This window comes from Plasmodium coatneyi, chromosome 8 (assembly GCF_001680005.1).
Source record: "Plasmodium coatneyi strain Hackeri chromosome 8, complete sequence".
NCBI classification, from domain to species: Eukaryota; Apicomplexa; class Aconoidasida; order Haemosporida; family Plasmodiidae; genus Plasmodium; species Plasmodium coatneyi.
In genome coordinates this window covers 684,093-963,685 of record NC_033563.1, presented here as the reverse complement: position 1 = coordinate 963,685, position 279,593 = coordinate 684,093, and the positions used below count along the sequence as shown (strand labels likewise).

Sequence of the window (279,593 nt, the reverse complement as noted above, 5' to 3'; positions counted from 1 at the left end):
AGGGAGTCCTGCACAATTCCCATAACAGGTTTGTTGCCCTGCGGGGAGACGATCTGCTTCTGCACAATCATGAGGTGCTTAATTTCGGACCTGGTCTCATGCGACTGCGCAAGGTGCAAATTCATTTCGTCCCCATCGAAATCGGCATTATACGGAGAAGTAACAGCTAAGTTTAGCCTGAAGGTAGAGTACGGCAATATTTTCGCCTTATGTCCCATAATACTCATTTTGTGAAGAGAAGGTTGTCGATTGAAGAGGATATAATCTTCGTCTGTCATGTGTCGTTCTACTTTGTACCCATATTCTAATTCCCTCTCTGAATTTTTTCTTACATGTCTGAGGTCATACTTGGTACCATTGTCCCTGATGATATATTTCGCTCCTGGCCATTCGTATGGACCTCTTTCCACCAACTTCTTCATGTCATCGTAATTGAGTGGAGTCACCGTTTCGCAGAATGTTAATGTCATGGCGACGGATTTTGGCACTCCTATGTAGTCAATATTTAAATTGGGATCTCCTGTAATTACTGTTCTGGCTGAGAAGTCGACACGTTTTCCCATTAAATTTCCTCTGAGCCTTCCTTCTTTCCCCTTCAGCCTAGTCCGTATGGCTTTAATTGGCTTCTTCGAACGTGTAGTAGCTATAGGCATCCCTGGGATGTCATTATCGAACAAGGTGGTAATGTGGAACTGTAGTAGGGCACACAAATCCTGCAGCACGTGGGATTTGGCCCCCCTATCCGTTTGCCTCTTCAGCTGTATGTTCGTTTTTACAATATCTAGCAGTTTCAATGTCAGGTCATCTTCACTCCTCTGGTTACCATACTGTACGTATGGCCTGGCACAAGGAGGAGGGATGGGAATACATGTCAAAATTAATGACGCGGGGATGCATCTATCTGAATTGAATCCAAGAATGGGCATTTCTTCTTTCCTGATTTTCTTCAAAATTTCTAAGGCTTCTTCTGCACTTAACTTTCTCTTACTCTCATCTATGTCCTCCTCACTGGAGTGTATGAACTGAATGAACATGTTTGGTCCTTCCCTTGTGTACTTGGGCTGCACACAACCACAGTCCACGTCTTCTTTATTCACCATTTCGAAAATGTTACTGTAGCTGTTAGGGTTTAAAAGCATTTGTTGGTTTACATTTAAGTTACTCAAATTGTTATTGTAAAAGTTATCCACTGCGTTGTCATTGAGATGTAGAGTATCTTCTTCGTGTGGAGATGAGTGGTCGCATACCTTTATTCCTTGGCACACCTCCGATAATCTCTTCAGTCTCAAACTATTCACCTTGATTTTCTCGATGTACTTCACCTTGGAGCTGCTCGTATTACACAATAACCTGCCACAGTGGTAGCACACGCACCTTAATACATTCAACACGACATTCATAAAACCGTAGTGGTACATCGGTTTGGCTAGTTCGATGTAGCCAAAGTGGCCGGGGCAATATTTCACGTTCATGTTACACGTCCCACATAAGGTTTTGTAGTCTATGGTTCCCATGCGAATGTCGTTTAGACCTCCTTCCCTTGGCAGGCCATCTTTGTACAGGTCTACATTTACAATTTCGCATACGCCTATTTTTTTTATAATTTCTGGGTCCAGCACGCCCAACTCGAGGCGTTTTACCCTCTTCAGCTCGCAGGCCGAGTAGGGCACGTTCAAGTCGACCGTCATTTTGGGGAGCGCGCTAGAGTGCGACCAGGGTTCAACTCAGGTCCCACTTTTTATTGCCTTCATAAAGAGAATAAAAAAAAAAAAAAATGGCCGCTGTTCCCCCTTGGCGAAGGAACAAACGTTGCCGCAAACGCGTGAGGGAAGTTTGACCAGGGTGTGGCATCTCCACCAAATGGCATACTCTACCAATGTCACGCGCACTTCACTCGGCTTTGTCAAGGCCAAATCAATCACGCAGGGAATTCGCACTTTTTACTAATTATTCATACATGCGATCTGCTGCAGGAAGATACGCATTGCGGTGGGGGGATGATAACGAGATGAATACACGCGGCGGAATTCTTCCATTCATGGAAACTGCCCCGCATAACTAGGTGTTTTCCCAACGCGTGGAAACAAAGTGGTATGTTAAAATGGGGGCACAAAAATAAACGTCACTGGGTGGGCACAGCTCCTACGCCTTTTCTGCGTTAATTGTTCTGTTTATTCAGCTACGAACGGCGTTTTTTTTTTGTGCTGTTCATAGTTGGCTTATGCCTCGGAGGCTTCCTCCTCGGTGAATGTCGCTCGATTGAGGTAGGTTCACGTGGGAATGTACAAACGCCTGGGAACACGAATGCGAGGATGCACAAAATTACAAACGTGAGCATTCACGCCCCGCGCAACGACTACCGCAGCGTGTTTCAAAGCAGTTTCACCTTCCTCGGCGTGGGGACATAAGCCTCACATGCGTACATACGTACATTCATATAAAACATACATATACGCAATACACTAAATATGTCACAAAAAAAAAAAATAATAAAATAAAAAAAAAAAAAAAAAGCCCAACGCGAAAGCGAAAGGACTATGCGCATACTAAGCAAAGAGTGAAAGTACGCATTTAAAGCTGACGAGAATTGAAAGAATGAAAAAAAGAACCCGCAGCTGTTCGCACCTTTTTTTTTAAGTGGGTAACGAACGTTCTCCGTGGGAATAAATTAACACGTAATTACATAAATGCAATGCGTACATACGCACAGCTCGCACGGAAGCTCGAATACGTAAATGCGACGGATTTAACTGAAGCCACAGCACATTGTTACTCGTACACTCTTGCGCAGGTATTATTTTGCCTATCCTGTTTGGCAGCTGCCAATTCGGATCCTACACTAACTTGGTGCTACAACTGGGTGCTACTTACTATCCTTCGTACTGTTCATGGTAACCCTCGCTGGGGACTTCCCTCCCCGTGGGACGTTACTTTTAAATGTTAAAAGAACGGGCGGGGGCATACGCGGGAACGCAGTTATATTGGGGCATACCAAAATAACACCAACCATTTGGCTTCCCAGGGTTGATGTATTTTAACTGTATTACGCACGTTGTTTACGCGTGGGACACACCGGAAATGTTAACAAAAAAGTGGCCATGAAAAAAAAGAAGGGTCCAGAAAACACGACGAAAAGGGGATGCACGCTGGAACCAAGGAGCGGCCTTCAACATTTGGATAGCGCCTACATATACTTGCATACCTCTAAGGGGGGAACGCGAGTACGCATATGTAGAATAATATGCACGTACAACTCGTTCAAGTGGATGGCACCCGTTATCAGGCTTATGGCCCGTGGGGCGTGAAAAGAAAAAAAATTTTAAGCCAATAAGTGGCGAGTTGCCTAAGGGGGCGATGCCTTTGTCGGGGTAAGCGTCGCCCACGCGGACGAGAAAAAAAAAATTCCATCACACGTCACGATGACATGTTACGATAACATTGCGCATTGTATACACCTGGCGTGCTCGCGGCATACGGAAAAAAAGAAGAAAAAAAAATAAGAAAGTACTGATCTTTTCGAAAACATATTTGTGTATTTAAAAATGGTGAAAAGAAAAATTTATGAACGTAAAAAACTATAACAAAAAAAAAATTTAACATATTGGATCTTCAATAAAAAAATTTTTAATGAACATATATTTTGGATCTTAAGTAAGGAAGTTGCAAACAAGTCAAAATGAAGTGAAAAAATTTTTTGGCCCACAGTAATTACACAAAAACATGAGCACTATAGTACAATACTAAAAACAAAAAAAATAGGAAAAGGAAAAAAATAGCAAATAGTACAAATGTTGTAACAAATTGTGTGTGTCTTCTTTTAGGGGAGAGTGAAATAGTATTCCCATATGTGACTTCTATTTCTATGCCCTCATAACGATTATGTCAATTTTGTACCAAATGATTTAAATATACAATTTCCTTTATCAAAAACACACACATGTTTTCTCCTCCATTTTGCACATATTCCTCAAACACATACCAATGCCAAAGATTAGCACCAACAAACTTCTTACTTTTCAAACATATTTTAATAAATGATCTAAATACAACTCCTTTCATGAACACTTTCTCTTCCCCTTTCACACATTCCTCAAACAACAATAATGCCAAGGGGTTAGCATCCACAATTTGTCTACAAATTGTTTCTTCCTAAGAAAGTGTTCTTAAGGAAGATCCTCCTTAGGAACAAAGTCTTCCACCCTAAACCCGGGACCTAAACTTGGAAAGTGTTCCATAGGAACTCCTTCCCTAGGAACACAAACCATAGGAACCTGTTCTTTAGAAACATCTTCCTTAGGAACAAACTCTTCCTCCCTAAACCCGGAATCTGAACATTGGAACCTCTTCCATAGGAACACTTTCTCCCTTAGGAAAATCTTCCTTAGGAACAAAGTCTTTCATCACTAAACCCGGAATCTGAACATGGAACCTGTTCCTCAAAAACATCCTCCTTAGAAACACTTTCCTTAGGAACAAAGTCTTTCTTCCCTAAACCCGGAATCTGAACTTTGGACCTGTTCCTTAGGAACATCTTCCTTAGCAACCTTCCCTTGTTCCATAAACACACATCCCATAAATTCTTCCACAAGGATTTTAAGGAAGTCCTCCTTTGTCGAATGCAAATCCTCTTTTTGACATTCGTCTAAGACTTCTAAATGAATATCAATAATGGTACGGTGACACACACGGCCATCAACACCCCGTTTTTTTGGCCTCTTCGTTCTTCCCGTTGGAGCAGATCTTGGTTGTCTGCGTTCCTTTACTAAGGTATATTCATATGGACCATCTGCCTGGTCGTCCACATGAGCAAGGAGTTTTTCTCCTAACGCGGGAGGACCAGGGATTTTATGAGCTCTTTTGTAACGTCTCCTTTTACCAGCCAAGGCAAAATACTGCAAAAAAAAGAGGACAATTTTTTTTAAGAGGTGGGGGTGAGTGTTTTGTTTTAAAGAACAATTAGTACTACTTTTAACCTAGGTGTGAAATCCTACACACACCCTAAATGAGAATCCCCACATTCGTAAATTCGAAATCCCATACCCTCCACACGCTGATTCTTACACATCCTAAAATGCGAAATCCTACACACACTCCAAAGTTCGAAATCCTACACACTCCCCAAAATATGAAATCCTACACCTCTCCCCACTGATTCATTCACCTTAATTTTTTTTTTTTTTTTTCCTTTCTTCTATTTTTTTCCCCCCTTTTTCTTTGTTCTTTGTTCTTTGTTCTTTGTTCTTTGTTCTTTGTTCTTTGTTCTTTGTTCTTTGTTCTTTGTTCTTTGTTCTCTGTTCTTTGTTCTTTGTTCTTTGTTGTTCTTTTTTTTTTTTTTTTCTTACCCTCATACAATTTTATTCATGCTGTAAATTTTTGCGTGCAATTTTTTTTTTTTTTTTTCCTTCTTTTCTTTTTTTTTCTTCTTTTATTTTGTTTTGTCTTTTGTTTTCTTTACCTTCCAAAGGAGATAACTCAGAACAGAAGTACCAATGAGAACAGGAATTGTAGGAAGGTATGGGGTAAGGAGCTCAGAAGGGTTGTCAATCTTATTATGAAGTGGTTGAAGAGGGAGCGGGCTGGGTCCACCACCACCCCTCCCTAGACCACCCGCTTTTACTGTTGAGAGATGCTCCGCAGATGACGATGTTGCTGTTCCATGTGGTGTTTGCGTTGGGCCCTGTGGTTTGCCTGGAGGAGGTGGACCTTGGGGTTTATTACCACCTTGTTGTGGTGGTCCTTGTGGTTTTCCTGGGGGAGGTGGTCCCTGTGGCTTCTTTCCACCTTGTTGTGGTGGTCCCCGTGGTCCTACAGAACCGGCACCAGAAGAACCTGGGTTCCAAGTTCCCTTAGAACCAGTACCGGAAGAACCTGGATTCCAGGTTCCCGTAGAACCGGTACCGGAAGAACCTGGATTCCAGGTTCCTGTGGAACCTGGTCCAGAGGAACCTAATAAAGAAGTAAGAAAAAGGGGTGGTTAAAATTATCCTTCTTCCTTTTTCATTTATTTTTTTATTTTTTTTTCTTTCTTTTTATTCTTTTTTTCCCGCTTTTTTTTACTTTTTACTTTTTTACGTCTTAATTTTTTTACGTCCTAATTCACTTGGGTGAACACTTAGACAGGAAGTGTTCATTCTTTAATTGAACTTACCTCTCTGTTCAGGATCTGTACTTCCATGTGCTGATCCGGAAGGAGTTTGGGTGTCTGTTCCTGTGCTTGGATGAGCGTGGGAATCTGCTACACCACCTTCAGGACCTGAACCTGTAGAGGAAGGATCAGAAGGAAGTTGTGCTCTATCCTGAGTTACACTAACATTACCTATTTCACTTCCAAGGACACCTTTAGGACCACTAATTGCATCGGCCTCGTCAGGATCGGGAGTATAAGTATTAGATACTGGAATATCATTGTTAGAGAAACCTAAGCATGCGTCAGATGCATCCATACCACCACTCACTTCCCCATCTCCGCAGTTTGCACTATTGGACTTACCTGTTCCATGTGTCTGCGTACTTGCAGCATCCAGTGATGATGCTGGTGCTGGTGGAGGGTCCTCTTCCGATCTGCCCGGTTTAGTGGCGGCTGGTTTCGCAGCTTGTGGTCTAGGTGGACATAGATTCTGTAGATTCTGTTTTATTTTGCCTTCCCTATTGAGCATATTCTTTAACCTGTTCTCTATTGGATCTCTGTCTCCTTTTTTTATTTTGCAATCTTTATAGTCCTCCTCCCTTTTGCACAATGGACACAAATCACCTTCACTCACACATGGGGATGTTACCTTTTTAATTTGATCACTCATCTTAAAGGCTTCACTTATGCCCTGTTCTATGCTTTGCTTGTTGGCTGAACACTTTTGCTCCATTTCATCAGCGAATATATTTAATAAGATACAAGAGAAAGTTCGGTGGAATATGAGGTTATCGTCTATCTTCTGTTGTGAACCTTCAGTCCCCTTTGTAATTTCATAAATATGCTTTAAACCCCGAACAATGTAAGTACATGCCTTTTTTTCTTCTTCATTCAGTGTAGTACTTTTTTCATTAGTGTTCTCACACAGGGGATCGGTGGATTCGCCTCCAGCCGCTATTTTTTCAGACAGTTCTTTCAGTCTACTATTGACGTCATTATTCCAAAATTTTTCCTACATACAAGAAAAAAATGGAACATATATATACATACATATACACATATATATATGCTCATATACATATATATACATATACTACTTATATATATGTATATATAGACTTATATATATTCATAACATGTGGTTTTGTACTTCCCCAATATAAGGGCGTATAATATATGCACACTATGAATTGAACTGTTTTGTACTTGGCAACACCACACAATAGTGATTCTTACCCAGTTTTCATACTTTCCGCGGTCTTTTCGGTTTTCACCCCACCTATAGTATATACACTTTACACGATTACATAAGGTATTGTCCTTATTTATAGTGCTTATAGCATTCACAGCTGCCTTTACGGCCTGCTTTACTTTTGAGTCCCTGTTCTTATTTGGGTCGAGCAGTTCTTCCACCTTGTTTTTTACATTTCCTTTGTCAGTGTCGCAACTACTCTTTTTCTCATATAGTTCTTCCTCCACGCTTAGTGTACACGTTGCATAGTCTTTCTCCCTTTCACATTTAACACAATCATTTCCATTCTTGACTTTTTCCACACACCACTTATCAATCTTCTTATTTCCTTTTTCAAACATTTTTCCTATGTCTTCTTCTGTGACGGGGCACGCATGTCCCGCTGTTTTTTCCATAAGCATATCTGCATAAGCGTTTAGGAATAGGCAGTACATGGTTTGCTCTGTTAGTCTATTATTCCTTGCTTCCTTCCTGTTCTCCTTTGTCTTATTTTCCTCCATGCCATAAATGCCCTTTAAACCTGCAGTAATAAACCCACAAGCCTTCTTTTCCGTGTCCGTCGTTATAGTATTCTTTTCATCAGCGCCTTCACACAGGGAACTAATGTCTGCGCCCCCCTGCACCATTTTTTCAGATATTTCCTTCAGTCTATTTCTGGCGTCAGGATCCCAAAAAGTACACTAAGCGAAAGGGAAAAGGAAAGAGGAAGGAGGAAAAACAGAACATACAAAGAATGGGGGAATACACGCATATATACATATATGTATATATATATATAGGTATATACATACGTACACCACTTATAGTTGTCCCTTTCCGTTGTTATACGTATAAGACACACGATTCACTGAAATAAAAAGTTGACCCCAGTGAATAGCTTTGTTCCCTTACCCAGTCCCGTTTTACCTCGGCAGTATTTATTCTGTCCTCGAACCAATTTTCTGCTATGCACTTCAAACGATCGCATAGTTTTTTTTTCTTGCTGCAGTCTCTGCCTATGGAAAGACAAAAAAGGTGGATAGAAAATATGCAGTATGTGGCGCATAATAATAGAATGGTATAGACATAGGTTCGTCAATTATTGTATGTCCGGTCCGGTTCAGTTATTCCTTATTGTCCGGTTTCTCCCCTGTCCGGTTGGACCCCTTGTCCGGTTCTTTCCCCTATGTCCGGTTCCTTCCCCTGTTCACTTCACCCCCTGTTCACTTCACCCCCTGTTCACTTCACCCCCCTTTTCAGTTCACCCCCTTGTCCAGTTCAGTTATTTGTTATTTTGTCCGGTCCGGTTAAGTGATGGTAGGTTCGAGAAAAAAAAAAGGTTTCGCTTACATATGCTCTTCAGAGTTCTTTGTACTTTGCCATCCTTCTCAAGTAATTCTTCCACTTTCGTTTTTACATCATCTTTGTGTTCCATGCAATTTGCACTTCCGTTCTCATCCCACAGTTCTTTCTTTACGTCCAATGTGCAAGTTAGATTTCCTTCCCTTGTGCAAGTAATACAATTACCCTTATCCTTATATACACACCATGTTTCGCGATTCCTTTCCCCAATTTCAAAGGCTTTGTTTATGCCTTGTTCTACATCACAAGAAGTTGGTTTCTGTTGCTTTGCATGCTCCTTCAACTTATTTGCGTAAGAATTCAGTAGAAAGCATGACATAGTTTGACCAAATTGTTGGTTACGTTCCATCTTATTTATTTTGTCAACATCTTCGTCCGTCCAACCCCCACTTGGCCCAATCTTATATATGTATTCTAAACCCTTAACAATATATTCACAAGCTTTTCTGTTTGCTTCTGCATGTGGTGTACCCGCATTCCCAAGGTCTTTGCATATGCCGCCCTCTCCTGTATTTGTATTGGTCATAGCCTTAGACAGATCATTCAGTCTTCCCTGGACGTCATTATCCCAGAATTTGCACTGCACAAATGGAACGAAGGAGGAAGAATGTAACATATATGTACATTCTATGTATATACACACGGTTCCTAGTAGTGTATTCTTCTTTAATTATGTATAAGAAGCACTATTCGTTAAGATGATCTAAACTACAATGAATAATATTGTTCCCTTACCCAGTCTTGCTTCTGTTTCTGTTGACCTATTCTGTCAATAAACCAATTCGTTGTTACACACTTCACGCGATCACATAACTCAGTCCTCTTCGTGCAGTCTTCACCTACAAAGGAAGGAAGCCAGGAAGAAACACAGTGAGTGAAGACATGAGTAGTGGTGAAAGATTTATTCTCCTTCTTTTATCCTTCTCTTCCTTCATATTTTCTTCCTTTTCCATTTTCCATCTCTTTTTTCCTTTCTTTCTTTCTCTTTCTCCTTCTTTCCCCCTTGTCCGGTTTTTCCTTCCCCCTTTTGTCCGGGTTCCTTCCCCCCCTTGTCCCGTTAGTCTGTCTGCGATAAGATTTCCCCTATAAAGGAGCGATCCACGGCCCTCCTCTCATTAATCGGAGGTTGACCGATCTCCGAAGAGTATTTCCCTTACAAAACCTCCTTTCTTCCATTAAACACCAGGCCATATTGTTGGAACCTAAACCCTTAATTCCATTCCTATAATCATACATCCTAAAACCAAACCCCAAATCATATTTCTACACCCAAAAACTTACTCCTAAACCCTGAATCCTAAACCCTAAATCCCGAACTCTAAACACTAAATCCCGAACCCTAAACACTAAACCCTGAACCCTAAGCCCTAAACCCTGAACCCTAAACCCTAAAACCTGAATTTTAAAACCCAGATAACTAAAATTAAAACACTAAAACCCTAAACCCCACTCCTCCCCGGAACCATAAGCCTTGAACCCTAAACCCGAAATCCACATACTCCATACCCTAAAACTCTGAACCCTAAAACCGAAATCCAAATACATATACACTAAACCCTAAAGGTAAACACGAAATCCGAACTCCTATACCTCTAAACCCTGAACCTTAAACCCTACACACTAAACCCCTAAACCCTAAAACTCTGAACGCTAAAACCGAAATCCGAATACTTATACCCTAAACCCTAAAGCTAAACCCGAAATCAGAATTCCTACACCCTTAAACCTTAAACACTAAACCCCTAAACACTAAACCTAAACCCGAAATCTGATTCCTATAACCATACGCCCTTCATTCTTATCACCCCTAACCCTTCATTCTAATAATCCTAAGCCTTCATTCAGCAATCCGTAAGCCTTCATTCTAATACCCTTACAACATCATTCTAATATCCTTACAGCATCATTCTACAACATCTAACAACATCATTCTAACACTCCGAAACCTTCATTCTAATACCTCTAACAACCTTCCTGCTAGCACCCCTAACAACCTTCCTTCCACCCTACCATCTAACAACCCACCTAACAACCCACGTACCACCAACCACTCCTAACAAGCTTCCTTCCACGAACCACCCCTAACAACGTTCATTCTACCGCACCTAAGATCCCTTCCATTTTCCTACTTAGATCACCCTTTCCTTCCTCCTACTTTTTCTTTAAGTGTTTTTTTTTTTTTTTACATTTCTCTCCTCTCACTTTTCTTATATAATGGTTTTAATAATATTAGTCACCTGGGCCAGTTGCTGCTAGTGCCGCCTTCTTCTGCTGGTTGTCCTGAACTTTCTGCTGAACTACCTTCCCTAATTCTGTATCGTCCTTGAACTCATCATCTCCTACTTTCCCTATTAGTTCTTTTGCACCATGTTCTGTTAAAAAGTGTTCTTTCTTAACAATTTCTTCCATTTCTTCAACTTCCTTCTTCTCATACCCTACTAAATCTTTCATTTTACTTTCTCCTCCATCCTCCTTTCTCCCATCTTCTTTCCTAATTCCACTATTACATACTTTACTCTGGTCTCCCATAACAGTGTTGTAACCACTTAATGTATTTTTATTTTTATCTACCCAATCTTTGACTAAAGTACCTAATAATTGTGACCCGATTTTAATGTCCTTAAAATTATGATCACCACACTTCCTATTTTCCCCCGTATGATAGAACCCTTGTAATATTCCATCTACTGCCTGTGCTGCATATTCCAACATCATTTTTAATAAACAATGTTCTCCAAACATGGCCCAAATTACTACATTTCCTGCAATACAACGGAACATAAGCTCCATGTCTTCCCCATGAATAGTATTTTTTCCCATTTCTTGTTTAGTTCCCTTATGATTTCTTCCATTCATCCATAGTAGCAATTTAATCAACATTTTACACAATGTTCTGTCCCACTGATTGTTTTTAAATTCATCCCCCAGAATACCCTCCGCACTTTCGGTACTACATAGTGTCGATATTTGATTCTCCTCAGGCCCCAAATACCCGGGTATGGCTTCTAACATCTTCTTCAAGTTTATCCATAATTGATCCTGCCAAGGAATTAAAGTATGTAAATATCCATTTAGCTACTTCAGCTTACTCTTTTATGCAGTTTATTCCTGCACACATGCACAATATATATTAAGAACCGCACATCCTTTGCTTATTTTGCCCCTACACCAGAGGCCTGTGCTCCATGTGTCTTCATCTGCTTCAACTGGAAATTGAGAAAATCCCTTATACTTGGTGCCATGATGATATGATTATTGTTATAATATAAGCATTAAATACTTTTCCAACTTTCCCCATTACAATTAGACCTATTCATTGGAAGATGAATATTATAATTCACCATATTCGCAACCCTAAAGAAATACTTCTCCATTTACGAATTTATTCTTCTGTCCTTCCATTTCCTTACTATAATCATCCTTTATTCACATTCGTCCTTTTTCCCCTTTTATGGTTTTCTTTATTCCCAGTTTTTCTTCCCCCTTTCTTTCATTGCCTTCCTTACTTTTTCAACTTTTTCCTTAACTAAGGAATTATTCATAAGAATTAATCTAAAAAAGAAACAAGGCTACCTTCCCATTCACTCATATACCTCCCTTTGCAATTTTTTAAAAAGGAGAAAGGAGAAGGAAGGAATTATTCACCTCAACTCTTCCTTCTGTTTTTTTTTTTTTTTCTTTTGTTCTGTTTTTTTTGTTCTTTTTTTTTTTTTACAAGTTTATTCTTTCCTTTTTCCTTCGTAGAAAAAAAAAAAACAAAAACAGAAAAGTTCTGCGCATGCGCCTTTTCCTATCTTCCTCCCTTTTTTTTGCCCTTTAATCCTCCTTTCTTTCACTTTTTTTTTTTTCTTTTTGCGGAAAAGATATTTTCTCCTTTTTTTTTTTTTTTTTTATTTCCTTCATTTTCTTTTTTTAAAGTTTTTCTTTTTTCTTTAAGAAAAGAAAGAAAACAATTTTCCGTTCTCCTTCCTTTATGCATTGCACTTTCCTAAGAAGAAAAGAAAAAGAGAGCGAAAACACAACCATTGCCTCCTTCCTTTTCGTATGCATTCTACCTATGTACTCCCCTTTTTTTTGCATTTTCCTTTATGCACTACATTCTTCCTAAAGAAGAAAGAAAGGAAGAAGGAAAGAAATTACGTTCCTTCATTCTTTTCTTTTCTTTTCTTTTCTTTTCTTTTTTTTCCTTTTTAAACCTTTTTTTCTCTTCTTTTTAGAAAAAAATATATAAACAGAAAAAAAGATGATTAGATAACTTTGTTTTTTTAGGGAATTTTTTCCTTTTAAAACGTAAGAATGGAAAAAAAAGCAAAAAGGAAATGTAAAAAAAGATAGAGAAACATACTGGAATGTACAAAATCATTAACTTTAGGAACCACAAAAAAAAAAATAGGTAAAGGGAAAAAATAGGAAGTAATACAAATGCTGTAGCACAGTATATATATCGTTTCATAATGAAAAAAGCCAAATATTATTGTCGCAATACAGTTCTATTTATATGCCCACATAACAATTATGTCAAAGTGTGTTTTGTAATAAATGATGATCTAAATATATACAATTTCCTTTATCAAACACAAACACACAAGCACATATTTTCTCTTCCATCCTTTCACACACATTCTTTAAACAACAGATCACCACCATTATTTCCAAGGAATTAGCATCCACAATAAGGTGACTACAAATCGTTTCTTCTTATAAGAATATTCATGGAGTTGTTGCTTAGGTGTTGCTTCCACCTTACGTGGATGGAACATTATCAGCAGCATTTTACATTTCCAGCTTATTCTGTTCCTTTTCTCCATTATTTTTTATTCCCTTTCTTTCTTTCTTTTTTTTTAAAAAAAAGAGAAGAACTTATCTAATATATGGAACAGAATATTCGGATGGATCCTCCTCCGCTAAGTCAGATTCTGAATCTATTGTTGTTGAGCCAAATGGAGAAGAATCATCTTCCCCTCTTTCCATATTTACCCTGCGTACTAATGATCTTTTTTTTCTTCTACTTCTATGGTTGCTCCTTCCTCCCCCTCCGCCTCCAAGGAGGGTATTACGCAAGTCAGAAAATAAGGAAGTATACTGAGGGAAGGAAGGAATAGGGAAGAAGGATGTTCAGGTGGAAGGGCGGGTAGACATGTCCATATATATACATATAGAGCCATATATGTACAATGCACAGTCTATTGTCTATATATATATATATATTTATTTTTTAAGTATGAAATAAGAAGGAAATAATAATAATAAACATTATTATTCTTATTATATGCAATTTCACTTTAATTGTAACTTTACCTTATACAATAAGAGGGCAGCCGTTGGTAATCCTATTGCTCCAAATGCGGAAGGGATAATAGTAGTAAGTGGTGGATCCGATGGGTCCCCAGTGACAGGAGCTGCAGGTTCGGATTGTCGTACTGCTGCTGGCTTAGCAGCAGCGGGAGCCGCTGCCGCTGGAGTACCAGCACCAGCAATACCAGCAATACCAGGGACACCAGCACCTCGGGCACCTTGTTCACCTGTTTCACCCTTATCACCCCTTGGACCCTGTGGACCTGCGGGTCCACGTGCACCAACTTGACCTACTGGACCTGCTGAACAAAAACAAGGAGGAGCAATAAATGTGCACAATATAATGAGGAGAATATTCCTAGCGCACGATGGATGTGTCCACACCACCGTGGGTGATGCTACTTCTTTATGCGCCCCCTTCTTCCCTGATCAAGGAATATTGTTCCTTTCCCCTTGTTGTATATGCACTTACCTGCTACTACACCAGTGGTGGCTCCAGAGGTTCCTTCTGCAGGTGGTGTTTCTTGTTGAGGTTGTTCTGCACATAAGAAATGAAATAAAGGGAGGAATGTTTTAGTGTAATGAAGAGTCATTAAAACTAAGAGTGTGGTGGGGTGTACCCTGCGGGGGTGAATCACCCTCTTCTTTTTCTCTTCAACTCAGCCATTTCCCTCCTCGCTCTCCCTAGTAATAATAATACTTCTCGATTTTACATATTTGTTATATGCCCTACCTTCCCTTACTGTATTTGTCTTACCTGATGCAGCTGTAGGGCACTTCAGTTCCTCCGGTTGCTTAAATTCCCCCCTCTCCCCAACCTTCCGAAAGTTCTCTTTAAATATTTTACAATATGGTTCTCCTTCAGTTCCTGGACACTGTTGACTTAAGGTTGTATATTCTCTTTGGGCTCTCCTTAAGGACTGCTCGTATTCTGTACTGGTGCAATATGTAGTAAGTTTCGCACTGTTCTGCATTTTACTATAGTCATAATAATAATCGAACAGTATTTTGGCCTGTGGGAACCTGTCTTTGCTAATATTCTCGTATATATTATTACACGTACAATTGAACATGGAACCTTCGAGTTTAGGGTAAATTTCCTTCATAACCATTGAGATAGAGGCCCCTCCCTTAGGTTTTCCCTTATTTATTTTATCACCCAACCAATAAAAAAAAAATTTATAACGGTCACTACTGGACAAAGTAGCGAACTCTTCCCTCCCTGTCCCCCTACATGCTACACAGTAATTCCTTACGATTCTGTTGGCCAAGTTTCCTTCATCATTAATACTGTACGACCGTAATGATGTTTTCACCGTTTGTTCCAGTTGACTACTATTGTTTCCTTTGCTTCCGTTGAGTTCACAACTTGTTTTCCCTACTCCTTGGTCTAACGCATCGTATATTTTTTGTGAAGGTAATTTATTGGTGTCTGTGACCTATAAAAATATAGAATTGAACAGGAGGAAGTGAAATATATACATAGATGTGAATATATTATCATGTGTACATTTCTTATATTTTTTTATTACATTACGCATAGAGTATTGTATTTATAATATTTATAAAATTTCAAATAAGGGAAGTAACCGACCTGTGCTGGTGCAGCAGGGCAGTCTAATTTTTGGGGTTCGTTATATTCCCCCCTTCCCTCTGCTTTTCTCCTAAATTTGGGACAATATTGATCTCCGTCAGATTGACTGCAAGCTCCCTGTATCTGTGTATATGTTGATAGGGCTGTGTTGTAGGGGCCATTACATTTTTCATTATTATTGCAATAATCATTACACTTTTCCTGTCCTACTAATTTCTTATAGTTATAGTACCAATCGAATAGTATCTTAGCCTTTTTGAAACGATCCTTCAAAATACCTTCGTACAGATTTTTACAATTACATCTGCCCATGGAATCCTGCAGTTTCTCATAAATTGCCTTCATAACCGGTGAAAAATGGGAGTGCTGACGCAATTCCCCTATGACTCTATCGCCTAACCAATAATAAAATAAGGAGAAACGTTCATCATCCCCCAAGGAAGTGAAATCTCCCTCCCCACTCGCCTTACATGCTAAACAGTAGTTCTTTACAATTTTATCGATCCAAGTCCACTTATCCCCACCATACCCTGTCAAGGACAATTTTATTTTTTCTTCCACTGTATTATTGTCCCCTTTTCTTCCCTGGAGTGCACAACCCCTTTTTCCATTTTCGAGTTCAGCATATATTTCCTTTGAGGGTAATGTAACTGTATCTTCCTCTTCCTTCCCCTAAACAAAATATATAGAATTAAAATATGTGTGTATATACATCCATACATATCGACTACATATACACATACATATATACATACATATGCATACATATCCACTACTATTATATGTTATACATGTGGAATATTATATATATGTGTGTACACATATAACTCTATATGCATTTTTATAATAAAGAAATTAATTGTATTATTATTCCTTTTTACCATGGTTTATGAATATCCTCAATATATAAGGGAATTTATGTTATAAAATGTGTTTATGTGCTAATATAGTTTGGAAATCCGTATTCCAGTTCTAATTGATTTATGATGATTATGAAATGAGTAGGTATTGAATTTTTATTCTTCCCTCCCAACAATACACAATGTTTTATTTTTCAAAAAATGATAATCCACAGTACACATTCATTAAAACACAATGCACATAATTAATGTAAAAATGGCAATGAACACACACAGGAGATAACAAAGTAAAAAAAGTAAAGAACGAGCTCTACTCCTTCTCTCCACTACTTTCCTATTTATTATATTAGTGAATTCTGCACGATTCAGTATAAGAATATAATGCAATACACATATTCTCCTCTTGCATTCATGATCATTCAACTATAATGATTTTTCCTCTTCCTTTTATTCCTTTTTCAGATGATTACATTACAAATAACCTATTAAAACATGAGGTGTGTATATCCTATTATCTAAGCTTCCCTTTTCCCTTTTAGTGCACATTCAAGTTCATCTTTTTTCACCTACCTGTGCATTCTTCTTTCCATCCTAATATGCACAACGCGCATATTTTTATTTATATGTGTGACGTGTACATTCCATTATGGAAGCTACTCCATTCCCACTTTCATCTAATGTTGTACTTTTAAGCGTATATGCGGCTCATTCTTTCTTAACCTTACTTCTCTCAATCCATTCATTTCTTTCTTTTCCTTTTCTTTCTTCCTCCTTAGACCTCCTTTCCTTTTATTACTTCTTTCCTTTTCATTCCTTCTTTATTCCTTTTTTCCTTCTTATTCCTTCTTTTCCTTCTTATTCCTTCTTTCCTTCTTATTCCTTCTTTCTTTTCCTTTTTTTCCTTCTTTCCTTCTTTCCCTCTAAGACCCCTTTCTTAGAATCATCCTTTCCTTTCCTTCTTTTTTTTCCTCATATTAGTTTCCTTCCTTTCCTTCCTTCCTTAGACCATCCTTCATTAGATCTTTCCTTCCTTAGACACTCCTTCTCTTCCTCTTACTTAGACCCCTTCCTTCCTTTCTTAGACACTCCTTCTCTTCTTTTTCCTTAGACATTCCTTCCTTTCCTTCCTCCCATTCCTTCCTCCTCCTTACACCCTCCCTTCCTTTCCTTCATCCACCTTAGACCCTCCCTTCCTTCTACCCCTAACAAACTTCTTTCCGCCTACCACCTAACACCCACCTATTACCCACCTAACAACCCACCTACCACCCTACCACCATTAACAACCTTCCTTCCACTCACCTGCCACCCAACCACCTAACAACCTTCCTTCCACCTATCACCACCTAACAACCCACCTACCACGCCTAACACAAACCTTCCTTCCACGAACCACCCCTAACATCACCTTCCTTCCACCTACAACCACTAATAACCTTCCTTCCCTCCTTAAACTCTGCTTACTTTATCCTTCCTCTTCCGTTCCTATGATAATACACACAGAGGGAGGACACAGAAATGGTGCACAGGAAGGAAGGGCGCGAAAAGGGCACACTTCTTTATGTAATGGTCCTAAATGTGCATCTAATTTTCCGTGGTGCACAATATATTTGATACACTGTGAACATGTTCTACAACATGCTAAAAACAATGACACCAACAGCAGTGATAGCAGTAGCAGTCGCACGGGGCTTCGCGAAAAACACAAAACAAAAAGGCGCCGCCGCGTGTACCCGGGAATGAGATAATATACATACAAACTCTTATACATGTAACGCTTTAAAATTAAAAAAAAAAAAAAAAAAAAGTTAGTAGGGAGAAGAATGTTCCAAAAAAGGGGAACGGAAAGGAAGGGAAGGGGAAAGACTGGAGAGACAGGCCGTTCCCTTTATTACGTCATCCCCCCAACTGCGACGGAATCCAAGGCAATGCCTCCACAGATGCTCGCAAGAAGAACGGAGTAATCTGCTCTAACGGGCCTACGTCACTTAAAGTGATATTTTCGCTTATGAGGCAGACTCTGCTGTAACAACCCCCCCTTGTTAGCACACTACAGAGGTGCGTGAATAACAATTAGCTAAAAAAAAGGCAAAGTGGATTGGCCCAGTGGTTTGGCAAAGCAAATTAGAAAAGCGAGTTAGAAAATCAAATTGGAAAAACGAATTGGCGCAATGTCAAATGTGTGGGGGGAAGAGCACAAACATAACCAACCTTAGTGGTTATCACCCGTTGCACACAAATGATGATGCGCTGTGTTCCCTCTCCCGACGGGTCAGTCCATCTCTTCAGAATGCACTAAGTCATCACTGGGGAGGGACTCAATCTGTGGGGGAGAAGCCCCTTTCTTGGCATTTTGTATATTATTATATATAGACAAGGACTGCGAAATTAAGCTACTAATGTTATTCAAGTCGGCTGGAATGATAACAGTGTTGTTGTTTTTGCAAATGTTGGCAAAAACGTCAATATATTGCTCAGCTATGAGAAGAGAAATTGCACTGTTAGAATCTAGCTTTTTTATTTTATTTGAAATAATTTCTATAGCTTCTGCGGTAGCATCTGCTTTTGCTTTGATTGCGAAAGATTGTCCCTCTGCAATAAGAATGGACTTTTTTTTCTTTCCAATGGCAATATTAATTTCGCTCTCTCTTTCTCCCTCACTTTGTAAAATTTCCGCCCTCTTCTTCCGTTCTGCTTCTGCTTGTTTTTCCATGGCATTCTTAATATTGACTGGTAAAATTATATCCCTAATTTCGTAGCGCATACATTTAATACCCCAGTTTCTGGCCGACTCGTTAATAGCTTTAACAATTTTTTCGTTTAGATTATCTCGTTCAAGGAAGGTCGCGTCTAGGGTAAGTTTCCCTAACTCCGACCTCATGGTAACTTGGGCTAACTGCGTCACGGCGAAAACAGCGTCTTCAATGCCGTACGAAGAGTTATACGGATTGTCGCATTTTATGTAGAGCACCCCATCAATATTTAGAGTTACGTTGTCCTTAGTAATAGCTGTTTGGTTAGGTATAGTTATCGTTTCCTCCTTTAGCGAAAACACGTAGGCTATTTTGTCTATAAAGGGGATGATAAAATGGATGCCTGCCAGTAGGGTTTTTTTATACTTCCCCAGACGCTCAATTATGTAGGCTGTTTGTTGTGGTATAATAACAATCCCTAAATTGTTCCAAATAGTTTTGTCGTACTTCTTTCCATCACTGCTGGTGTAGTAGGTGCATCTCTGTTGATTGTGTAGCGCCCTTGCATGTGTGCTTGCGATTGCTCCACTTCGTACGACTTTTCCACTGGTGTGCATGGCAGGGACTATCTGCTGCGTGTAGAAGCTTCTTGCCACACTCAGCTTCCTTTGGTTATCCCTCCCCCACGGGTAGCTTCTCAGGAGGGCCCTTCCCCAACCCCCTCCATTGGGTGCCATCATTCTGTTCGCCAAGTGAGCTCGCCCCAGGATAGCTTACCCGCGGGCATAGATTCACAAAAAAAAAAAAAAAAAAGGTCCTTCCCTGCAACTTCTAAGCTACTAATTTGCGCTCTCTCGCAGTTTACATCCCATCTGTTTGACGTTTCGCATGGCAGAGATCAGCTCGCATATTCGCGTGTTTGTTCGTTCACTAGTTTGATTTTTTTTTTTTTTTTTTTTTTTTCGAGATCGATTGCATCCTAGTGAGAGCGCATGAGAGTAACCTATGTGGTATAGAAAACGGCTTTAAGCTCTTACCGGCGGATGGAGAAGGGTGCCTTCTTCCCAATTGCACGCGTGTAGAAGCGTAAACGGCATGTGGTAAACGGTATGCGGCATACTGCAGGCGAAAAATTGATGCGCATGCGTATGCGCGTGGGCATGCTTATGGTGTATGCATGTGCACATATGCGTGGTGTTGTTCCCCTCACAGTTTAGCAACCCATTTTGCCCGCCAAAGGAGCGACGGCACAAACGATCGTCCCTTTGGGGATGCAACAACGTCGCTTCGGCAGGATCAACCGTGCAGAAGGATGAATCACCCCTGTTTAGTCAGTTTAGCAGAAAAGGTGATTCGCACAGAAGTGCGTAAAACATTGGACCTCGGATCGGATGATGAGCGCTGAACGAAAAACATGGTGAATGCAATATGGGTGAGAATTCTACACAGGGGCGACGTTGCCCATTTAGGCATTCACTTGGACTAGTTCATCTAAGAAGCACAAAAGAGGAAGTATGAAATGGAAGATACTCATCTGGTGTGGGGTGTGGGACGATTCCTAGTTGTTTCACCCTAGCAAAATAAAAATGGGATAGACATAACTCAGCATCCAACGGGGTTGGGGTGGCCGCAAATTCTCTGTTCGAGTAGGGAAACCCTTTATATGCCATCACAAACGAAAATGCATAGGGTGAAGATAAAGGGGCGAATTGGCTTCCCCATCGGGCTCGCTCTCCGAATGATCGTTGCGCATGGGCGTACACAATGCACAGAGGGGTTACCCTCTTTTTACACGCAGGTTATTTAATATATAGCTTCTTGGTATGTTTTCCCTCTGGGAGAAAGTGACAAAAAAAAAAAAAAAAAAAAGTTCGCCATCCACTGCGTGGAATCTTATATAGCATATCACACGGGCGTCATTTGAACAAAAGATAAAAGCAAAAATACAATTCGACCAATCATAGCATGTCGTTTTATATATGTGCGTCCATTTTAGGAGCACCGGTTTTGGTGTGTGTGTTGGTTTGTGCATCCAAAGAGGCGTTCCTTCGATGGCGCGCATTGTGATTTATGTGAGGGGGGCAATCAGAAGTGGGTGCCATGCTGCTCGTACGTATTAACACTGCGATCAAGCAGAAGGGTTGTTCATTCCATCCAGATATCTCCCTTCCTCAAGGTGCGATTTGTCTCAGAGAACCAACTGGAGGAAGTAATCTGGGTCAATGAAAAAGTTTCCCCGATCATTTCTCTCTCTCACCTCTTCTGTATGCTTCGTTACTATAGAAGGAGTTACACTACTGGGATTGGTATCATGCCTTTTTACGCTCTTAAAGTAACGTTCGTCGTTGTTCTGCTCATCTGGGTTGATCCTCTCTCTGCTCAGCATCCTCCATTTGGCAAGCAACATATTAATGTCATGCAGGTTTACTTCCTCCACGGGGATGCTAAGAGCGACGCTTATAATTTCGCGCATATGGTTGTACAGCTGCTCCACAGTGGACTCTTTCTTTTGATAATTTTTTTGAAAATTCTTGAATGCATTCGTTCGAGCAATGAATTTCAATCTGTTTACTTTTTGCACATCCGTGTTGTCCACCATTTTGTTTTTCATTTTGTCTGGCAGGTCGTCGTAGAGGATGGGGTGGTCCTCCCTCTTCAGGGGTACACCGAGCACGTCCTGCATGGTGTAATAGTTATCCTCCTCCTCAGGGTTGGAAGCCCGTTTTAAAAGCGGATGGCTTGTTAATGTCTTTTTTGAGGGGGGGTGGCTGAACATGTGTGCCGTGGTGGATGCCGCCATCCAGAGGCAGGCGAGGAGGCAGACTACCAAGGGGGTCATGTTAAAATGGGAACGCTTGGACACATAAGGGGGAGGGTACAAACGCACTCAGGTGCAACTCCTACGCGCACGAATGGACCTCCTGCTGGGAGCCACCGGGGTGAGTCTACTTCTACACACAATGTCTTTACGGAAAAAATAAGAACAAAATAAAGTGCAACAATTTATAGTAAAATAAAATGACGCTTCAAAAAATGAAAGACATGTGTGAGCACAAATGGGTTAGCGTTAACGCTGGGGGAAAACTGACCAGATAAAACGACAACGCCGGGGATAAGTTAACCAACTGATCTTCGCGCAAAAAAAAAAAAAAAAAAAAAAAAAGGGGAAAACTTGCACACTCGCGGAAAAAAAAGCGGCTCGCCCCACTTCGGTGCGCGAACTTCTCCCATTGGACGACCTACGCGTCAGCCAATGACCTATGCAGGGGATACTCCTGCTCAAATCTCTTGTTGGCAAAACGGATGGTGCCCCTCGTATACCTGTGTGCGCTTTTTTTTTCCTGGCTGGGGACATCCCCCTCCAGTGTTAATTCATCGAAGCCAAAAAAAGGAACGCTGTTGTGATACTTGAACAAGGAAATTTTGTATGTGTCCTTCAATCCAGTTGTGTTTAAAATGGCCTTACAAAATTGGTGGTAGTCGATAATATGGAATAGGTCATGTTGTTTAATTACATTCCTTGCAAGCGCGTTCACAATTTTCTCATCCTCGAAGTTGAATTTGTTCTTGGCATGATTCAGCGCTCTGGCAGCTCTGTTAAAGTCACATGGCTCAAAGTACTTAATATTCCCGTGCATATGTTTGCACATAATTTGAAAAGAATCCTGATCCAGCAATTCATGAAGGGATAAAATTTCCAGGAGCCTTGGAACATCATACATCATTTTGCAGTATTTATTGTCTGCCTTTTTAATAAGGTCGTTTACTCGAAATAGGAACTCCTTTTTGGTTCTGTCGTTCGTCGTCCCTTTTTGTACAAAGGAGGAGAACTTGGTTAACGCATCCATAGTTAGGATAGATGCATTCTGATATATGTGTAGCATCATTTTTTTGTAAATCCGGTTGATTGCTCCGTAGTGTAATGGTAGTATGGAGGAGAAGAGCCACCCAATTGTGCACAAAACTTGGGGGGGATAATCATACGTGTATATGCGTATATGTCTGAGAATGTGCTCAAATAGTATTACGTCGTTTATTTTTAACTTACAAAATGAGGTGGCTATTTTTTCCAGGAGGTAAGGATTCAGGACGTTTTTGTGTGGATCCTTCAGCATGTATATGGTCAATCTACTGACGTAGTCAAAGAAAAGGTAGTTCTGAAATTTCAGGTTTGCAAAGGAGACCGCTATGTCGACTAGGCTCTCCATTTGGGGGTAGTAGCAGAACTGCTCCCGTTTGTGCTGCACGAGGGTGTTATCCATGTCGAGACCGCTCATCATGGGGGCTTCCTCTGTCACAGCAGCAGGAGTCTCTTCTACCCCTAGATTGTACTGACTCAGCCTACCTCCGGTACGCTCGTTGCACAGCTTAACCCTGAGCATAACCTCATCGGCCAGTACACTGAGGAATAAAAAGTCGTGAATCATGCAGGACGCATAGCTCTGTGCGATTACAGACAAGTGTGAGAATGAGAGTGTTCGCACGTGGGGTTTGAGCTGTTCCCTGATTTTGCAGAACAGTTGCTTGTCTTGCAACTCACAAAGGGCAAAACTTCGCAAAATTAATATTAACTGATGAGGAAGATAACAACTTAATCGATGGTTTATCATTTTACTCATCCCTTCTAACTGAGCTGTGGCTTTTAACCTCCCATAGTAGTAGCATATTCTGGGGAGGTTCAAAAAGGTATTTATTTTGTTCTGTACTCTGGAGGTGATTAATTTGAACCTCCAATCGTTGGTGGAGCAGGTCCCCACGTCAACTAACCTTTTTAGAACCTTTAAATAATGATATGATTTTTTTCTCTTGTGTCGGTAGTACACCCACACGTTTAGAACCTCGTCCGATGTTGTGGCTTGCGCGATTTTTTTCGGGAGCAGCCACTGCCAGCTGCAGGACGCTTTCTTCTCTGAATACGTGGGCTCATAGTTGAAAATGAGTCTCTGCGTGTTTTCGATACTCCTTGGGGGTTTGAACCTCTCGACGTACTTGTTCCATGATCCCTTTCCCACTCGCTTGTGGAAGCGGTAGTAGGCGAATCGCTGTAGAGGGGGGGAAACAGGGATGTCATCAGTGGGTGTGTTCCTAACGCCAGGACGTGCGAGACGGGCTGTGTAAAACCACACGCACTACTACACGCGGAGCGTGCACATGTGTTACACACGTTAGTCACTTCCAAGGCTAACCTTCTGGTTGTGGAAAAGGGGCCTCCTCCTGATGCTGCTGATGGAGGGAATGAGATCTCCGAACATTTTACTTCTTAGGGGAGATGACTAGGCTGGGGTGTAGAAGAAACTTTTCGGGGGAGTGTTCCTTAAAAAGCTCCTCTACCAGGCCTTTGAATTACCATTTTGTGCATACTTACGTATGTATGTAATGGGGGCATCTAATATATCTTTACTGTGGTGCCATTGCATGGCCATTTTTTTTTCTCGTTTCTGGTCAGGGTGTATCGGAACGGGTTGACGATTTTCTCCTTTCACGTTTGTTCCTGTTTCTGCTATTTCCACGGGGGGGGGGCTGCACGGATGAATTTTTTTTTTTTTTTCCCATCACATTCGAACCGCTTAAAACAGAGGCATGCACTTTTACGAGTGACTGGTTTAAGGTTTGTGTTTTTTTTTCTCCTTTTCTCCATTGCTCCTCGAGATCCAATTCGCAGCGTAGTTTTGCGAACACGTCTCATTCAGCATCTACCGGCAGCGTCCTATGGTCAGTGCGTCCGTTTGTTGGCTTGCCCGATTGGTGAACGCGTTGCATCCCGTCCCCCCCCTGCAGTGTTACCACATCGTATTCACGTCGTACATTGCAAAATGAACCTGGACGAGTTCAACGAACTGGTGAAGCAGAGAGATGAAATCGAGCGGGAAATCAAGGAGAACGTGGATTTCCTGGAGTCCCCAGAAAACAAAAGCGTGGGCATGAAGGGCAAGCTGGTAGATCAAGAAGGGTTCCCCAGAAACGATATAGACATATATAGCATCCGAGTTGCAAGGAACAAGGTCATCTGCTTAAAAAACGATTACCTAGATATGAATAAAAGGATAGAAGAGTACCTCCACAAGGTTCACACTTCTCATCCTCCCATACGAGTACAAAGGAGTAAGGCGAAGGACGAAGAAGGAAATGACCCAAATGAATCTTCCTCAGAAAGTCACGTAGAAGATTACGATGAATCAGCACCAGGTTATGAACAGCTAATCGAAGAAGCCAAAAGAAGTACCTTTGCCATGATCGATGAGATGGTAGAGAATTCCCCTTCACATAAGGCAGGGCTACGAATCAACGATTATGTATTTCAGTTTGGTGATATACGAAAAAAAAAAAAAAAAAAAAGTGATGAAAGTGAAAAGGATAATGCAGACATTTTCAGCAGAATTGCAACTTACATGAGTAACAATCCCACCAGAATTAAAGTCAAAATATTGAGAGAGGGAAAGGTTTTTTTTTATTCTGTTTTTCCAAATAAGACAGCCAATGGGTTATACATTGGTTGTCACCTGACGCCAACCAGGGGGGTAGTAGTTTAAAGGGATTCCCATCAGGTGAGATGATATACTACAAAGGGGGACCAATAAAATGGAACAGAAGTTACAAGGAAAAGGTGTAGCTTGCCCGTGCTTGCTACGTCATCATGATGGCGACACCAAAATGGAGGAAGGCAAAACATCTTCGAATTGAATCCCCAGTGGGCAAGTAACGTTACGTTGTTCGGGCGTGCCTTGACTGAGTGATGGCCTAATCGTTATATTCTTATTGGTCCTATTCGAATGTACATACTATTTATATGTGCCCTACCGTTGGAAGTGTTCCTGATCGAAAGGCTATGTCCCTTGTTTGGGGGGATGGCGCAAATTCTTCCCTAATAGGAGGATCTCACAAAAGGCCGCACAGATTCTCTATGTCCAGAATAAAGTGTTCGAAGCTCCCGAGCTTGCAATTCAACTTTTTGGCGATCCTGCGATGGGGGGGAGGTGGAGCATAGTGCATGCACTAGGTGATCAGCTTATCATGTTACAGTTCGCATCGACAGCGTTTCGACAGTACCGCTGGAAGGCCCCTCATGTTCGCACTTACCACTTAGCATAGATGTACGTCTTCAGCTGCCGCTCGAAGGGCAGGTAAAAGAACATCTTGAAAAGTTCCCCGTCGACTACACCTTTGCAGTTTTTGGTGGCCAAGCTGACTTTATACTCTCGGTAGGAGCTGTGGCTCAAATTTCCGAGAGAAGAGATGTTGTCGTTTATAGCAATTTCGATGCACAGGGCCCTCTTAAATTGTAGGAAGTTGGAAAATGGAATGAGGGCACTGATCGAGCCTTCGCTGGAGGCGCACAGGATGCTTCGCTCCTTCTGCACAATTTCGTTTCGGCGTTCCTCACTGAAGGGGGGAAGATGGAAAACGATGAAGCGAGGAAAAGGTGCATTATCTTGCGTTACTTTGCGCGAATTAGTGCATTGCGTAGAGTTGTCTTTTCTGTCCATTTCTACTTCTATTTTTTTTTTTCTTTTTTTCTTTTCCCGTTTGGCTATTCGTACTCGTCGACTAGGTTCCTCAACGACGTCGAGAACATTTTGTTGACGACGCTTCCATGGTTGAATTGTGAAACCAACTGCAGTTTGGGGGGGGGTTGGAATGGATGCAAGTAACGTGGGGGCACACGGGGAAACATTGCTATGTGTGCATACGAAAGCACTTGCAGACATGCGCTCGCCTTTTTACCGATAGCTTGAAAGACTCTTCGTCGTTAAACTTAATGTTTGACCTGCGTACAAAACGTTTCGAAGTGGAGTTACGGGTGGATGGATCGTTTGGCTAGGTCTGCCCAAGGTGAGTTTTTGATAAGTGAGCCGCTTTCATCGACCAATTCGACACGCACCGTTTACGCTTGGCTCCCTTTATTATTATTTTTTTTTTTTTTTTTTACTTTTGCAAAACGAGGAAGTTGGACTCCATGTCCGAGACAAGAAAGTGGTTCTCCGACAGGGCACTGACGGATCTGGGGGGATGCGGTTTGGGGAAAGAAGAAAGCGAAATGGTTATTATGGCTGCAGAATGATGGGGGAGACGTGCCAACTTTTGTCTAGCTACTCCACTTACGTGCACCAAATGTTCGCGTAGTCCCTGCAGACTTCGTTGAGAATGGCCTATAAATGGAGGAAACAAAAAAGAAATACATCACATCAGATGTGTAGCTCTGCGTATGATCTTTTTTCGGGGGAGAGGTCCCTGGAAGGGAGAAACTGATCCGCCAGGTTAAGAGTTTTTCTTTTTTACATTTTCGAAATCGTAAGACAGGAGGGTCACTGACGTCATGATGTCCCCGACGACGATGTAGTTTTTTCTGCAGGGGTGGTGGGAGCATTAACAGGGGTTGCCATTATTGGCATGATGGGCAGTACACCATGGAGCTAACCACGGTGTGCATATCACACCCACTGAGTTGCTTACACAACGTCCAGACTCATAATCCAGGAGCTCGGCGTAAAGGAGGCCACCTCCAGGAAGGCATCGTTGCTTTCTACTTTCTGTGCAGAGGGGAGGATGAAAAGGGAAGAAAATGAGGTCAGCACGATGCGATATTTACCTAAGATGGTGCATGCGGACGGGCGTGGGGAGAACCCGAGAGGTGTCCCTTACAATGGCTTTGCTGGCGTTGTAGATGTATGTGCCTAAGTTGGTCAGGAAGTTTCCAATGTCGAGGATGACGACCTGGTGGGGGAGAAAAAAAGAAGGGATAAATAAAGCGGCGCAGAATACGCAGTGATATACCACATGTGTGATAAACCTGCCACGTCTGTATTGTGCTGCGTCCTTACCGTGTTGTTCACCGCCGCAACGATCTTATCGTGGAACTGCTTCAAGTGGGTGATCCCTCCGCAGTTCACGTTGTAGGTGTAAATGTGCTTGATTTCAAACTGGTTGGTTTTCTTCTTGGCGATGAACACGTAGATGTGCCCGGAGGAGGGCTCCGTGATTCGCTCGTTGTTGTTGGCCGTGCCTACGCAGATGAGTGTCTGCACGGGGGGGTTAACAGCTCGGTCTTCCGAATTAGTTTGGTCCATTTCATCAACAGAGTGACCTCCACCCGTGGAAGAGCTGGAAGCCAATTCGTAAATACATATGCTGGAGACGCTAAACTTGGAGGGAATGATATAGGTGTACTTGAATGAGTTTTGGAAGGGATCGAAGAAGCAGACGATTTGCTTCATCATCTGGTTGGTTTTATGTTTCTCCTCCACAGGGCATGCCGTAATCAGCAAACCCGTATCTGCGTGGTATGCAATTTTCTCGACGGTCCTATGGAAGGGAATTCTTTCCATGAAGGTTTTTTTCATCTCGTTTAGGTACGAAATGCACAGTTTATATCCATCGAAAAAAATGAAGTAGGAGTTGTTCTGATTTTTTTTTTTAAACGACAGGAAGTTATGGAAGGGGTTGAGGTAATTGAAGTCGCTAAACATGTCTACCAGGAGTACATTCCTAATGGATAGCTTAGAGGTGGATATTTTTTTCTTCAGGGTCGAGTAAATAATAATAGGGTTGTCACAGCAGACGAAGAGAAAATTGCACCTCTTCGAAAGCTTACTCATGTTAATATCCACTTGATTCTTTTCCGATTGAACTTTTAAAAAAGTTTTAAATCTCACTGGACTTTTTGTACATGTGGAAATTTGTCTCCTCTTGGTTAATAAAATTTTTTCACTTCTCACGACGTATTTTTTTAGATACACCTTTTCATCAAAGAGAATATTGTTAAGATTTTTAAAACGGATAGATGCATCTGATGATATTTCTGCATCTATGTCACTATATTTTCCTGAACCCATTTGTTTTTCCCGAACATAGACATCGTTATACTGTTTCTTTATTTTCCTTTGGAAAATGTCACTGAGAATTTCTTCCTTTTCCTTCATTTGCTTGAGCTCCCTTTCTGTTAAATTAGCTTTGTTTTTTTTCATTTCTTCTAGGAGGTGCTCATTATTTATGTCCTTTTTGCAAGTCGCGTCGCTCGAGCGGGGAGGACAGTCCGATTGGTCAGATTGGTCATCACTAGAACCCCTCTCCTCCTTGCACACATTCCTTCTTCCTATATTTGCATTACTGGGGTTTAGTTTACCCTTTCCCTTTTTTGTTCCCCTTTCTGGGTCACTCTCACCCATGTCGTCCACTGCGCTGGAAATTCTTGGAACCTTCAGCTTCGCCTCCCCGTGGGAGGATCGCCTTCTCCCACCCTGTGTAGCGACGGAGGGATAGTCCTCACTAACCATTTCGTGGTTCAAGTTGATGTCCTTTCTCCCCGTTGAAATAGACACATAACTACCATCTGCGTTAGAACCGGACGACGTGCTTTGGGGAGTGGGAATTTTGGTCAACAGTTTTTGCTCCTCTAGCGGGGTACGTTTCCCTCTGACATGCTTCCGTGCATCCCCGTCATTGCTACGCACATCGTCGCGAAAGATATACTTGCTGCTTTTGCTGCTTTTACCACCGAAGTAACTGCTTCCACAGTTTGGAGTGTCCCTGTGGTTAGCTACCTTCCTCCTCTGCTTCATTTTCGCGTCTAACTTTTCAAAGGTGCGAAAGTTCAAGACGTCTTCCTCGGAAGATTCTTCGGAGGACATACCATAAATTTGAAAAAACTGAAAATAGTATTTGGCCTTCTTCCGGTGGAGACTCATTTCTTTGTGATGGCTTTTACAATTTCGTTTTATCGTGAAGGGTTGGTTGGTTAGCCTGGATGGTACGCCCGAGCATTTAACGTATTGGTTGGATTCGTTCAGTTGGTCCGCGTCGTCAGGAGGGTTGTCCTCATCCTGCAGCGCTATGCCCTCACTGGAATGTATCCCTTTTTTACTGTTCGATTTGTCTGCAGTGGGGTTGCATTCTTCCTCGGTTTGCGCATCGCCCTGTTGGTTGGCGTTTTGAGCCCCCCCCGCGTGGCGCCCTTTTAAAATATCGTCCATGCCGATAAACGTGTCCGATTCAGGGTTCGCATTGTAAAACAAATCATAGTCCAACAGAATTTCATCCTCCTGATCCCTAACACATAAGCTATGTAAGTCGGACAAATTGGTGAAGACATTTTTCTCACTGTTGAAGTATGGAAGTACATTCGCATGCGTTTCAGACATGTACCTGATTAAATCCCTTTTGTATTTTTTCTCCTTTTTCTGCTTCTTCATGGTGTCTGTAATTCTTATTTTGTAACTCTGCGTTGGTTCCCTGTCTTTGTTAATGAGTTCGTCTCGATAAATGCATCGTAAGGTTTCCTCTTTTTTTTTCAAGTAGGATTTGTGCAGCCTGAATAAGTTGTCATTGGTTCGGCGTCTACGTGGTGGTTCCTCCTGTTGGGCAACCTGATTCTTCGATTCGCCTCCCTTTTTTCCTCCCCCTTTGGCGTGATCATCCACTTGAGTTGCGTTCACCCTCCTCCTATCCGCGCAGAGCAGAAAATATTCCACGACCCCGTTGCTGTACCCAACAAAAAGATACACGTTGTCGTTAAGATCTAACACTTGGACGTCTGATATGAAGACGAAGTAGTCCAGCGGGGGGGTGTAGAGGTTCGCCTGGACGAAGATGCCCCTGCCGTTTTCCTTCTCATCGATGTTCATCGGTGCACCGTCCCTTCCAGAATTACGAATCGCACTTCTAATTTGGTCCAGTGCCCCATGGTCTACGTTAAACAGGATCACTTCCCTACTGTTGAACGCACAGGCCATTAAACTTTTGTATACCACGAAGGAGCTAATCGTTTCGCTCACCTCGTGGGTATGCAAAAACTGCAGGTATTTCTGCTCAACGGAGTACACCTCGATACCCCTGTCACAATAAACATAGAGGTAGTCATTGTATAAGCAGAACCTAAAAATGTAGTCCTTCTCTAACTGGTACACCATCTTTAATGATAAGCAGCAAAGCAAATTGATGTGTCTATTGGTCACTTGAACGAGGTAGGGAAAATTCTTTAACACACTAAAGTGTATAGTGTTGCTGGTGAGATCCACGTCTACATCCTTATATTCACAGAGGCAGACTTCGTTGTGGTTGTTTGAGGGTCCCCCCCACAGGCAAAAGGATAATCCTTCGGGAAGTACTCATTTGCATCGTTCGACGATGCATCATCGTCATTTTCATCCTCATCTTCATCGTAGTGATGTTTCCTCTTCTGACCATGTGGATGTTCCGTGAAATTTGAAGTGGCCTCCCTGGACACACTACGTCTGTTCCTGCCTGCCCTCCCACCTGGTGTCTCCCTACACACGCCGATCACCTTCGTTTGATACCCGTAAGACAAGCAAATGATGAAAATGTGGAAGTATATAAAATTGGCATAATTCAAAACGTCAATTTCGTCCTCATTCTGGAAGTAGTACTTATTTAGGAAGCACAAATTGATGTCCTTTATTTCGACGCTTTTTTTTTCATTTAGGTAGGCGAATGCTTGGAAGTGCAGTGGTGGCTTCTTTCGTTTTTCTTCACTACTGTTGTGGAAAACATCGTTTCGTAAGAATTGATTTTCGTTGACATGGTCATGATTATTGAGGGAGGTGTTTTCATCCCTTCGTGACTTTTCCTCCCCGTGGATGTTCCTCTTCTGTGACGGTCCTCCTGAAGGAACATATTCCCCTTTGGCACTCCCCGTGGGGGAACTTTTCCTCAGGTGGATAACATACTTGACGACAAACATGTTAGTGATTTTCCCAAAGTTCAGCTTGGAAATTATATCCACTTTCATCCCATTCCTGATGATCGATATGCATCCAGTTCGTCCGTAACTGTTGCAGGTTATAATCTCCTTCTGGTCATTCTTATTTTTGACGACACAGAAATCTAGAATCGGTCCCATGTTCTGTATGACCGACAAAATTTCTATGAAAAATTTTTTTTTTTTTTTTTTTTTTTTCTTGCATGCAACTTTTGGAGTGTACGAGCAGGCCTCTCTCTTCCTTATTAAGACAGGCGCTCTCCAAGCAGGTTACATTGTCGTATTCGTTGCGGTGATGAAGCTCATTTTCATCGTAGCGGTGACTGAATCGGGGACTTCCGTTGGCACTTTGAGGGAACAGGGTGTGCTCCTCCCCCACATCACCCTTGAGAAGGCCATCCTCCTGCGGTCCACCCGGAAGATGGTAAAATGGGGTGTTCCTCTCATTCGCTTCGTTCGTTGTATCCCCTTTATGGAGCTGCCCCCCAGGGGAACTTCCGTTTTCATCATTAAAATTATGGTCAGCCGTTCCACCTGTGACATGTTTATCGGTTTCCAAACAGTGGAAATCATTGTGACCTGCTAAGGGGGGTGGCTCCACGGGGTTGTAGTCTTCGTACTCACAAACAGGATAATTGTGCATCCGCAACAAGTAGCTGTCACTCACTTGGGAACCCAGAAATATAATGTCCGGGAAGAGGGACACAATGACGTTGGACCTGGAGCAGGTCCCTATGAACTGCAGGGTGATGGAGTTTATGCAGCTGCTCGTGGTGCTGTCAAGGTTGTTCGCGCCCCTGCCGTGGTTGATGCCTTCATAGATTGCCCTCATTTCGCAACCTATGGAGGGGTCCCCCCTAATGGACGCCCCCCTGGGGGAGCTACCCGTATTGCTACAGTCACTTCTTATTCTGAGGGAGGACGGATTGGATTCATATAGACACGTTAAAATGAACAGGTCGCCATAATCGTCTGATAAAATGAATTTATTTCTACTTAACTGTTCAATGCACCTGATGGTTCTTAACTCGGAGCTCAGGAAAAAGTTCCTGTCCTTGTCTGTTTCCAGGTTAACATAGCTAATGAACTGGAAGCCCACCAACATCAATTTATTTCTGGCGAAACAGAGGAGCTTGTTTATGCTCGAGTCTACTACTACGGGTTTGTAGTACATCAGGTGGATACACTTTTCTTCATCCTTGGGTTCCTTTACAAAATTCACTTCACTACTGTGTGGGTAGGATGCACCACTGGTCCTCATATGACCGTGTTCACTGAACCCATTATTTAGGCGTGCATTCGTAGATGTGCTGGTTTCACTTAACCTGCTGGGACGCTGCTCATCATTGGCAGAATATAAACGGATCAGCCTAATGTACCTCTCATAGGTAGTGGATTCCTTTTTCTTGGCGTCATACAGGACACATATCGTGGCGCTTACATTGCTCTTCTGTTTTTTCCTTCCCTTGTGGTGACTCCCATGGAGGTCATTCTTTTTTTTCGATTCGTTATTTCCCCATGGGATGTCATCCGCAAAAAATTTATCCATAAAGGTGTCCACGGGGGGGGGTCCTTCCAGAGTCTGATTCTCACTTTTGCATGTCCATTCGGTCAGCCCTTTTTTCGACCCCACATTTGATGTGCCCTTTTCTTCGCTTCTGGGGAAAGTTCCATTAACGGACGCGTCGTGATCAAGGGACGCTGTCTTATCTGCGTACTGTCTCTTGATTCGTTCTACGGTGGTGTATTGCCCATCGGTATCATTGCTACACTCCTGTTTAATACTTCCCTCCGGGGCATTGTTTCTGCCTTCTGTGTTAACATCATTTCCTGCGTCGGTGGTGAAATGATCACCTCCCTTTTTGGTGCTGCTTCGGTGGGTATCTCCCTTTGCAGTAAGGTTTAGCCCAGTAGCACAGTCGTCACGTGTGTCGATGCTGCGCTTGCTGGTGCTTAGGTAGAAGGCCTTTAGTTGGTCCTTCTCCTCCTCTCGTGCACTGCGTCTGTGTTCACCGCTATACCTCCCCTGTTTGAACTTCAAAAAAATGATGTCTATGACGAGACCCTCATCCAACCTCAACGTGTAGATGTGGCTTAAATTAAAATAATCGTCATAATCTATGTGTATATACTTTAATATACTTTTGTATCCATAAAATAGGAGAGTCCTGTTTCGATCATCCAACAGGAGAGTAATGTCTTCCTCTATATTCATACCATTACTTTCGTGTAAATTGACTTGGGAGATGGTGACAAAATCATTTAGCTTCACATCGAAATGGAGCAGTAACAAGTTATACTTCCTCGTTAGTAAAAAAACGTAGGATTTTATATTTTCCTTTATTCCTGAATCAGCTAGCTTTTCTGGGATGTATTCTCTTAACTCCAGGATCTCCGCAAAGACGGCATGCTTGCTGTAGTCACTTGTGTAGCCATCCTTATCCACCGAACATACGTTAAGGTAGTTACTGCAAGCGTATAGTAAGTACTTCTTTTTGTTTCCTTTTATTTTTGTGTAGATCGCCGTTCTGATGGACTGACTCGGGATGATGTTGTTGTAGAAGTTGTACAGGCCAACGTTTTCCGCCCCCCTTTTCCCCTCCGCCTCACGTGGATGCATTGTCACAAAAAAAGGGGGGAGGTACTTCACTGCGTTTTCGTTTCTTTTCTACGCGCGGAGTTTTTTCCTTCTTTTGGCACCCTACCTTCAAATAGGTACTATTACAACTGGCCCCTCTATGAAGGCACGAGAGTGCAAAAAAAAAAGGCGCGTAGGAAATGAATCGATCGAGCAATGAAATACCCCTCCCAGTGTTGTAATCCCTTGCACCATTAATGCTGCCCTTCTTCATTTACGTCGTGGTTCCGGTGTTTGCTCTTATGGCATATCTCACCGGGGTGACACGGACGTTACTAGGTCTATGCGTCCACATCGATGTTATCCGCTTACGTAGCGTTGAGGAGGCACTCACTGGAAGGGAAAAAAAAAAGTCGCCTAAGCGTCATGAGGGAGGGGACACACGAATGGGTAAAACGAATGGATCGAATTCGTAGAGCGCACACATTGCTAAGGTACATGCAGTGTGTTTGGGGGGGGAAAGGGAACATAAAAAAGGGGGACAAAGTGTCATTAATCCGGTCGACAAGAGACTGATCGGGTCGGCGCGAGACTAATAGGATCGACGAGGCAGTGATCCGTCCACGCAGTATCCCCCGGGGAAAGTTAAAAACGTGTGAAGCGAAAAGGAGGGGTAGTGTGAAATTTCCCTTTGCGCAAAAATAGATTATTACAAATGTGATGACGCTTATTTTATTAATTTATTTTTTTCCCTTGCGGAGGGAGATACACAAGTATGCGTGCTTACATCAAGTTGCTGTTTTTTATGATCAGTGCCAAGAATGCTGGTGCAAAAATGGCGAATTGGTTATCCGTTGGAGTGTAACGTCCCTTCCCCGTTGGTACTGTTCACCGTCACACAAGGGAGAATTGGGAGCTCGATTTGTTGGGCAAGTCCGAGCACTCAAGGAAAAAAAAAATGTCAGAAAAAAAAAAAAAAAAAAAAAAATATCCAACCTGCGGCAACTTCGATGGTCACACATAAGTATTGCCCAACATCACGATTTGCACAAAGGCACATGTGTAGGCTGGAGTATGCTGCTTCCCCCACAGCGTTCCCCCTTTTGCGCGAAGCAAACATATAAAAAAAAAAACCATTACGTGCGGATGTTATCTTTATTTTCCTATAAAATTTGCGCAGTTTAGAGATACACAATTTTGTGAGCGCAAATATGCCCAGCCAGTGGGATGGCGAGGTGCTGTCCCCTTTGGTGAGTTGGAAACTGGGGTATACTTCATCAGAAGAGGAAATCGTTTACGTATATTTTTTTTCGAAATTTTGTACAATTTTTCAGCCTTTTCAAACGGGTTAACTGCCCCCCAGTTTACACCCTTTTGTGCATTTTCAGCAACACAGGACGGGCTATGAAAGGAGGACGTTCCCCTTGAACGGCATACTCCCAAATTGACATAGTGAGGGCCTGTCCCTCTTGTGAGCACGTACGTATAGAATCGTATTTGTGCTCATTGGTACTTATTCATAATTAATTATACTTATATGCTTACTAGCCTTTCAGTTAATTTTTCTTTAAATGTGGAAAAAAAAAAAAAAAAAAAAAAGGGGAAGGAAATCCAGCGCAATCATTTCATAAAACGTTCCACGCCGTGTGCACAGGAAATATAAAATGTGCAATTTTACGCATTCGCACATGTAGGCATAAATTTGTAAGCACTACACTCCGTGTGGTTAAAACAGAACAAATTGTTTTCTGGCACTTCCAAAGATTTGGTGCTTCTCAACATGCAACACGTTGAATCGTACAGTTTTGGACAAGGGTCTGCAAAATGGGTGGAAAAAAAAAAAAAATTAAAACGTGCAAAGTGGAAATATATGTTGTGCTTTGCGCGAGAGTATGTAAAAAAAACCAATTTTACACACAAGTTGCCGCAAAATAAAAAAGGAATGTAAAACTCTCTGTTCTAAATTAAAGCGGCGTTTTGTACATATGTAAACTATTCAGTTCATGGTGCACGCAACGTGCCCGATGCGGAAAAAATTGTGTTACCTGCACTGTCCGACGGTGACGATGTCTCCTTCCTTCACGTCGAAACATGGAGAGCAGTGGCATGGGATGTTCTTATGTCTCTTTTCAAATCGGTTGTACTTTTTCACATAATGTAGGTAATTTCTTCTTATAATAATTGTTCTCTTCATTTTGCTCGAAATTACCATACCCCTGCATTTGTAAAAAAGAACAAATAAAATTAACACTCACATTTCGTAGGCGGCAAACGGGTGGTACAGCGGTATCAACTGACCGTCTCCCTTTCTGCACGCATGCAACGACCACGTAAAGAGACACCGCAGCAGTTCGGTCCATGTTTTTCTTTTTTTCCTTACTTTAATATACGCCCTCTGATGGAAACATTTCCGGTGAAGGGGCACTTCTTATCCACGTACACGCCCTCCTTGGCCTCCTTCGGGGTAGCGAATCCTAAGCCGACCTTTTTCCAATACCTCGTGTAGCTCTTGGAGCCTTTCTTTATTTTCTTGGAGTTGAAAAAACTCGCTCCCTCCTGCTTTTGGTAGGCCCTCTCATGCTAAGCGTAAGTAAAAAAAGGGAAAAAAAAATATATTTTGGCATGGGTGTGGAACATTCTCTTTGCTATTAAATGCGACAAGGTCAAAATTTGTTCATTTTCGCCCGAACAGTTCAGGCAAATATGGGGAATTTTCTTTTTTTTTTTTTTTTCCAAACAGCCAAAAGGTGTTTCCAAATGTAACGTCATAGCAGTATGCCGATCAGGAATTGTAGAGAAATCCCCACATCATTTTATTCTCATTTTGGATTCCCACATAAATCCCTACTCAATGATGCATACATATGCTCTGCTTAATCTCCTCCGATTGTTAACTTACCTGAACATCCAAAGTTGTTGCCATTTTATCTCAGTAGTTGAAACAGTTTCTAGTATGGATGGTTTTGAAGAAGCTTTTTCTCAGTTTGTTTTACAGGTGATGTATGTTTTATGCGTTATGCGTTGCGTGAATTTTGCTTGTTCTTTTTTGCTTCAAGGGGAAAACTGTTTTTTTTCAAAGCTTGCGTTGTTATTATTTGTTTAAGCAAAAAGAAAAAAATCGAATCTTTTTTAAATTTTTGCGATGGGAAAAAAGGCGAAAGAGCGAAAAGCGGAAAAAAGAAAAGAAGGAAAAAACAAACGCGAAGGAGGAATAATTACGGTTATTTATATACGCCGTATGGTATGCATTACATTCGCCTGCGGATTTATCACAATATGGTGCTTCGCGAACAGGGCATTCTCATCCCCGCCGGCGCAACCGATTTAATAATTTAACGCGGTTAGGGACGACTATCCCATGTACCATATGTCACGCGTATCGTGTAATGTCGGGGGCGAGTAATTCACTAGCACCGTAGGGTGAGGGAAAATCCGCATGGGTCCCTTTTTCCCCGGTCACTGCGCAACAAAATGTGGTAGCCCTCGATATATTTTTTTTTTTTTTTAGTCTGCTTAAAAAGAGGAAGAATATGAATCATACTGCTTCGTTCCAAATGAAGAATCATAAAAATGGCTAACTAGTTAACAAGCCAATAAATGTATGCTTTCCTTTTAATGTTAATTTTTTTTTTTTTTCTAATATGTGCCCACATTCTGCTTAACACTCTACTAGGAAAAAAGGCCATAACCCCTTAGTCGCCTCTGACGCGTATGCTGCGTTTGGGTTTTTTTTTCTGGGGGAGCATACTTTGTTGGGATATTCGGAAACCCACCCAGGAGTATATCATACAGTTCGACGAATCGAATGTGTTCCCCGAAAAATTAAAATGATAATCATTTAGTGTGAAGAAGGGTAAAAAGAAGTATATTAGCTTCACAAAACGCAGGGCGAACATGTACATTATACATACATATAGGCAACGCACCGTGCCAATTGCATGCGAAATTGTTGCCCGAAGGTTTTACCGCGTCGCGAATACGAGTAGAATGCTTCTCCTATTTGTTGCTCATTTTTAAGTAGGCTAATACGTGGCAAAATACGGAAAAGAAAGTCGAGTATTGTGAGTTGTTTTTCCCCTCATGATGTCACCTTCGTGGGCTACTTTTACTTATGAGCAAAAATAGGATGAAAAAAAAAAAAAAAAAAAATCAGCCAAAGGAAATTTACCAACTTGCGTGGAAATAACAGACGCGGGGATTTTACAATTCGTCCGCTCAAATTTAAATGGACCTTCCTTCTAGATGTTTTTAATTGAAAAATTTGCATCAGAGCAAACGAGCTAGCATCTATGTAGGACTCGAAATGATGCATCGAATGACCCGCGTGGTGTGTTCATGTGTTAAGCTGCTTTGTTCTTTTCCCTATAACGTGGTCTTTCCGTCGTTTGCTCTTTTAAAAAAGAAGTAGAAAAAAATGGATGTGCTTTCGGTTAGCATTTCCATCAGAGGAAGCTACCAAATGAAATTAGTGAGCACATGTTCCTTTACGTATGCAACACTGGAATGTTTGCTTATGATTGATTAGGGTGTTCCCCCGGTGAACATTGCCCGCTTGTACTTCATCCCCTCCTCCCCCCTCCACAAAGTGGTTTCCGTTTAGCAAGCAGAGCACCTCTATAAATAAATAAAGCTATATTATGTAGCACCACCAGAGAAGGTAAAAAAAGGCATGCAAAAAGGCAAATCAATTCGTCCCTAACAGCGCATAGTGAACGTAAAGATGAGCAGCTCAGCGATCCCCTCCTGGGTGTTATTATTCACCCTCGTTTAAGCTAAGCTTCCTTATGCTGTACGTAACTTGAAAGAGAAATGACAAAAGAGGTGCACAGGAATGAGTACAAAAGGTGTAGGCCCATTTGGTTATAATTCCTCACGCGCGAGAAAAAGGGCGGAACGAAGTGCTGAAAATTCTAAACGTCCACTGGTGCCCCCAGCAAATGTGGGGTTTACGCGCACAAAAAATGTGTCACTACAAGTGCGCCTTATAAAGGCGGTACTTAAAAATAGACAAGCATATCATCCGCAAAAAAAAAAAAAAAAAAAAAAATGCCCATCTGTATATTTCCATACCTGCATGTGTAATGCCGCAGCGCCTTCTTCTCTTGACGCTCAATTTGCCGCCTCATGAATGACGCTTTCACGTGGCACAAATGTTTGATTCCCTCGTTGTGTACCCTTCGTATGGGAGGAAACCTCATCCGCCTCGCTTTTAAAGAACAAAAGTTATTTCCCACTTGTGCTCTCCATTTTTACGGGCCTCTTTCTTTATTTTTTTAGCGCAAGCTGGGTCGTATTGCGCGAACGGGAAATTTACACCACACCTTTGAGCATGGGGGAGGCAGCTAGTTTGTTTTTTCCAACGCATCCGTGTCCGCCGCCATTTTGAATGCTCACAGGTGTAATTTGTGCTTGGGCAGTGACCGATCGGGCGAACTAGCCAAGTGCGCAAATCTAGACATTTTTTTTTTTTTTTTTTCCTTTTTTCCCCTGTGGTTTGTTTTCTCTAGCTACGCCTAAACGTTGCTATGAAGGTTGGGCCATTTCTCTTAAGGCGATGAGATGTATAGTAACTTAGGTCTCCAAAGCGGCATAAGAGAAAATTGGCCGATTCGTTGACCCACTGGTTGGTGCGTTGCCCGTCTTTAGCGCAAATTGGAGGAGAAGTGCACTTGGACGAGAATGTTCCCGAGTTTGCCCCTGAGGCCCATTTGAAAACACCAATTTGTGTTTGCGCTATTTATTTCCTTTTTGGCTCACTCGCTGGGAATATTTTCCGCTTCGCCATTGAGATTTTTTTTTTTTTTTTTTTTTTTTTTTTCGCACCTCAACTATGCGAGTTCATAACACGTGATTGCGCTCCTTTGTGTGAATGCCCCTTCGCGTAATGATGATACGGCGACTGGCTAAAGAGGGTCCTTTTCTCGAAGAAACTTGCGCCACCCGTTGGGGACTACCCAGGGCGCATACACACATTCGCATGCTCACACACCAGTCCCCACCCTCACGCCATCCGCATGGACGGAAGAGCCAAGCAAAGTACAATGCTAAGGAACTCCTACCACAATGACAAGCCAAGCTGTGTTAACATAAAAGTTATTGTTCGCTGTAGACCCCTAAATGAAAAGGAGAAAAATGACGTAAATAACGAGGAGGTGGTCAAAATAAAGGGCAACGAAGTGATCTTAACGCTGAACAGGAATAATGAGATTTATGAGAAGAAGTACAGCTTCGACTATGCCTGCGACAAGGACGTGGATCAGAGAACCTTGTTTAATAATTATGTCTTCCGAATAGTCGACGAGGTAATGCCCCCATGGGGTGTATGTGTGGTGGTGCATGAAACTGCACGTCTGGGGAAAAAACTTCCACTTTCCCCAAAATCGATATGTTTTTCCCTTCTTGGGTGTCTATACCAATTTGTCATAACAGCCTTGAGTTGTTCCTTTCGGAAGGGGAAAGACAGATGTGCATACATGGCGTTTTCCCCCTTAAATGTAATCCCTTTCGCAGGTCCTCGAAGGGTTCAACTGCACGCTGTTCTGCTACGGGCAGACGGGCACGGGCAAAACGTACACCATGGAAGGGAAGATCCTGGAGCATTTGAAGCATAATGAGAGTAAGAAGATCGACCTAAACGACAGCATTAACAGCGACATAAATTACTACTACGAATTGTGTGACAGTGATGACACGGGCATTATTTTCCGCGTCGCAAAGAGGATTTTCGATATTCTAAATCGGAGGAAGGAGTACAAGTCGACGAGGTTAGTAGGGGGGGAAGAACAGGAAGACATTGCGTGGCGCCGCAGTAGTTGCGTCAGTGAGGGGGAGCAAGTCCACACGGGAGTAAGAACCCTAGAGGGGAGTGTTCCCCATGGGGAGATCGACCCGTCCCCACCGAAGGGCATGTCCACACGTGGGTCTGCACAAAAAAGTGATCTGTTCGATCCACAGGAGGAAAAGAAGGAAGGGAGCAACGCAGGGGATATATACAACGTGGAGAAAAGCTCCTACGATTTCGTCATAAAAGTGAGCTACCTAGAGATATACAATGAAGAGTTGTGTGACTTGCTCAGTACGTCTAGCGAATCCAACAAGTTAAAGATCTACGAAGACACAACGAATAAAAACAAAGGGTTAAACGTAGACAAACTGGAGGAAAAGTGCATAAACTCGTTCGAAGAAATTTATTACCTAATCTGTTCAGCTGTTAAGAAAAGAAGAACCGCCGAAACTTCGTACAATAAAAAGTCCAGCAGAAGCCATTCAATTTTTACCATCACCCTGATCATGAAGGACCTAAACAATGACGGAGAGAGCATTACCAAAATAGGGAAGCTCAACTTAGTCGATCTGGCTGGTAGCGAAAACGCATTGAAAAGCTCCTATGGGAATTTAAAAGTCAGACAACAGGAGAGTTGTAATATTAATCAGTCTCTGCTAACTTTGGGTAGAGTTATTAATGCGCTTATAGAGAACTCGTCGTATATTCCATATAGGGATTCTAAGCTGACTAGACTGTTGCAAGACTCCCTAGGAGGGAAGACGAAAACGTTCATCGTGGCCACCATTTCTCCTTCCTCTCTCTGTATTGACGAAACGCTAAGCACACTAGACTATGTCTTCCGAGCGAAAAATATTAAGAACAGACCAGAGATAAATGTGAAGACAACGAAGCAGTTAAAAATAAAAGACCTAAACAACGAAATAGAAAAGTTGAAAAATGCACTAAATTTGAGTAGGGAAAAAAGAGGAGTCTACCTCGATAATGAGGAATACAACAACATACAAAACAGTCTGAAAAAGAACAGAGAAATATTACTACAAAAGGAGAAGATCCTCTTTGAAAAGAGTAAAAAAATTAAAACCCTTTTGAATAAAATGGACTACACGGATGACGTGCAGAATCAGATTGTGCATTTGCTTAAGGACGTCCTATCCAAATGTAGGAACATCCAACTGGTTCACGACATTTTGATAAACAAACTGTCGGAGGAGAAATGCGTCACCAGGTTCCTCCTAGCAGAGTTCCACCACACACAGGGGGAATACCAGCAGCACGTCAATCTGCTCGCCCAGACGCAGAAGAAGATCTCCTCCTTGTTCCGAGAAACCGTCTCCAACTTCAGGAGGAGGAAGAACCAAGATTTCTCCACGCTGAGGGAGGTTTGTAGCGTCATCACGACCGTGCTTGGGAAGGCCAAAGAGGACATGGCTCAGGGGAAGGAGGTCATCATGAAATCACTTGACCACTTGGAACGACTAAACAGGGATACGGTTCTGCGTGAGAACAATCTGCTTAGTTTTCTCCTCGACAAGGTGGACGCAATGCAGAAGCATGACGAGAATTGTTTTGTCCAGTTGGGGGAAATCACGCAAGAGTTCCTATCCTGCAGGGTGGACCTGACGGAGGTAACAAATCAGCGGAATGATTACCCCGAGTGGGAGGATCCATCGGGGGAGACTCCCCAGTCGGACCGCCAAAAAGCAGTGACCATGATGACCACGCTGCGAGATCTAGCACAGTGCGATGAAGCGAGGGAAGTACTGAGCCAAGTCGACAATTATTATTCCACCGAAGGAAGTACAATCAAGCAGACCGTCCAGAACATGCAAAACGTAAGTCACCTACTACACCTATATTTAAAGCATTCATTTGAAGAGTTAAAAAAAGACATGAAAAAAAAAATAGAGACACTAAATGAAGAAAGGGAAAAGCTAGCCAAATTGGTGGAACAGCTACGAAGAGACTATGAATCCTTCGAGGCCAGTTTAAACAAACGGAAGGAAAAAATTGTGGAGACGTATAGAACTAGCATCAGGGAAGATATGGACCTTTTTCAAAGTCGACTAATGGAGGAGGTCAAAACAGTGATCCAAAGGAATATGAACCAAATGGATGAAACAATAAATAGGAAGCTACATTTGTTGTCTAGCCAGCTGCACGAAGAATCGAAAAATAAATTTAAAAAAATCATTACCCAGTCGGTAAGTACTTTGGAGGAGTTTTTTTTAAACCATGAGGAACGATGCGATAGACACCATGAGGGTTACCTCCACGAAGCTGACCTGGTGTGCGAAAAAGTAAACTCCTACTATGAGCATCTGGATGGTGTCTTCACAGAGGTAGGCAACCGATTTACTAATGAGAAAAGAAAAATGGAGAGGAACGTGCAAAACGTTACAGACACGTATAGAAACATTATCCAGGGGAACAACGAAGCTATTGAAAGGATTGCAAACCTGCTTGAGGTCAACACAACGAATAGTAAGAAAGACAAAGAGGTGCTTTACAATGATATGTCGAAAGCAGTTTTACTCGAAAGGGACGAACTGCACGATGGGGAGAAGCAGGCAAATGAATTAACCGTGAGACACATGGAAGAGGTTAACCTGTGTAATAGCAACTATGGGGAACACCTCCATAAATGTAACTCATACGTTGGGGAACTGTTACAACGATTTTGTGAAAATGAAGCAGACCAGGATGATGAATGCGTGGCACTTCCCAGTTTGGATGCCCCCGTCCAGTATGAAGGGAAGGACATTCAAACGGAAATTGAAAGGGTGCGTTCCTACGCTAGTGAGAGTTTCGCCCATTTGGGTGATGCCACATCGGGTGATGCTACATCGAGTGAGGCGAATATGCATGGCGTAGACCCCCCCGGTAATGCCTGCGTGAGGGCGGATTTACCAGATAGTTGTTGCCATCCCTACGCCGACCTTCACTACAACCACGTGAGGGAAGAAGTCCTGAAGGAAATGGAAGATGTCTCCGTCCAAAAAAACATAAACTTTAAATGCCTCTTCGATAAAATTGAGGAAAATTTAAGTCTTATCCTTAGTGAGAACAACTTTGCACGACACGGACGTGGGAGTATGGAGCTCTCCAGGGGGGACACCATCATACCACTTCCTGCCTCTCGTCCTACTGCTTTACCAGTAGTACCACCTCCCATTTCAGTTTCTCCCCCTCATGTGAGTGACGTCCTTCCTACAACCGGCCATGGTAACACCACTCCGTCTGCACCAACTGGAAATGTCTTACGAAAAGGGACAACCCTTGAACTGAGTCAGAAGAAAGCAAGTGATTTATTCCCTACAACTGATGCAGAAGCAGATTTGGACAGTGGAAGCTCGAAGATCCTTTCAGACTGCACCAGGAAGAGGAACAAAAGCATCGAAACTGTAACGGGGCGGAAACTGTGCTTCACGTCCAATGAGCTGAGGAATCCCAGTGCGAAAATAAAGTCGATCGGAAATAGCGGGGGTTCCAGAAAGAATTCCCCGGCCCCGAAGAAACTCAAGGAGGACGCTTACAAAGGCAGGGGCATCAAGTTCCTTCGCAAATCGGAGAATTAGCAGAACTGTCACAGGGGTCTTGCTCATCGTGCGTTCTTACCCACTTGTTTATGTATATATCTACCTTTTTAAAAAAAATTTTTTTTTTTTTTATTTTGCACTCCTTTTTAATGGCTCAGAGGAGGAAGCTTCCATTTGACCGCACGTGGATCTACTTCCTCTTGAACCCTCAAGATGGAAGAGTGCGTGTATCCTGTATTCGTGTGTATAGTTTAACATTTGCATGCCGCCGTTACGCACACCCACCTTTTGCTTGTTAAGCGTGGAGGTGTCCTAGCAGCATACATCCCGCGTCTTCCTTCGGTTCACGTTGTTTTTTGTGTGTTCGTATCCACGTGCATTGCTTACAGTGGTTCTGCCCGCATTTGTTCGAACTGCCCAAAATGTGCTGGCTTGGAGTTTTGGCAAATTGGATGGACAGCCCATTTGGTGCATTCTGCATCATTCCCTTTTTTTTTTTCTTTTTTTTTTTTTAGTTTTTTAAATTTTTTAAACGTAAAACGTTTGGCGTAAATATGACATCACTGTGGCGCTCCTTTGGAGTTATTCCCTACTGTGTTTTTTTTTTTTTTTTTTATTGTGATTTTTTTGGATGACCACATTATCCCCGCGGGGATTCCTCAGCATTCCAGCCAAGATGCATAAGAGGGTTGTGCCACCTAAGGTTGGTGTTATTTTGTGGAGTCCCCCCGCTTCGATCTGCTCTCTCCGCGTTACACACTCTGGTGGGCACTGCTGTCTATATTTTTAAAAGCGCGCTCCCTGTCTGATCAGCGTTTATGAACAGAGGAGTAGGTTCTTCTCCAGAGAAGGAGATCCATCCAGCAGAGGTCTCCACGAAGTGGCAGTGTTGCAGTGTGTAACGTGTACATGGCGCAGAGACAACGTTGTGCAGAAGTGATCTTTTCCATTTGTGGAGGTCACTTTGTGTCCAACCTTCGTCCGTCTCTTGGCGCATCACATGGTAAACAAATTTTCCATCGAACGATTTCTTTCTCACATGTTAGCGGGGGGGGAAAAAAAACAGAACGTGGTGAGAAGCAACGCGGAGGGGCCTCACAAAAGTACACATCGAAAAAAAGAAAACGCAAGGTGGAGAGAGGGTGGAAAATTTTTCAATACTGCTAACACATGGTGGAATTCATTTTTTTTTTTTAATTTATTACAAATAAATTTTTCCGAGAAAAGGAAAATATATGCATACCAAATAGCAGTGATGGAAATACCCCCAAACTGCGCCAAGTGGGAGGAAAAAAAAAAAAAAAAAAAAAAATCGCACACTGCAAAAGTGCTCACTCGGAAAACACGGCGTCGCTTCCCCCCTCCAAGTAGCGTTAGTCGGGTCCCGGGATGAAGGAAAATAACGCAAACTGGCTAGAAAGGTAACCAGTGACACAGAATGGCAAAGCTGCGTAAGAGGAGGCAGCGACTATATAACTTCCCCTGACGCAAGGAAATAACGATTTATGTAACCTTCTTCCGCCCTTGACACGAACGGAAAGTGACGCACTCTGCAAACACGGTGAATGAACCTAGAAAGGAGCAATTCCAGAGGGAGAGAGAAAGGGCTAACCCGCACGCCGTAGCGAAGCGTAAAATCATAAGGCAGAGAGTCACACCCGCACGTATGCCAGAATATATTAAAAACCGTGCACGAACAAACAAATATACGCACGCAAGTACGGACTCGCACACACATGAAAGAACATGCCTGTGCGTAGCGTTCGTACACACACGAATTGACGTGAGGAGTTACCTACACACACACTTATGTGAACGTGCGTGTGGGTTGAAAGGGGAAGCAAACCAGCTGTGACGGTATAACCCTGGCCTAACTAGGAGTCGAAATCGTTTCACCAAAGACCAGCGCAACTGCGGAGAGAAGTTCCTCGGTTCAGTAACCAACGCGTGAAGGGAAAGAAGCAATTAAGGCGAGCCGAACTGGGCAATCTCTAACAGCAACCGAAACAAGCGAAGCCGGTCTGTGCGAACGGGCAGGTCAGGCACGCCAGGCACGCTCACGGGGAGAGCGAACCGAAGAGGGACCACCGCAGCGAAAAAGCTGGACGGGCGGAAAGAGGCCAGGCACGTACGCGCAAGGCACCAGAAGAAGAATGAATGCGAAAACGGCACGGGCGAGGGGCACACCGAGGCGCGCAAAAACAGAAGAAGCAACCTGAGGCGGCGGCTGGGACGCAGCGTCAGGAATGCGAAGAAGGGAGCGCACAGAAGGGAAGAAGCAGACAAGAGAGGACAAGACAGGTGAGTGTTAGACGGGAATCGTAACCAATCCGGGTGGCGTGATCCAGGAACATGCCCTGACACGGAGCAGAACGCCCACCAGAGCAACGCACAAGTGATTGACGCGCCCAGGGAGGGGCGGCACAGGGGGTGGAAAAAAACGCAAAGCAAAAAAAAAAAAAAATTAGTGGTGCAAATTGGGCGAAAAATATATTGGTAACTTTTGGCGAAAATTCGGCCGGCACGAGTATCTCCTGCTTCTTAAGCTTGTTAAAAATGTCAGATGTGTTTTCCATTTTTAAAAAAAAACGAATAAAAAACGCAAAACTGTGCAAAACGTCTGTAAAAAAAAACAAGGGAAAGATTTTCATGAGTGACAAGTCCCGTCGGAAGGCCTACGCCACGAACCAATCGGTGAGCAGCAACCACAGCGGGTTCCTCCACAAGCACAGTAGTGAATATAACAACGCACCAGGGGGGGGAGAAGAAGGAGTAAGAGGCAGCTCCGTACCAAGCAACCACAGTGGAAGCCTGAACGGCGTGGTGAAGGAACCCCCATTCAGCAAACTAGCGGAAATCGAATTATCCAACAGCGAAGCGAACGTTGTTGTGGAAGATTTTCCAAAACTTCCTGTGAAAAACATAGAATCATGTGAAGAGGTCTACAACATCTTCTACCTAAGGGATCAGTATCTCATAGGAAATAAAAATATCCAAATAAATAACGACCACCTGATTCTTCTAGAGACGACATTAGACAAGCTAGACGCAGCGATAACGGATCTAGATACGGAGGAAAGTTACTCCACCAAGAAGGTACTAACCAGTGTGTATGAAAAAGTATCTAATCTGTATAGGAGTTTTAAAAGCATGAAAAGTTTACCCCCCCAATTGTCCAATGCGTATAGTTGCTTCCAGAGCAATATTATTTTTGTGAAGGGGAAGCAATTTAAAAAAAACTACGTGTTCGACAATTTAATTAATATATACACATATCTGCAGAACAGTGAACTCCAACAGGATAACATCGAGACGATAAACCAAGCCATTTACATAAATGAAAAAAATGTATCCTCTCCTTCCTTTATGAACAGAAGTATTCTCACTTCTAATGAACAGGTCCAGGAACATATAGAATTCCTCCCCATGAAATTTAACCCACATTTCGTAGAATTGAACAAAATTTCTATTTACTACCTTTTCGAAGAATCCATTAACCACATCATTTGGCAGAAGGCGCTAGACGAATTAGTCGTTGTTAAAGCGCTGGCAGATATTCCCTACTTGGACCTATCCGAAGTGGAAGGGTTCGACTTTAAGAAGATGAAGTCGGGACAAAGGCAATGGTATCCTGTGTATATTGCCAAAGAATTAAGTGAGGAGGGACTTGCCACAGTCGAGTTTCCCTTCTGGTTTTACATCGATAATTTAAAAAATATTTACAAGAGGGAATTTGAGGATATGAATGAGCTGACCGATTTACCAAGTCCCTTCTTCTTCGAAATATCTTCCATGTTTTTGGAAAACAACGCGTTTAAGAACTCCACGCCGATTGAAACCATAGGCCAGCGCACCCCCTACAAGTACATCCTCAAGGTGGCCGGTAAGTGGAGCGTTAAATCGGCACCGGAATGGCCGTATGACAATACGGCTCATTTGTGAGTGGCTGTTGGGAGGGTCTGTTGAGAGGGACCCTTCCGTAGTATCCTGCCCCCTTTGTCATTCCCCTTGTGTGTGTTTACCCCCCCCTGTGTAGGCCTCATCCAGGACATACGGCAGAAGCGCATTCACAAAATTATGAACCGGTTTAAGAACTGCGATGTCCTGTCCGAAATTATGCTCATAAATAACATCCAGATATACGAAACGTATTGTGTGAATTACTTGGCTTCCGTTTTTTTCCAGAACAAAGGGTCCACTAGTTCCGTGTCCGATTCCTTTGACGTTCGCAACTATCTCTTCGATCCCTTTGTTTTTAGTGCCTGAGGGGGGGCGTGCCAACTGGACGGAATAATTCTCAACTATTGCATGCACGTATAGCAACAGTTTGGAGATGCCGGGGGGAAGGTTATCCCCACGGTAAAGTTAGGGTTATATCCCCCGAGGAGGCACCATCGGTTAGCAGCCCCCACCAGTTAAGTCATTTCTCAGGTTCCTCTGATCCACTCCCTGTTTTAGTGAACGAATACATTCGCCCAACGGGGCACGTAACGCCACACCGGAGGAAACCGGGGTTACAACATCGTCCCGCAGAATCATCTCGCAGAATCATCTCGCAGCATCATCTTGCAATATCATATTGCGAATCCTTCCTATATCCCCTCTCGTCTCACCTCACCTCATCTAACCTATTCTTTTTTTTTTTTTTTTTTTTTTTTTTTTGGTATGCCCCTTGTTTAATGGCACATGTTCAGCACGCACGGATGGTTCTGCTGCGCTCCTCCCGTACCGTGTGCCATTATTTGTTTATATTTCCTTTTTTACAGTATAATTAGTCTTCCTTTTTTTTTTCTTTTTTTTTTTCGCCCCTTTAACTTTGATTAATGTAGCCCAATCCTGCGCTTGTCTGCAGGAGGGAAGATGCATGCGCATGCACATGCACATGTCTGTGCACAATTTTAATGATAACCTTTTTAAGGTTCCCTTTTTAAGGTTCCCTTTTTAAGATCCCCTTTTTTAATTGCTTTAACTTTTTCAGTTAAAATGTGTGGCATTTCTTATTGACCGGGGAGGGGCGCCTCTCTTGCTTTGACACCAACCAGTCGCAAATTGGGTCATAAGGGAGGAACCTCTTCCAACTGGATGCGTCACTAAGCAGTTGGTGATGAGTACTTGGATGGTTTGTCTTGCCTACCAGAGTAGCGTTCACCCATGATGACCTCCATCCAGGGATATACAACCGAACGAATGCACACGGTGAGGGAAACGAAGAATAAGTCATGCAAACCTGTGTCTGGGAAAGTTTAATAATTGCGTGTCCTTCCACCACGGGTGTGATATGCCTATGGTACTTTTCCAGTTGGAAGAAAAGGCCAAATCAGTTGTCCATTTTATTATTTTTTTTATTTATTTTTTCTGTATACTCCCATTTGGGAACTCCTTCCAGCGTTGGGGGATGACAAGCGGGGGGAAGGGGAAAAATAAAAAAGCTGGAAAACGTTGCCCTTCATCCCCTAACTATCCAACCGGAGATATGCACACTGTAGGAAGTCATCCAACAGAACGCGGTGCAAGAACCCCTTAAAGTTTTGCAATGCGCGGGTGAATCGTTCCTCTCTGCCTACTATGTGTTGTTCTTCCATGCTTACTTTCTTTTTTTTTTCCCAACGTAACCACAACGGTGGGGATCCTGCCATAGTTGCGCTTTGCACGCAGCGAAGAAGTGGAAGGTGGGGACAGAATTGACGGGAGACTGAACGAGGAATAAAATGGTAGGCCGAAGTAAAAACTCCTTTACAGCGTTACCTCACTCTCTGCAGGCACATGTGCATACGTAGCCGAACGAGTCTCCACCCACGCGAGCAGAGGCGCCAGGTGGGAAGTCTGCGAAGTTTGCGAAACATGCAAAGCGTGTAGGGAGATCACACCATAGTATACACTCACCCTTTGGGGCATATTTTTTTAGAAAAAGTACGATTCTGCATAAATTGGTGAAGAGGTGAAGGAGCGAAAAACTACCGACGGGGGGGAGGTGCCCCGCGGGATCCTTCAACATTCCCGGCGGGGTTTACCTTTTCCACAGCAAACAAAAATTAAGGAAGAAAAAAAAAAAAAAAGAAAAAAAGAAAAATAAGAAAGATGAAATTTTTGTAGCGAAATGAACGAAGCAAAATTCTCCCCCCTACGACGGACAAAAATAATTTCCTTTCCTCCCCTTTTTGCGCCCCGCCGTTTGTCGAAGCGTGCAAGAAAAAAGAGGCTAAGCAAAAGCTCCGCAAAAAAAAAAAAAAAAAAAAAGAAAGAAAAAGGCAAAAAAAAGGAAAAAAAAATTCTTTTTTGCGTTTTTACTTAACATTATGGGGATAAGTACGAACGCGTAAAAGAACGTGTTCCTTTTTTTTTTCGGGAAAATAAGTTTGTAGTTAGGCACACAAGTGCGACCGTTTCACTACAAAATGTTTTCGTCGTTTAAGTGATTGCGAATCGGTAGCCGCACGTTGAGCGAACCGGTGGCGACGTAGTGACTATCGTGACGGTGGCGATTGTGGCGTCATTGAAACGGTTGACGCCATTGACGTGAGTGGGCTGCTCCCCGAACACCACCTGAATGAAGTAACAGCCGAAGCCCGCAGTGGAGAACTCGGCCGGTAGTTTACCTTCGGGTGGGGCGCCATAGGGAAAAGGCTAGGGGACTGTTTGTGTCGTTTTCCAGTTTGCCTTTTCCAGGTGTGCTTGGCAACATTTTTGCTGTTGCTTTCCCCATTTTCGAGCTTGATCACCGTGCAGGCCATTCCCGTTACTTCTCTCCCCCCCATGGGCGACTAACGAAGACTCCACGATCTGAGGCGGGGCACGCAGGAGCCTAGCTCATCCGTGGATCCTCGATCCGCAGACGGGATAGGGAGAGAATGGATGGCGTGGTGGTTAGAAGACGAGTCCTAATTTGTGAACCCCATTTTGAATTCTTTTTTTTTTTTTTTTTTTTTTGTGTGCAATATTGAATGTTTCCGTTGAAATTTCAGACATTTTTGCGTTTTTCCCGCCGAATTTGTTAAAAGATGTTTTTTAACGTCAAGAAAGGGAAGGAGAAGGCGCACGATGGAGGGGATGGCGGAGGCAGCGATGCGGCTCCCAGCGAGGGAAGCCAGAACGGGATTCTGAACGATCAGGAATATGAGAGTTTGTTCCCGTCGAATGGACCCTACGGTGGGGTTCCAAGTTGCGTCCCCACGCACGGACCGGAATACACACACAGTTACAGTCAGAGTCACACACACAGTCACAGTCATGCAAATATTGTCGAATCCATGTGCTTCAACGAAATAAAAAGCATAGAGGAAGATGAGTTGTTTGACGATTCCAAGCACCAGGATAAGGATGAACTTATAACAAAGCTAAGGAGTAAGCTACAAATAAAAATAAAAGATTACAACTTGGTGATGGATACGCTAATAAGGACGAAGGAAGAGTGTGCACAGAGGAATGAAGAAGTGAAGGAACTACAAAAGAGGAACAGCCAAGTAGAGAAGGAGTGTGCAAATTTGAAAAATGTTATAGAGAGGAAAAACTTAGAAAGTGATATGCACTACGGAGGGAAGGGAATAATTTTAAACACCGCAGATGGAGCAGCAGGAGTAGGCACGTTTGCACGTTACAAGAGTGAATACGAGGAAGTAACGGTTAAATTAGCCAAAGTGGAAGAAAGGTACAAAGAAATGAATCGAAAAAATGAAAAGCTCATAGACGAATGTAACAACATGATGAAGGAGAAACTTAAAATGGAAGCAGAAATGAATAAACAAATGGATGAAATAAAAAGGGAAAATATCCGTCTGAAGGAAAAAAACGAACAATTGAAACTGGAGAGGGAACAACTACTGATCAAGTACCTCCAAAGTGAAAAAAATAACTTCAAAGGGGTTAGGGAGAACAGAGAAAAAGTAGAATCCCTGCGAGAATTATTACGCAAGGAAGAAACGATGAGAAAGAACGCAGTGGAAAGTTTAAATAAAGCAAAGGATATTTTGACCAAATCGCTAGCCACATCGGAGGCTAGCGTTAAAAAGTTATTGGCTGTGGAAAAGGATAGAGATGCATTGAAAGAGCAAAACGATCATCTAAAAAAAAAAGTGCAACAGTATAAAACAAAAGTGGAAAACATGAAAGACGCATTGATACAGTTCGAACGGATGTATAAAAAAATTGTCGAAAAAAATAATCTCCTCTTTTCCTTTACACATGAATTTTTAAATACAAAAAATTGCAACGTCATGATTCTTCGTTCGACGAACGATATTAGACAAGTGTGTGAGAAGAATAAAATTGACTCCACCATGTTTGAGGACGTAAACTGCTTTTCCGCTCTGTACACCTATGAAGTTATTTTTAACACCCCCCTCCCTGATTCGGACGACTCGGCAGACGATCGGGATGGGAAAAAATACGACCATGATAAATATATAAAAATTAAAAAAAAAAAATTCAAAAGTCTGAATTATTTACTGAACGAAGCACAGGTGAAGATCATTGCTCTGTCGAGGTCAAACGAGAAAATGGAAAAGTCAAATTCCAACGTGAGGAATAGCAGGTTCAAGGACGACATGGGTATGAATCGCTTTGTCAGGAAAAATTATCCCCTGGATGCGCTTACCCTTCAGGGTGAGAGAACCCACATGGAAAACCTCCTCCACGAAAAATTGGAATACATCAGAGAGGTAGAAAGCAAACTCAAGGAGAAAGACAGCCTCCTGCAGAAGCTGAAGGATGCAAACTTTAAAGTCAAATTGGAGAAAGAGACGCTGCTAAAGGTTATATCCTCCATTTCGAATCTGTCCTCCTTTGTCCACGTGGATCATAATAACAAGAACTGCTCTATTGAGAGTCTGATCGAGGCTGCCGTTAACGACTGCGTGGGTAGGCACGTTAAGGGTGGGTGTTTGGTGGACGACTTCAGTGGAAAGACTCCCTCCAATGTTAGTAACAATTCGTTGCTACAGGGTGGAGCACCAGCCACAACAGTTAGTAATGCTCTTAGTGGGGCGGTCAGTCTGGCTGGCTTCTGCGCCGATGAGGATTCATGCAAGGCAGACCGCAAGCGTGCCCTGGCTGAAAAGGAAGAGGCCTTCCGTCAGATTTTGGAAAATCTCGAAAAAGCCATTGTCAGCATCGAGAACAAGCAGATGAGTTACTTCCGTCGGAGCGATTTGCTGAGTTACTTCGATGATTACGTAATTACGTTTGAGATTTTTGGTCGCATCGGAGAGTACAATGAGGAGTTCCGTGTGGAGCACCTATTGGAGGATTGTTCAATTGAACACCCCACCCTGGGTGGTCAGGCAGATCCTGTGATGCTCTCCGCGGAGCTGCACAAATGGAAGAAGAAGCACTCAGAAGAGGAATTGCTTCACCATTTGGAAGAAGCCAAACTGATTCAGAAGTATAGGCAGTTCTATCAGCACCACTTTATTCACATTAACACAATTTTCAACACCATCGTGAGTTACAACCTCTTTGACATGGAGGAAAAATACAAAGTTGTATATGAGCGATACTTTAATCTGTTCAACCTAAACTTCAGTAACGTAGAAATATCCTTCGATTTGCTTCTGAACCGGTTTGAAAGGATAATAAGGCTGGCCAGGAAGTACGAAGATGAAGTTATGGAGAGTGACAAAAGGATCAACCAGATGAATATTAATGAAGCGAATCTGTTCGAACGGGGGAAGAAGCTTGAATACGACGTGGAGGTTCTATCCAAGGAGAGGGATAAGCTTCAACGGTTGGTGCATCTAAATGAGGAGGAATTAAAACGAGTGCTTAACAATCAGGTTGTTTTGCAAAACGAGTGCAAGGAACACAAGTGCAAACACGATCATCTACTGGATATGTATGAACAGGTGAAGAAGGAGAAGCTCCTCATAGAGGAGGAGCTCTCCACTAGGCAAATTCGAAACGTTAAACTGAGCGAACAGAACGATGAAATGATCAAATTGTATGAAAAGGAAAAGGCATACCTCCACTCACTCATACAGGAGGAAAAAGAGAACAACCAGTTTTTGAGAGAGAAATTAAACTCCTTCTTCACCCTAAATGAACAGATAAAATGTGACTACGATATTCGGTTAAGCAATTTGAATGGCCTTTGGGTGGAGGAGAAGGAACACAACAGGAAGAACGTCTCCGATATTAGTAGTCTGAAAATGGAAAACATGAACCTACTTCAGAGGATTAAGGATCTGGAGAGTAAAGGCTCTTTGATGAAGAAGGAGCTGAACGAGCGGGTGAAGCAGGTGAATGTGCTCCGGCACTGCATGGCTGTATCCGCAGCGGGGGAAAAAGAAGCAGACCAAGTGGACAACATGGTTGAAGAGGAGGAAGGTAAAAAGCTTGGCGACCCTCCCCAATCGGTGAACGTAACGGTAGGGTCGTTGCATCTTCCTGTAGAGCAACGAGAAAGTGCCTACCACCAATCTATAATAGACGAATTGGAATACAAAGCAGAAAAGGAGGTAAAGATTAGGAAGTTGCAGGAAGGGAAGGCCGATTTGGAAAGAGAAATTATGCAACTGAAGGGGGAGAAGGAAATCCTCATGGGGGTGATTGAAACGTGGAGAAATTTCAGTGCATGCAGTAAGGATGAAATTAGGAGACTAAAAAAGATGTGCAATGATCAGGTCGAAAAACATAAAGAGTTCCTCCTGTTAAGCCAATTGAATGAAGAAAAGTTAAATAAAATAAAGGACCTCCTAGGAGTGGAACAATCCAAGCACGCAAAGGAGTTAGACGAAACGAAGGACAAGCTGAACGAGCAGATCGACCAGCTGCAAAGTGAACTAACGGAGAAGGAACTGGAAGTGAAGAAGCTTAAATGGAATTACGACCAGCTGGAAATGAAAGTCGAAACGTTGGAGAGTGAGAAGAAAAATCATCTGAATATGAAACAGAAGGAGGAAGAATATATTGCGCTGCTGAAAAATGATAAGGCGAATTTGCAAACAGAACTGAATGCACTTGTTGAGAAGTACCAATCCCAAGTGGAGCAGAATAAGAAGCTAATCAACGAAAGGGACATCATAATAAATACACACAAGGAGGAAATAAGTAATTTAAAGGACCTTTTGGAAAATTTAAAAAAAGACAACTCCCATTTGAATGAAATGTTTAGAACACGGGTCAACCTAAACGACAACCAGATTCTTAAGACGAGGTTAGAACAACTAATGGATGTGAATAAAGACCTGCAGGAGGAGCTTCATGAGAATTGTGCCCTACGGGATAAAGTAAACTTTGAGAACAGCGAACTGAAGCAGAAGCTACAAATAGAGAAGGGGAAACTCCTCCAGCAGCAAAAGTACATTTCGGAGTTGCAAACCAACCTAACGGATAAAAATGGGATAGGTCATATGAATAGTGAATTCGTTGTAAGTCTAAAAGCGAATTTACAAAAGAGTAGAATAGAACTGCAGAACTTGGCGAAGGAGATCGAGAAGGTCCAACTGAATGAGGAGAAGTACGTGGTAAAAATAAAATTGTTGCAGAATCAACTGTCCAGGAGGGAAGGAGAGAAAAAAAAGATGGAGGAGCAATTAAACCAGCTGAGCAGCGACCACGCCATCCAGTTTAACAAAATCAAAACCGACTTGGACGTCGTTAGTGAACAAAACAGAGTGCTTCGACTCGCCAAGGAGGAACACGAAAGGAAGATTGAACAGCTGCAGAGGGAGAATGAGTTTTTCCAGGCCACCAAGAATAACGACACGATAATTGTAGAAAAGGAGAAGCTGCAAAGCCAAGTGAGGGAACACCTTGCCATGATTAACGCCAAGGAGAAGCAGATCATTGGGTTGAACTTTCAAATTAGGAAGCTCACCAATGAGAATGCAGAAATGAGGGCGCGTGTGCAAGAGAGGGTGGCCCAAGCAGAGGGGTCACCTTTGGAGGAAGCCAATCCCTCCAACGTGTCGATCGAAATACACAAATATATTAGCGAAAATATAGACCTCACTGCGGAGCTAGAAAACAGAAACGAAGTGATTGAACAGTGCAGGGAAGAAGCAAAGCAGAAGGACAAGGAGATTAAAAAACTACACGAGGAGATCACCACGTTGTCTTCCAATATAGCAAAGATGAAGGAGTCCCTCACCCTTATGGAGCAATACAAGGATAGGATTAATAAGCACATAAGGGAGAAGGACGACATTATCGATGGGTTAAAGAAAAAGTGCAACAAGAAAATGGACGATTCACTCCATGGGTATAGCGGTACGAATGGCTTCTCTGCTTTGGAAAATGCCATGAATGCATCATCGGAGGAGATTCTAAGTAGGTTGAAAAATCTGTCTGGAGGGGAAGTACAAGTTGCAGGACAATGCATGAATGGTATTGACCCCCCCCCTAACGGAAGCGAACACATAGTCGTTATTAAGTGCAACATCCTGAAGCTGTTTAAGTTGGGCTCCTGCTATCTCTACATAATTAACCGTAACTTGAAGGAAATTCAAATTTTAAAAAATCAAGTCAGCTCTCTTAAGCAGAGCATACAGACGCAGAATGAATTTATCCAAAGTTTGAAAACGAAAAATGAAAAGAACGAAGTGATCCAAGTGAACAACCTAGACCAAATCGCGCAACTAAAGGATAACATACAGATGAACGAATGCTCCATGCAAAGTTTAAGGACCAACCTGAAGAACACAGAAGAGGTTAATAAACTCCATGCAGTCAACCTGGGAAAGTACAAAAGCTTCATTGGTCACCTCATCCAACAGAATATAGTTATCTGTAACATTTTTAAAATTGTAAATTCTAGGAAGAGAGTAGAAGCTTCCATACTGAATCAACTGAGGAATTTGAAAAAAGCCTTCCATATGTTCATGTGTGACTCAATCATGGATGAGCTACAGGGAAGTGCAGGTTATGAGGACGCCACGGTGGTGAAGCAACAGGGGAAGTGGACCAACGTGAATTACGAAGTCGTAGAGGAAGTCTTCCAGAATGTTCAGAGATTTGCCAACAATTTTAATTACATGGTGGAAAATGGAAAAGCCGATTTTTTGAGTTTTCAAGGGGAACAAGGTGTTAATAGTAGCAGCGCATCTAATGTTGATGCGAGTGAATCCTTGCAAGGAGATCAACAGTGCGAAGAGCGTGCGTTCCCTTCCACTAGTGATGTAGTCCCAATAATACATTCTGGACGGAGTGAGAACCTTGTGGAGCATCCAAATGGGGAACAAAACCCCAATATGGTAAACCTTAATGATAGAGGGGTTGATGACGACCAAGCAGAGGAAAAAGCAACCGATGGGGAATACCTCTTAAGGAAGGGATCACACGAAAAAGTAGAACCCACCCAGGGGGGTGTAATCATCCCGTCAGATGAACAGGACGCAAGTCAAGCAACGAACAACGAAACGTTGGATCGGTATCAGGAGAACGTTTCGGAAGACGACGACCAATCAGAGAGACAATCGTCATGCACGCCAGAAGACACTAGTGGAAACGTCACTGGCTTCATTCGAGGTATCTTTCGAGGCATCATTCGGGAGAAGGAGGAGGAAAATATTTCTTCCCATGAATCAAGCGAGGAGGATAGTCTTCCAGATGAGGACGACGGAAGATCCTCCCACCGAAGTGAAAACGAATTAGTTGTAAAGAATGAGGAAGACGCTGGTATTGTTACCTCCGGCTTGGAAAACGGAGTGGACAATTCGGCGTCATGCGGGGGAGCAAGTCATAATGAGCCGGATGATACAATCCAACCGCTTGAAGGGAATAAAGCGGAACTGGAAGATGGTGAGAAAATTGACGTGGATTTATGCGTCGGTGTGGAAGTGGAGGAGGACATATCACATAACGCGCCGCACGATGAAGGGGAAGCCGATGGTGAAGAGGATGTTACGGGAGGGTTTACACCAAAAGGGGAGTTATGCAACATGGGAGGAGAAATAACCCCCGAAGTGATCGACCGCTCCAGGGAGAGTGAACAAGAAGAACCGCCAAGTAACGAACTGCATAACGACAAGCTGCTACCAGAGGAGCTGCTGAGGGAGCAAGGTGAGGAGCAGTTATGGACTCCTCCAACAAGCCGCGTGATGAACGAGCTCAACGAACCCAATGGTTGCGTGGTGAGTCCGTTTAGGTCTCATGCGTCTGAAGTCAACTACGACACGGGGAAGGAAAAAGGAATGAAAAAAAGAAAATACAACTCCGACTCAGAAATGGTAAACACGATTTGGCCTACATTTACGAGGCATTTGAAGAAGCTGAAAAAAGCGGCTGAAGGTGTGCCCACTGTGAATAATCTACAGGAGGAGCAGCAACCGCAACAGCCTCAACAATCGGAACAGCCGCAGAGGAGTGACCAGGAAATGGGAGAAGAGGAACACGTCAGTCATAGAAGTGAAGACTCCTTTCAACAGGAGGGGAGCTACATGGGCGATGGTGGGAGTTACCCCTACGATGAGGAAGCAAGCAGAGAGGATGACCTGAAAGATGAATTGTATACACATGAGAGGAGGGAAAACAAATTTTTAGAGTCCGTCCAAGGGGTGGATCATGTAGGGGAGGTAGAGAACTCCAGAAGCCCCTACGATGACGATGATGATGATGATGCCGACCCGAACCTCCTGCAGAACAATCAGTATGATGAAGGGGAAAATCACGAAACGGAGAGCAACAGAAGTTGTTATGTGATTTCTTCGGATGAGGAGTGTGAGGGGAAGGACGACAATGGAAGGGCGGAACTTGCTGCGTTACAGCAGCGGGTTCGTGATGACATCGGCTACCATGACAACGTGAATGACGACAACGACGGAGACGATGAAAATGATGACAATAGTGATGATGATGACAGAATGGGTAATTACGAAAATGAAGATGATCAAACGGGTGATGAGGAGGAGGACGATGAATCGGGTGGAGAGACGAACGAAGGCGATGGCGAAGACACGAATGAACACTTCGAACATTATGAAGAATACAACGCGGCGGCAGAGGAGGAGGACTATGAGCAGTACGATGGGGGTAACTCCAAGGATGAAATGGGTGAAGAGGACCGCATGGGTGAAGCGGACCAAACGGGGGAGGAGGAAGAATATGCCCAGTACGATGAGTACAACCCGAGAAATCCGGAAGGGGAAGAAGAAACTGACCAACAGGACGAACAAGGTGCAGGAAGAGGGCTGTCCGAAAATGAACCCCTGGATAGCTCCAACGAAAATGCTGACAGTGCAAGCAACACCTCCTATCGTTACCATGGTGAAAGTTCCAATGATGAGCGCCCCAACAATGATTTTTCCAGGTCTACACATTCCGACGGGAACAGTGAACCGGGGGAGGAACACCCCGTTATGTTCAACCGGTCATATGTAAACCTGGCACAGAATGAAGTGTCCTATGAGGAGAATGTGGATCAAGAAGGGGGAGCCATTAGCATACCGTCTTCGCATGAAAACAATGAGGAAGTATTTGACAATCAGGGGGCGGACACAGATGGGGGTGCGGAAGGCGACGCCGAGGAGGGCGAACAAGACGAGCAGGATGCCCAAGAGGACTAGACGAGGGCAGAACGGCTTAGCCACGTTCGCACCTAGATTCACCCAGGTGAACTCCTCATTTGCATTTTTTAAGTGCCTCTTTACTCGGGAAAGAAACCTAGCCAGACTTTCCCTATTCGTCCACCACCCCCATATTTGCCCTCCATTTTTTCCACTCAAAATGGGAAACACTCAACCATGCTGCATAATTAAGACGGAGTGTGAATGTGTGAATATGTTTCTCACCGTGCTTCACTCTCATGTGCTTATCGACGTGGTTAGTTTCCCCGATTAATTTTTTTTTTTTTCGACGCATTTTGCTGGCGTGCTTATATGCACGTGTGCACACTTGTGCATTTTCGCGTCGGTGTGGAGTAACTATGAACTTTACCTACTCACACACAAACACAGACATACCTGTGTAATTAATAAAAATCCTTTGTTTTGATAAACCACTCAGTCTACACCGTGGCGTCGTGAAGGGACATCACATGGTCAGGTGTGTCATTTGGCAGTTTCGTTAAATCAACATCGCTTAATCGGCCATTTGGGTAACGCTCCTACATGTACATTTTGTTCAGAAGCATTTTTTTTTTTTTCTGTGGGGGATTAACGTTGCGAATGACGCGGTGACATTGCCCTGTTATTGATACCTCCACATGGTGGAGACGTAAGTCAACGCAAATAGGTCAATCTGCTAGGAATCGTAACCGAGTCAGAAAAAAAAAAAAAAAAAAAAAAAAAAAACAGCTAGCTTAATACTCGATTAAAGAGCAAATTGTTTACAAATAGCTAAAACGAAAAAAATATGAACAAAAAAAAAAAAAAAAAAAAAAGACAGATCGAAAAAGGTACACAGCCATGAATTCGCGCGAGGAAATGCTCCTCTTTCGCTTATTGGACAGTCACTTGGAAAGATGAACAGGCAAAGAAGCACGCCTCAAAGGCAGGCATAGGCTCGCTACTAGGACAGTTAAACACCAAAAGACATTTCACACTTGGCCGGAAGAATGTTTCTATGCTCACTGGTGGAGTCAGCAGAGATACGCCTTCCTCCACGCATACCATGTAGTTGTTCATTCTGTTCATTTTGTTCTCTTTTTTTTCTTTTTTTTTTTTTGTTCATATTTTTTTTTTGGAATGGCAAAAAATTGCAACTGTTAAGTGTTCCTGTCGCTTAAGGTGAGAAATTTTGGGGGAAACGGCTCTTGCCTCCTCGTTCGGTGGCAGGGTGATATGGCACTCCTGCGAAGAAAGGTCAAACTCACACATATTGTACATCCGCGGAAGGGACAGATAAAACACCCACTTTTGGACGTATCGCATGCGTGATGAATTCTGTTTGCAGTTCAAATTTCGCCTCAAGCGATTATGCGGGGGTGGAGTGCTGCTCGCGTAAACGAGGGTGCAAAGCAAGGGGCATACAAAAGTAAAAACGGACGAGTGGGCGAACATACAAACATCCCTGTGCATGTGCATACGCCTGTGCGTGCTGCATACACACGTGGCACTTTTACACATGCGCCATGATCACTCTTCCGGAATGGTTCACCCATCCAATCAACCATTTACCCATCCAGTCAACCATTTACCCATCCAGTCAACCATTCACCCATCCAATTTTTTTTTTTTTTTTTCTCACTTTGTTCCTTTCCGTGTGAAGCTATTGCTCGTTAATTCCACTTATCCATTTTGCAACACGTGGGGGCATTCAAAGAAATGCATTTTGTCATATGTAAAGGTTTGCATACAGAACGAACTGAACTTTAACTCTTATACTTGCACATTAAGTTTAAATGAATTTTTAAATTTACTTCTTCCCCAAGTTTTTTTTTTTTTCCTTTTCAATTTCACTGCTCTGGCGTAACTACTTCGTCCAAGTGTGTACGTTGGGGGAGGAGTGGTTGCCAAATGTGTGAACACATATTTGGAGAGTTAGCCTATTCGTTGGCGTTGATTATTAACACAGTGATGGTGGTCGACTCATCTGTGTATGTATGCAACAAGTACGCCGTCACATACACACCCTCGATGGGAGACGCATACATTTCCATTTAGCGGTATATCGAACTTATATGCCCACCGGAAAAACGCCTACTGTGTGCAACGTATATTTATAAAAGTGCTTCCCGTGTACCACCATTTAAGACTATACATGTGTACGCATGTATGTGATAACGTATGGTCCATGTTTTTACGTCTACTGTGAGAGAGAAGCAAATGCAAAGTTGGAGAATAGCAGGGAAAACCTAAAAGGAAGAAGAAAGCTCTTCCTATTGGGGGAAACAAAAACTTAGGAAACCCACGCGCAACGAACTCAAGAACAACGCATGGCTGAGAGTAAAAATCACTAATATGTTCGAACTGCAAAATTGTTTGTGCGTTGATGCATTCTTTTACGTGCACCTGCACCTACTTACTCCCGTTTGAGTGTGCTCAACTGTTTCTGCGCGCGGTAAAATAACCGCCTTGGTGTTCATTTGCGCGTGCGTTGGGAATGCACGCACATGCGGAAAAAGGCACCCACGAATTCATCTATTCATATATATATGTATGCATGTATGCCCGTATGCATATGTGCGCCTCTACTCAAACGTGCGGAGACGAGCATGCTTATGTTTACGCTCATGCTCATGCACCTGAAAGTTGTGCGTATACATCCGAACAGCACCACTCATTTCGTCTCGTTCCGTTTCGTTGCGCTCTTTTTTTTTTTTTTTTTTTTTTTTTTTCTGCCCCCTGTGTAACGCGTGGGAAGAAGGGAGGAATGAACAGGAGTTGAAACCAACTCAAACGAATCAAAGGAAAACGAAACTGCGCGGGTGTATCAAGCAGAAGAAAGTTCGTGAGTCGTCTCCATTTGCCTTCGTTTGTTTGCCCATTTGCTCACTTATTTGTTTGCTCATTTGCTGACCCATTTGTTTGCCTATTTGTTCAACCATTTGTTTTCCCAATCGTTCACCCACCTGTTCTGACATTTTTTCGTTACCCTCCTTTGCATTTACTCTCATGCATCTCATTCAAGTGTAAGCACACACATACTTAACTTGTGTACGAATGGGAGCAGATTTGCGTTGACGCACAAAACACACTTTACCATCCCCATGTTTGCAACCTTCGCCCCTTTGCTTGAATTTCCCCCCACCCCATGCACGCGCAGACGACGGGGGTGTACGGGGGGCAGCACGAACCTGTACATATCTGCGCATAATTACATTTATACATGCACGTGTAAAGGCAATATTGTGCCTCCCATTTGAATGGAACACGTACGTATATATACATTTACACCTCTGCGCCCCGGGTTAAATTCCCTAGGGAGAATAACAGAAGGGAGGAAAATCTCAAAGGGAACGCGTCGACAGATTGTCCCCCCTCCTTCTGTTTCATGAAACCTACCCTCATGCATACACACTTACGTAAGTACTTGAGTACCTGAATACTTACATGCATATGCAACACTTGCTCGTGCGTGCCTCCCCGCAGTGGTATACCAAAGTGTGGGATGTAAAGAAGCGCTTTTTGTAAATGCGCCAAATGTGACACACTGTGTATATTTACACACTTAGAAATGTTGCAGTATGCATGTTAAAAAAGAATGTGTTTATTCGCATTTTTTACACTCACATTAAATCAGGTGAAAAACGCCTGAACTGTTCAGGCGAAAAAGGGACATAAGTCTACAAAAATAAAAAAAAGTTACTTCTTGGCTATTTTGTCTGCATTATCATTTTCTTAACAAAGAAAACACCTGTCCTATGCGGACATTTTATTTATGAAAAAAAAAAAAAAAAAAAAAACACAAAAATACCCCCGCAAATGCATGTGCATACAACAAAATTATGAATAAGTCATATAACTAGCTATTTTTATTTAACAAAAAAAAAAAAAAAAAAAAAAAAAAAAAAGTGGCTTCCCCCTTTCGGTTTGCTTTTTTCTGCACAAAACCCTTTTTTTTTTTAACACTGAATATCTAGATGGATAGAGTTACGTCAAAACGAGTTAAGAATAATGTGTTGATAGAAAAAAGTGGTGACAGTGAGAAGAAGACCCTTAGCAGAAGGAGGACTAACATGAGTAAAAAAAAAAACACCTTCCTAAATGACGAATCGAAGAATGATGAAGCTATTAAGAAGAATTTGAAAAGAGTGAAAAATGATAAGATTTCCAAAAATGGAAAAGACAAGTTGGAAAGCACCTGCTTAATTAACACCAGAAGGAAGGAAAATAGCAAAAAGGACACTGTATATAAGGGGATAGAAAAGGAGAAGAAATATCCCCATGCAAGCAGAGTTACGTCCATTAGAAGGAACAATGCAAGTGCTAATGACGGCGGGGAGAACCGCGTGGGCGACGGGAAAAGTGACCATGTGAAGAGTTCAAATTACACAATTTTGAACTATTTTAAGAATAAAAGGGAGACCGATAAGTATAAAAGTAAGGTGTCTATCGGTGCAGATTCGAAGCCCGCGAACGATAGTGAGGCGCGCAATGGGAACAATAATTGCCTAGACTGCAGTGCTAGCAGTAATGCACCGAATGAGGTGGCCAACCAGACGATCACCAGCTACGCCAACAGCGCGAACCAAGCCAATTATCTAAACATGAAGAATAACATCGAGCATAACCTGATGAATTATAAAAAGTCCAAGTTGAACCAAATAATACACGCAGAGAATTTCAGCATGGACTCCTACAGGTCGAACAACTCATCGAATAGTGAGGTGTACGTCGGATCGGAGAACAACAATTTGCATTCGAGCAAACAGGAATACACTCTTGGTAGGTCCTCCATGCAGTTGAAAGAGGGAAGTCTGCGGAGTAGCACCGGTGGAGGGGCGGGACTACATACAAGTTTAAAAAGTGGCAACATGTTGGACGTGCGCGATAACATGGTGAAGGGCCCCCTACACTTGAGCGATTTGTACAGCTCCAGGAATGGAGATTCGTCTACCGTGTTGACTAGGAATTCGTTATACAAATGTAAGGAGGATCGAATGGACGGAGCGGATCAGGCCCATCGGGGCGAAAAGGGTGGTTCTACCTCCGGCCCAGGAAACGGATTCATCATGAGTAGCAGTCTGGGCACCGCCTTGAACGGCTTGAACGGTTTCAGGGGAAAGGATATTTCGTGCGTGGAAAGAAGCCTAGGAGGAATCGGCCTATCCGATCTTATGGTGAATAGCGAAGGCAGGCACAATGAAAGTGGGTACAGAGTTGTCGACATGACACGAAGCGGTGACCACGTTTACAGTTACAAGAATCGGAATAAAGACTACCTAGATTCGATAAAGCTATCCATCGGTCGAGGAAATGAAAAGCATAGGGAACTCCTTGGCAGGTCGCTCCCGAGCAGGAACATTATGAACAGCACAAAGTCGGACGAAGAATTATTTTCCAAGAATGTACTGAATTTTGAAAATTACTGTTCATACAGATTTAAGAGAAGTATGAATAACAACCTGATCAACAACATCTATAGTATGTACGAGGATAAATCCAATTTGGAAGAATTTATTTCGAGGAAGAGGCGAGAAGGAGGAGGTGTGTGCAAATCGAAGGAGGATTTTCTAAGGTATAGACTGGATGGCAGCTCCATGGTAGGTCTGAGGAATGATCATTTCGAGGGGGAGAAGCTTTTTAAAAGACCATGCATGTCTTTGTATAACAGCATCCTCCGGAAGAACAGATTTGACGATGGAAAAAATTTGGAGAAGAAGGAACGGGACAGCATATCAGACCTCCTCCTCCATCATCAAGATTTGCTCATAAATAAGAGGGAAAAAATTGTGGTAAGTAAGGATGAAGACACGAAGGAAATTATCGTAAAAAAGTATATAAAGAATTTTTGGCTACTTAGTCGTAAGGACTTTTTTAGTAAGTACTGGAATGCACCTCTAGAGTTGGAGAGTGTAGAAGTGGAGAAGCTGAAGGAGCTGATCCCTTTTCCGGAAAATCAGACGTTTACAATAGATGACCTATTCAGTAAGGACAATGAGATTGTTGATCAGGACCAGCTGCTGAAGGAGTACGTTACGGATGAGAAGTTAAGGAATTTCCGTCTAGACCTGATCGATGGGTTCCTCTACGATAAGCAGTCCCTCTACGAAAGGGAGATGGTGGAAAATGAAAAAATATTCTCCAACATTTCATTTAACCACAAAAATTCGGATATAAAAGTGGATAAACTGTTAAATTTATTTCCTCGCGATTTCATGAGGAAGTATAAAATAGTGAAGAAGTTAGGGGAGGGAGTCTATGGGAAAGTTTTCAAGGCGGAGTCTTTGGAGGATTCCTACTTACACTTTGCCGTGAAGGTGTTACGTTACTTCTGGCCCAATTTTAAATACAAGTTCGGGTCGGAGGAGTTTGCCATTAACGAGTTTAACATAATGCGGATTCTGTTTCACCCGAATGTGGTGTGTCTGCTGGATAGCTTTCGCGTGCACACGTATCGTAAGAATAAAGTAAAAACAGGTCGTAATCAGAAGGCACGGAATGAAACCCTGTCTGCTGAATATGACTTTAGTTTTCAGAGGCATCGAAAAGTAGAGCGGAATCAATACTCACCGTCGAGGGACACCATCGAGAGGAACAACAAGTACAAAAATTTAATTACGAAAAGTTGTATAACGATTGAGGATTTGGAGAAGGACCTAGTTATGTATAATATTGATAAGGAGGAGAGCCTTAACTCGGATCCCACATTGAGGGGAAGCCACCTCAACAGGACGGTTAAAAGTTTGCGGAGCTACCACACGGAGGGCAGAGCCACCATCGGTGGTGGGGGCGAGTACGGGTCGACGAACACGAGGAAGGATGTGCGGAAAGAACGCAGCAATGACCTGACCGCGTTGCACACGAAGAAGAGGGTCAGGACGGCCACGTTGAAGAGTGCCACCAGTGGAAGGGGGGCCAACCGATCCGACCTCTACAGAATAAAGACAAGCAAGACAAACAAAATCAGCCAAATGGATAGGACGAACAAAAGCATAGACAAACTGAAATTTAGGAAGCATTCCCGGAAGGCCAAGAAGATAGAGAATAAGAATAACGACTACATTGAAAACTGGGATCTCTTCCTGGTTATAGAAAAGTGTGACTGCAGTCTGAATGATATTTTAAGTAAGGCCAAGAAAAGACACGCTTCCTTCATCCAGCATATTAAGCAATGCACAGCACAACATTTGCCAAATGAACGAGTAGATATGTCCTATGACCACATTCACAATTATGTAAAGTATGTATATCTTCCTCTGAAGAAAATTGAAAACCGTTCCTTCTATCCAGAAATGCCATCCCTGTCAGAGGCACAGACTAAGGTCATCATATACCAGATGCTCCAGGGGATTAACCACTTTCACAAAAAGTTTATAATTCATAGGGATATAAAACCAGCCAATACGCTCATCAAGAATATTAAATACCTATCTGACGGGTTGAACGATTCGAAGGAGTGGATCGTGAAAATAGCTGACTTCGGATTGGGGGTGTACGATCACTTTTTAAAGGCCGAAACGAAGGACTGCAATATTATTACGCTGCAGTATAGGCCACCCGAAATCCTCTGCAATAGTACCATGTATAATTATTCGGTGGATATTTGGTCCATTGGAATTACCATGTGTGAGTGCTTACTAGGGTTTGTTCCCGTAACGTCAAAGTTTGAATCCTCCGTGTTGTTTAAAATTTTAGTTTTTCGAGGCATACCGGATGAAGACTTTGATGATCTTCTGAAGAAGGAATTCGTGGGGGAGTTGCCCCAGTTTAAGGTGGACCGGCTTAAAATGTTGGAGATCATTTTTACAGACATATATGGACGTAGGTTGCTGAGCGATCACGGCATCGATCTGGTTGACCAGTTCCTTAGTTACGACTACAAGAACAGGATAACTGCGAATGAAGCACTTAGGCATCCCTGGTTCGAGGATGTGCACCTCTACCTGAACGAGCGCCTACTCCGTTACTACAAGCGGACCGGCACGTACTACTTTTAGGGGGAAGTGCCACATAACTTAGTGGCCAGGTTATGGCAACCTTACGGTGGGCCATGTTTTCCCCCGTTTTTTACGTCACACATATAGATACGCTGGACGTTCTTCCATTTTACATCCGTACGTTCATTCTATTTTTTTTTAAATCGTCCACATCAACATGCACGTCTATCTGTGCGGGCGAACCTTTCTGGCATTCTTCAATTTTTTGTGTGCAAATGGGAGACGACGCCCTCCACGCCTGTGCGTGGGGCCCTCCCGCAGATTTATTGTTAATTTTTTTCTCTCTTCCCAAGGGGACGTATGAAGGGAAATGAAGAGGATGAAGCTGCGCTGCGTCGCAGTTAATGTGTTGTAACCCATTAGAACATCTAGGTGACGTGTCACCTGTCATGTAAAATTTTTTTTTTTTTTTTTTTTAAAACGAATCTCGTTGTAGCAAGTTTGGAGGAGTGAAAAAAAAAGTCTTAAAAATTTTGGCGAAATATTGCACGCTACGATTTTTCTTTTGTTGTTTTTTTGTGGGTTTTTTTCGCCCCATCAGGGGAGGAAGAAGAGGAAGACAATGAAGACGACGCACAGGGAGAACCTCCCCCATGTGGCGCAACTCCTGTAGAAGTTATTCTTCCCAGAGCGGTCATTAAGGCCGGAGAGCTTCGCGTAGGGCTTTGAGGAGGAGCCCCTTTTGCTTCGTTCCGGTGTTTCATGGGATTGCTTAAATTTGGGGAGTTCTTTACTCTCCTTTGGTGGGGCGTTTTTTTCCTCTTCCACCTCACTGTCATCCTTGTAATTTTTTGGAAGCTCGATAACCTTACGTGAATGAATCACCTCCGAGGAAATATTCTCTGTGGTAATAATGAAGTCTATCTGGTTGTAGGTGTCCGTGCCTTCAATGTCCTTTGTATTGCACACACACTTGATGTAGAGGTATTTAATATTTTTCTGTTCGAGGATAGAGTTGAAATGCTTGAAGACGACAAATCTCGTTTCGCTTATGTAGAGGTTTTGCGCATAGGGGAGTTTCTTCTTTTTGTAGCTGTACAGGAAGGGCACCTTCTTTGGGAAGACTGAATGGATGTGAAAGGTTTTATTTGAGTGATCCACTAATGTGAGGGTGCATGGGGGCGCCGTAATTTGGACGTGCGTTTCGCACACCATCCCAATATAGTTTGTCTCGTTAAATTCGTTTAGGAGGAACTTTACGTTTTCCTGGTAATGCTTATAGTACTTGTAGGTTATGTCAAATGAGGAGGAGAAATTTATTCCTAATATTTTTTTCATGGGGTTCATATTTTTTTGCAGTCTGAGGTAGGCAGTTTTAGCCCTTCCCTCCTCGTGTCTACTGGTAAATACAATTTTGGCGGTTCTACTGGAGGGGATTGTATTAGGGATAAGAATAGAAACTTGGTTCGTGGTTACTTGAACCAGCTCATTAATGTTGGACGTACTGAGTAGGTTGTGTAGAGGAATGTAAATCCCATTGTAAATGACACGGGATGCATTGGTAAGCTCACTGTCGACTTCCCAGTCTTGCTCCTCAAAATGGATGACTATTTTGCTCTTCCCCTGGATGATAAAGTCACACAAATCGTCTGATCCAATGTTGCATGTCTCCTCCTTGTAGGAACTTTCCAACGTGAGAGAGACCTGGAGTTTTTCCTTCCTCTTCTCATGGATGAAGGTACAAGTGCTTTGCTTCACATTGGTGTGGTCTACTATATATCGATAGAAGTAGAATGTAAAAATGGAAAGATTTTCCTGTTCCACTTGTTCTCTCTCCAGGTAATACAAAGTTGTCTTATCATTGTCATACATTTCGTTGGAGACGAAACAGGTGGAGTCCTGTATGTCGTACTGTGACGGGACCACGATGTTGAAGCTTATTTCGTCTTCATTGTCTGGGTTTGTGTCTGTGTTTTCCATGTCGATGTGACACTGCTGGTTGGTGAAGGTGCTGGCCACGTATAGACTGCCCCCCACGCGGAACTCGCACCCGGCTCCCTTCTCGTGCAGGTTCTACAAAGTGGGAAACGGGATGACAAATAAAATGGGAAACATACGCACTAAGTAAATAATGAAAATATCGGTTCAGTGCTATGCAAACATGTAGGTGGAATTAGTCACCTCGAAGATCCGGTAAAACTGGGGGCCCACCGGGGCGAAAGGACCCCGCTGGTAAGCCACCACCAAAGACGTCCCATGGTGAAAAAGTGATACGTGCGAACAGGGAGAATCCGAAACGAGGAACTCAATCTCGCTGTTCATGCTGACCGAGTTGAAGGACCAACCGATGTAACATTTATCCTTCATTTCGTAGACGATACTTTGAAACATGTTATTCCTCAGGACACCTCTGTATTGAATGCTTTCCGTTTCTTTAAGTGGCTTAGTGAGGATATCGCACGTGTATTCCTTCTCCAACCCTTGGGTGCACTTCAGCTCGTAGTCATTATCCTGGATGACGTCATCATACAGGTTGAAGTAGACATATTGGTGATTAAATTCTACGTGCATTTTGTAGCTACCCATGGGGATCTTATTTTTTAGAATAAATTCTATTGCATTTTCGTCCTTCATGGTTAGTCCGTAGTCGAAGGAGAAGGAGCAGAGGATGTTATTACTTCTGTTCATTCCACAGACGACGATGGATTTCCTATTTTTGAAAAAGTACGTCACTCTAGAAGTTAAGTTAGCCATATGGACGATCTCATAGTTCACCCCAATTTTATACGTCTCCGTGGATGGCTCTTTGTAGTTGTTAAAAACGGTGACGCGTATTTTCTGGTCGTAGGAATAAATCAGGATGAGTTTTTCAGAGATGTAGTCATCTATGAAGGTGTAGAGATTTATTTTTTGCTTCGTTATTAGGACCTCTGTTGGAGGTTCCCACTTGAGGTCTTCCGCATTGTACGTTCTAAGCACTAATCCGTAGTTATCTCCTTCACCGAGGAAGAAGCAAAAGTAGAGAGGGTTCCTCTTCAGCAGACTTATAAACCCGCTGTGCTCACACTCGTACGGGGACTCCACGAACAACTCCCCTTCTTCCTTTAGTGACGGTGCGAATTTGGACAAGTGCCTTCCCCGTGAGAGTAACCCCTCACCCAACAGCGCCAGCCACCACAGGGAACACGTCAGAAGTTTCATCGGAAGTGCAGCTCACACTGACCCACAGGAGGGACAAAAGGGGGGTCCCTTCAATGGTGTGTCTGCTTTGCCAGGTTGGGAAGGCTACGATACGGAGAAAAAAAAAAAAAAAAAAAAAAAACATACTTCAGACAGACACGTACAAATAGGACGTAACAAATTATACCAAGCGCTGCCCCCATGCAATGCTAAAAGGGGATCCTCACACATGTATACACAATTTCGTCAGGGGGGTTCTTTCCATAATTGTTCGCAACATAGTTGTGTCCGCACGAACAGGCGCAACTGCCTCGTGTGCAGACGTGTAGACAAGAGAGCAGATACACATATGTGTGGTCTCCATCACGTTGTTTCCTATAAAACCGACTGGAACTGTTCTGTTGTGTTGCTCTTTCGATTTATTCCTCTCTTTTTTCCCTTTTTTTTGCCACATTTTTCCCATTTTTTTTAAGCGGCAAGAATGTAGAGCCTGTACAGCCATGCATGAGTTGTTAATTTTTTTTTTTTTTTTTTTGAGCCAATGTGCATGCATTTTTTTTTTTTTTTCTCCCTCACCATTGTTCATGTTTGCATGCGGGGGGAGAACAAAAGGAAAAAGCGACAGAACGGAACGCGCAAAGAAGAACAATGAAGAGAGTGTGATGAAGAAAGTTGTTCCCCTTTTGCGTATGTGTATGCGTTTTTTGTCTTTTTTTTTTTTTTTCCCTCCCTTCTCCAGAATGCCCACCATAATGATAAAAAAAAATTAATTGTGTGATCACGTGGAGGTTTCATTCCTGCACAGAGAGCGTGAACTTATAGCTCATCTAGGGAGGTTGCAAAAGTTAGGAGGCTTCTTCTACCCCAGGGTGGGAAGTCCAACTGAGCACCTACTCCGCTTTCCCTCTCTGCAGTGGAAGGAATAACCAGTCTACCATACTCAGAACAACACACGTGTGTATACAATGAAGGAACAATTTTTCTCACCCCTGCTGCTTTTTTGTTGCCTCTTAAAATGGCGAACCTCTGGGGGAAGAGGCCCCCCCATATGGACATCAGCCATTTTGAGGACCTACTTAGCAGACTCATTTTGGGGGTAGAGCTCGTGGCACTACGGCTGGCAACTCTGGTGGACGATTAATTTCGTAGTCAACTCGCGTGGTGCCTGTAACATCGTGGCGTGTTTTTTTTTTTTTTTTTTTTTGCCAATTGGAGTGTAATACTCCGTCACAGTTTTGGCTGCGGTTAAGGGGGGAGTTACCCGGGGTGGTGTGTTGATGCACTTTTCCCGGGGGAGGGCCGTGCATGAGCCTACTCTCGACTCGTTCGGAGGTGTACAAAAATATGTTCCTATGTATGCATGTATAAATATATTTTTTTTTTTTTTTTTTTTTTTTTAATTTCTTTTTTTTTTCCTCTCTGAGCAATTCGCGAAAAAGCGAGCCTTTGGGAAAGATTGCCAATCCAGCACACGCACAAGAAGCCACTGTGGAGTTTTTCCTTCGCAAGTTGCAAGGTAAAAAGTCACAGAAGTGAAAGGAAATGGGCATATAAAGCATGCCCCCGTATGTTCGTACTTTCGTTTGCCACTTAGAAAGGCTGAAAGGCAGCACGTTAAGAATTATCAGCCCGCGCATTATCCCGTTAGGCGCTTCGTTCACGTCCTCTCATGCTTTCGCCGCTTGGCCCTTCTTTCCATTTCAGAGAACAGATAAAAAGAGCCCCTCCGCCCAGATCGGCCCCTGGTCCCCGTTTGTGAACATATCGGAGTGACTCAAGTGAGAGGTAGTCATCTCCCCCAGTTGTGCGAAGCTCCTCGTTTGAAAAGTTTCCCCTCCAAGCAAGAAGCTCGAACCAATGGCAGGCCTCAGCGCAGGCTACGACCTTTCCGTTTCGACCTTCTCCCCCGATGGGAGGCTGTACCAAGTGGAGTACATATACAAGGCCATAAACAACAACAACACGGCCCTGAGTCTGGAGTGCCGGGATGGGCTCCTCACCTGTTGTGTAAATTCAAATTTACTAAAAAACAAAATGATAAAACAGAATAGTTACAATAGAATCTACCACATAAACAACAACGTCATTGTAACTTATGCAGGATTGGATGGAGACGCCAGAAATATCATTGACCGGGCCAAGTATGAAGCGAATAGTTACTACCTGAATTTTCACACGAATATACCTCTGCACATTTTAGCTAACCGGGTGTCTCTTTATATTCACTCGTTTACGTTGTACTGGCACTTGAGGCCCTTTGCGTCATCCATCATCCTGGCGTCCTTCGACGAGAAGGAGAAAGGTACACACGGAAAACGTGCTCAAATGGCTGGTGCACACGGCGTTCGTGCACACTCCCATTGCGTATATTTCTTTACACCGCGTGTGCATCACTTTTTCCCCCATAGGAGAAATTTACTGCGTGGAACCAAACGGAGCCTGTTACAAATACAGCGGAGTAGTCATAGGGAAAAACAAGGAAATGTTTAAGACGGAAATAGAAAAGAGGAACTACAAAGAAGTAGACGTGAAGGAAGCCCTCGTAGATATCTACAAAATTATCCTAACAAGTGACGACCATATGAATAAAAACAACTTACCTCACCTGGTCAACTTTTCTTGGATCTGCAAAGATTCTTCCTATGAATATCAGACTGTTGATTCTGAGACGTTGAATGAAGCCATGCGCGTGGCCGTGGAGTCGATGGAGCAATCGAATCAGTAGGGGGCCCCTCCTACACACGTCCTACGCGGGTGTGCTGATGATGGGGATAACACATTGGTTATGAGCTGACCCTATGTTGTGCATGTCAACAAGGGGGACTTGCCTTCGCCCTTTTTAAAGTAGTCACAGGGATGTGCACACATGGACTGACCTCGTGTACATTTTTATTTACCTACACACATGTGTACCCCTTGTAGGGGACAACTTTTTAACCGACCGAACGGGGGAGCAGTAGCCCCTCTCCCCCTGCAAGTTCTAAACACGTGACAAACACACGAACACGTCATGTTGGAACAGAATTGGGCACCCACATTGATCCCTGGGTGATGGCTGCCAAAGTCTTCTTCATCATTCAAGGAAGCCAAACAAATGGCAACGAAGGGAATGAATGTAAAGGGGTGAAGTGTCATACGGAAAAAGTACATACTTGCGCTCATGCTACAGAGAGTACGTTGCGTCGAATGTGTTTCAATCTGCTTCAATTTTCCTTTTCAAGTGGGAAAAAGCGCGAAATGTGAGGAAAAAAAAAAAAAAAAGAGTACACACATAGTGCCCAAATAAACACCGTCTTCACAATTTTAACTTAACACTTTATATGGAAGAGAGCTGTTAAAAGAAATCCACTTGGTCGAACCGTCCTCATTGCATTTATTCATCCCACCTGTGTACTACTGTAAAAATTATGACCGAACCGCGGGGCTTCCTTTCCCCCAGGGAATGTGTTGACCGTTGTGATCGTCATTTCTTCGCCCCTTATGCGTTTGTCGCATAAAAAAAAAAAAAAAATGAACAAAATAAAACAGAACGAAAGGAAACGAAACTCGACCAGTGATATGTAACCTTTTTGTACGTTACTTTTAATGCAATTTTTTCCCATCTTCTCAAAAAAAATAGCTCTTCCCATTGTTTTATTACCCTCTTCTTTGGCGATTTCTGCACAAACGTGGTTTCAAGCAGCCTACGCTGAATGTTCCTTCTTCGCTTTGTCGCCGAGGGGGATGCAAAATGTAGGGAGTGCCAAGTGGATGATAAGGAGGGGGCAAGTTGCGGCGATGAGGGCGGCGGAAGGAACCGCAAAGGAAGCGCCAATATAGGGGCTGCAAAAAAGGACTGCGCAAAAAAGCGCATGCAGAATTGGCAGCGGAGGCCAAAAAAAAAAAAAAAAAAAAAAAAAAAAGAAAACCTGCCGCCCTCCTCCAATTGCGCATCACTTGGATGCGCCGATAAGTTTCTCTAAAGTGTCAAAGTGTGGAGATTCCCATTTTTTTTCTTTTTACCAAACCTTTACGCGTCAGTTGTAGTGATTTTTGGCTACGGACGCAACTGATAAAAAAAACCTCTTAGGTGAAAAAAAAAAAAAAAAAAAAATTATGACTTGTTCAGATTTTTTTTTTTTTTTTTTTTTTTTTTTTTTTTTTCACCTAGCTGTGTGAAGAGAATAGCCCGAAGGAACACTTGCGATGCGTTGCAATGGGTTTCCCTTCACCAGTAGGTGGCGTCAGTTGGCGGCTCCTGGTTGCGGAATAGAATTATAACGACGACCCCCTTGTGTAGCGGAGTAAGGATAAGGGAGGAGGGGGGAGTTCTCTTGAGCATCACCAACAACAGCCGCACAAGCCGCTCCCATCGTGTTAGCCACTGAAATCTGACCAACCTTGCTGGTCGCCCCAGTCCCCCTATTTTTTTTGTCCCCCCCACATCCGGCACCATGAATATCATCGACGAGTACGACCTGGACATGTACAAAAACATTGTCATGTCTAACAACTGCAAGGAGGAAGACATTCTGTGCATTTTTAATATGTCCAGTTTTATGAACACATTATGCTTTATTATATTTTTTATTATTTTCCTGTGGGCGCTTACCATCATTTCGAGGTACTACACCTCGTACAATATTATGAAGTACCTGAGGGACCGGAAGGTAAGAGCGTCACCCCTGCTAATCCAATCATTGCGCTTCTCACCCTGCTAATGTAATCACCACGGATACGCTACTGACCTTGCTAATGTGATCACCTCTGTTGTTACCCCTTGCAGGCCATCTACATGCAGAACATGTCCCGCTACATCGACGAAATAAAAATGCTCTGCAGGAGCCACGTGAACGACATCATCCGAATAAAAAAAAAAATAACTCCCAAAACTGTCGACAAGATAAATTTAGACATATGTATCCACGACAATATACAGTTGGTGAAAAATTACCTGAGTTCCAGTGCAAGTGACACGACTGACCTGTACACATATGGCGTCACCTTCACCTTCTCGTCCAAGAATCCCGTCTGTGTTACCCTCTACTGGGGGGTCCTCCTTAAGGAAATTAATCAGGTCATACACGATAAGATGGAGGCACGAAAGAAGACAACAAACGGAAGAAGCACCGTCATTTGTATAGATAACTTTAAAACATTTTTTAAGGAAGGGTTTAGCAGGTCGTTACAGTCCAAACCTTCCTCCGATGCGATGACGTACCTTCTCGATAAACATAAGGGTAGTAGTAGTCTCTATTCCGGGGAGGAAGATATGACAGGAGGAGAAAACTTTTACGACCATCACCATCATAACCACCGTGATCATTTATCCCAACAGCAGGGCACCTCCTTCATTAACTTCACCTCCTGTTTACACAAGACACCTAGCTCCTTCTTCGCGAGCAGGGAAAACATCACCTACACGATGCCCTCCGAGGAGAGTTTCTGCGTCGCAGATGTACTGGGCCAAATAGAGGTCGAGAAAAATGACTACCTAGATGATATAAAAGAAAAACTAAAAAAAAACAAATACGAACAACAACACTCCCTCGACGAAAAAGTGTTAAGTAGCCACATGAGCGATGACAAGATAAGGATCCCCCTTACTATTCTCATAAACGATGCACCTCAGATGGATTCCATGTCCACTTCCTCTCTATATGGTAACTCCTCTGGGGGTAGGGGGTTAGGTGTCTCCAAGTCTGTCTCCCCGACGAAAGGCGTAGGGAAAAACCGAGGCAGCAACGGAGCCCATGCCAGCACGCTAGTAGTTCTGGTCGACTTCAAAAAAATGAAGGACAAATATATCCCATCCATAATTAAGGACATTTGTGTGTTTAGCGAAAATGGAACCAACACAGCGGTACATAAAAGCAAAAAGAAAAATGAAGTTTTTCAATTTTTGGATATACTAGATATTTATGGACATGAGGAACACGATAAGGAGTGCCTCATTTGCATGACCTCCTACAAGGACACCTTGTTGATGCCGTGCCGACACTCATCCTTCTGCTACGACTGTATGAAGTCGTTGCGGCAGGAGAAGTGCCCCATCTGTAGGTGCCTCTTCACTTCCTTTATAAAGTTCCCCCTCAAAAATATGGACAGGGGGGGGGACATGCCCTAACCCTAAGTGGCTAACCAAAAGGGGGAGGAACAGACAGAAAAAAAAAGTCATTTTTAAAAGTGTTTCCTATATGGAGATGTGTAGTGTTACCCATATTGTGAAGTGTTTTTTTTTTCCTTTTTTAAATGGGTGGACACATAGTTATAGGTTGCTCACCCTTTTGATTTTCCTTCCCCACTTGGTTGGAGCAAATTTGGAAGCGTTTTTTTTTTTTTTTTTTTTTTTTTTTTTGTATGTGTGTGTTTTACTGGCCATACTGAGTATTGGCACACCCGTCAGCGTCACTCCATGTTTTTTCCGCGTAGGGGTTGTGGCTGATCTAGCGGTGGCGCTGCTCGCGCTCCGCGTCTTTTAACACGTTTCGATGTTTCAACGTTTCAATGTTTTAATGTATTTCATTCATGTCGTTTTAGTTCATTTAGTTCATTTGGTTCATTTTGCTGCATTGGGTCATTCTTTGTTTTCGTGCGGTCGCCCGCGACCTTGTGTATATGTGCACGCGCTCACACGGATATAATAAACAGACAGACAATCGAGCGCATATTTTAATTTAAGAAAAAAAAAAAGAAAAAAAAAGATGACTTTCTCTCCAATTGAGTGTCAAAGCGGTATGCAGTCACGCGCCTTTGGTGCGAAGAAACAGGGGGTAAGCTCCGGGGGGGGAGCTACTGGTCCGCACGATCGGCCTGGTCATTCTGTACTAACTACTGTGTTAACCTCTTCGGTGCAGGATCATCCTTTGGGTACCCCTCCGGGTAAGTCTCACCCCACTTGTGTGGCCTTCCAAACGAGGTTAGCACAACATCGCACGGTAAGGGATAGTGAGTGCTTTTTCTTTCCTAACAGGTACACACATGTAATTAAAGTTTAAAAGAAAAATCCAAGGACCTTTCCACCGGTGTGTTTTCTTCTAGCTTCCTCGTGGTCCATAATTCCGTAGGGGGTGGTCAGGATTAAGTGACCGAAGAGTCTACTGGGTAGAATGTTGGTAATGATTTTTTCGATTTCTTCCAGCTTCACGTCGTACCTGCGGGGGGGCAGCGCGGTGGGAAAGGGGGGGCATGGTAAGAAAGTAATATGGTAAGGGGCATCCTCATACGGATGTTATCACACCAATCCGTCTGTAAGCAGGCTACTTCCCTCCCGCTTAACTCACCTTGGTGATATGACAGCACACTTGTTTATTCGTCCAAGCAGGTTGACCACAATTTTTCCCGATCGGTGGTCATCTACAATTTCAAAGTTTCCAATGTAGCCCTTCTTCTGCATGTACTGTAGGAACTTCACGACCACTTTGGAGGAGGGCCTTATCAACACCTGCCGCCTTCCTCTCTTCTCTGCGTTGTTAATTGTTTTCAGGCAATCAGCCAATACGCTCATTCGAACCATCTACAGGGGGGAAATGAATGCACGTTTTGTAATATTTGTGAAAAAAAAAAATGGGAGTAACTTTTGCATATATATAAAGGTGACAGCCTTATGACGGGGGAAGGAGATCATATGGGTCGTGTCACACTGAAGCGGCTCAGCCATGTAAACGGGATAGGGGAGGAACTTGCTTTTCTTTCAAGCATCCCGTTGGGCATTATTAGGCTGTTTTACTTTGCTTCCCCCTCCGCGTCGCTTCCACTCCCTCAACCTTACCTTGACTAAGAAAAGTATTCCAATTAATTGTAAAAGAGATTCCTTCAAGCCAGGCAGCTTTCTATATATATTTCTTTTTCCCCTTGGGGTGAATTTATAAAAGGTACAGTAACTATAGCGCTAAATGGAAAATGGTCAGCTATGCGAAGAAATTTAAAAAGGGAGGTATGAAAATGCTTGCAAAAAAAAAAAAAATAAAGTTTGCGAAATGGGAAAAATGGTAAAACCAGTATGTACAAAATGTTGTATGGAAAAAAAAAAAAAAAAAAAAAAAAAAATTGTAGTCAAGAGATGCAGTCAAGTCGCGGTCAACTGGAGAAGGGTGCGCGATTCGGCTTGCTCCCCCTTTTGAATGTTTTTTTCTTTTTTTCTTCTTTTTCCGGGGGGGGGAGAACCATCTTTCGCGATACCCTTTTTTTTACTTTCTTAAGAAGGAGATGTGGTGAGCGTTACCCTTCCTACGCCACTTTTGCTTTGTCGTGGCCTCCCCTTATAGTAGCCTCTCCTCCACAGGGGGAAACTTGCAGGAGCTGGTGCCGCGGCATACGCGCGAGTGCATAAAAATAGCGGCGCGACCTTTTTTTTCTTTTTGCCGCAACAAACGTATGACACTTCTGGTGACGGGGCAAGCATACAACGTTTAGTTTGTTCCGCTCCGCGTTTCTCCCATTTTTCCGGTTCCAGGTTTGGTAACGCGGATGGGAAAAAAAGGAAAAAAAAAGGAAACAACTTATCTACACGGTTTTATTAGTACCAATTTGAACTTAAACACCCCCCCTTTGTCGTTTCTCCGCATCGCCTGCGACATTCCGCAAAGAAAACGCAACACATATGGTTCAGTTAAAAAAAATAAAATAAATAAAAAAATAATTAAATTAGCAACGGAACGATTGTACGCATAACTTTATTTGCATCCCTTGAGGGGTTGTTCCTCTGCGGGCTTAATCGGTCGATCACCGGACCAGGGGTTTGAAAGGTATATAATAGCAACCCCCCCTGACAAATGGACCAATAAGTAAAATATGCACACCTTTAAAGTGGAATTCAAAAAATGGGAAGATTAAAAAAAGGGGTTCAGTGAATGAGAAGTTACAAAAAAAAAAAAAAAAAAATTACATACAGTAATTTACAAAATGATTAAAACATTGTAAGGAGGGAAAGGAAGAAAAAATAGGAAGTAGTACAAATATCATAACAAATTGTACATATCGCTTAATGGAAAGAACTGAAGTACTGTTCACATATTTTATTTCTACTTTTATGCCCTTCAGATAATATTAAGCATTCTGTAATAAATCATCCAAATATATTTCCTTATCATGCACATTTTCTTCCCTTTCACACTCCTCAAACATCACTATTTTTGTCAAGAATTAGCATCCACAATTTGGCTACAAATTGTTTCTTCCTAAGGAAAACCTTCCTTAGGGAACACCTTCCTCAAGGATGTCTTCCTTAGGAATATCCTCCTTAGGAACACTTTTCTTAGGAAGAAAGTCTTCTTCCCTAAACCCGAAATATGAACTTGGAACCTGTTCCGTAGGAACAAAGTGTTTCCTCCCTAAATCCGGAATATGAACTTGGAACACCTTCCTTAGGAAAATCTTATGTAGCAACCGTTTCCTTAGGAAGAAAGTCTTCCTTCCCTAAAACCCGAAATCTAAACTTTGACCCTCTTCCTTAGGAACACTTTCCTCCTTTATAAATTGACTTCCCATAAATTCTTGAACCAAAATTTCAAAAAAGTCTTCCTTCGTCGAATGCAGGTCCCCTTTTTGACATTCGTCTAAAACTTCTAAATGAATATCAATAATAGTGCGATGACCTACACCACGCTTACCAACTTGTTTCCCTCTTTTCTGTGGTGTTGATCTTGGTTGTCTGCGTTCCTTTACTAAAATATATTCATGTGGGCCATCTGCCTGGTCGTCCACATGAGCAACGAGTTGTTCTTGTAAGGAAGAAGAACCACGCACTTGATGAGTTCTCCTGTAACGTTTTCTTCTTCTACCGAGGAAAAAATACTGCAAAAAAAAAAAAAAAAAACAAGGAAAAAGTGATTATTAGGGGGTTAATGTTTTGTTTTTATAACCATAATTACTACTTTTAATCTAAATGTGAAATCCTACACATACACCCCTAAAAAGCCAAATCCCACATCACACACCCTAAAATGCGAAATCCTACACATACATCCTAAACCCTTCCTTTTTTTTTTTTTTTTTTTTTTTTTTTTACGGAAAATATATTTTCTCCTTTTTTTTCCTACCTTCCAAAGGAGATAAGTTATGACAGAAGTACCAATTAGAACGGGAATTGTAGGAAGGTATGGGGTAAAATCAGACGGTTCTATGGGGTTACTAACTGGAACAGCTCTAGGTAACGGTACTACTGCTGCTGTTGCATGTGTTGATAGTGGTGGACCTTGGGGTTTGTTACCACCTTGTTGTGGTGGTCCTTGAGGTCTCCCTGGAGGAGGTGGTCCCTGTGGTCTAGTACTACCAGAACCAGAAGAACCAGGATTCCACGTTCCTGTGGAACCGGTACCGGAAGAACCTGGATTCCAGGTTCCAGTAGAACCGGTACCAGATGAACCTGGATTCCAAGTTCCAGTACTGCCAGAACCAGACGAACCTGGGTTCCACGTTCCTGTGGAACCGGAACCAGAAGAACCTGGACCAGAGGATCCGGGTTTCCAGGTTCCAGTACTACCAGGACCGGAGGAACCAGGAGACTGGTGTCCAGTACTACCAGGACCAGAAGAACCTGGGTTCCAAGTTCCTGTAGAACCTGGTCTTGGATTACCAGTGTTCTGGTTACCGCTGGAACTACCCCCACCCCCACCAGCACCACCTCCCCCAGCAGTAGCAGCAGGACTAACAGCTCCGGGAACCCCTGCACCTGGTACTACTGGGGTACCTGCACGTGAAAAGTGAGTAAAAGGAAAAGTGCGTTTTTGCTTTATACTATTGGACACGGTAGCACCGAGACCCATATTTGCGCTTTTTCTCGGGGCATACCACTTCCTTATTTTATTTTTTTACTTTTTAATTTTTTACACGTCGTAAGTTTTTTTACGCGTTATTTTTTTTACTTTTTTACACTTCTTTCACTTGCTAATTTTTTTACACGTCCTAATTTTTTTACACTTTTTTTACACCTCTTTCTTCTTAATACTCTAACACCATAACATACCCCTAAGGTGCTAAACAACAGGCCATATTGTTGTCCTAACACCCTGAAGCAGCTGAACACCAGACCACATTGTTATCCGTACACCCTAAAACAGCTAAATAACAGGCCATATTGTTATTCTTACAACCTAAAACAGCTAAATAACAGGCCATATTCTTGTCCTTATACCCCGGAACCTTAAGCTTATGTGCGAAACTATACACCCTAATTGCGAAATCCTATACACACCCCTAAAATGCGGAACCCTCCTCATTTTTTTTTTTTTTTTTTTTTTCTTCTAATATTAACTTTTTTTTTTTTTTTTTTTCTTTTTTTTCATTTCTTTCTATTTTTTCTTTTTTTACTCTTCACTTTTTAATTTTTTTACTTTTTTACTTTATAATTTTTTCACTTTTTTACTTTTTTACCTTTTAAATTTTTTATTTTCTAATTTGTAGATGCATCTTATAGGTGTACATATTTCTTATTTTATTTTTCATTTTTTTTTTTTTTTTGCTTTTTAATTTTTGCTGATGCATCTGGGTGAAAACCTAGACAGCAAGTGTTCATTCTTTTTTAATTATTCTTACGTTGGCCTGGAGTTGGAGTTACTGTGCCGGAGGAAGCTGATCCTGAAGGAGTTTGAGTGTCTGTTCCTGTGCTTGGAGTTTGGGAGTCTGCTGGATTTGGACCTATAGGACCTGGACCTGAAATAACAGCAGGAGTAGCATTATGAACAGTGGTCGTCGCAGCATTATCTGTAACAGACCATGTACCACTATCGTACTTACTGTCTTCATTATAACCACTACCAGTAGAACTTATTTTGGGGTCATTAAAAGTGAGTTTAACACCATTAACAATAATACCATCCTCAGTATCAATAATGTCTGCCTTACCTGTTGGTTCTGTATGCGAGTTAATTGGTGGTGGTCCTGGTGATGCGGGTACGGGAGCATCGGGTGCTGGTGTTGGTGATGGTACTGGTCCTGGTGCTGGTTCAGGGAGGTCATCACTTCTGGCCACTGAACTACTTGCTGAGGATTCTTTCGTATCCTTCGGACATATATTATATATTGTATTCAGAGCTTGCTTTACTTTTGTGTCCGTGTTCTTATTTGGGTCCAGCATCTCGTCGAATCTTTTTTTTATTGTATCCCCATCTCTATCCTTTATTTTGCAATCTTTATAGCTATTATCCTGAGTGCACAAAGGACACATATCACCTTGAGTATTGCATGGAAATGTTGTACTTTTAATATGTTCACTCTTAGTGAAGGCATGCGTTATGCCTTTTTTTATGTCATCCTTCTTTTTTGGACACTTTTGCTCCATTTCATCTGCCAATGCATTGAGTAGGATACAAGAGAAAGTTCGGTGGAATATGAGGTTATCGTCTTTCTTCTGTTGATTCTGGCCGTCAGTGCCCCTTTCAATTTTATATATATGTTCTAAGCCCTTAACAATAAAATTACATGCTTTTTTTCTTGCTGCTGAAGGTGTTCCATCTTTTTCCTCAATGTCTTCACATAAACTTTCGTGAGTTACATTCGTTCCCGTTATAGCTTCAGACAGTTCATTCAATCTCTTTTTGACATCGGGCTCCCAGAATTGGTTCTACAAATACACATAAGAATAAAGGGGGAACATATATATAGACTATATATATGTATATGAAGTATATATGAGGTATATATATATACGCTCAATATATATAGTCACAACATGTGGTTTTGTACTTCCCCAATATAAGGGCGTATAATATATGCACACTATCCACACATTGGTTTTTGGCAACACCACACAATGTTGTTCCGTGTTCCTTACCCAAGGTGGCTCTCCTATACCTCCAGCTCTCCTGTTTTCACCCCACCTATAGTAGATACATTTCACACGATTACATAAGGAGACCTTATTATTTAAAGAACTTATAGCATCCTGAACTTCCTTCACTTTTGGTTCCGTGTTCTTATTTGGGTCGAGCAGTTCTTCCACTTTTTTTTTCACATTCTCTTTGCCTTCCAGGCACCCACTGTTCCGATCCCATAGGTCATTATCCACGTCTAACTTGCAACTTTCATAACTTTTATCCCTTGTACATTTAACGCAATCATCCTTACCATCGTCCTTTTTTTGGACACACCAAGTGGTCATATTTTCATTTCCTTTATCAAACATATCTTTTATTTCATTTTCTGTGACAGGACAGACTTTTCCCTTCGTTTTCTCTATAAGCATATCTGCGTACGCATTCAGGAATAGACAGTACATGGTTTGTTCTGTTAGTCGATTATTCCTTGCTTTCTTCTTGTTTGGCTCATTCGCATTCTCCTTCATGCCATAAATGCCCTTTAAACCTGCAAAAATGTATTGACATGCTTTCTTCCCTGATGCATTCAGTGTAGTGGTCTTTCCAACAGTGCCCTCGCACAGTGAATCCATGGTTGCACTCCCCGTCACCATTTTCTCAGATATTTCCTTCAGTCTCTTCTTGACGTCCGGATTCCAAAATTCACACTGAGCCCAAGGAAAAAGGAAAAGAGGAACGAAGGTAAAGGTGAACTTTATAGACACGCGCATAAGATTCATAGCTTCCCCTTCTTTCTTTTAGTTATATATAAGGAATACCATTTAATACAGTCACATTAAAGGCAGTAGGCAGTATTGTTACCTTACCCAGGTCTGCTTATTCCCGCTGTTACCTATTCTGTCCTCGAACCAATTATGTGCTATACAGTCCAAACGTTGACATAAGGTTTTATCCTTCTGGGTGCAATCTCTGCCTATGGAGGAAGGAGAAAAAAGAAGAAAGGGGAAAGTGTGGGCATCAGGACAGGAAGTATATGAACTGTCTTGCGATTGATAATGGAATGGTACCGTATGGTTATAGGTTCGTTGTTAGGGGTTGATGGGTTGTAGGTTCGAGAAAAAAAGAAAGGTTTCGCTTACATATGCTGTTCAGAGTTCGTTTTACTCTGTCATCATTATTAAGAATTTCTTTTACTTTGTTTTCTATATTATCTTTGTATTCTTTGCACTTATCCCTTTTTTCATATATTGCTTCGTTCACGCTCAGTGTGCACTTTTTATAACTATCATCCCTTTTACATTCAACACAATTAGTGTCCTTCGCACACAGAGTTGAGTAAAGACCCTTTCCTTTAGTGAACATTTCCCCTATTCTTTGCTCCGTAATACCACAGTCCTTCCCCTTCTCGATAAGTTGATCTGCATAAGCGTTCAGTAGAAAGCATGACATAGTTTGACCAAATTGTTGGTTACGTTCCATCTTATTTTGTTGGTCAGGATCATTCTTCGTCCAACCCCCAGATTTCCCAATCTTATATATGTATTCTAAACCTTTAACAATGTATTCACAAGATTTTCTGTTTGCTTCCTTATGTAGTGTACCATCTGTCTTCCCAACGTCTTTGCATATACCGCTGTCTCCTGTATTTGTATCGGTTATAGCTTTAGAAAGTTCCTTCAACAATTTTCCGACGTCGTTCTCCCCCCAAAATGTACACTGCACAAGGAAAAGAGAAGAACAAGAATATAACATATCTGTGCATTATATGTACATAGAAGGGGTCCATCGTCGTGATTTACCCCTTCACTCCTCTATGGACAACAATATTCATCCCTGTTGTGCCATTAATTACAATGGACAGTATTGCTCACTTACCCAGTCCAGCTTCACCCCGGCATCAGTTTTCCTGTCCTTAAACCAATTTACTGTTGCACATTGAGCACGTGCACATAAGGTTTTTTCATGGCTGGTGCAGTCCTCATCACCTGCAGAAGGAAAGGGAAAAAACAGTGAGTGAAGACATGAATAGTAGGGGTAGATTCATTCCTTTCTTCTACATTCCCCTTATTTTTCTTTCTCTGTTTCTTTCCTTCCTTTTCTTTCGTCCTTTTTTTCTTATTTTATTTTATTTTATTTTATTTTTTTGTTCCTTCCTTCCTTTTCCCCCTTTTTCTTCATCCTTTCTTTTAAGGGAATCGAAAAGAAGAAAAAGGGGGGAAAAGAGAAGTAACAAAAAAAAAAAAAATAAATAAATAAAAATAAAATAAAATAAGAAAATAAGGATGAAAGGACAGTGGTTAGGGGTGTTCGGTTAGTGTTGTTAATGTGGGTGATGATGATAGTGGTAACCCTTCCTCCTTTTTTCCTCCTTCCTTTCCTTTCCTTTTTTTTTCTTTGGTTACGTCCTTCTTATCCTTTTTTTTTCATTCATCTCTTATCTTTTATTTACACCCTTCTCGGTGCATCCCCCCCCCCCTGGGGTAGCTAACCACCAGGCCACATCATTGTTCCATAACCTAGAAACCCTTAGGTTACACACCCTAAGTGTTAAATCCTACACACACCCATAAATGCGAAATGGTACATACACCCTCAGTTCGGCACCCTTAAATGCGAAATCCTACGCTTACACCCCTAAAATGCGAAATCTTACGCGTACACCCCTAAAATGTGAAATCCTACACATACACACCCTAAAATGGGAAATCCTACACACATACACCCCTAAAATGCGGAAAATTATACACACAGCCCTAAAATGTGAAATCCTACACACATACTCCCTAAAATGCGAAATCCTATACATACACACACCCCTAAAATGCGAAATCCTACACCCTGAAAGCGGAACCTTACACCCTTAAATATTAAATCCCGCACTCTAAATGTGAAATCCCACACCCTCCTACTCATTCAACTTTATATTTTTTTTTCTTCCTCCTTTTTTCCTCTTTCCTTTCTTTCCTTCATCCTTCCTTAGACCTCTTCCTTTCCTTCCCTCCTTAGGCCTTACTTCCTTAGACCCTCCTTTCCTTCCCTCCTTAGGCCTTACTTCCTTAGACCCTCCTTTCCTTCCCTCCTTAGGCCTTACTTCCTTAGACCCTCCTTTCCTTCCCTCCTTAGGCCTTCCTTTCCTTTATTCCTCCTCCTTAGAACCTTTCCTCCACCTAACACCCTCCCTCCTCCTTAGACATTCCTTTCCTTCCTTTCTTCCTCCTTAGATCCCTTCCTTAGACCTCCCTTAACGCTTCCCCCTTTCCCTTCCCCCTCCTTTCCTTTCCTTTCCTTTCGCTTCCTTTTCTTTCGTTCCTTACACCCCTTTTCCTTCTACCCCATTGTCTTTCCTTCACCCCTTTTCCTTTCCTTCACCCCTTTTCCTTTCCTTCACCCCTTTTTCTTTCCTTCACCCCTTTTCCTTTCCTTCACCCCCTTCTTCCTTCTAAGCCCTTCTCTTTAAACTCTTCCTTCAAGCTCCCCCTTACTCAGAACTCCTCTTTCTTTTTCTTCTGTTTCCTTTTCTTCTTCAAATTCTTTAAATTTTTCCTTTCTCTTTCCTTCTTTTCTTATATAGTACGTTTAGTAAAATTTTAGTAATATTACTTACCTGCTTGACTAACTGCTGCTTGTTTTGCTGCCTTCTGCTTTTCATGTTCTTCCATTTTCTTCTGAAATAGTTCCCCTAGTTTACTTTGTAGTTTCCTATACATATCTTGGTCCCAACTATCATTTCCCCCTCTTTCTTTTTCTATTAATTGTAAAGCTTCTGTCACATCTGTCTTAGGCCATTTATCCTCATCTTCAACTAATTCGTCCAACTGATCCTCACTGTCTACACCAAATAATTCCGTTAAATTTTTAACATCGTCCTCTGTATTGGAGGGTTCTGACTTCTGCCCCTTCCTCGGTTTGGTACATTTCGTCCCCTTATTTTTCCTGGTCTCCAGATTAACTATACCATTTCTCACATAAGTACTTTTTTTATCTTGTTTCTTTTCCTGTGCCCATTCTTCCATTTGGGGCCAAAGATATTTCCCCCCAATTCCCATATTAATAAAATCCAATCCTGCACATTTCTTATGGACATCCTGCATTGTACTCATACCTCCCCAGCCTTTTACAGCACTTAAAACAGTTTCTGCAACTTTATGCCTACTACAGTGACCCCCCAACCATTTTATCATAATTATTCTTCCTACTATACATCTAAAATAGGAATCAATCTGCTCATGGCTTGGAGCACTTTTTATTCCTTTTATATTATGATACTCTGCTATTCTTATTCCATTAATGTATAATAATATTTTTACCATTGTTTTACATAATTCTTTGTCTTCGGGGCTGAAATTTTTCTTCTCCCCGTCTTGCACTTCTCCACTACACAGATTATTAATTATTGTTAGATCACTAAACACATTCTTCATGGCATCTTCGAATATTTTCTCCAAGTCATTCCATATTTTATCCTACAAATAGCATAAAAGGAACATATTATTATGTATACACATTTGCATATATAATACACGCCGTCCCTCATATATTCCATCATTCATATTGGAATATTCGACCTTTATATATTTACTTTTTCCTTTCAAAAACAATGAACATTACATAATCCCCTGAGGTCCTGTAGTTTTTCACTTTTATCCATTCTACTAAAAACTCCGTAAAATACTTGAAGTCCTCCATGGTGGCCCTCTCTTCATTATTATATGATTCATTGTTATATTAAAATATTATATATTAATAAGAACTGCATGAACTCGTGAAGGGAAGATTTTTCTTGTTCTTTCTGTTTTTTCCTTCCTTGCCTGTCCACAGTTATTCCTTCTTCCTTACTTTGTTTTTATATCTATGAACAAAAAAAAAAGAAAAATTCTGCGCATGCGCCCTTTCCTATCTTCCTCCCCTTTTTTTTTCCCCTTTAATCCTCTTTTCTTTTTCTTTTTTCCTTTTTTTCTTTTTTTCTTTTTGTGGAAAATATATTTTGTCCTTTTTTTTTTTTTTTATTTCCTTCATTTCCTTTTTTTAAAATTTTTCTTTTTTTCTTTAAGAAAAGAAAGAAAACAATTTTCCCTTCTCCTTCCTTTATGCATTGCACTTTCCTAAGAAGAAAAGAAAAAGAGAGAGAAAGCACAACCATTGCATCCTTCCTTTTTGTATACATTCTACCTATGTACTCCCTCTTTTTTTGCATTTTCCTTTATGCACTACATTCTTCCTAAAGAAGAAAGATGGAAGGAGGGAAGGAATGGAATTACGTTCCTTCATTCTTTTTTTCTTGGTTTTCTTTATTTTTTTCCTTCTTTTTTTCTAAAAAAATTTTTTTCTTTTTTAAACCTTTTTTTCTCTTCCTTAGCCTATTTTTCTTTTTTTTCTTCCTCTTGTTCTTTTAAGAAGAGAATATATATAAAAGAAAAAAAGGGATTAAAAGACTTTTTTTCTTTTTTTTTTGGAGAATTTTTTCTTTTAAAAAGTAAAAATGGAAGAAAAAAAGAGGAAGAATGGGAAAAAAAGAAAGGAGAAGCATACTGGAATGTACAAAATCATTAACGTTTGGGAAGCAGAAGGAAGAAAAAATAGGAAGTAGGAAGTAGTACAAATATTATAACAAAATTGTACATATCGCTTAATGGAAAAAAAATGAAGTATTATTATCATATTCCATTTCTACTTATATGTCCTTCAGATAATATTAACCATTTTGTAATAAATGATCTAAATACAATTCTTTATTATGGACATTTTCTTCCCTTTCACACTCCTCAAATACTAATGCAAGGATTAGCATTCAAAGCATTGGCTACAAATTGTTTCTACCTAAGGGACGTGTTTCCGAAGAAACATCTTTCTCAGGAACAAGGTCCTCCTCCCTAAACTCTAAACCTGAACCCAAACACGAATATTGAATCTGTTCCTTAGGAACTTCTTCCATAGGAACATCTTCCTTAGGAACACTTTTCATAGGAAGAAAGTTTTCTTCCCTAAACCCGAAATATGAACTTGGAACCTGTTCCTTAGGAACAAAGTCCTCCTTTCCTAAACCCGGAATCTGAACGTGGAACCTCTTCCATAGGAACACTTTTCTTAGGAACACATTCCTTAGGAACAAATTCTTCCTTAGGAACATTTTCTTCTTTCATAAATTCGCTTCCAATAAACTCCCGAATCAAAATTTCAAAAAAGTCCTTCTGAAACAATTGTTTGTCCTCCCTTTGACATTCGTCTAAGACTTCTAAATGAATATCAATAATCATGCGGCGACGTACATCACGTCGATCTACACGTTTTTTTGGCCTCTTCGTTTTTCCCGTTGGAGCAGATCTTGGTTGTCTACGTTTTTTTACTAAGATATATTCTTGTGGACCATCTGCCTGATCGTCCACATGAGCAAGGCGTTGTTCTCCTAAGGACGGAGGACCACGTACTTGATGAGCTCTTTTGTAACGTCGTCTTTTTCTTTTGCCGAGGAAAAAGTACTAAAAAGGAAAAGGAGAGGGGAAATGTTTCCTTAATAGGGGTGTGAAATGTTTGATCACACACAACAGTAATTATTACTTCAAACCCTAAAATGCGAAATCCAACATCTACCTCCCACTGATTCATTCACCTTAATTTTTTTTATCTTTTCTATTTCCTTTTTTTTTTTTTTCTTTTCCTTTCTTTTTTCCTTACCTTCCAAAGTAGGTAGGTCATAGCAGAAATACCCATTATAACAGGAATGGTAGGAAGGTATGGGGTAAGGAGATCGGAAGGGTCTATCCTGTTACTAACTTGGGCTGGTATAGGGAGGGTGCCTCCGGCACCTAACCCTGGTCCACTCTTCGTTGCTGAAGCACCTGTTCTAGGTGATGATGGTGATGTTCCCTGCCGCGGTGTGTATGGTCTCCTTGGAGGTGGTGGAGGAGGGGGTCGTGCTGGAAGGACGGGGGATGCTGGTGCTTGGGGTTGTGAACCCGGTAGTCCGGGACCACCAGCACCTCCAGAAGATCCACCTCCACCAGCTTGTCCACCTTGGCCACCAGCAGCTGGAGTACCAACACCTGGAACACCACCTACTCCTGGGACACCAGCACCATTAGCTTGGGGACCTGGTGGACCACTCGCACCTGAAAAGTGAGTTGGAAGGAAAGGTAAGTGTTGTTCTTAGTGCAGTTAGGAATAATAACGTCTGCAATATTTTGTGCACTTCGGTACACATCTTACACTTTTTTTTTTCACATTTTATACTTCCTTCACTTTGTAATTTTTTTTACGCGTCCAGAATTTTTTGTATACTTCCTTTTTACACTTCGTTCACTTTCTAATTTTTTACACGTCCTAAATTTTTTATTTTTTGTACTTTTTAGATGCATCTTATAGGTGGACACATTTCTTAGGAGTGTTAATTCTTCTTGTTTTTTTTCTTTTTTTGTGCACATCCCAAGGGGTGTACATTTCCTTCGGAAGGTGGAAGGAAAGAAAAGAAAAGGACGGAGGAGGAAGAAAGGAAGGGAAGGAACACTTCCCTCCTTCTTCCTTCTTGTTTGTCCCTTTCCATGTACATCCTTAGTGTTCTTACCTGCAGAAGGTGGACTAGGGGTAGAGATTGCAGAACCAGAAGGGGTTTGGGTGGCTGTGTCCTTAGTGCTTGGAGTTTGACTATCATCAGTTGTACCTGGTCCTGAAATAACAGTAGGGGCAGCATTGAGAACAGTGGTTATTGCACCTTTGTCCGTTATGGACCATTTACCTATGTCGTATTGCTTCTCGTCCTTAAAACCAATATCTGTAGAACTCCCTGTAGGGCCATTAAAAGTAAGTTTAAAACCATTAACAATAACACCATCTGGAGTATCAATAATGTCTTCCTTACCTGTTGGTGCTGCACTTGGGCTACTTGGTGCTAGGGGATCAGAGTTTGTTGAGGTGGAGGAGGGTGCTGTTGTGTCCGGTTTCATAGCAGGCTGGTCCGTATTGACTAATTTCCGTAATTCCTTTGATCGACCTGCTTTCAATAAGTCTACAATTCTTCCATTAGGGCAATCTCCACTTTGTTTCGAGTCCTCCTCCTCTTTCTCTCTGTTCTTACACTTCATCCATTCCATTATTGGCCCTAATCCCGTAACACCACCCTGATTACTCTTTGCACCCTTCAGCCATTGATCTATTTGTTCCCCCGTTATTTGTCTTGTATCTGTTATATCAGATTGTTGAACCCAGTCACAATCCATCTTATTCTCTTTCCCTGTTGGAAATTTCTTGGCGGTTCCTTGCATAGCCTGACCTAGGATGCTCAGAACCTGCTTTATACCACATTTATCCTCAACCATTTCTAATATAACCGTATGCCCTATAACACATTTCAGATACTTCTTCCACTCTTCTTTCTCCTTCTCTTGTTCTCCCCTCCACATATTTTTACTTCTGTCCCAGCCTTCCATAAAATATATTACTTTTACTAAGCTCTTGCATGGTCTTTTTAAATGATTTGGATCTACCCCGGTTTCATTCTTAATTTCACCACATATATTTGCAATCTTCGTCGGTCCCCCGTCACTCATTTCCATATATGCCTTCAATTCGTTCAACAACCTTTGTACATCATTCCCTATTTTACCCTAAAAGTAAAGAAAGGAAAGAAATAGACATATGAACTTACTGTCTTACAACATATATTCCTAATGGACCGTTCTTTTCTTTCCTTTTCTTCTTTTTCTTTTTTATTCAACCTTCCTTCTTTACACCTTTTCTTTTTTTTTTTCTTTTCTTTTATAAAAATATCATAACAATGCATACCAGATTTGCCTTCCTTACCTGGTCTAATGTTCCGCTCTTCGTTAATTTCCCCTTATATTCATTCCATGCAACTCTTAAATATGCCCCTTTCTTTTCACTTGCTGCTTTTTCTTCCTTTGATTGGGAGGAGCATGGATCAGTTACTGGTTGGGATTGTGTTACTGCAGCAGCGGGAGGTCGTACTGCTGCTGGTTTAGCAGCAACAGGTTTTGCTGCTGTGGCTGGTTTGGTTGGACATATAGTATTTAGAGTGCTGCTTATTTGTGGATTCTTCCCTAGGTCATCTTTCATTCTATTCCCTATTGTTTTTCGGTCACCTTGGCTTATTTTGCAAGATTCATAGTCCTTATCCCTTGTGCATGTTACACAATCACCATTAACCTTATCTTTATCCAAACACCAAGTATCCTTCTGTGTATTTCCATTATTAAACATTTTTTTTATTTCTTCTTCCTTTATGTCGGGACATTTTTTCTGCATTTTATCAGCGAATATATTCAAGAAGATACAAGAGAAAGTTCGGTGGAATATGAGGTCGTCCTCAATCTTCTGCTGATCCGGGCTGTCAGTGCCCTTTGGAATTTCATAAATATGTTTTAATCCTTTAACAATGATTCCACAAGCCTTTTTTTTTTCTTCTGAAGCTCCATTATTTTCATGCTTAATGTTCTCACATAAACTTGCGTCAATTAGATTCTTTCCCGTTATAGCAGTAGACAGTTCATTCAATCTCTTTTTGACATCGGGCTCCCAAAATTCGTTCTACAAATACACATAAGAATAAAGGGGGAACATATATATACATATACATGTATATATATGTTTGTGTATGTATATATGTATGTTGTACATATATAGTGCACAACATGTGGTTTTGTACTTCCCCAATATAAGGGCGTATAATATATGCACACACTATCCACACATTGCTTTTTGCCCTCAGCTACAGTGCGAAACAGTGTTCCCTTACCCAGTTTGGATAAGTTCCGTCTGAATTTTTTCTGTTTTCACCCCACCTATAGTATATACACTTCACACGATCACATAAGGGGACATTATTATTTAGAGAACTTATAGCATTCACAGCTTGCTTCACTTCTGGATCCATCTTCTTAGTTGGGTCAAGCAAATCATCCACTTTTTTTTTCACATTATCTTTGTCAGTGTCACAATTATGCTTTTTCTCATATAGTGCTTCCTCCACGCTTAGTGTACACTCTAAGTTAGGTTCCCTTGTACATTTAACACATTCACCACCCTTACCATTCTGTTTTTCCGCACACCACTTATCAATCTGTTTATTCCCTTTTTCAAACATATCTTTTATATTGTCCTCTGTGATGGGACAGACTTGTCCCTTTGTTTTCTGTATAAGCATATCTGCATAAGCGTTTAGAAACAAGCAATACATTGTTTGATCTGTTAGTCTAAAATTCCTTGCTTTCTTCTTGTTTGCCAGTGACCCATTCTCCACAACACTATATATATGTTTTAATCCTGCAAAAATGTATTGACATGTTTTCTTCCCTGCTGCATTCAGTGTAGTGGTCCTTCCAACAGTGCTCTCGCACAGTTTGCCCATGGCTGCGTCCTCTTTTGTTATTTCTTTAGACAGATCCTTCAGTCTATTTCTGGCGTCTGTATCCCAAAATATACACTATGAAAGGATAAGGAAGGGAAAACAAAAAAGAACGAAATACACACATATATATACATATATATAGTTGTCCCTTTCCGTTGTTATACGTATAAGACACACGGTCCATTGGAATGACGTTGAGTACTGTAGACAATATTGTTCACTTACCCAGTCCCGTTTTCCCTCGGCAATATTTATTCTGTCCTCGAACCAATTATTCGCCACGCACTTCACACGATCACATAGGCCAGTCTTCTTGGTACAGTCTCTGCCTATGAAGGAAGGAAAAAAAAAAAGAAGAAAGGGGGAAAAGGGTGGGGGTAAGGGACAGAAGATATATGAACTGTCTTGCGTATGATAATGGAATGGTATAGACATAGGTTTGTCGTTGTTAGTGGTAGGTTGTAGGTTCGTCGTTGTGAGTGGTAGGTGGGTTGGATGAAAAAAAGATTTCGCTTACATAAGCTCCTTAGAGTCCTTTGTACTTTAATATCCTTCTCAAGTAGCCCTTCCACTTTCTTTCTTACATTTTCTTTGTCTTCTTTGCATTTAGCACTTTCTGTTGAATCCCACAGATTGTCTTTCACGTGTAATGTGCATTCTAGATTTTCTTGCCTCTTACATTCAATACAATGACCACCATTCCTTTTACACCATTCAACCTTCTTTGTATTTCCTTTTTCGAACATTTGTCTTATGTTTTCTTCTTTAATTTCACATTTTTGATCTTTCGATTTTTTGATCAGTTCGTCTGCATACATATTCAGTAAGACACACGACATAGTTTGACCAAATTTTTGGTTTTCCTTCTTTTTTTTTTCAGCATCTTTGTCCGTCCAACCCCCAGATCTCCCAATCTTATATATATATTCTAAACCTTTCACAATGTATTCACAAGCCTTCCTATTTGCTTCTTCATTCTGTGTACCCTTCTTTCCCCCTTGAGCAATGTCCTTGCATATGCCGCCCTCTCCTGTCTCTGCATTGGTCATAGCCTCAGACAGTTCCTTCAACAATTTATTGTTGACGTCCGTATTCCAGAAAGTACACTGCACAAACAGAAAAAAAAGGGAAGAATGGAATATATATGTACACTTTATAGACACGCGCATAAGATTCATCGTCGCCCCCTTCTTTCTTTTAATTATGTATAAGGAATACTATTTATTTCAGTGACCCAAACTGTAGTGAATAATATTCTTTCTTACCCAGCCCCGCTTCCCTCCGCCTGACGTTATTCTGTCATTAAACCAATTATGTGCTACACAATTTGCTCGTTGACATAAGTCAGCTTTCTCCTTGCAGTTTTCATCTACAAAAAAAGGAATCGATGAACAGTGGATGAATGATGGAAGGAAGGTGTGTGTAGCCATGAGTAGGGAAGGTAGATTCTTCAATCTTCTTTTCTACCTTTTCTTCTTTCATCTCCTTCCTCCTTTTCATTCTTCCCTTTTCTATCTTCCTTTCCCATTTATATAGCTCTTTCCCTTATTCCATCCTCCAATTATTTCTTCCATTTCCTTTTTTCCCTTCCTTATATCCTCCTTTCAGGAGGATAATGGAATATGGCCCACCATCCACCCCCCTCGGAACCCTTTTCCGGATTCCTTCCCCCCTTGTCCAGTTTACTTCCCCCTTTGTCCAGTTTCCTTTCCCCCTTGTTCCGGTATCCTTTCCCCGTTGTCCGGTTCCTTCCCCCTTGTCCGGTTGGAACCTTTTGTCCAGTTTCCTTCCTCCCTTGTTCCGGTTTCCTTCCCCCCTTGTCCGGTTTCCTTTCCCCCCTTCTCTTTGAACCCTTCCTTCAAGCTCCCCCTTACTCAGAACTCCACTTTCTTTTTCTTCTATTTCCTTTTCTTCTTCAAATTCTTAAAATTCTCTAAATTTTTCCTTTCTCTTTCCTTTTCTTTTTATATAATACTTTTAATAATATTACTTACCTGAGGCAGTTTCTGCTAGTGTTGCTGTTTGTGCCGCATTCTTCTCAACATCTGCCATATGTTTTTGGAGTCTTTCCTCCAATGATTTCATTACCTCCAGCACAAAGAAACTCTGATCTTCGCCCCCCCCTCCAGCTCCTTCTACTGCTTCCTTCAATACTTTACTCAAATCGTCTTTTGGCAAATTTTTACTGTTGTCCTCTAGAGACAGTAGGTCTTCTTTGTCCTGTCCTGGGGTGGTGACTTTTATTTCTAAATTCTTTAAGGTTGCTGAGTCAATACTTTTTTCCCCTCCCTTTGGGCAAATACTGATGTCTCGTACTTCGTTACTTATTTTGTGCAGTTTGCTCTCTCCTTGTTGTACTTTCGGTAACCCAACACCATTGTTGTCTCCAATATTAAAATCATCTATCCCCTTCTTAATTGGATCCCAGATGAACATTTTTCCCAATTTTAAACTTCTGAAATCGACTTCCTTACAGAGTTGATTCCCATTGAGAAGACTCAACTTCTTCCTCATTTTTTCCCTACCATCTGCAACTTCTTGTGCTACTTCCTTTAACATACAATGATTGCCTAACATGTTTAGTATAACAATTTTACCGATTAAACATCTATAATAACGATCTAGTTCCTCTTTGCCATCTGATGTACCCTCATCCACTCTTCTTTCCCAAGTGGTGTGCCATAAGTTTTCTGTCTTTCCGCGATCGTGTTTTTGCTTTAATCCATCCATCCAAAGAAATATTCTTGCTAGAATTCTACATAACTCCTTTTCCGGATTCCCCTTCACATTTTCACACATTTCCTGATCCTGCTGTCCATCCTTCTCAATATTATACATCATGTCGAGGGAGAATTTCTCCAACTCATCCCATATTGTGCTCTATAAAATATATTACCATGAACATATATATGTGTACACCCTTCTTCCATTTAAATTAAACTATGGAAACTTCTTCAATACATTATTCTTACATTATATCATTCTACAACTTTTCTCCTTTTTTCATATATAAAAAGTTCATTTACCCCCATTTTGTCCACTTTCTCCATACCGTGCTTCTTTATCCATTTAGGCAATAATTGGCTCATGAACATAAACTGCTGTGCGGTCATTATTTTTGCTTGCGGTGCTGCTGCTCCTACATTCGGTCCCTGATGTGTTTGATGTTGTTGTGGTTGTTGTTGTCCATTATCACTATTAGTACTATTAGTTTGGAGACCTAATTGTGATAGAACATTGTTCTGTTGTGGACAATCCTTCTTTATTGTTCCTTTCTTTATTATGTTCATAATGGGCGCATTGTTATTTATAGCTCGAAAAATAATTTTTAACATATCGATGTGACCCCCCACTATTTTCATATTTTCTAATTGTCCATATACACATCCTTTACACTGAAGCTCTGTACTGAGTTCGCGGCCTGAAGGGTCCATTAAACTAAATGCATTGATCAGTTCTTTCATTTTAACATATGCGTTATTTATAACATTCTTCTTATCACAGTGTTCCAGTTGATACATGGTTGACCACAATTTTATTATTGTACAATATACGTATTCTTGCATTTCCTTCTCAATGTCATTTTCCATGCATTGGCTGCCCCTAATGCCTTTTATTTTCCATAAGTTCCTTAAGACGAAGTTGCACACTTCCTTCTCAACCTGCGTCATCCCTCCTGCTCCTGTATTTATTTCTTCACATTCTACTCCAACAGTTTTCTCACTTCCTACCTCATTCAATTTTCCAACAAATTCAGTAACCCATTGCATTATTCTGTTATATAGCTGTGTCTGTAAATGGAAATAATAGATGCATGCATACCGCTTTTATACTATATACGTAAAGTTTACACGAAAAAATACCACCACCTGATACAACGGCGCTCCCTCATATCGTATATGTTCCTCTCAGCACAGTATCTTACCTCTACTGCGCGTCTGTTACTCTCATTTGTAAATCCATTTTGTTTTAACCACCTTTCCTTCAATAGGTCAAATTCATTGCTTGGAGCCATTTTTTTCTCTTTATCCCTACAACATCTTATTCAATGGAATCGTTACTTATCAAATAAGAATAATGTACCATTAAGTGTTATGTGTACGCAGAACGTACATTCTTCCACATCCACACTACCGCTTTTCGACAGATTCCTTCCAGAAGTATGTGCGGAATTCATTCATATTTTGCACTTTTTTTCCTTATTTTTTTTCTTTCTTTCAATTCTTCCGTCCTTTCATTCTCTTACAATAATCGTCCACATTTCACGTTCTTCGTCTTTTTCCCCTTTTATGATTTTCCTTATTCCCCTGTCATTCCCTGCTTTTTTCTTTTGGAAATTTTATACTTTCCTTGTTCTGCTTTCCCCCTTTTCCTTCTTATTCCATTCATTATTCTCCTATTTCTTTTATTCTTTATTATCTTTTGCTCTTTTTTTTAACCTTCTATTTTTTTCTTTTCTTTTTTCGTTTGCTTAATTTTATTTTTCTCTTAATCTTTTTTCTTTTTTTTGGATTTTCCTCTTTTTTCCTTTAACCTGCTTGTTCTTAAAGAAAGAAGCAACCATCCTACTTTCCTTCTTTCTTATATACTGCACTCGACAAAAGAGAGAGAAAAAACAACCATTGCTTCTCTCCTTTTCATATACATTCTACCCATGTACTGCCCTTTTTTTATGCATTTTACTTTATGCACTTGCATTCTTCCTAATAAAGAAAGAAGGAAGGAGGAGGGAGGAATTACGGTTCCTTCATTCTTTTCTGCTTTTTTTTGTTTTCTTTTTTTCCTTCTTTTTTTCTAAAAAAATTTTTTTCTTTTTTTATACATTTTTTTCTCTACTTTAGCCTATTTTTCTTTTTTTTTTTCTTCTTCTTTTAAGAAGAGAATATATAAAAGAAGAGGATGAGTACAAAACTTTTTTCTTTTTCTTTTTGGAGAATTCTTTCTTCTAAAAAAGAAGAAAAAAAAAAAAAGAAAAGAAAAGCATACTGGAATGTACAAAATCATTAACTTTAGGAAGCAGAAGGAAAAAATAGGAAAAGGGATAAAATAGGAAGTAATGCAAATACTGTAGCACAGTATATACATCGTTTCATAATGAAAAAAACGAAATATTATTGTCGCAATACAGTTCTATTTATATGCCCACATAATAATTATGTCAAAGTGTGTTTTGTAACAAATGATGATCTAAATACAAATCCTTATTACACATATTTTCTTCCATTTCGACTTGATCGACGACCAACGCAAGGATTAACATCCACAACTTTGGCAGCTAAACGATTTTTTTTATGGGACTGTTCATATAGTTTGTTGCTTAGGTGTTGCTTCTACTACCTTACTTGGATGGAACATTATCAGCAGCATGTTCCATTTACTGCTTATTCTGTTCCTTCCCTCCATTATTTTTTTATTCCCTTTCCTTTTCTTCATTTTTTGTTTTTTTTTGTTAAAAAAAAGAGGAACTTATCTAACATAGGGGACAGAATATTCTGTAGAATCATCATCATCATCCTCTTCCATTAAGTCAGGTTCTGAATAATCTGTTGTTGAGTTGTACGCTGAGGAATCATATTCATTCTCCTTATTTAACCTGCGTACTAATGATCTTTTTTTTCTTCTACTTTTATTGTTGCTCCTTCCTCCCCCTCCACCTCCAAAAGTATTACGTAAGTCAGAAAATAAGGACGTATACTGAAAAAAAAAGAAAGGAAAGGACAAGTGTAAAAATATGTGCGCAGAATATATGTGCCCACATTACTGCTCATATTTTAAGCATTCCATTTTTTTTTTTTTTACATTTATTCTATGCATTCATTTTTTACATAGGTAGGAAAATATTAATGAGTGTTATTATACATATTTCCTGCGTTAAGTGTACTTACCTTATATAGAAACAGAGCAAATGCTGGTAATGCTACTGCTGCGCCAGCAGCAGCACCACCAATAGTGGTGGTGGTACTGTCCATTCCTGGGAGTGTCCGCGTCTCTTGGAACTCTGATGCGGCATACGCCTGAAGTCTCGGTGAAGGTCCGGGTGGTGCGGATGCTGGAGCGGGTGCTCTACTTCCACCACTGGAGGAGGAACCTCCATGGTCGTGACTACTGTCGAAACTATCCACATCGGGGACATCTATATCCACTTTGGGACCTTTTATATCTATTTCTGGACCTTTTAGGTCACCTTCCACTTTTGGTAATGATACATCCACGTCCCCCTTCACCTTCGGACCGGATGGACCCTCCAGCCCACCTACTTGAGCAGAGAAAATAGTGAATAGTATACAATATAATGCAAAATGTGTGCAAAATATAATGGAGGAGAATGTTATCGACCTAGGATGGGGTGGTGTGGGTACACCCATGACAGGGTGTAAGTGCCCTGTGAGGGTGCAATAGAGGATGGGGACTCCCCCTTCCTTCTTTAGGGAAGGTAATGTTCCTTTTCTTCCTTAGACCCTTCCTTTCCTTCCTTAGACAACTTCCTTCCTTCCACCAACCACCCCTAACAACCTTCCAACCACCCCTAACAACCTTCCAACCACCCCTAACAACCTTCCAACCACCCCTAACAACCTTCCATCCACCCTACCACCAACCACCCTAACACAACCTTCCTTCCACCCACCTACCACCCCTAACAACCCTCCTTCCACCCTAACAACCTTTCCTCCACCAACCACCATCCTAACAACCTTCCTTCCTTAGACCCCTTCCTTCTCCTTTATTTGTCTTACCTGTGTCAGTACTTAATGGTTGTGATGGTGGTGATTTAGGGCATGTTAGTTGCTTTGGTTGCTTAAATTCCCCCCTCCCATCCTCCTTCTCTTTTTCCTCTTTAAATTTTTTACAATATGGTTCTCCCTCAGTTCCTGGGCAATTTTGGCTTAATGTTGTATATATTGTTTGGGCGTTTTGCCAGGACTTCTCGTATTCTGGACTATTACAATATTCATTATGCCTCCCACCCTTCTGTATTTTATTAGAGTCATAGTAGTAGTCGAATAGTATTTTAGCGTCTCCGAAACGACCCTTCAAAATACCTTTGTATATATTAGTACACTTACATGTACCATCGAATTCCGTCAGCTTCTTATAAATTTCCGGCATAACCATTGTGAAAGGTAAGCTTATCAATTTTTCGTTTCTTATTTTATCACCTAACCAATAAAAGAAGAAGGCATAACGGTCATCATCCGGCAAAGAAGCGAACTCACCCCCCCCAGTCCGGTTACACGCTACACAGTAGTTTTGCACAATTTTATTGATCCATTTCCAATTTTGTCCTCCGTACAACCCTAATGATGCTTTCAAAGTTCGTTCTACTTGACTGTGGTCCACTCGGCTCCCCCCGCTCCCCAAGAGTTTACAACTCCTTCTTTCCTCTTTGTCTAACGCATTGTATATTTTTTGTGAAGGTAATTTAAATGAAGTACCCTGCTAAAAGAATAATTGGTAGTATGAAATGGAGCATGTGTAAAAAATGGATGCTCTCATGCATTCTTTTATATTTATTTCAGCATGCATCAAAAATGTCGTTATTCATGGTGTGCTTATATATTTTGAATAAAGAAAGTATAACTAACCTGTGTTGGTGGTGCCATTTTTTCTTTCCTTGTGGTAATACTTTGGTTTGGGTGATAAATTGTGTGGTTTGGGTGATAAATTGTGTGGTTTGGGTAATAATGTTGTTATTATTTCAAAGTTGAATATATATATGTGTGTGCGTGCATTATTCTTCGTTTGTATTATATACATACATTTCCTTTTCTTCCTTAAACCCCCCTTTGGGAAGTGTGTTCCTGTGTACAGTACTTCTCTCTTCTCCACTTATACTTATATTTACTTATTTTTTATATATATATGTGGAATATTTATTCCTTCCTTACCTCCTTCCTTTTCTTTAAATACTTATTATTTTTTTTTCTACCTAAAGTATAATATACTGTGAACCTAAATTACACATATATACACATTTCACTTATATGTTCGTTATATGCTCTTTACATGTGTAAAGTATATTAATTTATTGAATGTATACACAGAAGAAGAAGGCGGAAGTAAACGAAAAGGAGATGATAATGATGTTTGGTGATGATGATGGTAAGTTGGCAAATTTGTAAGTTAGAGAAATCAGGAATGTGCGCGTTCTGTGCTATGTCGTGTGGCATGGCACACATTCTGTATTTATTCCTTTCTTCTCCTTCCTACTTTTTTTTTTAAATTATTATTAACTGTGTGAGTTTGTAAGAATTGTTATATTTTTCTTTATTACTGTGATTTCTTCTTTACTTTTTAAGATATAATTCTTCGCCTTAAAAAAGGGAAGAATTTAGAATTATGTTCTTTGGACTAGAAAAAATATTCTACACTTAAAATTTCTATGAGAGCTTTCTTATATAATGCACATACCTATTTTATATTAAGCACTCAACTTTTTTTTTCACCGTACTTAAGTGCTTATGAATATTTCCTATTGCATACACACTTATAAGGGGGAAATGTATAAAATGATTTAACTTATTCAGTTCTGCTGTCATTTGGTATGATCAGAAATATGTACATGTGTCCCTATAAATTAGTACCATCCTTTTTTTGATTCTTGCCTGTTCTATCTTTATTCGCTGTTCATGAGTCCCCCTTTCCCCCTTCCTTCCTAAGGAAGGTTTCCTTCCTCCTCCTTAGACCCCTTCTTTTCCTTCTTCCTCCTTAGACCTCCTTCCTTCAATCCTACCACCCATAACAACCTTCCTTTCCACCGAGCATCTAACAACCTTTCTTCCATCATTCCACCACCTAACAACCTTCCTTCCACCAACCACCAGCCTAACAACCTTCGTTCCACCTACCACCTAACAATCTCCCTTCCACCCTAACACCACCACTAACGCCACACCATCATAAAGCAATGTAGGACCATAAAAAAATGTACCACTTACCATCGACGACAGCGTCGGCAAGGTCGAAATTATCACTATCATGAAGTATCTTCCTTCCCCTCAAGGAAGGTAATATTATTCCCCTTCCTTCATTACTTCAGGTAAGTACCAATTCCTTTCCTTCAACCCTGGAAAGGAATTGGTACTTACCTGCCCTGCCCCTTTATAGATATATAGGGGAATTTCCTTCCCTACAGAGGGATAATTTTCTTTACTCTCCCCTACTTCCATCTGTTGAAGGTTAGAATGTAGTTCGTACCCTTACCTACGCCGTCCCCGGCACCAGGTCCTTCTGCACGTGCTAGTTCTTGGGGGCATGATAACCGCTTCGGTGTTTTAAATTCTCCCTCATTCAATTTCTCACTTGCAAATTTGGCACAATATGGTTCTCCGTAACTGCTTCCGCACTTTTCACTTAAATCTTTATGTGTTGATTCAGCTGTTAGCCAGGACTTCTGGTATTCTGTACTACTACAATATTTAGCAATCTCCCCATTCGTATGTATTTTATTATAATCATAGTAGTAGTCGAATAGTGTTTTAGCCTGTTGGAACCTGTCTTTGGTAGTACCCTCGTACAAATTGGTGCACGTACCTTTAGGATCGAATTCCGTCAGCTTCTCATAAATTGTTTTTACGACCGTTAAGAAAGAGTCTTCCTTATGGAATTTCTCCCTTATTTTATCACCTAACCAATAATAAAAAAATGGACAACGTTCCTCATCGGACAGCATTTCCAACCCCCCCTTTCCATCGTCACATACGGAACAGTAGTTCTTTACAGTTGTAGTGCCAAAGTTTCCATCTGTAATTTGGTACATCTGTAATGATTGTTGCACCTTCTGTTTTAAATTACTATGGTTCTCCAATTCCCCCCCGAGTTTACAACTTCTTCTTCCTACTCCTTGGTCTAACGCATCGTATATTTTTTTTGAAGGTAATTTATTGGTGTCAGCCTGCTAAAGATAAAATGAACGAAGAATGGAGTATATATAAATGGGTGTTCTTATACATTCCTAATTTATAATTTACTGCACTATGTACAAATTATTATATATACATCATATATATAAGTGTCCATGTTGGGAGAAGGAAGGGATGAATAAGGAAGGGAAAACAACAAGCCCTTCAGTGTTGTTACTTACCCCTGGACTCATTATGTGTATATATTCCTTTGTACATGGAAAAATTTCTATGGAAGTTGCCTTCTTTCTACTTATTTATAAGGGTTATATATGTAAGATTTTTACCCATCCCCCGTGGGTTTCCCTGAGTGGGAGGTATATATATATCAAAATTTTGTACTCTTCTTCTTTCTTAATTTTGTGTAATCCTTTAACTTCTTCAACGCGGCGATAATATACACTACATATACATACACATCAAAGTCATTACATATGTGCACGTATATATAATTTAAGGTAAGAATATGAACGGGTGTACGAATGAACAAACAAGCAAAGAATAAGAAAATAATGAAAAAAGGTCAAGATCCCTGTTCAATTTGTATCTATGCATTATATTTTTGTGCATTGTGTGTATGTGTTCGTTTGGATCATTCCATTATTATTTACACTTCTCTCTTATTATGTATATAAGCACACCTTTTTTTCTATTTGACAAAAATTTTCACATGTACTACATACTTTTATGCTTTATTGTTATGTTTAAAGGGGAGTTAATTGAAAAATTGTTAATATGTATATTGCATAATTCAAACAAAAAAAGAGAGCACACTCTTATCTATACCCTTCTACCTTTTCGGAATATGTGCACATTCGTCTATATGCTCAGGGAAGAGTGCACATTTACAGAATAAATAAGAGGAGTGCAATACAAATATATATCCTCATATCTTTGTTCAAAAGAGAGAGTGAAAATTCTGTTTCTGTTGGTGTGTGGCGTACCTTTCCTTTATTTATTATTCCTTTCCTCTCCTTTTTTCTTATATTATTGTTAATTGTGTGAGTTGATTCATTGTTATATTACTTTTTTATTACTGTTATTTGCTCCTTTCCCTTTAAGATATTATTCTTCTCTTTAAAAAAGGGGAGAATTTAGAATTATATTCTTTGGATTAGAAAAAATATTTTACACATAAAATTTCTATGGGAACTTTCTTATATAGTGCATATACCTATTTTATATTAAGCACTCAACTTTTTTTTTCACCGTACTTATGTGTTTATAAATATTTCCTATTGCATATACACTTAAAAGGGGGAAATGTATGAAGTGAATTTCACTTATTCAGAACTGCTCCCGCTCGGTATGTACAGAAATATGTACATGTGTCCCTATAAATTAGTACCATCCTTTTTTGATTCTTGCCTGTTCTATATTTATTCGGTATTAATGACTCCCCCTTTCTCCCTTCCTTCCTAAGGAAGGTTTCCTTCCTCCTCCTTAGACCCTCCTTCCTTCACTCCTTAGAACCTCCATTCCTTCCCTCCTCCTTAGATCTTCCTTCCATCCTCCTCCTTAGACCCCTAACAATCTTCCTTCCTTCTTCAACGCCTAACAACCCTTCATTCTAAAATCCTTAGACCATTATTCTACAATACGCCTTACTTCACAGCTGCGCAACTGTACACTTTTCCACCCCGCGACGTCGTACACCCTCCTAATTTAGAGCACTTTTCAAACATCCATAATTTGAACTTAAGAGAAAAGAAAAAACAAATTATTAAGATTAAAAACTATAACAGAAAAAATTTAATGAACACATTTTGCATCTTCAATAAAAAAGTTGCAAACAAATAGGAATGTATTAAAGAGTTCATTATAATTATATTTATTACAAATTAACGAGAACCCATTAGTACGAAACGAAAAAAAAGAAAATTATTTACTACACCCTAAAACCCGGAATCTGAACATTGGAACCTGTTCCCTAGGAACATTCTCCTTAGGAACAAAGTTTTCCTCCCTAAACTCGGAATCTAAACTTGGAACATCGCCCTTAGGAACATCTTACTCAGGAAAAAAATCTTCCTCCCTAAACCTGAAACCTGAACTTGGAACCTCTTCCTTTGGAACAAGGTCTTTTTCCCTAAATCCGGAATCTAAACTTGGACCCTATTCCTTAGGAACATTTTCTTTCTTCATAAATTCGCTTCCCATAAATTCTTGAACCAATATTTCAAAAAAGTCTTCTATCGTCGATTGCAGATCCCCTTTTTGACATTCGTCTAAGACTTCTAAATGAATATCAATAATGGTACGGCGGCCGACACCACGAGGACCAGCAGGGCGATGATCAGCATGTTCTTTTGGCCTCTTCGTTCTCGCTGGAACAGATCTTGGTTGTTTATGTTCCTTTATTAAAGTATATTCATGTGGACCATCCTGGCCGTCCACATGATGAAGAAGTTGTTCTTCCAAAGTTGGAGGACCACGTACTTCATGAGCTCTTCTATGACGTCGTCTTTTTTTACGAACGAAAAAAAAATACTGCAAAAAAAAAAAAAAAAAAGAACATCCTTTTTAACAAAGGTGAGTGCTCATTTAGAGAACAATAAGTACTAAATTCAAACTAAATGCGAAATCGTACACACACACCCCTAAAATGCAAAATCGTACACACACGCACCCCTAAAATGCGAAATACCGCACACACACCCCTAAAATGCGAAATCCTACGTACACACCGCTAAATGTGAAATCCTACGTACACACCCCTAAATCTGAAATCCTACATACACACCCTAAAATGCGAAATCCTACAAACACCCTCCCACTCATTGATTCACCTTAATTATTCTTTTTTTTTTTCTTTTGTTTCTTTTGTTTCTTTTGTTTCTTTTGTTTCTTTTGTTTCTTTTGTTTCTTTTGTTTCTTTTCTTTCTTTCCTTTCTTTTCTTTCTTTCTTTTCTTTCTTTCTTTCTTTCTTTTCTTTCTTTCTTTCTTTCTTTCTTTCTTTCTTTTTTTTTTTTTTTTTTTTTTTTCTTCCTTCCTTCCTTTCTTTTTTTTTTTTTTTTTTTTTCTTTTTTCTTTAAATCTTTTTCTTACCTTCCAGAGGAGGTAGCTCGTAGCAGAAATACCAATTAGAACAGGAATGGTAGGAAGGTAAGGAAGGAAGGAATCTACCACCCCTTCCTTCTTTACGTTCGCTACTTTCTGAGGTTTAATTCCAGGTGTTGCTTGTGGTGGTGTTGGTCTAGGACTAGCAGTGTTTTCATTACCAGGTGCACCTGAACCGGAAGAACCTGGGTTCCAAGTTCCTGTATAACCGGTACCGGAAGAACCAGGATTCCAGGTTCCAGTGGAACCGGTACCGCAAGAACCAGGATTCCAAGTTCCTGTAGAACCGGTACCGGAACCGGAACCAGTAGAACCTGGACCAGAGGATCCGGGTTTCCAGGTTCCAGTACTACCAGGACCAGATGCACCCTGTGTACCTAAAAAGTAAGGGAAGGAAGGATGGTTGAATTAATTTTCCTCTCTCTATTTTTCTTTCTCCCCTTTTCTTTTTTTTTTTTTTTTTAATGTACACCCTTTCCGGGTGCACACTTCCTTATTTTATTTTTTATACTCCTTACTTCTTCATTTTTTACTTTTTAATATTTATACTTTTTAATTTTTTCATTTTTTACACTTTTTACTTTCTAATTTTTTTCACTTTTTTATTTTCTTTACGCGTCGTAATTTTTTCTGCACTTCCTTTTTACACTTGTTTCACTTTCTACATTTTTTTTACTTTTTAAATTTTTTACTTTTACTTTTCTTTTTCCTTTTTTTTTCATTCTCTTATTTTTTTCCTTTTATTTATTTTATTTTTTCTTTTCTTTTCTTTCTTCTTTTTTTTTTTATGTACACCCTTCCCTTTTTTCTTTTATTTTCATTCTTAGTGTTTTTACCTGCAGATGTTGAAATAGTACTGGTACCGGCAGCGGAACCTGAAGGAGTTTGGGTGTCAGTTCCGGTGCTTGGGGTTTGGGAGTCTGCATGTGTAGGGGTAAGACCTGGACCTGAATTAGTGATGGAGACAATTTCCGTTACAGTGGTAGTGCCCGGTTTAGTACCTAATTCACCAAGGGGACCAGTTTTGCCGGTAGCTTCATGATGTTCATTCAGGATACTAACGGGCGGCTCTATTGATAGATCATTTACGTCATCAAAGCATGCATCAAGATTTGCACCAGCATCAGCTATCTGGCCGCTGCAGTTTACTTTTCTGGAGGTACCCTTAGAGGGATGTGCACTCTTACCTGCTTGCGTTTGCTTTGGTTCGTTATCTGTTGCCTCCTTAGGTGCTGGTACTGGTTCGGGGAGGCGTGGAGGTATCGCCCCGTTCCCTGTTTCACTCCTACTGAGTTCTCTCCTAGTCGGACATATTTTCTCTATTTCTTCCAAAACTTCCTTCACTTTTGGATCCTTGTTCTTATTTGGGTTCAGCATATCATCGAATCTTTTTTTTATTGTATTCCCGTCTGATTTCTGTATTCTGCAAGATGAATAGTCCTTATCCCTTTCACACACAGGACACATATCACCTTCATTATTGCATGCATGTGTTTGTTCCTTAATGTCTTTACTTTTTTGGAAGGCATGGTTTATGCCTTCCTTTATGTCGTCCTGTATGGCTGAACACTTTTTCTCCATTTCATCTGCCAATGCATTGAGTAGGATACAAGAGAAAGTTCGGTGGAATATTTGGTTGTCTTCTTTCTTCTGTGTGCTGCCGTCTTGCCCCTTTTGAATGTTATATATATGTTTTAAACCATTAACAATAAAATTACAAGCCTTTTTGCTTGCTTCAGAAGCTGGGCCACTTTTCCCATCTTGAATATTTTCACATAAACTTTCGTAAGTTCCATTCTTCTTAGTTATAGCTTCAGACAAGTTCTTCAGTCTAGTCTCGACGTCCGGATTCCAAAATTGGGGCTACAAATACACATAAGAATAAAGGGCGAACATATATATATATCGATATATATGTATATATCTATATACATCTACATATATACATATATATGTATATATAACATATATATATGTATATTGTACATATATAGTGCACAATATGTGGTTGTATTCCCAATGAGGAAGTATAGTGCATACAATCCATGGTTCTATTATAAGTTGCAGTGGACAATGTTGTTGTTCCCTTACCCAGGGTGGCTCTCCATTATCTTTTCGGTTTTCACCCCACCTATAGTATATACATTTTACACGATCACATAAGGTATTGTTCTTATTTATAGTATTTATAGCATTCACAGCTTGCTTCACTTCTTGATCTTTGTTCTGATTTGTGTCGAGCAACCCATCCACCTCCCCCTTCACATTAGTTCCGTCTTTGTCGCATGGTCCACCTGTGCTTTTAGTTGTTGTCCATAGAGAACTGTCCACGCTTAATGGGCAAGTTTTATAACTTGTATCCCTTTCACATTTAACACAATCATTACCACTCTTCTTTCCCTCCAAACACCATTCATCCATCTTTGCATTGCCTTTTTCGAACATTTCTTTTATATTTTCTTCTAAGATGGGACAGACTTGTCCCTTTGTTTTTTCTATGAGGAGATTTGCATATTCATTCAGGAACAGACAGTACAGGGTTTGTTCTGTTAATCTATTATTTCTTGCTTTCTTCCTGTTTGCCACGTCCGCATTTTCCTTAATGCCATAAATGTACTTTAACCCAGCAGTAATGAACCCACAAGCTTTCTTCCCTGCTGCATTCAGTGTAGTGGTCTTTCCAACAGTTCTCTCGCACAGTGAATCCATGGTTGCGCTCCCCGTCACCATTTTCTTAGATATTTCCTTCAGTCTCTTCTTGACGTCCGGATTCCAAAATTCACACTAAGCGCAAGGGAAAAAGGAAAGGGGAAGGAAGGGAGATAAAGGTGAACATTATAGACACGTGCATAAGATTCACAATCGCCCCTTTTCTTTATTTTAATTATATATAAGGAATACCATTTATTGTAGTCACATTAATTACAGCAAAACAGTAATGTTTCCCTTACCCAGGTCTTCTTAACCTCGGCAGTATTTATTCTGTCCTCGAACCAATTATGTGCTATGCACTCCAAACGATCGCACAATTTATTCTTGCTGCTGCAATCTCTGCCTATGGAGGAAGGAAAAAAAAAAAAAGGAAGAAAGGGGGAAGGGACAGAAGTATGAACTGTCTTGCGCATAATAATGGAATGGTATAGACGTAGGTTTGTCGTTGTTAGGTGGTAGGGTGGTAGTTTCGAGAAAAAAAAATTTCGCTTACATATGCTCTTCAGAGTTCTTTGTACTTTGGTATCCTCATTAAGCATTTCTGTTACTTTGTTTTCTACATCATCTTTGCCTGCCAGGCAATCCTTGCTTCCTTGTGCATCCCACAGGCCGCTATCTACGTCCAATTTGCAATCAAAAATTTCTTGCCTCTTACATTCAATACAATTACCCTTATCCTTACACCACTTATCCATCTGCCCTTTCCCCTTTTCAAATGCTTGTTTTATTATATTCTCTTCCACATTACATTTCTGTTCCTGTGATTTTTTCTTAAGAAGATCTGCATAAATATTCAGTAAGACACACGACATAGTTTGACCAAATTGTTGGTTTTCCTTCTTCTTTTTATCAGTATCTTTCCCACTCCAAGTCCCATATTCCTTAATCTTATATGTGTGTTCCAAACCTTTAACAATGTATTCACAAGCTTTTCTATTTGCTTCCATATATGGTGAATCACCTTTCTCCTGCACAATGCTTTTGCATAGATCATGGTCCCCTGTATCTGCATTGGTCATAGCCCCAGACAGTTCCTTCAATAATTTCCCAACATCATTATTCCCCCAAAATGTGCACTGCGCAAAGAGAAGAGGAGAAGAAGAACAGAACATATATGTAACCCTAATGCATATATAGAAGGGGTCCATCGTCGTGATTTCACCCCTCACTCCTCTATGGACAACACTATTCTTCCCTGTGGTGAAGTTAATTACAACGGACACTATTGTTTACTTACCCAGGTTTGCGGTTGATTGCTTGCAGTTTTTCTGTTTTTAAACCATTTTGTTGCTACACATTGGGCACGTTCACATAAGTCACCTTTTTCCTTACAGAATTCATCTACATAGGAAGAAAGCCGGGAAAAAACAGTGAGTGATGGAAGGAAGGAGAATAAAGTGAAGACATGAACAGTAGGACAGATTCTTCTCTTCTTCCCCTTCTACCCTTCCTTCTTTCATCTTTTCTTCCTTTTCCATTCTCCATACTTTCTCTTTCTTTTTCCTTCTTTCTTTTTCTTTTTCTTTCTTTCTTTTTCTTTCTTTCTCTTTCCTTTATTCCTTTCTCTATTTCTTTCTTCCATTTCCTTTCTTCCATTTCTTATATCTTCCCTTCAGGAGGATAATGGTATATGGCCCACCATCCACCCCCTCCATCTTATCATTCGTCTGCCCCCCCCACATTCTCCCCTCTATCACACGGTTGCCATCCCCTGTCGGGCTGCACCCCCTTGTCCGGTTGGACCCCTGTCGCTTTGGACCCCCGTTGTACCCGGCTTGTCCTCTTTGTTCGGTTCATCCTTGTCCTGTTGTCCTCCTTGTCCGGTTTCCTTCCCCCTTTTTCTCCGGCTTCCTTTCCCCCTTTTGTCCGGCTTCCTTCCCCCCCTTGTACGGTTTCCTTTATCCCCCTTGCACGGTTTCCTTTATCCCCCTTGTTCCGGTTTCCTTCCCCCCTTTGTCCGGCTTCCTTCCCCCTTCTCCGGCTTCCTTCTCCCCTTGTCCAGTTGGACCCCCTGTCCGGTTAGACCCCTTTGTTCGTTTGAACCCCTTGTACGGTTGGACCCCAGTTGTCCGGTTTCGTTCCCCACCTTGTCCCGGTTTCCTTTCCCCCCTTGTCCGATTCTTTTCCCCCCTTGTACGGTTGGACCCCTGTTCAGTTCAGTTATTCTTATTGTCCGGTCCGGTTCCCTTGTCATTCTTCCTTTTAAGCCCTTCTCTTTGAACCCTTCCTTCAAGCTCCCCCTTACTCAGAACTCCTCTTTCTTTTTCTTCTGTTTCCTTTTCTTCTTCAAATTCTTTAAATTTTTCCTTTCTCTTTCCTTCTTTTCTTATATAATACTTTTAGTACTGTTACTTACCTGGTGCAGTTGTTGCTTGACTTGCTGCTTGTGCCTTCCTTTTTTCAGCTGCCTCCATATTCCTTTTAATTAGTTCGTCTAACTTCTCCTGTGTTTTTACTAATATATCTTTTTCCCACTGCTTATTCCTTTTCTTTTCTTGTTCCATTACATCTAATATTTCCTTTACATCTTCCTTAGGCCATTTATCTGTTTTATTCATTATTTCACTCAACTGTCCCTCATTCTCTACTCCAAATATCTTGCTCAAATTTTCCTTCTTTTCTTTAGGACCATTATTTCCCCTATCTGCTATTTCTTTCCCCTGGGGACACTTCTTTCCTTCCTCTATTATTTTATTGATTCCTTCCATATGTACTCTACCATTCTGTGCCCATTCTTCTATTCCTTGCCATATATACCTTTCCCCTATTCTTAAATTCTGAAATTCTAACTTCTCACATTTCTCATACTCATCCCTCTTAGTACTTAAGGCCATCATGGCCCGTTCAGCATTTATTACATCCTCCTGAACTTTATCTAAACTGCAGTGGCTTCCGAACCATTTTATCATACTTACTCTTGCTATTACACATCTAAAATAAGCCCCTAACTGTCCTTCACCCTGCTTGTCCACTATTTCTTCTGTTTTCCCTAAATTATGGTAAGCTACAATTCGTACTCCATTTATATATAACAACATTTTCACTAATACCTTGCACAGCCTCTTGTCATATTCTGTCCTATCCTTCTTTTCTTCCTCTACCTCCCCAGAACACAGTTGACTTATTATAGGGAGATCATGACTTATGGCTTCTATCATTTCTTTGAATATCTTTTCCCCGTCTTCCCATATTCTGTACTGTAAGTTGCAGAAATAATATATTCCATCATATATTTAAATTCCTATTAATAGTGCCCCCAGTCGACTGTATTCCATATAAATTAGAATACACACATTCTTCTATTTTCATATATAAATTAGGAAATATTACATATTCTCCAGAGCTCTTGAACCCCCTCACTTTTAGCCATTCCACCAAAAACTCTGCAAAGAACTCGTACATTGTGACTATTCCTTCTTCCTATTATAGAGTTCATTGTTCTACTGAGATATTATGAACTCCTGTGGAGTCTATAGACTCCTTTTTCGAATATTATTCCTGGCTCCCCCAATCTTATTTTCACCATTGTAGCATATTTTATTCTATATACGGTTCTTCCCTTTCTTTAATCTTTACACTTACAATACCTGTATTATTTTAAAGGAAGAGGAAGGAATTATCCGCCTCTTTTTTTTTTTCTTAAATTTTTTTTTTTATTTCTCCTTCTTTTTCTAAAAAAGAAAACAAAAACAGAAAAATTCTGCGCATGCGCCTTTTCCTATCTTCCTCCCTTTTTTTTGCCCTTTAATCCTCTTTTCTTTTCTTTTCTTTTCTTTTTTTCTTTTTTTTTTTTATCTTTTTTTTTCTTTTTTTCTTTTTGCGGAAAAGGTATTTTGCTTTTTTTTTTTTTTTATTTCCTTCTTTTCCGTTTTTAAATATTTTTCTTTTTTTCTTTAAGAAAAGAAAGAAAACAATTTTCCCTTCTCCTTCCTTTATGCATTGCACTTTCCTAAGAAGAAAAGAAAAAGAGAGAGAAAGCACAACCATTGCCTTTTTCCTTTTCGTATACATTCTACCTATGTCCTCCCCTTTTTTTTGCATTTTCCTTTATGCACTACATTCTTCCTAAGGAAGAAAGATGGAAGAAGAAGGGAAGGAATTACGGTTCCTTCAATCTCTTTCTTCTTTTCTTCTTTTTTTCTTTTTTAAAGATTTTTCTCTCTTCTTTAGCCTATTTCTTTTTTTTTTTTTTACATTAATTCTAATCTTCTTCTTCTTCATTTTCTTCTCTTCTTTAGCCTATTTCCTTTTTTTTTTTCTTTCTAGTTTTTTCTTTTTAAAGAAGAGAATATATAAAAGAAAAACATATTAGAAAACTTTTTTTTTTCTTTAGAGAATTTTTTTCTTCTAAAAATGAAGGAATGGAATAATGGAAAAAAAGAAAGAGAAGCATACTGGAATGTACAAAATGATTAAAACATTGTAAGGAGGCAAGGAAGAAAAAATAGGAAGTAGTACAAATATCATAATAAATTGTACATATCGCTTAATGGAAAAAAAATGAAGTATTATTATCATATTCCATTTTTACTTATATGTCCTTCAGATAATATTAACCATTTGGTAATAAATGTTCTAAATACAATTCTTTATTATGGACATTTTCTTCCCTTTCACACTCCTCAAACAACAATGCAAGGATTAGCATCCAAAGCATTGGCTACAAATTGTTTCTTCCTAAGGGAAGTGTTTCTGAAGGAACATCTTTCTCAGCAACCAGGTCTTCCTTCCTAAAACCTAACCCGGAATCTGAACTTGGAACCTGTTCCTTAGGAACATCAACCCTAGAAACTTGCTCCTTAGGAACAAAGTCTTCCTGCCTAAACCCGGAAACTTAACTTGCAACCTCATCCTTAGGAACAAAGTCTTGCTCCCTAAACCCGGAATCTAAACTTGGAACATCGCCCTTAGGAACATCTTACTCAGGAACAAAATCTTCCTCCCTAAACCCGGAATCTGAACGTGGAACCTGTTCCTTAGGAACAACTTCCTTAGGAACAACTTCCTTAGGAACATTTTCTTCTTTCATAAATTCGCTTCCAATAAACTCCCGAATCAAAATTTCAAAAAAGTCCTTCTGAAACAATTGTTTGTCCTCCCTTTGACATTCGTCTAAGACTTCTAAATGAATATCAATAATCATGCGGCGGCTAACTGGTTTTTTTGCGGGTGATCTTCTTGGCCGACGTCTAGGTTTTCGTTCCTTTACTAAGGTATATTCATGTGAACCATCATCCTGGTCAACCGCATGATCAGGGAGTTGTTCTTCTAAGGAAGAAGGACCACGTACTTGATGAGCTCTTTTGTAACGTCTTCTTCTTTTATCAAGGAAAAAATACTAAAAAGAAAAAGGGAGAAAAGTTTTTTTTAAGAGGGGTGAGTATGTTGTTTTTAAGAACAATAAGTACTACTTTTAATCTATGTGCTAAATTCCACACCCCTAAACACTGCGAAATCCTACACATACACACCCCTAAAATGCGAAATCCTATACAAACACCCCTAAAATGTGAAATCTTACACTCCTTTACTAATTCATTCACCTTCATTTTTTTTTGTTTTTTTTTTTTTTTTATTATTTTTATTCTTTCTTCTTTCTTTTTTTTTTTTTTTTTTTTTCCTTTCTTTTTTCCTTACCTTCCAAAGTAGGTAGGTCATAGCAGAAATACCAATAACAACAGGAATTGTAGGAAGGTAGGGGGTAAGGTCAGAAGGGTCAATCTTGTTACCAGTTGGGACAGGAAGAAGGGGGGTGGCGGAGCCACCCCCCTTCCCTGGAGCAGTTCTTCCTGCTATAACACTCCCAGGTGATGGTGTTTCTGGTGTTGGTGGGAAAGGGGGTTGTTGTCTTGGACCAGGACCATGTCCTTCTGTATGTGTACCTGGACTACCATTTACACCAGGACCTGGACCAGCACCTGGAGCACCCGGGCTACCACCTACAGCAGCTTTGCTATTATCACTAGCATTCGAAGCAGAAGGATCACCACCTCCACCAGCAGGTCCGGTAGCACCATCAGCAACTCCGCCCGTGGGAGGTTGGGGATCAGTAACAGCGGGTTCTGTCGTTTGAACTTCAGCTCCTGAAGAGGGAGTATCCTTGTCCTCCCCATTCTTTGAAGAAGTAGGAGCATCATCTCCTGAATTTTAAATTTAAATTAAGAACGAAAGAAGGGGGGTAATATTCAGTGTGATCAAATCACGATGACACATGTGGAATTTATTGTGTGAACCTTAGTGCACACTTCCTGAAAGTGCTCGTTACTTCTGCGTATTATTACCTGGATCACCTGAAACGGTGACAGAGGCAGGATCATTCTGCCCATTAGGATTCTTCCCCTTCGGGCCTTTCACAGTGTCCGTAATTTTAGGATCTGCAGGATTAACAGTAGTGATAGTAGCAATGGAAATATGGGTAGTACCCTTATTCTTAGCTTGCCAATAATCCTCTTCTTCGTCTAGATAACTTTTTGTATGATCAACATCATCACCATCATCCTCGGGAGGGAAAGCTAGAGGATCATCGACACCTTGTAGACTCTTACCTTGTGAAGTTTCACTCCTCCCATCTGGTGGTGCCGCTTTTGCTGATCCAGGTTTAGTGGCAGCTGGTTTGGCAGCTTGTTGAGAAGGTTGACATAGGTTGCTTAATGCAGACAGAGCGCCCTGTACTTTTGGATCCCTGTTCTTAGTTGGGTCGAGCATCTCTTTCATTCTATATTCTATTGTATTCGTGTCTGTATCTTTTATTTTGCAAGTTTTATAGTCTGCAATCCTATAACACTTTACACAATTACCATTAACCTTATCCACACACCATTCGCCCATCTTTTTATTTCCAGCATCAAATGCATTCTTTATAGTTGGTTCAGTAATACAATTATTCTTTTGCTCCAATTCATCAGCGAATATATTCAGTAAGATACAAGAAAAAGTTCGATGGAATATCAGGTTATCCTCCTTCTCCCTTTGCGCTTCGTCCTGGCTCTTTCTTACTAAATCTTGTTGCGTTACATTTCCCTTTTCAATTTTATAGATGTGTTCTAAACCTTTAACAATGTAAGTGCAGGCCTTCTTCTGTTCTTCACGGAGGGGGGTATTTTTCTCACCAGTGCTCTCACACAGAGGATCGATGGTTGCGTCTTTCGCCGCCGCTATTTTTTCAGATATTTCCTTCAGCCTGTTCTTGACGTCGGGCTCCCAAAACATATCCTACATACACGAAAAAGATGGAGCATACATATTTATAATCATTGTTATATATATTTGTATATATATTCACAACATGTGGTTATATTCCACAATAAGGGCGTATAGTGCATACAATCCATGGTTATACCCTCAGCTACAGTGCGAAACAGTGTTCCTTACCCAAAATTGGTACCCTCCGTTAACTTTCCTGTTTTCACCCCATCTATAGTATATACACTTTACACGATTACATAAGGGGATATCCTTATTTATAGTATTTATAGCAGTCAGAGCTTTCTCTATTTGCGGTCTATTTGTTTTGTCTTTTTCCCCCTCCGTGAACATTTTCTCCACTTCTTTTTCTATATTATCTTTGTTCTTATAGCATTTTTCATTTTCATTCCGGAGGGAAGTATCCACGTCTAACTTGCAATTTTTATAGTCCTTTTCCCTTTTGCACTCAACGCAATTACCCTCCCCCTCCTGACACCATTTATCAATCTGCTTATTTCCTTCTTCAAACATTTTTTTTATGTCTTCTTCTGTGACGGGGCACGCATGCCCCGCTGTTTTCTTTATAAGCATATCTGAATATTCATTCAGGAATAGGCAGTACATGGTTTGTTCTGTTAATCTATTATTCCTTGCTTCTTTCTTGTTCTCCTTTGTCTTATTTTCCTCCATGCCATAAATGCCCTTTAACCCTGCAAAAATGTATTGACATGCTTTCTTCCCTGCTGCATTCAGTCTAACGTTCTTCCCAACAGTATTCTCGCACAGTGAACTAATGTCTTCGCTCACTGTCATCATTTTTTCAGATATTTCCTTCAGTCTATTTATGGCATCTGGATTCCAAAATGTACACTAAGCGAAAGGGAAAAGGAAAGAGGAAGGAGGAAAAACAGAACATACAAAGAATGGGGAATACACACATATATACATATATACGTGTATATAATTTATAGCTGCCCCTTTCCGTTGTCTTACGTATAAGACACACGGTTCACTGAAATAAAAAAGTTGACCACAGTGAATAGCACTGCTCACTTACCCAGTCCCGTTTTCCTTCGGTGGCACCTATTCTGTCCTCGAACCAATTATGTGCTATGCACTCCAAACGATCACATAATTTATTCTTGCTGCTGCAATCTCTGCCTATGGAGGAAGGAAAAAAAAAAAAAAAAAAAAGAAAGGGGGGAAGGGTGGGGATGAGGACAGAAAGTATATGAACTGTCTTGTGATTGATAATGGAATGGAATGGTATAGACATAGGTTCGTCAATTATCGTATGCCCGGTCCAGTTCAACCCCCTTTGTCCAGTTCACCCCCCTTGTCCAGTCTCCCCCCTTGTCCAGTCTCCCCCCTTGTTCCGGTTCACTCCCTGTCCATTTCACCCCCATTGTCCGGTTCCGTCGTTATTCTTATTTTGTCCGGTCCGGTTCAGTGATGGTAAATTCAGGAAAAAAAAAAACATTTTGCTTACACATGCTGTTCAGAGTTCTTTGTATTTTGGTATCGCTAGTAAGCATTTTTTCTACTTTCCTTTCTATATTGTCTTTGTCTTCCTTGCATTTTTCGCTTTTTTCTGTATCCAACAGGTCTTCACTCACGTTTAATGTGCAAGTTAGACCTATCTGCCTGGTACAATCAACACAATCACTATCACGCTTACTTTTGCACCAGGTTACTTTTTTCGCATTTCCTTTATTAAATGCTTCCCCTATAATATTTTCAGTGATTCCACAGGAAGTTCCTGCGGTGATCAATTTATCTGCATAGGCGTTTAGGAAAAGGCAGCCCATGGTTTGATCAAATATTTGGTTGTCCTTGTTTTTTTTCGCAGCATCTTTTTCCCCCTGCCAATCCCCATGTGGTTGGATTTCGTAAATATGTTTTAATCCCTTCACAATGTATTCACAGGCCTTTCTGTTTGCTTCTGCATGCTGTGTACCCTCCTTTCCCCCTTGCATAATGTTCTTGCATATACCCTCCTCTCCTGTATCTGCATTGGTCATAGCCTTAGACAGTTCATTCAGTCTCCCCTGGACGTCCGGATTCCAAAATGTACACTGCACAAAAGGGAAGGAAAAAAAGAAAGAACGGAATATATATGTATATATCTAAAGTACGAGAAAAACGTATCGTCGTCTTATCCTTCTATATGTATAAGGCACATGTTCCATTGAAGTGACCTTTACTGTCGTGACCAATATTCTTTCTTACCCAGTTTTGCTTGTTCCGGCTTTGACCTATTCTGTTTTGAAACCATTTCTTCGTTACACAATTTGCTCGCTCACATAAACCACTCTCGTCTTTACATTCCTTATCTATAAGGAGGAAAACAAAAATAAAGACATGAATGAGTAGCGGTAGATTCATTCCTTTCTTCTCTTCTTTCATTCCGCTTTTTTTTTTTTTTTTTTCTCTCCTTCCTTTTCCATTCTCCTTTCTTTCCTTTTCTTTCGTCCCTTTTTTTTCTTTTTCTTTCTCTTTCGTCCTTTCTTTCTTTCTTTTTTTTTTTTTTGGTTCCTTCTTTTCTTTTCCCCCCTTTTTCTTCTTTCTTTCTTTTAAGGGAGTGGAAAAGAAGAAAAAAGGGGGCAAAAGAAAAGAAGGAACCAAAAAAAAAAAAAAAAGAAAGAAAGAAAGAAAGAAAGAAAGGACGAAAGGACAGTGGTTAGGGGTGTTAGTAAGGTGTTAGTATTGTTAAGGTGGGTTATTATATTTTGTACACCCTTCCTCCTTTTTCCTTTCCATTCCTTTCCTTCCTTAGACCCTCTCTTTCCTTCCTTAGACCCTCCCTTTCCTTCCTTAGACCCTCCCTTTCCTTCCCCTTTTAGACCCTTCCTTTCCTTCTTTCCTAAGACATCCTTCCCTTCGTTCTTCCCCCTTAGACCCCTTCCCTTCGTTCTTCCCCTTTAGACCCTCCTTTCCTTCCTTAGACCTCATTCCTTTTTCCTCTTACTCGCTTCCTTAACCCTCGTTATATCACCTTCCTTTCCTTCCTTCCCTCCTGAGATATCCTTCCCTTCCTTAGGCTCTCCTTCCCTCCTCCTTAGACTACTTCCTTAGACAGTCCTTCCTTCCTTACACACCCCTTTCCTTAGACCTCCCTTAACGCTTCCCCCTCCTTTTCTTTCCTTTCCCTTCCTTTTCTTTCGTTCCTTACACCCCTTTTCCTTCTACCCCCTTGTCTTTCATTCCCCCACTTCTCTTTCCTTCACCCCCTTCTTCCTTTTAAGCCCTTCTCTTTGAACCCTTCCTTCAAGCTTCCCCTTACTCAGAACTCCTCTTTCTTTTTCTTCTGTTTCCTTTTCTTCTTTAAATTCTTTAAATTTTTTCTTTTCTCTTTCCTTCTCTTTTTATATAATACTTTTAATAATATTTCTTACCTGTGCTAGGTGCTACTTGTGTTGTCTTCCTGCTTTCAACTTCTGCCATATGTTGTTTGAGTTTTTGCTCCAATGATTTCATTACCTCCAGCACAAGGTTATTGTCATCTTCGCCCCCCCTCCAGCTACTGCTTCCTCCAATACTTTAGTGAACTCCTCTTTTGGAAAATTTTTACTGTCGTCCTCTAGGGGCAGTAGGTCTTTATCGTCGTTGGTGGCTTTTATTTCTAATTTTTCTAAGGTTGCTTGGTCCAATTTCCCTTCCTCTCGGCAAATGCTACTGTCTTTTACTTCGTTACTTATTGTGTGCAATTTGCTGTGTTCTTTTTCTACTTGCGATAACCCAACATTATGGTCGTCTGGAATAGTAAAATTATCTATCCCCTTCTTAATTTCATCCCACATGAACCTTTTCCCCAAATATAAACTTCCGAAATCCACATCCTTACAGAATTGATTCCCACCGTTAAGATTCATAGTTTTCCTCATTTCTTCCCTACCCTTCATAACTGTTTCTGCTACTTCCTTTAACTTACAATGCTTACCTAACATGTTTAACATAGTAACTTTTCCAATTAAACATCTATAATAAGATTGTAGTTTCTCTTCGTCCTCTGCTTTCGGCTCTCCCTTCTCCACTTCTCTTTGTACCCATCTGAATCTTCCTTTTTCTTCCCTCCTAGGATCTTGCTTCAATCCATCCATCCAAAAAAACATTCTTGATAGAATTTTACATAACTCATTTTCCACGTTCTTGCTATTGCCAAACGTGGAACACATTTTTTTATCCTTTTCCCCATCATCCAGTATATTATACATCATGTCCGTTAATACTGTCCTCAACTCACCCCATAGAAGATCCTATAAGAGTGAATTAACGTAAGTACACATATATAGATGTGCTATATATTTTTCCTATTTGAACTAAACTATGGAAACTTCTTCAATACATTATACCTACATTAGATCATTCTACTTTTTTCTTTTTCATATATTTAAAAAGTTCATTTACCTCCATTTTGTCCACTTCTGCCATACTGTGTGCTTTCATCCATTGTGTTATTAAATTGGTGAAGAAATGAAGCTGCTCTGCGGTCATTTTTTTTGGCCCCGCTGCACTTGGTTGTTGTCCTGCTGGTCCTGCTGATTGATGTTGTTGTAGTTGTTGTTCTCCTTTTCCTGCTTGCCCTGCAGTATTACTGGGCGAAAGACCTAATTCTAATAGAGTATCCTTCTGATCTTTACAATTCTTTTGTTTTGGGTCTTCATTTATTAATTTCATGACTTTCGGATTCCTATTTATAGCTCCAAAAATCTCGTGCAGCACATCGCGCTTACCATTCATTATTTTCATAGGCTCTAACGTCTTGTACTGACAGACATCACATTTAACATTCTCACTAAGTCCATCGCTCATACCTTTCATGGTACTGTATACCTCATCTACAACATTCTGCTTATCGCAATGATTAGATAAATACCGCGTTGTCCATAAGGTCATTATTGTGCAGTATATGTATTCTTCTAACTCTTTGTCAATGTTCCCTTCCGTGCATGTAGCTCCTCTAATTTTTTTTATTCTCCATAAATTTTGAACAATAAACTTGCACACTTCCAATTCATCTCCTGCTAAATTCCTTCCATCTAAATTTACACTTTGGCACAGCGGTTCAGCAATTGTGTCATCATCCTTATCATTCATTTTTTGAAGGAAGCCATTTATCCAGGGCATTAGTGTTCCGTATAGTGTTGTCTGCAATTTAAGAGTAATGCATTCATACATATTTTTACTGTATGCTGTGGATTTATTATTATTAATGGAAGGAATAATATAATTCGAGACAAGGATACATTTATGCAGTGCACACAGCTAATATTATATGAGTATACCTCCCTAACGCCTGTACTACTGTTCTTATCTGTTTTTTCATCTAACCACTTCTGTTTCAATTTCTTGAATTCACTATTGTTGGAAGCCATTTTTTTTTTTTTATCACACTATTCAATGGAAGCGTTACTTATCAAAGTAGGAAGAGTATTACATCATTACGTAGTATGTGTACAACGTACATTCTTTAGGTTCTAATCTTCATTTTTTGACTGATTCATACAAAAGTGCAGGATTTTTCATTTTTTACTTTCGCTTCTTTTCCTTCTTTTTCCTTATTTTCTTCCTTCTTTCAATTTTTCCGTCCTTTCATTTCCTTCTCTATAATCGTCCTTTATTCACATTCGTCGTCTTTTTCCCCTTTTATGGTTCCTTTCCTCCTAGTTTTTCTTCCGGCTTTTTTCTTTGAATTTTTTCTTTTTCCTCTTTAAATCTTTTTCTTCTTTTTTAAACCCCCCTTTTTCTTCTAATTCCATTCATTATTCTCCTGTTCTCTTTTTTTTTTTTTTTTTTGTTCTTTTTTTATTCTTTCTTCCTTTATTTGTTGTTCTTGTTTTTTTATTTTTTTCTTTAGGGAAAAACGAAAACAGAAAAATTCTGCGCATGCGCCCTTTCCTATCTTCCTCCCTTTTTTTTGCCCTTTAATCCTCTTTTCTTTTCTTTTCTTTTCTTTTCTTTTCTTTTTTTTTTTTCATTTTTTCTTTTTGCGAAAAACATTTTTTCTCCTTTTTTCTTTTTTATTTCCTTCTTTTACTTTTTTTTAAAATTTTTCTTTTTTTCTTTAAGAAAAGAAAGAAAACAATTTTCCCTTCTTCCTTTATGCATTGCACTTTCCTAAGAAGAAAAGAAAGAGAGAGAGAGAACACAACCATTGCCTCCTTCCTTTTCGTATACATTCTACCCATGTACTGCACTTTTTTTACATTTTCCTTTATGCACTACATTCTTCCTAAAAGAAGAAGGAAGGAAGTAGAAAGAAGGAAGAAGGAGGGAAGGAATTACGTTCCTTCATTATTTTCTTCCTTGTTTTCTCTTTTCTTTTTTTTCTTCTTTAGCCAATTTCTGTTTTTTGTTCTTTTTCTTCTTTTTAAAGAAGAGAATATATATAAAAGAAAAAAAGAGGTTAAAAGACTTTTTTCTTTTAAGAAGTAAGTATGGAAGAATGAAAAAGAAAGAAAGAGGAAGAATGGAAAAAAAGAAAGAGAAGCATACTGGAATGTACAAAATCATTAACTTTTGGGAAGCAGAAGGAAAAAAATAGGAAAAGGAAAAAATAGCAAATAGTACAAATGCTGTAGCACAGTATATACATCGTTTCATAATGAAAAAAATCAAATATTATTGTCGCAATACAGTTCTATGTATATGCCCACATAATAATTATGTCAAAGTGTGCTTTGTAATGAATGATCCCAAAATATACAATTCCTTATCACACGCACACACATTTTTTCTGTTCAGAAGAGAAAGAGTGAAAATTCTGTTTCTGTTTGTGTGTACGTAAAAATTCCTCAAGAACAAACCACCACCATTGTTGCCAAAGGATTAGCATCCACAACTTAACTGTTAAACGATTTGTCCTGTGGACCTGCTCATATAGTTTGTTGCTTAGGTGTTGCTTCTACTACCTTCCGTGGATGGAACATTATCAGTAGCATGTTCCATTTCTAGCTTATTGTGTTCCTTCCCTCCATTATTTTTTGTTCCCTTTCCTTTCTTTCCTTCTTTTTTTTTCCCTTCTTCTTTTAGAATGAGAAGGACTTATCTAATATAAGGAACAGAATATAACGTAGAATGTTCTGTAGAATCACCATCATCCTCTTCCGTTAAGTCAGGTTCTGAATCTACTGTTGTTGAGTCAAATGGAGAAGAATCATATTCATTCTCCTTATTTAACTTGCGTACTAATGATCTTTTTATTCTCCTACTTTTATTATTGCTGCTCCTCGTTCCTCCACCTCCAAAGAAGGTGTTACGTAAGTCAGAAAATAAGGAAGTATACTAAAATAAGAGAAAAGAACGGGAGGTAGGAATAAGTGTGTGTAGAATATATATCTACATTACTGCTCATATTTTAAGCATTCCATTTTTTTCCTACATTCCATTTTTTACATTTATTCTATGCATTCATTTTTTACATAGGTAGGAAAATATTAATAAGTGTTATTATACATATTTCCTGTGTTAAGTGTACTTACCTTATATAGATAGAAAGCAAGTGCTGGTAATCCTATTGCTGCTGCCCCAGCAGCAGCACCACCACCAATAGTGGTACTATCCATTCCGGAAGAGACAGATGTAATTGGTAGTATTCCCTGTTGTGGTGGTCCTCGTGGTCTACCTGGAGGAGGTGGACCTTGTGGTCTTTTACCACCTTGTTGTGGTGGTCCTTGCGGTTTTCCTGGGGGAGGTGGACCTTGGGGTTTATTACTACCCTGTTGTGGTGGCCCCTGTGGTCCTGTAGAACCGGAACCAGAAGAACCTGGATTCCAAGTTCCCGTAGAACCGGTACCGGAAGAACCTGGATTCCAGGTTCCCGTAGAACCGGGTCCAGAGGAACCAGGAGACTGGTGTCCAGTACTACCTGGACCGGAAGAACCTGAGACACCAGGAACTTCTGCTACGTATAAAAATTAAACATGGAAAAGCAGTTTTATTGTAATCAAGAGTCAATGGACGCAAGGAATGTTGTAGGTGCACTTTCCCTTTTCTGTATGTTTTTTTTCACTCTTTAATAACACTTTCGAATTATGCATATTTGTTATATGCCCTACCTCCTCTTTCTCCTTTATTTGTCTTACCTGCTGCCACATCGTCAGATCCCTCCCTACCTGAGAGGGATGCTTGCCTTACGAGGCACTCCAATTTTTTAGGTTCCGCGAATTCCCCATTCTTACTTTTCTCACTTTCAAATTTTGCACAATATGGTTCTCCGGCAATTCCTCCGCACTTTCCATTTAAGTCTGAATATGTTGTTTGGGCTCTTTCCCAGGACTGCTGGTATTCTGCACTACCACAATGTGTAGTAAGCTCCGCACTGTCCTGCATTTTATTATAGTTATAGTAATAATCGAATAGTATTTTAGCCTGTGGGAACCTTTCTTTGGTAATACTAGAGTATATAGGAGTGCACGTACATCCGTATATGGAATCTTTCAGCTTACCATAAATTGCCCCCATAACCATTGAGAGAGAGCCACTATTCGGAAAATTCCCCTTATTTATTTTGTCACCTAACCAATACCATAAGAAATGGCAGGGTTTATAGTACTCTGGAATCCCCCCGTCCTGCTTCTCGATACAAGCGTGACAGTAAGCTTCTACAATTTCCCTAGGTAAGTTCCCATCATTAATATTGAGTGTTGTTAATGCACTCTTAACTTCCTCTATTAATTTTGCACTACACCCTTGACTACTGGTCGCTAAGGAACACGCACTAGAATTCTCAAATGCAGAGTACACTTCCTCTGAAGGTAACTTACCCGGAGCTCCTTTCCCCTAAATAAAATATATAGAATTGAACAGGGGTAAAAATATATAGGAAGTAAGTGCTTTCCACATGTACGTTCCTTACACATTTCCTTATTACATTGCGCATAGAATATTGTATGCATAATATTCATAACATTTATAATGTTGTATGCATCATATTCATACAATTTATAATATTTATAATATGCATAATATTCATAATATTGTGTATGCATCATATTTATTCTAAATGGAAAAATAATTTGTACTACCTGTGGTGATGATGATGCTGATCGTGCTGGTTGGGGAAGGGGTGTGGAGCAGTTTAATTTCTGCGGTGGCTGAAATTCGTCCTTCTTAGGGTTCGTTTTAAAATTGGGACAATATTTATCTCCAAGAGTGGTTTTGCATTCTGGACTTACTTTGTTATATGTTGATTCAGCTTTGCTGTAGGACTGCTCGCACCTGTTATTATTGCAATATTTATAACACTCCGGGTCTTTCTTCAGCTTCTTATAGTTATAGTACCAATCATATAGTACTTTAGCCTCGTCGAATCGATCCTTCAAAATATCTCCGTATAGATTTTTACAATCACATGTAGGATTGAAATCCTCCAGAACCTTATAAATTGTCTTCATAACCATTGAGGGAGAGAAGTTCTGAAAGTCTTCCTTTACTTTAGTACCTAACCAATAGTAAAAAAAGCTGTAACGTTCATCATCGGACAAAGAAGCGAACTCCCCTCCCCCTGTACTGTTACATGCTACACAGTAGTTCTGTACAATTGTAGGGACCAAATTCCAATTTTGCCCTTGGTACGATTGTAATGAATTTTTCACATTCTGTTCCAGTGTACTGTTCATCTTCCCCCTCCCGAGTGTACAACTTGTTCTTTTTTCTATGTCCAATTCATCGTACATTTTTACAGAAGGTAATTTACTTGTGTCTGTGCCCTAAGAATGTAAAATTGACCAAGGAAGTGGAGTACGTATTGATGTATATTACCATGCATTCCTGCATATTAATATTATTATTATTTCAATGTGTGTGTGTGTGTGTGTACATATACAATATTGTATTCATCATATTTATCCATACCCTATGTAAGGGAATAACTAACCTGTAGTTTGCACGCCATTGTTTATGTGTACATATTCTTCTGTATGTAATAAACTAATCTCAGAATGCTTTCCCCTTATACATTTATACGGAACATACTTCTTAGGATTTTGCCTGTTTCCTCCACAGGAATTATAATTAATAGATAAGTATTAAAATTTTTATTCTTTTTTCCCCCTTTTTAAAAAATACGTAATCTTTAACTTCCCAAACTATGATAATACACTATACGCATATATTGACTTAGCATATATATATATAGTTAAGTTAAAAAAGTATGTACAAAATATTATGAAATGACCAAAGTAAAAGAGGAAAAAAGAAGTCAAAAAAAAGAAAAAAAATGTCAAATTAATCAAAATTTGTTTATGTATGCACTTTATTCCACACACACACACTACACTATACTACACTACTACTACACTGCAATACATTATATTTGAAATTGTGTATGATTATTATTCGTACAACATCTTATTACTACTACACTATGTGCATCTTCTCTTCTCTTCCCTTCCCTTTCCTCAGTTATTATTGTTATTATTGGCATAATTTTGGCTTAAGGAAAAAATCTTTACAAGGTATTAATAATATTCCCTTTTCTTTCCTTCCCTTTCGTTAAATGTATCATAAATATTTCATTTACAATATTAGGTGGGCCACTTTCCCTTATTTGAGCTATCCTTCTCCCTCAATTCACAGTACACCTTATATAGTAATTTCTCTTTCTCTATCCTTCACTCTATTTTTTTCAATCTTTTTCCTTCAATCTCTTTATTTCACTTTCCTTGCTTCCTCTACATCTTCCTTCCTCTTTCCTTCACTCTCATTCCTTAATTCTCATTCCATCCTTCCTCCTTCCTACCTCCATCTTCCTTCATTCCTTCTTCCTTCATAATTACACTACAGGTAACTTAAACAGAACAAATATATTATACTATCTGCGTTCCTCTTCTCTACTTTCCTTTTTTTTAATCTATGTGCACATTACAGAATTCATTTTACACCTCCTCCCTTCCCATCTCCCTGATGGGTATATTACAAGTAGTGTATATTCATATACACACAACGTTGTGTACATTATGGGGGGGAATTTTCTTCTCCTCCCCCCTCTCTAACATTATTTCCCCATGGATTTATGTGCGCCCACTTTCCGCAGCCATCATCTTCCTCTAAAGGGAAAATCTATTACAGCACATTCCCCCCGAGTGGAAGTCCATTCACCCCTTTCCTCTTAAGGAACACTTAGCGAACTCCCTTCTTCCAGAGAAAAGAATTCTTCATATGAACCTGATAGGCAGAATTAGTCCCGTTAGAAATTTTTCTCTTACACTTTTTTCCATGCAAATATGTACATTGGGTGTGAACCCACTTTTAAAGAAATATCCTCCAATAACTCGTATACTAATCTTTTCTTAGATGGTAAATATGAGGTTCGCATAGGGGAAGGGCGAGAACATAATTCATGTGTGGGGAGGGGGGGTAGACACACACATTAAACTTCATGTTTCCCGCGCAATCATGCAGACATATAATGAATAGAATTCACCACCACCACCCCCGAACTCCTTCTCATTGAGTTTCCGATGAGCATGGGTACCCCCTCTTCATTGATCTCCCCCATGGAAGGAACTGTGCCCTTTTGTGCGTAAGGGTAGGTGGGGGAACGAACACCCATCCATCCATCCAACTGCCTGGCCTCTACCAAGCTGTACCCCCCCTTTTCGCATGCGCACATGCATGCCTGCACGACAGATCAAATTTAAAAAGGTAACCTAACTGTGGAAATATTCTTAACCAAAAAAAAAAAAAAAAAAGAAAAAAAAGGAAGAAGAGGAGGAGAAGCAGAAGGAGACGAACACTATATGATGGAAGGAGAGTGGAAATAACTTAGCCTGCGCTCGGGGAACACAGCCAACAAAAAATGCGTATCAAAAAAAAAAAATTTTTGTGTGCACGTCTCTCCTCATGTGGAAAGACATTCCCCCCATTTTAAAATCTTCAAAATGTGTGACGCACGTAGGGTGAGACATGCATTGAGGGGTTAAGAGGTGGGGTGTTTCAACCCCGAGGTGGAGGTGGAGGTGGAGGGGGAGATCACCTGTCTGTGTTAACACGCCCCTGAGGAGGGATGTCGCATAACATCGCACCGTTCTTTATCTTGCCACCGATCCCCCGGTGGGCTCAATCGAAAATAGCGTCATTTGGGTGGTGAAAAAAAATTGCCGTCGCAAAGTGGCCAATAAATGCTGCGTTTGCGATAATCATGTAGGTGCTAGTTTTTTCCTATATCGATGGTGACCAAGCGGGGGGGTCTCCAATTATAACTGTCCCAATTATCACTGTTCCAATGATGGTTGTTGCAATGGTGGCTGTTCCGCAGTGCTAGCCTGTTTCCCTGTTCAGATGTTTCGCCGGCGAATCCCGTCATGGACGAGCTTCTCGGTTAGGTTTCCCGTGATTTGGGTCAGGTGGCTGGTAGCCGTCTGGCTAATCTTCTGCACCGTGTCGTCTATCGTCTTCTCATGCTTCAGCAGGATGGGACGTATGATGTAATTGTAGACAGTTTCCGCACCCCTCACTTGGGGCATGTACAGGTAGAGGAGGAACAGGAGCTTCAGCAAATAGTAAAAAGGGACCCAAAATAAGATAATATCGATGAGGTACTCGAAAAAAAAGAAGAGAGAGTAGACCACCCAGTAGGTCAGCCACAACTTCGTTTCGTCTTTGCATTGCGATTCGACTGCTTTGAATGACTGGTAGGCTGCGCGAGGGAGGGAAAAGCGGCATTGTAGGGTGCAGAAGCAACACGTTTATTACGGGGAAAGCAAACACGTTTTCGATGGAGACGCTACACGCTACGCAAAGTGCAGCCTCACCTGGGTAGGCAAAACCAACGACGTTACAAATGAGGGCCGCGCCCCAACCCAAGATAAGGGAGAGCAAGAGAAACCCACCGAAACCCACAACCACGTAGGAGGGCTTGATCCCATACTTCTTCCCCAGGTCATCTAAAAAGGGGTACTGCTTCACATGCTCGTCTATCTTATCCAATGTTTGACTCAGGTAGAAATTGCTCATTGAATCCCCGAGGATTTTGGAGGAGAGCCTTTTCAGGGCATTCATATTTTGGGAGCTGCCCCCTCCTCCGTACCTCTCATGATCCTTGTCTTTATGCTTGGAATATAGTTTTCCCTTCATTGGTTCGTCTGTCTAGGTTGTTGCGTGGTTGCCTGAGGGGGGGTGGGCGCAGCTGCAAATATGGCGACGTCACAATAAAAGGGGGTACAATGCAGGGGGTAGAAGGGGACCCAAATGAACTCAACCCGTGTGTTGTGTCTTCCGTTGGGACTCCCCGCCTAACATGTGTAGGGTTCTTCCCCACCTGGTGATGGATTTCCCCTCCGTTTGCAACTGCTAAACTTCTGTAAGAAGGGTACGCGGCGAACTGGATGATGGGGTGGGCGAGACCCATAAGTTTGGGGGGACGATTGGTGATCGAACTTTCGGGTACCCCCCCGCACGCCTTGTGGTACGCAAAAGAAGGTTGCCACAAGAAGCAGCAAATGTGCAACCACGGGGCAGAAGAGAGAGAATATTTACACGCATGCACGCGACGTGGTATAGCACGGCTTCCGCTTTCGCCCCGGCCAAATTCAGCGCATTGGCACCAAGTGCATTTTTAGTTCTGCGCACAGGTCGTACTTAGCGTTTCACTGGAAGCATTTCACCGGAAGAATTTCCCATGTGGGTTCCTCTGTTTTGGCATCCACACTTGTAATTCCTCGGTCGGTGTTTCCTTTCGCTTCCCCAGTGGGTGAACCGCGATGCGCTCCTTCCGTTTTACTCACAAAAATAGCATTGCCAGCATAAGGGCACATAGAAGGGGAGGCGACGAAGATGGTGAAAAATGAAAAGGCAGAATTGAAAAGAAAAAAAAAATAAAATAAATAAAATGTCCAAGCAGAACGCGGAAATTAAATGGTGCAGACGTGTGTGTGACTGGGGAATTTGCGTGAGAGGTGCGCGCAAAAAAAAAAAAAAAAAGGAAAAAAAAAAAAAAAAAAAAAAAAAAAATACACCAATTGGGCCACCCAATTGGGAGAAAGAAAAAATTTTTGTCTCCCCCCTAAAAAGGAACACACTGGTGTGGTGTAAAAAAGGAGTTAGGTTCCCACGCCGCCCAGGTTTTCCACCGAATGGAACAAATAATTCCCTCTGCCCGGGTCCTACGTTGACGTAGCGAACCAGTTGACGTGCCGTCTATCCCCGGGCGCGCTTCCTCCTGTGCATGCTCCCATGTGGAGGCAAATCCGTACAGAATGGAAATTCACGTGACAAATTAAGAGAGCAGTTTTTGTGCCAAACGTGGTTCTCTCGGGGAACCAATCATGCGAAAGGGAATGTGCCCCTCTCCTTCTCACAGATCGTTGTCTAGTCGATGAGTTTTGGGTGGATCTCCCACACGTTTCTGTGCAGCTGCCAATAACATTTGACCTATGTCTGTGCAATTGGATGTTAGCCCATTCATTCATCCATCCATCCATCCGTTCATTTTTTTTTTTTTTTTTTTTTTTTCCTTCACACAAGTTGGATGCACATGTGATGGGGCAGTGTGGATGACCCGTTAGAGGAAGAAGCCCACTGTGGCGGTGTAGCCGACACGTAAGAGTGAGTATTAAATATGAGTTGCCCTCTCAAGGTGTGGAGGTGAGTCGTAAGCAGGTAAAACAAAAAAAAATGAGCAGTCAGTAAACACCACAAAATTGGTGTACCTTTTCTCTTTCCCAGGGGTTGTATTCCCCCTTGTGCAGTCCCCCAATAGATATATCAATTTTAACACGTTTTAACGCAATAGCGGTTGAGGTGACACCCACGCGAGCGTACCACAGCCCTGTAAATGTGTATCCATTGCAAGTGGAATAAACCACAGTTAAGTGTTCCTTTGTGAGACTGTGTCCTTATTGAGTGCCCACGCATGATGGTACACTCCTTGTTCGTGCTTCTCTCCCACGTTGGGGGGATATGAAATAGGAACAGCGGAGCGCACACATATATGCCCGCATGACCAACGGACCGACCGACCGATTGTGTTATGCACCTGGCCAAAGTAAACCGTTCGCATTAGCAAAAGGTGCAAAGCAGAAACGTGCCTTTAGTATGTGTATGCGAAAGGAACATGCATGCGACACGTCTCAGTGCAAGGCAACCATTCGGGGGGAGGGTCACAAAAGAAAACCCGTTTTAAAATTGGGACTAATTTTTTTTTAAACTTTTCATTTTGCACCCCCTTTCAATATTTGTGGCAAATTGTTTCATATCGAACAGTGGGGTGGGCTTTCATCCGTTTCCTCCCCCACATTGATGCTGCAACGTCGGCACAGTTGCATTGCATAGGTAAGGTCCCATTGGTCCTCCCCTGCCCCGTTGTACCCATCTCCGTGCACATAATACAAATGGGGCGTAACACATTCATTTGCTGCGTTTGCATTCGGGTGAGCTACACTAGCCTCACGCATATTTTTGTAGCACCTCTCTTTTACGCGGTTCGATGCGTCAGTTTTTGGGCTTCACCCACCTCAGCGTGCCTCCCAATAAAAAAGGGGCACAAAAGTAGTTCCTGCAAAAGCAGTTACTGCAAAAGTAGTTACTGCAAAGGTAGTTACTGCAAAGGTAGTTACTGCAAAAGGAGTTGTTGCATGGAAACAGTTGCGTGAAAGCAATGACCCACTAACTGTTACAAGGAGTGCGCAAATAATTTATAACAACATGCTCATGGCGAAACGGCGACGTATACTCTCGTGCGCATGTGTCAACCACTTCCCCACTGAGTCGTTTTTTTTTTTTTTTTTTTTTTTTCCTATTCGATATAGGGGCAATGTAGCAACCCTTCAAGCACCTTTTTTTTTTTTTTTTTTTTTTTTTTTTTTTTTTTTTTTCTCTCCCTGATTTGTTGCCCCATTTGTAATTACAGCCAAGGTGAATGATTTCCGCTTATTGAAGAAGGTTTCTTTTTTGGCCTTTCTTCCTGCTCCTCTTTTCTTGCTCTTCCGCTTTTTTGCTTCCCAACTTTGATCTTATTTCTTCTCTTTCCTTTTCTACCATACCTTTTTCCACCCCATCCCACTTAAAATGTCAAAGGGTAAGAGTAAATATATCATAGACCCTATAAGTGTGAAGACCGTGAGCACCAGTGAGGAGTCGTACATTCGATGTGTTGAATATGGGAAGGGGAAGGCACATTACCCGAATTTGTCGTTGCTGGCCAAGGCCATTTTGGCTGGCGTTTTCGTCGGCGTCTGTGCGCACGCCTCAGGGATAGCAGGTTATATGCTCGAGGGGGGAGAGGATTGAAGTTGGCCACACAAAATGGACAACTGTCAGCTCAGCCATTTTTCCACCTCTTCCATTTCGTAGCTGCGTTGCTTAAAGTGGCTGACTCTTTCGATAAGTCGCTCCCCCTATAATATGCCCCACCACGACCCCCTACAGGCGGCCACTTCTACTACCACAAGTTGAGAGAATACGTGGGCATCTCGATGAGCGCCTTCGTGTATGGATTCACCTTTCCAATAGCTTTCCTGTGTATCATAGGGACTGGATCGGACCTGTTCACAGGGAACACCCTAGCCGTGACGACAGCATTGCTTCAAAGGAAAATTAGTCTCCTGGCGTATCTACGGGTAATGAGTATATCGCTCTTTGGTAACTACGTGGGCGCAGTATCCTTTGCCTTCTTCGTATCGCATCTATCAGGGGCCTTCCAAAAACATACAGAAATTAGTAAGAATCACATTTTTCAGTTTTTAAATGATATAGCGGTGAAGAAAATAAACCACACGTTTATCCAGTGCATCTGTTTAGCAATTGGCTGTAACATCTTTGTTTGTCTAGCTGTGTATTTTGTACTAACCATTAAGGACGGGTCCGGGATGGTCTTTAGTGTCTTCTTCGCTGTGTACGCATTTGCCATTGCAGGATACGAGCACATTATCGCAAATATGTACACACTTAACCTCGCCCTTATGGCTAAGACGGACGTCACGTGGTCCAAAGTTTACCTGAATAACTTGCTACCGACCTTGATTGGGAACTACGTAAGTGGGCCAGGAGGAGGCAACCTCTTTTGTGCCTCGCGTGGCACGACAAAGAGTGATCATCGATGCGAAACGCTTAACGTTGTTGGAGCCCCGCGTAACCGTACGCAGATGCATCCCTCCGGATTGTAGCACCGCATTAGTTATATCTTCACCCCTTCCCCTTTGCAGATTGCTGGAGCACTTGTTCTCGCATGCCCGCTATTCTACATTTATCGCCATAGCTACAGGGACTACGAAAGGACACGTGGTGATGGAAGCAACTTTGGTTTGAGGAGGTAAATGAAGGAGAACCAACCGGGTTGCTGCGTCTCCCCCCGGGAACGGTGCACCTCCACGTACATATATGAATCTGTGCCATTTTATCCCGACAAATTTTTTCACCCCGTTATAAATACATCCTTCCTATTTTTTCCCCTCGATGCAGTCTCTCCATAGAAATGCAGAACGGTAGCAATGGCAATTGAGATGGACGGACGGACAGGCACACACACACCCGTGGCGCACTACACATTGGAACGAATTTGTGCTTAAACTTTTTCCCCCGTGTCTATCTTCCTCGTCACGTGAATACATGTGTGCAATTTCCTGCACGTGTGCAGAAATGCATGGTGCCATGTGCAGTCAAACATATGTGTTTCCAATTCGCATTTTTCACACACGTATGTCTATATCTATCTCTGTATCCTATGAATTATACAACCTATTTGCGTTCATTTTTAATTGATTCTTTACCTGGCTTCTTTCCCCTTGGCTTATTTATTTATTTTTTTTTTTTTCTCTCTTCACCACTTCGCTGCCAACATTTGCGTTGCACACCGGATTATTTCTCACCTCTGTTATGTCATCCTGTCTATCCCCTCCCCCCCTCCGGTGTGTGAAACTTTTATGGGAATCATTCAATTATGGAAATAAGTATGACTCGTTTTTCTTCTTCTTTACTTTTACTTTTACCTTTGCCTTTACCATTACTTTTTTTTTTTTTTTTTTTTTTTTTCCATTTTCACCTGAACGGTTGTTCATGCAGCTAGCTATTTATTAATTTTTTTTTTTTTTTTTTTTTTGTACCAAGAACAGTTGCACTGGGCGTTTAATTTTTCACGTCCGCTGGGAATCACTCCCTAAGGGACGGGTTGTGAACGTGGACCCTTCAATTTGCCTGAACAGTTCTGGGGCACTCCCCGTGGGAATTTCAACACGTTTTAAGAGGCACACACGTATACACATATACACGTACACACACAACTACGGCGTGATGATTATGGCTTCCCCGCGCAGGGCAGCACGAGATTGCGCACCTTGGCAGCCAGCAGAGAGTGCGAATTCCGCGTGCGCTGGGTTAAGTCGTCTATGGCGGCAAAGTTCCGACTGTAGTTATTCAGCGTATCCTGAATGAGCTTCACGATGGAGTCAATTTCTTGGGCTTCCCTATCAGCCTCTCTGTTTACTTCATCGATTTGTTCATACATTTGATTGACTTTCTTCTCCACGACGAGGACGTTTTTCTCTTCCCCTTGAACTTTCGCATTCCATTTATCTTTCTGTTCAGCAAAGTACTGTTCCGTGTCGCGCAAAATTTTTTCCTGATCCTTCTTCTTCAGGGTTAAATTATCCTTATCAGCTTTTAACGTTTTGAACTGCTTGTCCAAATTTTTCAATTCGTCCTTCTTCCCTATGTGCTGTTTGATGGTATCGTTAAAGTGGCCAGTCAAAGAGGTTAACAGTTCGACAAGCTTTTTCAAGCATAAGTCCGCAACGTTTATTTTGTTTTTTATTTCCTCATTTTTTTTTTTATCCGACTCGTAGTAGGACACATGTTCCAGTAGGAGATTCTTTAACTCGTGATTATATTCCTGTAGTTTTTCCGGTGAAGGTACAATTTGATCTTCTAAGTCTTCTTTCTTCTGTCTGAAGCGAGAAAACTGGAATATCAATTCATTCGTTTCGTTCACAATTTTGTCCTTAGTACTCCTTAAAGAGATAATAGTGCTTTGTTGTGCGTTTAGTAGATTCTGGTTGTCGATAATTTCTTCCTCGTAATCCCTTTTTTTATTTTTTTCACTGAGGACACTGTTTTTTATTTGCTCATAATTGTCTAGGAGGGATTGCAATTCGTTCCTCACTGTCTTCAGTTCAGCATCCAATGTTGAGTCTTCGCTCTTCCCCTCCTCGATCTTCCTAATTTTCACGTCATTGTCCAGGTAAATTTGCTCCTTATACTTGGTGAAGTGGATGAATGCATTTATAAGTCTGGTCATGTGACTGCTGACTGGCTTGAATAGATAACTCAGTGTATTATCCACACAGAGAATTTTATTGATTTGCTCACAGTGTCGAATGAAACGCAAATTTCCAATCGCCTGCAAGTGGTTCTTCCCTTCATTGGGTAAAATTTGTATCCCATCAATGGAAGGCATGGAGCTTTTTAAGTCCCCCGTGAATTCCTCTATCCGTATGTTATTGATGTCTTTGTTAAGGATGTGCTTTATACACATGCTGTAGACTCCCTGCATGTCTTCTGTCGTGGGATTCTTCAGCGTCCCCTGCGTTATCTCCACGCCGTACTTGCTCATCTCGCTCCGCATTTCCTCGAAGCTGAGTCTTGGCACGACCTCTCCCCCGCCGCTCATCGTGGGGACAGGTCACTTAACAGGTTGGCCAATTGGCCAATTGGCCACTTGGTGAATTCGACGTGCTGCACTAACCCCTTCGGGGGAAGAACTGACCGGGCGCCCACCTCGCCAAGCGTGTGGACTTCGCGCAGGCCTTCGTCGCGAAAACAAAAATGGCGATAAGAACTCCCCACACCACAGGGTGACTACTTCTACTTTGTCATTTGGTTGATTCTTCTGTTAATTGTTTTGTTGCATCGTTTTTTTTTTTTTTTTTTTTTTTTTTTTCTTGCGAGTTATGTCTACTTCCGCCCCTTGGTCACTCCGGAACGAATACGACGAAGATATTTTCCCGTTTGGGCGATTTTCCCCTTTGCGATTTTTTTTTTTTTTGTGTGATTTTGCTTTAAAAAGGGCAAACGCGCAGTGAGGGGAAGGCACCCGGAAGGTTAGCGCTTTGGCAAAGTTAACACATCGGTGAAGCGAACGGTTTGGAAAAATAAACACGCGAGGGAAATTACTGGCGTGTAATTTTTTTTTGAAGTCACTCCGCCTGTGCATACTCCGTTGCGATGCTGCCAAAAAGGGAATTGCGCTTCACACCGTTGGGGGGAAATAGCCCCACTTTGTAATTTTTTTTTTTTTTCCAAGTGCACACGCATGCCTGTTCATATGTATTTGCATCGGGAGGGATGTACAATCACATGGTGCTCAAGCAGTGGGTCAAATAGCGGTGCGTCCGCAGGGAGAGCTGTCCAACATACAACAAAACGGCACGGTCGTATTCTCTCACCATTGTGTGTATGCTTTTGTTACCACCGAATGGGTGGGTGTTTATCCAGTTGTGCTGCCCCGTCAGTAGGTGATACCTCCAGTGGCACTGTAAAGGTGCGTCCTCTCCTATTCCAATAGGTCCATTTCAAGTGGGGACACCACTCTCTCCCCTAGCCAACACATCCATAACGGTGTTGCCTCGATCAGTATCACGGTGACAAGATGTTGTAGTGCCTGAGCGGCATCACTGGTTAGCTTTCTTTTCCGTGTCATCCCATTATTGGGAGAAGTACCCTCCACCAAGAGGAAACAAAAATGTGGGCACCGTTTCCCGGCAACCAGCCCCCCAAGGGGGTGTAACTCTCACCCTTGCCTTTGTTCACATCCAACGTCGAGGAAACGCAATGGAGATCACGTCCCAGGAGGTATGCACACCCTTTTGTAGCATCCCATGTTCGGTTCTCCCTTCGGCGTGGCGGGAAAATGCCAAAGCAGGGCATCCTCAAAAAAAAAAAAAAAAAAAAAAAAAAAAATTAGCTAGCTGCATGAACAACCGTTCAGGTGAAAAAAAAAAAAAAAAATGTACCCTACAGCGATGCAAAAAGTACCCCACGGAAAGAACAACCCTTCTTCTCCCCCCTACAGTGGTGACCCATTTGGCGAATGATTGGGGACGCCCTCGCTAAGGATGAACAGGGTATGCCTACTCGTGGCGATCTGCTTGGCTCTTTCACACTCTAGCAAAAGTGTAACTGACCAGCAGACGGGAGGCATAAGTCTCACCCTCCAGAGGGGAAGCAACGTGTGCGTAAAAACCAGGAGGGGAAAAAGTCACAAAGGAGGAAGTGCCTCCCCCCCGTGGCCTAGCTTAAGCTGCAAACAAATCAGCATTGTAAAGCGACCTGCCAAGCTGTGCAGGTACCTCTTCTACAACCCCCTCCATGCACATCGAAGGAACAAAAGTGTCCACGACGGGGAAAAACAATCCACACATGCAAACAGGGGGGGAAGTAAAACAACCTACCTGTCCAGAGGGCAGTCTGGGAGTAGGCGCTACTACAAGGGAGGTTACCATGGAGGGAAGGCTTGGTCCATTTTTGCATTACACGAGGGGGGTGCAGGGGATAGGGGTGGCGTGAGGAAGCAGCAAATTGGTGATTCCGGGGGGGGTGATAGTTCGACTGCCCAGCGTGAAGAAAACGAACTGATGAGAGGGGGAAGTGCAGTAGAGGAGGTGAACAAACGAGGGGGCGCACCACACCTGAGTGGGACGACCCCCACGGATGGAGCACACAGCACAAATGGCATGCTCCACCCGAACGAGGAAAACCTATCGAAGGCAATGAAACAAGCGGAGGAGTACATCAAGGGGAAAGAGGACGACGTGCTGGAAAGGAGAGAAGTGCAGAAGAAGAAAAAGGTGATCGAGAATTTAAAAGGACAGGAGGATGTCTTCACAGATAAGTTCCTGGACCTTGGTATGTATGACGTGTTGAAGCACGTGTACGAGGGGGGTCTCTACGCGGATTCGAAGAGCTTGGTGGAGGCCGTGTGTAGGTGGATGCGAAGGGCCTACACGGGGGGAGCGTCGGAGGAGGGGGCAAAGGGGAAGACTTCACCCCACGTGGGTAGTTCACCCCGCATGGATAGTTCACCCCACAAGGACAATTCACCCGAGGCGCCCTACCTCGTGGAGAAGGACCTCGCAGACAACTACAGCCCAGACGGAGGAGAGAAAATTGTGAACCACTTCCGCTTGGACCCCCCAGGGGAGAAGAAAGGAAGTCCACTTGTGGAGTCGCTAAAGCTGTACAACAAAAAGAATTTAAAAAAATATTTTTTATCCCTAAATAGAGGTAATATCCTAAAACAGCTGGTGATTGAAGGGGAGGACGAAATTCTGGACTCTGCGGAAGAGTCTCCAAAAAAAAGAGACGACTCAAAAAGGGTATCAGACGAACAAGTAAAAAAGGTTATATCCTGCAATAGCATCCTAAACTGTGACTTCGATACGTATATCGATAAGGAGAGGTACTTGCAGTCCAACGTTACAGTCGAGTTTAACATATACGACACGTATAGCGACCGAGTTATTCTAAACAATAAGAACACAAATTCTACTATGCTGGAATTTCCTCTAATGTACAGCCATCAGATTATACAGAAATGTATTTTAACAATGAAGAAGCTAGAGAAGGCCATCTTCTACATTAACAATAGCTTCTTGTTTGGTCTTTTTTCCCCGCAAGAGGAACCCATGAATGAGGAGGACAGACGTGTCTACGACGTCATTACGAATGAGAGTTGGGTGAAGATGGAAATCTACCTCTGCAATATTTACAGGATGGATGAGCAGTGGTTGGGTATCACTCCGGAGATGTTTGCGGATGAAGCCAAGGCGAACAGCTTTCTTCAGTCCTACTCGGGGGGCGAGACGGGCAACTTGATTTGCAAGCCGGGGGGGGGACAAACACCCACGGGGCAAGTAGGAGAATTGCCGTCCACACAGAACGTTGATCAGACTGCCCCGTTGAATGCAGACCAGCCTACCACACCGAATGAGAATGAGCCTTCCACTGTGAACGCGGACCAGACTGCCAAATCGAATGAGGACCCCCCTGGCACACCCAACGAAGATGCTACCTCCGCGGACGCTGCCTCCAGCCAACGCAGGGAGGAAATAGAACGAAGGCGGGAGGAGTACGAATCGAAGAAGGACATCGAAATTAAGAGCGAGTTCTTAATGAAGAAGCTGGAGAACGAAATGAAGTACGACCCGAACCACTACATGTGGAGGGATCTCTACCCACAGTTAGACGACCGAGGAAAGGAGAGAACAGAAAAATATTTTAAAAACTTCCAAAAGGAGATGAGCGAAAATAAGTGTAGCCGCGGGTACACAGATAACATAAAAAAAAAGCAACAGTTAAAAGGTTACGACATCGGAGAGAAGATCGAAGGAAGAGCAAAGCACTATATGTGGCAAGAAACAATCCACGCGTTCGTTTTGTATTTTCCACTACGATCATACGTAACCAAACAGGATATCTACATCGATGTGGATAATACATTTTTTTTTCTTTCAATACGTGGACATACCATTATAAAGGATTTTTTCAACAAGCCAATAAATTCTGCCGACTCCATTTGGTCCCTCACTGACAGGGAAGAAGACGTAGTAGTGGGAGGTATCTCCACGCAAAAGGGACACGAAAGAGCAGGTCGAGATGAATTCCCCCTGCTGGAAATTACCCATATGGATGATTCAGAGATCCAAAAAATGATGAAGCTGAAATATTGCCTCGTGTACAACATTTACAAGGACAACAATCACAAGTACATGTGGGGGTCCATATTTAAAGCGTCCTGATCGGAGGCGCAGAAAAAGGAGAACAGCCGAAGTGGGAGAGTTCGCTGCAAGTGAAAGCAGCCGTACGAATGTGCGTCGTTCCCACCCCGCTTGGAGACTTCCTATCCACACACACACACCACAGACAGGAATACCGTCGGCATTTCCAGTTTTTTTTTTTTTTTTTCACCTGAATGGTTCATACAGCTAGCCAGCTAGCTATTTTTTTTTTTTTTTTTTTTTTTTTTGGGGAGATTCATTTTGCATGGCAAATGTGGAGGCAAACCCTTCACAAAAGTTGTTTGTTTTTTTTTTAATGTACACGAAGTTACAGTTTCAGTTGCAACCCCAGGGGGGAAAATATGGAGGAGTCAAATTGGAACTCTATTCGAACTTGTGCTGTGGCGAATCGGGGGAAAGGTAACGCGCGATGCGAGCTGCGCATACGTACGTGTTACTGTGCATGTTATCTTACACGTGCTATTACAGGTGCACCAAATTGGGGTGCAGACATGGTCACCTGGGCGCCGTTGATCCCCCCGGGGGGCACGCCGTGCTGAAGGTTGCCCGTTCTGGCATCCAAAAAAGAGACACAAACGCATACTCCACTCAGTGGATCCATATGTGCTCGTTCGGCCTGTACGTCGGATCGGCCATATAGTAGGAAATGCTAATGTCCTGCAGAAGACTGTTGTAGAGAGAATCGTCCTGAGATGATTTCTTTGGAAGGGTACTCAAGCTGAGGTCACTACTGCCTGAATGTTGTTTTGTGCTGATTCCACAGGTGCTTTGACTCGTCTGATCACATTCGTACTTTTTCATATCCCGCAGGAACTCACAGTAATATTCATGCGTCTTTTTAATTAACCCTTCGCTCTCCTCTTTGGTGTGCATTTTTTTGGAAATTATGTTTAATTTTTTCGATTCGGCCATTTTGTACGAGCGGAACCACTCCAGGAGCATATTCAGTGTGTGGGGGTAGTACTTCTCCACGTCTTCCAGGGAGTTCACGTCGTCGAAGTGTTTGTCGTGTTTCTGCAGGCGGGGTGGGGAAGGAGCAGATTAGTGAGGGGGTAATCGCGTAGTGAGGACGCGTCATGGTATCAACGTGCAGCATCTCTCTGCACGAACATTGATGGCGATGATCTTCCAGTCCAGCTGTCCCTCATCAATGAGGGTGAATGCTCCAAGGATCTGCGAAAAAGGAGGGTACGATGTACGTGAAGGGGAGTAGCGGGAGGACACACGCATATGCAGATGAGTCCACATGAACACACGAACGTGCACACGTCACATATATGCTCTGTCGCCTCGCGCGGAGCCCACCTTGACTGGGACGACCTGCCCCATTTTGAGGCTATTCTGGCCCACGTCCACCACGTCCAGAGGGTCGTCGTCCCCCGTGAAGAACAAGTCCTGGTTGTCCCCAGTCTGGCAGCTGTAAATGTGCTTGGGGTACTCGTACGTGCGTGGTAAGGCACCATAGTTCCAATAAATGGAGTTGTGGTAATAACGCAGCTTGCCCTTCTTCGTGTCCTGCTTAATAACATTAAAGTTTTCTGTCAACTGGATTTCCAACTTTATATAATTGTACTTTGTAATTTCGACGACCATGTTGTATGTGCCATCTTCATTCATCAAGTCGATGTCATGCCATGGGGATATCTGAGCAAATTTGTCATTCACTTTTTGGAAGTACGAAATGTAAAAATTGTCTTCATTTAGCTTATTACAATATTTTAACATATACGTCTTTTTGTTAATCGTGAAGATATTTGTTAGATAATCAAAAAGACTCAAATTGGAAAATATATTCGATATGATGTTGTTATTGTGGAAATTTAAGTTTACTTGTAGCTCTTTGTTTGTCTCTACTTGGTACTCGTTTTTCACCTCATCCTTCTGCTCCTTTGTTTTTGGCATTTCACCATTACTTGCCTTGACCACTGTGCTGCTCATTTTCCTTTTGCTTAGGTTTGGGACGTGTGTGCATTTCTGCGGGGGGGTGTAAACGACGGACGGGTATCAAAAAATGGGGGTCTTATTTGTTTTCCCTTTTCGGGAGTATAGAGAAATGGGAATATTTTTTCTTTTTTTTCTGAACTGTTCAGGTGAAAAAACGTAAACAAAAGGACTGCCTACGCTGTAGCTAGCTATTTTGTGTTTTTTTTTTTTTTTTTTTTTTAATTGGCCATAAAATGCATATTCACAAAGTGCTCAACGCGCAAGATGGAGGCATATACTGGCATACCCCTCGGAGGAACGTCCGGGCATGGATCGACATGTAAAGGGTATACTCCCGCGCGTCGCCAAACTTACACTTTGTTGTGTAGACTGTAGAATGAGGCCTCCCCCCCTCTGTGTGTGCAGGTGTAGCAGTCACGATAGGAGGGAGAGAATGGAGTTGCTGGAAAATAAGCGAACTCACATAGACGTACTGCTCATATGTACATACGCGTGTGTGCATCGCGAATTGGTAAGCACAAATGTAGAAGGGGCGTTAATCGCCTGGGCTGTACGTCATGATCGAGGAAAGAACTTTACTTGCACAGATACTTTCTCGCAGGCGCGGAGTATTTCCGCAGGGTAAACACACGCACACACACGAACACATACATATACATGGGCATATACTCACAGAGAGATTTCCCTAAAGGTTCAACTCTTTGTGTGCTACGCGCGAGAAAGCTGAGCAACGAATGTGTTACAAAATGAAATGGGGCAGGGGAATATAAAAAGAATAAATATATATTTGTCGCAGGAAAAGCAAAACATAGGTGTGCAAGTATACTATTCACACTTTAGGGAACACATGATGGGGAAGGGGAACCCCTGTATGTACACCTCCCCGGGTGGATGTTTGCATGTGCTTGCCCTTGCAGGTAGCTACTACGGAGGCATGCATACGAAATGGATTACATTTACATTCACACAGAAGAGTACTGATGATACGCAGTAACGCATTTTTCGCGAGTCTACACAAATGGTTGCCCCTTTTCTTACTCGCCTCGTATCGGTCACGGCTCCTTTCCTCGCTCTCCTTTTTTTCGTTTTCTTTTTCACTTTCCTTTTCACTGTGAATAGTGTCACTTGTTTAAGCTGCGCTCAACATGTGTTGACACAACATGTCACGGGGATAACCAACACGTTCGTCCGATCAAAAGGGCATAAACGTACAACTCAACAGTTGGTTCAGCAGCTTGCTCGATAAATTCTCTCTGCCAACTCGAGCAACTCCTGTAACATAAGCTGGGACAAATGCTTTTTCAATTCTGTGCATCATGCAGATTGCGTGCTTACTCTCTCCAAAATGGGAAAAAAAAAAAAAAAAAAAAAAAAAAAAGCATACATACAAATATACATGCATACGTACGTACCTGTGTGCATGCATAAAACCCTTTTTGCGCACTCCTTCGCGTTGTACGAACAGGTTCACTTGTGCTCGCGCATATTTATGTGAACATGTCGACTCGAAATAACAATCAAACCTGGCAGGCGCGCCCCACGATTTGTAAAACGAAGACGAAAAAAAAAAAAAAAAAAAACGAGCATTCGATTGAAGGCGCCACCAGTGTTTTTTCCTCTTCAATTTGTGGTCTAACTCTTCACCATCGCTGCTACCACTTCCCTCTATTGTTCATGTCCCGCGCTTTAATCCCACATCCTAGGCTTGCATTTGCATGTGCCCTTTTTTTTTTTTTTCGTAACTTGGTGGGGATACACGCGCAGGTGAGTGGAGTCAAGGGGGAGAAAATAAAAGCACATGGAAACAGTAAACAGGGACGCGATAAACAAAGAGACGCTCATTCGGGAAATTACCTCGGCGCTGCAAAACGAACAGCACACCAGTGGAGGCGCTAAAGAGGTGCATACAACGTGCATGTAAAAATGAAAAAAAAAAAAAAAAAAAAATGAAAATCCCGTTGTTTCCACTTACTGGGCAAGGTGTACAAATGTAAATTTGGTATACGATACCTTTTGCTTATTCTTTAATAATGAGAGAAATAAAAAAAAAAAAATGCAAAGTTGGGCAGACGAATTAGCTACTTGTGCCATTTTGTTCCTCGCCCTGACAGTCCTTCCCATATGAACCATCGTTCCAATTTCTCGGGTGCACACTTTTTAAAGGCTTACCTGCACGTACATCTTGAAGAGGAAGCAGCGCACCTTGGAGGGCATCTTCACTTGGTTGCCTTTACCCAGACCGATAGCGCCTTCGGAGGTGGAGTAAAGAATCAGGGAGGTGGGGAGCTGGTTAAAGACGCACACGTGAACATGCATGCGCGTAACATTGGGACTTGAATTCACTAACAACCACGGAGGAACGGGGGAAGTGCCTCTCCGTCTTACCGATAGACATGTAAAATATGAGGTGCAGGAGAAGCATCGGTTTCATCCTACGTGTGTTAATGCGAAGGCGCTCATCACATATGCAGCACCTGTGTTATTAATCGCAAAGGAGGCTGAATTCAAATGGGAGACCGTAAGGTGTGGTCGTCACGTATGCATACACACACGCACGTGTGTAATAAATGCTACGCAAAAATTGCACATCCGTGGAGGGTCTCGTTAGTCGGACATGCTACGTCTCCCAAGGAGAATGATAAGGGATTCCATCTCCCCATGTGTTGACTTGTGGCTTGTGAAAGTTGACTTTTCTCCGCTTTGTGCGAAGGTAACACTTTGGGTGGGTGAAAAAAAAAACCGTCACAACGGAACACAAGAGTAGCATCCATATGACGATGCGCTTTTATATATGAACATATAATACAAAAAAAGAAAAAGTCAAAATGTGACCTTTGAGAAAAGATCGATTACATGACACTTTACCATTCCATTTGGTATGCTTTCTACTCCTTCCATCAACTCTTTTTTTTTTTTTTTTTTTTTTTTTTTTTTTTTCCGTTTTAGCTTGCTATTTTTTTTTTTATTTTATGCCCGCCACCCAGGTTGAACTAACCTTTCGTAAAATTTTCCCAAACGGAGGAGAAGCATCTCCAGCAGCGTTGGTCCATATCTATACACACTTGCATGTGCCTTCATCACGTAGGATAATTTTTGACCAGTCCCGCGTTTGTCGATCGGTTTATGCTTCTACCGATGGGACGACAAAAACGGGGCTTCCCTTCCCTCCTTTTTATGTGAACACCGCGGGAACACACACTTGGAGAGGTTAGCTGGGGCGGGACATCACCATTTTTTTTTTTTTTTTTTTTTTTTCGTTTACTCTCCGTTTAAGTGGCCCAAAAGGGGAGTTTCTTCAAAACTGGGTGGAGGCAACAGCAGAGGGGGGTGTCACTGGACGTTTCTTTTCGCCCAAACATTTTTTGTGCCTTTTGAGCGTATGCACCTGATCATGCCCGCGTCACCTCCCCAAATACGAACAATGAGAGTCATGCATCACAGCCGCCTACATGGAGAGCCCAAAAGGGACTCCTCCAACCTGTCTTTAGTGAGGCTAATCGACCAGTGGAGTTGCATCGAAGCAAAGTCCTATCCGATAAAAGATGGAAACACATTAAGACGAATCCGGTACGAAATTAAGAGATTCATTTATGCAAATATTTTGCACAAGACGAAAGTGAACTTCCTGTTGTTCCGCACCTTTTACAGTTACCGGTACAAGTATGAGGTGCTTTACGTGGGGAATCAGTACGCCTTCGATATGTATGCAGGTGGCGGTAGAAACTTGTACGATGTGCTCAGGCGCCACTACGCGGAGGGTGAAACGTCTGTGGGTAGGGTGGGTGTGACATACGATATGAGCGATGCATGTAACACTGACGAGCAGGAAATGGGTGACAGTTCAGCCTATGCTTGCTCCAACGATATTTCGATAGGGGGTGACGCATCCGACCACGGGGAGGACTCCTTCCTCCTGGGGGGCGCACTTGGGAAGGACACACTCTCCCCGCAGGTATACACGTCGATGGTTGCCTGCTGTCTGGTCCTGCTGGAAAGGAAGTGCTACCTAGACTTTATCTGCCTGTACCTTTACATGAAGGCCTACTTTTCGTTGGACAGCGTGCCTATGAAAAACGGGACAGTCTTAAAGCTCACCTGCCACGAGAGCTTCCTCAACCTGTTGTTGTTACTGTCCGATTTAACAACGTCGAGCAGTACCAACGGGGGAGACAAACAATATTCAACAGACAAGTCATATGAGCATACACGTGTGGAGAGAAAGGACCTGTACAGTTTAAATACCTTTGATGGGGACCTACGAATTAGCAATTTGTCTAAATTTTCCTACAACGTTCTTTTCCTCCTACGGGTGAAAATAAACTTCCATGAGTTGAACTACGACTTGAGTACAGACGTGTATGACTCTCTGTGTAACTTCGTTACGTCTTTTAGGGATGCATTCACGAGGAGGTTCGTGGCCAAGCTGAACGAGCTGGATGGGCTGACGTTGAAGTGTGGGCATCACATTTGGGGGAGCGCCCAAGGGGGTGGTGGTAGCCACAACGGTAGGGATAACAATGTAGGGACTGTTTTCCACATGGGGAGTCTCATACCCATTGAGCGAGGTTCTAATGGGGAATTCCCCACGTGGAACACGCCCTGCCTAGCAAGCGGAAACTACTCTACGCTGCTTCTTCCAAACGTGAGTGACATATCGATGCATCAGAACGGAGGCATCTTCACGGACTTCACCGGTGGTTATGGAACATCGGGGGGGGAATACACGCTAGACAGTTTGTCTGTGCCACAGATGAGCACTAGGGAGGCCTCTTATTACAACTTTAGCCTTTTTAACGATGGAGAGATGACCAACACCGGGGAGAACATTTGGGGGGAGGTACATTGCGGTGTTCCTATTATGAATAGCAGCCACGAAGAGTGTTCCCCTCCGCCGTTGCCCCCGGGGGGGAAGAACGCGTGGCATGCTCTCACCCTGGGGGAAGCAGACATCTACCAGGAGGAACAGCTAAGCAAGATCGAAGGAGAAACCATCACCCCGTACAAATATATAACGAGGAACTACACACAGAATATGAAAAAGGATAGGGGAAAGTATTTTTTAACCAATGTAAAAACGAGATGTGTAGGGGGAAGGGAACATTACCTTCCCGACGGAGAAACCACCCACGCAGAGCAACCCTACCTGTGGCACAAGTCGTATGCAAATGACACATGCTCCCTCAACGCAATAGAAAAAAATAAAAAAAAAAATAAAAAGGACAAAACACACTTTTTAAGCATCATTAACAGTATTTATGTTACGCTCCACAAGAATGTCATTTGCAGCTTAAACAGTAGGATAGAGGAGTACCGTTTTTTTTCTCTAAAACGTTTTTTTCATTTTCTACGTATAAATGAGCCTTGGCGTGGGGGGAAGGAAGAGCTGTTAAGCACATGCAAGCATGATATTATGGCGTGTCTACTTGGACATGAGAGCGAAATGTTTCCCAGTCGACATAGCTATGTGAGTAGAGCGCAAAGGGGGAAGCAAAAATGGAAAGACGCCCCTCACGTGAAGAAGAAAGGCTTAAACAGGTTCAGAAGGGGAAACATCTACATCAGTAAGAACTTCGTATGTGTTAATGATGGTATTGCCTTTTGGCTGGACAAGAAAAAGGAGAAAATTTTCCGCCTTCGCTTTGTGCCCTTCCGAAATATGTTTTCGTCCCCCTTTTACCAGAGATACTTTCACCTCTTCCTGTTTTTCGCGAGGGTCGGCACGCTGGTGCGGTACGTGCAGGCGTTCGTGAGTGTCTTTTCTGGGTTGCTTTTCCGAGAGGGGCTCGACGGTGACAACGGTGGTGACAGTATCAGTGGTGATAGTTCAGGTGTTGCTCCCTGCCGGCATGGAACAACTTCGAGAGACCCACACCGAAGAAGGAAGGAAGAGCGAAGCCGACCATGTTATAACGAGGAAGACATAATCCCCATGGGAGAAATATTCACCACGTTTATTAACTCAGTGGCCAAGTACCTACACCGATATTCAGAACAAACAAGGAGGGTCATTCTGCAGGGAAATGCTAACACCCCCATGGATATATACAACAAAGTTAAGAGGCACACGGAGTGCATCGAACTTCTGGCATTCCTCTGTTCTAGTTATACTAACGAAAAGGAGGAAGTCTTTCGAAAAAAATATTTCGTCTTTTATAACATCCCCCCGATTGATGCGCTACCACCCGATGGGACAAGCAATACGAATCTGAAGCAAGTGACGGAGTACAATTCCCTCCTTAACGTTATTTATGGGTTGTCCCACAAACCTCGGGGGGAGGGAACAGACAATCGGGGTGATTGTAAAATGCATGGTAACTGTGAGAATCGAATGGTTTATGGTAACCGTGTTGATTTGTTCATTTTCCCCAGGGGCAGCGAACTGCTGAGTTACGTCTACAGGTACTACTACCTCTTCCTCAGTAATAGGAGGAAACACCTAGCGAAAATGTGCAAGTATCTTTTCCTGCGCATAGTAAAACCGTTGTTGCACTTCCTCTACGCATATGTTTTCCTGGGGGTCAACAGGGACTTCCACTACGAGTATATAATTAGCAAGCATGCGGTAAGGCAGTTCTTTTTCGTCCTGCATAAGGGAGTCAGATACTACGACCGGGGGAGCCTCCTCTCCGATTCGTGTCTTTCACTTCCCATTTTTTTAAAGTACGCCATAGGGGTTGTTTACAGAGCAGGTAGGTGTACAGGTGGCCGTCGCGCAGGTGCCACGTTCATCTGCCAGTTGGGTGGAGCACTTCTACACCGTCGTCACGCCCTTCTCCTTTCCAGGTGAGTTGTCCAGAATTTTAAGGTCAATCAGCGAAGAAGACTTCCAGCTAGCCATTCCCAAAATCTCAAGTAGTAAAAACCAGCTAGCCAAAAAAAAAAAAAAAAAAAAAAAAAATTACCCAAAGTGATCAACACGCGAGTGTACATGTAAACCAAATGGGAAGTGCTAAATATGAGGACCTTCCAAACTTGTTGTGCTCCTTGTCGGCCGCCACGTTGGAGCATTTTTTTCTTCTGCACACAAACCCCAATCGCAAGAAGTTGAAAAGTCCAAGTGAACGGTTCGAAAATATCTTTATCGAACATTGGAATGATGAAGAGGGTGCAAAAGATGTTTTTTCCAGAACGAGGAGGGATATAAGGAAGCGTTTACAGCGGTACATGCGCTCCTTCCGCAGTGCCCTCAGTCATCCCGCTGTTCCTATGAGGTGTGCAACCACCCATCGTGATGACAACAGCGCAACTGATCTGTTGGACAAGTATGTAACCACGGAAAATGCGAGCAGGGGAAATGCCCTCCATACGTGCAGAGTGAAGAAGTCAATAAAATTAAGGATCATTGCAAAGCGGGGGAAGAAGCCAGGTGGTGGGAGACAACTGCGTATGGAACGACGCGATAGAACACGCCTTGGTAGGAGAGAGGCAAATCCGAAGGAAGAGGAAGAAGACTCATCCGACTGGAGTACTGACGTTACTTCGTTCCCTCTCTCCGATGACACAACTGCGTCTTCTCACCGTGGTGACAGGGCATGGAACAAGGTGCCTTCAAAATGGTATCACTTACATTGTGTTGTTAAGAAGGAACAACCAGACGGTGGGGAGGCCCGCACCCCATTCAGCCTAACCACGAATGTGCCACTCGACGAGGTTAACATTTCCGAGGAGCGAAGAAACATGGCAACGTTCCGCATAGATTACGAGGATGATGGGGAGGAGCTATCCAGTGCGGTGCAGTTGGGAAGGAGATCCCACTACGGGCATGCCTTAACGGGGAAAGTTGCAAAGTGGACCAAATGGGTGCAGCCCCGAGGTAGTGAGAATGGAAGCTACCTAGGAAGTAAAGACAACCCGTGGGATTCTCCCCAGGATAATGCGACAGAGAGTTCTCTTCTCCCTCTGCTCGGTTCAGCCAAAATTGACCTTAAAAGCGTCAACTATTTCTTGTACAAAAATTTGTACAGTCCAATTAAGGAGCACTACGATAACGTCAATAGGATCCTCGTGTGGTCCTTTTTGTTCAAGCATAATTTGCTAGCGTTTGTTTGTCTGTTGAAGTGCGCCATGTTTTTCGAAACGGAGGGGAAGCACAGAGTTTTCTCATCCCTCTTGGGTAGCAAGAAGGGCAAGTCGGACGGTCCGAACAGTGGCATCTTCAGTAGCAACAATTATGATGGTGATCCCTCCTACGATAGGCACGACGGTATAGATGCATCTACCGCAGTAACGACGCAATCCACGGGAAGACGTACAAAACTGCTTCACCACCGAGTAGACAGCTATTGCTACACCGAAACAGATGTATGCACCAAGTTTGCGCACATCCATGTGTACATAGAAATTCCTCACCCGTTAAATTTTTTTTTCGACGAAAGTGTTGTGAGGTGCTATACCAGTGTGTATAGATTAACAGGTCTTCTGTACTTTACGCGTCAAAGTTTGAACGGTATTTTTGGGAGTTTTAGGCGTTTTTCCAAGCCGCTGGTTTATCAGTACAGAAGGAAAGACACTGATTCAGGGGAAGGGAAGATAAGGAAGGGGGATGGGCACTTCCGCTCAAGCGACTTTAAGTTCATGGATGTGATTAACAGTATTGCACGGGGGAATGCCTCCAGTGGGGATAGTGATGAGGAGCAGCTCAATGGCACCCCTGTTAGGAACTGCCTGCTCTCAAGAAACACCTGCAACGCACACTTAACGGGGGAACGTTTCCTCAGCATCGGATTTGATGTGCATTTTACGCGCCATCCAAGTTTGCATAAATTCGTCAGCCACGTAAGAATTTTGAGTGAGTTATTGAAAGACCTAAATCAGATAAGAGCAGAAATGGACTTCCTTCTTGGCAGCATTTACGACTACATCGTCAACACGCATATCGTTCGGAGCTACTTTCTTTTTTTTAATAATGTGCTGAAGATAGGAAGGTTTTCTACTTTGATTGAATTCCACAAAAGGCTAGCTGAGCAGCTGTATCATTTCTCCTTCTTGTCTTCTGAATTTGCTTCTCTAAGCAGAATTATTTGTAACATTGTTAACCTGGTGCATGTGTTTAAGCGTATTATGGATTCCTTAACGTGGGTCGATGTGGAGGCGAATGAACCCGTGAACTTTTTGCAGACCTTCCAAGAGCACACCAAGCAGTTGGAACGGAACATCATTCTACTCACTTGTGAAGAGGTCCAAGAGTTTATCCGATCCTTCTATGCCAACAGGAACGAGTTAATTCTGCACGTGCGGGAGTTTAGGAGCGGGCCCCTGGAGTGCATCTACACCAGGTTTTTCTTCAACGGGTTCTACGCGCGCATGGTTGGGGAGGACCACGATGACTAGCCATTCGGTAACTAGGCGGTCGAACTGGCAAAAGGGGTCTCACCTTCAGGAAGGACATGACAAGAGAGCAAAGCACTGCCAATTAGTTGCCATTGCTATGTGCATATATACAATTTCCCCTTGGGGAAGCCTCAGTCCGGCTTGTGATACAACACGGGCACCTCCCTCAGCGTCGGATTGTCTTCGATGTCGTACTTTGCCAGAAACTGTGGCCGCAGCGGTGGCTTCCTAAACTGCGTTTGTTTAGTCGGGGGGAAGCTGACCACGTGTTTCATTCGAAGGTAAACGAGACTTCTATTCTCCTCCATCGATCTGACATGCTCGGTTCTGTATCTATATAAATCTTCCTCCCTGAGTTCATCTAACTCTTCGGGAAGTACATTCACGATGAGGACGTTTTGCGTAACATGGAATGTGTACTTTACTCTTCCATTCGTGAGGGCTACTAAACTTGTGTTTTTTGTAACCTTAACGTGTTCCCCAGGGTAGTATTTAAAATTCCGTCTCCGTGTCTTTTTTTCTAAACTGAAAGCAATGATTTTTCTTTGCTTCACCAAAAGTTGTCCTGTTTTTACGTATTCAGCACTTAACCGTTTTATTCCTATTTTTGCCTTTTGGCCTTGTCCATTAGGAGAGCTCCTACTTTTCCTTCTGTAGGAACTTGTCTTCACCATTTTAAAACGCTTAAATATGAGTAGCGAGTTTGTAATGTCTGTGTGTTGTTCCCCTTTGTTGATGTTATGGCGAACCCTGTTGGGGACCATCCCGAGGGGGGGAAACAGGTACGGGTGGACATTCACACAACACTTGGTGAGGGTAGTACATATTGTTTTTTTTTGTACTGACAGGTTCATTCTGCTTGGTTGGTTTTCTCTATGGGGGAGGCTCACTGCGGTGGTTTGAAAACCCCTCGAGGTTATTGTCCCTCTGGGGAGTCCCCCATTTTGTGCGTAAGAAATGAAGAATCCATTCTTCCAATACGGGGGGGTTAAAAAATGGAACCTGCGTAGAGGCATCATCTTGTTTTTTTTCCCTTTTTTGGGGGAGTGTCCGGTTTCCTTCGCGGTTACCTCTGCTGCGTCTGTTCATAAGAAGGGGTGAGGACCCTCCTGTGCTTCTTCCCCTTCACTTGGCCTTGCTTCACCCTCACACAACTTACTTATGATGTATCCTTTGGGCCTCGACATAGCACGCACCTTCGCCATGCAGAGGAAAACCGAGGTTGGAAAATGATCAGTGAAATTGTAAGGTAAATACTGACGCAGAACGTGACGCAGAACTGTTTGGTTTTTTTATTTATTAATCGGGCGAGCTGCCACGCTGTAGCGATATTTCACTTTTGCAAAAGGGGGAAAATGAATGTATCCTCCTTTCCCTTCTTTGCAGAGAAACCTTTTCATGTAGGAGCAAAGCGCATTTTTTCCACGTAGATTGAAGTGCCGTGTTTTGGGCATTCTCCCCAACCGTGCACACACCCGAGAAGTATCCTCCCTCGAAGGTGCTGGAATTTACCACTTTGTGTAGACGACTGTGCGGAAAAGAAGCGCAACGAAATAGAACTTTTTAGTAAGTGGTCTCAATGCCCAACGTCACAAGGTGAAAAAAAAAAAAAAAAAAAAAAAAATTTGGAGAATTCCCAACGTAACGCAGAGTCCTCACAAACCCATTTGGGCAATCACCCTTATGAAGATTTCCCCACTCCGCTAAAGTGCATGCGCGCTTGCGTGAATACGTTTCGACAACGCGCCCGTGAAGGCCGCCCCGTCGAGGGAACCATCCCACCTTGGGCTTAACGTCCGTTCGGTTACCGGGCCGCTTTTTCACCCCCCTCCCCTAACCTTTTCCCCTGCCTATATCAATCCGTGATGAAGCATTAATTAGAAGCGGTCTTCCCATCCAACGAAGTCGTTCCCCTGTCGTGGTTTTCACGTCGCATATCGCGCATGTGGGTTATGACACTACTCGCGTTGTTTACTCTGTTCAGTTGGCTTATCTGCCAGTCTGTTAAATATACGGTTAATTTTGCGCCTAATTTTACGACCAATTTTACGGCTAATTTTGAGGCTAATTTTTTTCTGCGGCTTGCTCTACACCACTCCGCGTTTCCTTCCCTTTTTTCCCCCCGATCAGAAAAAGGGAATTTCTTCACCCCAAGGGAAATGTGCATGACAGAATTGGGTCAGTCGCGTTAGTCGACTCAGTCCCGTCAGTCAAGTTTCCCGCGGGCTGGTTCCCACAACCCCCCTCTTACTGCTGCGTGGTTGTTCCGCGTGCGTTCGTTCTTGTTCGTTCTACCTGACCACCCCTCCCAGAGTGGCCCACGTGTGCAGATAATTTACCCATGTTTTGTAATCATTTTTTTTTTTCGTTTTTTTTTTTTTTTTTTAAATACCTTTTGGAATTTATAAGTTTAGTTTTTTTACTTATTTGGGAGTCTGTTTAGCAGGCTCTTCGTTCTTCACCTGTTCGCCTTATTCCTATATAATTTGTGTTTCTTTTTCTGTTCTTTTTTTTTTTTTTTTTTTTTTTTTCTGTGCAGCCTTGGCTATTTCTACACAGTTCATGTTGATAACGGCTGGTGTGCACGCCCCCCCTTCCCCCACCATCCAGCAGTAGTCGCTTGCAACCGAATCCCTAATGCACGACTATTTTTTGAGGACCAAATTTAATCTTCTGAACAGCGGACTTTTCAACAGCCTCTACAGAAATGGTTCCAAGTATAGAAGTGATGAAGGGGGAAAGAACCCGGACGTGGGGAGACCTTCTTCGAATTCGTTTAGCACCGACACACACCTTCCCGATAGGAGGAAGAAAGAACTGAATGATCAGCTGATTTACTCGTACTACAACAACTTTGCGAATGAGAGAACTGCACGGGCGCAGCAAGATCGTAGTGGGCAACAAGAAAGAAGCGGTAAACACGGTGGAGGTGGAAAACACGACTCCAGCGGAAGTGACCGCTCCAGAAGCGATCGCGGGAAAGGTGAGCACCCCGACCTGAACGCTCTGTACGACGACGCTGGTGGGAACTTCACCAAAGGCAACTGCAACATGCACCTGAACGGGCGCGGAAAGGCCTTCCTGGACTACCGGCCGTATGGCCACAAGGACAAGGAAATGCTCTGCGCGGAAAACACCAACCAAGTGATCAAGGAAGAAACCTTTTTTTACGAAGAATTTAAAAAGCTAAAAAACGACGTTATAGCACTACAAATTATGAACGTGAACCTCCAAAAACAAGTATTAGCTAACCACACCATGATGGGGCCTTCCAAGGTGATTCCACAACACATCATAATTAACAACAAAACGGAAGTGGCCTCCAATGCAATCAGCCAAATTCAGGACAACAAGAAAAAAAACAACGGGTTTCTATACATGCTACTGAAGAAGCTGCTGAGCAGTAGGCTGACGCAAATGGTTTTCGTGTCGTCTTTTTTCATTTCCATATATTTGTTTAACAAGCACTGGCAGCGCGCCCTGAAGGTGTCTCAACTAGAGAGGCGCATCAACTCCAATTTCATCCTCAGGAGCGTGCGTATGTTTGAGGAGACCCTGGGCGTACGCAAGTTCAGCTACCAGTAGTGCCGCGGAGTGTGGTTACATGGCAACCACTTCCATAACCACCTCCCTACCCATGTGTGTAAAATAAATCGCCCAATTTGTGTTTCCCACTTTGCGCGAAAGTTATTTACAATTGCAACGTCCATATGGCGTCAAGCTAGCCAAAAATGTAGTGAAAAAAAAAAAAAAAAAAAAAAATAGCTAGCTGCATGAACAGTTCAGGAGAATCATATAGCTGTAAAAAAAAAAGCGCAACGGTGTGCAAAAAAGAGGCAGCATGGCTACCTCATTTTTGTTGATATAAACACCGACCGTGCGAAAAAGAACGTGTGTATGCACTGAATAGTTCGCCAAAGAAGAGAGTGATTTCTTCCGTAGACATGCGTTCGTTGAATGTTTTAAGAAACTCTTCAACTAAATCGTCTACTTTGTGAAGACCATTTAGATTTGTGTACGCTTCAACAAATTTCGCATAAAATGATGTATCAGAGACATACACTTGAAAGGGGGAAATAAAGGATTGGTAAAATTTAGCCATGCATTTTGAGATATCATCAAAATCGTGGAATGAAATGTGTGGTTTTTTTAACTCTTGTAAAATTAATTTAAAGTCCTCCACATATAGGGATAAATAATTTGCCCTCAGCTCATCTTCCGTTGCTGTTCTGCAGGACTTTACTATTTTTTTGAATTCAACGTTTGCGTCGTATAGGTATGAAAAGTGTTCATCCAGGGATGTGCAGAATTCGTTGTAGCTTAGGACTTCCTCGAGGATACTCGTTGCGGCCCTCATCGTGTGTTGGATCTGCGGGGGGGGCAAAACGGTCAGGTAATGATGGGGGGTGATCACAAGGGGTGCAACTCCTACCATGAAGGTATACTATGTGCGAACATCTCAGCCGATTATATTCCCCCGGCGAGTAGCCCCCAACCTCGGTCCGCACTTACCGAATCGGAGACACACCTACTGATGATATTTCTAATGTTGGTGATGTTATTTAATTTTTCAGTTTTCAATTTTTTCATCATCTCATGGTGAATGTAACCCAATTCTGCGTTAGATATTTTCCTCTTAACTCTATCGTATGGAGAAAGGGGGGGGTTAACTTCCAGGGCGTTTAAGGAAGCCTCCAAAAAGCTGTAGGCATCTTTTGTCCTGGAGAGCTGGAGTTCTTTTTCTTCTTCTGCGTCATTTTCCATTCCGATGGAGGATCCACTGATTCGTAGCAGCAATGCAAGCGTTGCAAGGAGGAGGAGCAGACTGACGACTCTCCCCTTTGCCATTTTGTAGTGAGTGGGCAGGAGGACAGGTATTGAAAGAGTTCGTGCAGAAACATGCAAACACGTAAATGCACACGTTGGACGTATAAACAACTGAAATGGTAACAAAAAAAAAGAACAGAACAGAAATATTTCAAATATGATATGATCAAACGAAACCTCTTTACAGAAAGGGAAAATAAAAAATTAAAGCTACATGAGCGTGTCTACGGAGTCAACGTGACGTGGTTGCCACTTCAGGTCGACGCACTTTGTAACATATAGCTTTCCTGCGTTGGGTCTATACACCCTTCACCCCCTTTTGTGGACATCTCCTTTAGCAAGTCATTTGGGTTACTGGAGGTTAAGCACGTAAACCCATACCTGTGCACATAATAATATGCCCATATAATCTACTCAAGCACGAAAATGCAAAGTGGAGGGAGGAACAAAAAAAAGAAACGAATGAATGAACAGCGTTGCCGCAAATGTGGCTAACCAATCTTACGAACAAGCTTTTTTTAACAAACCTTTTTTTAACATCTTTTGTCCTTCAAAAAATTAGACGCATCTGCAGGGAGGGAAAATTCTGTGGAAGGAGGTGCCACTATCATTTGGTGGAAAAAAAAAAAAAAAAAAAAAGGAACAAGTCGAACGACGAGGAAGCGAAAAAATAGCAAAATGTGATGTGCTTGCTTTTCCATGTTGTGTAAAGGAGAAGGATCATTTTGTTCTGTTGTCTGGTGAACTATTTTTTTTTTTCCCTTAGCATGCATGCATTGGAAGAGGGTGTACACCTGTGTGCTTTTTTACCTACTCGTGAGCATATGCACGCGGGGGGCACTGTGTGCTCTTGTCTTATGTCGAATGTGAAAAACGTGCACACGTAACTATGAGTTTATAATCTCTTCTATGTTTGGGTTGGAAGGCTCGTGCAGGGGAACCGCTCTCAGGAAGGACATCCTTCCTTGGGGTTGCGTGTGTGGGGTTAATCACACTTTCTGCCAAATGACTCCCTTTTCCCGTCCTCCCACCAATGTGGAAGCAACACGACTGAAACCTTTCGCTGTACCACCACAAAAGAAAAGTCTTCTCCATGGGCGTTAAATCCGTCAGGAATGGCACACTATAGATACGTAAAACCGTCCATCCATACGTGCGCCAGTTCACCCCTAACGGTACTACTTTCGCATATTCCCCCTTGGGAGGACTCAACGTGTGGGGTGGCCCAACTTTGCAACAATTTCTAAACAAAAGCAAAACGGGGCTGTGTCGCCATTTTGACACAGTCCTCCAATTGAGACGATCCATAAATTGCGTGATGGTTTTATCGAACTCATTTTTGCGAAGCGGATGGGTATATATAACAACATTATACAGGACACGTTGCGCTAAAGGGGCTGAAAAATTGCATGCATGTATTTTTTTTTCTTTTCGCTTCACGGTCGTCTCCTCACTGGTCATTTGGAAAGTGCTTTACTTTGGGTTGGGAGAAAAAATAATAACCGGTTGGAATTATTACCTTGATTTTTTTTTTTTTTTTCCCACAATCGCGCAGCAGCAAAGAGAGGAAACCAACCTCTATCAAGCTACTTCCCCCCGTGCCTGTCACATCTACTGGAAAAAGCAGAAAAGAGGAACCTCCCCCCGATTTGTTTAATGTTGCTTTTCCACGCATGACAAGTAACAGCGCACGAGAAAAGTGGTAATTTTTTTTTTTTTTTTTTTTTTTTTTGCGCCTGTAAATTTTTTCCCCCCCAAAAGAAGGAGCACCCTCTAACCGCGGTAAACGCGTAAATACAACTCTCACGAACAAGGCATGTTCCCAATCGGAACGGGGTCACTTTGTAGAGGACACAAGATGCAGTGTTGTTGCCGATGAGGAAGCAAATTTGGTCTTGCTTATTTACCTATGTTGTAGAGCTCCCCTGTGGAAGCTTCCCCCCAAAGTGAAAACTTTACTTGTTCTTCTCCCGCCCCAGTGCGGCTATCGCGACGGTGCGACAGTCGCCACTGTTACCACCGCTAACGCGGCTAAACCCGCCTGCTCCCCGAAGCATGAGCTCCTTCGCGAACAATGCCGGGAACTACCGAAACAGGACGCTGGGGGCGTCGGCCAAATGTCAGAACATAGGCCACAAGGTGAACTCGGTGGAGAACGGGCCCTCCGTTTTCTGCACGCTCTGCGCTCTACCGTATAATGCGAAAATTAGACTGAACCCCTGTTTCCATGTAATCTGTAGCAAGTGTTACGACCTCTGTGCACAGCAGCAAACCTGTCTCCTATGCAATGTAGAAATAAACGACGTGGAGTTTCTTTTCATTGGAGAAAATATCTTTGTCTGTCCTTATGGGGACTGCAAAAAGGGCTTCCTCAATTTAAAGTGCTTCCATTACCACATGCATTTCAAGCACCAGTTTTTAAACTCAGCCAATTGTTACGCTGAAGAGAAAAGCAGCAGTGGCATCCCAGATCATCAGAACGCAAGGGGAGATGCTTTCTCCCTTCCAAGCAATGAGCCTTTTCCCACCTCCTTTTTCCCAAACAGCGACGAATTAAATGGTTATACCGCCACCCATGCAGACGATCAGGAGTTTACCTATGACGCTGGAAAGAATGACCAAAGTGGAAGTTCTACCAGCATAAGCATGAATCATACCACCAGTGTGAATGCCTCACGTGGAGGTGCCCTCCCCCCGGCAAAGGATACTCCCTTCAACGTGTGCAGTAACCCAATTAGCAATTTCCCAATGGAGAGCAAAAACTTAAGTTTACAAAGTATGGCTCTTGGTGGAGGTGCCCAGAGTATGACCATGAGCATGAGCGCGAGCACGAATGAGAAGAATGCCTCTGGAGGAAACTTCCCTACCCCCATGATGCAGTTCACAGGCAAGTGGGATTATAGCAACGTGCCCTTCAAGTCAGATTTTAATACGTTTAATGTGCCTCCAAGTAATGATCCCCCGAGCAACAACAACAACAACAACAACAACGCACTTGGGTCCAATGGGAAGGAGAACAAGGAGGAGGACGACGACTACGACAATCTGGAGGACCTCATGTGATTGTCGTTACGCAACAGAAGCGGCACACCTTTGGTAGGTCAACTCGAAAAGATGTACCTGCTCTTGTCTTGACAGAACATCGGGACGGACGGTATGATGATGCCTTGGGGCCGGTAGTGGTCTGCAAGAAGGAGGAGGAAAATAGGCGGCAGATGAAAAGGCTGTCCAGTTATAGCTGGGTGGCCAAGCGTTCACTTTTTTGTGTGTTTTTTGTATTTTTTGTATTTTTTTTTTTTTTTTTTTTTTTTCCGTTTGTCGCAAAATACTTCATGTGCAACTGTTTCCCCTTTCGTCCTTTTCGTCTGATTACCCTTGCGGAGGTTGTTCGCCAGAACGGCGAAGGACCCCAGGAAAATCAGCACGATGGCAATTAACTCAATTCGAAGGCTGAAAGAGCAGCCAAACATGGGCAGCATATCAAAAAAGTACTCACGCGTGTTGTATATAACTGCCACGATCAGCATAGAGGAGTTTATATACTTGAGAAAAAAACTCCAAAAGAGGGGGATGTACTTTTCATCGTTCCCCGACATGGCTATATTCATGTTCCTTCTTAGCACCTCCAAGTTTCCTATGTATAGCCAGTAGAGGCATTTTTTAAAAAGGGCTCTATACCTGTAGTGCTGTTGATGCGTTGCGCTGATTCGCTCATCGGCTAAGTTCACCCAGATGCTAGATGTAGATGCTCCTTCCCTGCTCAGCTTAACTGTGACCTCCACGAAGGAAGTAACCACCGCAAGCACGTTCAGTGACAACCCGATGAGGAACACCTGCCACCAAGTGCCCTCCCTCAAGTAAAATACAAAAACCAACGGTAGTACAACAACCCAGGAGAGAAAATTTAAAAGGCACGAAAAAACTCCACACTGAGCCATTTGCAGCTTCATGCCAAATACCCATGACGCATAGATCACTTGGACAGCACAGATAAAAATGAGGAACCCCCTGTAGAGGGAATTTAAAATAATCTCACTAACGATATCGTTGTTCCTTTGGAAGTCTATGACGTGAAAAATTGTTAGGATATATATGACTGTGAAGAGGAGGAAGGTGCCATACTTATTGATCACTAAGTTTTTCATTCGTGTGATTCGTGCTGCTATTACTTTGTGCGGGGCACTCTTCTGCTTGGGGATACTTGTACTAGTGCTACTCTTTGCCGAGCTGCTCTTTCTTGATCTGCCCTCCGCCCCTTCGGTGGAAGCCACACTTGGACCACTCGAATCGGAGAATAAAGCCCGTCTGCTGGCACCCCACGAAGGGGGCTCATCACTATCTGGGTACATGTTATTACTACTACTGTTTCTTCTGTGTGTTGCACTGGTACTGCTTTGCCTTCGCCGTCGATTTGTCACCTTCCCGTGGAGGTCTTCCCCCGCCATATCTGCAACATCCATGTGATCTTCGAAGGAGCTTCCTCCAAAGTTGAAATCGCCTGGATCTCGATCGAAGGATTTGTAGGAAGGCATATCATGTTGGCCTTCCCCCCCGTTGTGCAGGTTGGAAAGTGCAGAATGCTCTTGGAAGTAATCTCCCTTTTCTGGCAGGAAGCTGCTTTTCCCGGACAGGTAGAGGGAGGATTCCTTGTTGTCCTTCCCGGGGTTAACTTTCTTCCCTTTAAAAAAAAAATTCAAAAGAAAGTTTTTTTTTTTCTTCTTCTTATGACTGTTTTTTCTGCCTATGTGGGTTACCCCATTGGGGTTTCTCCTCCCCGTGGATTTATCACTGCACGTGGTGCTCCGTCCCCTTTTGGACACAAAGGAAGACCTATTATTTGAGACGGAGCGGTTGATACGGTCACGCTCGTAACGTTTAACTAGCGATTTGTAGGTGTAAATTTTCCTCTCTCGTTCTTCATTGCTATTTTCTCCCTCACCGTGGGAATGACTTTTTCCCTTTTCCATCAGAATGTTGAATGGACCCAACAACTGCATGAGCACAATAAATATGGTGGAAAACAAAAAGGAGTAGGAACTGAAGAAGAGGCACAGCTTCTGCCACACGGCATACCTATCGTCCATTGTTTGTTCAAAATGGGTGGCCTCATCATAGTAAGAGGCACCACCTGCTGCTCCTCCCTCCTGACCCGGTGCCAACCCGCGTAACAAATTAATGTAGGTGTTGCACTTAATAAAATTGAACTCCTTCATGGTGACAAAATTCTTGTTGCTATTATAGAGGTAGTACTCATGGGCCTCATTCTTCAGGTAAAAATACATGTTCAGAATGTAGAAGGCAAAAGTATACATGGTGATTCTCAGAATATTTGTGTTCGTGTGAAAGTAAGAAGCAAAGGTACTGAGGATAAAAATGGACGAACTTCTAGCTATGGTACCATACAAAAAGATCGTCAATTTTACTATACCAATTTCTTCGAATATTTGGAAGACCTCTTCATACAATTTTATCTCCTGAGGAATGTAGAAGAAGAAGGTGTTCATTATGACGACGGACTTGCTACTTATCCAGTTTACGATAATCACAAAAATGAAAAATTTAAAGACTCGGAAATTTTCCCGTAACAAGATGAAGTAACAGAAGAGGATAAAAATCGTGGCTATTAAAATGATGTATATGTAATTCTCCTTATTTCCAATAAACCATAAATTTTCATAAAAATTGACCATCACATTTTTATTAAAGGATATGCACTGTTTGATCGATTCCAGGTAAATTGTGTCTGGCATTAGAGAACAATCCTCACTTTGTCTTTTCGTTAAGTCGATAAAAACTTTCGTCATTCCGTACTTCTTTTCTCCCTGTTTCATGTGAACAATTCGCAATACGTTTTGTAAAAGCTCCACTGAAAAATTGCATATCTCCTTCGCACAGAAGGTTACTGTTCCGAAGAGGGAAAAGATGGACAACACCCCCATGTGGGATGACAGCATTCTGCACGACTTTACATAATTCCCTTGAGATAGCAACCCCAAACATTGGTGTAAGATAAACAAGGGAAATGCATACACTATGAAGAGAATCGAATACACCACCGTTAATGCTTCTGGGGAGTAAAAAATACTATTATTGTAGTGATTGCATGACTGCCATCCTGAGTTATCACATATGACGACGACACAACAGAGCAGGAAAAATGTCCCACCCCAACCGAGTTGCACACGACCCGTTACCACATTTTTCGTCTCGTGCTCGTTCTCAGCATTGCTGTACTTGTTCTCACTCTTCAGCTTTTCAAAGTAGTCTGTGTCTTTGAACCAACTGTAGCTTTCCTTGAGCAAGTTTTTCTTAAACAGAGCGATGGACTCCTTTTCGATTTGGCTCTTCAGCGACGGGTCCCTGGCTTTCATGGTGTGGATAGCGTGGAGAAAAAAAATGGGGGTCTCCTTATCTGGTCCTGCTCCCTTCTACTTCGCCCCGTGGGGGGGAGAGCCCTTAAAGAGTGCTTCCCTGGATAAGCGGCCCCCTTTCCCCCATAAACAGTCACAGGAAGCATGCACATAAATGTGTACATACATAAATACACCCCCCGCGTATGTGTTTTTTTTTTCGCCTTTCTTCATTCCTATACACTTTTTGCACGTCCTTTTTGTGCCTCTCCCCATTTACGTGGCACCATCGAAATTTTGTCCTACGTGTTCTTCCCTCTTCGGAAGAGTACAAACGGTAGTAGTGCCCATTTTTGCTACCAACAAATTGAGCACACGGAATGACGTCCTTTTTTTCAGCGGTGTGTTCGCCTTTGCAAAATGTAAAAGGGGGAAAAAAAAAAATACCTACACCCATGTGTATGTACAATGACTAGGCTAACCACTCCACGTCGTTGTAAAGAGAAAGCGTGTATTAAATAGACAGTGGCTCCACAGAAAAGGCGATTTTCCCAATTGTTGCATTGATCGTCATCGTCTGAACAGCTGCTGTGTGTAGAAAAAAAAAAAAAAAATGCTTAATTTGCCTGACTGTTCAGGCGATTTTGTTAAATTGTGTAGCTTTTTTTTTTTTTTTTTTTTTTTTTTTGCACACACGAGCTGTCCAGGCGATGACGATCAACCGGAAGAGCGGCAGACGTCATTCGGAGTTGGTGTTCTCCGCCCCTAACTTTGCACATTCGTCGTGGCCGCACTTTTGCTCTTTGGAGTTTTTCCAAGTTGAGTCTAAAACAGAGGAAGCCTCAACATGATCTGTGGCAAACGCTGCGGGAGAGGAACCATGCGGGGCTCCAGTTCTGCAGGGGGGACCTGCACATTCGATGTGTTCAATTTTTGCTTGGACAGGGCATACGTGAAAAGTGGATTGTCGTTTTTCATGGACCTTTAAAGTGAAGGAAGGGAGGCGAGTTCCTTGTTTTGGGGAATGTCCAAGTTGTGCAATTGCGAAAAGGGGGAGGACGGTCAGGACGAACATGCTTCTTTTTTCTTTGCAACAAGCGGTGACGGAAACATGCCTGCCACCGCTGTAGGGAAAAGCGCTTAAATGAATTCACACATTGAAGTTGCGCTTAAATGGATTCACACACTGAAGTTGCGCTTAAAATGAGGGCAGCGACGTCCAACGGAGGACGTAACACGCCGCATCACGTGGGATGGTCACCCATTCCCTCCGCTTTACATTAAATTGATAAAAAAAAAAAAAAAAAAAAAAAAAGGTAAAAATAAAACACTCTCGTGGTGATAACACATAAGAGGAGATAAGCGTAATGGGAAAAAATCAGCAGTGCATATTTTCGACGGTGATGAAGAATCCCCATTTCACGTTCCTCTACGTAGGTCCCCCCAAAGAAAGTACAAACATGGTGTCCTTGAGGGTGTGATAATATTCATAAAAAATGCGTGTGTGAAATGATAACCTACCGTTCTACGTGCAAGTAGCAATTCGCCTTCACCAGTGTCAATCCTATTATGCATATTTGTGATGTGCCCCCTCTGAGGGTAAACGCAAGGAGAAGGTGGAACCCTCCCCCTGTTGGCATGTTAAGGGGCAAGCAACAGAAGAAGGCATTTCGACCCGACTGAGCTTCGAGCGACGCTGAGACTGTTCCCTTCATAAACGCGCAGGAAGGACAGAAAACGAAAAAGTCCGCACACTTTGTGGATGAGGGAAAAGGAAATAACACACTTACAGCAAAAGGGGGAGTACCTATTGCGGGTGTGCTTATTGAGGGCGTTCCTTTTTTCCGCTGCATAAGGCAGTATGCCCCGTTCGTTCGGTGGACGTGTAACCTGGCCCATTTCCCCCCTGTGAAGTATCCCTCGGGACGGGGAAGCTAAAACAGAGAACACATGTTGCACGTAGGTTGCACGTAGGTGGAACGCCGGGTAGGCATCGCACAAACGAAGCAAATCTGCCTCCATTCGTGCCATGGCGCTGCGTGGACTGCGAGGGCTGCAGAGGCAGCTGCAATTCGTACCCCAGAGGGGCATAGAGGAGCTGTGGAAAAACAGCTTCCTGGACAGCGTACCCATGAAAACAAAAGTAGAAAACAGCAAAACGGGAGATGCGTGGCCATGCGTACTTTTAAGGAAGAAAAGCTTCGACGACCTCCACAAGCTCTACTACCTGTGCTTAAAGGAAAAAAACAAACTACTAGGAGAACAGAACTTCCACTTACAGAACAACACCAGAATGGTACAACCGGGGAGACTAAAAAAGGTGAAGCTTACAATGAAAAGAATTTTAACCGTCTTGTCACGACGTGCCATCCATGAACAGTGTATTCGAGCCAAGGAAATGCTAAAAAAACAACAAGAGAGGGAAGTTTACGAGACGGAAAAATTCCAACTGGAGGAACAGTTACTCTATTTAAGGCACAAAATGAATATGCTGAAAGGTAGTTTTTCCGTCGAAAAAAACTCCCTCCGTTTATCCATTAGCAAGATTGAAAACAACATTGATGAGCTGTCCATTCTTTTGGATCCTCTTAAAAAAGAAACTATGCATTTGCTCATTCCCAATTTTAAATACCAGCGCAAGTACTCTGATTTGCCTGGATTCATTTCGTGGAAGAAGCAGAACGTCGTGGCTCTCCGTAACAACATGTCCAGGCTACGCCGCTTTTACTGACCCCAAGGTGTGTATACAATTGGGTGGTGATGTGTTAGAAGCAGCGCTGCGCCGTTGCCATTTGGGGGAAGGAGCGAACGGCTACACAGTTTTTGAAAAAGGCCGTGCTGGTCCTGTGGAGGCTTTGTCCCCACACAAAGGGTGCGTATATATTTGCCACTTTTTCGTCATAATTTTGGGCATTTTTTTTTTTTTTTTTTTTTTCCTATTTCTTCGCCATTATTTTGGCTGTTTTTTTTTCCCATTTTTTCCAACTTCAAAACGACGCCTATGGCGAGGCACTCGGAGGGATACTTCCCTTAAAGAGGATGCACAAAAAAATGTGAGGAACGAAACAGCGCATACCTCCTCCTGGAGAGGAAGAAAAAGAGGCGTATCACCAGTTTGTTCACAACTCCTCTTCTTCTTGGAAGCTTCCCCCATATGATGGGGCATGCCCACTAGGGTCGTTCCCGGATGCGCTGAACCGAACGGGAATTACAGGTAGTCGAAAGGGCGGGCGCCACCCCCCCCCTGGCGACACTCTCCGGCTTTCTCTCACCGCGCGCTCAACTATGCGCCCGCCAATTTGGAACGACCAAGTGGAAGAAAAAAAAAAAAAAAAAAAAAACATACAAACATACAAGCACGCAAACAAACAAACAAACGATCGAACGAACAATCGCAGGAATAAATTCCAAGCGCGAGTTTGCGAAACCTTTCGGCAAAATGAATCATTTTTTGTAAGCCTCTCTTCAGATATACATACAATAGCGCACACAAAAAGGAGGCACACCATATTAAGGCATATGTATTACATGCGTATGCAGGGCTTACAGGTAAACATACAAACATGCGCAGCCCATTTGTTGAAATGCTTCCCCCCCTGCTTAAGGAAAAAAAGTTAATTCGCTGCTCCCATGTGGAGGTATGACTTTACGAATTACACCCGCAAAGCAGAAGAAGCAAAGCCAAAACGCGGCCTCCTATTTTTTTTTTTTTTTTTACCAAAGGAAAGGCGGCCCGCTGGGTTAATCGATTTAACCAAGCGTGTAAATGAACCACTGAGGTAGATGCCCGTAGCGGGGTGAGTTCAGAACGACAGAGCACACTGATTTGGGCGAGCAGTCAACAACCGGGTGGAGAGCGCCAAGCCGGCCAAGCGGGGCAAGCGGGCGAAGCACAAAGGGAGCGATTGAAACGTGCTCTCTCTGCAACACGAGGAAGGAAAAAAAGGAAAGGAAAGAAACAGGGATCACGCAAAGAACTACTACGTGGGCTGCTCGAACCGAATTGCCGCTGCGCAGTTCCTTTTTTCGAACATTTCCATTTCTCCCTTGAGGCGTGAAAGGTGAAGGTCGTCTGGATGCACACCCTTGTATGCACGTGTATATGCCTGCAGCGAGACTGAAACGGAGGTTCACCCAGACCGTGCGTGGAGTACGACTCAGAATATTATTGGGACTACCAATTGGATCTCTTCTCCCCCCCCATTCATGTGATTTGTCATTCCCGCGCTGAAGGTACGCATCCCAATCGAGCTTCAAAATGGAGGGTGGTAATTCCGTCGTAAGGATGCTCCTTTACTTTGCACTTTTCATCCAGTGCACGGCCGCTTACTCATTTAGCCAGTCCAAGAATAGAGAGGAAAATGGGAACGTCTTTTTTACGCCTATGCTAACCAAGGATGTAAAGGAAAGCCATTTTAAGGGGACAAGCCAAAACGCTCAGGAAAGTTACACCCCCAGAAAGGAAAGAAATGCCACCAAGATAAAAAAAAATATGAACAATTTATTTAAGACCTTATATCCTAATGAGGCACAAATGGAGGAAAGAAATAGAAAGGAATGGGATTACCAAGGGGGAACCATGCAGGGTGTGCATGATGAGCAGGGAACTCAGGTCAATAATAGGAGTCACGATGAAGGAGTGCACAGCAACCGACGCAAGGGAGGCTTCCCTAGTGGGAATGTCCTGAACAGAGAGTTGCCCAGCATCTACCCGGTTGGTCAAGGGGGAGAAACGACCGACCATAGTGTTAGCGGTGTTGACGGGGAGGAAAAAACGATTGAGCACCACAGTGGTGAAAACGTCGAAGACAACCAGAAGAGCTCTGCAAAGGAGCAAAGTGCAAACCAGCAAAGTCCAATGGAACTTTTAGGCAAAAGTGAACAGTTAAAAAGTGAGTCCAATTTTTCCCTCCTGGATTATCTGAAGGGCTTCTTCCAGAAATCCACATACATAAAAAAGTTCCAGAACTTTATCGAACTTTTTTTTAACAAATACGATCAGCGTGTGTTGGAGTCCACGATTTTTTTTAATTTCGACGAAACGTTGTTTTAGGGATTCCTCCTTCAGGATTGAAGGTTACTCAAGCGCGATGTTCACCGTTTTTGCTTCTTCCTATGTGGTGTGAAATGTTACCTTGGCAGTGAATCTGTGGCAGAACAAAGGAGTTTTGCCTGCGCGACGCGTGTAAGGAATAGGCACTCCCCTTAGTGAACTCCTGGCTCTTCACCCCCACCTTTTTTTAAATAACTTGCTATTACGGGAGCATTATCGAATTTAATTCTTCCCGAGTGGTTAGCAGTTGTCTTACTAGCGTTGTTGAAGTTGCGCCGTTGAAGTTGCGCCATTGCAATTGTGTCGAAGTTGTTATTTCACTCCTTTTTTAACTGTCGTAATGATAGCTGGTGTGAAAAAAAATGAGTATTTCTTTTACCCGCACCTGTGAATGAGTGAAAAGGGAGGCGTGTGAAATCGCGTGAAGTTGCATTTAGTTGCGTTTAGTTGCGTTGCGTGCTCGTCAGCACATCGGCACCTTTTGCCAACGCGACTGCACGTGTGGTCACACCCAACCTACCTTTTTTTTTGTATTAAACAGTGTTGCAGAATGGTCTTGCCTTTTTCGCAAATCTTTTACGCCCTCCCCCCATGCCTGCGCAGGGGCGACGTGGACATACCCCTCTGTACTGCTCATCTTTTCCATTACACACTTTTCAAAGGAGGAGACCACTTCTGTATTTTTTTTCAACAAATATTTTCTTACATAAATTTGGACATGTTCGTAAAAATTAGGAAATAAACTAAGTGAATATAAAAAATTAAAAACAAATTTATTCAGTAGATAAATTTCGTAGTTTTGCTTTTTTCTTTCTTCCTTTGTGAGTTTTTTTTGTGTGTCCTTCGCGAAGTCGAATAATCCCAAGGAGGCAAACTGTTCAAATGTGAAGTAGTCGACGCTTTCTTCGAAATTTTTTTTTTTTTGTGTGTTGCTCAGGTGGTTTTTTTCTGCGCAATTTTGGCTAGCTGCGCGATTAGTTGCGTATTTAGTTGCATCTGAAAATACATTCTTGGCGTTTTCCGAGTTATATTTCTCTCCACCCTTTTCGGCCAGTGTGGTTACCCCCTGCTCAATCAAACCACCTCCCCCAAGCGGGCTGTCCCCATTAGTTATGCTTCCCCAAAAGGAGAGACAGCTCCTCAGCACCTGCAGCCTTTCGTCCTTACTGAGTTCTCCCTTGGATGTCATTTTCTCCTCCAGGATGTTCAAGTAATTCGGAAAAATCTGCTCATAGGAAGGGGGGTTATAACAGTGGTGAGTAAACGTAGGCTGTTCACCAGGTGATACACACATCGACCATTTTTAGGATGCACACGAAGAGCTTACCTTATAAGCGCAATTACGATGGCCCTCCTTTTTGAAGAAAAAAAAAAGAAGAAAGAAAAAAAAGTCTAGAAAAAAAACATATCTGTTTTGTTCTCCCTCCGTGTGAGGTAAGACACATGGCGAATCATTATCGTCGTTTTTGTGACATCCTTCTAGGAGGAACGGCTCCGGAGAGATACTACGTTCTTTGAAGTAGACGTCTAGGAGAGTACCGCCAATCAACTTGAAAATATTCACTTGTTCTGTCTTGTCTTTTACAAAAAGGAGACTCTTCGCGATGGCATTTTTGAGGTCCCCTCTGGATATGATAACGGAGTGATATTCAACAAAGATGTGGTTCACAAGATTTTTTAAAAAAGTAAAAGGCATGTTATTTCGCAAAGACTGTTTCATTTCGGTGACGTTAAAAAAGGTATGTTCCTCATTTTTAAAATTGCATTTTTTTCTCTCTCTCTTCCTAACAGATTTGTGTGCGGTGTTTACGGAGGTGTCCCCCTTTCTAGGTTGGACTAAGCCAGATGAGTGTTTCCTCCATTTTGTCCCTTTTCCATTCCCATCCCGAAGGCGTCTTTCTTCTTTTCTTTTTCTCATCCTCCCTGTGTAGGAAAAATTGATATGCCTTCCCCTTCGGATGGCCCTTTTTACGCGCCCACAAGCGAGGTTCACCTGTTTGTACATGCCAAAGTAATGAAAGGCAATAAAATCGTCTATGTAATTGTTGAGGTCGTGAAAAATGAAAAAGTACGTTCTAAGAGTAGACACCGTGTCGTTGAGAAGGCAATTAAATTTGTGAACAAATTTGCAGGTGCTTAAGAAATGGAACTCCTTGGCCATAAGGAGGATATCCTTGTCACGTTCTGTGTGATCAGTGGATTCATCACTTCGCGCTTTGGTCGAACTTCTTCCGTTTAGATGCTCCGTTAAAAATTTACGCACTTCCTCCCGAATATTTTGCACAAACGGGAAGTGATAATTGTCTCCCTCGAAGAAGTAAAAATCTTTTTTACTTTTTGGGAAATAATTAAAAATGAGCAAATGTTTCTCTTTTTCATTTTTGGATGGCAGCCCCTCCTCCTGACTGAGCAGGCAACACACCATTTCGTTTACAAAGTGGGACAGCTTAACATACAACTCATGTTCTATGCTGATCGAGTAGAAGGAGAAAAAGATCAAAAGGAACATCTGCATATCTATCCATTTTTGTATGCACATTTTCTCCTTCTTGGTGGAGTTATTTTTCCCCTTCAAAATATGTAGCCAGGTCTTCATCATAATGGTGTCTATTTCCTTACACAGGACTAGTTCCACTTTTTTGTTCTTAACCCCTGCTCTTTTCAACCGGTTGTAAGATTGTATGATTTCGTTAAGGGGTTCAAAGTCTACGTCGTCTGTGAATAGGTGCATATTTCTGCGCACATGTTGTATCGTCTGTTCCACGTTTTTTTTTAAATTTTCTTTCCACACGAAGAGGTTGAACAGGTGACATACGTACTTCTTGATGATGCTACAGTAGCGCAGTTGGAAGTAGGTGGCCGCATGGCTGTCCACCCCCAGATGGTAATCTCTTTTAGTACCACAGTTACCCTCCATTTTGGCGTCTTCTTCAGTTACGCCCCTGTCTGGGTCACCCACTTTTCCTCTACTGCGCAAAACCTTCCAAACTAAAAAACTCGCTGACCTGTAGGGGTGTCTCCTCAGCAGATGAAACCGTGGGTATGGGGACCCCCCCTCGTACGATTTTAGAAATGCCTCTACCTCTTGGCAATTTCGATCCATCTGGAAAATCCGTCTCATTAGATGCATGTTGGAACGGAACTTTTCCTCATCAGGATCGACTGCTTGGTTATCGGAAAAGGTGCACTTGTTGGTGTCTTCTCCGTGTTGTACCGTTTTAGCACCCTTTTTCGCACTTACAATTCTGCACTTCATTGTATGCTTTTTTTTTTTCCTACAACTTTGTGGGTTCCCAAGTTCAGTGTCGCTTTCCCGTCTGAGCACAGTACCAGTGTTGATTCGTTTCAGCCTTACGAATGCATGACTTGTCTTTGGTGAGGAGTTTCCCTTCGTGTAGCCACCCTTCTCCTCGTCTATTTGTCCCCCCTTGGTGATACGGCCAAATAAAATTCTATTAACCTCCCTATTGCTCCTATCCACGTGGAAGTGTATGTCAGTCGCCCCGGAGAAGTGGTGCCTTCCCTTGACGCCATTTGAATCATCCATGTTGCAAATAAAGTTGGAGAAGAATAAAATGTTTTTTTTTTCCATGTGGTGGGTTTGAATCTGTTCTGTTGTGATGACTTTCTCCTCCCCGTGTATATGGCTACCATTGGGGAGGGTATTCACTACTGTGGCAGCTTTACCGTTTTGCTTCTTTTTACCACTATGTTTGTTCTTTCCCTCTGGTGAAGTTTTCCTACAAGGATAGTTCACTCCCCGTTTCGAGTCTCCTTCTTCTCTTTGTACCACCGGTTGATTGTCTTGGGGTGGATTATCCTCACGTGGTATTTTCCCCCTTTCTAAATTATGAACGTGTTCATGTAAAAAACCGTTGAAGATAAAACGCTTCTTCGTTTTGTGCTCAAACAGGACGTACTGTTTTAGGGAATAAAAAAAGTTGACAATGATGTATCCTTTGTACTTGCTTCTTTTTGAAATTTTCCTTTCTTCGTTTGAGTATACCTCCATTAACCCCTTGCTTCTCCTCCTTCTTGTGCCCACATGAAAGAGGTCGTAATCGTACTTTATGATGTAATACAACAAATCGGCGTAGATACTGTCCCTGTTTTTTTCTTCGTAATTCTTTTGTCTTAATGTTTGGGCAATTTTTTTTATCTTCCTGGCGATTCTCTTTTTGTTCCTTTGTGTGTGTGCAGTTGTCTCCTCCAGTGGGTCTGCATTTCGTGGTGATACGTATGGCCATGTTACTCATCAGCTAGAGAAGCAATCCGTACGGCAGAGCTGTTTTTGTAGTTATAGTTGCACCCGTTTCTTCTATACACCCCACACCTGCTGCACTTACCATCGTGGCTGCTCCCTCCGCTGCAAATTCGTCGGAGGTCCTCTTCGATATTTTCAACGTCGTACACCTTTAGGGGGAATGTCCTCCTTAGATGTTCAGCCAATCTTTCGGCGTCTACAAGAAGGGGCAAAGGTACCAAGTGAAACACGTTGGAGGGCAAATCCATCTATCATAATGCTATTGGAGAAGGCCATCCACAGTTATCTCTCCCCGTTTGTGTGTGCCCAATTGAACTCATTCTTTTGGCCCACCTTTTTTGATTTTCCCCGTGATGGCAATTTTTAGGGGCAATTTGTACTTCCCCCATGGATGGCTCTCCCTTGGGCTGGAAATGTAGAAAAAAAGAAAATGAGTATAGTACACTTGAATGGATGCAGGCATAATTCTCATCCAGGTGGTAACTAAGGAGGGGAGGAGGCATCCCCCTTCATGTGCCTTGCATGTTCCTTCCAACGAACCTTTTTTTAAACAATCTAAACAGTAGACTCTTCAGTAGGGGCAATTCTTTAACTTCTAATTTGGGGGAAAATGAAAGAAGGACAAGTGTGGCAATGTGATGTCGCTACATGAACAAGTTATGTTTGGTAAAGTCCCTACATCACATGGTTTAAAAAGAAGACACATTTATTGGGGGTGTTTTAAATTTTAACTTTCTTCAACGACGTCCATTGGGAAAATGGAAAATTGTTTATCTTTATCCCCCTGAGGAAGAGCATTAGACATGCATGAGGGAAGAAGTAGGTAAAAAATATATCAGAGCAGAGCAGAACAGAGCAGATATGTGTGTGCAAATTTTCCTGTTCCTTGTTAAACGTCTTCTCACCATTTTCTCCTTTACGTAATTCAGATCGACCTGTGGGAGGCCCTCCAACATTTTTTCTCTATAATCCGAGTAGCGCTTTCCATAACGTATGTCCGGATGTTCTGAATGGAGTTCTTTCCTGTTTAGTCCAGACATTTCGCCTTGGTTAGCTAGATACGCCAACATGTGCACGTATGCGCGTTTTTCTGTGCTGTGTTTTCTTCCTCCACCTGGATGTGTGTGTTAGTGTTGATCATGGTAATGATGTTGATGGCAGGATGGTGTGTGGTGGACGATGCCTACGCGTGTGTGCATGCAGGTGTCACCCTGTGCGAACCTGAGACGTTTCGCAGATTTAGGCAGAAAAACCTGTCCACGGTTTTTTGGCATTTCAGAAAATTCAGCTGGTTAGGGGAACCCTGAGGGACTGATCCCTTAGACCTGCCTCCAGTTATTTTCCCTTCCATTTTTTCCCCTTTTTCAAACATGCCCATTGGCGTAATCCCCACAGTTAGCTCATTCATGCGGGTGTTGTTCTGGACAAGCTCACTCATATTTTTTATTTTCCTCATAAAAAAAGACTTCTCCAAGGAGAACAAAGTATCGTAAAAATAGGTATCGCCATAGGTGGTTCCAACTTGTGCCACCTTAAACGCGGCATGAATTATGCTCTTCACCACACCCTGCATTTTTCGCCTCCCCTCTTCGTGCTCTTTTTGCTGCAATGTGGGGGGTACAAATGGAAGGAACTCAAATGGAAATGTTTCAAATGGAAGCGGCGCAATTATGACGGGTGCCACTCACCGCCCAATTACCAGTTCTTTCCTTTCGAAGTCCCTGTACTCCCTCTGGTTCCGCGCGAACATCTGCTTCTCCATCTGTTCGTAGTGCCTAAATTTGTTCACACGCATGAAAGGGGGGGAAAATACATGCCAAACAGAACATGGGAGAGAGAAAAAAAAAAAAAAAAAAAAAAAAAAAACTTTCAAGAGAAGAGTCGGCTACTAATGCAGTTTTACCTCTGTTTTAATTTTCGCTGTCTAATGTGGCTCTCCCTCTCCAAAGTGCTTTCCTAAAAAAGAAAGTGCCCCAATGTGATTGTTGACTTCATTTCCACTCCAACACTCCAAGGATTAATCAAGTCGAAAAAACGAATTGCACACAAATTTATAATCCACCCAAACGTATGCCACTTTTTTAATTGTAAATTTGATATACCATGTACTGATCCTCCTGGTGCATCTTATAACTCTCTGCCAACTCCAGCCTAAAACTGCGATGACCATCACATGGGCGAAATGTAGAGCGTGCACAGAAAAGAATAAATCGGTGCAGTAAAATGGCCAAGTGGAGAAATTCCCGCCACTTTTTCAGTACCTGCGCGCACAAGCTAATCTCGCACTGAACGCTTTTACAACATCGCTGGACCCGTAATTTGCTAGAACCTGCATTAAGTAAAGGTTGGCCAAGGTGTTGAAACACTTCCCAATTATAGCGACCTTTACTCCACACAAATTCGCTCTTCCGTTGGTAATTCTTACCCTTTCCAAATTGCTCCAGTTGCAAGCGGAAAACATTTCGTGGCGCGAGTGCAGAAACGCTTGGTTCACATTCCTCAAGTAACCCTTAAAATCCTGGAGGAACTTCTCACCGTTAACATCGATGGGGAGCTTTTCCAAATGGGGACCCCTTCCTCCATCCTTTTTTTTTTCCTTCATAAAATTGGTACAGTCCACACAATGCTGATGATCCATTTTTGTTCCCGACTTGTCTAGACATTCTACTGACGCGTGAGTGTATTCGTACTTGAAGGCCGGAGGGGGTAATGGTTTCTTAGAAACAACGAAAAGGAGTGCAGCTAATTTACAAAGCCAACCATTAACGGAATAAAACTAAAGCGCTTAACCTGACACCCTCCCAACGCAGCTGCAAGGGCCTTCTTTTTAAAAACGGCACTTAGCCCTTCTGTGTGAGTAAGAAGCGTGCACCTTTTTCACCATTTGCACAGAATAATTTTGCGGGAAAAAAAAAAAAAAAATAATAAAAGTCCCTACTTATTAAATCCTATTAAACAATGGACACGTCGTTTTTTCTTCTCATTTCTGTTGAGCGAAGTGTTCCCCTAAAGAGATGTTATCGGAACAGCGGGCTATACCTGCATCTGGATGGGCTCCTTTATTTTTATGTTTTTCTCTCCTTTATGTGCGTCTCAAACTGGAGCTAGTTTCGCGGCGCCCCCCTTACGAACCAACTGTGCATGCGTATGCTACTGCATTACGCAGGTCTGCGCGGGCTGACAAATTTGCAGTGTGCTAACTCCATGATGGGGGTTATCTGTAGCGCTCCTTTTTTTCTGCAAACCAATCCCGCAAATATGCAAAGGCAGGCGAAAGAACTGCAGGGAAACACATCATCTGCATAGAAACTGCCTCCTGCATGTCGCGCACACCTTGTCCAATGTGTATATGCCACTGCGCTATCCCCCACTTAATAATATATACAGCGTGGACGGAACTGCAAACTAATTACCGAAAAATGAAACGCCCTTTTTAAGTCTACTATGCTTTCTTATGTGCCAAAATTATGTAACAAATTTCGCATTAACAAAAAAAAAAAAAAAAAAAAAAATGTCCTACCTTGCTAGTATATTTACAAGGTACCTGGAACAGTATGCCAAACGGTTCTACATAAAAAAATGGCGCAGTGATGGCGCATCGGGGTGGACCAAATTTGATTGTAACTCCATTTCGTCCATATCTGCTGGTCGAATGTGCTTCCCTTAAAATGGAAAGGTACCGACACGTATGCATATTCGTTTGTGTGTGAGCTGATTGCAGATCCCCCTCAGTTCCACATGGAATCATCAGCGTCAATCACTTCAAAGTCTTCATTAGACTTCTCCGCCTCTGCTCCTTCGGTTTCCACATTTTCGAATTCCATGTTGGAGCTGTGCGGGGCCTCCCCTCCTGTCAGGGTCTTGTAGCCATACATCATTCCACCCACACCCAGGGCCGCCAGCCCGATGATGCCTGCGGCCAGCGACACCTTCTCCCCGGTCCCCATACCGCCACTACCACTGCCAGTACTGCCCTTTCCACTACCACTTCCACTTCCGCTACCTGCTCCTCCCGATGACGACTCACATGCCGGCATGCTGCAGGCCTCGCGCTCCTCTATTCTTATATTCTGCTGCTCACAGGTCATTCCCATCTTCCCGTCCATATCCTCCGATGGGGGAATCAACTCCAGGGGCTCCTTTCTCCTTCTAACTCTAAATGAGTCCGTGCCGCATGTCGTGGAACAGTCTCCCCAATCTTCCCACTCGTTACACAACGCGTCATTACACGGGGTGGTGCCACCACCACCCACCACTGGGCACTCTTCTTCTCTAAACACATTGTAGTCACTGCAAAAGTTCGACGTGTTCGCTTTTCTGTGTTGCAACAATTGTAGTTTTCTCGTGAGGATTCTTCTCCTCGGGGCGGCATGGCAGGATGTGGAGCCTTCCCGTGATCCCGCTTGCTCCTCCTCGCCGCAGTCAACCCACGTCTCCCAGTCGTTACACTCACCATTATCGCAAAGAGGCAACCCGAGACATGGCTCCGTCTCTATCTCATTGTGGTATTCTAAACATAAACCCGTATCCTCTCCTACAAAGCCGGTCACATTCGAAATAAAGCGCCTCATCCTCATTCCCACATTACACGTGCGGTCACACTCGGACCATTCCGACCAGCTGCCGCAGGGGTTGTCTGTACAAGGGACGCCGTTAGATCCGTCATCATGCTCGACTTTGTTCTGATAGTAAAGTTCGCACTCGTCCGCCTGGCTGTCTGGGTTCGGGTAGACGCGCGTCGCGGCGCCACTGCCACTGCTAGTACTACCACCGCTTCTACTACCACTGTCAGCGTGGGAGAAGAGGCGGGCTCGCTGCACCCTCTTGCGGGGCCCACACGGAGCTGACCACTCGGTCCAGTCCTCCCACTCGAAGCACTTCTCATCTTCACACGCGGGAACCGAACACACCTCCGTTTCGGCCTTTTCGAACGTCGAGCAGTGGGCATATTCATCCTTATCTTCCGGCAGAATGACGAAGGTTCTACTTCTCGTGGAGTATCCACACGTCTTGGAGCATGGGGACCATTCGCCCCATTCCCCGACGTCCTCGCATACTTCGGTAGAATCACAATCCTGGACATTGCACGGTTCGACTTCGGTCGCGTTGAACAGGTGGCACGAGTCCGCTTGGTCATCTTTGAAAGAGGCTGCAGCTGCCATTGGGGTTTCATCGGCTGATCCTGCGCGGTGCCTAGTCCTTATTCCATCCCCGCAAGTCGCGCTGCACTGACTCCACTCACCAAAATCGCCACAGACATCGTTACACTCCTCCGTGACAGGGCAGGATCTATACTCAATGGACTTCAAATCTGTGCACGAGCTTCCATGCATGTGATTACCGTCGTCTAGATATTCCTCCTCCTTTAATGTGTATGGTGGTCCCTTTCTCTCCCGTTTACTAACAGCCAAGTTGTTACAATTGGAGGTGTTCCTGTCTGGGCACGCGCTCCAATCCCCCCATTCGGCACATTCAGCATCTGCAGGGTACTTGTTGCATATGTACCTGCTATGTATCTCCTCAGAGGATAGTAAATTGTCCCAGGTTACCTTCACGGCGTTCTTACAAAGCCCGGAGGAGCTGTTTTCACAATCCCCAAGTATTCTGTACTCCTCATCGTTTATACTATCTATGGCATAAACGAACATGTCGATGTTGTTCACTTTGAGCAGCGCTACTTCTCTTCGCAGCTCATTCAAATCGGTGTCGGACTTTCCCTCCACCAACATAATGATGAGCTTCCTCCTTTGGCTGGATGAGGGGGAAGAGGTCTTCTTACCGAATACCTTCTCGCGTAAATGTTTCAAATTCCTGGCGATGTCTTTCCTACTCGAGGACGATTTAACCAGCGTGTTCACCTTCTTGATCATTTGGTTTTTCTTATAGCTAGCCTTCCTTCCCAATTCCCATAGGACAGTTGCTGTCCTTCCCATCTTTACTATAGTCACATGAGTCCTACTCTTCGCCAAATAATTCGACTTAATGATGTAAGTGGAGAAAGGCCTCATGTACTTCTTCCACTGGTCATTCGTGATGTTACGCGATTGATCTAGCACGATTGCTATGTCGAAAACTTTTTTACAGGCCGGGTCGTTATTGCATACGTCATCGTCACATTCTGCACACGATTCGTCATCCTGGCATGGGAGACCTGGGGGGGGTAGCGAAGCAGAAGGAGGACCATCGGCAGGTTCACCACCACTACCACTACCACCATCCCCTTCTGACCCTCCTGTAGATGGCGGTGGCGTTATCTCCGTGTCCGTGTTGCATATCTTGTCCACCATCCCCTGGGATATATCCTTCAGACTGTCCCACTCGATCTTTACAGCGGTGGGACAATCTCCCTCCGTCTTGTGACATCCCCCTAGTAGTCTCAACTTAGGTATACTTGCAGCGCCAACACCGAGCACCAACAGTTTCACGTTCTCCTTCTTGTAGAGGGAACTCACGTTGGACAAAATTTCATCTCCAGACTTGCTGTTATTCCCGTCTGTAAATAGGATGGTCACCTTGGGCGCATTTTCCCTGCTGTTTGGTCCCTTCGTATAATGTTGTAGGCCATATTCTAAAGACTCCACTATGTATGTGTGCGTCCCAGCCTTATATGTACTTTTCAACTCGGGGACTTTCCTCATTAAACTGTCCTTCTCATAACTCTCCTTCTCGGAAAACTTCACAAAATCTCGCATATGTTTAGCGAAGAGCATAATCCCCACATGGACCTTGCTCTCCGAAATTACTAAATTGTTTACGAGCTTTTCCACGAAGGGGTACACTTGCTTTTTCCAATTCGAGCTTCCTATGCTGGCTGATTCGTCCAGAATTAATGTCAAATCATACAGGTTATGACAAAGACACTCATCTCCCTGGCATTGGGGAAGAACTAGTTCTGGGTCAATCGGGATATCCACCTGAGGTGGTAGAGGTGGTAGAGGTGGTAGTGGTGGTGGTACGTTACCCCCAACCTCGGGAGGTATTACAGGACCCGAGCTGCATATCCTCCTCACGAATTCGTTTGACGCACTGGGCAATTGTCCCCACTCGGCCTTAATCACAAATGGACAGTTTGCATTTTTCGTGCAGCCCACTAGTAGCCTTAGCTTGTTCTCATCTGCCATAGAAACGCCCAACACTAGTAACTTCACCTTTTCTCGCCTATACAACAAACCAATTTTATATAATGTCTCATCTGACTCCCTGGAGTCGTTACCATCTGTAAAGATCATCGTCACCTTGGGGGCCTGAACTCTACTTGAGCCTTTTGTATAATTCGCTAATGCATATTCCAGGGCTTGCACAATGAAGGTTTTCTTCCCATTCCTGTAATCCCCCTTTAAGCTCTCTATCTTTTGCAAGAGAAACGATTTGTCATACCTACTTTCGTCGGAAAATCTCACAATGTCTCTTCTCGACTCAGCAAAGAGTAAGAGGCCTACGTGCACTGTGTTATATCCCACGTGTAATAATTTTACAATTTGTGTCGCAAACGGAACGACTTCATGACCCCATCTGTAATCTCCTATACTTGCCGATTCGTCCAAAATTAGGGTTAGGTCGTAGAAGTCCTTGCAGTAGCATTCGTCCCTGTCTGCGGAGGGCGGGTTCTGCTGGTCTGGTCTGGCGACTCCCCCGGAGCCTGGTTTTTCCGAACCGTTTGGCGAACCAGGGACCTCGCCCGCATCTATATCGCATATCTTATCCGTGATCACATCCGTTATGCTGGTCAGCTGGTCCCAATCGCACTTGATGACCTGCGGGCAGTACTCATTCTCACTACAGCCAGCCAACATTTTCAGACTATTTATGGTAGCTTTGTAAACCCCTACCACAATAAGCCTGACATTTTCCTTCCTATATTTCAATCCTATATTGCGTACGTCCCAAGACCATCTGTAATTTTCATTGCCATCCGTGAATAAAATTGTCACTTTAGGTGCGTTGGACCTACTGTTTGGATGTTTCGTGAATTTTGCAAACGAGTGTTCTAAGGCATCCACAAGGCGAGTCCCTTGTCCGCTTCCATACTTGTCTTTCAATCCTTTAACTACATTTATTAGGGCATTTTTGTTGTATCTGGTCTCCTGTGCGTAACTAACATCTTCTTTTACCTCAACGGCAAAACGCATAATGCCCAAGTGTATTTTGTCTTTGCTTATGTTTAAATTACTTACTACCTTTTCTGCAAAGGGGACAACGTCCGTTTTCCACTTCTTCGGGGTAATACTTCCGGATTCATCTAAGATTAAAGTTAAGTCGTAGTAGTCCTCACAGAGACACTTATCTCCTTGGCAGGAAATTTGCTGCGGGGGGGTAGTAGTACCAGTGATGATGTCCTCGTCTTCGTCCTCCGTGTGACATATTTTGTTCGTTAACCTTTTCGTTATAGCATTTATAGTTTCCCATTCCGCCTTCATGGCATATGGACAAGGGGCATTTTTTCCTGCACAGCCAACTATTGCTCTTAAATTAATGTCTTTCGCTTCTGCAACACCAAGAACTAACAATTTTACTTTTTCTGTTCTGTATGTTAATCCCATTTGAGGGAGCTTAGTAACGCTACCTGGGGAAGTATCATTTCCGTCAGTGAAAAGTATGGTTACTTTGGGGGCACTGGGTCTCGCTTTCTTATGGTGAATATACTTCTCCAATGCGTAATCCAGCGCGGAGACAATTTTGGTTCCAGCTCCAGCAGCATATATTTTTTTTAACTCGTCCACTTTTTTCAAAAGCTTATCCTTCTTATAGCTTTCGTCTTGATCAAAGGTGACGTAGTCCCTGATGAAGTTGGAAAACAACAATATTCCTGCGTGGACTTCATTTTCGCTAATATGTAAGTCCTTTATAATTTTATCTGTAAATGGGATGACATGATTTTGCCAATTTTTAGTTCCTATGCTTCCAGATTCATCGATAATTAAAGTCAAGTCGTAAAAATTCTTACAAAAGCAGTCGTCGTCATCCACGCATGGTGGTGGCGGTGATGATCCTGCTGCTAAAGTGTTATATTGAAGAAGAGACTGTTTTTCTGTTAATATTTCCCCCTCAGGTATATCATTATCGAGGGTGGCCTCCTTTACGCTGCGGCCATTCCCTTCCAAGTGGACGTACTGGTGAGAAGATACATCTTGGCTACGCTGTGTTATCGCCGAGCCAAGATGAACAACAAGGAAGAAGTAGGAAGCTATTAACAGAAAAGACTTGTTCATTTGTCCTTCACTTGTTTTTTTTAAAGGTTAAATGTGACGTACTTTTTTGCATTTACGCTTAAAAAGGGGGAGCAAAATTAATCTTGAAAAAATGTATCATGCAATGAAGAAGAACTAGGAAAACATGAAGAATGGAAAGATATTTCAAGTAGAGAAACAAATTCGCAAAAAATGGATATTTAAAGCTCTGTTGGAAGAAGTAGGTCTGTGAAAGTCCGTTGTGTGGTCTTGAAAGGCGTAAAAAGACACACGTGGAAAATAGGGTCAAACAAAAAAAGGGTCAACGAAACAAAAAAAGGTGAACGAAACAAAATGGGAAATGAAAAATACGAGAAAAACGGAAAAAATACACGAAGAATATGCACTGTTAAATTAGGCATAAGAAACTTGTAATGATGGAGAAATAAAAAGTTAAAAATTGTACAATTTATAAACTTTTACAGAAAAATATATGTAAATGAGAAAGTAAATAAGGAAATTAATAAATAAAATGAAAACAATAATAATGATAGCCGTAAAAGTTTATTTTTAAATCGAAGTTGTCGTAATGTTGTAGTTTTTTTTTTTTTTTTTTTTTTTTCCAAATAGCTAGCTAACCATACAGCTAAAAAGGTGTGAGAGTTGTCCCCTGTCTTTTTCCTAATCTCCAATTCTGGTTTATAAAATATGAGCATAACTGCAATTACGGTTATCAGCTTAAAAAGAACAGATCTTTTCTACATTCGTAGCTGTTCGTGTTTTGTGGGGGTCATTCCTTGAACAGCTATTCTGTCTACATTTTTGCCTGAACAAAAAAAAAAAAAAAAAAAAAAAAATGAAGACGCCACACTTTTTATATTTGCCTGTACATAATATTTTGCTAAGTTTATTAATATAAAAGTCATTTTGGCTAGTTCAGCTGACTATTAATGTTTCATCTTCATTTTTTTTTTTTTTTTTTTTTTTCAACCTTTTAACATTTTGTTTTTTCAAATTGGTTTGCTTGTTGCCCTGCTTTACAGCTTAGAGAGTAAAAGAAGAAAAAAAAAAAAAAAAAAGCTATATTCTTTTCTTCGTAATAAAAATGACTAAGCAGCCAAACAATCATGTCCGATGCGGCACCTAGCCAAATAAATAAAAAGCTTAATTCGTCCATATGTATATGTGCACATATATGTACATATTTATAGAGTCATTTGTTCAGACACCTGCTTGCGCTGCTATGTTTGCAACGTTCGTGAAAACTCCTTTGGGGAATACACACGCTTGCAACCAATGCCACATTACGGGCAGTTACATATTTTTAAAGTTCACCGTGGTAGTCATTTTCGACAAGTAAAAAACGTACTTACATGTCTACCTTCTCAGCACAGAAGTTACTATTGAGCGTGTTGCTCACTTTTCCGCTAATTCGTTCATTGTTGCGCTTTCCATCTTAATTTTTAAAATCACTTTAAAAAAAAAAAAACAGCTAATCGTCATCCATTTTAAGAGAAAATTTCCGTAATTTTATAAACCCTTTTATGATAAGGCAAAGAACTCAATCTGATGGAAACAGAAAATAATAAAAAGAAGGCTAAGCATCGAATACTGAGTAACCTTACGTAATCGCATATATAGCAAAGAAAAACCTAGTTGTGTTATTAAACGAGGAAGAAATGCTACTCTTAAAATGATAAATATTCGCCAAAAACGGTTTTAAAATAAGTAAAAAATTCCTGAAATGAGAGCATGCATATGCATGTCCATTTCTCTGCGCCTCAGTTGTAAACCCGTCTGGAAAATAAATTTTTTTTTTTCTATCCCTCACGTTCAGGCAAAATGAACGAACAAAATTACAGATGGGTAGACCAACAAACGCGCAAGAAAAAAAAAATAATAAAATAACCCCTGTGTTCGCGAGTCTCTGCGCGATACCGTAAATATAAAAAGTGTACGTTCCTGTCATGCCGAAAGTGAAAATGGGTAAGAAAAGAAAATTTCGTGCCCATCGCAACGTCATCCATTTGTATTTTATTTTCTACAATGCGAGCTAATTTCGATAACCAATTGGGCAGGTATATCCCTTCTTTAATTTACCGTACCATGTAGAGAGAGGACGCATGTTATGCCTATAAATTTTGATTTTCTGCAAGAATGAAAAAACTCTGAAACTATGAAAAGTGAACTGTGAAACCCTGGAAAACACCTCATTTATTATGCATGCAAAACGGTTAACTAAAAAATTGTTTATAACTTTGTTCGTTCCTAAGCAAAAATTACATGTAGGATTGTTCAATGTAGTACGGATGCCGTGCGGTACATTTTTTTCGAAGTAGTAATAAAAGATAAAATTTGGGGCATTTCAATTAAAAATTTGCCTAATTCTGTTCCATTTTTTTAAAAAAATAAGTAGAGCTTTATTAATAGCATACCCAGAAAAAATGGTTAAAAAAAAAAAAAAAAAAATGAGCTGACCGCGTCACGCCCGTATACATTTCTTCAATTTTTTTTCATACGCGGGGAATGTGGCTTTTTTTTCGCTTTGGACGCACTGCAGGGGAAAAAAAAAAAAAATTTAACTTAAAAAAAAAATCATCTATTTTATATTTATGTTTATATTTGCATAAATTTTATGTACCCACGGAAGCTATCACTTTTTCTTTTTTTCTTCACTTCCACTTTGCCACGTTTATCGATGCATAGCGGCCCTTTTCACGTTTTAAAATTTTTTTTTCTCATTTTGTTGGCTTGAAGGCCAAAGGCTTTAAAAAACTGCTAACAAAATGCTAACATAAAGAACTTCGCATCATTCTGTATAGTAGCATGTGAATAAACGGAAATTTCGTTTTTCCCGATCGGACATTTGCAAAGCGTGTATATACGCAAATGTATATTCATACGCGTACGTATATGTATATGTATACATGAATTTTTGTACCTTTGCGAACGGCTTCTCAACTTTTGCTTAGGGGAAAAAAAGGGACGTATACAATACGCATATGCATATATCGGCGTAACGTCTGTACATGTAGCCCCTGACGCGTACCTTATTATTTTATTTTTTTTTTTTTTTGCGTTCCGCGTGAAGGTTGAAAAAAGTCAACGTTTTCAAACGATACATTTTCTGAGCCTCCGCCGCCCCCATCTGTGGGTTTCTCTAAAGGGAAAGATATAACTAACTGCATAGAGCAGACTGGGAAAACAAAACATAAAACACCGTTTTCCGAACTGGAAAGGGAAAATATTCACCCATACGCATAAACATATACATTTCAGAAACAATTCTGAAGCAAATCGTTATATGCAAACAACTGTGACAGAATAACTCACCACCGCACAGACACACCCTGCCAGCAAAATGAAGTATCTAACTTTTAATAGAAGCAATAAGGACGCAATTGACCTGTGTGAAAAGCTAGAAGCAACAAAAATAGACCTTGCGAACCCACTGTTACTACAGTACAGTTGGGTCATATGGGAGCAAGTGTCAGACAACAAAATTAAACAGAGTAATAACTATAAGGATTTCACAAGGCCATTGGCCAAATTTAATAGTGTACAGAAATTTTGGCAACTATGGAACAGATTACCTCAGCCAAGTGACTTACTTGCACAGAAAAGTATGACCAGATTATCGGAAGATGGAACGCTCCGCATTATAGATGCGCTTATGATTTTTCGAGACAATATTCAACCCATGTGGGAAGACCCAGCTAATTCGGAAGGTGGTCATTTTGAATATAAATTTGTACCTAGAGATTTTCCATACAGTCAGATAGACGAATTTTGGAATAACCTTGTGTTAGCCATTATTGGGTGCACTTTAAAACATTATAATTTAATAACAGGGATTAGGCTAGTGGATAAATTAAGCACCACACGTCATGGGTACGTAAGAATAGAAATTTGGTACACCACTGTGCCAGACGACAGTGTTAGAAACCACTTGAGGAAAGACCTGGAGGAGCATATGTGCAATCGTATTGACGGTTCGCACGTCTATCCCCCAAGAGGGAAGAATTTCGGCCACTCGCACAAGTAGAAGTAGGCTTAGCGGGTGGGAAAAGCATTACGGAGAAGAGGAGCTAAACCAAGTAAAGCGTGAAGACGTAGGCGAAAAGCGCAACATAGTGAAAGTTGAACGAGAACACTTATAAGTAGCCAAATTACACCGTGTGAACCGCTCACAAGTGGGAATTTTTCTTTTACAGAAAAGGTGACGCGTTTGTCCAAGGGGAGACACGTATGAGGTGTGTCCCAAGTGAGGAGTACACCCCATTCGCATATCGCCCCGACGATTTTTTCTGCGTATATATATATGTGTATACATATGTACCCCTTTGAACTTTTTTTCTCTGTAAAGGTTAGACGATTTTTCAGTGAATGTGCATTTATTTATTTTCATCCCTTAATGTGCATGCCAGGTGGGAAAAGGTGCCGCAGGAAGTATTTATCCACACTTTAGTACACACTTTTACGCGCCGTCATGCACACGATCCCGTACATACATGTGTTAGCCTCCGAACGCGCAAAATAACAAGTAGGAATAATCGTGTTGTTATTTCGAAAAGCATTATGCGCATTCTTTTGCAACTTGCGAAGCTCATGCGCTCGCACGCACATACCTACATGCCAATTTTTCGTTCCATTTTGTTTTATTCCTTTACGACGTACACCATATTTGTAGTTATTTTTGATATAACCCCTGAACCCTGTTATTACTACTATTATTATTACTACTGTTATTACTATTATTACTATTATTTTCCAAAAACCTTTTTCCTTTTTTTTTTTTTATCGTTAATTAAAAAAAGTTACAAAGAAGGAGAAAATGATTAAAGGGGAGAAGTGCAGCTCACCTGAAGGTGCCATCGCAGGGGCACCCCTTCTCTCCTTTTGCATGGTAAAGGCAAGCAGCAGGTCAGACCTCCCTCCCGCCGGGGAAACACACATAAGCATGCACAAAAGTATCAGTGTGTAGATGGGTTCCGCGCATGGTACATAGGTATCTGATGCTGCGTGGCGCTACCTACAAACGGTTCACCTTTGACCAAACTTGGGGACTCCAATTAAGCACGTAGCTTCTTTACGAACCACTCAAAAAACAAACTCGAATCTAGGAAAATGTTCACGTAATTTTTGGAGCTCTCCGCCAGGTGGACGGACAAAATGTGCTTACACATTACGTCCTTATTGTTCCACAAAACTTTTTGCTTAAAATAAAAACAGGAGCAGAAATTTTGGAACACGAGATATTTTTCGTTATTTCCACAGACTACAAAGAAATGCAAGCGCGTTTTTTTCTTTTTCTTTTTCGTTTTCTTAAAGTGAGGAAGTACATGTTGGCCTAGAGCTCCTTTCCTTTTCTGTGCTCTAACAACATCGGTGCAATCACTTAAGCATGCATCATGCCTTGTCCACCGCCAGTTTTTGCTATTTCCCCTGAACCGACTGGGATACAACGGATAATCCTTCTTTGGACGCTTCTCCTTTATCAAGGTGTACTTTTTAATTTTAGAATTTAGACACAAATTTAGGCTCCTTTCGGCGTGCATCGGGAAGAGGGAAAGGAGCTCGTTTAACAGAAGCACATCTGCAAGTGGAGGGGAAGTGTTAGGGGGGTGGCAATTAATGGGCACTCGCCGGTAAGTGTGCACATACATATATATGTTCACATATTCATATATATGCATACATGGACGCGCATAAATGCGAGCCAAAAGGAATGAGAGAGGGGGATAAAATTACACTTATTCCTGTTCGTGCACCGCCTTAATGATAGTATAATCGAGTTTACAATATTCGCTCGAGTGTCCATGTTAAGCTCTTTCTCTGGAATTTTCTAAAGTGGCTCAAATATGCATTTCTGAACGTGAACGCTAAGGGTGTGGGGGCGTTTTTCCAAAAATTGGAACTTCTTTGCAAGAAATTTCCAAGCGCTTTATGCGTATTAGAGATGTGGCCCTACGTTTATAACACAAATGCTTACACACATATGTGTGTGGATATCCATGTAGGAATAACTGGAAGAACGAGCTTCCCCTTTTTTCCTCGAGCATTTTTGCTCCCTCTCATTCGTTAAGCGAAGAACAGCATGTGGAATGTGCTGTGCAGCTAAAAATCGTCGATTCTGTTCCCTTTTTAATGAGTAACCCCCATCGGTGATGCCACGTTAGGATGCGCAAAAGGGTGCAATAAAAAAAAGGCTTAAACACACGGTGATGCTTTTACACAGATTGCAGGAACCTCCGTAGGGTGGTTCACTCTATAACATTTTTGGGGAAAACATATTTTCACGCGTGCCATATGCAGTTCAGGAGCGCATTTTCCAAAGGCGATGGAAAAGCGAAGAAGGAGTGGAAATGGAAAGGCGCAAATGAACGTGCGGGTTAATATATGGGGTAGTGACCCTGCCCTTATTTTCCGTAGCCATTTTTAAGGAGGAAATAGTCGCCCGATGGAAACGGTTACCCCTGCTAAGCTTCATTTAACATGTCTGTAGTGAAGCATATAATGAGATATTATTAGCCCTGTGCATATGCTATTCGATCGCTGCCCATTTTGAACGAAAAAACTTAGCGAACTTTATGAGTGTAAATTCTGTGCACAATTCGATAGAGGGAAACAAAAATGAAATGAAAGGATACACAAATGACGGACAAAAAATCACGGAAACAAATGTCATTGGAATAATTCTTTAAAATGTGAGCAAAATGGAAAACAATATACTTGTACATGTTGACAACAAAAAGGAGGTACAGCTTAACAGTGGGCTCCTCATTTTTCAAAAAAAATTTGCAATAAAATAGCAAAAGGAAGATTGGAATGTTGAGAAGTAAAAAAATGCGGAAAATTATTACACCAAAAAATGATAACATATACAGAATAAATGGAGAAGTAAATTTATACCCAATTTTTAAAGCCCAAATTACATATTTTAATATTCTTTTAATTGATTTTATTGGACTTTCATATATGTTGTAGCACTTTCTTGTAATAACTATGTATTTAGGCATATCCTTAAAGAGTGACAAGAATATCAAAAGGAATAGGAATAAAATTAACTTGTATAACTTTGTTTCTATTTTTATTTCAGCCATGAGGAATTTTACAAGTGTACTGTTATTTTTATAATGAGAAAATGGGGAACTTGCATTTTTTCTCTTGGATGAATTTTTTTTTTTATCTATTAAAAATTTTATTTTCATCAATTGAGACATGTTCCTGGATGATGGTTTTTTTAGCTCCGAATAGGTTTCTCCTCTGTGTCTGTATGAATGTTTGCGCACGGATAAATTTTTCATATCCGAAATGTTGTTGTCTTTTTCGTTTTCAAGAATGTGTAGCATCTCGAGAGATGATCCACCATCGTCGTACTTTGTTTGGTCCGCAGAATTGGTGCCATTTTCATACTCACATTCTTCTAAAAAATCATATGTCTCTATTTTATCAGGGTACTTACCATAATCACATTGGCTATTATATAGTAATATGTCCGAGCTCATATTACCATTATATGTTCCCAAATCAGAAGCTTTTTCCTTATCAATTTTGAAATGGAACGCCCTTTTTTTACGAACTTTTGTATTATCATAAGGATAACTCCGGCCACACGTGTGACCATTTTCATCACGAAGATTAGCCTGGTAGCTTCCATTGATCCGTTCCTCCACCTCCATTCCATATGGATCTAAAACTGTATCCCTAACACATTTGGACTTTAAGTATGCGCAACTTTTGTTCAGTAGGTAATAATTTCTGTACATGTTTTTGTCATACCAATCCGAGGAAGAGGTGGGGCTTCTGAGATGCTTTTCTTCGCGCACGTCTTGGCCTCCTTCGTTTGTGTGCATCTCCCCGGGTTTCTCGTCATGTCTACTCTTTAGTCGTACCGTTTGGGATGTGCTTTGTCTTATTCCTCGACCCACCTCTTTTGCTGAATTGTTTCGAATTGTTTGCCCGATCCTTTGTTTAACCCCTTGCTTAACCCTATGCCTACCATTTTGGTCGGCCTTTTTCCTTGTGGGTTGCCCCACCGGGGGCAGCACTTTGGAGGCCATTTTCGGTCGCACCCTTTGCTGGCTTGGGTCCGCATCTGCACCACCAAACCTTTTATCACTCCGTTTAGTTCCCCTCACATGGTGAGAAACGTCTCGTGTGTAGGGTTCCACAGAGATCGGCTTATTAACTATGTTTAACTGCGCTACGAAATTGTACTCACTGTTTATGAGTAAATTATCAATGTTCACCCTTCTCTTATGTAGAACTGCTTCCTTCGTATTGCACAGGAAGGCTATATTGGGGTCGTCCTCCTCTTTGCTTCTATGAATTTTGTCCACGTACGAATTTGAGAAGTCGCTCAGATTTTCGAAAATCGAATTGCTATTCATTTTGTCACAGTGCTATTTTGTATGCCGTTTCAAGTGGGGTCCCCACATGCATTCATGGGTGACCATGTATGTATTTTTGAGAATGGATTAAGCTTTCTGCTTTATTTTATCAATACTTGGGGGGGAGGGTGAAAGCTCTGTGTGGTGGGTGACGCCCAACGCGTTTGCGCACTAAAAACGCGTTCATCACTCGCAAGGTAAATTTACTTTCTCCTGATTTGTTCGCTTGGCAAACGCGGCAAGGGTGCTCGCCCACGCGTATATGAATATATGCAAAAATATGCACAAAAATGCGTACATGTGTATATGTGTATGTATGCATGTATGCGCCTCCCCCCTCAGCGCAGGCACGTGTGGACAATCTTCTGAATTCCCACAAGGGAAAAAGTTAATTCCTACGGGTGAACATTTTTGCAGTTAATTTTTTTTTCCGAGCGAAATCGTTCTGACGTAAATGTAAACACAAGGGTACACGTGAGTTAATTTTTTGCCGAAAAATGTAAAGTAGTATACATGATAAAGTCGAAAGGGATGTCTATATAACATTTTAATTTACCCTTTTTTCCACTTTCAAATAATTTTATTCAGTAATGTACACATTTGTCAAACATGTACTCACTGTATTGCAAAAATGTACAGTCACATATATGATGGAAAAAAAAAAAAAAAATTCTGCCTTCTTCATAAAGAAGTAAAAACATAATAAAATACACAGTAAAATGTGCAATGCGTAAATATGTGCTTTTTTTTTCTTACACATAAAAAAAGTTCTCCATTTTCGTGGTCACTCCTGCAATGTATTTTGCATCAAATTGTACCTTTTCATTTTCATCCTGATAGGTCATACGCACGTAGGAAGTGTAGACAGTAACGTTCTTTTTTTATCTGGGCACAAGGCTTCAACGCTATTATCATAAACGCTATTGTCGTAATTTCCCGATTCTTTTGTGGGGAAAAACATATATATAATTTTAAAAAGTAACACTGTACAAAAGTAACAGTGTGCCTTTATAAACACTGCCCGTTATACGCCTATTGGGGGAAATTTTCTTTCTTTTCAAAACATTTGTCTGCTATTTTTCCACAAATGCAGATTAAAAAAAAGGAAGCTATCAATTGCTGGGAGGGTAATTTTTAAGTGCGTTCCCTTTTTCCAGTGTTTGAAGAAAAATGAGCTCAATTTTTCCCGCACATGAGTCTGTAATTTGTTGTTTAAACATTTATCACCCTTTACAACGTGGTAGAACTAATTGGAATGCTTACTCTTTTAGTGGATCACACAGAACGTGTTATCCAAGTTTACCTGTGCCATTGAAATGGTTACATAAGAACAAATATATTATAACGCCAATGTGCATTTTTTTGAGCTACTTAAATGAAAGGAGTTTTCCGAATGGTGCAAATTTACAAATACACATATTTTATAACTTCTAACAAATGACACAAAAAGTGAGGTAGTTAATTAGTACTCTAAAAAAAAGGGAAATGAAAGACAAACAAGCAGAAGGAATCACCCTCCCTATTCTTTAACGAAAAAAAAAGTCATAATTTTAATTTTATCATTTCATGAACATATAACTAAAACATAGCAGCGTAACGAAAAAAAAGTGTTAACCGTTAAGACGATTACGGTTTTTCTTACATCACACAACTTTGCAATTTTTAACGTTAAGCAGTAGAAATGCGTAATGGTCATACAACCCGGGGAAAACTTTGACCTCTTTTTTGTCATATTCCCTTCCAGGTATACAATTTTTCCGAAGATACGTCTTTTTTTCCTTTTGCTTGGAGAAAAATGAACATGTCCTATTTGTGCTTTCTAAATAGTTCTCAATTATGCTTATTGCAATTTTGTTTCTTTTATTTATTCGGTCCACCTCTTTGTTTACATATATTCCGCAGGTTATTATTTTTTTTATGTTTCTTACGTTACTAAGGTCAAACTGTTTCCTTTCCTTATTTGCTTCATCACAAAGGATTTCTTGTGAAGCTGTGAATTTTTTCGTACAGTCCCTCGAATTAGCAACTATGTTATGCGTTTTTTTGTCATCATCCAAGGGGCTATTCAAATTATTTGCTTCAATATTTTTAATTGTTTCCTTACTTTTGTTCCTGTTCGCGTAGATATTATTTTCTTTAAATTGCTTTGTCGATTTGTTCACCCCGCTTATGCTTAAGTTTTTATGTTTACCTCCAACTTTACTGTATTCATTTTTTCTGTCCATTTCTTTCGCCTCTACCTTTTCAACTTTGCTCTTTAGGTGACCTAAAAAGCTACTATGTGCCCTTTCGTCAATTCCACGAATATTTTCCTTTTCGTTATTTTTTAAGCCGTTCTTTTTTGCCTGAACGACCACTTCCCAAGTGTGAACTTTTGGGATGTTATTTAAAGTGCCGCTTTTCTCTTCATCCTTTAGACTTTTACCACTGCAGATATGTCTATTTGGCGTTTTTCCATTTAATGTAAATGCACGATTGCTCAATTTTATGTGACTTTTTGGTAAATTTTGCTCCTTTTTTCCATTTATGTGACGTTTTTGAACCAGTTCGGTGCCCCTCAATTCGTTAAAGTGGTTCCTTTGGGCCTCCGTCTTACTGACTAATTTAGTTTTTCCTTCATTTTGATCTCTTTTTATAACAGCGTGCGTTGATTTTACACCTTCTTTGGTTGAGTGAAGACGCTCGTTTTTATTTTTTTCAAAATTCACACTATTGCAACCACTGCCGCCTTTTTCCTGCAATGTGACCTTGTCACCTATGCTCCTAACATTATTGCAAAAACCGTTCCGTGCATTTTCCTCTCTTTGCGTTTTAGCCTTTTCCCCGTGATGGTTGTCACCATCGTGTCTACCATTTCTGCGCTTGTCTATATTTTTACTTCCCCCGTCGCGGGTATTTCGACCCGCGTGCGCATTTTTTTTATGTGTATTATTTTCACTAAAAACGGAACCTAAACTTCTTTTTAACTCATTTTGGTGAATGGTGTTATCTATAATTTCTTTTTCAAGATAAAATTTTAACTTATAATTGTTCTTTCTTATATTATTCAAGCTGATTAGCGCTGTTTTGATTTTCTGCTTTATTTCGTTCATTTTTCCATTTTGCATTATATTTTCATCGGAAAGGTTATAACCCTTTTTTATATTTTCTGCTTTACACTTCTCTTCATTAATCACTGTTTCGTAAAAGTTAACATTATTGCTGAGAAAATGAACACGGGGGTCTCTGATTCTTTTAAATTCCTTTTTATTATTCTGCTGGTTATTGCTGCTCACTCTGCGGAGTTTACTCAAATTTATGTTTTTCTTACTTGATGAATTTTTATGTACTTTTTCCGAATTGTGAATTTCGAACACTTCCTTATTCTTCTTTAGATCTTTCATTTCTCCATTTCCAAAGTTACTGAAGGTGTCAATTTTTAAATTCTTCCTATATCCCCCTTCGATTAAAGTGTTGACCGTTTCGCCCGTGCTTGCCGCTCCGCACCTGCTCACAAACTCTATGTAAGCATTTCTCCCTGTGTTTTTCTGAAATTCCTGCGAAAGGTAAAATTGTCCATTGTGAACCTAAGTGTTTACCCCAATTTCGGAAAGCACGCACAAGTACATATATATATGCAAATTTTTAACAAGAAGAAACGCGCATTCGTTCTTATTTTTACGAATGTATTTCTATTCTCAACAGGTGTCTACTTCATTGAGAAGCAGCATTTGCGACACTAGTGCAAAATAACTCCTACCTTCTTGTCTGCAGATGACTGTAAACAATTCCATTTTGTCATTACAGAATTAGCAGCATTTTTGTTAGGAAGTTGCTTTGTCTCAAATGGTTTCACCAAAAAGGACGATTCTTCACAGTTATCGGCACAGCAATTGTTAATTTCGTTCTTTCGATCATTCTCGCGGTTTGTATATATTTTTTCTGGTGCATTATGCAATTCGTTGGAGCCGCATTCAACTTCGTTCCTATCATCGCAGTACCGTTCGGACTTTTCCCTCCTTAAGCACGTTCGCATTTGTTTATTCCTTTTTACAGAACTAACATGTTTTTTTGTAATGATAGATTTGTAATAAATTTTCTTTTTTAAATAAATCTGCACATTTCTAACATGGTGCACCTTTTCAGGGGAACATTTTTTATAACAGTGAAGATATGCAATTAATTTTCCGTTTGTCAGCTCAAATTTAGTTATGTCTATATGCTTCTTGTCACTAATACTGTTTAACTCAGAAACGAACTTAAACATGAACGTTTTAAAAAATGTTTTTCTTATTAATCCCTTTTTCTGGATCCTTCTGGACACCGTTTTACAGAACACATCTTTATAAACTCTTTTGATTTCTCCATAGAGCGGAACATTGCTATTGAACATTTCCATGCTCTTATCGTCGTAACCATGACCATGCCCATTTTTTAAAAATGAAGAAACTCCCACGGTTCTCCTGCAAATTGTTTTAACTATACCTGTCTCTTTATATAAGCTACATTTTTCATGTTGTCTTACGTTCGTTATATCATTTAAATGCCATTTTAAGTTATTAATATCTTTCAATTTCTTTTTCACTGAAGATGTGCATTCCAAATTGTTATGTCTACTGAGCTTATCCCCTTCAGAGAAAAATTCTTTATCTTTTAAAAGGTTGAATACTGCATTTTCTTCATGACAATCTGCGGTGTCAGAGGCCTTTACCTTGTTAATTAAGTCAATTTTGATGTTCTTAAACTTATCGAAGTTTAATGCATTTTTCAATAGACAATACATAGTGAAATTGAGGGAGTGCTACATTTAAACAAATTACACAGAAGAGTTCACTTGTCAAATTATCCCGATGTTCAGAAATGTTATGTTTTACCTTTACTTTTTTTTTTTTTAACACTCATATTTTTGCACAATTGTTAAATAGTAATAGGAAACATTCTTACCATTTGATTAATTTTCTCTTCTCTTCTTTTTGTTTTGTCCTTTAAACTGTTAACACATTTTACCATTTTTTATTTTCCTTGCAGTCTTACTCCGTAAATTTCATTTTTCAAATGTTACATACTATAGTTTTAAATAACCAAGAAAAAACGCAAATGAACAGTAAGATATTAAAAAAATTGTCAAATAATTTTCTCGTAGTATAACAATTTTTACATTTCTTTTTAATGCTAAAATTCTTTTTAATTGTGTAAAATATTTTTGGCAAAAAAATATATTTTGTTAATGCGTAATTCCTAATTTTTTTTCTTTTTTTTAAACTTTAAAAAAGATTTGAGATGGTGCACTTAAGTATTTAATTTTGTTTCCAATACTACAGAATAAATCTATTCATTTTTGCCGTGTGCACCAAAAAAAAAATGTACTTTCATTTTAAAAACACATGCTTAAAATTAAAGCAAATTTACTTTACACAAGCAAAAAACATTAATATGAATATAAAACGTTATATGGACCAAGTTAGACGAAGCAAATAAAACAAATGTACTTCCTTGTATTATTTAATTATTCATATTTCACAATAGGAAAAACCGGAAGATGAAAAGAAAAACAATATTTCTCTTCCTTTTTCTTATTTTGTATTTTCTTGTTCTGTCACTTGCTAAAAAGTGCATATTCAATTTTATGACACTACTAAATTAAGGGAGCATTTTTCTATAAACGGGCAAAAGGGTAAAAATTCAATTGTTAGACAATGTTCATTTAATGCACATTTATTTTCAAAACAGCTATGTTATTCTTGGTCTTTAGAAAGAATTAGTGTAACTATATATAGATGGAATATGGAAAAGGGCATCAAAAGAAGTGTAAGACATACATTCGCATATGTAACATATTAAAATTGTTCATCACGCTTACATTATCAAATACATATTTTTTAAATGTACATTTAAATGTGCTGTCTTCTATGTCTTTCTGCTTATATCTTAGAATTACAATTCAAAAAATTGCTCTGGCGCACTGTAAGGTAATATGTTCGGGTAATAAAATAAAGGTGTTAAATGGGCACACAAAGCCAAAATAAAGGCGAATTGTTCTTCCCAACTTGGGTACACAATTGTTCTGTTACTCCCTTTCAAGTATTCAATTAAATCATCCAAAAAAACGTCAATATGATTTGTAATCGTGTTATTATGGCGTTATAATCGCGTTTCAGAGTAAACAAAACCTTTTATTTTTCTTCTTTAAAAGTGCTAAATTTTTCATGCTTTTGCTTGGTTCTGTCTGGCTTCTTCATTTTTAGCAAAAAGAATTATGAATTTGTAGGGTTCGCATTCATCTATGTATGCACATAAGTACTATAAAATTAAGGTGCTATTAATAATAGAGACAGTGATAACTTATGGAACTCCATAGACTACGTGCATAGAATAATTTAAAAATGTTTGCTATAAATGCAGGATGTATAAATAATTTATCGCAAGAATAAGAAATATCGTAATGTAAAATTCCATGTTTTAATGAAAAAAGAATGATATCTACGATTATAGAAACCGTTATTTCTCAAAATTTGGAACATATGTTTCCTCTTTAGCATTTGTAATTTGTTCTATTACAACTTAAAGAATATTGCTGCACGAACGCACTAAAGTTTTATTAACCTTAATACATTTGTAATTTTTTTTTTTTTATTTATTCAACTCCTTTTTCTTGTTAAATAGCAATCATTACTGTTTCGATGAGATGTACTATTAAACATGAAGATTCAAATGCATTTTTGTGAAATTTTCCCTTTCGTCTTCTGCTGGGTGAAGTGTCTTTATGCAAATAAATAACGGGAAAATAAAATTATAAATGAAGAGTATAAAAAAGATAATTATTAAAAATGTCTCGTTCTTAAAGAGGGCATAACTAAACGCAGCACAAGACATATAAACAAAAATATTACACTTGATGCCATAACATATAATGAGCGTTACAAATTACCTGTAGACATGTGGAATTCCCCCTTTACCATACACCATTTCTAATATTTGAACTACTCAAAATATGTATGGTGTTTATTTAATAATTGTATTAAAAAAGCGGTACGTTACACAAACTAGATAGGTTATACTATAGAAATTGTAGACACAGATAAAAGATTTCTGACATTCAACGGTAAGAAAAAGGGTCGTAAAAACGTGGATATAATGAAATCTCAGAAAGGTTGTATGAGCGTGTTATCTTTTGATAATTGTAGCAGTAAAGTTACGTGCTTCTTTAAATGGATTATACAAGACTTTTCTTCTGTTTTCATTTTAAGGTAAATGTTTATTCCTATTGGTATAAATCGGCTTTTATATCTAAATAACAATTAAGCTATTTGCCTTGTGTTAGACTCATGTTGGGCAGGAGGAAAATATTTTAAATTGATTCTTTAATCTAATTTGACCTGATCTATAGAATCCCTTACTATCTTTGAAATGGCACGAAATATATATGCAGACATAAGCGTTAGAGAGAAATACAGGCGTCTAATTTGTGTAATTGCATTCTTCCATAGAAGTAGCACTTTTTGTTTATTATACTATATACATCTTTATGTACATTTCTCATTGGACACTTGTTATTTTAATGTTGTAAAATATGTAATAATTTTATACGCATGATAAATTTCTTCATTCTTATTTTCCAAAATGCTTATTTTCTAAAAGAGGAAAAACTTACAGGGTGTCTATTCTTACTATTATCTAATAAAGAACAAACGTTAAGCACATAACAAACATTTCTTCGCATTCATAACGCATATATTAAAAACCTTAGAAGTGTTTTTATTCCGTTTTATACTTTTCACGCAACAGAGCTTAACTGCTACAAGGTTCAGGGGGTATAAAAATGGTAATTACCATTTTTCTTTCTAACATAACTAGGACCTTTATATTTTCAATATTTGCCTTAGTATTATTGATTACTAAAATAGGGAACATAACAACAATGTATCATACATGTGAGGACATTTACATATATTAATTTAAAATGTTGAATGGAGAGTATCATTAGGGTTTACAAGTTATCACTAAAATACTTTTTTAAGTGTGTGGTAACGTCAGATGCATATTTATTGTTCCTACAACTATGATAGTTTTTTCGCAACAACTATGTAATAAATTTTATATTTATCAAAGTATTACAGAAAAACGTGTTGTAGAAAATATATGAAATGTTCTTTTATTCATAATAGTCCACTTACATACCTTCTTTTTTTTTTTGCCTTTCTTTTTCGTCTTTTCGTATAATGTTTCACAACATGATTTTATGTGGCACTCACGTAAGTAATATACTTCAGGTTTCATTTCAAGATATGTTCTTCACATTCTTACGTGAAAAAGCATTACACATGTCCAATATACATATATCAGTTTTACTTAACGAATTTCTGTTATGAGTTCAAAAAATTTAAGTATTTCATTTTTGTGAGAAATCAACGCTTTTGCATCTTTTACATATACACTGTTAGGATAATCCTTTGGTAATACATACTGAAAATATAGCATGTTCTATCATACATTTTAGTTTATTTTTCTCATTTTAATGTTTTATTATTTCCCTTTATTATTTACTGAATTAAAAAATGTTATAGATGAGAATGTTTATTTTATAAAACATGCAATGAACAGCTTCAAAGCAATGCCAATGGCAAATACATGAGAAATTATACGATTCTTACTATACCCCCAAACAAAGAATATGCTAATGTGTCCTCTTTCTTGTTGAATCTCTTCTGCATGAATACTGCAATCATTCTAAAACCTACTAATTCTCAGCTAATAGGACATTATGAAAAAGAAAAGACATGTATTGTAACATGTTATTTCATACGGACTTATAAAAAGTCATTAATCAAACTTGGCACTAAAAGACATGTCTACATTTCTTTAAGCATAAAAAGAACTTAAGATTAATTTCATAGAGCAGATATAAAGCTCTTTCTTTGTAGAAACTCTTTTCAGAAACGTTTCTCTTTAATTAAGTCATATACATCTTCTCTGCAAAAGTATGTGGACATCTCACATATAATAATAAAGTAATTCTTGACCCAGAATAATATCGCCTACTCAGTATGCGCATACGTAATATTAAAACGGCACAAAAAAGGGCTTTATATTATAAGAGAGATTATCTAGTGCATAATATTGTCAATTATGCATGTTTTCCTTTTCAAAAAAGTATTTTAAAACACTGATAATATAATGATAACATGTGGTTAATATCCAATTAACTGAAACTTAGGTCTTTACACATTAAAATTTTCACAGTGAAAAAAATTTCATCATACTTTTTTTTGAAATATATATATAATCTTTTGTATATAATTTTCATATGATGTGTTTATGACACATATATCCATCTACAGTAAACTATACTCTATTTCATTCTGTTCTTAAGTTATAATTAAAAAAGACATTAATAAATATAATTTCTACAACCTTAGTAATACCCTTATTACCTAATATATATATTTAATGTTAAAAAGAAATAAACAATAGTAAAATAATACTAAAACAATAAAATTCATTAGCAATAATATAAAGGGTAAATATAAAAATTGAAAGTAATTCCAATATACTTATTTATGAATATTACAATTTAAATGGAAAATAATAAATATATAAGCAAAAATATATTATAGCATAAACAATATTTTAAATTAATATATATAATAATATTAAATTAATGAAAATATAAAAATAAATAAATAAAAGAGTTTATATTATTATAAATATAATTTTAAAATAAAAATTAAATATAGAAAAATAAAATAATTAAAATAAATAAAATAACGAATAAATAATAGACAAATAAAAAAAATAAATTAATTATTTGTATTATTTAAATTAGTAACATTAAGAAAAATATTATAATAAATTAAATATGATAAAATAAAATAAATGCAAATATATATAATAAATTAAATGTTATAAAAAATAAAATAAAAATAAATATATATAATATATTTTTTTTAATTTAAAACTAATAATAAAAAATAAATAAACTTAAATTAAATACTAGAGTTAATATTAAAATTATTTAATATACTTTATATAAATAAATAATATATTTTAAAATAATAATAAATATTATATACAGTTAAATAAAATAATATTATAAATAAATATTAAAATTATTCAATCAAATAAATTAAAATATAATAGTAAATAATTAATTATTAAAATAATTAATTTTAATTGCTTATTATTAATTAAATTATAAATATATAGTATATATAATTATAAATAATGTGAGTTTGTAATTAATAATACTACATTAAATATAGTTATTAACATATTATACTAAATTAAATTATTATATAATAATAAATAATTGTTACATACTAATTATAGTTATAATCATTATAATTCATTAAATATAAATTAATTAATAATATTTTAGGGATTATAAGAAATCATGAAATTACAAATTAAATATAATTAATAATTAAATAATAAATAAATTAACCTTAAATAAAAAAATATAATTATTAAATAAATTAAAATAAAGACTAATAATAATAAAATAAATTAATAAAATTAAACTACAAATAATTAAAAATAAATAATAATATATATAATTGAATTAAATAAAATTATTTATTTCATTTATATAATTTTAATTGATTAATAATTAATTATTTAATAATAATGAAAATATATCTAAAGTATATTAATAATAAAATTAAATTAAGAATAAATAATGAATATATATTTATTAGAATAAATTAATTTAATTATATTTAAATATTAATTTTATTTAATTTTATTAATATATATACAAGAAATATAATATAATTCAAGCTACTATATTTTTATAGTGTTTAATATAACTCTTTTTATAATTAAATATATTAATATATATTTCATTATATTTATTATAAGTGAAAATTAATAATACAATTATAATATATATATTAAAAATTAAAATTAATATAATTAATATAAATTAAACATATTTATTTATATGTTATTAATTAAATTAATATAATAAATAACGTATTGTTTTTTTAAATAACAATTACTTATTTTATTATTTTTTAATTAATAAGTTTAAAATGATTAATTATAATTATTCTTTTATTTATATTTTATCATAAATTTATTGTTAAATTAAACTGCCATTATACATTTAATAATTATTTAATTTATTTAACTTTTAATTATTTTTATTTATTATATATATTAAGATTTAATTTATTTTATTATATAATTAGCACATATTTTATTTAATATATTATCATTTTTTTAATTTAATTATTTTACTTATATATATTTATTTTTAATTTAATTAACTTTTTTTTAAATTTAAATTAATAAATATATATATATATTTATATATATTCAATTTAATTAATTTATTTATTATCTTTAATTAATATATTTATTTATCCTAAATTAATTAATTTATTAATTTTACTTTAATATTTATTTTTAGAAATAATTTATATTAATTTAATTTAATTGCTATATATAATTAATTTTTTGTATTGGGAATTATTTATTTATTATTATTTTTACAATTAAATATATTTTTTTATACGCAAGATATTTTTTTTAGTTACGAAATTTTAAATTTATTATAAGACAATAAACAACTTATTTTTTTATTTTAAATAATTTTGCTTAATTAATAATTTCTTTATATTAAAAATAATAACACAAGCAAATCATTTATTTTTTATACACATTATTATTTAGGTTTATTTTAAATTATAATTTATGTTAAATAATTAATTTTAACTGCTTAATTGTATGTACTGTTTATAATTTTTGTTTATTAAATTACACATGTCGCAAGTGTCCGTAAATTATACTTATTTTAATTCGACTTTTAACAAGTTTTAGATGTCTAATATATTGACTGTATATTTCCCTTGGTTAAAAATTCTTCCATGTAATTAATATTTTGCTACAAGAAATCATATTTTTATGTTGGATTCAGAACCTTTAAGAAGCATATTTCTTTCGTTATAAATTTATTTTTTCTAAAATAATTTTCTTTCAAAGGTGTTTACTTAACGTGTATACCGAACAAGAGTATCATCATATATAAATGTGTTATTAAGTGTTAATTATCCTTTATCCGATATCACTTATACCGGTCAGTCATGTGCAAACGGGAGTTGGACTCCCATAGAAAAATTTGTACGTGACAGAATACAACATTTTTTACCAGGAACGGTGCAACGTTTAATTTAATTTTTTTGTAGGATGCATCAATAAGAAGTAAAAAATAATTGTCTTCTGTGCCCTTGCATTGTGTGAATATTTTCACCTGTGGAATTGTTTATTGTACACCATGACGAGGAAAAAATTGCTACTATTTGCATAACATTCGTTTAGAACTAATGTTATTTTCCACATAAGGCGTGCTCTATGCATCTGCAGTTTCAGTGTTATTACTTTTATAGACTGCCTTATCCTAGGAATTTTATAATTTATACATAGTTGAACAACTGATTAGCTGCTTTGGCATTTTTTGGACCTTATAAATTTTATCTTAAGTGGTTAATATTGCAAAAATTTTAAATGAAAGCATGTTGGATGTTTTATGTTACATTTTCCTTTAGACACGAAAAATTGACATTGAACACCATATCATACAGTTCATGACATATAAACACATTTTGAATATAACATAGAAGACACGGCCCTTTTTACCTTTAAAATTTTTGTAATTTTATAGAAACAACATCCTATTATAAAATCGATAAAACTCTTATGCATTATAGATGTAAAAAAGTTATATAAGGAAATACAAAAAAGGACAAAAAAAAATTATATTCATTTTCATTTTATGCAAACAAAATAACCTTTGGTTCACCTAAAACTAAAGCATGGTTTCCTTCCAATTTCTCTTTTCCGTTTTAAAAATGAATGCCCTTTTCCCATTTAGTACATATTACATGAAGACACATTTTAGATAAATATGAGATATCAGAGCCAAGGCCAAACTTTTTCCCCCCATCTCTTTCATTTATGAATAATTAAACGTCTTTTTCTAGGCATTAATGCGTAGTGTTGTATATGACCTAAGCGCTATAATTTTTCTCTCTTTATATTAGTATTCCATTTTCATCCTAAATGGAGGAAACATATCTAAGACTTAATATTTCATGGCGTCTTTAGCTCAGACAGTTGTGCTTAGAAAAAGGATTAATCGTTAAAAATGCTTACTTTCAATGTGTTAAATTCTATAACGTACGATGTATACAGTGTGATCAATAATATAAAGGTAATGTATGCAACTTTGGGTTATACTTATTTTATTAATATCGTTTTTATAAAGGCGTTTATTCATTAAAAATTCAACCTTGGATTCAAAACAAGCCGTAATTTGTTCAGAACAGAACATCCCAATGTGTACAACTTGTGTATTTTATAAAGTTCAGAGTTAGCACAATATGCAAATTGCGCAATTTAAGTAAAATTGTCTAAAAATTATATTAATCCTATGCATGTAAAACAAGTTTAAGAAAAATATAATTTTCTTATATATTAATCAAAGAGAATATGTTCTAATCATTTAACTGCGTAGACTTTATGCTTACCTTTCAATCTTTCAAAGGCAAAATTCTTTGTGTACAATTCGAAAAATATTTTCATTAACACTGACTATGCAAAAGTTGCACATCCCTCCAAATAGGCCTAGAATATAATATAGCATTGCGAAAAAGACCTGCATGAAAAATGTTTAACTTAAATGTTTTCATCTTTGTTATAGTTGAAACAATAAGAAATATTACAAGCAAACAAAATCACTGCTTCAACGCTACAGTCATATGCAGCAACATAAATGCGAGTATTAAAAAATATTTGCACTGCATAAAAAATATGTTTTTAAGCTTATCTAGACGTAACAATACCTTTTAAAATATAGAAGTGCAACACAAAATGTTCACCTATTTTGTGTTGGAATAAATAAAATTACAATGCAATGCATTTACAAGCGTGTTATTCACGTTAAAATGTATACTATCTTGTTAAGAACAGAAAAATGTACAACCTTGTAAAAGCTACAAAAGAACTTAAGAAAGATCATAGGTGTCCCATAAATATTATGGAATTTATTTAAATCTTTTTTTTTTTTTTTTTTTGTTGTTGACCCAGTATTAACTTTGATGTCTAAATTTACTTTCTGTGGATTATCCTTTTGCATTCATTTTTTCAGCATGTTTTATGAAAGCACAATTATTAATCACACCTTTATTGCGTCTACATTGGGTAATTTTCTTTGAAAAAAATGGCTAAATCTTACGGCTATACAATTCATGGCGGACGAAAAAGTTTTATATTTGTAGATAATTTTTTTTTTTTTTATTGAACGTGGGCAGAATTAAATAGATTGTTGTATGCAGAAGAATGCTTGTGTTTCTCTCCAAAAAGATATAGTAGACAAAAAATATGCAGATAGTAGGAACTGAAAACCAAAAGGTATTTCCCCTTCATACCCATTTTTTGCATAGATGTTCGTTCTTTTAAGAGTACATGAATGTGATTACAAGTGTGCAGGACATACAATGGTTTTTTCTTTAATTACAACAAATTCGATGTAACAGTGTGTGTTCTTTTTTCGTAATTTATGAAAAAGAACATTTACAGAAATAATTACTCATGTAAATATCACTCCTTTTTTAAATATAACACCATTACGTAGAGAGTTAAGCGGGAATAATGCAAAAACTACACATGAGGCTATGTATATGAAAATTTGAAGGTGTGCTTAAAATTAAACCAAAAGACGCGCACGAAAATATGGTACCATGTGTTGTCTCAAGCCGAGGAACTCGTTAACGATGTAAAATATCTTGCATATATAATTTTTTTTCAGAATTCGTCCATTTATTAACAAAAAATGTGTTGTAACGTAGGACAGTACTTAAACATAAATAATGCATTGTTTCAATGCATTTATAAAATGTAGATGTTCAACTCCTAAAGTATGCTCTCATATATTCATTGTAATGCTTTTATCATTAATGAGGTTTATTAAAAAGTCCTTATGCATGTTGCATGAAGAATGGAGAAAATATAATATACAGAGTTATGCTCTTTATAAAATTCCTTAATTTACGTTTTATAAAATTTTTTTAAAAATATTAACTTATGAGGGGAAGATTATGCTTTTTATCCTCTTCAGAATAAAAAGAATGTTATTTTCGATTTTTGCAAAATAAGCATTTATTTTTTAATAGGAAAAAAAGAATGACATGTACAGGCGGCAAAAAATATTTGTTCTTAAAGAGGACACAAAGAAAGTCATTCAATTTAAATTCGAAAAAAAAGGGCAGAAGTCCTTTAAATATTTTTAATACACTGTACTGTGTAAATTTTATTTACGTATTTGTTCGTTCTATCTTATTGAAGATAAAAGACCAAAAGAAAATATCCTTTTGTAAACGTGTAATGTGCTTCCTCAAATTATTATGTAAGAACACATAAGCCTATTTTCATGGAACCACATAGAAACAACTGTCACATGCTTGTAAAAAGGCAGAGGCAATAACAATAACTGTTCGATCAGCCACATGGTCTTTCATCCTTCCGTCCACTAAATTAATACGTTTATAGCAATGCAATAAACAAAAAGATAAGTACACATGTGAACGTCTTTTATGTTAAGGCATCGAGTTCATTACATCCCATTGTGGACTGCGTGATGATTTATTACATGCAAAAATTTATGTACATGTGCACCAAGAAGTGGGTTGCAAATGAAGTTATGAAAAAAATGACGGTGAAATGGCAGCTCTATAATTCTTACGTGCATGAGTTATAATACAGTATGTGGAACCCAGTGTACATTTTTATATGTGAACAAAAGAGTTAAAAATTAAGCGAAAATAAAAAATAAAATAAAATTCCCCATAAGCAAGTCTACCACTTTTGCCTTTTTGAGAAATATGCTAAGAAGTATTTATGCCTTTTGAATATAAGTTTTAGCAACTTTAAAGAAAACATCTGTACAAATTCACGTCCCAGTAAAAATACAATAGAAAAAAAACTTCTTATGTAAAAGGTGTTATTTTATGTATACGGATAGGTATACATAATGTAAAAAGCCGCATGCAGAAGAATTCAGAACAAAACACCTGTACACTTCTTATGCAACTCTTTTTTAAATTTGTTGAAAACGATAAATTCTTTTTGAACGTTTTTAAGTACAGAAAAAATTTTTAAAATTGTTTATTCGTAAATTTTACGTTTGCGAAAAAATTAATGTAATACATTAAAAAAGTCGAAAAAAATTGTAGTAATGCATGTATATATATATAAATATATATTCGCATATGCCTACATAAATACGTATTTATATATGTACAGCTCGAATTTTTGTGCTTATAATTCATTATATAGAAGCCCATAAGTTTTGTATGTGAAGGGATACGAATGACATTTCGATTTTACGTTCACTTGAAAATTTTAGTTTTCTCGAAATTTATTTACATCATAATTTTTTTACCCACAAGGAAAATTTTACACAGAATTTTTTTATTTGCAACCATTTTTCATATGGTCCAATGGAAAACATACGCATTTTTGGAAGTCTACATGAAGAATAAAAATATATATAAAGCATGCATTCTCCTGTGATTCTCATTTGAGACGGAAAAAAAAATTATTTAATTAAAAAAACACGTAAAAGGCGCGTCGGAAACACTTCAAAAAACGCATAAAAAAGGAATTATAAAAAAGAGCTTAAAAAAAAAAATCGCAACGGAAAGGCAGTTTTTTAAAATGATCAATGATTTAGAGGAAGATAAAAATTATAACGTAGAAGTATCCATTGATTCCAAATCAGGAACTCAAGAAGAAAATTCTGAAGAAAAAATTCGCAATGTGTGTGTTGTAAACAGGGAGAATGCTTTTTATGATATCTCCCAAGAAACGGAGCACTCATCGGAGCAAAGGAACCACGAAAAAAACGAATTAAACAATTTTTATGATTTAACCGAAGTGAATGGGAAAAAAGAAGAAGTTATATGCATAAGTTCAAATTCGACAAATGTTGTTAAAAGCGGAAGTTCAGGTTCTTCATTAGCAAACGGAAATGAAGAAAAAGGAAATTTAGAAGTTAGGGATGATCAAATTGTTCCCATAGAAGTAGAACCGAAGCATGATTGCAACATTGGGAACTGCGGTGATGTGTGTGATACGACTGGAAGAAACAGAAATGAGAATAACACTCCAAGTGGCAGCCATAACGAAGACAATAATGACAGGAATTACAATAAAGAGGAGAAAACTAGGTACGTGTTATGCAACATTTGCGCTGATATTATGGAAAAATCCATCTTTCAGGATCATTTATACGCACACACGTTAGAATCTCCAGAAAAAAATGAACAAAATGAACAAAATTGTGCATATGGAAAGCAAAATAATTTAAATAATGGCCTATTCGACACAAGGAATAAGAGTTTCTATACTAATTTCAACTCAGACAGAAGCAAGCAAAACAGATGTGCACTAAAACGTTCCTTCAATAACACCACTTATGCTTTTAACAACTCTGAAATAATTTTAACTGATAATAATGAGCATCATGCTGAGGATGATAGAATTTTCGACATGATTTATAATTACAATTCCAATCTTGACCGCTTTAGAAACAACCCAGCAGTTATCAATAAAAGGAACAATAACAGCGTAATTTCCATTTCCGAAAAAAAGAGCAACATGGTAGATAGCAGAAATAACTTTTGCAACAAAGGTGTAAGTGCGCAAAATATAATAGAAATGGTGAACTCAGGGGAAAATAAAGTAGAAGACACTTTATCGGCCAGCAGAAATGTAACAAGAAATGATGCAGGAGAGCGAAGCGTACCCAATAAATTAGAAGCTAACAGAACTGCTGTTGATAATTACCTGTCTGCTATGAGAGAATCCCTTTATGCCATTTTTCCCGACCCGAACGCATCATCATTTGAAAATAGCACCACCAGTAACAACACAGACGATTATAAAAACGAAGAACATCTTAGCAGTATTATTAACGACATACATTCCATGATAAGCGCAATACAGGCTAACGTAAAAAGGGCTGCAGAAAAATCCAACAACAGGGTTAATATTAACAGTGCAAGTGCAGATATAGACAGTTTTGTGAATAAAAGCATGAATTCCATACTCACAGATATAAATGACATAAAGGGAACAAATAGAAATGGAAAAAATGATCATTCTGTCGAGAATGTGTTAAGTAAAAAATTGAAGAAAATATACCAAAGTTTAGATAATGTGAATAAAAAAATTAACGCTGCAATAGAAAATAATAACACCGATGGTAGGAACAGCATTGCCAACAGCATCAGCGGGGGCATTCTTAACAGAATCAGCATCACTATTGTTAATAGCACTGACGGAGGTAATGGGAGCGAGGTGCCCAGCGCAAGTGTCACTCACTCCAGCAATGGGAACGTTAATATCAGTAGAAGCAACAGTTACAGAGATAGCAACTCCAGTGGAGAACCCACCAATCGTGGAAGACAAAACAATTTTTACAGCACAAGTGGACCAGGTACGCAGGAATTCAGTGGCACAAACGGAAGCACTTTTTTTCATAATCAGAATGTATTTTCACATGAAAGTTTTTTTACAGGCATACCAGCAGATTCAGCGCACACATATTTCAACCAATCGTGTGCAAGTCCGTATAGCCAAATAGTACGTACAGAAAGTGGAAGCATTAATGACATAAATTACTTATATTCCAATTTGGTAGACAGATATCCATGTATTTGTGAAAATTCGGGGTTTTCCCATTTTGACAATAACTCTAACAATATATGGCCCTTAAGAAGAGTAACAAACAGCAACACCTATAGAACTTCTAATGACTCACCAAATTCTAGATCTATTAAAGAAGCGAATAACGTGAGCATGAATTCTAACATGTTTAATTACCGCAACGAAGGGAGTAACAATGGTCGTAATAACATTTCGCCCATAAACAATGGAAGAAATACAAGCAATCCTGTGAATGAAACCATGGGGTACAATTTAATTAATAATGGTGTAGGGGTATATCCTGCCGACCCTCCCTCCAACAATCCATTTCTGTTCATGGTAAATAGACAGAACAGAAACATCAGGAGTGACGTTAGAACGAATCAAGTTGTTAACACGATTAGGAACAATTACAGCTTTATCAGCACTAGTAGAAATAGCATGAGCAATAGAAACGCGAACCAGGGCCGTGAGAGAATCCACAACGGGAACAGCAACATTGGAACTACATCTATCATTAACATAAATAACTTCAATTGTGTTACTACGAATAACAATTATAACAATAATAATAACAGAACTGCTGCCATGGCAGGTGCTGTCGGTGCGCCTATCGGTCCTGCTGTACCTGTTGGTTCTCCTGTTGGTACTCCTGTGGGATTTCCCGCGGTCGGTGCTACCGTTAATGCAGCCGTAATGGTTGCTAGAGAATTAGCTGGACCCCCCGGCCCGCGTACGGGTGGAAGGGCAGGAACAATTGCAGGGGGGCCCTGTGGACAGGGCGTGGCTCCTGCCGTTCTCGGTCCACCAACGAGTACGTGCTCATCCAGGGTTAGCACTACAACTGTGAGAGCGAACACTGAAGGAAATTTAGATCCCCTTTTCAGCTATCACGTTTTTCCGCCACGCGGGGCCAGCAGGACCAACCGTACCAATGGCGCAAGCAGTAACGGAAGCCGTGCAAACAATAACGGCAACATGAACAACAATAATATCCCGACGAACAGAATCCGCAACGTTAATAGTGGCTCCGAAATGCCCAGCTCCCTAAGCGCAAGCTCAGCTGAAGACGTCACCATTAGCAGCAACACACAAAGAGCGGCAGACAACCTGTTTGGCGCAAATTTAAGAAGAGAACAAACGTTAACCCGAAGCCACGAAAGGACCAATAGGATTGTAAGCAGGACCACACGAGGAGTGGCCAATGTGTCTAGCAGTGCGAGAGAACAACCTGCAAGTGGAAATAAAAAAATAGGCACGCGCGCAAAGTTAAAGGAAAATAATGATTACCTAATTGTCCACTTTGACATAAAAAAAAACGAAAATAACAACTTAAAAATATGTTCCATTTGTTACGAAAATTACCAGCACAACGAATCTCTCATATTTTTGCCTTGCACACACAATTTTCACAAAGCCTGTATAATTGAGTGGATAAATAAAAAGTCAACCTGTCCCATTTGCAAAATTAACATTAAAAATTTTTAAAAAGGTGATTACTCCGCTTCACGTTGCACTTTTTACGTTAATTTTCATTCAAATTGTTAATTAAAAAGTTTCGTTTTTACAGAATATGCATACGGGCGTGTGCATATTTATAAATGTGTGTATGTGTATATACCTATGTAGCATTTTTATGCGTGGCTTCTCCTTCCCTTTAGTAAGTGCATTCCGCTTTCCCTTTCACTCCTCTCCCCATTTCTTCCCCATTTTTCTTCAATCTTGTTTGTATAGTGTATGCTATTAGCAATATTTACAGATGCACAAAAAATCGTTTTAAATTTTAGTAAGTTTTAAAAAAAAAAAATTTTTTAATTCGTCTTGTTTTTTTTCCTTTTATATGTAATATTATCACATTATGTCCAAACACGGTGAAAAAAGCAAATTTGTAAAAACATACAAAACTGTGTAAATAAAAAAAGTGGGATTTTCCTACAAATGCATACATATAAATGTGTGCACGTGAAAATATAACAAAAAAAAGAAAAGACAATTAAGTCCCAGATCGGGGTACACATCTATGTTATGCCACACAGGTAATCATAAAAGGTGAAAAGGCAGATATGCCTTCAAGGGTACCTAAATAAACATACACAGTTGTTCTCATAGGGGTAATGAGGCCCAATGGTTAACCTGTTCGGTATGATGCAGGACACCTTTTAAAGGCACATTAATTAACTTATCTTTGCGAAATAAAAAAAAGAAGAAGTAAGTTGATTTATGTCCGCACCAAACATGTGAACTACAAACAGTTTTGTTTCCCAGTTTGGAATTTGAACACCCCACATCGGAATGGTGGTGGCACTTCGTAAAATGTGGTGCCTTCGAATCTCTTACAACGTTGGCTACTCGCAGGCACAAAAATAAAAAACTCCCTTCCATAAGTGCGCGTGTTTATTTGTATAGATGTGCCAATTTTAATCCTCTCAATGGAATTTTTGCAACTTCATAACTTGGCAATTATGTAGTTGCTCCCTTTTGCCTTCACAGTTCAGACGCCTTCCCACTCTGCAACCCCAATTTCTCAAACGGTCCGACATGCGCCGGTACCCTTCACGGGACTGCCATGCATTATGGCAACATAGGAGAAACCCCCTTATGCCATTAAATTAGTGAACTGAAAAATTTGCGCCTCTTCCCTTCAGATATTTAGATTTGCTGACAACACTTTGGGGCTACTAACCAGAGAGCAGTCACCTTTTGCGGCTTTTTTTCCTTTCCCTTTTTTCCTTGTCTTTCTTATATTTTATAAGTTTCTTGATATGGTCATACTTCTTTTTCTTCTCCTTTTCCTTGTTCCTTTTTCTATCTCTACGTTTTAACTTTTTCCCGTGCCGATGTGTGTCACTTTCTGACGAGTCGCTTCTCCTCAGGTGGTCAGTTTGTCTCTGATAAGCCTTGTCACAAAAAGGGTCATCATCCCTATTCCCCGCCTTTAGCTCCTTCAACTCATTCGTCTTCGCAAAAATGCTGCTCTGTCTCCTCAAATACCACTCATTTTGACTTAACTTAATTTTGTCAAAATCGGAAACAATTTTTGCATTACTTGTTTTGTCATAGATACAATTTTCTCCATTAAAATTTTTATCGTTATAAATGTAGTGTCCTTTTTTGATTAAAAATTCTTCATGCTTTTTGTTCCTTTCATTTATTTCTTTTTCCTCTTCTGCAAATAGGTTAATGTGTTCACAGTGATTGTTCTTCCCATTTTGGTTGTTTTGGTAGGCATCGCCTTGGTGCGTTTTACCCTGATGCACGTTCTGCTTCAGCTGACTGATGGTGTTTTCGAATGCCTGCTCATTTTTTTTTCTCACTTTTTTTTCTTCTTCCTTTATAAGTTTGTTTTCGTCATAATTCACCTTAAACTGCCTATCCTTCCTGTAAACGTTCCACTTTTTCTGCGGCAGGATGTTTAGCCCTCCGTGGCCACCCATTCCGCCTGCTCCCTCACAAGTTAAGAGCAGTCCGTGAGAAGTAGTATACCTGCTTCAAGGTATACCCTCCTCGAGACAGTCGCCAAGCGGAACACGTCACAACTGTCCTTCGCAAATGCAATCATCCACGCAAGCATAAACCGTTTTTAAAGACTGAACATTCTGCTTTTCATTTTTCCCCCTTTACGAATCGGTTGCTATATAAATAGAAATGCGTCAAAATGGAAGACCCCCCTCTTTATCTTGCTTTATTTCCCCTCCTGAGCGTTTTGACCCATCTTGAAGGTTTTACCTTTCGCAAATTTGTTTTGTCAAAGTGGGCAGTAAATGTCAAAATGGAAACGCAGAACGGGGTGAAATTGATGAGCTGGAAAAGGAAGGAGGGGAAAAAAAAAAAAATTAAAATGCCCAATGTGGAGAAAAAAGCAAACAAATCCGCTCGCCAACTAAATTCGCGACAATTTCATGAAAAATAAAAAATAAATTCTCCCATTTTTTACACAAAGTGTTAATTATACAATTTACGCCTCTTTTTTTTTTTTTTGTAAAAATATTTTTTTTAAAAAATTGCCTCAGCGTTATTTACGCGTTCCACACGTTACATTGCAGTAGGGGGAAGCAATTGTGTCCGTGTCTCTCTGCCGCGTATGCGTTACGTCTGCCACAAGTGAATCCCTGCACGAACGTTCATATGGTTTCTCCACGTGGAAGAGTGGTTAACTATTTCGGCACATATGTTTGTCCCTTGAAGACGCCACAAAAACTGGGCAGCCATTCTTTATAACATTATGCTTAAACGGAAGAGGCGCAGCAAGTTTCGCCGCTTGCGTCACAATTCCGTTTTGGACGCTTTGCAAGAGGAGAGATTATTACTGAGTGAAGGGCGTTACATGTTACATGTTACATGTGGTGCGTTTGAAGGTGCCTTCTTAACCAGCGAATAGGACGCCTATGCGTTTACGGCCTCATATTTGCCGCCAAACGGGGGGACAGTTACAACTGCACGCCAGCGTTCTGTCCAGGTCATGCGTGAACATATTCTGGGGTGCCAATTCAAAAAAAATAACGCAAATTGCGCGTTTGTTTTTTTGGAAAATAAGTTTAGGCAGGCGTACATATTATTCATGCACATTTGTGTGCATGTGCACGGGTGGGTATACATATAGCTATTCATACATACGTGTACACATTATACCCACAGGTGGATTTGTATTCATGCTGACAAAACAGACCGCGAATAGTTGTCCCGCGCTGAGTTTCCACTGGGGTATCCTCATTTTTTACAAAGTTTTACATACGAATATTCACGTATAAACATACGAATGTAAAAATTTAAATTATGTCATATGCAGATAAATACGTATGCGCCAAAGGAAAAGAAAAAGAAGAAAAAAAAAAGACTAAAAAGGGACGAATGAAAGGAAGTTACGTAATTATGTGATAATAAATTATGCATCAAAATTTACGTATACAATAAGGAATCAATACTACTGCTAAGGGGGTCTGTGGGCGTACGCAAACACATAAAAGCACGTACGCGCGGGGCGCTAGGTTTACGGCGTTATCTTGATGAACAGGCAGGTGCGCATAAATATACAAATACATGCACACATAAATAAATACATACCAACTTACATGTATGCACCCCTCTCCCCCCACGCTACTCCCCGTTGTTGGGGGAACTGGACCGCAAAACGGAAAAGTCGTTGTACCCACAATTCTGGCACGTGTAGTAGTCCCCCATTTTGAAACCATTGGGGTTAACGTACTTACAAGTCCGGCATTTTATAATAAATTTTTTGTCAATTTTGGAGTTAATTCTCTTTCTCTTTCTGTTTTTATTCTTAGATTTGCTTCTATTATTTTTGTTCAAAAAATTAAGTTTCCTGTAAAGGTGTAAGCCTTCATGGTTGGACGAAGAGGAATTCGTTTCGCTTCCAAACCCTTTCTTATCATCGTCTTGTATTGACTTAAGCATTTGGTTCTCACGCTCTAGGGTGAGTCTTTTTTCTAGAATGTTTCGAAGTTCGTCTGCGTCTATTCTACATGCTTTTAATTTTTTCAAATAATGTTGAAAGGAGTTTTTGTTATTGTAAAAGTCATGATACCTCTTGTACTGGCCATTTTGGCTAAACTTCACGTTCGAGAAATCCCCTCCGTGTGTTTCTTCATTTTCTGGTGTGCTTCTGTTCGCGCCACCATAGTAGTTGCTATTGGCGGCATTGCTGTAGGGGCCTCCGTTGCCGCTGTAGTAGGTGTTACTAGAGGCGTCACCCTCGTTGCAGCCAAGGCTACCGCTAAAGTTGCCATCCACGTTGCCGCTCAAATGACTGCTAGCGGCTCCGCTGCTCATGGCGCTATTTCGCGCCTTCAATTTTAGCAAACCTTCGAACCTCCCGTCTATTATATTTGCTTCGTCCTACAGGAGAGAAAAAAAAAAGCATGTACAACTGTTCAACTGTTCAATTATTCACTCTTATTAGACGGCAGTGTAAGTCTCACAAGTTGAGCATAAAAACAGGAACAAAAAAAAGCGGGGGGAGTAACACGGAGGAGGTAACACATACTATACCACCTCTTCTCTCTACATATACAAACACGCACTGGCATAAACATTCGCCAGAAGCATCACATAAAATTGACAAGGAATGCAAAGAAAGGCTACCTCATTCTCCTGTGAGCAATTTGAACTCATTTTAAAATTTTCCCTTTTATGTCATTTAACAAATGTTCAAAATTTTGTGGTTAAAAGGAAAGAGATTCACATTCACGTTTTAGGAGCAGTATAAAAAAGTATAGAGAATACTCTACTTGGCTATTTTCGATGAGGACGGCTTCTTATTTTTCCCCCTGTTCACTTACAAACGCAAATACGCTTTATGCGAGTACAAAAGCCAGTACGTACAAATGCATACGTTCACGTATACATGTATTTTTACATATGTATTTGCAACCGTACAAAAACAATCACTCTTTTTTGTATGCAAGGGAACTCGTTCTTCCTTTGCTAAGAATGAAGGGGTCACAAAAACCGCAAATCGCGCGTTCGGTTCGAATGCAGTATAAATATATATATGTTAATTTTTTTTTTACTCTTTTTTTTGTAAATAAAAAATAACTTCGCGTTTAATTTTTTACATTTGCTTTTTTTTTTTTTTTTTTTTTTTTTTAATTCTTTTAGCTTGCTTCCACTTGCGCAAAAAAAGTTTAGGCTAAAAATGTTTATTTTTGTCGTCCACCTAGCGTTGCGCCATATCTTGTAACAGGTATATGTATATTTTTTTTCTGCTTACGCCCATGCAAAAATGAACATGTTTTGCTTGTGCAGTTCTTCACTTACGTGTTTAGAGGATAGCAGTTAGCATATCAGCGGTTAGGAGTTTAGTCGGTTGGGAAATTAGCCATTAGCGAGGTTTGAGAATACTGGCTGCAGTGGCGGCATAAGTACTATTCACGTATGTGCTGCCCATGTGCTACGCATATACACGCCACACAGTGCACAGAACGCTTACACATGACGACAGCACGCACCATAAATGTACTCGTCCACCGGGCGCAGCTCCAAACGCGTGGTTGCGCTGAAATAATTGCTCTATGGGATATAAATTTTGTGTGCCTATATGGTGATCACTGCGGGGTTGCACGTGAAAACGGGCGTCTCGTTGAACAAGCGAGTTCTTTTAAAGGGGGGGAAAACATATGCTTGTAGAAAAGTGTATGTATATCCTACGCACGCTTGATTATGCACTCCTGCTTATGTACACCGTGCGTAACCCAGACCAATCACGTGGTGCACGTGGAACATTTACTACATATTTCTTTTCCCTTACAACGTTAAGAGAAAAATAGGACGAATCAATGGGAAGCTAAAAATGTAGGTAAAACGACCGCAAATATGTGGGCACGTGTTGTCACGAATGCAGTTAGGGAGCAGGAAGCATGCGACCTTCTGCGATGTGCAGGGAAATCATGCCTTATGCTGAAACATAACTGCCATTATGGTACATAAGCAAAAAAAAAAAAAAAAAAATGCCCACACAGGGGTGTATGTTCGTACATCTCAGTAAACCACTACTGCGGGGGGGTTGTCCTTCGAAATTGCCCTCCTTTACAGTGAAGTTATACGTACATATGTGCTCTGCAAGGTAAATACACAAAAGGGTCGTATGGCACGCAAAAAAAAAAAAACTCCAACAAAAAGGAGAAAAAAAATTACAAAGCATCATTTCGTGCTCATGTCTACCGCTTTCCGTTACGCCTCCTCACCACGCACAGCGCATTCAGAAATGTTTCATTTAATTTTTGCAAATCCGTGAGAGTGCTCTGCTACAAGCGGACGTGATATGAAAAGCGCGGCACAGAGCCTTTCCTTCGCCACGGCAAAAATGTACACACGCAGTGGGGCACGTACCAGCATATGTACAAATCAACCTACGCACATATCAACGTATGTTCATTTTTTACGCACATTCGTGTGTGCCTCCTTTTTTTTTTTTTACTTCATTTCCCGTGTCCTGTGGAGCGGGCACTTTCTCCTCCCCCTCATTTTGTGCAACCCCTTTGGTAGCCAAAATGGCGTAAAAAATGTACACAAAATGGGAGAAAAAAAAAAAAAAAGGAAAAAAAAAGCCAAAAGAAGTAAAATTTACCTGAACAAGACAGGTGTTAAATAATATTCCATTTTTCAACGAAAAAAGTGGACAAAATTTTTTCCCTTTTGAGAAGTGTAGCTGCCATGAAGGGTGCGTAAGAACAAAAGGAATTAACGTTTTTAGGGTGTTCTCTTTAAAATCATTTTTTTCTTTTTGTCCATTTTATGTGTCACCATACGAACTTTAAAATTGAAAGTTTATCACACGGTTATGCGTTATAAAATACGTGTATTACGCAATGCTGGCAGGAGTTCACTGATGTGTCCTCTTGGCATCCATTTTTTTTTTTTTTTTTTGTGTGTGGAAAAATAAATTATTCGATTCTACATGTATGGATTTCCTCGCGCACATACTCGCTTCCCTGCACGGGGAGGTTAACATGAAGACTGAAGTGCCGATAATGTGCATCTTCGCAAATTCACTTATGCCGAATTTGATCAAACACCACTGGTTAAGGACCACACTCACGTTTTACCTCGAAAAGGCAGTGAAGCATAACACGAGTACATTTTTCCCAAGCTGAATTATTCACATTTTTGCCTTTCGTCCCAAAAAGGAAATGAAATAATAGCGAATATTCAAAGTAGGAAAAAAAAAAAAAAAAAAAAAAAAAAAAAAAAAAAAACGCACTCGACGTATGCAAAAGGTGGAAAATTTACATGTTAAAATTTCAAATTGTGGGTTAAAAAAAAAAAAAAAAAGAGGGAAAAAAGGAAAGCCGGACGGAAACCTTTTTCATTGCGCGAAATTGCAAAGTAGGGATTCACAAACAGTACAAATTCTTGACACTTTATGTGCATCTTCAACTGGAGGTACGGTCCTTTGCGCTGTCAAGTACACGTTTGGACGGGTTTGTCATTAGCTCTTACGCTGATATATGTATGTGTGTTTTACTGGAAAATAGCGAGCGAGAAAATGTGAGTGCGCGTTTTTTTTTTGCAAGCTTAAACTGGCGTAAATTATTTGGCGTAGCACCTTTTTGACGCGAAGCGTTCAACCTCATAATCTGCGCATGGCGTCCCAATTGCACTGCTTCCCATTTCAACCCTACACTTCGTATTTTCAGAGCAGTTAGCAAAGTTGAATACAACGCGCTCATCGTTTCCCCCTTTTTTGTTTTTGCCCAGCCTATCATGTTTTAAGCTAGCCATTTCGTATATGTACCCGAATCCTCGTACATTTATTTGTTCATTCGTTTATTCGTTCATTCGTTTATTCGTTTATTCGTTCATTCGTTTATCCGTTCATTCGATCATTCGTTTATTCGTTCATTCGTTCATTTGCCTATTCGCGTATTTGCATATTTATTTGGATTTTTTTTGTTGTTTTTTTGGTAAAATTGGGCCGAAGTTGCCGTAGTAGCGTGCACGGCCCTTCCCCCCTCCACGTCGTTATTAGGTCAGTTTGCCGTTAGAGGCACCTGCAGTTAGCGCAATTCTATTTGACTCCCCGCCGCCACGCCGCCACGCCGCTCCTTCCCAAGTGTTCGCGTCCGACCCCGAAGTAAAGCCAAATTCGTGCCCACATCTTCGATGATATATTGGATAAAAGGTACGCCCACGGGGGAAAGCCCCTCTTCTCATGTCGCTGCATCTACCACTAATGAACCGCGTTGTGTTGATGTTTCTGCGTGAGTGTGAAGTTCGGCTGCACTTCTTGTGAGATTACCCCGTTTGGACAGGTGAAAGAGGCCAACGGGGGATGGGAAGGCGAAGAAAAAGTAGCAGAGCGGTTTTGCGTGCTATCCGTTTGTTGGATTTTTTTATTTACAACGTCGCACCTGTTGTTTGCATAACCCCTCCCCACCCGCAGAAACTTCACACGCCAGGAAAAACGACAATAATGACAAGAGGAGAGGAAAAAAAATGGATTGAACAACTGCGCATGAATCCACCCAAGTTGCTGGACGAGAATGACTTAAGACTAGTCTGCCAAAGAGTGAAGGAAATCCTAGTGGAGGAAAATAATGTACAGGCAATCACCCCCCCAGTTATAATTTGTGGAGATATACATGGACAATTCTTCGACCTTTTAGAATTATTTGATGTAGGAGGAGACATCATGAATAACGACTACATATTTTTGGGCGACTATGTAGACAGGGGGTACAACAGTGTAGAGACATTTGAGTACCTATTGTTATTGAAGCTGTTGTTCCCAAAAAATATAACTCTCTTAAGAGGGAACCACGAAAGTAGACAGATAACAACAGTGTATGGGTTCTACGATGAATGTTTCAAAAAGTATGGTAATGCAAATGCATGGAAATATTGCACCGATATTTTTGATTATTTAACATTAGCAGCTCTGGTGGACAACCAAATTTTTTGTGTACATGGAGGATTGTCTCCTGAGATAAAGCTAATAGATCAGTTACGGTTAATAAATCGTGTGCAGGAAATTCCACACGAAGGTGCTTTTGGTGATATTATGTGGTCAGACCCTGATGAAGTGGAAGACTGGGTTGCCAATCCTCGGGGCGCTGGTTGGCTCTTTGGTCCTAAGGTTACCAAAAAGTTTAATTACATTAACAATTTGGAACTAATTGCTAGGGCACACCAGCTAGCTATGGAAGGCTATCGGTATATGTTTGATGATTCCACCATCGTCACCGTGTGGTCTGCTCCCAATTACTGTTACCGCTGCGGAAATGTCGCCGCAATTATGCGCATAGACGAAAATATGAACAGACAGATGCTCATATTTAAGGACACACCTGACTCCCGCAATTCGATTAAGAACAAGGCCACCATTCCGTACTTCTTATAGCGGTGCGAACGCTCACCGTTGTGAGAGAATACACCAACACGTGACACACCGTTTCGGGTGCGGTCGCCTTGACAAGGCGGACACGGGCCCCTCTAGTTTGTTTTGACACACCAACGTACATTTCACCATCCCCACATTTTTGCGTTCCTATTTTTTGCCATTTTTTGAATGAGCATATTTCCACACCAGGAAAAGAAAACCGGCTCCATTTAGTGACCGGTTTAGCGGCCCATTTAGAGGCCCACTTATCTGCTATTTATTTGCCTACCCACTTGCGCACACCGTGCCCCCCTACCCTATTCTTAAAATTTTATAGTTTGATTTTTAAATAAACGCAACTTACTGCTCCTTTTTAATTCTTTGATACTTATATACGCCTTACGTACGCGGGTGACACCTCCCCGTGGAGTTTTTTTTTTTTTTTTTTTCGGCCCCCCCGTTTGAATAGGCCAAAAAGAGTGGAGAGTTAGCCTATGTTGTACAGGCAATTTAAGTGCCCGCGGATAGCTACCATCAAACTTGCCTTATTAGCAGCAACACGTTTGTGCCGTTCCCCCAAGGCAAGACAATGCCCCCCAAAAAAAAAAATATTTAAAAAAAAAATACACAGTGTAACGGTTACACCCTTAGGAGGAGAAAAAAACAAAAGGTTGCACAATCGACCCGTTCCCCCTGTTGGTGAATCTCGTGGTGTGGCTTCCCAACCCCGTGCGGAAATTATTCAAAAAAAAAAAAAAAAAAAGGAGCCGCTTTTTCACGTTGCGCCCGCACATCAGTGTAACTCGAAAAATCGCCGAAAGGGGAGTGTTTAAAAAGAGGGCGCAAAAACGGCAGAGGCGAGGGAGAGAGGATTCGAAAGAGATTACAAAAAGAAGCTGCACCAGAGGGATGCCAAAAGGCGGATGATGCAGATGATGAGATGACGTGGATGACGTAGGTCCCCAAATGGCCAGGTGCGAACCCCGCAGAAGCAGCTCCCGATCACATATAAGATGTTTTTGCTGCGCAGGTTGCTCGCCTCTTTATGCGTAATAATCGTGAGTGTGAGGCATCAGCACACGAGGGTTGTTTGGTCGAACAAGTTTGCGGCGAACGTGCTGAACAGCGGCACACGTGTAGGGGAACCACCCTGGGGAACGACAAGGAAAAATGGCCTCTTCAAAACTGAGAAGAAGAAAAACGCGACATCACAACATTGTTACTACTTCACTAAGGAGAAAAACAAAATAGCAAAAAAAAAAAAAAAAAAATTTTCCCTGAATTATTCTGGAAACCCCAAAACAGCAACAAGGGGGACAAAAATAAGAAGACATTATCCCCTCCTTTTTATATCCCCCTCCTCAACGTCATTAAACGAGATTACTGAAAGTGTGAAGGCTCTGTTCAACTTAGATTACATAGAAAATAGCTACTTCTATTCGTATATCAAGTCGTTTAAGAGGACCCCCCCGTTAACGAAACTTTACCTTCTTTGCACCTTCATCTTGAGCATATGCATGCATGTAAATAAAAATATATACAAGCTGATTGTGTTCGATTTTGGGAAGGTATTCTACGAGGGTCAAGTGTGGAGACTAATTACGCCCTATTTTTATATAGGCAATTTATACCTACAATATTTTCTCATGTTTAATTACCTACACATCTACATGTCTTCCGTCGAAATTGCACACTACAAGAACCCAGAAGATCTAGTAACATTCCTCACGTTTGGCTACCTGTCAAACCTACTCTTCACAATAATAGGAAGTATGTACAATGAGAACGTATTGAACCTTCAAGGGTATGTGAATAAACTTAGGAGAGTTATTTTATCAGGGGGTAAGAGTAGCACTCCCACCAAGACAGACACAACAGATGTGCGTATATCCAAAGAACAATACAACCACCTGGGTTATGTTTTCTCCACCTACATACTGTACTACTGGAGTCGGATCAACGAAGGTACCCTGATTAACTGCTTTGAGCTCTTCCTCATAAAGGCTGAGTATGTGCCATTCTTTTTTATTGTACAGAATATTTTACTATACAATGAATTTTCTCTCTTCGAAGTTGCCTCCATTTTGTCCAGTTACTTTTTCTTCACTTATGAGAAGAACCTGCAGTTGAATTTCGTGCGGCGCTTCAACTTGGCTATCCTCAAAGCGTTGGGCCTCTACCCCATGTATGAGGCCTACAAGGAGGAGTATGAGTAGGTTCTTCACACGGTGACTTGATTCGCTATTCATCTCGTCTCTGTCGTCTATTTTGTCTTCCCTTTTTATCTACGCACCATGCGGTTGCCCCTGCCATTGCGCCTACACATGGGCGCCCCGACGAGGACCAATCAGCGGGCCCTGTTCTACATGCAGAGGAGGATGCACATGAACATGCCAAAAGTCAACACCCTGAAGCGCATGGATATGCCCACTATCCGCAAAAGTGTAGAGGTGAGCAAAAAAAAAAACCTAAAGTCTAGAACTCTCTGGAGGAATTACCTCTACGTGGTTATCCTAAAACTTTACAACAACCAAGTCAGCAATTATGTGGACCTTATGATTATTTTAAAATTGCTAAGCAAGCAAATTTCCCTGGAAAAAAAAGTACTGAATTTTATTTGCGAAAAACTGGAGAATCACCTGTACAGACTAACCATAAGGGAGTTAAGTCTCCTAATGTTGGTACTCAGAAAACACAAGTTCGACAATCTATACTTCCTAAACTTGCTAGCCAAGTCTATACTAATAAAAATGAATAAAAATTTGTCCTACAAAGACTTGGCGTTGATCACCTTCAGTTTGTCGAGAAGCATTTCCCTCACAGAGAAGGTCTACACGAATGAGATTTTCCACTTAAGTGTTGTAAAAATACACAACGATTTGAAGAGTCTAAATTTTCACTCCCTTACTTTATTCTTCTACTCCTACAGTCTTTATTTTCTCCACCACTTTGAACACTTCAATTCTTTTTTTTACATGACCAAGAATTTTATCCAAGTGATTAAAAAAAATATATATCTCCTCAACCCCACCGATTTGATGTTTACCTTTTTGTCTGCCGTTCATATTTGCGGCGCGCTCAATAACGGTAAAAGAAATGTCCAATGTGAGAGGGTGAGGCTTTCCTCAGGTGGGGAAATACCACATACTAATGCAGTCCTGCGTAAAGGAGGGTCTACAAATAATCACGCATTGACTAACTACAGTGTTACCCACGATCGGACAACCTTTGTACCGTCGAAGACAACTCCCGGGGGAAAAATTACCACAGGGAGTGTTCCAACGCAGGCGCTTCATCAAACAAATTATACCAATGCAAAAACGGAGCAACAGGATGGGCCAGCCTGTGAGGAGACACTCTCCAATTTTCTAACCCAAGTGAGACACGCAATTGTAGAAAAACTAAAATGCTTCAAAGTGGAAGAAGTCACAAATGTCCTGTTCGCCTGCTTAGATAGGGACTTCACAATTAACAAGAGGTACTTCCCATTTTTGCAAAAGGATAGAATACACATTGAGGATTACCTCCATGTGTACGTCAAAAAGGGCCAGACGTGGGAAGAGGAACAAGGGGAGCAGCATGCTGGAAGGGGAGAACTCACCCATTGTCTCGTTGATTCCGTTGCGGAAGACTCCTCTAACGTTTTTCCCCACCCGACCAACTACATCATCCGAGTTAGCCAGGACACTCACCAGGAGGAATCCTTCCTTAACGCACTGTCCGAGGAAATAATTTACCGTAACGAATTCCTAACCGCGCGGCAAATACTTTTACTACTATACGCTTTAAGAAGAACGAACACCCCATTTGTACAGCTGGAGAAAATTCTGTTGAAGAGACTGGTCTGTCTGGAAAAGGAACTAACGATCAGCCAAGTCATGTTCGTCTACCAGTACCTCTACTTCAGGACGTGCCTGTTCAATGAATTAAGGAGGTATGCCCCAAAAGTGTATAAACAGGACAGGCAAAAAAAGGAGGTGTTTCTCCTATGCGATGGTGACAGATCAACCAGGGAAACCGACGAACGGGCAAACCAACCGGCAGACCAACCTACCCTGCCAAGTGAACGCAGCAGGGACAAGGACAACCAGGTGTACTACCTCCACGATGATACATCCCACTTGAAGAAAAGGAGAAAAAGGGACAAGACAAAAATCTTCCTCTATGATAATTTTATTTTTAAGTACCCCGCAGAGGTTAGTATAGAAGGGGAAGAAGTCACAAATTTGCAGGAAAAAAAAATAATAAAAAAATTCATTAGTGTTAACAGAAGGGGAGACACCTTAGCGGAAGTAAATGGTTTATCCGTAACGCATGACAGGGATGAGGTACCCACTGGAGAGGCCGAGTACCAAGTCACGTGTTACAATTTCTACCTGGATGTGTACAAAATCGTCTGCCTAAAAATGGTAAATTCTCTAAAAAATGAAAAACTAACCACACACACGATCATGCACATTTTGGAAATTTTCAAAAAGTTAAACATAAGGGATTATAGAATTATTAGACACTTGTACAAAATGGAGAAGGACATTTTATTTTTGGATAATAGCAGCCTGGAAAAGGTGTTAAAAATCCTTCTCAAATTTAACCTCTATAATATGATGCATTATTTGGGGGTGCATAGAATTCTGCAGTTTATTAACTTCAACTCGGTGGATGAATGCGTGTCCATTTTGGGTCACCTTGGTATGCTGTCCACCCGGAGGAAGACGGATCAAGCATTCGCCAATTTTCCCAACGCATGCACTGAAAATGCCGTCAATTATATTTTAAAAAATTTAACAGACTTGTCCAATACCCATGAGTTGGAGAAGCTTCAGATAACGCCCCTGTACAATTCGTTACCGTTGAAGTATTTCAAGTTGTTCAAAAATGTGCGCTCTGTGAGAGGCTTAGCTCAACTTTTTTTTCAACAAAGTGGGCAGAAAAAAAATCACCTTGCTTGGTCAGGTGAAAATGGACAAAAAAAGGCAAGCAATTTTGTGTTGCATTGTGTGGATGACGTCAACCTGGGGGAAGTGTCGCTCGGGTCACTCTCCTGCGGAAGTGCCACGCCTCTGACGAATTGCCTCCACGAGTACAGAGATCTCCAGGAGGAAATATTTCAAGAACTGCACACAATTTTTCCATGCACGATTGAAGTTTATAAAAACGTGAACGTGTCGAATTACACATTTCCGCTGGCTATTAATTTGCTAACGCTGGGGGGTGGAGCGCCTAACACGGCTAACCAGGCCAGCGCAATTGACTCGGCTAACGCGATTGACTCGGCAAAGACACACTCCCTTGGAAGTCAAGGCCGAACCGATGGACCCAAGCGCACACAAGAATTGGACAGGAGAAATACCCTCCTTGTGGACATCCTTTACGGCCACGACTTTTACTACTCCCTCACTGGAACCAAAGAACAACAGCTGAAGAAGCACAACATTTACGTGGCCTACTATGGCATGCATGCGAAAAAGGCAAATAAAAAAATGGTTAATTATAAAAAGCACGTCATATTAAAGTGCGTTAAAAAAATTGGGTACAATTTCATCTGCATTGATGCGAAAAGGTATGTGAAAAACAAAAAAAAAAACAGAGACAATCACCTGAACAAAGGTTACCTCACTAGTTTGATCCTCGACCTGATTAAAAGGAAGAAAAGAATTCCCCTGGGTATAAATAGAAGGGTTAGTGGAAAAAACAGCTCAGGTACATCGTCACAACGGCGAAGGAGAAGGTCACTTTTGCGAGAGAAAAGGCGCACGTCCAGCATTGAAGGGGTGGTTTCCCATGTTGGAACAAACAAACACCTAAGCAAAATGCACGCTGAGGGAGAAAAGACGATCTTCCCCGGGACCAACCACCTGGACAAGTTGCGGCATATGTTCCAGCTTGGGTAAGGTGGGGTTATTGCACACGCATCCGCGCAACTGTTTCTACTTGCGCTACTTTTTTTTACGTTTAGCGTGCCCCCTTTGTGTGAGGCGCGAATTGAATGTGGATTTCCCCCACTTCGGCCTCCACTGCGCAGTGCGCGCAAGACGAGTTGTTTTTTTTACTCATTTTTTGCCAATTTTTTTACACGCTTTTTTTGGTTCCTCCTTTTTTGTAAAAACGGGCGAAACATTCCCCCCTGGCGCGTGTGTCTGCCAACCTGTTTGCACTTTACCTCAATAGCTATTTCACGTTTTCGCAAAAATTAATTATAGGGAGGGAAAACGAATTAGGGCATACTCCAAAAAGGGTGCGCACTGCAGGGTCAACGGGGCGGCCAATCGATGCACCCTGTGGTACAGAGAGCGAAACCATCCACTTTGGGGCACAAAAAAAAAGGTAACAATTTCATCAGTCGCGTCTTTACCACTTAGCCTAGTCACCACTTCCCCTCCTTTGCAACCTCGCCAAGATGCCATTCACGTAGGATGCGAAAAAGACAAAAATGTATATGGTGTCCATCCGGAGGATATGCAGGCTTTCCTTCAAAAAGCGAATTGTGGAAATGGCTCGATACACCTGGTGGTGATATCCTTCACTTCGCCCGTCTAAATGTAGTAAAGCTTTGGAAGGATCCTTTCTGTGTGTAGGTCCCCTTGCCAGTTCCCTCCAGTGGCCACCCCTGCTAGACGCGCAACTGGTTGTGCTACTGACAGAACCCCCTTTTAAATATAGAAGCGTTTTTAAGATGGTATATTTGGGATCATCCCCCTGCATCTGCGTTGTGTCTCCCTCACTGTTTCGTTGCTTGACCCGTTTAATGAGCATTCTAAACTTGGACAGAAATTTCACATAATGTGTATTTAATTTTTTGGACGAAAGAAGAACAGGTCCTTTGGTGTATCCCCCTCGTAGTGTCCCTTTTATTTTTTTTCTGTTTTTTGAAATGCTATTCATTTTTTCTTTACTGAGGAGAAGACTTATCCTGTTTTTGTTGTTTGGTAGGGGCTCTTCCTCAAAATTGTACAGAGGCAGAAATGGGTAAAAGTCATTCCTGATGTATTCGCACAGTTCGTCATTTAGCATCCTCATGCGATGGTCTACTTTTTGTTCGTTTCGTGTTTTTTCGAGTGCGGGACTGGCCATTGGGACCTTTCTCCCGTCATCGTGTTCTTCACAAGGGGAGTTTTTTCTTTTTTTTAAAATGCGCCCTTCCTTTAGGTGAAGCAGAATATTTTTTCTTCCCACTGGGTTTTTTTTACTGCGAAGGGTTAGTAGTGGCGGTGCACAATCATGTGGTGTGCTGTCATGGAGGGTGTCCCCCTGACCGGTGCTCATCGGACAAATCGCTTCGCAGGTAGGTGACTGGTCCTTTTTTCCTTCCAAAGAATCCACTTCACGGTGCTCCTTCAAATCCCTTACATATTTTCTTAACCTTTTGAAATTATATTTTTTTATTTTTTTTTTCCTCATTTCTTTCCTTTTTAAATCGCAAAAATTGGCGTAGTTATATTTCTCCTCCATAGGGGGCACTGGAGTAGAATTTCCTGCAGGTGATGATGACTCCCCCTCGTGACCATCCTCCTCAACTTTGTTCTTTGAGCAACTCTGGCATTTTGCACTCAACATACTGTTCAGTTTCATCGCCAGGAGAAATTTATATTTTGTTAATAACAGCTCGTTGATTAAGTCGATACAGAGGCTTTCCAACATTTTGTGCAGCGGTGAGGTGATACAAAAAAAAAATTAAGGGAAGTTTTTTCCACCCTTTTTTTTTTATAACCTTTCACGTTTCCTGGAGTGTGTTATGTCTGACCTGTTGCTTCCTCACCTGCATGTGTGCACCTGTCACTGGTGAAAGCTGTGGCCCGTTTTATCCCTCTCGAAGGCAACCCCACATAGAAAAAAAAAAAAAAAAAAAAAAGCACACCGCTACAATGTTGATGGAATTGAAGAGTGGGCTAAGTGTGTCGTGCACATGGACAAACTAACCACGTCAATAATATTTTCTCCCTATGTTGCATGTAAACAGGAGGATCTTTTCCTATGCACTGCAAGGAGAGGAGTTGCTTATGCTGGGAAGGCATATAGCACATGCTTCACTTCAACGGGGACACTGCGCAGAAATTAAATTGTGCATAAAAAAAAAAAAAAAAAAAAAAAGAACAGCATGGTATAGATTGTTAACAGGGAACCCCGCGGGGAAATAAGCAGCGGAGCAAATTAAAAAGGAACACTCTGCATGGTGAATTAAGAAAAAAAAAAAAAAAAAAAAAAGAACAAAAAAAAGAACAAAAAAAACGAACGAACGAATGGCAGATCACCGCGATGGATGAAAAATGAAAACTGCAAGCGAAGCCTGAAGCGGGTTTTTATTTTGTATCTTTGCCGATTTGACGATTCGTCGATTGGCCGCTTCGCCGATCTGCCGGTCAACGGATAAAGGGAACCATCACACAAACATGCTAAAGAAAGAGAAAAAAAAATGATTACTTACTCAGAATATTTTGACGAATATGTAAAAGATTTAAATAAGTACATCCATAAAATAAAAGCATCGATTCACCAAATACAAAGTTTGAAAATAAATTTAAAAAAAAAAAAAAAAGTGATGAGAAAAAATTGGATAATTACATAACGTAACATAAAAAAACCAAACAGTGCAAATCCCATTTTGTACTCACAAAAATTTTCCGTTGCATTTTTCTGTGTGAACACATTTCAGATCTAGAAGGGATCCAGAAAACGAGAGAGGACATTTTCGAGGCTGAGAAATGTGTACGAATAATATATTTACTTGCGCACATGTGTGATGCGGGACTGCTGTGTGCAAAGGGATGCATATGTGTGTTGCTCCATTTTTTTCTCACACGTTTGAGTTGGAAAAAACTTGCCTTCCCCTTTGGGGCTTACACCTCTACTAGCGTTGTCACATTGACTGTCGTGGCTGATTCATGTTAAGGTTTTTTTCCCGCTGAGCCACATTCATTGCACCGCCACACTGCTCTTTTTTTTTCACATTCCGCTTCACCAGATAAAACAAATCATAGTGGAGATAAATAGCCTACCGAAAGGATCGCACAAAATTTTTGATGAAGTAAGAGAGAGGGGACACCCCCAGGGGTAGAACAAAAAGGACCCTTTCATTGTCCCCCCTATTGAATGCGCCCCAGCAAATGTTCTCCCATTTTATTTCCCCCCGCAGATACTTAAACACCAGGCGGACGTGAAGAAGTACAAACAGCTGCTGAACAAAATGAACAGCGATTACTATTCGGACGAGGTGGTAAAGCAAAAAATAAAATAAAATAAATAAAATGACCAAATAAAATGATAAAAAAAAATTAGCAAACGAATCATTCACATGGACACAATTCCTTCCATCATTGCAGGTGAACAACAGGCACTATGACACCACGCGGAAATACATGGAGGGAACCAACTTTCTGAAGGAATCTGAAAAGTACAAAACGGAAAAAGGCAGCACCATGAGGGGTCTATCCTATCAGTCTTCCCCGTTTGGTCAGACCCTTCCCAACTGCACAAATTCTCACCTCTTCATATTTTCATCATTTTTTTTTTCATTCTCTCACTTTTAGGAGAGCCCAAGATGTAGAGGACATGGGTTAGACACATGCGGCCTTCCTTCGTCGCTACGATAGTGACTCCTTGCACCCCCCCCCAACGGCATTTACAACGACATTTACAACGATATTTATCTCACCCAACCGTTTTACCCGCCCCATGCAGGATACACAATAATGAGCGAACTGACAGCACAGAGAAGCGCCCTCCTTAGGACGAAACTTTACGTAATTTCGATAAAAAAAAAAAAAAAAACGTCGCTCGATTTGCTGACGAATGTTGCATGCACGTGGAGGGGAAGTAGACAAATAGGCCTACTCTCACATTGTTCCCCTGTTGGGGTATGTGGTGGTGGTTGCTTGTTCATCCACATTTCTAACGTTGTTCAGCTCGCATGTCCTCTTCTTACATGTATCTTTTTTCCCCCCTAGACGGACGAAACGATGCAAGAGCAGAACCGAGTGAAGAGGATGCTCCTGAGCATATACCACAACAAGGTGCTGTTCAAGTGTCTGCTCATTCTGATCATAATTCTGTTGGCCATTGCCAACATAGGGGTCATAATTTACAAAATAAAGTGAGTTTCTGGGGCGGTTCAAAAAGTAGCTGTGAGAAGATCATGACGTGGTTGTGCGGAGCTGTCACGATAAGACAGCTGCGATTAGACATTGTGCCACGTTCCTAATCCCCCGAACGAAACCACAATAGTTAACAAATTGATATGTCACGAATTGGAGCGTTGGAAGCCACACATGAGGACCTCCCACAGTGTGGTTGCACGACTACGAATAGTACCTTGTAGCGTGCACGGTAAAAAATAAAACTGCTACTTAGTAAAAGGGAAGGAATATTAACTTTTTTGATGTGCACACATCTAACTGGCTGTCTGTATAACCGCCTACCTGCACGTAAGCGATTTGTTCTTAAAGAGACCCTCGTACAAATTGTACCTTTTTTTTTTTTTTTTTTTTGTTACAATTCTTCGTTTTTCACCTGCTTGGGGTTGTCTTCTTTCGACCCATTTGATTCTACCCCATCGTTGTGTCCTTCGTCCTCTCCATCTTCATTCCCGTCAAACTGTGTTTCTTCCATTTTGCTTTTTTCCCCGGGGATTGACCCCACTTCGTCATTAACACTTGTTTGGTCGTTGTCATTTGGTTCATTGTTTCCATTTTTTGCTTCACTTTTTTTTTCCTCTTCCTTTAAAAACGACTGCACACTGTCTTGGTACCTGAGGGGTTCGCGCAAAGGGAGCAAAGTGTGTATTGCAGCGGTGATGCTCCACGCGTAAACCGTGACATCCAACTCTGTTCTTACGCAGCACCGTTTCAATCTGTGCACGCCTGATTTGGGGGTTGCCCATTCTTTTCTCTCTCCCTTACTTCTCCTTCATGTCCCACCAGACTTGCATGTTCGGATTTTTCTCCTTTGACTTGAGCAGGCGCTTCCAAATCTGCTTCTCTTTTTTCTTCAATGTAACGACGACCTTCCCAACGGACGCGAAGTTGTACTTTGTCTCCTACAGGTTTTTTATAATAATTTTTTTTTTTTTCAAATGAGGCAAACAGGTAGGTATGGGTGGAGTGGTACAAACACACAAGGGATGTTTCATAAAAACGGGTAGGCGCACTCACACGCTACATATGTTACACATGCTACACATGCTACACATGCATACGTTTCAACGTGAGTTCGTCACATGAAGAGGACCCCCCCCGGTTGGAAGTCTCACCGATTCGTCTACATCATGGAGGAGCGTCAGATCAACGGTGTATTTTTTTGTCACCGAGTTGGTGTCGTCACTCAGGGCCGAAAAGGAAAACAAGTTTTCCTTCGCAACCACTTCTTCGTCCTTCACTTTTAGGGCCCCTGGTGGGGGAAACATGGTAAAAAAAAATGTGAAACGAACGAACGCCTAATGGGTGGAAATTTCATCCAGATTAGATGCAAATACTATGCCGGTTAGAGCAGAAAAGGCGCCGCCGCGAAAAAGAAACGAACCCGGAGAGCTCCACCTGTGGGAGAACTTAATGTTAAGGAAAATATGCTCGGGGGATTGGGCCCACTGGAAGGATGCGTTTACCCTGCGGGAGAGACAAGGGGTGGAATTGGGGAAGGGCAATTAGGAAAGGGCACTATGTAAGCTCGGCTAGAAAAAAAGGCGCGCTCCCTCCTCTTACGTGTCTATTTTTTTAATCGAGTAGGAAACGGTGAGCAGTTGGTCCAGCTTGAGCTTCATCGAATTTACGGCTGTTTTTACGTCATTGCTGAAGTCGTTTTCTTCGGGGGGTTGCAGGTGCAAAAAAATATATATATATATAAAAATATAATGAATTTTTTTTTTCCGCGCGCTTTACTGTGTGGTTCATTTGCATGTCCATTCTAACGCTGAGGGGGGGGCGCTCTCTTCGTTGATCGCATGCCCTCGTTTGGCTTAGTCTCCATTTTTTCTCGACCAACCTTGCTTTATTGACTGGTTAATCAGATAGTTCGTGACGTTGAACCAGCATTTCTCTATACCGTCGACTACGTCCCTTCGGGGGGAAGAAATGGAGGGGGGCAAAGCAGACATGTGGTTGGTACGTAGCCATGTAATAAGGTGACCATTTATACAGCCTGGCCCGCGTGTGATGCTAGAGGCGGAGTCAACAAGTCGATCATCACACAGGGGGCTGCCACTTACTCCTTAGTTACGCGATAATTCTTGTTAGCCTCGAAGAAGGATGCCGCTAGCTGCTCATTTTGGAAGTTCAGTTTTGATAAGACAACATTTAGCCAAACCAAGGTGAAAACAACAAAAAAACAAAAAAAAAGCATCTTCATCCGAAAGGGGAAGGAAAGAAGAAAAAAAAAAAAATGGATACACGTCGATGGCTAAAAGGCTGCAAAGCATAGCGGAGGGCTTAAAAGGGGAAATACCAAGATTTAAAAAAAAAAAACAAAAAAAACAAAAAAAACAATTCAGCTTGCAACATTTAAGAATTGCTTCTACCTTTTCTTTTTTTTTTTTTTTTTCTACCGAGGTTTTTTTGTGCCCGCTCGAGCATGAACCCCTTGGCGTCGGTAAGTATGCGTGCCTGTATGCTTTCCCCAACGGATACATACACATGCGTAGGCGCACAAGTCCGTAGTAGCGTTAGCCGCAGTTCACGTGGTAAACTTGGGCCAAGCGCATAAACAAAGCAACCGATGAAGCAATCGGCCATGTAACCACGCGTCGTAGGAAGTAGCGATAGCGGATTCGCCACATAAAAGGTGACGCACGTGTAACCCCCCCACGCGGGAACATTAGCTGGAAGAAAAAAAAAAGAGATACGCCCCAAGAGGAAGTACATGTGTGTTTGCTGGCCCACCTAGGATATACATATACGAACATACACACACCCTTTCCTGCTCTGCTTTTATTTTCTGTTCCAATTGGAGGTTAACCCAACGGCTGCGGGGGAAGCACATGCGCATGAAAAAACGACACCATCACACGAACATAGATAATTACCTACCCATATCAGCAGGTTGCGAATACACATTTCTCTTCTCTTAATTGGTCGTTACAAAGGGCTGCACAATTAACGTGCCAGTTGGACCTTTCGCCGTTTCCTCCTTCAACGTCTTGTTCCTTGTTATGGTGACTCCTCCAGCACAAGGTCCCAATTCTCGCTCCTCCCCATATTTGTATGCGCAAGTGGAGTTCCGTTTGGGTCAACTCTTTTTTATAGTTATTTCCCCAGCTTGATCAATGAAGGGATGGCATGTACAGAAATGTGTGTACCACCGTGGGGGTACAGGTGGAGGTGGTAGATTTCCCTTTCCGTCTTGTGTCCCTCCTTCAACCTGCAACACCGGACATGACGGACGTAGTGAAAAAAAAAAAAAAAAAAAAAAAATTTTAATTTATTTTATGTGGAAGGGAAAAATATCGTGGATGGTCGAATGCGGGCATGGGGGGTTTTCCCATTTGTAAGTGTCATATGATGGGAAAAAGGACCAAACGTGTGCAACGAGAGTGGGCACGTGTCGTTGCTTTTTTTTTGGCCACATGGTGAGGTCGTTCCTGAGGAAAAACGAAGCGATCACGTGAGGAATTAAAAAAAAATATATATATGTATATACGCAGGACGCAGCAAAAAATGTTCGAATCCGTACATGCACGTGTAGCCATGCGGGGAAACACCGCGTTGTAGGGACCACGGAGGGACTTCTCTATCCGAAATGGAACTTTCTACATGGTGCTTGATCACGGTGTAGGACTTCTATGCGGAATGACAGTGCAGTTGTTATTGGTAAAAAAAAAAAAAAAAGTAACATCGTTTTGGTCCCTTTGTGGGTGGAAAATGCGTAAAGGGTGTATATTTGTTTTTTCCCCTGGGCATATCCACACTGGTAAGCCTGCATGCGCTTGCGTGCACACACCATCGTGCTGCGTAAAGGGATCGATGTAACTTTCTCACCCGCTAAACAGTTCAGGAGGAGGATCTTTCCCAATCTCGGTGGAAAGTCCCAGTGAGGTATAGCGCCGCAAAAATGTGTTCGTCCCTGTTTACGGCACACACAGCGAAGGCACTAAAAAGACTGCACTTAAAAGGAGGGAGCGAAGCAGTATCTTTGTGACATGGAGTAATAACTCAGTCGTGTAGCGATTCAGCGGTGTTGCGCCTCCGGGAAAGTAACTTATGAGAAGCGCGAATGGGACATAGACAGACAAATGGAAACGAAGAAAAAAGGGACGAAGCTGCTGTACTGCGCCCTCGGGGCACTGGTGCCCGTTTACTGGTTTCACCACCGCAGGGCAAACAGAAGTCAAAGCGACTACAACAAAATTGGAGACAACGTAGAGATCATGAAGACGCTAAAAATGAACAACCCACTCTGTCACATACCATTAATCATCCTAAGCATCTACGATGGTTATATTTACGAAAATAAAATGCTCCGAAAAGTTTATTACAAATTTAGGGAGAGGTCATCAGAGGAAGTCTCCGTTCCGTCCTCACCTCTCCTTCAGCATCCCCACCGTAGGGGCAACAACGCAACCACCAAAGGAGCAGCCACGCAGGGTCCTAATTACCACTTTATCACGCACAGCGAAAAAAGCATATTTAACAAGATGTATTTTTATGAGGTTATATTGGACAGGAGTGTAAGGTATGCCGTGATTTCGCCGCAACTCAGTTTCTACATTTTGAGGCAGCTATCTCAGCACGTTGTAAATTTGAACACGAGGTTGTACCATGAGAAGGAGTTCACCTTACACAGGGGGGGTCATCACGTCGATGATTATACACGTGGTGATGATCGTGAGGGCTGGTTTTCCAACTGGGTGATGCGTTTGCTGTGGGGCGGAGTTTGGCCCGACGAGGTGAACAGCACCCACTACAGAGACGACTACAGTGACAACCAGACAGTAGGAGAGGAGAGATCCACGCAGCGGACGAAGCACCTCCGAGGAAACCTCTACGAAAAATACGATATTCACAGATATGAAGACACATTTAGCCGAACGAAGGGAAGTGGTAAGAGTCCCCCCCCACAGCACGACCAAGTGAGCATCAACCTTTTGTATTTGCTGAACAAGGCATACGATAATGTGAGTAGGATCTGCATAGACACGGAGACGAACCTTTTTGTAAACCTCTATATGGTAAACATTTTAAAGTTCATTTGTTATAGGAATTATAGACACGTTCTTATGAACAGCTCCTTGTTTGCGGAACTGGACAGGAGGAACAGGAAGGGCAGAAGTCCCTTCGACTACTTTTGCGCCTTTTTCGCGGGGGGTAGAGTGGCTGAAAAGGGGTACCTCCCTATGGACGATGCGGACAGGCATTTGTTTTGGGGGGAAGAAGAAGGGGTGTATGAAAGGGGCCCAACGGACGGTTCGACAAGTGACCCAACGAGCGGACCAATGGACGGGGAGGAACAGATGGGAAGGAGGTCCTGCACCCCGTCTAACATTCCATCTTCCGGGGGAATCCAAAGAAGGGATGATAAGGAGAACGTAGTGGAGCAAAGTACAAATCGCAACAGCAATCACCACATAGTAGAAGCAGCTACGTCACAAACTATTGCCACGTATAACCATGGTGGAAACCCCCGCCAACAGGAAGACACAAAAGAGACGCACCCACAGAATTACACACAGTATCAATGTAGAGTAGAGGAAAAAATGAAAATTCTAAATGACCTCTACTTGGTCCTGTACCTACGCCTCCTCCTCGAATGCTGCGTCACTCTTGTGAGCATAAAAAAAAACTTACTAACGTTGGAGGAGAAGGTAAAGTTTGAAAAAGGGAATAGAGTTTTTTACCTGAGCAGGTCAGATGCGATTGAAAATTTGAAGGTGCACTTCCTGAAGCGGTTTCGGCGTGGCGAGGAGAAACGGGGGTTCCACGTATTCTTTCGCCCGTATGGTAACGCCATGCGGAATGGGCAACCTAATAAGAGGCAGGATATTCAGCCAGAAAGGGCGCTAAGAAAACTTCCCACATGGCATAGTAAAGATGTTCAGCCGAATGTGGAGCAGTCCAGCCTAGTTACGTGGAAGAGTAAACTGAGGGGACACTCCAAAAGGGCAAAAGTCTACATAAACAAGAAACTTTTTCACTTTAAAAAAACGATAAACTACTATGTTATAAACTTGGACGAAGCTATAAAGAACAAATATTACAAAAGGGTCCACCAAAAAAATGTGAAACGGATAAAGAAGCATCTAAGGGAGAACACGCAGAAGGAAATAAACTTGGAACGGTTCCACGATATGTACTCCAACATGGTTGCTAACTTAAATGGGATCCTTTCCTTTGCTTACGCAGTGGATGCGAAAAATCAGGCCCATCGTATTTTATCCCTTTACAACACTTGCGTCTTCTACCAGTATAACTACCTGAACGAGCATGATAGTCTGTTTTTTAAAAACGGGGTTAGTAGGTACTTGCGTCGTTTGGGTGAGTGGTCCTCATCCTCAGAAGGAAGGGAAAACGATTCACTGGAACAACAGTCTTCCCCATCCTTCTACTACACCAACGACATCCACCTGCTGCTCCTCCTCTACACACAGCGAATACAAAAGTGCCTAAATGTATTCACCTATATATATAATAAGAACCACTTCAGCAAGTACTGCTCTTTGTGCTATATATTCCATAAGTTGAACTATATTCTTTTTTCTAAGAAGAGTTCATCTCACTGGATCATGAATGTTGCCTATCTGGCTTACCACAACTGGTTCGCTTGCTTCTCCTTCCTTTATTTTTTTTGTGTCTACTCGTATGTTGCTTTTTTTCTCATCTACCAGTCTAACACATTCTCTTCCGTGCGTTACTTTGGCATTTTTGCCGACCCAGGTCTATCTCTCTACTTTGTGCAGTTATACACCAATGCACGATCGCTGACCGGTGCGTGAAATGAAACGGTCACTAAAATGGCTTCTTCAATTCCCCGCGTGGCACTGCGGACACGTCTCTATCTCTTCTGAAAACTGATTCTCGCCTGACGAACAAAATAATTAAGAAGAAAAAAAATGCATATTTGTGCGTTAGCAATAGGGGGGAAGAGAACCCTTAGCTCAGCAGCTGATCAACAGATGAAGGCAGATCCATCTTCGCCTTACGGTCCATCCTACCGGTGCTGAAAATGTGGTAGTCGCATTCGCGACACTTGAAGTCGTAAACATGCTCTGCGAAGTGGGGAAGTGAAGGAAAAAAAAAATCGATTAAAATTTGTACATTGCACCGAACAAAATTAGCATATCGTTACGTAGTTATTTTCTACTGCTCCGTGCGGAGGGTAAGTCCACGGAAGTGGTTCGAACCCAATTTCAACCCCCTTTTCCGCTTCGTCGCTTTTCCTTACTTCTACTCCGGGGGGATGCGCCCTCCTCGTATGGGTCTCCCATTGCCCCCTCCTGCAGATCGCCCTTCACACCGTTGGCAGATACACTAGAGGGGAGACCCCCATTCACATGTTGGTTCTGCTTAAATATAGAATTATCCACGTCAGGCGAAACAACAATCTTGTAACCATACTTTAAAACGTCCAAAACGGTTTTCTCATTTTTCTCGATAGGATATCTCTCATTAATTATGTCATGCTGGTACTTAAATTTCAGGTATTCGATTTTTTGCAGCAGGTGGAGCATTCTCATCCTGAGTCGTTCGTAGAGGATGTCGTTTGTGAGATGGAACCCGGAGTCGTCGTTTTTGTCTCCTTCGTACATTTTCCTCAGTTTAAATGTGGTTATTTCGTCCTTCTTACGGGGTATCCCTCCAGTTGAGACGCTTCCCCCATTCTCCATTGCGTTGTTTGTAGTTACCCCGTCTGCGCTTTCCCGATCAATGTTTGTGTCTCCTTCCCCCAATCGCAGTCCCTTGAGGAAGGCCTGGAAATTCACGTCTGCCTGCTGCACAAACTCATTAGTAAATTGTTCCATAGATATGTTTTTGCTCTTTGTGCACTCGTGTATGTAGCTGTCTATCCTTTTCTGGATCGACTCCATGTCCTCTTCTTCCTCTTCTTCTTCCTTTTCCTGCTGCTCCGCCTCCTCTCCGTTGGACTGCTTTCCCTGCTTCCTAAACTCGGATTCGTTTTCATCAAAGTAGAAGAGCCGCTGGTTCGATTCGATGTGTTTTATTATCGAGTCGTTAAAGGACTGAACCTCCTCATACGTCTTTTTCAGCTCCATCAGGTTTTCGTTTTCTTCCGCCTGGGCGGACGCATCCGCTACACGCTCGGCGGCGTGGTCATCGGTACGGTCAGCCAGTTGGTCGGTGGTTCGACCAGATATGTGACCCGCAGCATACTCATCAGTGTGACTTCTTCTGGGGTAACTAGCCACGTTTCGTAATCTGTTCACGTCACCCACGTAGCCGCCTTCTCCGAAGTTTTCTCCCAATTCTGCATTACCCAATCCCTTTCCCTTTTCCAAAGAAACCTTTCTTACAAACGCCCTTAACAGCTCCTCGTGGTTGTAACTGAAGTAAATGTCTTCCTCCTTTTCACGCAAACGAATCTTATCTAATGCATCCCCCAACTGGAATGGGATTCCCTTCCGTTCGCAGAAGAGTTTGTACTTGCTGACTTTTTTTCTGATGAGGTCATTCACGCACTGCTCGTAGATTTTTTCTGTTCAGGGGGGAAGACATGCATTCGTGTGATATAGTTGTGTTTAAGTGCGCAGCTTGGCTTTCTTTTTTCTCTCCATTTCGCTGCGTCTACACATGGTGAGGGTAACCCCCCCTTGCGGCCAGGCCACATACATACGTGCAACGTTAAAACGTTACTGATCAGATGAAACGCACACATAAAGCAGAGGGGCATAGAAAAACACAAACGCACAGGCACTACGTTGCAGAGTCGCCCCGGTAGAGTTGGGCCACCTCCTTTCGCACTAACTCCGAATGACGTCCTGGGCTTCCATCAACCTCCGTTTGCTTCTGAAAAAGTCTATTATGTGCACCATGGAAAAGAGCTGCAAAAGGGGGGGAAGCAAGTGAAGGGAATGCAAGCCCGTTTGCAATTGTAGTCATACGTGGATCTACCCCTGAACCATGCGTGCTCCGCAACGCTCCTCATAAATGGTTACCGCCACGCTCTCGTCCTCCAAGAAGAAAAGGTGCAACGCCAGGAAGTTTTCTGCGTCCCTCATTTCCTGCACTTGGTCGCTTAATTCGTTCAGCAGGGTGCACAGCTGGGGGGGTGGCCAAGCAAAAAAAAAAAAAAAAAAAAAAAAAAGTTGAAAATGAAGCAGGTGAAGCCAATCAAGTTAACGCTGTAGGAATAGCATAGAGAAGAGTCCACCTGGATGGCGCTGCAAAACCTCACCTTCGATCGGTCCACTTTGTAATGCCTAATCAGGTAGGACACACAATTTAAGACTCTGTAGCTGATCGAGGAGGTTAGGACGTGGTGAAAAATTCTTTTCATTGTTTCTCCTTCCATGACGTTGCTGTTGGTGTGACTCCGTGTGAGCTGCTTCATTTTATTTATGTCCCCCAGGTGAGTGATGACGTCCTCGCAGAATTTCTACAAAAAAAAAGGGGACAAAGTATGTATAAGTTTATTGTTACAGTTTAGACGTTCCCCCCGGTTGGTACATGTGTGATCCTCACCTCATTCTCGCTGCTCTCAAACCAGTTAAAAAAACCAAAGCCGTTTCTGATCCATCTGAAAAGGTAAAGCTCGTTTGGGTTTCTTCTCACGGGGACACCGCCCAACGTTGGAGTTGTCCCTCGGTTTAGTTTCCCCTTAGAGGGGTCACTGATCCACTGGCTACCCTTTGTAGATCGCCTCCTCTTCGCTCCGTTCCCACAAAGCGAAAACGCGCTACCACGTGCGGGACGACTCAAAAACAGATGGTATTTTCGCATGAGACATCGCACAGAGCCGATACTGCCGTGGGAAAAAAAGACGCAAAACAAAACGAGGAAGGCAGTTAAATGCATCATACGTCACAGCAACGTAAGGCATGTCGACTGGATGGAAACAGGTGAAAAGGTGGAGCCAGCAAAAGTAGCATATGGAAAGGAACAACGTCAAAGCCACCGCAGAAAAGAAAGCAGTGATCAGAAACATAGCACCCATGGCGAAGCAGAAACGATAGAACTATGATCCCATGAATCGTCGATGCGCGTGATATAAACCCTTCCTCACCATGACAAGAACGCTCGCAGATGTCACGAACAGGTTTATGTCAACAACAAAGGGGACGTAATCAGCTGCGGGGATTAAAAAAAAAATAATTAAATAATAAAAAAAACAATAAAAAATAAAAAATTAAATAAAATAATAAAAAATAAAATAATAAAAAATAAAGTACATGAAAAAAAAAAAAAAAGATATTTCCTTTTCCCATTTACAGATCGGCACCTATCATTTCCACCATAGTTGAATCTAAACGAGTGCGTGGGGCCCCTTTGGTCATTAAAAAGTGGCTAAAGCGAGTGCCTAGCAACGTGTGAGAAACTTTTCTCGGTTAAAAAAAAAAAAAAAAAAAAAAAAAAGGAAAATGAAAATGAAAATGAAAATGAAAATGAAAATGATCCAAGTGCCCCCTTTTTTATTTGTGCATTTGGCTCGTGTACGCCCACAGGTGTATGTTCCCATTTACTCTCTTGCCGCACTCGCCCAGATGCTCTTTCGTCTCGCGGTTTGGGTTAAGAGCCACCCGTTGGCGAGCATCCCTTAAGTGGTCATCCCCCGCTTCTCATCCAAATAATGCTTAGCATCTTCCCCCTCACGTTATTTTGTGTCACCCTGAGTAACGTACCCCTAGCACACACCAAAGTCTACGCACCCATTCCTTCCTACATCACACACAATAGCAACAACGCCAAGTATGCTGTAGCGGGGAGGAAAAAAGGATTGCGGGACAGGAGGAAAATAGGAACGCGGGCCAAGAGGAAACCTATAATTTTTCAAGATGGTAACATAATCATTTTTTTTTTTTCTGTGAATGTTGCGTCGATCATGTGTGGACGAGCATGTGATCAGCTCCCGCTGGAGGTGCATACTGGGAGAGCGTCATTATGCCCCCCACGAGAAGGCACGCTCCTTCCCGTCCCTTTTTTTTTTTTTTTTTTTTTTCTAATTAAGTGTATCTTCCCATGCCACCCCCGTAGTCGTCACCCAGAAAGACATTTCCACGATTAACTTGATCGTGTTGGCTCTGATGGAGTTCCAAGTAAAGGCGACCTTTTCCACTTGACTATGTTGCGCGTATGGACGGGGCATCTTACATAGGTGCAACGCTCCGTCGAAATGCAGATTCATCGATCACATGTTCGCACCCCCCTTTTTATCGCCAAAGAAACAACACAACAGCATGGTCGTCCCGGAGAACTACGTCCTAAAATCGCAGGAGAATGCAGGTGAGTTCGTATAGAAGGGACAGTCTAACAGGACAGGTGCCTTCGCCCCCATGTGACCACCTGTATCAACCTGTTTGTGTACTTCCATCCCCACGTTAGACTTAAAGAACTTCAGGCTGTGGAAGAAGCTGCAGGACATTAAAAATGAGAAGAGCGAAAAGAAGAAAAAGTACATCTACTTCGTTCTCAAGAAGATGAACTTTCCTCTGGACACCATATTTAGTGAGTGGCCATGTGACACATGATCAAGTGATCACATGATTACGTGATTACGTGATCACGTGGATGCGAAGAGGTGGACCCGCTTACCACACCTATAACGCACCATTCATGGATTCTTCCCCTCCGCAGGCCCAGCCGAAATGCAGGACTTCGAAAAGGACGACGCAGAAATAACAACAATGTCGAATTTGTCTAGTAAGTTCTACACGCAAAAAGTTGTACACCTCTTTCGGGGCGAAGCAACGGCTACTCCAAGGGGGTAAAATGTGAGAAGAAGTTACCCCCTGCTATGTCTTCCTTCGCTACACATGCACATACAATACACATAAAATACATACAATCATATACACATGCAAAAACACACGAACAAACCCCCCCTGCAGCGGAGGAGAACATCCACTACGACTTTGACGAGAGGCAGGAAGTCCGGAAGGAGCTCTTCTCTCAGTATATTAGAAAGCCAAAGGGTATGCCTTCAGACAAGCGGTGCGTGGTTCTGAGGGCAGATGAGGAATGCATCTAACCAACAGACGTGCACCTGCTGAGTCACCGCTTTCATGTGACCCCTTTTTTCTCCAGACAAAGGAGGAGAAGACGTGAAGGACTTCCTCGCGTCGTACAAGTTCATTCCCAAAATAGATGAACAGGTTAGTCGAAGGGGAAAAAGGCAGAACAGGAAGCGTGCCTATACCCCAAGGGGGAGTCTCCACCATGTGCTTCCAATGAGAATTAACAAAAGTACATGTGTCAGAACCGATAGATCTTTCACCACCACCTCCGTGCATATTCGCTGAATCGCTTTCTCTTCCCAACTGGAACAAACCAAATTACCCCTCCAACAGAACGTCCTCCCTAGTTACTCAAACAAAGCCACAAGGAAAAAGGGCATACTGAAACAGGTTCTAGAAAACCTAAAACAGGACCAGATATTCAAATCCAACTACGACTACTACTACGACAACATATACAACAACCTGAACGATAAGGACGTGGATGACTACATCTCCTTTGTTATGAAATATAAGAGGACCCACGGGGCCGAGTATGACTTTTTTGTCAACGGGAGCCGACCTTCCCTTTCGAACGGTACACGTTTATTCTGTCACCAAGTCGAGTGATGATTTGTAGGTCTACCCATTTGACCACGCCCCCTTCTGACGCATATTTATGCCGTCCTCATCCCTTCAGAGCTGAACCCGAAAGAAAAAAAATTCCTGCTGTACACACGGAAGGAGACGGAAGGAGCCCACGCATATGACTTCGACAAATGGTGCGTCCCCATCACCTCTGGTTTTTCTCACCTTTCTTTCGTTGCGGTTCGGTGCATTACGTTTTTCATTTTTCCCTTCCTTCACGTGCATGCTGTTCCCGCCGATTGTAGGTCCTTCGCCGACTTCGTAGAAGCCCTCGTCTACTTCAACGTAAGATCAGACCATAGAAGAACATCCCAACTGGTCGAATGGAAGTGGTGCCCCCCAAAATAAAACCAGTTCCTAGTAAACTTCCCACTGATTTACCCTTTCCTTCCGCAGGATTTGTACCTAGATCTGAACAGGGAAAAGTATGACAAGTTCAAGACCGATCAAGGAGAGGAGAAGAAGTTGGACTTCGTCGATTTTAACCTTCTGGATCCGTCCTTCGTCGTTCCGAGTGGGTGCCCCATCGAGCGTTTTCCTATACCTGTTTTTCCCGTTGCCTATTTTCCGGTATATGTTTTTCTACCGATCCGTTTCCCCTGCACTTCCACAGGTGATGACACGTGGCCGAGTGAGTGGCACGAAATGCCCCTGGGTAAGTCCGATCGGCTAATACAGTAGAAAAAAAAAGACCAAATGGGGATAATCCCTAAAGAGAGGACAAATCAACACCTATTGTAGCCACGCTAATACTGACCCTACGCATGTGCCTTCCCCCCCAAGGTATGTATATAAACCAGGTCAGAATGGGAGACATCGACGGGAAGTTCCATTTCATTAGGAGAAAAGTTTTAGACTACCTACTCTTCGATTTTAAGTCAGAGGAGTTTGAAAACAAGTATATCCACTTCACGTGGAGGAAGCTGTTCCTTGGGTTGGGCTGGTAAGGCTGATCAGAAGAGTGGGCGTGGTCGACGGAGATGCATCTGCTAGGTATTTACGACGCCCGTGTGGTGATCCCTCAAGCTAACCTCCATCCGTCTATACATCTTTCCCTTGATTTACTTCCTCGCAGGTACATCCACACGAGGGGACACCCCATAGTTGTCACCCCCTTGGATAGGATCCAGTTCGACACGTTTTCCATGGACTTTTGCAAACCGGAGGAGATTCAAGTGAGAGAGGAGGGTCACCACGCAGTGCACAAGTGTACAAGCGTAGATGTGTAGATGTGTAGAAGTGTAGTAGTGTAGAATTGTAGTAGTGTAGATGTGCAGAGGGAGAGTTTGCCGAGAAAGTTCCTTCCACCCCGTCCATTTGCTGCACGTGTGTGTAAAACAAGTTATTCCTGTATCGTATCTCCCTCGTGTCACCATGCCACACCTTGCAAACTTGCAGGGACTGCGCCTGGGATTCCTAATCATTCAAGCTCAAGCTCATGAGAAGATATTCTGGTATGCGAAAATACGCCTCTGCACGTGCAGCCTACCGAAGGTGCATCGTTACGTGTGAAAAGTTAATGAGTGCACACCAATACAATTTTGTCTTTTTTTTTTTTTTTTTTTTAAAGGAATAACTACCCAGATAGATTCGACTTCATGAAGGGTAAATTCATCCACGCGGAGGGGGATCACCTCTGCCTTTGCGAACCGTGTCAATATCAGCATTTCGGCGGGGCTTCATTTTTTTTTTTTTTTTTTTTTTTTTTTCTCCCCCGCTGTGCAAAGCGCTTCATAACGTACATATTTACTTACCAAAATTATGGCTCTTTTTTTTTTTTTTTTTTTTTTTTCTCGGGAATAGGCCTTGAAATCAACATCAGAAGTGCAGACGAACTGATTTTCTAACTTTGGCCGAGGCGTTTTTTTACGTCCCGCATGGACTAAATAGTCAGATAGCAAGATAGCCGAGGTATCCGTCTTTTGGGTCCTCACTATCTTGCCTTTAGTGTCTTTCCCTATTCATTTTTGTGTTTTTTTTTCAACTCTTTTTTTTCTTCCTTTCTTTGTCTCTGCGGGGACGCGCGTTTCCGGCCAGTCCCTTCGCTGGTTGGGGACCGTGTCGTCTAACCTCCTCTGTGAGTAGTCTCCATGGCAGGGCGGCCACCGACCTGTCCAGTGGTTGCTTCTGCCCAACACGTAACAACTTAAGAGATTCCCCCCAACGGACACATCAATCCCTGCACCAATTGTTGCGTCAATCGTTGCGCCAATCGTTGCACCAACGTTGTGTGAAAAAATGAAAAACCTTAACATCATAACAAACAAAATTGTGGAGGAGCGGGTGAAGGAATATTGCAGGAAAATTGAAGAACAGAAACTGAAAAATGTAAAACCTACCATTCAGTTCGACAGGACAAAACGGAGCCTGAACAACAGGAAGAAACTCTACCACGCGAAAATGAGAAATGAGGAAATAGAGAGAAACAATAAGTAACTGTACACACCTGTGTTGGAGGGGGTCTCCTCATTATCCTCTTCACGTGTTCTTTTTTTAACACTCCGCTCTCTACACATGCGTATGTATTCACATGCGTATGTATTCACATGCGTATGTATTCACATGCGTATGTATTCACCTGCGTATGTATTCACATGCGTATGTATTCACCTGCGTATTATGATAATGCCGCTTCTCCCCCCCGCATGGCAGAATTTTGAAACAAAAACTGGAGGGCATCACCAGACGAGACAAGCGAGCAGCAGAACAGTCGAAGCAAACTGCCATCCAGTTGGAAGTCAATTTAAACAGGAAGAACTTTCTCTTCGACAATATTAAAAAAGCTAAAATAAAAAAGGAGAAAAAAAACAACCACGTTAATGTTCCTGCGTCAGTGGTTATGAAAGTACGTGTCTTGGTTGTTCAGAAGTTTCCACCAGGGGGGGCTTCCCCCGATAAATGACCACTTCACATGACCATTTTACGTGACCTCCTGTGACTTCCCCTTCGTGCCCCCCCCGTAGCCCAAAGTTAAAGTCCTGTATAAAGGCTACATCGACGACAGCCAGAAGAGCTGCAAGTTCTACACAGGTAAGATTGTCCCCAAGGGGATGCAGCAGTTCACCTCAAATGGCGCATGTAAATGGTTAACCTCCACACCACCAGCATCACTGTCTTGTCTCTCACCTCCTATTCGTTTAATTTGTTCGTCCTCCACTGCCCAACAGAACTGAAAGTCGACGAAGAAGCCAACCTAACCGTTATCGCTTTAAATTTAAAAAATAAAAAATTAAAAAAGTTTTCCTGCAATAAGGAGAGGCACCACGAGTTGCTCAGCGTGAGTGCCGCCATAAACGGTGCCATTAGTAGCAGCGGTTGTAAGAGGTGTGCTGGTTAGCTTTTTCTCCCCTTTTTTCACTCTCCTCTTGTACACCCTGTAGAACCTTGGTACCTACGAAGAAATCGCCAAGAACGTGACCCACCAGGAGGAGGAAAGCGCCGACAGAGAAAAGAAACGCACCCCAAATGGAAAGTCAAGTGGACAACCAAGTGGAAATGAAAAAAACGTTGCAGAGAAACCCATGCGAATCAAGCACCGAGTAATGATGGAAAAAGTCGAGAAGACATGTGACTTCTACTTAAAAAAATATTTCAACGAGGAAGTGCACGAAAAGGGTGCAGACACAACAGGAAGTACAATGAATGAACAGGCAGATGCAAACATAAGCACAAGTAAGAACGTCTTAAATTTAAGAAGAAAAAAAAATTCCTTTCTGTTGATTAAGAACGATCTGTTGTATAAGTCTAAAATTAACGAAGCCCAAGCTGCGCTCATTTTCAAGAAGATCAAGGAGAAGCTTAAAAAGAACAACAGCAACGTGGGTGCCGTCCTGGGTGGAGCCCGTGCAGGTTGGCACTAAACTAGGATCGACAGTTTTAGTGGTGCATCATATTTGGTCGTCCTTCCAAACGTGAATTGTCACCTCAACTAAAATGATCTCCTCTGCACCCCCGTCAGGTAACTACTCCAACCAGGAAACCACCTCCAAGACTGCTACTGTTAAGCAGAGCGACGCCACCAACGGGGAACCCACCAACGGTGCACCCCCCGATGATACGAAGGAACACTCCGTGGAAATGTCCGAAAGTGGAAAACAACAGGGAGAGGAGGATGCAATAGAAGTGACCACAGAAGAAGCAACCAACAATGCAACAGAGGTGATCACAGAAGAAGCAACCAACAATGCAACAGAGGTGATCACAGAAGAAGCAACCAACAATGCAACAGAGGTGACCACCGAAGAGACAACCCCAAACGCCGCAGAGGTAACGACCGAACAGGGACAGGATGATAAACCCCCTCTGGAAAGCAGCTACACGAAGGACTTAAAAAAATGGAGAGTCACGCTGGACGAGGACATGCGTGGTGAAGTGGAGGAGGTGGTGGAAAAATACAGAGGGGTGCAAGCAGGGCAGGAAGTAGAACCGGTACAGGAAATAGAACCGGTGCAGGAAATAGAACCAGTACAGGAAGAAGCAAACGATGTGCAGGAGGTAGACGCGGTGCAGGAAGTGGAAGACGAGCAGGACGGAGCAGAGGACATGAAAGAAAATGTGGAAGACACACAGGAAGGAGTAGAAAGTGTGCCAAGAGAAGTGGAAGCTGACCAGGAAGAAGCAGAAGATGTGCAGGAAGAAGTAGAAGGTGCGCTGGAGGAAACAGCACTCGTAGAGGAAGAAACAGTACCTGTAGAGGAAGAAGTACTACCTGTGGAGGAAGAAATTCCCACGGGTGAAGAAGCACCTGTAGAGGAAGAAACACCTTTAGAGGAAACAGTACCTATGGAGGAAACAGTACCTGTGGAGGAAACAGTACCTGTGGAGGGAGAAACACCTTTAGAGGAAACTGTACCTGTGGAAGAAGAAGTACCTACGGGTGAAAATGCCCCTGTGGAAGAAGCTAAATCTGAAATTGTCGAGTGCAGTGGCGCTTTAGAGTGCGCTGATGGTGAGGATGCGAAGGAAGGGAACCAAGCCGAGGAGAGCACACCTGCGGACGCCTCGGAGGAGGTCGAAGCAGATCCCCCTAGTGAACAACACGATGGTGGCACAGGCGCTTCGAACGAAAACTGTGCAGAGGAGTGAAAGCCGTCTTAGCAAAGTGTATGTTTGTGGATACGAAACATTTACGTTCCCTTTGTTTTGGTTTTAACGGTTATTGTTGGTGGTTTATGGGTGGAGGAAAAAAAAAAAAAAAAATCCCCAATGGGTGGTAAGGAAAAGCAGCCTTCAAGCAGACTCCCTTAGTTACACCATTAACGCTGTTTCTCCTTTTTTCCCTTTTTGCACTGCTACATGGCCTTCCCCCCGGCACGGACAAAGCGACTCCTTCTAGCGTTGGCATTATCGCAAGTCGTGCGAAAGATGAACTGAATATTAACGCTTCTTAAGTGAAATTCATCCTTTAGTTTTTTTTTAAAAAAGGACAAATAATTGTTCGGTACGTTGTGGTAGAGGTTGGTGAAGAGGAGGAAGGTGACTGGGTTAGTATTCACTTGTCTGATGTATTTGAAGCTGCATTTCTTTTTCCTCACCCAAGGGATAGGAAATAGCTGAAGGAACCTAATTAGGAAGAGGTTTAGGGTGGACGTGGGGATCCGCACGTGACTCATTTTGTGTATGTGAACCATCCGGTTAAGTAATGTCTGCACGTGCATTTGATTGTTTGGGTTTAAGAAGACAACTGGAATGTCATTGAAGGAGGAAGAGAAGGACGAGAGGAACTCATTTTTTTTCTCCTCAAAGTTGGACAATATAGTATCGATCTTACTTACCACAACGATTATATTTTTTTTTTTTTTCAAAAGGTAAAACATTATTTTCTTATCCTCCTTACTTACGGTTAGGTTGTTTTCTTTGGCTTCCTTTACATACACACACAGGTCGCTTTTATGCACATTGGTAAATACTTGTTTGTCCTCCTCGTGGTAATTGTCCTCCCCTCTGAATCTGTGTTGCTTCGTTAAGCTACACGTGTCTGCTAAGGTTATTTGTACATTTTTGTGTTCTATTGTTTGGTCTCTGTTAATGTATTTTTTTTTCCCGAAGAGCTCCACCACGTCCTGCTCACGCACGATGGGCCTTCGCAGGATGGCCTCGATCAGCGTCGTCTTCCCGCAGTTCCTTTCGCCCAGGATGCACACCTGCAGGTGTGGGGGGGCTTCCTCGGGGGTGGCATTACCAACGTGGGTGGTATCTTCCTCAGGGGTGACTTCCTTAACAGAGGTGGATTCCCTAATAGGGGTTGCATCTTCCTTAGGGGTGTCTTCCCCTGTATCACTCAGCTTCAATAGTTCGTACGGGTTGACCCCCCGCTGTCCTCCCACGATGGCCTGCAAAAGCCGCATTCGCTTGTTCTTCACCTTCACGGCGGTTCTCCTTTTTCGCTCGAAGTTGCTTTGCATCTTGTCGACGTGGTCGTGTGGGGCATCAATTTGGGTGGCGTTATGGACGGCCGCTTCCTGCACCGGTTCTACCTCCTGTACACCATTTGCTTCTTCCTGTATTGCCCCTCGTGCAACCAACTCCTCCCTCGTCCACTTCCTGAGCGACTTTCCTAAAATCCTTTCGCTCAGAAAATCGTTAAACAGCCGCTCGTCCGACTTTTCCTTTTTCCTGAGGTCCACATATTTGTAAAAATAATTCCTCGTTTCTTCGCTGAGCTTTGGTCGGAAGATGCGCAGACTCTCATCCACCAGGTCCATCACATCATCGTTTGTGGAGTTTTCCTGAGGATCACATGTGTGGTCATCCATCGTAGCGTCATCGTCGGTTGTAGAGTGGTGGACAATCGTAGCGTGGTGGCGATTCACTTCCTCCCTGACCTTCCGCCGTATGAGGTCCACTAAGTCTTCTCCCTCGTCTTGATAGGGCAACCTATTTGGAAAAAAGACCACGTTGCTAAAATACTCGAAGGCGTGTAAAAAATTGTACTTCCTCTGAGTTGTTTCCACGTCGTCGTCCAACTCACCCCTTCCATTTCTGACACTCTCGTCAAACAGGACGGTAAACAAATTTTCCTTCGACGTGAAAATGTCCCTAACAATTTGATACGCTAAAATATCGCTCTCCCTAACTTGGGAACATTTTACGCAAAAAAAAATTAAGTGGCTGTTTCGTATAACGTGAAAGTACTGACTGATGAGGTTGTTAGGCTGGTGGTGTTGTTGATACATGTTGTGGTGGTACAGTTGGAGCTTCTTCATCATTTGTTCGTTCATCCCTGGTGTGTCCGTCATAAGACATTTCGTATTTTCCACTCGGAAGGGACTTTCATTCGTGTTGATCGAATAATTTGCCTCATGGTGAACAAGCGACTGTTTGTAGTTGGCGCTCAGTTGCCTCATCAGTCGGTTGTGGAGGGATGACTTTCCGCTGTTCGCTGCCCCCACGATGCTTATCCGGAAGCACAAGTTCCTCACCACCCCCGGGGCGGGCATTTCCTCGTAAACTCTGCAGCGGTGCAAAAAGAACACGCGCCACGAACGCCACGAACACCACGAACACCACAAACACCACTAACACGGAAGGCTCATTTTACTGGTTAACTAAATAGTGATGATCAGATTGGTCAATTATGATGGGGACGCATGAACCCCACACAGGTCTTTACAAAGGGGTGAAAAAAATAGAAAAAAAAAAAAAAAAATATATCCACCTATATATATGTATGTACCCATGTATTATACATTACGACACGTGGGGCCACGAATAACATCGCGCCACCAAAATTCGACGAGAAAAAATGAAAAACAAAAAAAAAAAAAAAAAAAGGCAACGTTTTTAGCCCCACGGAGGAAGAATGCCCCAAAAGGGGAGTAGCACCAGCGCCACTTGGAGACGACTCAGTTGAAAATAATTTCCGCTTTACCTGTCATGGAAGCAGGGATGTATATATTTTATTTTTTACTTTGCATCCCGTTGGCTAAATTCAGATAATACAATCCAACGAACCCCCCCGTGAAAACGCTACATGAGGAAACAAAATAATCCTCAGCTGTTACACAATTTGGTGGTGCTCCTTAGGGAGAAAATTCCAGAGGACAGTAAGTATGTTCCAAATGTAGACGAATGGAGTGGCTTCCCATCCAAAAACAGCACCATCAGTGGTGTTAATTCCATTAACGGGGAGGACCACGCTACGGGTAAAAAAAATGACGAGGAGTCAAGTCCCGTCATCTTTCTCCTTACCCAGATCGGGAAAGAATTACTCATACAGAATGACTTAAATGTTTTAGAAAAAAAAAAAAAGTTCATTTCGGAGAGGCACTTGGTTATACAGCGGGACGCCAACTACGTGACCGTCCGGAGCAAAAACAATTTGCTCTACGCTGTGGCTTTGCTGTGCGAGGAGAGGGCAACTGACACCGCGGCGGTCACAGAACGTTACAGTTACACTCGTGTACTTTCCGCACTGAAATACGCCTCGGATCAATTTGAAGCAAAAGTGAGTTACTACGTTAGCCTTGCAAATGGTGAGTTCGAGGTGAGGAAGATCCATCTGCTGGACTGCAGCCAGATGGTGTGGGATTTTCAGTTTTTTAAAGAGGACCTAAGGAGGAGGATAAAATACGCGCAACAATCAAAGTGTCTATGCTTTGTTTTGTCTCCTCGGTTACTGGTTAGGGAGTACGCTTTGTTCCTGTCCGGTTTGATAAGGCGCTTGGGGCGGGGCTCTCCGGATGTGGCGTTTCATATTGTGGAGGAGGGAGACACAACAGATCCAACAATTCGTGAAGTTGTGGTCGATTCAGTGGTTGGTGATGTGGTGGATGAGCCCCATTTGGCACCACGAGACCACCCCCGCCTCGCAGACCAACAAAAGACGCCCTTCCTTCAGCAAATTTGGTTCATCCTTTCTCTCCTGAAGGAAGAATACACCAACCTACGAAGTATCTACCACTTGGAACACTACACGAAAATCTTCCTACACAACTGTGAAAAGCTAGACAGAAAATCCTTCATCGCCTTTTTAAAAAAAATAGACCACCTGCACGTGCATGCAGTAAATTTGAACACCCTCTTTGGTTTGTACTTTAGCGAAACGGAGGAGAATATACTAAAGGTTTTTCGAAAATGTGAGCGGCTTTCGAAGCAGACCAGTGGAAATGTCTGTCTGGTGATTGACGGGATTGACGTGGTGGCGCGGCGGAGTGGGGAACACCACGATGGTGACCGAGATAACCGTGATGGTGCCTGCAATGGTAACGACCCTGGGGGAGAAGCCAACGACAACGGACGCCTGCTTACCACGCTGCTGCTGTGCCTCGATGGCATAGATAACTGCACAGAGAGGAGGCAGCCTCAGCGAAGAGCGGCCGCCCAACGTGAACACAACAACGAAGGTAACACAGGACACAACCTATGTAAGGGGGACAACCTAGCCAGACGGGTGAAAAAAAAAAAACACTCCCCCGAGGTAGACCTGTACGAAGAAGATTCAGATCACACGGGGAGATCTTCAACGGATGAGGGTACCAAAAAAACGCTGAAGAGAAAAAAAGTAGCAACACATGTAACGTATGACATTAAGCAGTTGGCAAAAATTTACAAAGAAAAGCACATTCAGCTGATGAGAAGGAAAAAAAAAAAAAACATCAGCATCATCGTTTTAAGTGACTTGGATTTGAAACACTTTGATATTTCTCTCACGAGAGCGGGGCGATTTTTTCATTTCATAAAATTTGGCTAGCTGGTCTGCGTTTTTTTTGTTCATATTTTTTTTTTCTGAGTCACCTGCTCGGCGTTGCCATATGGGGGGCGGGTGTATGATGCGCACATTTGGCGCTAGCATCGGGCGAATACCCATGCGTATGCGCTTGATGCGTTTGATTATGCGTACATGCCAGCTGCACCTACGCACAAATGGATGCAAACCACTGTGCGAATGTTACCCAACTAAACACACCCGCTGCCTTTGTTTGATCTCTTTAAAAGAATCTTTTTCTTTTTTTTTTCTCCGCTTCGAAGTACCTGCTTGGGCTTGTTCACGCGTCCTCTGAAAATATCATTATGGCGCAAAGCGGGAGTGTGTTCCGCACAACTACCATCCCGCCTTAACTGCCAAGTTTTTTTTTGCTTTTCTATTTTTTTGTCGGATGAATCAACTGGGCTCGATTTTCAGATCAAATGAATACACCATTTCGAGGGAAGAAAGAAAGAATAGTTGAAGGTTAAAGGGGGGAAACGAAAATAGGCCACACCACTGCGAAGCGAAAAGAAACAGGACAATCACTCTCCCCGCTGTGCGTATTATACAGAGGAAGGGAACGAAAAGAAAATTGGAAAGAACAGTTTGAGGTCTTCCCTCTTTGTTACCCTACCAAGTATACACAAGCACCATTGGCGAATATGCAAAGTGTCTTCATCATGACAGACCCTCCCCCATGTGTATTTATCTACTGTCCTCCCCATGTTCACACTTGGCAGATGTGACATAAGTCCGTTGCACCGCCCTACACACATATTGGTGGCGCACAGACCCATCCGTAGAAAAAGATGAAAATGAAATTTGTGCTGATGTTGTTTTTGTTTTATGTGGCAAATGCAAATGTACTTAACAAGAATCCCAACATTTTAAAGTTTAAAGTGTTTATACTTCCTGCACAAAGTAGCCGGTACAAAATTTTAAACCTGCACAACAGCAGCATTAAAAAGATTAAGGAAATCCAAAAGAGCTTCAAAACCAACGTTTTTGTGAGCAAGAAAATCAAGGTAATTCCACAGGGGTGTGTATCGCACGTGCATACTTCGCCCACGTGTTTACTTCTCTCACCCCTATGTGTGCTCATGACACTGCCGGATACCCCCCCTCCCCCTCACAGGATTTCTCTAAAAGAGAAGATGCCTTCAAGTTGCACCTAATTAGCAACCCCGCCCTGTCCATAGTTATTAAGTAACGCATGAAAAATAAAATGCAATTCGTTTGAACACACGCCTTTTCCTTGCTCACATTTGCGCACACGCCGCATTTTCAGCATCATTCCCCTACCGCTTCCCCCCGCAGGTATTTTAAAAATAATATAAAAAGCCTGAGGTTGTCTGCTTTGCACTTCGTAAGGTAAGGAGGGGTGTGTACGTATATATGTATGTATACACACGTGTAACAGTTGCTGTTGTTCCTGGCGCTGCTAAAACAAGAAGCCACCTTCAAATCGCCCACTTCTTCCCCCCCCTTTTGCAGAATATACAAATTTATAATTTACATTAGATGCCTGCTAGAGTGGCTGCCCCAAATCAACCCCCACCTCAACCCCTTTTCGTACATTTTCACCTACACGAATGGATACGTCCAGTTTTTCCATGTAACTAGCCAAAAATGAGAAAAAAAAAAAAAAAAAAAAAAAAAACACACAAAAAGTGGAAAAATGGAAAAAAAATATGAACAAGTCATAAAAAAAAAAAAAATACACCATTCGTGTGCACCATTTATATTCACCCCTTTTTCCCTACTGCAGAAATACGTCCCGAACGTTTTTGGAATAGATCTGAGTGGTGTCTTTTCCTGGCTCTTTCTCGAAATGATAGAGAGTTATTTGTCTCAATAAGAGAATCTGTCCCATCTGGCAGCTTCAATCGCACCGCGGTGGTGGCGCATTAACAACAGCCGGAAATTTTATTTTTCTGTATTTTTATAATTGTCATACAGTTATCAGCAGTTACCCGATAGGGTCCATCTTTAACAGATAACATACAACGTAGCACGAGACGTTTTTGGGACGAAACGATGTTCCGATCGGAGGCGCACTTCCGCATGCTGGCCAACCTGCGCTTTTTGGAATTGCAAAAGCTGCTCCTAAAAAGGTTCCAAATTTTCAAGAATGAAGAAATAACTGTGCTTAAGAAAGGAAACATGAAGACCATTTTGAACGAATGGGCTGAATTCCTAACCAAGGAGCAGAAGGGGACCAACATCACACACATCCCAGATGAAGTGTTGCAGAGTAAAAAGGTGGCCGACATTTTGAGGGACGACATTGAATGCAGGTGGTTAGTTGGCCGGATCAATGTGGGCACCAACCAGGGCGGCTCTACCGATGTTAGCAATGTTAGCAATGTTAGCAGTGCTGACCTTGCGCGCAACGGCGCCGCGCTGAGCAAAATAGACCAACTCCACTTCGATGAATACCCAGACTTGTTCCATTACGAGTACCCGCAATTCCCGTACAACTACTATGACAAAAAAAAAATGAGCAATTTTTACTCGCTCCTAAAGTTCCCCTACAATGATATTTTAAACATTTCGAAGATGATCAAGAGGGACGTCATCCCCCCCCCGGGTGGTAATGCCGAGGAGGGAGAAACACTGCAACGGGGGGAGAAGCCACGCAGGGACGCATTGGAACCGACCAACGTCGACGTAGTTGATGACGACTTCATGAGTTACTCCAGCAACAGTTATGTGTATGCCCCGTCGGAGATGGAGACGTCCAAGGAGAACTACCATGAGTAGGAGGAAACGACGGATCAGCCGATAGGCGCAATGACTTGTCACCGCCAGGACGTAAAAAAAAAAAAAAAAAAAAAAAAAGTGCACACCGAGTTTCCCACCTTGGAAACGTTAAACGTTCAATTTTAAAGCGAAATGAAAATACAAACGTCAAACTTGTTCAAAAAAAAAGGAAAAAAAAAAATGACTACCCCTGCCCCGCTTGCACACAATTGGTATGCAGCTGGGTTGGCGTCCAAATGGGGCGAATGTGTTTACCAAGGGGAATGAAGCCACATGAGGTCGCTCCCCGAAAGGGCGCAACGTAATATGCATAGCTGGCTGTCCACATGTCTGCCAACGGAGAATTTGTTTTCAGTTTTTTTTTATTTTTAAAATAGCTACCCCCTGCGTAGGTTCCGTTTTAGCGGATTCCATCGCTGGTGTCTCCTCACGTGGTACTTCCTTTTTTCTGTCTCCCTGAATAGAAGCTTTTAAAAAGTAACTTAAACTTACGAAAGTACAAGAGGGAGCTTTCCAGAATGGTCCTCATTTTCTCCACCTTGGTGGTGCTCGAAGGTTTCTCCCTCGTCCTCTGCTTCAGGAAGTAGTTGAGGTATTTCAGGGCCCTGCGGTGAAATGGGCGTAACATGTGCATATACGTATGTGTGTATATGTATATGCATATATGTATGTGTGTGTGGGTAAGTCACAGTAGGGGAGGCGACAAACGAATGGAAAATAACCCCCCCCCCCCCTCAGCGTAGCTACGTAACAGTGCGGCAAGCGTACCTATCCGGATCCATATTCTTCTCATAATATACAGATAGGGGAACGAGGTTACGCAGGTCGCCCTTGTTCAACCCCAACTTGTGGTAACTAACTGCCACGTTGTCCTTATTCTCTTGTTTGTATATCTTCCCAATTTCGTACAACGCTTTGTAATTGCCCTGCTTATACAAGAGGTGCAGCATCTGCATGACCTTCTCTGGTTTTATGAAACTGTTGAACCCGTTCTTCCGGTAGATGTATATTAAATTGCTCTGTGCAACCTCGTACCCTTCATAGGCGGCCAGGGCGTAGGTGTAGAAGGCCTTTATGTAGTCCTTCTGCACGTAGTAGTTCATGCCTGCGGGGGAGGTACGTGCATTTAGAATGGTGTGCATGAGGTGAACACGAGAAAATATACACACGATAAAAAGGGTATTCCCTCTAACTTCGGCGCATCCCCTCAGGTGGCCTTCCTGGTGACCTTCCCGATTACCTTCCCTAATTTGATTGGTCCACATGGTACTCTCTGCCACGAACTTATACGACAGGGCCGCATTCAGACAGGATGCCTGCACCCCCTTCCCTATTTCGTATAGTTGAGCTTCTCGAAAGTAGGCCTGCACGTAACCCAGATCAGCCGCATGTTCATACAATTTGAAAATGGTGCGGTACACGGTGTCGGCAATGTAGTGCTTTTTAATGGAAACATCCAGGATGATTTCCGCGAGGAAGAAAAAGGCTTCTCCGTAGTCGTGGTTGGCTGCCTCTATTAGATACTTGAGCGCCTGCTGCACGTCTCTATGGTCGTCTACGAAGTAGTAGATGTAGCCGAGGTAACACTTGGACTCCACGTCGCCCGCGGCGGCCGCCTAAGGGTAAGGGGGGTAAAGTGGTTAAAACGGGTAAAGTGGATAAAGTGCATAAAGTGCATAAAGCGGTGAATCGGGTTAACCCACGAATGGATTCACTGATCGGTGAAGCAATCCGGCACGTGCTCCACGAAGTCGCTCCTCGCGGTATAGTGCTCACCTTGGAGAAACTTTCGATGCTCTTCCTCACGTCCTTCTGCGTGCCGTACCCGTAAAGATAAATGATGCCCAGCTCCTTCTGCGCCAGCGCGTTGTTCTTCTTAGACGCCTCGTTAATGTATTCAAACGCTTTGCTAAAGTTCCTCTCCTCTTTATATTTTTTTCCCAAATCATACATAGCCATTACGTCTCCCCCTTTTATCTGCTCGTTCAGGAATTCTAAAACGTCCTCCTCGTTATCCTTCATATTGTTGATTTCGTTCTGCATGCTCAGGTTGTCTACATTCAGCACGTCCATCTCGGAGAGAGGTACGTTTATGTAGTCTGAATTCATAACTTTTTCGGCTACGCTTTTGTAGAAATCTTTTGCCTTTTCACAGCTACTGGTTAGGTTAATCCCGTAGAGATACTTGTAGGCAATGGCTAGAACGGACGGGGTGTAGTTGTGTGCGCAGGCCTGCAGTTCATATTCCATGGAAGTTCTGATCAGTGGATTGATCGTCCTTTCATTTTGGCTAGCTGGGGGGTCACTACGTGTGCGGCTACTACTACTGTTATTGCCACTAGTACTGGTCTTCCCCCTGGAGAGGTACTTCCTTTTCGGGTTTCTCATAATAATTTTCGTTCTATTATTCTTCCCAGGGGGGGGTTCCCTATCCCTTTCATCACCATGTAAGTGGCTACCTTTCTGTTCGCACTCGTTAGCACTCTTTTGGCCACCCCCCTCCCCCTGGACGTTGAACTCAAAAAAATAAATGAAACCTAAAAAGTGGAGAGCGGCTGGGTTCCTCATCCGACTAGCTTTTTCCAAATAGTGAATGCTCAACTTTACATTCCTCTTGTAAGAAAAAAAATAATTCTTATAACCAATGAAGTGTATTTTTCCCAGTTCGTAGTAGGACGATGAGGTTATGTTGTCCTTCTTCCCGAGGATGAGTTGCTCGAAGATGCTTATGCTTTTGTTCACGTTTTTCTTCCTGTTGTTTGATCCGTCTTTAAGTTCCATGGCTAGATTGAACAGCTTGGCTCTTTCGTCCTCTCCATCGTGGCCACTTCCGTCGTTTCGCTCGGGGAATTGACGACCGTTTGGGCTTTCTTCCGCACTGTGGTTACCACTTCCGAAATGGTGCACCTGGTCTATTTGCACATCGCCGCTTTTCACATGGTCCTCCTCCGTCCAGCTGTTTTTCAAAAATGCCGCGGCACTCTCCAGCGCGCTACCGCCTCCGGGCCACTCCACCCGTTCGGCTTCTCCCCCCCACACTTGAGCATCCTTACCCGTAAACAAAAAATTGGTGTTGTTCTCTATTACGTTATACCCATGGATTGTCTTTAGAGCGTAGAGGAGCAGTGTAGCCACAGCAGAAGAAACTCTTATCATAATCGCTTCCTTGGCACTTCACGGAAAAGGCTATTTTTTTCGGGCAAGCGGGGGGATGTGTTCCTCTACCCGTTTGTCATGTCGCTCAGTCGGGGAGCGGCAGCCGAGCAGCACATACATGTGAGGACAGGCACATGTGAAGATGCTCTCATGAGAATTTACACATACAGAGGGGTGCCACCACGTAGAGTAGTATGTGCTGTTTGGGCTACTTGCATGTGGTGATTCCCCTAACGTCAACTGCAAAAGCTCCACCGCGGGATGCCCTGGCGCATACGACAGTTCCGCTCATCGGGTAACCCGTGGGGAAGGCACAAAAGTGAATCAAAGAGAACTCACGCAGCGGCACTCCGTATGTCATTCTGCTGCACAGCGAATAGTAATTCTCTCTCACAGGTCCTCCATTCAGCTGCGAAAAAGAGCAAAACAATTAAGAAAAAAAAAAAAAAAAAAAAAAAAAACACAAAATTGCCTTCTTACAAAAGTGTACACCGCTTGGGACTGAACAATTTAACAAGGGAAGCCAACGTTTACTCATCCCTCGATGTTCATTCCGCTTCTAAGCGGGACGTCCCCCACATTTTGTGGCGCGCCGCTTGGCCCCGTCGTGCCGCAATCGATTCGACACAAAAAAAAAATGCACTAGTTGTAAACATGCGTAGGGGCTGTTTCATCTACTGCAGGAGGCTCCATGCAACAGATAAACAAATCACACATTGAAAGATGCCCTTAGTTTTGTAGCTGCTAAATTGAGTAGTGCCTCCTACATGCATAAACATTCACCGGCAAGGGGGAGAAGGCAGAACGAGGGTGAGAGAGAGGGAAAGTGCTCCTTGTTTTTCTTTTCCTCCCCCTCTACAGGAACATACATTTTTAAAAGGAGCCACTAAATTGGGAATAGGGATCATTTTTTTGTGAAATGTCGCTGCGCCGTAGGGATGAGGGGGAGGATCCAGTAGATAACCCCCACTCCAGACTGCAGTGCGGTAACGAAGTGTAACCTACACAGATTTATTTTTTACCCGTTACCCTCTCCCTCAGTGTGATATACTTTCCCACTCCACGTGATGAAAAGTGGAAAAGAAAATATCCAAGGAGCGGACGAGGCGGAGGAAGCAGATCAAGGTGACGCGTCCATTTTACCAAATGAGGAAGAGGGGAACTCCGAGGGAGGGGACTCTAGTGAGAGCTGCTCAGTGGAAAGTCCCCTTAGGGAGAGCCAAGGCGAAATCAAAGTAGAGGTAGCCAAACAGGAGGTGGTGACGCCTCCGCAGAAAAATGGCACTTCATGCAAAGGCACTCCCCACAACGAGGAAGGCTGTGCGAACAGTGACACCGAAAAGAAAGAGGACACAAACGAATCGGTAATTCAAGAAAACGGGGAAAGACAGTCTAGCGTGCAGTTAAGCGACGGTGAAGGGGAACGTGAAGAAATCACCTCTGGTGAAAGTGCAACCGAAGAACATGCAACGGAATGCGCCCGTCTCAGTGACGTCTCCTTCAGCGAGGACTTCTTCGACCAGGCGTCCCAATTTCAAAAGGCCCCAGAAGACCCGAACGAACAGATCCCAAACCAACTAGAAGACTTATACAAGGAGATGAAAAAATGCGAGGATCTCTTTTTGAGCCACTTCGATTGCACAGGAGATGACTCCAAACAAATGGAGATGACAAGCAACGAGGATGAAGCGAGGCAAGAAAAGAATGGTAAAGTGAGTATCCCCCAGATTGACTTCACTTCCATGGAAGCCATTTCTCAGTTCATAATGCACAAGGACATGTTCAACAATGATGACCCACCCATAGAACGACACCTCCTCGAGCACGTCCAACAATTCACGCAAGAACAGAAAAAAAAAAATAAAAAAAATAAGATGAACAAGTCCTACCTTGGGGTTAGGAGTTATCTGAATACCTTGCCGCCCAGTCTGCACCAAAAAATTTGTAAGTCATTTTGTTCTGTCCCTTAGTGGGGTTCCCCTGTGGGTATAGGCGGTCCCCCCTCCACCATAACAATATACCACCATTGCACCACCACATCGTAATGCATTCCCCATTCGCAGGTAAGGAGTACCGGAAAAACTTTTAGCCACGGAGGAGTGGCCCCCGGATGGAGACACAACATGTTGGGAAGCCAGTTGCAAAAAAAAAAAAAAAAAAAAAATTACTATTAAGGGGATGGCATCCACCCCACGTACGACTCAGTATACCATCTCAATGAGTCTAATGTTTTTAGTTGAAGTTCTACGTGGAAGCATTATCACGTTGAAGGGTTAGCAATTTTTTTTAAAGTGAGGGGACCATCACATTCTTCCCATTCCTTTTTTATGAGTAAATTATGACTCCCCTGTTATTGAAATAACTGGAGTTGCACTTGGTGAGAGGAACTCGCCCTAGTTTGTAATCCGCATTGTGATCCCATGATGGAAAGTCTAGCGACTTGCCCCTTTTCTCCCATTTTGTGGGCTTTACGGAGGAGGAGTTATCCTCATTGCGGCTTGGATCTGCCAAGGTGCTTCCCCCTTTTGCCGTCGGCTTATGTTCGTTCCTGCGGTGGTGAGAAGTGATGCGCGGTGATGTGTGTAGAGTTTAGGCACATATCGTTCACATGTTCACTTGGAGACCCCTCCTCCTCTATGAGGTAAGCAAAGGATGAAAAAAAAAAATCGTGGACGTCTTTTTTTCTTCTCACCTTGTTGAGATACCCCCATCAAGTGGATCACCACCACCCCCTGCAGAAAAAGCCTCTCTACGTTCTGAGTGGGACTTTTTCGTTGCGTAATTTGTTCCCCCTCTTAAATAATTTTCCTGATGTGCGTCTTTCTCTTTGGTCCAAATGAGCTCGGAGAGGTCTAGAAAATTTTCCTGCCTCTGCAAAGCAGTACCACCAAAGGATACAGATTTATTAAGGGTAATTTTGTTTGCTTCTCCTAAGGGGGGGAAACTTCTGCCTCTTCTATGCCCCCTCGTAAAATCACATGTATTGTCGTAGCTATTTTGTGGAAGGCACTTTTCCCATATGATGTTTGCCTTTATATTACTCCGTATGATGGAGGATGACGTGAGGAAGGAGGTGTCAGTTGTTACTTCTTCAGACTCCACAGAGTCGTTGTTTGTGCTAGTGGATGGAACAGACAATATGCTTTTCTCTCTCTTTTCATTCGTTTTGCCAAGCTGGTTTGTTCCCTCCCCGCGATGTTTCATTACTCCTTCGTGAGTAATTTCGTTGACTATTGCGTCCTTTCGTATGACCCTTCTCGAGGCCTTCCGAAGGGCTAATTCCTTTTTCTCTTCTTCATATTTCTGCGGTGGGGTGGAGGGAACAAACTTGGAAAAAATGGGGAATAATGAGGAGCTCCCCTAAACGGAGTTCGCACTTTTAAGGCGCACAGAAATGGTAGCTTTCGCAAAATGGATGGAAAACCTTTCGCTGAAAGACGCACATATTCCCTCCCATGGTTACGGGTATTGTGCAGCGGGATGAACAAAAAAAGGAGGAAAAAAAAAAAAATCTGGAATTGCCGAATATGTTTTATCACACGGGATGCATCCCCTTTTAGACAAAAAAAAAAAAAAAGCGGTGTTATAATTTTGTCTACTTGGAAGATTGCAACATTGCAACGTTGCAACGTTGCAATGTTGCAGTTTTTTGGTTTTGTGAAGCAGCGACTTTGTGCCTGTCTACGCAAATCTACAAAACGGTATGCAGAAGTGAGGACAGTATTTCAGCTCGCTTCTTTTTCGAATGCGCTTAACGACTTATTAACGTGGTTATCTGGCGAAATTGGAAAATTCAGAGAAAGGTGTCACCTTGGTGAAGTTCCACTCTGTGGTAACATAACCCTGCTTTAACTCTCCTTTGCCAATCAGCCAACCAATAGGGCGCACGCTGCACACAAAACTTGCGAACGTTTTCTCCCAGCCCCCTTGACCCATTTAGACCGTTGCAATTTTATGAACAGTACAGATTTTTTTTTTTTTTTTTTCAGCTAGCCACAAATTTGTAGGAAAAAAAAAAAAAAAAAGCTAGCCAGGGGGAATTCAAAATTACGTAAGTTGCACACACGGGGAAAAAATCAACATTTCGCTAATTCGTGGTTGCGTAAAATTGGCGAGCAAGCTCCTTAGCAACGTTGTGCTGTTTCGAGCAAATAGTGGCCCCTTTAAATTTACATTCCAAAAGATTTAAAATAACCTGACCCGTTTATAAGTTTTTTAGGAAAAAAAAAAAAAAAGGAAAAAGGCAAACAGAAGGATAAAACTCTGCGAAACTCCGCAAAATTGGGCTAAACCGCCGCTAACCATCTAACGACGGGTGGCACATTCTCGTGGGTCCTCTTCCTTCGGGCTTAACTGGCATGGACAACGCTTAAAATGGACACACGGTACGCCTTACATTTTCTCCTTTGGCGCCTTTCTGTCGAGGATCTTTTTACGGTTCTTGTCAATTTTCAGTTTGGTCAAGATAACGTTGCTGGGGTGGATACCAATGAAGGTGGACTCTCCGTTAGCCTTTTCCCTGGTTACTCTTTCCACGTATATTTTAAATCGCTTTCTGTTTATCTTCACAACCTTTCCTTCTCGTCCGTGGTTGTGTCCTCTGCAAATGAGGACTTCGTCGTCCTTTCTCACTGGCAGAGCTCGCGTCTGCAAGAAAAAACAGAATAAAATGACAATAAAATACGTGACGATAAACGTTGCTGGGGCGTCATGACGAACGCACGTCCCCCTACATCGGTATAAACGCAGGCATTTTTTCAGGCGGCTAAAAGGAGGCCTAGCTCTCTTACCTTATATTTTAATCTCAACTCTTTTGACAATTTGGAGGACATAATTTTCCTTCTAAGTCCAGCTGGCGCCGTGAAATGCGCCTTTCTCATTTTCCTTCGGGAGGAGGATATTTCTAACGGAGGGGGAGGAAGGGACGCATTATGATGGTATTGCGGTTGCGCATAGATGGCGAGGTGGGCAACACCTCACACCGTGCGGCGATACGTAGTAAACACGAGATAGGGCACAGGTCGAGTTGCAAAGTGGTATATAAAACGATCACACGTGTATCCACGAAGATACATGTATGTTTGAGTAACTTATCAGGGGGCGATGTACTATGCGGATACGCACGTTGGGCATCGTTCTTAGAAGATGTTCCCCCCAACGGCGTGCCAAGTTCATATCCACATGGTACATCGCAACATCACGCGTACACAATGATCTCATATACGCAAGTGGGCCAAATGGCCAATCCAAACACTGTGACGGATGTACGGCGGGAGCAGCCCTAAAGGTTTATGGCTCTCCACCTAAGTAGTGTTTGCAAACTTACTCTTGTTAAACTTCATTTTGGAAGAAGGGGAAAATTATATTAGGGCGAAAATGGGGATTCTCTCCAAAAAGTGGGTATAAAATGAATGAAGCGGAATTGTTTCCCTATTATAGTTTTTTTTTTTTTTTTCTTTTTCCTCTTGTACAACTCTGTGTTATAGTTAACAATTTAGAGGTAAAAAAGAATTTAAAAAAATTAGGTCAAATGAAAACAATTTTTTTTTTTTTTATGTATGCCGAAGTCGCGCTTTTCAATTAAAATGTCGTTGGTCGTACGTTGGAATAAGCGCATTACAATAAATAATGTTATATTACAGGGTTATATGCGCGTTGCGGCGTGTATGCTTTTTTGTGGATCTTGCGCAACTGACATTTAAAGGAAATTATTCTTGCACGATCTCAAAGAAAAAAAAGAGTGCCCCGCGAATGAGGTATATACATAATAAAATGTTATGCCCTTAGAATATAGGAGGGTTGGCTGCTTCCTTTCATTTCCCCTTTGGATTTTCATACTTTTTTTTTTTTTTTTTTTTTGTTCATAAAATGTTCGTCACGTGTTGGTGAAAATTCCTCACCGGTTCGCCCAAGCATCCACTTTTTACTTCAACGGGGTTGAGTTCGTAAAATAAGTTGGTGGATAATACTGGCCATCACTTCGTTGCACTTTTTTCCGCTCCGAATTATTTGCCAGGATGGATTTTATGACCTTATGCGAAGGAGGATAAGAGGGGAAGTAACAACATATTTTAAGATGCCCGTTTTTTTTTTTTTTTTTCCCCGTATTTTGGGAAGTATAACGCACGGAAAAAAAGGGGCATACCGTATAACAACCCAGTAGCGGATTTGCATACCTTTGTGCGTAATCTTAATTTGCTGCATTATTTCCATTGGGAAGTATGGACTGCTGCCAAGACCATATATTCAGAGGTCCTATAGCTCAGTTGGTTAGAGCGTACGGCTAATAACCGTAAGGTCGGCGGTTCGAGACCGCCTGGGACCAACCCCAAAAAAATTTATATATACAAAATAAAAATTCCTTTTTTTTAATTTTTTTTTTTTTTATTATACGTTGGCGGAGGCGAGTCTTATATATTCATATACAAGTCCTTTTTCTGATGTCCCATTTTCCCGTATTATCATCCCATCATGAAGGTGCGTTTCAAATGGGGATGTAAAAGCTGCAAATTAAAATTTACGGCGTTTATATATTATTATACCTTTTGTTCCTCTTAAAATTGACCGCATGTTTGCCCCACCCATAAGCTGGCGAAAGCGACCTTCTGTAGAGTGAACAAAAAAATAATCGGCGTTTATGACTTTTATACATAATTGAATGTAACACTCAGGCTAGGGTGAAAAAAAGGAGGCCACTCGATTTGTACTCATTACTTTTTTTCCCCCATAGAAGGGAATAATGTAGGAAAAGAAATATGAAGACCCTCCCCATCATGTTCGATGTGGATTGCATATGAATGCACGCCCAGCTTTCAAGGTGGCGTCATTAAAAGTGACAAAAAGGATACAGATAACTTGCGTGTTTGTTCCCACTTCGACTTTTAATATTGCAATTTTATTTTAACAGGGTTTCTCCCCTTGGCGTTAGGCCGCCCTCACATTTCCCCTCACCAGGCGCGTTGCGAATGCATACAAGTAGTGAAAGCATAAAAAGGAGGGAAAAAAAGAAAGCAGAATACGTGCAGGAAGAACGGATGGGGTGATAGGCTTATAAATTAGAAACCACAAAAACAACGTTATGACGAGTATGGGGGCTTCTTCCTTTTTTTACCCTTTATTATATAACATAATATAAAATCTAATAATGTCATTTAAAACCGTTATTATTATGCGCTTATTATCATATGGGCGCCCTGTTTGAGCATAAAACCGCATTTTTTTTTTTTTTTTTTATACGAGCACCGAGGATCGAACTCGGGATCTTTCGCGTGTGAGGCGAACGTCATAGCCACTAGACCATGCTCGCTTACATAGGATAATTTCACCAGATCGATAATAATCCAATCATGATGTTCTCCATGTTTTAAGCTTTAAATTTTGTTTTACCCCCCTTTCTTTTATTATTTATTTATTTATTTATTTATTTTTTTTTTTTGGAAACATATTCCCCCCTTTATTTTCCCCTTTCGGCTAAATGGGAATTCCCTTCTCTTAAGTTCCTATTCCTCTGCATGTTCTAATCCTGTTCGATGTCGTTCTGATCCTTTTGTCATATTCCCATGTTGCCCTTTTTTCCGCTTCCGTCAGGGGTGCCTTCCGCACAGTTTGACCCTATTTGATGTATGTGAGAGCAGCATCCACAATCGTTCGGGCGCCCCAGGGGGACTGCTAATAAGAAGCTCGGTCTTCCAAAGCCCATTTGATGGGGAACACAACAGGACAAGCTACTAGCCCCCTAGGCGGGAGCACCAATATTTGCAAACAAATTATTCGTATTAACAAATGGGGAAATAAAAAAACAAATTGTTCATTTTGTGTAATTTCACCTGAACGGTGCAGGTAAAAAAATAAAATAAAAAAAAAAAAAAAGTTGAAATAGCTAGCAACAACTCATGTGTGCAATTTTTTTAACAAAATAGCTACCTCATATGGGAACAAATTAGGACAGGTAAACTTTTACCCTCCTCATGGTGACATCATCAAAAGAAAGAGCAAACCTGGTTATACATTAGTTTGTGCCACTTCGGAAGTGCCCCGCTTCGTTGTCATGAATTGTCCACTTGCAGCCTTCTTCTTTATGTAAAAAACGTGAAAAAGAAACAACAGCACGTATGAAAGAATGACAATTTGGATAAGCATCTGGGAGTAGACAGGCCCTCCGTGATACTTAATATATTCGAAAGATTTAAAGGAAAGGAAAAAGGCAACAGACGCAAATGCGTTAATTATTCCAATGAGGACTGCAAAATTGTTTTCCCCAAATACTGTCGACATGTACATGTACATATGGTTTGCAAAAAAACTTTGGTGAAAAAAATAAATGATCAACGACAGGTAGCCAACAAATACACTCGTCGTTTTGTAGTAAACCCAAGTTAAAGAAAAAACTGAAATTCCCAAAACTAAATTGAAGCTCATAAAATTGTATATGCTTATAATGTCAGCTATTATGCCAAATGTTAAGGTGATGATAAAGCTTGATGGTAACACGAGGGAGTATATGTTTAGAGTGTCTCCAAATACGCTGTGCTCGTAAATATCGAACAGGGAAAACATAAAGTAGCAAATGCTGAACGTTATGGTGAAGAACTCGATCACGATGAACTGATAAAATGGCGACTTCACTTGGTTCTTCAGGGCATCCAGGTGGATTTTTCCCCATACCTGGGTGCTCTCCCTGTTGGGCGCTATCTGCTGGCTGATCACCACGTTGTCGCTAGTTCTTCCCTCTCCTCTCTCATCCAACAAATTCGCAATGAAAAACGAGGGGACGATGCACACCAAAATGTACAAAGCCACCACCACTGTGATATTGTTTTTCCCTTCAAATACGTTAAGAGCGGCCAACAGCACGTTTCCTACGAAGAGACTTAGCACGGCCAGGGAAGACATGGTGCTGATGAGGATGTAATTTTTGTTCTTCAAAAGATTTCTTAAAGCACCTAGTTTGCTTTCCCCTCCATTATTTGCGCTTTCGGCTAGGCCATTTTCGTTTGTGGGGTCGCCACTCTTGCTTGTCTTTTCCCCCTTTTCCACTGGATACTTCTCGTTAACGTAGTATATGATGGGTAGGTACGAGTTGTCCGACCCGATGCCAAAGCAGGCGAATGCCAAGTTGAACAGGAGCGAAATGGTTTCGAAGCCCCCCCAGAGCGTCCCCAAGGCGTCAGACCTTTTGCCACTAGTGCCAATCTGCGAATACCCTTCCATGTAGTGCTTCGAATATGAAAGGGCAACGCTCAGCAAAATCCACCCCGCGAACAAAAAGGAGAAGGCCACGCGTGACACATATTTCTTCTTGGACAAAACATTAATTAGCATACTTCCAATAGAACCAGAAATGAACTGAATGATTAACCCTGATACTAGCAAAAACTGAATGTAGTTTTCCTGTTCCTTGCACACAAAGAAGTCCCCCCCCATTTGGTCACTCTCTCCTTTGCATAGCCATTCGTATGCTCTATACCTCTTAAACAGGAATGCAATAAAAATATAGTTCTGATAAACGATCGCCGTCGTTGCTATGCTGTACATAAACAGGGGGATGGTGGTCTTCCCACTTGGCGGCCCCATTTTTGTTCCTCCGCGGTGGAGCTACAATGGGTTGCAGTGAAGGAACTGCGTTTGGGGGTCCTCTCACCGTGTTATTAGCCTTACGTAGTTTCTCTCTTGCTGCTCATCTTGTGGTATCCTTCGCGTGGCCTTTTTTTGAGATAATTCCCTCCATGTATATATCCACCAACTCGGTGTTTTTCTTTTCCCCCTTTTTCGGATAAACCTGGTAATTTTTTCGCCCCACCCGGGAATTGCATGCCGAACGGAGTTGCTCCCCTGTGGCACATGCCAGTGCACGCTTGGCTGACGGGTAAGGGACCCATACGTAGTGAAGATTATTTATTCGTTTTTTTTTTTTTTTTTTTTTTTTTTTTTGGTGAGTTACTTCCCCTTGGTGCAATCTCGCCCACTTGATTGTTCGCATATTATTGCACAGTTAGGGGAAGTTTAAGTTTTGTGGAGGCAGTGTGTGGGGGAAGCGCGGTGGGTAGAAAGTCCATTAAGAGAGTGCCATGTGGAGATATAACAATATACGTGGCTATGTCGGCTGTTAACTGTGCTTACCTTTACGTGAAGTTAAGTTTTGCCTCCAACATTTTCTTAACTGTGTGGTTGTAATTGTGGAAAGAGGATGGCTGTCCCACTCCATTCTACCCCTGCACAATGGGCCACACATTTGCACGGCTCCCTCGTTTAAGTGACATTTACACCACGTCCTGCTCGTGATGTTGCATGATTTCGAGAGGGAGCAAAATGTAGAGACAGTTCTCTCGCGCGTAGTGTGCATCCTTTGGTAGATTAAAGAAGCAAAGGGGAGGGCGCAATCTCCACCATGTGGGAGGAACCCCCTTTACGGAGTGGGCCATGCGTGGTGAAGTCACCTTTGCCCATTTTCGTGCATATCAGCGTGCCTGACCTATTATGAACAACCTGAATATGGTCAAAAAAAAAAAAAAAAAAAAAAAAAAAAAAAAAAAAAAAAGACCGATGCAAGAAAAAATACACTCTTCCCCATTGCAAGTTGGGAGAGAAGCGTGCCCACGTGTCTGTATGCGTGCGTATAGATGTCACTCCTCTATGAAGCGGCAAAATCTTTTCCTAAAAAAAAAAAAATCCAGCTCTGCTTTCATCTGCGTAGTAAGTTAACAATTAAACTGGTCACCCGGCTGCGACTCCTAGTGGACATTATCCCCCCCCATATATGCAGAGCGAACATGCCACACCTTCACGCCTCCCCACCGTCCATTCGTTTTCGTACCCGATACGTCTTGCCCATCCACACGCATGCATTCCGTGGGACCATTTAAGTGAGTATATACCTACATATTTTGCTCGCGTCCGTTGCCTAAATCTGTACACACACCGAGTGAATGGACTTGTACACTCATCATATTTTTTTTTTTTTTTTTTTTTTTGCGTGGCATTTTATCTGCGCAGTGGTTATGTTGGATCCCCTTGGCTGTATGCACATCATGTAGGGGTTCCACCTCTACAACCCCGTGGGGTCTCTTCACCTTTGGCGCTCGGCATGCACAGCAATACGGGTCCACACGTGCCTGCCACACGAGAACACTTCTATCTGGTGGGAAATGTTCCTTCTTTTGGAAAACACTACAAGGCGCGCGCACGCGGGTGGGCTAAACCAATCACGCAAGGATGGTTAAACAATACGCTTAAGGACGGGTGAAACATTCCCTCACCTGCCCACGCCGCGAAGGCCACTTCACGCTCCTCTGAAATGGTCAACGAATGGAAGCTTCTTTCACGCCTTAAGCGGGCACACACAGTGAGGGAAAAAAAAAAAAAAAAAAAAAAGGGAACATACGTGGGGGGAGGTCACACGAAGTGGCGCCGCGCTGACTCATGACTGTCCCAAATGAGCACACAAAATTGCGTGCGCCGTTTGCGGCAAAATTCCCGGGAGTTTTCCACCCCGCAAGCACACGTACAATCGCCCGCGCAGCACCTCGAAAGTTTCTCACGGATATCTCAAAAAGCTGTTCCTTCGTCAAAGTATTGGGAGTGAAAAAATTTTCCATCGACTCCCAAACAATATTACTACAAAAACAAAAACGCGGGAAAATTTGTGTATCCCTATTTTATACTCACCATTGTGTGCGGTCAATGGACTTTATCACATCATTTTTCCACCCTCGTTTTTTACATCATTTTCCACGTGACCCCGCGCGGAAGGCACATGCAAAAATATAATCCAAAAGGTACACGCGGAAAATACACTACAAAAGGCACACGCGGAAAATACACTCAAAAAGGTCACACGCAAAAATACACTACAAAAGGCACACGCAAAAATACAATCCAAAAGGTACACTCAAAAAAGGTGCACCAAAAAGGCAGAGGGCGAAAGGCATACACACACACGCGCAGCAACATGAAGCCTTGTTGAACTGAACGTGCCCCCCTCAACGATGAACAGCTCGAGCTGCGCGCGTCGGTCAGCCAAGTTGGTGCGGGGGAAAATGCTCTACTGAGGTGGAACGCTGTGCAAGTGTATGCTCATGTTTTTCACGTACACGCTAAACGCATACTTGTGAGCGCTCAGGCAATCCTACGTTTTAGTAGCTAATCGGCAAGCCAAGCGAAAGACGCTTTTTTTTTTTTTTTTTTTTGTTCACATCTACATATGCGAGCCCGAAAGTGAAAAAGCCTACTGACGCGTTTCCCCGGTCTAATTTCATCCTACGAAACAGTCTAAGCGTCACCCCACCTTCCCCACACCGCAACTGATTCCAGCTCGAAGACGTAACAAGGAAGGACACCACAGGGAATATGAGAGATTGGCACACAGGTACGTCCGTCTGGGAGGTGTAGCGGGATAGTATAGTCAGACGTGGAGAAGACGTCGACCTGGTCCTAACCACATCACCCCTGCGTGGCGATGACTTGATCATTGCTCTACCGTTTTTTCGGACCACCTCTTTTTCTTCCCCCCCCCTGTAGATGACCACACCAGTGCATGCTTCGAAAATGAACAGAACGGAAAGAAGTACCTAAACAGGATCGATAACGGGAAAGGAGGCGAGTACGTCTGTCGAGGCGAACCCCCAGGAAGAGGTGAACCACCCAACAGCGGCAGTGCCAAGTATCCCCCTCACCGAAAGAGCCTAACTGAGATGAACAAAAATAATAGTAACAATCCCCTGGGGGGTGAAGAAAAGCAAAAAATGGTAGAGAACGATATAAATAGGTCCTCAAGTAGGTCTTACAAGCTAGGTAATGTAGTGGGCAATGGAAGCTTTGGAGTCGTCTATGAAGCCGTCTGTCTGGAAACATCCGAGAAAGTAGCTATCAAGAAGGTCCTCCAAGATCCACAGTACAAAAACAGAGAGCTCCTAATAATGCAGAACCTAAACCATGTGAACATCATTTTTCTGAAGGATTATTACTACACAGAATATGTGAAAAAAAATGAAAAAAATATTTTCCTAAATGTAGTGATGGAGTTCATTCCTCAGACAGTACACAAATACATGAAGCACTATGCGAGGAACAACCATTCCTTACCTCTCCTTCTGGTGAAACTCTACTCCTACCAGCTCTGTAGAGCATTAGCTTATCTGCACTCCAAGTTTATTTGCCACCGAGATTTGAAGCCACAGAATTTACTCATAGAACCCAACACACATACACTAAAACTGTGTGACTTTGGCAGTGCGAAGAATTTGCTAGCTGGCCAGCGTAGCGTGTCCTACATCTGCTCACGGTTTTATCGTGCCCCGGAGCTCATGTTGGGCGCCACCAACTACACCACGCACATCGACTTGTGGTCCCTCGGTAGGCTTCTTAAACGAGCGGCAAAGCTGACATGAAAAATGGCCAAGCTGAGAAGTGCAGTGGAGTTACCTGCACATGTGCTCATCGTAGGGCCTTAACCGCTGCGCATCTCAAAGGTGTCCCCTCCATATCTCTTTTCCCCATTTTTCTTCACGCCATCCCCCCCCAGGCTGCATAATCGCCGAGATGATTTTAGGTTACCCTCTCTTCTCCGGCCAGTCCAGCGTCGACCAGTTAGTTAGGATCATCCAAGTGTTAGGTGAGTGTTCTCCATGGTGGCACCCCTTTCTCCCCAATTGTGTGTGTTCGCCTATGCGAACGCCTCTACATCTTCAATGTAGTAGCAAATGTACCACTTTACTAATGCGAATGGTTGTCCTCCCCTCCCTTTGCGCAGGCACACCGACGGAGGAGCAAATGAAAGTGATGAACCCGAACTACGCAGATGTGAAGTTCCCTGATGTGAAGCCAAAGGATTTGAAAAAGGTACCCATAACATGCGAACCCATAGGGGGAGAAAGTACATCTTCTAAGGTCTAAGAGGATTCACTTCAACACGTTATCTGATCCACACATACGCAGGTCTTTCCGAAGGGAACCCCCGAGGACGCCATCAACTTTGTGTCCAGATTCCTCAAATATGAACCCCTGGAACGGCTGAACCCAATCGAAGTACTACCTAGGATTTGAGAGGACCATAGGGCCCGTTTGTCTACTTTATTATAGCCCCCCACATGATTAACTAACACAATATATCTACGCTCATTGTTGTTGCTTCTTTCACACACCCCCGTGAAGGCCCTGGCAGATCCCTTCTTCGATGATTTGAGGGACCCTTGCATCAAGTAACGCCTCACCTCTACACTGTGCAGGAACAGTCTATAATGGTGTATCACCCCGTTACCACGCCGTTGCCGCTTCCTTCACTTGTCTTCCACCATAACAAATTTCCTTCTTCCTTACCCCCCGAAAGGTTACCCAAGTATATAGAGAAGCTGCCCGAGCTATTCAATTTCACCGAGGAAGAAATCAAAGAAATGTCTGACGCCTGCAGGCGAAAGCTGACATCCAAACGTACCTACGAGGCGTATGAACAGTTCCTAATGAGCAAGACCAGTGATAACTCCAACATGGCAGACAATTTGAGCAAAGAGTTTGCTGAATCTAGTATGGAAACTAAGTCCAATCGCGCCGTGAACCTCGCCTGAGGGAGATCCCCGCCACGTGCATCGTAAACGTTCTGCTCTGAGGAATTAAGACGGTTGAAAAACGGAACAAACAGGACGGGGCGAAATCGTAATTGATCTTTCCTGCATACCCACGACTACCAATGGGTCATGCGCACTATTCCACGTATACGCGCTCCGCACGCGGAGGCGCGCGCGGGACAACGCCTAAGTGTACCCCACCGCACGCCACCGCCAACACATCGCCAATACGATCAACCCACCCTGGAGTGCTCGTCCATTTTTTTGTTCACTCGTTTGTTTCCCATTTTAATCACCACCACTTTGCGCAAATCCTTCGGTTGGGTTGAATTTGCCCTTCGCCGTACTCCACACACACAAAAACACGATACAATTTTAATGAAGGGTCAACACATGGAGTGGAGAGCGTTTTTTCTTTTTTTTTTTTTTCTTATTGAGGCAAATTTATTAAGCATTTTGGAACACTTTTCCATCATGACTGTGAATTTTTTGTATAAGAATGGATATATTCCTGCGTACTTACAGTCATGCTTGCGCTACACTTACACTTATCTAATTCTCTCTGTGCCTATGTCGAAAAAGAGGAAAAGGGGGGAGGTGAAACACAAAAATTTGTAGACACACGCGCATACTTATTTACAACTATTTATTTCTGTACATGTTCGATGCCGCATTTATAAAATCTACCGGGATACGACGTGCCTGCAGCTATACACATGTAACGTCAACAACCTTTTGCTCACATGTTCTTTCTTTTTTCTTTTTTGGGGGGCCCCAGGCTTATAAACCCAATTCCATTTTCTTAAAAAAAAAGCAACAGGACAGAATCCTATTAACTAAAGTTAACTCCGAATTCAAAAATATTGCAAACCGCAAACATAAACCAAAAATTTATATTGTCCAATTTTCCACATTATTCCTTACACACCATTTGACCTATATACCCCCAACCCAACTCCTATAACATAAATACCCTTCCCATACGCTAATTCCCGAACCCTAAATCCTCAACCCTAAACCCTGAATCCTAAATCCTGAAACCATAAATCCCGAACCCTGAAATCCTAAATCCTTAACCCTGAAACCTTAAATGGTGAACCCTGAAAATTTAAATCCTGAAGCCTGAAACTCTAAACTCTAAATCCTGAAACCCTAAATCTTGACACCTCAAAACATAAATGCTGAACTCCCAAAATTTAAATCCTAAACTCTGAACCCTAAATCCTAAACCCTGAACCCTTATACCTAAACCCTAAACCTGAACCCTTATATCTAAACCCTGAACCCTAAACCCTAAACCCTGAACCTTGAATCCTAAACCCTGAATCTTGAACCCTAAACCCTGAACCTTGAACCCTAAACCCACAAACCTTGAACCCTAAACCCTGAACCTTGAACCCTAAACCCTGAACCTTGAACCCTAAACCCTGAACCTTGAACCTAAACCTTGAACCCTAAGCCCTAAACACTGAACCCTAAACACTGAACCCTAAACATTGAACCCTAAACACTGAACCCTAAACACTGAACCCTAAGCCCTGAACCCTAAACTCCGAAACCTAAATCATAAACCCGTATCCCAACGTATGCTTAACCCGGAACCCAGCTAAGTCTTATCGCGGAACCCAGCTAACCCTTAACCGGGAACCTAGCTAAGCTTTAACCCGGAATTCACCTTATCGTTGACGCTGAACCTACGTCTATCTTAACCCGGAACTAACCCTACCGTTAACCCTGAACCCACGTTTATCTTAAGCAGGAACTCAGCTTATCCTTAACCCTGAACCCATGTTCATCTAAACCCGGGTCCCACCGTATCCTTAACTTGGATCCTAATTTAGTCTTAACCCCGATTGCAACTTCCCGTAAACCTGGAAGGTACACCTTAGATGATTCTAGCGCTTCGATATACTAAAGATCTAACTTATCCTTACATTGTCGTTTATTCACCATTGTACCCAAATTAGAACAGATAATCCTGAGTGTAAGCATATATAAGATAAACGTTCAAATTATATGAACCATAGTTATTATACCCTTAGGATGTGCGTCATAATTAAAATGCGCTGAACATTCTTCCTAAAAAAATTGACCACTTTAATTAATTGTGGAATAAATAATATGCACTAAAATGAGATTCTTCCATTATTTTGTATTATTACATTCCTTCATACATACTATTAGGCATTCTACTTATTTCTAATTAAAAATATTCGCATACACCTGTAATAGAATAGTAAACCATATAGTCCAATGATCTAATGATCATTCTAAACGCATAAAAAGAATAATCATCGAATTCGTGTGTATATATAATAGAAAAGGGGACACATTTTTATTTTGAACTTTGGAATTTTAATAAAAAAATAAACAAAATGAAAATATTCTTAGAATTCCTCATTTTTATTCTTGCTCCGTATTTGCGGCCATGTCTTTATTATGTACGACAATAGTTATTACACTTTAGGGGTGTTCACAAATTTGCTATAACTAATTATTTGTTTTTTATTAATAACTAAGAACTCTGTTTTTTTTTTCGTTTTTTCTTTTTTTTTAGTTTCATTCTAATATTTGTGTACACTGCACAAGTTTTGAATGTACACCACCACTCCTTTTTTCATCTTCCCTTCCTCCATGTTAGGTTACTCAATTGGGCACACTATACGATGTTAGAAGTAGTCAGTGTGGCACCTTAGGTGTTGTACGGATTAGTAGATCATTAATGAGTGAAACCAATGTACAAACACCACCACAGAAAAATAAATTCCTTGATGTTCTTAAGGGAGGTCCCCTTAAGAACACCGATTTGGGAAAAAAGTGTGGAACGCCAAACTCGAAGGTTGAAGTGAAGAAATCAGGACACATAGAAAAAAAGGCGCAAAATAAGGGAGCAGGGGGCTGCAAACTAAAAGTACTTTTTAATGAATTGTCAAGTAATGTACAAGGAAATGAAGCCCTGCTGTACTCTATACTGATCTTTTCAATTCCTTTTCCATTCATTATGTTCTATACGATCCTGATTGGTCTTGCACTAATATCTACTTTAAGTGAAGGCACAGTGGTGGGTGCCATAATTGCCCTCATAGTTCCCATAATTATAGGATTCGCTTACTTCGGTGTGCTATTACGACTCTACCGTTCGAAGAAGAGGAAAAAAAAAGAAGTGACTCCATGAAAAAGTATTGAAGTGAAAAAGTACTGAAGCGCACAGAGCAATACCAAAGGAAGACCATAAATAGGGAATATTTAAAAAATAGGGAATAACGCCAAAATTTATTCTGCTTGGAAATGTGTATATATATATTACATTATGACCCCATATATATACATATTCATAGGATCGACCATTTATTTATGATGGTTCTGCCGTATAGGATAAATGGTATATGGCTGTGCATGTGTATATATTTGTGTACGTGTGTGTGTTTGTTCATTTTTTTGTTTTGTGTGTTTTTATGTGTGTATGCTTGTGTACGCAATATTTCTGTATGTATATGTTTGTGTGTATGTGTTATTCCATTTTAAACTATTATTTTAAAGTTTTTCTTTTAAAGTATTATTTTAAATTACAACACTATTCCTTCGATCCTTTTGTATGTATGTTGTCATTTGTGTATATGTTTGTGCATTTTGTATGTTTGTTTACTCGAACCATAAACCTTCATAATTGAGCATACACACACATATGGAATAGTGGAGCGCGCACATCATACTAGTAAAAGGAGGTGGTATAAGGAGGGAGGGTCTAAGGAGGGAAGGAAAGGAAGATCTAAGGAGGAAGGGGCTAAGGAGGAGGAGGAATGAAAGGTTGTTAGGGTGGAAGGTTGCTAGGATAAGGATTTAAATAGGTAGTAGATCAGTTGTTAGGGGTGGAAGGTGGGTCGTTAGGGTGGTGGTAGGTGGGTTGTTAGGTGGTAGGGTTGAAGGAAGGTTGTTAGGCGTGGTGTTGGGTGAAGGGTGGTTGTTAGACTGGTAGGGTGGAAGGTGGGTCGTTAGGGTGGTGGAAGGTGGGTCGTTAGGGTGGTGGTAGGTGGGTTGTTAGAGTGGTAGGGTGGAAGGTGGGTTGTTAGAGTGGTAGGGTGGTAGGTGGGTTGTTAGGGTGGTGGAAGGTGGGTCGTTAGGGTGGTGGTAGGTGGGTTGTTAGAGTGGTAGGGTGGAAGGTGGGTTGTTAGAGTGGTAGGGTGGAAGGTGGGTCGTTAGGGTGGTGGAAGGTGGGTCGTTAGGGTGGTGGTAGGTGGGTTGTTAGAGTGGTAGGGTGGAAGGTGGGTTGTTAGAGTGGTAGGGTGGTAGGTGGGTTGTTAGAGTGGTAGGGTGGAAGGAAGGTTGTTAGGTGGGTGGTGGAAGGGAAGGTTGTTAGGGGTGGTTTGTGGAAGGAAGGAAAGGAAAGGTCTAAGGAGGAGGAAGGAGAAAAGGAAAGAAAAAAAAAAAAAAAAAGGGAAGGAAACATGTTGGGGGAAGTGTGCAAGGGGGTGCAGATTTGTGTGCTAGGGTTGATGGTGGTAGATGTTAGATGTTTGGGGTGGAGGGTAATAGGTGTGAAGGAAAGAGAGTCTAGCAGGATAAGTGAAGGAAAAGAAGGAAAGGAAGGGGTGTGGAAGGAATGAGAGTGAAGGAATGGGAGTGAAGTTAGGAGAATGAAGGAGTGGGCGAATCAAGGGAAAGGTGTGGAAGGAAGGGGTGTTAGTGTGGAGGGAAGTGTGTGAAGTTGTGGGGAAGGGGGTGTTAAATTTTTTTTTTCTCCTTCTTTCTCTTAGAAAAAATATTGACAGCTCTAAATATTAAATTTTGAAATAACATATAATGGTGTAAATAAAATCTATTTTTTTCTAATTATTACAAATTATTATAACGCTTGCACATGTGTTAATGTACATTCTAATTTTAAATTGAGGAATAAAACTTCATTTACACACAAATAATGCTTCAGAGTTAATCGCACATATATCATGTGCCCCTAAATAGTCAAAAAAAAAAATTTTAACATTAAAGAAAGAAGAAATAATCATGCGCAATCCATACAATCTATGCATATGTACATAAAAGAAAAGGAAAAATTTTTGATTTAAAAAAATTTTTCATTTTAAACACCTTTTTTTTACCTTAAAAAAAAAAAAGAACAAAAAAAAGAAAAGAAACGAGAGAAAAATGGCAGTTCTTACAAAATATTTACTACTCGCCTCTATTCTCTTCATGTGGGCACCACATCCAAACCACTACGTAAGATGGGAACTACTGCACTCCTCAAAAAAGTTCCTCTATTATGATTAAGGAAAATTTTTTTTTCTTCACTTTCTGCACTAACGTTAGAAAGAGAAAGGAAAAAAATTTCTTCTTCCCCTTTTAAATTTTTATGATAATATTTATACGTGCTCCACAAATTCTGCCTATACTCTTTTTTTACTTATTTAGGTGCGTACAATAAGCACATCAAAAAATGCTAGTACAGGTTCGTATGACTCATCAGATTCGTCAGATTCAAGTGCCAGCGGATCACTAACAAATGTAACTCATGCAGGAAAGAGGTTGCAAAGCCCATTTTATCATAAAACGTATAATGAAGACGACCCCATTAAAAACACTCCTATTGGAAATGGGCCATATTATGGAACAAATTCAAAAATAAATGTTAGAAATGTACCATATGAGACGAAAAGGAAAAAGGATACAAGTGTAAAGGACAAATGTAAAACAATGTGCAAAAAATTTTATCATGATTGTCGTCGAGGAATGAAACATAGAACCCTCCTACTCCTTACTTTGCTGATTTTGGGCCTTAGTTTGTTCATTCCGTGTTATGCAAACTTAGGTGAAGGAAGTCTTAGTACGATCTTTCTGCATGGGTGGTTCCCAGGAAAAATAAATCCCAATATGAAATGCACTGGATCTCCACGTAACCCTGTAATAGCATGGGCATTTCTCACAACCTTAGCAGTCCTTATGGTAGGTGCATTAGTTGCATTTTTTTATTACCGAGCCCGAAAAAAATATATCCAACGGTCAAATTCAAAATTCGATTCAAGGAATTTATCAAATAGAAGGATGAAAAATACCACCCTAAAAAGTAACACCCTAAAACATAATACCTTAAAGGAACACCTCAAAATATTATTAAAAAAATTCACCTGTCGTAAAAATAGGCATTGGACTTTGTTATTTGTTATATTAGTGATGCTGAGTCTTTATTTTCTAGCTATATATTTTGCAATTTCAGGTATGGCGCCAAATCTTAGTATGGCAGATTCTGGTGTGGCAAGTTCTTTTGTGGAAATTCCTGGTATGGTTTGCCCCGGAAAAAAGTGAGTTAATATAAACATTTCACATTAATAAATAAAACAATCATCATACAATCTACGCATATGTACACAAAACAAAGGAATGTACGCGCACTTTTTAAATAATATATACCATTTCAAATAAAAAGTTGAGTGGTTGCTCACACACTTCTTAAAGGGGGGGAGTTTTCACACACACGCATTTCTTTTTGGGGTTATTGCACTTATACAGAAGTAAAAGAATGAAAGTACAAATTTGTGAAAATTGCGGATGTTTAAAATTTTTTATATTTGTTTCCTTCATTTGCATAACTACTGCGATAATTCGCCTATGGCTGCAAGTCATTATAGTTACTCCTGCGGGGAAAAAACATTTTATCTAGGGATGATAAGCTATATTTCTATGTTGCCTGGGCTGCCGTTGTCGCTGTCTTCCTTTATTAGTTCTTCCTGCTTCTCTTGTAGACTGCACATCAAATTCTGATGCTGTGGAATAGTCTCTTGTGGAATAATTTGTTGTGGTAGAACCTCCTATTG

The 279,593-nt window shown here is 41.4% G+C and overlaps 62 protein-coding genes and 2 non-coding genes across 64 annotated transcripts in view; 28 read left to right on the top strand and 36 right to left on the bottom strand.

The window, feature by feature from the left end:
• PCOAH_00021220 (DNA-directed RNA polymerase subunit) overlaps nt 1-1,688 on the bottom strand; it is a gene marked incomplete at both ends in the record, with an annotated part of 7,023 nt that extends 5,335 nt beyond the window's left edge. Inside the window, one exon of the mRNA XM_020058929.1 lies at nt 1-1,688. This exon is cut by the window's left edge and continues 5,335 nt beyond it. Within this exon, the coding sequence (XP_019914580.1) occupies nt 1-1,688 (1,688 nt within the window).
• A 2,778-nt stretch (nt 1,689-4,466) lies between these two features.
• Nucleotides 4,467-5,018, bottom strand: PCOAH_00021210 (SICA antigen; the record flags this gene model as incomplete). Its single annotated transcript, XM_020058928.1, has 2 exons — nt 4,467-4,892; nt 4,998-5,018. The coding sequence occupies 2 exons, from the start codon at nt 5,016-5,018 to the stop codon at nt 4,467-4,469; spliced, it is 447 nt and encodes a 148-aa protein (XP_019914454.1).
• Nucleotides 5,019-18,741: 13,723 nt separating this feature from the next.
• PCOAH_00021200 (Uncharacterized protein) lies at nt 18,742-19,902 on the bottom strand (the record flags this gene model as incomplete). Its single annotated transcript, XM_020058927.1, has 1 exon — nt 18,742-19,902. The coding sequence occupies one exon, from the start codon at nt 19,900-19,902 to the stop codon at nt 18,742-18,744; it is 1,161 nt and encodes a 386-aa protein (XP_019914679.1).
• Nucleotides 19,903-21,350: 1,448 nt separating this feature from the next.
• Nucleotides 21,351-24,414, bottom strand: PCOAH_00021190 (Uncharacterized protein; the record flags this gene model as incomplete). The annotated part of the gene is made up of 3 exons (XM_020058926.1): nt 21,351-22,016; nt 22,558-24,204; nt 24,349-24,414. The coding sequence occupies 3 exons, from the start codon at nt 24,412-24,414 to the stop codon at nt 21,351-21,353; spliced, it is 2,379 nt and encodes a 792-aa protein (XP_019914350.1).
• A 561-nt stretch (nt 24,415-24,975) lies between these two features.
• PCOAH_00021180 (Proteasome regulatory protein) lies at nt 24,976-25,772 on the top strand (the record flags this gene model as incomplete). Its single annotated transcript, XM_020058925.1, has 2 exons — nt 24,976-25,578; nt 25,677-25,772. The coding sequence occupies 2 exons, from the start codon at nt 24,976-24,978 to the stop codon at nt 25,770-25,772; spliced, it is 699 nt and encodes a 232-aa protein (XP_019914647.1).
• Nucleotides 25,773-26,038: 266 nt separating this feature from the next.
• Nucleotides 26,039-34,494, bottom strand: PCOAH_00021170 (CPSF (Cleavage and polyadenylation specific factor); the record flags this gene model as incomplete). The annotated part of the gene is made up of 12 exons (XM_020058924.1): nt 26,039-26,120; nt 26,240-26,542; nt 26,701-26,774; nt 26,885-26,927; nt 27,090-27,161; nt 27,263-27,309; nt 27,440-27,506; nt 27,614-27,690; nt 27,803-27,874; nt 27,982-31,141; nt 31,264-32,018; nt 32,098-34,494. 12 exons carry the CDS (start codon nt 34,492-34,494, stop codon nt 26,039-26,041), a joined length of 7,149 nt encoding a protein of 2,382 aa, XP_019914538.1.
• A 1,487-nt stretch (nt 34,495-35,981) lies between these two features.
• Nucleotides 35,982-37,599, bottom strand: PCOAH_00021160 (40S ribosomal protein S11; the record flags this gene model as incomplete). Its single annotated transcript, XM_020058923.1, has 4 exons — nt 35,982-36,269; nt 36,498-36,668; nt 36,833-37,032; nt 37,352-37,599. The coding sequence occupies 4 exons, from the start codon at nt 37,373-37,375 to the stop codon at nt 36,179-36,181; spliced, it is 486 nt and encodes a 161-aa protein (XP_019914421.1).
• Nucleotides 37,600-40,466: 2,867 nt separating this feature from the next.
• PCOAH_00021150 (Kinesin-related motor protein) lies at nt 40,467-44,814 on the top strand (the record flags this gene model as incomplete). The annotated part of the gene is made up of 2 exons (XM_020058922.1): nt 40,467-40,754; nt 40,963-44,814. The coding sequence occupies 2 exons, from the start codon at nt 40,467-40,469 to the stop codon at nt 44,812-44,814; spliced, it is 4,140 nt and encodes a 1,379-aa protein (XP_019914302.1).
• A 2,517-nt stretch (nt 44,815-47,331) lies between these two features.
• Nucleotides 47,332-49,041, top strand: PCOAH_00021140 (Uncharacterized protein; the record flags this gene model as incomplete). The annotated part of the gene is made up of 2 exons (XM_020058921.1): nt 47,332-48,658; nt 48,812-49,041. The coding sequence occupies 2 exons, from the start codon at nt 47,332-47,334 to the stop codon at nt 49,039-49,041; spliced, it is 1,557 nt and encodes a 518-aa protein (XP_019914598.1).
• Nucleotides 49,042-51,773: 2,732 nt separating this feature from the next.
• PCOAH_00021130 (Uncharacterized protein) lies at nt 51,774-60,269 on the top strand (the record flags this gene model as incomplete). The annotated part of the gene is made up of 1 exon (XM_020058920.1): nt 51,774-60,269. The coding sequence occupies one exon, from the start codon at nt 51,774-51,776 to the stop codon at nt 60,267-60,269; it is 8,496 nt and encodes a 2,831-aa protein (XP_019914485.1).
• Nucleotides 60,270-64,225: 3,956 nt separating this feature from the next.
• On the top strand, nt 64,226-68,245 carry PCOAH_00021120 (Protein kinase; the record flags this gene model as incomplete). Its single annotated transcript, XM_020058919.1, has 1 exon — nt 64,226-68,245. One exon carries the CDS (start codon nt 64,226-64,228, stop codon nt 68,243-68,245), a length of 4,020 nt encoding a protein of 1,339 aa, XP_019914373.1.
• A 537-nt stretch (nt 68,246-68,782) lies between these two features.
• Nucleotides 68,783-71,386, bottom strand: PCOAH_00021110 (Uncharacterized protein; the record flags this gene model as incomplete). The annotated part of the gene is made up of 2 exons (XM_020058918.1): nt 68,783-70,258; nt 70,367-71,386. The coding sequence occupies 2 exons, from the start codon at nt 71,384-71,386 to the stop codon at nt 68,783-68,785; spliced, it is 2,496 nt and encodes an 831-aa protein (XP_019914665.1).
• A 1,436-nt stretch (nt 71,387-72,822) lies between these two features.
• On the top strand, nt 72,823-74,090 carry PCOAH_00021100 (20S proteasome subunit alpha 7; the record flags this gene model as incomplete). The annotated part of the gene is made up of 3 exons (XM_020058917.1): nt 72,823-72,934; nt 73,070-73,667; nt 73,774-74,090. 2 exons carry the CDS (start codon nt 73,223-73,225, stop codon nt 74,088-74,090), a joined length of 762 nt encoding a protein of 253 aa, XP_019914556.1.
• Nucleotides 74,091-75,798: 1,708 nt separating this feature from the next.
• Nucleotides 75,799-77,471, top strand: PCOAH_00021090 (Binding protein; the record flags this gene model as incomplete). The annotated part of the gene is made up of 2 exons (XM_020058916.1): nt 75,799-76,014; nt 76,131-77,471. The coding sequence occupies 2 exons, from the start codon at nt 75,799-75,801 to the stop codon at nt 77,469-77,471; spliced, it is 1,557 nt and encodes a 518-aa protein (XP_019914400.1).
• Nucleotides 77,472-78,338: 867 nt separating this feature from the next.
• On the bottom strand, nt 78,339-78,860 carry PCOAH_00021080 (40S ribosomal protein S15a; the record flags this gene model as incomplete). The annotated part of the gene is made up of 2 exons (XM_020058915.1): nt 78,339-78,498; nt 78,628-78,860. The coding sequence occupies 2 exons, from the start codon at nt 78,858-78,860 to the stop codon at nt 78,339-78,341; spliced, it is 393 nt and encodes a 130-aa protein (XP_019914549.1).
• Nucleotides 78,861-80,761: 1,901 nt separating this feature from the next.
• On the bottom strand, nt 80,762-90,575 carry PCOAH_00021070 (SICA antigen; the record flags this gene model as incomplete). Its single annotated transcript, XM_020058914.1, has 11 exons — nt 80,762-81,139; nt 81,385-82,034; nt 82,880-83,906; nt 84,117-84,806; nt 84,966-85,072; nt 85,239-85,815; nt 85,975-86,084; nt 87,704-88,562; nt 88,708-88,796; nt 89,797-89,868; nt 90,122-90,575. Coding segments are annotated over 11 exons (5,013 nt in total), but the record flags the coding sequence as incomplete, so codon positions are not given.
• Nucleotides 90,576-106,473: 15,898 nt separating this feature from the next.
• PCOAH_00021060 (SICA antigen) lies at nt 106,474-107,983 on the bottom strand (the record flags this gene model as incomplete). Its single annotated transcript, XM_020058913.1, has 3 exons — nt 106,474-106,848; nt 107,407-107,795; nt 107,968-107,983. The coding sequence occupies 3 exons, from the start codon at nt 107,981-107,983 to the stop codon at nt 106,474-106,476; spliced, it is 780 nt and encodes a 259-aa protein (XP_019914651.1).
• A 179-nt stretch (nt 107,984-108,162) lies between these two features.
• On the bottom strand, nt 108,163-111,726 carry PCOAH_00021050 (SICA antigen; the record flags this gene model as incomplete). Its single annotated transcript, XM_020058912.1, has 6 exons — nt 108,163-109,281; nt 109,510-110,202; nt 110,370-110,473; nt 110,564-111,206; nt 111,368-111,471; nt 111,576-111,726. 6 exons carry the CDS (start codon nt 111,724-111,726, stop codon nt 108,163-108,165), a joined length of 2,814 nt encoding a protein of 937 aa, XP_019914352.1.
• Nucleotides 111,727-114,790: 3,064 nt separating this feature from the next.
• On the bottom strand, nt 114,791-114,981 carry PCOAH_00021040 (hypothetical protein; the record flags this gene model as incomplete). The annotated part of the gene is made up of 2 exons (XM_020058911.1): nt 114,791-114,856; nt 114,886-114,981. The coding sequence occupies 2 exons, from the start codon at nt 114,979-114,981 to the stop codon at nt 114,791-114,793; spliced, it is 162 nt and encodes a 53-aa protein (XP_019914469.1).
• Nucleotides 114,982-115,048: 67 nt separating this feature from the next.
• PCOAH_00021030 (SICA antigen) lies at nt 115,049-115,679 on the bottom strand (the record flags this gene model as incomplete). The annotated part of the gene is made up of 2 exons (XM_020058910.1): nt 115,049-115,468; nt 115,662-115,679. 2 exons carry the CDS (start codon nt 115,677-115,679, stop codon nt 115,049-115,051), a joined length of 438 nt encoding a protein of 145 aa, XP_019914487.1.
• A 712-nt stretch (nt 115,680-116,391) lies between these two features.
• PCOAH_00021020 (SICA antigen) lies at nt 116,392-119,721 on the bottom strand (the record flags this gene model as incomplete). Its single annotated transcript, XM_020058909.1, has 5 exons — nt 116,392-117,342; nt 117,502-118,185; nt 118,373-118,476; nt 118,805-119,390; nt 119,545-119,721. The coding sequence occupies 5 exons, from the start codon at nt 119,719-119,721 to the stop codon at nt 116,392-116,394; spliced, it is 2,502 nt and encodes an 833-aa protein (XP_019914600.1).
• Nucleotides 119,722-129,593: 9,872 nt separating this feature from the next.
• Nucleotides 129,594-130,392, bottom strand: PCOAH_00021010 (HVA22/TB2/DP1 family protein; the record flags this gene model as incomplete). The annotated part of the gene is made up of 2 exons (XM_020058908.1): nt 129,594-129,955; nt 130,071-130,392. The coding sequence occupies 2 exons, from the start codon at nt 130,390-130,392 to the stop codon at nt 129,594-129,596; spliced, it is 684 nt and encodes a 227-aa protein (XP_019914304.1).
• A 2,931-nt stretch (nt 130,393-133,323) lies between these two features.
• On the top strand, nt 133,324-134,755 carry PCOAH_00021000 (Uncharacterized protein; the record flags this gene model as incomplete). Its single annotated transcript, XM_020058907.1, has 4 exons — nt 133,324-133,516; nt 133,684-134,288; nt 134,460-134,566; nt 134,716-134,755. 4 exons carry the CDS (start codon nt 133,324-133,326, stop codon nt 134,753-134,755), a joined length of 945 nt encoding a protein of 314 aa, XP_019914423.1.
• Nucleotides 134,756-135,547: 792 nt separating this feature from the next.
• PCOAH_00020990 (Uncharacterized protein) lies at nt 135,548-136,918 on the bottom strand (the record flags this gene model as incomplete). The annotated part of the gene is made up of 1 exon (XM_020058906.1): nt 135,548-136,918. The coding sequence occupies one exon, from the start codon at nt 136,916-136,918 to the stop codon at nt 135,548-135,550; it is 1,371 nt and encodes a 456-aa protein (XP_019914479.1).
• Nucleotides 136,919-138,362: 1,444 nt separating this feature from the next.
• Nucleotides 138,363-141,044, top strand: PCOAH_00020980 (Uncharacterized protein; the record flags this gene model as incomplete). The annotated part of the gene is made up of 1 exon (XM_020058905.1): nt 138,363-141,044. The coding sequence occupies one exon, from the start codon at nt 138,363-138,365 to the stop codon at nt 141,042-141,044; it is 2,682 nt and encodes an 893-aa protein (XP_019914360.1).
• A 588-nt stretch (nt 141,045-141,632) lies between these two features.
• Nucleotides 141,633-143,987, bottom strand: PCOAH_00020970 (Inorganic pyrophosphatase; the record flags this gene model as incomplete). Its single annotated transcript, XM_020058904.1, has 4 exons — nt 141,633-142,058; nt 142,155-142,217; nt 142,350-143,018; nt 143,949-143,987. 4 exons carry the CDS (start codon nt 143,985-143,987, stop codon nt 141,633-141,635), a joined length of 1,197 nt encoding a protein of 398 aa, XP_019914541.1.
• A 2,380-nt stretch (nt 143,988-146,367) lies between these two features.
• Nucleotides 146,368-149,899, top strand: PCOAH_00020960 (Uncharacterized protein; the record flags this gene model as incomplete). The annotated part of the gene is made up of 2 exons (XM_020058903.1): nt 146,368-149,677; nt 149,772-149,899. The coding sequence occupies 2 exons, from the start codon at nt 146,368-146,370 to the stop codon at nt 149,897-149,899; spliced, it is 3,438 nt and encodes a 1,145-aa protein (XP_019914652.1).
• A 28-nt stretch (nt 149,900-149,927) lies between these two features.
• On the top strand, nt 149,928-152,318 carry PCOAH_00020950 (Uncharacterized protein; the record flags this gene model as incomplete). The annotated part of the gene is made up of 1 exon (XM_020058902.1): nt 149,928-152,318. The coding sequence occupies one exon, from the start codon at nt 149,928-149,930 to the stop codon at nt 152,316-152,318; it is 2,391 nt and encodes a 796-aa protein (XP_019914305.1).
• Nucleotides 152,319-152,449: 131 nt separating this feature from the next.
• PCOAH_00020940 (Uncharacterized protein) lies at nt 152,450-153,082 on the bottom strand (the record flags this gene model as incomplete). Its single annotated transcript, XM_020058901.1, has 1 exon — nt 152,450-153,082. The coding sequence occupies one exon, from the start codon at nt 153,080-153,082 to the stop codon at nt 152,450-152,452; it is 633 nt and encodes a 210-aa protein (XP_019914424.1).
• Nucleotides 153,083-154,955: 1,873 nt separating this feature from the next.
• Nucleotides 154,956-155,903, top strand: PCOAH_00020930 (Uncharacterized protein; the record flags this gene model as incomplete). The annotated part of the gene is made up of 1 exon (XM_020058900.1): nt 154,956-155,903. The coding sequence occupies one exon, from the start codon at nt 154,956-154,958 to the stop codon at nt 155,901-155,903; it is 948 nt and encodes a 315-aa protein (XP_019914585.1).
• Nucleotides 155,904-156,168: 265 nt separating this feature from the next.
• On the bottom strand, nt 156,169-157,166 carry PCOAH_00020920 (Uncharacterized protein; the record flags this gene model as incomplete). Its single annotated transcript, XM_020058899.1, has 2 exons — nt 156,169-156,687; nt 156,831-157,166. 2 exons carry the CDS (start codon nt 157,164-157,166, stop codon nt 156,169-156,171), a joined length of 855 nt encoding a protein of 284 aa, XP_019914694.1.
• Nucleotides 157,167-159,200: 2,034 nt separating this feature from the next.
• PCOAH_00020910 (Uncharacterized protein) lies at nt 159,201-160,208 on the top strand (the record flags this gene model as incomplete). Its single annotated transcript, XM_020058898.1, has 1 exon — nt 159,201-160,208. The coding sequence occupies one exon, from the start codon at nt 159,201-159,203 to the stop codon at nt 160,206-160,208; it is 1,008 nt and encodes a 335-aa protein (XP_019914356.1).
• Nucleotides 160,209-160,246: 38 nt separating this feature from the next.
• On the bottom strand, nt 160,247-163,516 carry PCOAH_00020900 (Uncharacterized protein; the record flags this gene model as incomplete). Its single annotated transcript, XM_020058897.1, has 2 exons — nt 160,247-160,329; nt 160,519-163,516. The coding sequence occupies 2 exons, from the start codon at nt 163,514-163,516 to the stop codon at nt 160,247-160,249; spliced, it is 3,081 nt and encodes a 1,026-aa protein (XP_019914471.1).
• A 2,008-nt stretch (nt 163,517-165,524) lies between these two features.
• PCOAH_00020890 (Uncharacterized protein) lies at nt 165,525-166,226 on the top strand (the record flags this gene model as incomplete). The annotated part of the gene is made up of 1 exon (XM_020058896.1): nt 165,525-166,226. One exon carries the CDS (start codon nt 165,525-165,527, stop codon nt 166,224-166,226), a length of 702 nt encoding a protein of 233 aa, XP_019914429.1.
• A 1,527-nt stretch (nt 166,227-167,753) lies between these two features.
• Nucleotides 167,754-168,548, top strand: PCOAH_00020880 (Uncharacterized protein; the record flags this gene model as incomplete). Its single annotated transcript, XM_020058895.1, has 1 exon — nt 167,754-168,548. One exon carries the CDS (start codon nt 167,754-167,756, stop codon nt 168,546-168,548), a length of 795 nt encoding a protein of 264 aa, XP_019914691.1.
• Nucleotides 168,549-168,876: 328 nt separating this feature from the next.
• On the bottom strand, nt 168,877-175,450 carry PCOAH_00020870 (Uncharacterized protein; the record flags this gene model as incomplete). Its single annotated transcript, XM_020058894.1, has 14 exons — nt 168,877-168,933; nt 169,069-169,773; nt 169,876-172,766; nt 172,895-173,008; nt 173,146-173,219; nt 173,353-173,407; nt 173,545-173,596; nt 173,718-173,926; nt 174,034-174,415; nt 174,512-174,587; nt 174,716-174,768; nt 174,915-174,969; nt 175,074-175,141; nt 175,238-175,450. 14 exons carry the CDS (start codon nt 175,448-175,450, stop codon nt 168,877-168,879), a joined length of 5,004 nt encoding a protein of 1,667 aa, XP_019914539.1.
• Nucleotides 175,451-176,540: 1,090 nt separating this feature from the next.
• PCOAH_00020860 (Uncharacterized protein) lies at nt 176,541-182,021 on the bottom strand (the record flags this gene model as incomplete). Its single annotated transcript, XM_020058893.1, has 1 exon — nt 176,541-182,021. One exon carries the CDS (start codon nt 182,019-182,021, stop codon nt 176,541-176,543), a length of 5,481 nt encoding a protein of 1,826 aa, XP_019914422.1.
• A 3,319-nt stretch (nt 182,022-185,340) lies between these two features.
• PCOAH_00020850 (Translation initiation factor E4) lies at nt 185,341-186,024 on the top strand (the record flags this gene model as incomplete). Its single annotated transcript, XM_020058892.1, has 1 exon — nt 185,341-186,024. The coding sequence occupies one exon, from the start codon at nt 185,341-185,343 to the stop codon at nt 186,022-186,024; it is 684 nt and encodes a 227-aa protein (XP_019914351.1).
• Nucleotides 186,025-187,051: 1,027 nt separating this feature from the next.
• Nucleotides 187,052-187,800, bottom strand: PCOAH_00020840 (Uncharacterized protein; the record flags this gene model as incomplete). The annotated part of the gene is made up of 2 exons (XM_020058891.1): nt 187,052-187,575; nt 187,731-187,800. 2 exons carry the CDS (start codon nt 187,798-187,800, stop codon nt 187,052-187,054), a joined length of 594 nt encoding a protein of 197 aa, XP_019914649.1.
• A 757-nt stretch (nt 187,801-188,557) lies between these two features.
• PCOAH_00020830 (Uncharacterized protein) lies at nt 188,558-190,372 on the bottom strand (the record flags this gene model as incomplete). The annotated part of the gene is made up of 1 exon (XM_020058890.1): nt 188,558-190,372. One exon carries the CDS (start codon nt 190,370-190,372, stop codon nt 188,558-188,560), a length of 1,815 nt encoding a protein of 604 aa, XP_019914486.1.
• Nucleotides 190,373-192,015: 1,643 nt separating this feature from the next.
• Nucleotides 192,016-195,134, bottom strand: PCOAH_00020820 (Uncharacterized protein; the record flags this gene model as incomplete). The annotated part of the gene is made up of 2 exons (XM_020058889.1): nt 192,016-193,908; nt 194,112-195,134. The coding sequence occupies 2 exons, from the start codon at nt 195,132-195,134 to the stop codon at nt 192,016-192,018; spliced, it is 2,916 nt and encodes a 971-aa protein (XP_019914374.1).
• An 11,930-nt stretch (nt 195,135-207,064) lies between these two features.
• On the top strand, nt 207,065-210,544 carry PCOAH_00020810 (Zinc finger protein; the record flags this gene model as incomplete). Its single annotated transcript, XM_020058888.1, has 1 exon — nt 207,065-210,544. One exon carries the CDS (start codon nt 207,065-207,067, stop codon nt 210,542-210,544), a length of 3,480 nt encoding a protein of 1,159 aa, XP_019914303.1.
• Nucleotides 210,545-211,749: 1,205 nt separating this feature from the next.
• On the bottom strand, nt 211,750-212,490 carry PCOAH_00020800 (Uncharacterized protein; the record flags this gene model as incomplete). Its single annotated transcript, XM_020058887.1, has 1 exon — nt 211,750-212,490. One exon carries the CDS (start codon nt 212,488-212,490, stop codon nt 211,750-211,752), a length of 741 nt encoding a protein of 246 aa, XP_019914599.1.
• A 1,660-nt stretch (nt 212,491-214,150) lies between these two features.
• Nucleotides 214,151-215,185, bottom strand: PCOAH_00020790 (Uncharacterized protein; the record flags this gene model as incomplete). Its single annotated transcript, XM_020058886.1, has 2 exons — nt 214,151-214,909; nt 215,156-215,185. The coding sequence occupies 2 exons, from the start codon at nt 215,183-215,185 to the stop codon at nt 214,151-214,153; spliced, it is 789 nt and encodes a 262-aa protein (XP_019914407.1).
• Nucleotides 215,186-218,984: 3,799 nt separating this feature from the next.
• PCOAH_00020780 (Serine/threonine-protein phosphatase) lies at nt 218,985-219,911 on the top strand (the record flags this gene model as incomplete). Its single annotated transcript, XM_020058885.1, has 1 exon — nt 218,985-219,911. The coding sequence occupies one exon, from the start codon at nt 218,985-218,987 to the stop codon at nt 219,909-219,911; it is 927 nt and encodes a 308-aa protein (XP_019914527.1).
• Nucleotides 219,912-220,903: 992 nt separating this feature from the next.
• Nucleotides 220,904-222,106, top strand: PCOAH_00020770 (Derlin; the record flags this gene model as incomplete). The annotated part of the gene is made up of 1 exon (XM_020058884.1): nt 220,904-222,106. One exon carries the CDS (start codon nt 220,904-220,906, stop codon nt 222,104-222,106), a length of 1,203 nt encoding a protein of 400 aa, XP_019914347.1.
• Nucleotides 222,107-222,214: 108 nt separating this feature from the next.
• PCOAH_00020760 (Der1-like protein) lies at nt 222,215-225,781 on the top strand (the record flags this gene model as incomplete). Its single annotated transcript, XM_020058883.1, has 1 exon — nt 222,215-225,781. The coding sequence occupies one exon, from the start codon at nt 222,215-222,217 to the stop codon at nt 225,779-225,781; it is 3,567 nt and encodes a 1,188-aa protein (XP_019914464.1).
• Nucleotides 225,782-226,250: 469 nt separating this feature from the next.
• PCOAH_00020750 (Uncharacterized protein) lies at nt 226,251-227,528 on the bottom strand (the record flags this gene model as incomplete). Its single annotated transcript, XM_020058882.1, has 1 exon — nt 226,251-227,528. The coding sequence occupies one exon, from the start codon at nt 227,526-227,528 to the stop codon at nt 226,251-226,253; it is 1,278 nt and encodes a 425-aa protein (XP_019914577.1).
• A 772-nt stretch (nt 227,529-228,300) lies between these two features.
• PCOAH_00020740 (Uncharacterized protein) lies at nt 228,301-229,981 on the top strand (the record flags this gene model as incomplete). The annotated part of the gene is made up of 8 exons (XM_020058881.1): nt 228,301-228,391; nt 228,541-228,593; nt 228,850-228,912; nt 229,021-229,101; nt 229,208-229,278; nt 229,415-229,440; nt 229,566-229,627; nt 229,832-229,981. 8 exons carry the CDS (start codon nt 228,301-228,303, stop codon nt 229,979-229,981), a joined length of 597 nt encoding a protein of 198 aa, XP_019914684.1.
• Nucleotides 229,982-230,372: 391 nt separating this feature from the next.
• Nucleotides 230,373-232,221, bottom strand: PCOAH_00020730 (Uncharacterized protein; the record flags this gene model as incomplete). The annotated part of the gene is made up of 7 exons (XM_020058880.1): nt 230,373-230,631; nt 230,783-230,919; nt 231,133-231,269; nt 231,402-231,484; nt 231,581-231,680; nt 231,861-231,934; nt 232,084-232,221. The coding sequence occupies 7 exons, from the start codon at nt 232,215-232,217 to the stop codon at nt 230,373-230,375; spliced, it is 924 nt and encodes a 307-aa protein (XP_019914677.1).
• A 1,881-nt stretch (nt 232,222-234,102) lies between these two features.
• Nucleotides 234,103-236,799, top strand: PCOAH_00020720 (Uncharacterized protein; the record flags this gene model as incomplete). Its single annotated transcript, XM_020058879.1, has 1 exon — nt 234,103-236,799. One exon carries the CDS (start codon nt 234,103-234,105, stop codon nt 236,797-236,799), a length of 2,697 nt encoding a protein of 898 aa, XP_019914386.1.
• A 27-nt stretch (nt 236,800-236,826) lies between these two features.
• On the bottom strand, nt 236,827-239,836 carry PCOAH_00020710 (Uncharacterized protein; the record flags this gene model as incomplete). The annotated part of the gene is made up of 7 exons (XM_020058878.1): nt 236,827-236,885; nt 237,007-237,072; nt 237,321-238,517; nt 238,788-238,863; nt 238,978-239,082; nt 239,217-239,417; nt 239,504-239,836. The coding sequence occupies 7 exons, from the start codon at nt 239,834-239,836 to the stop codon at nt 236,827-236,829; spliced, it is 2,037 nt and encodes a 678-aa protein (XP_019914504.1).
• Nucleotides 239,837-240,608: 772 nt separating this feature from the next.
• Nucleotides 240,609-247,704, top strand: PCOAH_00020700 (Uncharacterized protein; the record flags this gene model as incomplete). Its single annotated transcript, XM_020058877.1, has 23 exons — nt 240,609-240,816; nt 241,013-241,074; nt 241,201-241,261; nt 241,361-241,483; nt 241,613-241,678; nt 241,867-241,950; nt 242,063-242,130; nt 242,326-242,569; nt 242,672-242,753; nt 242,865-242,904; nt 243,016-243,133; nt 243,233-243,274; nt 243,403-243,562; nt 243,695-243,794; nt 244,018-244,073; nt 244,190-244,224; nt 244,514-244,530; nt 244,771-245,051; nt 245,272-245,464; nt 245,583-245,649; nt 245,787-245,896; nt 246,000-246,468; nt 246,578-247,704. 23 exons carry the CDS (start codon nt 240,609-240,611, stop codon nt 247,702-247,704), a joined length of 3,813 nt encoding a protein of 1,270 aa, XP_019914644.1.
• Nucleotides 247,705-247,910: 206 nt separating this feature from the next.
• PCOAH_00020690 (Uncharacterized protein) lies at nt 247,911-250,058 on the bottom strand (the record flags this gene model as incomplete). The annotated part of the gene is made up of 1 exon (XM_020058876.1): nt 247,911-250,058. The coding sequence occupies one exon, from the start codon at nt 250,056-250,058 to the stop codon at nt 247,911-247,913; it is 2,148 nt and encodes a 715-aa protein (XP_019914358.1).
• Nucleotides 250,059-250,591: 533 nt separating this feature from the next.
• Nucleotides 250,592-252,310, top strand: PCOAH_00020680 (Uncharacterized protein; the record flags this gene model as incomplete). Its single annotated transcript, XM_020058875.1, has 1 exon — nt 250,592-252,310. The coding sequence occupies one exon, from the start codon at nt 250,592-250,594 to the stop codon at nt 252,308-252,310; it is 1,719 nt and encodes a 572-aa protein (XP_019914655.1).
• An 806-nt stretch (nt 252,311-253,116) lies between these two features.
• Nucleotides 253,117-255,070, top strand: PCOAH_00020670 (Uncharacterized protein; the record flags this gene model as incomplete). The annotated part of the gene is made up of 6 exons (XM_020058874.1): nt 253,117-253,332; nt 253,443-253,513; nt 253,625-253,678; nt 253,802-253,922; nt 254,076-254,148; nt 254,304-255,070. The coding sequence occupies 6 exons, from the start codon at nt 253,117-253,119 to the stop codon at nt 255,068-255,070; spliced, it is 1,302 nt and encodes a 433-aa protein (XP_019914343.1).
• A 427-nt stretch (nt 255,071-255,497) lies between these two features.
• Nucleotides 255,498-258,226, bottom strand: PCOAH_00020660 (Uncharacterized protein; the record flags this gene model as incomplete). The annotated part of the gene is made up of 4 exons (XM_020058873.1): nt 255,498-255,675; nt 255,839-256,175; nt 256,311-256,686; nt 256,847-258,226. 4 exons carry the CDS (start codon nt 258,224-258,226, stop codon nt 255,498-255,500), a joined length of 2,271 nt encoding a protein of 756 aa, XP_019914640.1.
• A 1,067-nt stretch (nt 258,227-259,293) lies between these two features.
• Nucleotides 259,294-260,315, top strand: PCOAH_00020650 (Uncharacterized protein; the record flags this gene model as incomplete). The annotated part of the gene is made up of 2 exons (XM_020058872.1): nt 259,294-260,170; nt 260,290-260,315. The coding sequence occupies 2 exons, from the start codon at nt 259,294-259,296 to the stop codon at nt 260,313-260,315; spliced, it is 903 nt and encodes a 300-aa protein (XP_019914532.1).
• Nucleotides 260,316-260,551: 236 nt separating this feature from the next.
• On the bottom strand, nt 260,552-261,683 carry PCOAH_00020640 (Uncharacterized protein; the record flags this gene model as incomplete). Its single annotated transcript, XM_020058871.1, has 3 exons — nt 260,552-260,774; nt 260,919-261,529; nt 261,651-261,683. 3 exons carry the CDS (start codon nt 261,681-261,683, stop codon nt 260,552-260,554), a joined length of 867 nt encoding a protein of 288 aa, XP_019914416.1.
• A 715-nt stretch (nt 261,684-262,398) lies between these two features.
• PCOAH_00020630 (60S ribosomal protein L26) lies at nt 262,399-263,568 on the bottom strand (the record flags this gene model as incomplete). The annotated part of the gene is made up of 3 exons (XM_020058870.1): nt 262,399-262,873; nt 263,017-263,129; nt 263,553-263,568. 3 exons carry the CDS (start codon nt 263,566-263,568, stop codon nt 262,619-262,621), a joined length of 384 nt encoding a protein of 127 aa, XP_019914704.1.
• A 909-nt stretch (nt 263,569-264,477) lies between these two features.
• On the top strand, nt 264,478-264,551 carry Ile_AAT (the record flags this gene model as incomplete). The annotated part of the gene is made up of 1 exon: nt 264,478-264,551. It is a non-coding gene; the product is annotated as a tRNA-Ile (tRNA).
• Nucleotides 264,552-265,459: 908 nt separating this feature from the next.
• Nucleotides 265,460-265,532, bottom strand: Val_CAC (the record flags this gene model as incomplete). Its single annotated transcript has 1 exon — nt 265,460-265,532. It is a non-coding gene; the product is annotated as a tRNA-Val (tRNA).
• Nucleotides 265,533-266,227: 695 nt separating this feature from the next.
• PCOAH_00020600 (Uncharacterized protein) lies at nt 266,228-267,799 on the bottom strand (the record flags this gene model as incomplete). The annotated part of the gene is made up of 1 exon (XM_020058869.1): nt 266,228-267,799. One exon carries the CDS (start codon nt 267,797-267,799, stop codon nt 266,228-266,230), a length of 1,572 nt encoding a protein of 523 aa, XP_019914335.1.
• Nucleotides 267,800-270,571: 2,772 nt separating this feature from the next.
• Nucleotides 270,572-272,784, top strand: PCOAH_00020590 (CMGC/GSK protein kinase; the record flags this gene model as incomplete). Its single annotated transcript, XM_020058868.1, has 7 exons — nt 270,572-270,590; nt 270,743-271,576; nt 271,746-271,835; nt 271,974-272,062; nt 272,159-272,248; nt 272,375-272,421; nt 272,550-272,784. 7 exons carry the CDS (start codon nt 270,572-270,574, stop codon nt 272,782-272,784), a joined length of 1,404 nt encoding a protein of 467 aa, XP_019914364.1.
• Nucleotides 272,785-279,593: the final 6,809 nt, after the last annotated feature.